The sequence below is a fragment of the Mytilus californianus genome, unplaced genomic scaffold, assembly GCF_021869535.1.
Source record: "Mytilus californianus isolate M0D057914Y unplaced genomic scaffold, xbMytCali1.0.p SCAF_4, whole genome shotgun sequence".
NCBI classification, from domain to species: Eukaryota; Metazoa; Mollusca; class Bivalvia; order Mytilida; family Mytilidae; genus Mytilus; species Mytilus californianus.
The window spans coordinates 89,767,217-89,997,640 of NW_026262690.1; the positions used below are offsets into that span (position 1 = coordinate 89,767,217).

General features: G+C 32.7%; 4 protein-coding genes, 1 long non-coding RNA gene and 1 pseudogene across 12 annotated transcripts; 2 read left to right on the plus strand and 4 right to left on the minus strand.

The window, feature by feature from the left end:
- Window positions 1–27,518: 27,518 nt before the first annotated feature.
- Window positions 27,519–33,956, minus strand: LOC127737135 (prisilkin-39-like). The gene is made up of 6 exons (XM_052247668.1): window positions 33,908–33,956; window positions 30,256–30,546; window positions 29,818–30,171; window positions 29,470–29,610; window positions 28,666–29,403; window positions 27,519–27,599 (listed from the first exon to the last, which is right to left on the minus strand). Exons 1-5 carry the CDS (start codon window positions 33,954–33,956, stop codon window positions 28,727–28,729), a joined length of 1,512 nt encoding a protein of 503 aa, XP_052103628.1. The 3' UTR covers window positions 27,519–27,599; window positions 28,666–28,726.
- A 9,662-nt stretch (window positions 33,957–43,618) lies between these two features.
- On the minus strand, window positions 43,619–65,359 carry LOC127737136 (uncharacterized). Its single transcript, XM_052247669.1, has 3 exons — window positions 65,323–65,359; window positions 47,601–49,244; window positions 43,619–43,697 (listed from the first exon to the last, which is right to left on the minus strand). The coding sequence occupies exons 1-2, from the start codon at window positions 65,357–65,359 to the stop codon at window positions 47,608–47,610; spliced, it is 1,674 nt and encodes a 557-aa protein (XP_052103629.1). The 3' UTR covers window positions 43,619–43,697; window positions 47,601–47,607.
- LOC127698793 (fibroin heavy chain-like) lies at window positions 61,489–169,573 on the minus strand. Of its 5 annotated transcripts, XM_052202464.1 has the most exons (7): window positions 169,521–169,573; window positions 166,873–167,205; window positions 166,015–166,191; window positions 165,661–165,837; window positions 128,392–128,571; window positions 125,966–128,256; window positions 123,893–123,972 (listed from the first exon to the last, which is right to left on the minus strand). In XM_052202464.1, exons 1-6 carry the CDS (start codon window positions 169,567–169,569, stop codon window positions 126,005–126,007), a joined length of 3,168 nt encoding a protein of 1,055 aa, XP_052058424.1. In that variant the 5' UTR covers window positions 169,570–169,573; the 3' UTR covers window positions 123,893–123,972; window positions 125,966–126,004. The 5 variants fall into 5 exon arrangements, with proteins under 5 accessions (XP_052058423.1, XP_052058424.1, XP_052058425.1 ...); XM_052202463.1 differs by lacking the exon at window positions 123,893–123,972 and adding an exon at window positions 61,489–61,510 and having other exon boundaries at window positions 165,661–166,191; XM_052202465.1 differs by lacking the exon at window positions 165,661–165,837.
- Window positions 68,742–93,522, minus strand: LOC127737137 (uncharacterized; annotated as a pseudogene).
- Window positions 169,574–184,655: 15,082 nt separating the features above from the next.
- On the plus strand, window positions 184,656–186,822 carry LOC127698833 (uncharacterized). Its single transcript, XR_007980961.1, has 2 exons — window positions 184,656–185,201; window positions 186,788–186,822. It is a non-coding gene; the product is annotated as an uncharacterized LOC127698833 (long non-coding RNA).
- Window positions 186,823–210,040: 23,218 nt separating this feature from the next.
- On the plus strand, window positions 210,041–224,111 carry LOC127698794 (fibroin heavy chain-like). Of its 4 annotated transcripts, XM_052202469.1 has the most exons (6): window positions 210,041–210,107; window positions 217,798–218,976; window positions 221,303–221,458; window positions 221,534–222,331; window positions 222,407–222,439; window positions 224,006–224,111. In XM_052202469.1, exons 1-6 carry the CDS (start codon window positions 210,059–210,061, stop codon window positions 224,011–224,013), a joined length of 2,223 nt encoding a protein of 740 aa, XP_052058429.1. In that variant the 5' UTR covers window positions 210,041–210,058; the 3' UTR covers window positions 224,014–224,111. The 4 variants fall into 4 exon arrangements, with proteins under 4 accessions (XP_052058429.1, XP_052058428.1, XP_052058430.1 ...); XM_052202468.1 differs by having other exon boundaries at window positions 221,534–222,439; XM_052202470.1 differs by having other exon boundaries at window positions 221,777–222,439.
- Window positions 224,112–230,424: the final 6,313 nt, after the last annotated feature.

Below are 230,424 nucleotides of genomic sequence, written 5' to 3' on the forward strand. Positions count from 1 at the left end.
AATTATTTTAGTATGTTTTTTTCTATATGAACTGGATTTAGAATAAAGCAGCGTAATCAATTGAAGAAAATGTTTGAAATTGATATTCACCGCGCTAAACGTGTGCAACCAGAAGAAAAGGTTAACAATTGATATTCGCCGCGCTAAATGTCACGTGCTTTTAAATTGTGTAATCATGGTAATAAAAACTAGAAAGTAACTCACTCGAGCGCTGATCTGAAGGACACATTAAATAGATACAGCCGAGTCATTCTTTCTGTTTTTCTTAATTTGAGTTTAAATGTACCAGTATGTAAAATATTATTGGATTCAAACAACCTATCGTTAGCGTTCATCAAAGACCAATCCATTGATAAATTGTTTACACCAAGTCTGTAGATTCCACCTATAATATTTGTAAAACTGGGACGATGCAAAAAAGGTTATTTCAATAAAAAAATTAACTAGATTATCTAAGCACGAAATAATTATTCTTGTTAATTTTGGAACCTATTTTTTCAAAGAGGTGATCTGCATTTTGAAAATTGAAGCGCAACTGTGAAAGAGCTGGAGGAGTTTTCCCCTATAGACCAGTACAGAATCTTTCGACTTATCACCAGACATTTAGTTGCAAGTATTAACGCAAAGGATGCCATTGGTGGAACAAGAAGGGGGTGGGGTTGGGGTGGGGTGTACACCCTATCCTAAAACCACCACTGACAGCTCATCCGTTCCGAGTTTTTAAGTTTACCCCTGACTTTGAATCGTGTTGTTGTCTTTATTTGTCTGCGTACTGTTTTGTGTGTTGTTCGTCTTTTTTGACATGGTGTTTCATGATTTTCTTCGACTGATGGTTTTTGATTTCCCCCTTTGTATCTTTTCCTTTTTTATTGGTTCTTTAATATAAAAGCTATTAAACATAGACCAAATAATTTGAGCTAATTACAAGCGTAATTTCAGGCCAGAACGAAATTCAAATAGGATGCTATTAATTGCCCCTTTCGAATAATATTTTACTGAAAAGAGGAGGTATGCAAAATATAGCCATTATATGGCTCCTGAAAATTAAAAAAGTATTCAATTAATTCTTTCAAAAGTAGGTGAATGTTATTGAAAAATGAAAATTAATGATATAGTCGGGTCACTCAAATGATGTTACATTGAAAACAGAAATAGAACATATTTGAACTTTCATGGCCATTATACACATAGTTTTTGGCAAAATTAAATATGTGCATTTTTGAATAAGACATCTTATTTTGGCGGTTTTTGATATTTTCCCTCAAATGCAAGAGGTTTGGAACCTCAAGTATAATAAAAAAAAAATAGATATTCATTTTTATATCTTGCAGACATTGCACAAAGTCATGTTTTCTCATGCTGTTTATGACGTCGTTACACTAAATCTATTGGATGTGTACTAATTGATATCTTTGTCAGGAAAACATGATTTTTATTGGGTGTTGTAATCGACTCTCAACTAGCTTTCATGAATCTGTAAGCGAGACGATTTTAATTTTGAAATTATAAATTTTCTCCACCTTAGCAGCAATATACCAACTTCACCTGCATATGGGATATAAATTTCCCAACTCATTCGGTATTCAAGAGCTTGCAGCTGCTACTCAGACTTTATAAAACGTCACCAGTGACTGAGCAGAAAGTTGATGAGCCAAGGTTATGTCAAAGAACGTCTCGTACTGTTTCTAAAAAAGTTCATTGGAAATATTAAGACCTTGTTGATAAATATTTCATATCAACTTCACAAATAATACATGATGGTCTTGAAGTATAGATTCTAGGTACTGACGTTGTTTACCATCTTAATTACATGTTAAAGTTCCCCTTTTTGTCCTTGTATAGTTTTAACCTTTATTATACTGTTTATCCATTTTTGATTATATACTTATGACGTGGATCGGTACTTATACATCCCGCCATTGTGCTATGGTCAATTTTGAGATCTTGTCTTTCATTTTGTGTTTCTTTGTTGAAACAGTTATTTGTTTTTATAGTGATTAAGATTATATTACAACGCTGACTGCTGTACCCCAATTTTTGACGTTTTTACCTATTATGTCTGTTTGTTTTGCTCACACATTGTTGTCAATATAATGGAATTCTATACGACTTTCATACAAGTGAGAGGTTTAGCTAGCTATAAAACCAGGTTTAATCCACCATTTTCTACATAAGGGAATGCATGTACCAAGTCAGGAATATGACAGTTGTTTTCCATTCGTTAAATGTGTTTGAGCTTTTGATTTTTCCATTTTATAAAGGACTTTCCGTTTTGAATTTCTCTTGGAATTCGGTATTTTTGTTATTTTACTTTTGTCAGTAACTGCGAGTACTCTTAAATCGGTATTTTGTATTTAGTCTTTCTGTAAGTTGTTTTTTGTGCTTTGTGTCGATCTGATGAGTTAAGTTATTTTCAACTAATTTTTACAGTTTGTTCTTATGTGGTATTGTTACACCACTATCCCAGGTTTTGGTAGGGTTGACCTCGTTAACTCACCACATTTTGCATGTGTCTGTCCCAAGTCAGGAGTCTGTAAATCAGGGTTATTTTTGGTTGCTGTCTGTTATATTTGTTCTTCGTTTATTGTTTTGTACATGAATTAGGCCGTTTGTTTTCCGTTTTGAATTGTTATATATTTTGTCATGCCGGTACCTTTTTTTTAGCTTACTATACGGAAGTGAATTTCAGTGTCAAAAGTCAATTTTAAGAGTTTAATTAAAATACATACATTTTGATTGCTTTTAAAAATATTTTTTGGATTTGGAAAAAAATATAGAGCGCATGCATAAATAACATACGGTTGCCTATAATTGTTTACATCCACTCCATTTTGGTGGATAGTTGTCTCATTGGCAAACATACCACATCTTCTTATTTTTATATAGATAATTTACCACAGTACCAAAATAACAACATCTTGTTTTGTGGCGTCTTTACTCTTATAAAATATATAACCCGAAACTAATGTAAAAGTTTGCATGTCCGCAAATCAATTCATACCAAAGTGCGTAATCACAGAAATATGCTTTGATTCTATATATGTCACTGTTAACAGAAAAATATATAAATATATAAACAGAATTAAATAAATAAAACAAAATGAAAATAGAATAAACTTAAATTAAATCGGTTCACCTATCGATTTATTTGGATTAAAAAGTAGACGGAATTACTACATGTACTGGTATTGCATAAATTCGTGTATTTAACACAAATTTGATGACGTTGCTGTTTAAAATCTATTTTAAAGAACACCAATCGATATTTTAGCTTTTGTATAATTTTGTGTAAAATGTAGAAATGATATATCTATAATAAAATCCAAGGCATCTTCTAAACCAGGTTCTATCATTTTTATAGATGCGCTAAGCCTTAAACTTGCTTGACATTTATTTAAGTCATTGTTATAGATGTTGTGTCGCTGGGTATCCGCACAGCCAACGACCCTAGCTAAGCATATATACATGCGGTACACCAAAACGGACGTGGCTGTGTATTTATACATCCGACATCCGACACAGCGAAATGAGGGTCCCTCGGCAAGATAGGTTACAAAGACCATGTGCATCGTTAGAGCCTAGAGCATTCTCCAACACAATCAGTTGGGAAGTAAATTGGTATTTTACTTCCCGCAAATGAAAACGGTCTCAATTGGAAAAGGTATTTGTTTAAGTCCACTATATCATAAAGAATGCAAACTAGTACTACACTGAAATCTTCGCAAAACATTTGTCTAACTAATAATGTAAAGTTTTCAATTTAGGAAAAACTTGATCATTCAGTTTATTTACATGTTTGTGTGTGTACAAGTAAATTTTCTTCTAATATTTCACTTTTTAACAATTCAATGTCCCTATGGTTTAAAAATTCATTACTTATCGAGTAATACTGTAAATAATTATACCATGATTTCTCTACACGACTGTTTGGAAAACATCCCCAGGCAAATATACGTTTCCCCTGTTATTGTATAAAATGTTTACGTATTTATCTAAACATACAAAGTATGCTGTTTGGAAAAATTGTACACAGCAAATGTAAATATTGGAAAGGATTTTGTTTATTTTGTTCAAGTTTTGGACATTTACTTCCGGTCAAACTAAATTTGACGCTAATTGATCAAATTACGAAGAAATTAAACTTTGAAATATCTCGTTTAATTCAATTGTGTCTTGAAAAATCCATGTTTTACATTTTTTACCTTTTAAAAAAGAAATTCAAATGGATTGCGTGTGCTGGTTATTTATACGTACCACCATGTCAAATGCATTTGTCAAATGATCAATGAATAATGAACCTTATAATTAAACTGATCAAACTTTTGTTAAAAGATTAAGACGTGACCTCAGCAGATAGCGGCTACGGATTATACATCTGTAACGATTTATTTCGTTTCGCAAGTACTTCTGTATTTTATATTTCCTTATCATATCTTCTTTGAATCTGTCTCGTTTGTATATCTTCTATTGATACGATATGTCTAGGGCTTATGTTCCCTATAATTGAAAATTGATGCGCATAAGGAAGCTATTGAAGCAATAGTTCCTTACTGTGAAGTTGAAGACATATCCTTGAAAGTATTTGACGACATCCTGAATGACCGTTATGGAAAATATGTGTCACAGATGACCACGGATATGGTTCTCTTATTGCTGTTATAATTTTCCGTTGTCCTTGTTCAGGATTTCACCGATTGTCATTTATGTCGGTTTATCTTGCATTGATTATCTACGATATGTGCCCCTGATGAACTTTGAACCCTTCTGAACCACCTGATTTCTTCCCGTCAGTTTTTTGTTTAATCTGTTACCCAACTCTATTGTTTTGTGTTTTGTGTTTTGTGGCACGTTTTTTTTTAAACGGTAACCAACTGTAGCACCCTGTAGAAGCAGGCACATTTTGATTCTGGTAACCGAATTGTGTGTCGTTATTTCCTTGTTTAAGATAGCGGCAATCATGTTGGTACCTGCATTGTGCAGGTTAGCTCTACGACATATGGTTCAACAGGTTAGCTCTACGACATATTGTTCAACCAAACACAAAATGTTTAGCCTGTACCAAATTTTTTGTGTTGTTCGTTGTTGTTTGTATGTCTGGCTTTTTATTCTGAAAAGTCGCATATTGGTGGTTAACATGGTAGGTTGTGCTGTGCAGTATATTTGCCGATTCCTGTTAACCCGTATTATGTATGCTTTATTGACTTGCGCAGAGCTTTTGATTCTGTGTGGCACAAAGCTTTATATTTTAAGATTTTATCTTCAGGAGTCGGCAATAAGATGATTAATATGATTATATAAAATTGAGAATGGAAATGGGGAATATGTCAAAAAGACAACAACCCGACCAAAGAGCAGACAACAGCCGAAGGCCACCAATGGGTCTTCAATGCAGCGAGAAATGTATGTATTCCAAGACAATGTCAGCACTGAAAATTCACAACTGTTTTACTGACTACTTTGATATAAACAGAGGAGTTAGACAGAGGATTCTTTAAGTCTTACCCTTTTTAAGAAAGTTCTGTTATTGGAAGTTTAATGTTTGCCGATGATTTATTAATAATGTCAGAATCAAGGTCTCCAGGAAAGCTTAGATAAATTTTCTTCTTACCGCGATTAATGGCAACTCACTGTTAATTGTAAAAAGACTAAGACTTTAGTTCTTGGTCATCGTAATGAATAGACACAAAATTCAATATTTAATCACAAGCACACTGATTTAGAGTTCTTGGGCAACTTGCTCACGCAAAATGAAAACTTATTGTCATCTGCTGAAGCACTTTCAAAAAAAGCTCTTAAGAGTATGTACTCTATCAAAAGCTATACTAGTAGTCTGAACCTATTGCCAGCAAATTTATCTATTCATTTATTTGATTCTTTGGTTTGCCCCATTCTTACATAATAATTGCGAAATTTGGTATATGGATGTGTACAGATAATACTATATTGCAATTACTAGAGCCTGAAAAAAAAATCTCCTTTGGATAAACTCAATTTTATAGATAAGAGTTCCACTGAAAAAATTCACAATACGTTTTGTAAATTTACACTCGGGGTAAAGAAATGTGCCAGTAACATTGACTCTAGATCTGAATTAGGAAGATCCTCTCTTTATTGTTTTATTGCCAAACAGTCACTTTTGTATGAAGACCGACTTTTGAGTGAAAACTCATCTGATTTACTTAAAGAGTGTTATTCTCTTTCAAAGTCACTTCATGATCAAGGTATATACTCATGGTACTCATATGTAAATCATATTAGGTCTGACAATATAATTAACAAACCAAACATAACTATAAAAACATATACAGAGCCTGTAAGAATCTATAGTAAAAAATACTACAAAAATAAACTTGATCAAAATAGTAAAACTCCTTTTTGAATATAAACAAGAAGTTTATTCGACATACCATAATCTTAATACAAGAAAACTTGTATGCAAATTTAGAATTAGTGATCATTCTTTTGCTATTGAAACTGGTAGATATGAAACATATTCAATTCACTCAAAGACTTTTATAATAATTGCAAAGTTCTAGATGATGAATTCCATTTCTTTTTATTATGTAAAATACGTAGTGATTTAAGACATTTTTTTAACGATTTAAAAACCCAATACAAAGATTTTTCTGATAATAAAATGAAATATACTAGTATTCTAAATCCAACTACTAACCAGCAAGTAATCTCTTTATGTTCCTTTATTAAGCAGTCTACACTTACAAACTCAATCCAAATTATTTTTGCCAAGAATTCCGCTCAAGCCGGTGCTAGCGGCCGTCTTAAACTTGCACTGAGGTTAAAGTTTTTTTGCTCCGTGTTGAATGCTTTACTATGACTTTAAGATGAAGAACAACAATAAAAGCGCTGTTCCTTTGACTTTTTGTGTTTTTTGTTGTTCATGTACTGATTTTGTGTCATGGATGAATACCTCATATCCTTTGTTTTTCTATCAACTGAGGATAGGGGCACTTGAGGTCATTTGTTGTATTGTGTGTTCAATGTTATATTTTATTTTATTTTCATGTAAATGTTATGATTGTATTGTTGTTACATGTAATTGTAATTGTTATTATGCCTTTAACACTCTTATGGGTGTAATTTGTGCAAAATAAAGAATTATTCTCTCTTTGCTTATTGCAACATGTTTATGAAAATATTTAAACAGTTTTGATTATTGTCCGACTATTTTTGTGTATTTCATTACATGGGATTAACATACAACCCGTACATCACACAATCCACGCCTGTATTGTTAGTTATAGGTACAAAGTGCACGCACAATGACAACCACGTTTACTGCTTAGTAACCAAAGGTTAGTGAACCGATTATGTCATTTCACTGTACACAATGGTAAAGGTAAAGGTGACCTTTGGTTAATTTGGCTTTTCTTTTCAGGTCACCTGGCTTTTAAGTTTTTAGGTTTGAGCGTCCTGACGAAGGTAAATCCAGAAAAGCGTTTCGGACGCACGAAATTTATAAAAGTTTTATTTTCATACACTGGACTAAAAAATGATACAATAAAAAACCGTTATTGGGGAATACAATGTTGACCAAAACATATTTTGTATGAAGCGGAGAAGCGCTTCTTTCTAAATATGTGTGCACGATCAACGCTTTAACACCCTTATAAAATCATAAAAAGAAGCATTCAATTCTTATAATTACATTTTCATGCCAAAATTTTTGTTTTTGTTTTTCTATGTATTGTTTTAACATTGTCACGGATAGCACGTGCAGTTATAACTGTTGTATTTATCAGCGATTTTTTCAGCTTATTTTGACAAAATTGAGCCATACTGACATACTTAATGGTTTTTTTTAATATTTCGCTTTATTTACGTTTGAAATATAAAAATCATAGTTTTGTTTTTGTCGCAATCAACTGCTCCTTTATGGATATTTGAGAGAAATTTCCAAGAAGAAGTTGAAATCTGGTAAAAGGTAGATAACTCCTGTTTCATTTTATTACTGTCAGTGCAATTTGTGTTAGCAAAATGTGCCATCCAAAACAAAAAATATCTAGGATATGGCAGTTAGTTATGATGCCTGACGATTCACGATAGCGTTTCATTGTAACTTTCTGCTTAAAATAAAGGTAATTTTTGAACTCCAGCCTAAATCAGTATACATAACATATTGACACAAAATCCCTAACGGCTACAGGCACTTCAAAAAACCAAAACGAGAGGAGCATTTTTTTTTAGCTAAATGCTTAGTCGATCACGATTCCTATGTTTATAGAAGTAAAACACTTTAGAACGTGCAAAGAATCTTACAAACTCAGCCTCTTCTTGACCTGAAGCTGACCTGCACGCCAAGATATCTAGATATACAATCCTTGTTGGACTACCTGAATCTAAGGTGATATCGTCATATATTTACACCTGTATGTAATATAATCCTTGGGGTATACGTAGAACCCAGCTAAACAGGCCGAGTAACACTTTACTGGTAGTGCGGGTGGTTTAAATTTTGGTTCTGCAGGGGTTTGTACGCCATCTTGGAATTTCCAAAATTTTGAGTACAGACAGTCAATCTTGAGAATTGTAGTTTTTATCTGAGGTGGTAATATCAGGTCCCGTGTTTTACTTTCTGGGTGAAAGTTAGTTGAAATACATCGTATCTGAGAACTTTTTGGGCAGGGAAAAACTTTTTAAAAGTTTGCTTAATTTATAGCAAGGTCACGCGAGGTTTTTGCCGCGAGATTTGGACGCCATCTTGTATTTTGGAATAAGGATGTAAACAAACGGATGTAAACAAATACAAGAGCGGCTACTTTTATATTGTTCCGTTGTATATTTTATTATTGACTTGACTTTTTATTGAATAAAAAATTATTGTTGATTAGTATATATATTTTGCTTCGTAAATTATATTGAAACAAAGTCAAATAAATTTAATAACTTAGTAAAAAGTACAAAGTCACAATGCAGAGTGATCAGGGGTATATGATCAACATTAACACCTGTCCTAAGGTCATACTTACCTGCATACCTGGCATAGGGGATGCAATAGCAGCAAGGATCATGGATATGAGGGAAAAAGGTATCCACATTGATCGAGATGTTTTATTCCAAATTCCACACCTGAGAGTGACAGAGGGTACCCTAGGTATAATTGATTTTTCACCGAGACTACAAGCTGAGGTCAGTGAAGCCAGCTGTGACAGAGGAAGTTCTTTGAGTATGTCGACTCCCAAACCTGATCCTGTAATATTGATATGGACCCAAAGGAGTGTCTTAGTGCGAATTTGAAGGATACAGATATTTCATTCATCCTAGAGTATGAGTCACCACCTTATCACCCTGCCCCAAGAGATAGACGGACAGAAGATCAGAAACAGATTGCGTATCTGCAAGAATTCAACTCTAACATACTAGTAAGACACTGGTTATAAGAATGCGATACACAAGATGAGGTAGCATCATCTTGCTCAGAAGAAGGAGCCTGTTCCAGTCTTGAGCCACGTCGTCTGGAACAACCATCAAGGCTTTCTGCACATTCCACTATGTTAGAGCAGTCACTTTGTGAACCACCACAGGAGAGACTCTCTACAGAAAGGTTGAACTCAGAGCTTGAGAATCTGAGTGTTTGTGAAAACAGTGAGTATCTTACTCCATCACCAAGGACCAAAATGGTTTTTCGCCGTCAACCAGACAGTCAACAGGACCGTGATATCCAAAAACAACCAAATGACAGAATGTTTTCACCACTTAGCCAGAACTGGCATATTCCACACCCTGAAGTTGATCAACAGGAGGATTGCAACCGTCAACAAGAGTTGCAACAGGATCCAACCCTGCACCAACTAATTATTTTAACCAACAACCAAGGTTCTTACATACACCGACATCTGACCATGTCCACTTTTCATCAAGTGTACAACATGAGCACCTCCGTCAACAGTCCTCTTCACCAGTCATTTAGTGTTTAGGGTCAACCAACAACACCGTAAAATTTTGCCTACCTTCAACAACCAATTTTTCAATACAGTCATCAGGATGTCAACCAATATCAACATGGCTACAACAGTCCACACCGACTGGAAGTCAACAAGAGTCAACAACCAACTGTACAAAATCAGACTAATGTACTGAGTCATCATCAGTTATCATATTTTCAACAGCATCAAAGCAGCCCCACCAACCAACAACCAGGTGTCAACAAGGTTCAACAACCTTTTGTTGCCAGCTCAACAAAGTGTGCAAATGTAACAACATCTACAAGGCCTACAACAAAGGCTAGACCAGCTTCAACTAGGGATCAATAACTATGCACAACCTGTGCGACAACATCATCAAGCTGCAGCGCCGGTTTCTTTACCTCAACAGCAGCTACATCAACAACAGGTTAGTGCGGTTGTTCATCAACAACCAACTTATCAAGAACCCAGTTCTGTACCAAGGACCCAACTACCCGAGATGATTGGTCACCCAACATCAATGTTCAAGCCTACTAGAGGTGGACCACCAACACAGGCACCAACAAATTTACCGCCTTACAACCAACAATACATATCTGGTTTAATGTACCCAAGCTTGGGTCAGCCTAACTTCTCAGGCTATCAGCTAAAGCCACAGTTACAACCATTACACGTTATCTATGTCTGGCACACAGCAGCAACCTCCACCATCAGGAGCACCTCAGTCACATTATAACCAACCTTCAGCAAGATCGAAGGAATATACCTATAATAGTGATTACTATGGGAGACAACGAAGAAGTGATCCTGGTCATAAATATACAGGTGACTCTGACACGTCAGATGTTTCAGCATACCGCCACACCAGAAATAAGCGAAGGTCAGAACCTGAGTACAAAAGACCTCGTGAGGATCAACAGCATGATTTCTCACCTATAAGGAGTTTAAGGAGTTCTCCGTTACACCGTAGTCGTTATAGTCCTAGAAGATCCAGAGGGTCTAATGACTCCCAATCAGAATCAGACACAGATGGCGACGTTCTAAAAGCAGTCGGGGAAGTAGAAAAAAGAAAGAGAAAATAGAGAAAAGGAAATTTCTGTCCTCAATCCAAAAAACCCTCCGCTATAGTGGGAAAGGTAACTGGAAAACATTTATACTAAATTTTCTGGTTATGCTAAAATTGCCGAGTGGACAGATGAACAAAAAAGGGAACAGCTCTGCTGGTGTTAAGATGATGCAGCCAGTGAGTACTTCACCTTACTCCTAGAAAATAATAAAACAGCAAGTTTTACTGATATTATATCCAATATGAACAAAAGATTTGGTTTTCAAGAACTGCCAGAAACCTCACAGGTTCAGTTCCAGACTAGTGCCCAAGGCGAAAAAGAGACCTTGGAGGAGTGGTCAGAAAGAGTGGTGTTGCTCCCCACTAGAGCCTATAGCAGATGTGAACAACTAATGACTGAACAGGCAATCATGAGATTTAGTCAGGATTTTAATGATACAGTTGCAGGGACAGAAGCTTGTATATCTAAACCCAAGACCATGGATGCAGCCTTGGATATGATAAGATGGTGTCAGCACACTAGGAAGGCAGTCAGTGCTATTCAAAAACATGAGTCTCTTTCAGAAAAACCAGCTTACTCACCAGTTGTTCATGGTGTAGAAAGTTCCAAATCCAATGTGGATACTCGCCTGTGGAGGAGTATATGGAGAAAATGATGTCAACAGTCACCAGTTTGGTACAGGAGAAATCAGCCAAACAAGAAACCAGTTCTAGGTCACCAAACCAAGACAACAGGTCTTCAAATTATTCACCTAGACGTAACTACAATGGCCGATGACGTGGGCGGAGGAATAATTCAACTGATAGGAGACAAAACCAAAGGGGTTATAATAAAAATGAATGCTATTATTGCCACAAGCAAGTTCATTACAAACGAAACTGTCCAGATCTACGACAGAATAACTACCGTCAACAACCAAAACAATTGACACCAAAAAATAATACTCAAGATGAAAGGAGGGTAGAGTTTGAGGGAGACAACTTTGTGCAGCATGAATTAGATGAGACCTCCACTAAAGGTGCATCAGTAGGTACCGTAGGATCTGCACACTTGTCTCGATGTGTAGTTAACATTCAGAATAAGGAAGTTAATGCCCTGATTGACACTGGGTCGGAAGTAACTATTTTAAAGGACAGAACTTTTGATGCATTAACTCAGAAACTTTACATTATTAGGGAGACTACCATGCATGGTGCAGGCAGAGGCATTCGTATGACATGTAGAATAACTAACCCTACTGAATTTTCCATTCAACCCCTCACATTCAAAGAAACACTACACGTAGCACCTATTTATTGTGATATGCTAATAGGGACAGATTTCTTGATTAAACATGGAGCTCTTCTGGATGTACCTGCCAAAAAGATGAATTTATGGAATACTCAAGTACATTTGAAACTTGGAGGAGAAACTTCTCCAACAAATGTTCCACTGGTAAACAGGGTTACAGTACGACAAACTGTCATAGTACCACCAAATTCAGCTCTCCGTATTGATCTGGAATCAGCAGACATGGCCTCGGATTACCTCATTGAACCTAAAGGCAACACAACTCTACTGGTCCCTAGAACAGTATGTGCAAAATGTCAAAAACCAACCCTATGTTTTCTAAACATAGCAGATAATCCTGTCAGGATATACACAAGAGGTCAGGGTCATATAACCAATGGACGACAAACCTCTGCCAAGCGTTGGTACTTGTACTACCCCTAGTACATCGAAAAAAGGTAGTCCCAAGTCTGGGATACCAAGTCATTTAAAAGACCTATACCAAGATTCATCGTTCACAAGGAGCACAACTAAAACGGTTGCTCATTAATTACAGCGACGTTTTCGCCAAAGAAAATTTCGACCTAGGCAGCTTCAGCGCTATAGAATATACCATTGACACAGGGAAAGCAAAGCATATTCAACACCGAATAAGGAGAACCCCTGCATGCTTCATTAACGAAGACGAAGCACATTTACAAAAAAATGTTAGATGCTGGAGTAATACAACCTTCTTCCATGTCTGAAATGGCCTCTGCGCCAGTGTTAGTTAGAAAGAAGGACGAGGGAGTGCGCTGATGCATTGACTATTGTAAGTTAAACTCAGTGACGTCACGAGATTTATTTCCTTTGCCTCTCATTGACGAGTGCCTGGACACCTTGGCCGGAAACGTCTGGTATTCCAAACTGGACACAAATAGTGCGTATTGGCAGAATAACATCAAGCCGGAAGACAGGAAGAAAACAGCCTTTGTGACCAAGTATGGTTTATTTGAATGCGTTAAAATGGCGTTTGGACTATGTAATGCAGCAGGGACCTATGCCCGAGTGATGAACCTTGTGCTTAGGGGACTGACTTGGAAAACTGTTCTAGCTTTTCTAGATGACATATTAGTTTTATATCTTTTGAGGAACATATCAACAATCTAGAAGATGTATTCAAAAGGTTCAGAGAGTACGGCTTGAAGCTTAAACCAAGAAAATGTTCTTTATGCAAAACCTCCGTTGAATTTTTTTTTTTTTTGGGGGGAATGTGAGTAACAAGGGACTTAAAATTGGACAGCAACATTTACAACCAGTTAGTGGTTGAGCCGTACCAGGCCGTCTCCACGCAAACGCAGATGCCTTGTCTCGACCATCAGACACATTGAAAGAGTGTTTACACTACAAGCCGAACGTAAGCCTAAAACAATTACCTTGTGGAGGGTGTGAATATTGCCAACGTGCCTATAGAAATTGGGCCAGATTCCTTACAGAAATAGACGAAGTTATACCATTGTCAAAAACAAGAAATAGACAGAAACAGTTCAAAATTGTGTCTACATGTTACATTTGTACTCAAAAACAAATGAGACCTTGGCTCCACCCCACGCTCTAGATACAACTAAATTTCAGATTGTCCCTGATTTACCTTATGTGGACTGCAACCTGAACCTAACAGTCTCAGCACCTACTCATGATCAGCAGAAAGAAGGTAACACATAGTTCTCGTCGCATATTGATTTGATATGTCTACCAACAACAGCTCAAATCATCATCAATGATGATAATTCTTGTCATGTAGCAGCTATAACACAATCTGAGGGTATAATTTTCAAAGGTTTTTCAACTGAGGAAATCAAGACTAAACAGTCAGAAGACCCTGATCTGCTATTGTTACTAAATTGGTTAAAAGACAAAGTAGAGCCAACTCAGAACACCTTGTTTTCAGCTTCACCAGCAGTCAAGAGCTATTGGATAAACAAGATAGGAGATACATCAGATTTAAATAATAATTCTAATCAGACTGGAACGCTGCAGCCCGGATTGGGTGGAGGTCTCACAATGGAAGACATAGGTGGAACCTATGAGTTCTTGTCTGGAATAGGCTTCGTGCTAGTGGAGGAGGCAACCACTTCCTGCACACCCCAGGTACAGGGAATAGAGGCAACCTTGCCTTAGTTTGAAGAAGCCCTGTCGGAGGAGGGAAGTGATGAAGCAGTGGCCTTAGGGCAAGAGGTATGTACGCCAGACAGTGCAAAACTAGAGGCACCTGTACCCGTAGAAGATCCTGAGTTTTATGAGTGCCCCAGGAGTGGTCGGAAAGAGCGCACATAGATCGTGGATGTATGGTTGTGACACGAAGTGTGAAGAAACATGTTCTAAGTGAACATTTATCTTTTGTGTTCGCTCCTATACCTCATTCAACCTCATTCAATGAGAGACCCGGGGTTCCACAGGTACCGAGGCCACATGGTTATGGTACTGGCACAGTGGCTTACTGGTCAGACAGCAGCCACCTATGATGATCTTGTGCAGTTCTTGAGGAGGCACGCCAGAGTGTCAGCCGTTTACCCCCAGGCTGGGGAGGAGATGCCCGTCTTTAGGTCCGTATGTAGGGAGATGGGGTGGCCTACACAGGCATGGTTTAAAATACAGCCTGTGTCAGAGATAACCAGCCCTGTCTGCATATTGCACTGGAGGGTGGTGGCTAGCATCCTCCATTTCCTGACGCCATCAAGACAAGATCTGATGTTTAAAGAGAGGTACAACCAAAGGGAGGACAATCTAAGCCCTGATGTATTAGAGAGAATGAACAAATTGGTCCTCGCTAAAGAGGAGGCAGGCTTAGTTGAAGAGGAAGAACCTGAGGAGAGATGTATTGTTTTCTTACAACACCGGGACGTCCGCCGCATGGTCCAGTGTACTCCTTGAGGAATCTAAGGGCATTGGCAGAGGATAGGTTTCCAATCAACGGTAGTGCCACTCTCTTCTTCCAGGGTACCCTACTAGACCCCTTGATTACTTTGAGGGACATTGTAGAAGAGGATCCGCCTAGACCTACAAAAGAGGTCCGTTTTTTGGATTCTACAAACCTGTAAATCTATAATACTAAACGGCTGGCCCTTGATGGGCGTTACTGTGTAAAACAGCTCTGGGATGTGATGCAGAGATATACCATCTATTAATGAATTATGTGATTTATTCATAAATGAGGAATATTTATGTGTAGTCAATATCGAACATTTATTTGTGGAATTATGATTATATATATATATACATGAACAGTGATGGATAAATATATATGGACTTACAACTATTTGTGGAATTATGATAATATACATATGAACAATATGTTTGTGGAATAATAACAATCTCATAAACATGTTTAACCCCGCCGCATTTTTGCGCCTGTCCCAAGTCAGGAGCCTCTAGCCTTTGTTAGTCTTGTATTATTTTTAATTTTAGTTTCTTGTGTACAATTTGGAGTTTAGTATGGCGTTCATTATCACTGAACTAGTATATATATTTGTTTAGGGGCCAGCTGAAGGACGCCTCCGGGTGCGGGAATTTCTCGCTGCATTGAAGACCTGTTGGTGGCCTTCTGCTGTTGCCTGTTCTGTGGTAGGGTTGTTGTCTCTTTGACACATTCCCCATTTCCATTCTCAATTTTAACTTTACTTTAAAATTTTATATATGGATATTTATTTAATGAAAATATTCCGTCGCATGGTAAACTGTTGGAAGGACTTATATATATAGTATTCTGGAAATTTTAAATGTTTGGATCGTTCGCCTCACATCCCATGTACAGTGTACAATTCGTTTGAAGTAGATCAACCGACAAGACTTGGTGGCACTATTATGACCAATGTAAGCAGTAGTGTTTAAGTTGTTTAGTAGTTAATTCGGTGATGGTGGGATTTGGACCAGAGGTCAATTTTATATGGTCATCAGCTGATATCCCAATTTTGGGAGTGAATGCCTTCTTTTTTGTATTTTTTCTTTTTTTTTGTCGGGTTGATATGTTTATAAGGGAAATATTTTACGTAGTAGTTAGTCAAAATTAGAAATTCAGGGCGGTAGTAATGAATTTGTCTTCAGGACAGTATTTAATTGAGAAGTTTTAGTTTTTTTAAGTTTTTTTTTAATTTTCGTATAAAGTTGCCTAAGATTATAATCTCATTTTGGCTAAGTAGTCAACTGTTGGTTTCCTTGAAAGGAATTTGTCATTTCAATCTCTCAAGAAATGAGAGGCTGCCATAGGAAACCTTGACCTACATTTCCAAGTTATGGCCCAAGGATCTTAAATCAAAGAACCTTAGGTCTTTATGGCTTATGGTTCATGAGATACCTCAGCATACCACTAAGTAAAATATTCAAGGGGAGAGAACTCCTATAAGAAGTCAATGGATCGTTTCGGTTTCAATCATTTAAAGTTGCGACATGTGGCAAGTAACATTTAAAAAAAATATCATTTGTCGCTTACTGTTATAGTTTATGAAGAGTAGCAATAAAAATGTTTTTGTGAATGGGGAGATAACTCTTATAAGGTGAATAGTACGCTTTGATGCCCCTACCACAAGAAAGGTTTCATTAACACTATACTTGGTACCAAAGATCATTTCAAAATGTCACGTACTTTTTTTGACTTTTGACTTTGAAATTTAGCGGAGGAAAAAGAATAATAATAATCAAAGAACAATTGAAGGTCTTTCCACATCAATTTTCTAAATAATTGATAAGAAGCTACATCTGGTTTACTCAAAGCTACTATTGGCGTCAAATCATAAGTTTCTTCATACTGATTCAATAAATATATGATAATGGTTTTTATAGACTTTTGCCTGAAATAAGGGAGATAATTGACAACTTTCGGTTTAGAAAATGTCACTTCCGGTTTCATATGATAACTTTATTTACACTGATTCAAAAAATATAGGGGTTATATATACTTTTGGCTGTAAAAAGGGAGATAATTGGCTACCTCCAGTTTAGAAAATGTATTTTCTGGTCTCATATGATAGCTTTATTCACACTGATTCCAAAAATATATAGTTTGTATATACTTATGCCTGTAATAAAGAAATAATTTGCTACTTCCGGTTTATAGAATGTCACTTCTGTCTCAAATGATAGGTTTATGTATGCCTATTTAAAAAAATATATGGTTTTTGAGTACATTTCCTTAAAATAAGTGCAAAAAATACTACTTCCGGTTCATTCAAGGTCCCTTCTGGTTAACTTTTTTCAAGGTCATATGTCATCTAATATTTTGTCAAAGACCTTTTGGCTTTATTGTGTACCAATCTGAAGTAATAATCAATTTATCTTAAAATAAAACATTTCAGGGACAATAACTCCTATAAGATGTCATTGGATTGTTTCAGATCAAATGTATCATATCTTCATCACAATAAAACAAACATTTTGCACTAGTTCTTTTATATATAAATTTAAAAGTATCAGAGAAAATGCAAAAACAAACAAATGACAAAATTCAGAACATGACCTTGACCTTTGACCTTGACCTCATTTTTTAAGTTAGGATCCAAGGACCTCAAATAGAAAGACTCTAGGTTTATACGGCTTACGGTTTATGAGTTACAAAAACATAACGACAAATTTATTTGATAAAGGTAGATAACTCCTATAAAATTTCACCTGATCGCTTCGATCCAAATCAGCCAAAAATTTCTGAATATGTAACGAACAAATATGAAAAAGAATTTTGTTGTTATCTGTGTTTGGGGAGATAACTCTTACAATAAATGAGTCTTTGGCTTCACAAGATGAGTTTAAAAAGTGCTGTTCGATATAGTGTCCTAAATATCTAAGCGACATCTTGCGAAACAATTTTATACCACAAGAAAAGGGTTTCGGCGGAAGAAGAAAAAAAAAATAATAATCAGAACAAATACAATAGGTCTTTCCACAGTAAAGTGGAGACACCTAATAATTAAAAACCAATTGTTCAGAGAACAATTGTAGGTCTTTCAAGATCAATTTTCTAAATTATTGATGAGAAGCTATTTCCGGATTACTCAAAGTTACTATTGGCGTCCAAGCATAGGTTTCTTCATACTGATTCAATAAATAATTTTTTCTATTTATTCCTGCCTGAAATAAGGGAGATAATTGTCAACTTCTGGATTAAAAAATGTCGCTTCCAGTCTCACATGATAGCTTTATTCACACTGATTTCAAAAACATATGGTTTCTATATACTTTTGCCTGTAATAAGGGAGATATTAGGTACTTCCGGTTTATTGAAGGTCACTTTCGATCTCAAATGATAGGTTTACGTATGCGTATTTAAAAAATATATAGTTTCTAGGTACTTTTTCATGAAATAAGTGCAAAAATGGCAATTTCCGGTTTACTCAAGGTCACTTCCGGTTGATATTTTTCAAGGTCATATGTCAACCAACAGTTTGCAAAAGACTCTATGGCTTTATCATGTACCAAGTTGGAGTAACAATTGATTAACCTTAAATAAAGGCAACAGTAGTATACCGCTGTTCGAAATTCATAAATCGATTGAGAAAAAAACAAATCCGGGTTACAAACTAAAACTGAGGGAAACACATCAAATATAAGAGGAGAACTACGACACAACAGAAACACAACATTAAAATGTAACACACACATAAACGAACTATAATATAACAATAGCCATTTTCCTAAATTGGTACAGGACATTTGAAGAAAAAAATGGGAAAACATATAGAACAGAGAAACATACGAATAATAGCTAACAAAAGGTACCAGGTTTAAAATTTAATACGCAAGACGCGCGTTTCGTCCACACAAACCAGTGACGCTCAGATCAAAACAGGTCGAAAGCCAAAACAAGTACAAAGTTGAAGAGCACTGATGACCAAAAGTTCAAAAAAGTTGTGCCAAATACGGCTAAGGTTATATGTCTGGGATAAGAAAATCCTTAGTATTTAGAATAATTTATATATTAGCAAACAGAAAATTTATAAAAAAGACTATACAATAGATATACATGATAACACCGATGTGGTGACTAACTACAGAACAAAAACGGATACATAAAACAACATAAACCAGCACATAAAAATTCACATCCGAGTTAAATTAGATCATTTCAGGGACAATAACTCCTATAAGATGTCATTGGATTGTTTCAGACCAAACGTATCATATCTTCATCACAATGAGGCAAACATTTTGCACTAGTACTTTCATATATATCTTAAAAAGTGACAGAGGAGATCATAAAACAAGGAAAAGTCCAAATTTAGAATATGACCTTGACCTCAATTTCATTTTAGTGAACCAAAGACCCCAAATCAGTACACCTTAGGTCTCTATCACTTACCATTCATGCTATACATTAATGAATCATTTATGTCAAATACAGAAGGGGAAACAAATCTCATATGGAGTCTTCGTATCGCTGCCGTCAAAATTGGACAAAAAATTCTGAGGATATAGCGAGCAATTTGTTACAATAAATGTTTCGCTTTCTTTTACAGTTACAGAGGAGATGCAATAACAAGGAAAACAGTGTTCGGGGAGATAACTCCTACTGAGAAAAGTATTCGGTTAAGCAGGGTCAATTTCAAAGGCGCATTAACTGTGCGATATCATATACCAAACATCAAAGCCACATCTTTCTAAACAAAATTTACACACAAGAAATAAAAGTGGCGGAAGAAAAAAAAAAAGAAAAAATAATAATAATCAGAACAAAACCAATAGGTCTTTCCACAGAAAAGTGGAAAGACCTAATAAACAGACGAAATTCAGTTAGGTCTTTCCATTAAGAAAGGAAAGACCTTAATAAAACCATTATTCCTGTAAACTACGAAAACAATACAAACATTTAGATAAAAGATATTGTAATGTTCTTTCGACTCTTAAAAAAGAGAGATAACAAAGGGACTTCGAAAATAAACTGACAACACCATGGCTAGCCTAAAAAAGAAAAAAGACAAACAGACAAACAGACAAACACCAATACTCAAAACATAACACAGAAAACTAAAGACTGAACGACGAAAGACATTTTACACATATAAAGAGCTTTCATTATTGTCAAACAATTCGGATTAACTCTTTCAATATTTGAATAAGATTGTCAAAATTGTTTGTGTTTTTTCAATTATAAAAAAAAAAGTCATTGTGATAATTTACTTTGCTAGCTCATCATGAGCATTTTTAATGGAATAAAAATGTCCTTATCTTTAATAAACATTTCTACTTTTATTCAAGATTTTTAACTGTCACAATCGCATTTACACAGACAGAACGGACCAATTTTCCCTATATCAATTCATATTTAGTTCAAACTTTTCAATAAGACACTCAATTTGTACCAATACATAGTTACGCATCTTCATTTGTGAACTTGAATAACTAAACATATACGACCAAATTGAATTTGTTTTAAGATAGCTGAAAACTGCATTTTTCATAGATTTTTGCAATTTTTGAGTGTTTATCTAAGAAATGTGAAAGAAGAACTTTCTCTAAATGATGATATACTGATTTGTAGCGTGGACCACAAGTCCCAGTTTACAGATACAAATCAATTCATTTTGAATAAAGATGTCCTCTGATGCCAATATTATATTATAAATATGTGGCACTAAATAGTATTTTAATTTTATGGAGATATGTAAAAAAAAAATGTTGTTAAAAGGTTTTAAAAAAAGCCTTATGAGCGAAACTTATACAAGAGAAACGGCTCTACCTTTTTTTTTTATATCTATAATGACCAGGAAAAAAATGTTAATAATAAATTTCTGCCGACACGCGTGTGTTAAAAATGTTCCATTAAATGACTATAATATCTCTCTTTTCAAAGTGTTAAATAATTGTTTTCTTGATTAGTTATAGAAACATCTGAATATAATGATGATGGAGTATTGTCCACACCATAAAATGCCATAGTTTGATATTTAACATTCTGCATTAATATGGTTGCAGTTCAATTAATTATAATGACCACATCTGATGTTTTATGTTTTCTTTACGGAAGCGTGATCACCAATGCCGAAGTGTTGATGCATGTGCATTAGATTATTTTAATTATAACATTTTATCGGAGTTAATCATAACTCACTAAAGGGACTGGCTATTTATGAGGGTAGGAATGCTCTTTACCGTCAGGCGTCAAACGGTTATTTTCAGCTATCGTTAGCATCAAATTGGTTAAAATTTTATCGTGATTCGTCAACTCAAATAATTATCCGTAACCGTTATTTTTGGAAATTAAATTAACGTGATTCGTCAAAATCAGTCAATTTTTTTTATCGTCATAAAGAAAATGTACAATTTATCGTCATGCACCAAAATTTACCGTTAACGTTATTTGACAAGATTTTTACCGTTATTCGTCATGAAGCTACCCCCATTACGACCCTCATTTATAACTGTCTTTTTATCAAGTAAATTTCCATATAAACCAACCTTTTTATGGTGACGAATGAAAAGCTTTCACGGGAAATTGATTTTGTATATTAATTTTGTGTAGAAAAGTATAATTTAATGTTAAAAATAATAAATATTATAAAAATAACACCAATAATTGGAGGATACCTCGAGAAAACATTGTCAACCGAGGCAAAGCCAAGGTTGACAATGTTTTTTTTCTTTCGAGATGTAATAATCTGCTCTAGTGCAATATTTAATCATTTTCAAATTCAAGGGGCCCGAAAAGTGGCCTTATAATAACTTCCCCTTTGTAAATGGAATAAATGCTAACAACACAATAGCTTCGGTTGATTACAAACTGTATGTCTTAGTGTTAATACATTTACCAAACTGCTATGGTATGAGACTGCTAATAATTTACCCAATTCTAACACAAAAAACAACACGACAGAAGTCAATAGTGGAGCAGGAAAGGCTGACACTTCTGGAGAACTCTAGTTTGTTAAATTGTGTTGCTTTATGTTTTGGTTTTCAATGTAGTGTTTTGTGAATTGTTTGTCTTTTTCTTTGGATCATGGTCCTGTGTATCTTTCTCACAAATTCAATATACATCAAACTAAAATGTTTTGTGTCCGAATAACACTGAAATAGCTGATCAAATGATATTGTAATAATGATCTGCACCCAAGTTTATCAAGACAAGCGCAATGTAAAGTCACGTTTTCAATCGAGGTTACTGTTATATCTCTTTACGATGTATCGTTCCTTTACAATGGTACTTTTGCCAATAGTGACCCGTCTGCCTGTTCGAGGGAATAAATACACATCTGCACCAATTCGGTTGAGCGAATATACAACTAACTCCTTTCGGAAACTAGAAATAATTGTCATAGAAGTAAGAGTTTCTGTGCAGTTAAGCCTGCTGCAACAGATTCATTCATCGATTTATCAAGTCAAGACAATGAAGGTAAATCACGATTTGTTACCATAGGGATCGTTTGCAGAAATGTCCACCTGAAATAGTCAATATATGAGGAGTTGTACAGGGATGAATGAACCTGGGAATGTTTAATTTGGGACCAGGTATATCCCATGTCCACCTCCTAAAACGGTGGTATGTTTTTGAATGGTATGAGACTGACTATATTTTACCGAATTTTAAAATGAGCAACACGACTGATGTCACTTGTGAAGCAAGAACTACTGACCTTTCTGGAGAGCTCGAGTTTGTGAAATTGTGTTGCTAAATATTTGGTTTACAAAGTAGTGTTTTGTAAATTATTGTTTGTCTGTTTGTCTTTTTCTTTGGATCATGGTCCTGTGTATCTTTCTCACAATATACATCAAACTCGAAAGTTTTGTGTCACAATAACGCTGAACTAGCTGATCAAATGATATTGTAATAATGATCTGAACCCAAGTTTATCAAGACAAACGCAATGTAAAGTAACGTTTTCAATCGATGTTACTGCTATCTCCCTTTATGATGTATTGTTCCTTTACAATAGTACTAAAATGTTTCCGTACTCCTAACAACAAAATTATTATATTTAAATTTACCTGTGTACGTTACTTTATCTAACACTATTTTGTCCCAGGTTAAAGTTGTCTTTTTGACATTGTTCTACATCTTTTTTCTTTATTAATATTTTATTTATGTTTTGTCATAAATCAAACTTATTCGTTTAGTGTATGTAAATGTTTTTGTTTATATGTCTTTTTGCTCTAGTTAAGCCATTTCAATTGATATTTTATAGTGTGTCTTTTGATGCTGTGATGTTACACTACTCTTTCAGGTTAGGGTGAAGGTTGGCACCTGTTGAAACGTTTAAACCCGTTGCATTTGTATGCACCTGTCTTAAGTCAGGAGCCTGTTATTCAGTGGTTGTTGTTTGTTGGTGTGGTTCATAAATGTTTCTCGTGTCTGGTTTTTTATACAGATTAGACCGTTGGTTTTCCTGTTTCAACTGTTTTACACTATTCATTTTGGGGCCCTTTATAGCTTGCTGTTAGGTGTGAGCCAAGGCTCCGTGTTGAAGGCCGTACTTTGACCTATAATTGTTTACTTTTTACACAATATGACTTTATGGAGAGTTGTCTTATTAGCACTCATACCACATCTTCTTATTTATATTTTGCCAATAGTGGCACATCTGCCTGTTTGGCGGAATAAATACACATTTACACCAATTCGGTTGTGCTAACATACAGCCAACTCCTTTCGGAACATTCTCACAGGAAATTGGAAATGATTGTCATACAAGTGAAAGAAAAGATACCAAAGGGACATTCAAACTTATACGTCGAAAATGAATTGACAGCGCCATGACAAAAAAAGAAAAGATAACAAGACAACCAACATTTTACAAAACACAATATAGACAACTAAAGAATGAGCAACATGTACCCCGCTAAAAAACCGGGAGTGATCTCAAGTGCTTTGGAAGGGTAAGCAGATCTTGCTCCACATGTGGTACTCGTCGTGTTGTTCATGTAAGTACAAACTCGGTGATAAGTCTAATTCGGTAAGTCACATTCGGGGAATAGAGGACGAGATTGTGGTTACGACAATTGTAACATATCCGTCGTCATCTGCAAGCGCTGCTGGAATGTTGCTACTTAGAAATAGAAACTTCACAATTGAGAGGTTCTTTGCTGTTAAACCTGCTGGAACAAATTTATTCATCGATTTTAAACAAGGACGATAAAAGTAAATCACGATTTGTTAACATGGGGATCGATTGCAGAGATATCCGCCAAAATAGTCAATATATGAGGAGTTGCACAGGGATATGTGAATCTGTGAATAAGGGTTGGAAGTGGTAGTAATTAGGAGGGAAGTGTTAGTTGGGGGAGTGAATTGTGAATCAAGGACCCCCTGTCCACCCTTCATATATGTATAGAAATTCATTTATAAGAATACATTAAACTTTAAATCCTTTAAGTTGAAGTAGTGGGGAGGGAATTTGAAGTTTTTTCGGGGGGAGGGGGGAGGGGGGGGGGGGCGTGTTGAAGATGTCTTCGATGCCAATATTATATAATAAATATGTGGCACTAAATAGTATTTTAATTTTATGGAGATATGTAAACAAAAATGTTGTTAAAAGGTTTAAAAAAAGCCTTATGAGCGAAACTTATACAAGAGAAACGGCTCTACCTATTTTTTTTATATCTATAATGACCAGGAAAAAAATGTTAATAATAAATTTCTGCCGACACGCGTGTGTTAAAAAGTCCATTAAATGACTATAATATCTCTCTTTTCAAAGTGTTAAATATTGTTTTCTTAATTAGTTATAGAAACATCTGAATATAATGATGATGGAGTATTGTCCACACCATAAAATGCCATAGTTTGATATTTAATTCATTTATAAGAATACATTAAACTTTAATATCGTTTTCACCTGAAATTATATTATATATTATTTGCAATAATTTTGAATTAATCAAAAAAGCCCCGATCGTATTATCCGAAAAATGGTTCGAAAACAAACAAGTTGTTCATTGAGTTCCGTTCTCAAAATGAATTTTAAACATTATAGATTATTTCAAATTTCTGATTAAGCTACAGTATTTTGCTCTTTCTGAATATAATTTCCATTATGGATAATATTTCAATTAAGGAACGAACTCTGGGGGGAGTGGGGTTGTGGGTGGTGATATGATTTCTTTTTCATCCTGATTTTTTTTTGTACCACGTAAGTATAACATTAACGTAATATACCAATTTGTTTTTAAGAACTTTTGAATTTATTAGCAAATGCCCTCAATCAAAGTTTTTGTATTTCTTCCTGATCAAAATATGTTTTCCTTAAAATTTGAAATTAGAATACTTTTTTGAAGAAAAATAATAACACTCTCAGAGTTAAATGGTCGTTCTCTACGCGTACACCAACAACATTGTGATTTGCAAACAACACCCATAACAATTTACGTGACGTTTTTTTTCATTTTTTAAATTACCCCTTAATCCTTCATAAGGAGGAAACATTATTACTTTCTAGAGTATGCTGATTTCCCTGTTTCTTTTTCTGTTCGTTCGTTCGTTCGTTCTTTTTGTTTTGTTTGTTTAAAAAAGCAGATGTAGGTGACCATTTTGTGCTAGTGTTTTTGAGCAAAGTAAACCTGATTAACAATTGCTGTTTTGGCACTTTCTGGTATTGATGTTTTGGACTGCTTAATGTATTTTGGTTCCATAACTTTTTACCTCAAGTGACCTGATACTGGTTATTCCGGAAACACGTGTCATGCACTCTGATGTGATTTTTCATAATTATTTATAAAAACCGATTATTGGAATTGGAAAAGTGATACTGTAAGAAATCAGTGACGAGTGACAATAGGAAGTTTTTGTCAAGTGAGCACAGCGAACGTGCTAAAAAGGGCTTAATAATGTGTCTAGCAGCTTATATTTTGCAATATAGATATTACGAAAATCAGATAATCAATTTGTCAGATTGTATATGTGTCTTTTTCATAATAGAAAAAAAAAATCATTTGTTTTACCAGCAAACGGGATGATTACAATTTACTTGAGATGTTAGGGTCAAACTCAAAAACGTTGGTTCAAAAATAATACCGTCTTTGATAAAATAAGTTATCAAGATTGGGTCGTGTGTATTTGACGATACAAAGATCCGACATTTGTAGATTATTACATGGCATTTTTCATGTCAGATCCTATTTCGGCCCATGGTCATGATATCAGCCCAAGAGCCGAAAGTCTCGAGGGATTATATCATGAACAAGGGCCGATGAAGGGTATGACATGTAATGATCTTTTTTATCATAATTAATGTATAATTATTTGGTTTTTCATAATATATTTTCCTGTTTCCTAATATTTGTTTTGTATCCTCTTTGTTAAGCTTTTTCACTGAAAACGTAACATGCTGTCTATCATTTGTTGTTTAGTTTTATATGTATTGTCTATCATTTGTTGTTTAGTTTTATATGTATTGTCTATCATTTGTTGTTTAGTTTTATATGTATTGTCTATCATTTGTTGTTTCGAAGTTATTGGTCTTTTGTTGGGCAATGTATGACAAATATATGTTGAAAAACCTCGCCCGTAATTATAAATTATGTAATTCAGTGACCGCTCCCGACATGTATAACTTCAAGACATATTTTAGCGGCGATCGTTGTCTTTCAAAATTACTGCACTTTTCTTGTATCCCTGGTGCTTTCGACTGGAGAACCGTCGTACACAAGCATCGCACAAGTTGGCACTCCGAGGCGGGTGGGGAGCAAGAAGGTGAACTGTGGTTTATTTTTATCAATAGTACCGCCTAAGTCGACACTAGGGACCGTCTTGACCTTGTTGTAGGGTATAAATGATTCGTTCATTGCTGAAGACCCTACATCAACTGTCAAGATAAAGAACAGGAATAAAAGCCCTGATCATTGATAATTTTCTATGTTTTCAATGTATTGTGTGCGATTTTGTCCCATGTACATTAACTCCATATCCTTTCATTATCCATTGATGTGTATTTTCCGGAATTTTGACAAGTGACGTCAAAATGCCATGCGATAACGTTACTGGAAGGCATACGATAATAACCGGAAGCAGTTAATAAATTTTTCATATCAGCCCGCTAAGCACCATTACGGAAAATATGGAATTCACGTAAATTTAATGCTATTATCATACTGTAAAAATTATAAGTTATTGACTATAAGTATATGATAGTCAATTATATGGAGAGCTGATGTGAGTGATACAGCCACAGGAATTAGGATAATAAGTACTAATTTTCTAAATCGATAGGACGTAGTAAAAGGTTTTCAACTTTTCTTATCTAAAGAAAAAACAACAGCTCCATTTTCACACTGAATATATACACTTCAATCCATTAACAATATCTGTTTGCAAGATGCTTTGAAGAAAATTTTTATTAGAAGCAGCAACAAAAAGGTCTTTATAGCCAGTATATTCTAGTTCCACCTGAAAAAGAAAGTTCAACAATCTGAACATCTATTTTTCTTTTATACTCCTCGTATGAATGTTAATTAGATATAAATAAAACCTAAGTTATTTAATTTTGTTCATGCATTACATTTGTTTATATTGTTTGTTTGTACTATCATGCCTCATATAAGGTCTATAGTGAAATAAAAAATTTCAAGTTTCCTAGGAAAGAATATTTTGGGATTAGCTAAATCGCATTTTCAAGCAACACATTATTTATAAACATGAAGGAGGGGGAACAATCGACGATCGCTTAAGAAAACATTAGCATCTTCGTTACAAGCCATGCCGCTTGTTAAGTATAAATACTACTATGTTGCTTGGATCAGGAAACGTGAATTTTAGAGCATTGGTATCGATATGATTTTTAACATATTTTTCTAAAAGTCTACGTTAATATATGAAAAATTATCAAACAAATGAGGTTCCAACTAGCTCAGACAAAATTTACCTAAGCTGAATTTTGCGGTACTTTGTTATATAACTCCCAACTTTTCTACACATTTATGCATCACTGGCTTTCAAATGTTTAGGATTGAACGTTCTTGATGACAGTTAATCCAGAAAAAACACTTCAGACCCACGAAATTTCTATGGCGTATTTTTCATATAATCATTTCTTATATATTGATAAGATACAACGGAACCGTAAGTTTTGTCATACCAGCATGATTGCCGTCAACATTTCGTAATGGTTTCTTCTTGCTTGATTTTCAACATTTCTTTACATAATTTTCAAAATCACTTTGAGAGTCTGCATGACCATACATTAACCTTTCTGATGCATGTCGGGTGTGATAAGTGAAACAGAAGATGATTATTCTTCCAGAGGACCTGAGTTCTCTCCTGGTTTTAGGTGGGGTTTGGTTTGCTCAATCTTTTATTTTTTATAACAAACTGCGACTACATTCGATTTCACTCTATCTACCGTATATCTTTTTTATAAGAAGAGAACAATACTTAATAATAAGAAAATTTGTCTCGTGTTTCATTGCGATTACGTTTTCTGGTATTATAATTTTATCCATTTCTAGTGACTTACTTCGTAAAGTGGCAAGTCTAACTCCTCATTAAAATTTATAAAATAGTTTGTATTTGCCAATTCAATAACCGTCGTAACCGTAACCATATCCATGTCCTTTATTTACTACGATTTTTGTTTTGCCATTTCCATAACCGCCGTAATCGTAACCATATCCATTTCCATAACCGTCGTAACCGTAACCATATCCATTTCCTTTATTTACTATGATTTTTGTTTTACCATTTCCATAACTATCGTAACCGTAACCATATCCATTTCCATAACCGTAACCATATCTATTTCCATAACCGAAACCATATCCATGACCTTTATTTACTATAATATTTGTTGTTTTACCATTTCCATAACCGTCGTAACCGTAACCATATCCATGTCCTCTATTTCCATAACCGCCGTAACCGTAACCATATCCATGTCCTTTATTTACTATGATTCTTGTTTTACCATTTCCATAACCACCGTAACCGTAACCATATCCACGACCTTTATTTACTATGATTCTTGTTTTACCATTTCCATAACCGCCGTAACCGTAACCATATCCATGTCCTCTATTACCATAACCACCGTATCCGTAACCATATCCATTTCCATAACCGCCGTAACCGTAACCATATCCATGACCTTTATTTATTATAATATTTGTTGTTTTACCATTTCCATAACCGTCGTAACCGTAACCATATCCATGTCCTCTATTTCCATAACCGCCGTAACCGTAACCATATCCATGTCCTTTATTTACTATGATTTTTGTTTTACCATTTCCATAACCACCGTAACCGTAACCATATCCACGACCTTTATTTACTATGATTCTTGTTTTACCATTTCCATAACCGCCGTAACCGTAACCATATCCATGTCCTCTATTACCATAACCGCCGTATCCGTAACCATATCCATTTCCATAACCGCCGTAACCGTAACCATATCCATGTCCTTTATTTACTATGATTCTTGTTTTACCATTTCCATAACCGCCGTAACCGTAACCATATCCATGTCCTCTATTACCATAACCGCCGTATCCGTAACCATATCCATTTCCATAACCGCCGTAACCGTTACCATATCCATGTCCTTTATTTACTATGATTCTTGTTTTACCATTTCCATAACCACCGTAACCGTAACCATATCCACGACCTTTATTTACTATGATTTTTGTTTTACCATTTCCATAACCGTCGTAGCCGTAACCATATCCATTTCCATAACCGTCGTAACCATTTCCATAACCGTCGTAACCGTAACCATATCCATGTCCTTTATTTATAATAATTTTTGTTTTACCATTTCCATAACCGTCGTAGCCGTAACCATATCCATGTCCTCTATTTCCATAACGGCCGTAACCGTAACCATATCCATGACCTTTATTTACTATAATATTTGTTGTTTTACCATCTCCATAACCGTCGTAACCGTAACCATATCCATTTCCATAACCGTAACCATATCTATTTCCATAACCGAAACCATATCCATTTCCTTTATTTACTATAATTTTTGTTTTACCATTTCCATAACCGCCGTAACCGAAACCATATCCATTTCCTTTATTTACTATAATTTTTGTTTTACCATTTCCATAACCGCCGTATCCGTAACCATATCCATTTCCATAACCGCCGTAACCGTTACCATATCCATGACCTTTATTTACTATGATATCTGTTGTTTTACCATTTCCATAACCGTCATAACCGTAACCATATCCATGTCCTCTATTACCATAACCGCCGTATCCGTAACCATATCCATTTCCATAACCGCCGTAACCGTAACCATATCCATGCCCCTTATTTACTATAATATTTGTTGTTTTACCATTTCCATAACCGTCGTAACCGTAACCATATCCATGTCCTTTTGCTAAATGAAAGGTATATATTTCTTATTCTTATTTTCAATTATCGACCTTTACAATTGGAATCAGTTTTGTTTGACTTATGTTAAAATATCTGTCTTATTCACAGGATGGCAATGATTGATAGGCGTGTGTGTTAGTTTTTGGGTGTATAACGCCACTTTCATCGACCTTGGCTTTATGTTGGTCAGTTGATATTGGTGTAGAAAGCTGGAATGAGTGCAGACACCGACCTTCAACAAGAAAACTGGTAAACGCCATGTTTTAAGACATGCGTCGGCCACTGATATCTTTATGTTTAAATGGAAGTAAAGTGTCGTTTTCCCTCTATTTGTCGTTTTACCTTTAATGTTATTCCTCCATTGATATTGTCATGTTTATTAGGTAACATCGAAAGTCTCATCAGTGATGCCCGATGCAAAAATATTTGAAAGTCCAAAATATGATACAACATTAAAGAAGTGATAAACCGAAAGGACTGGAAGTATAACCGAACTCCTACAAGGAATAGGAAATATTTATTCCTTAATTAAAAAAGTATTTCTAATTTTTTTTAACGATAAATTTCAATAAAACAATATCCGTATTGTCATGCCAGTTTTCACGTATGTCTATTATGGTGAGTAGGTTTCCACGCATGAAGTTTCAGATGCAGGACAACATTTTTCATCCTAGCCCCTCTTCCTCCATTCATATGGTAGCTCCCTTAGACCATACGATCACCAAAGCCTTGTTTAAAGTATGCGGCAACCACTTATATTCCTATGTTTAAATGGAGGTTTAAGTGTCTTTTTAACTCTATTGGTCGCATGTCTACTGTAAACTATCGTTGGTGTAAAGATACGTTTTATCTTTAATATTATAACTCAATTGGTTTCACCTTGTTTATTAGGTAACACTGAAAATCTCTTCAGTGATCCCCGAGGCCAAAATATGATACAACATTGATTGGTTGATTGGTGTTTAACGCCACTTTCAACACTATTGTGCTATTTCGTGGCGGTCAATTTTTATTGGTGGAGGAAGCCGGAGTGCCCGGAGAGAACAACCGACCTTCGGTAGGAAAACTGACAATCCTAGTCAATTAAGATTGGAGTCGAGTGCACCTGCCTCGTACGGGATCCGAACTCACAACCTCAGTGTTGACAGGCTATTGATACAGTTGTTCGACTACTTAGACCACTAGGCCACCGAGGCCCCCCGATACAACATTAAAGACGTGATAACAACGAAAGGACTTGAAGTATAACCAAACTCGTACAAGGATTAAGAAATATACATTCTTTAATAAAAAAAGTATTTCTTTAATTTTTAACGGTAAATTTCAATTGAACAATATCCGTATTGTCATACCAGTCCCGAAGTAAATTACGGGATTTGAAACATGTGATGGGTTTCGTCTTTTAACAAGCCTTATATGTGAACCAGAAAAGGTAAACATTTAAAGGCAACAAGATAGTTCATTTAGCTATATTCATATAATAATAAAACCTTGATAGAAAATTGGGTTAATACTACGTTTGGCGTTGCTTTTTTTAAGCTTAGCGTATAGCTATTATGGTATATGTATATATTAAACCATCAATGTCTTTGCTGATGGAATGTCATTCTCTAAGGAAACCGATCACCAAAAAGACATTTTGAGAATGACCACTATGTTAGATTAGTTCGGGGAGAGTAAGACATACTTTTTTCAGCTTATGAGTATGTTTTTTATTACCTTAAACAAATTAATAAATCCTCTTTAGGCTCATTTGAAATTCTAGTTTGTGAAGTGAAAAAGTAAGATTTTACTAGTCAAATCTAAACACAGCACTGTATGTCTATTCGTATAATAAAAAAAACTAGGGAAAAAGGATTATACACATAACATTCCTATACTCTAACCCATCCTCCCCAAAATGTATCTGAAATGCTTCAAAAGGTGTTTTATTGTTTATTTATTATAAAAGGAAATCATTGTTTATTTATTACGATATTAAATCATTGTTTATTTATTATGATAGTAAATAAAACCTATCATGAATACCTCCTAAGATGTTCTGATTTATTGCATCATTTTTCTCATTTTCCTAAAGAGGACTTGACGATAGTTAAAAAAAAACAAAATCTAATAATGGTATGTAACTATATTTTCTCTACCAATAAAGAGAACTGCATTGACATTATATATTGTATAAAAGAATCGATAATCCGAAACGAATGATCTGTCATCCAAAACTAAAAACAAAACATTGAAGACTGCTATAACCAAAAAGGACTAAAAGTTTAGCACAATTGCAATTCGCTTTATCACACAATCATGGATGCTTTAAATTTTAATCAATATTATGTCCTATTTCCGAATATCTTGTCAATTCTAATAGCGTTTGGCTGGGTCAAAACTGCAATTTGATATAATTTTTGGAAATAAAAAAAATTTATAAAGAGAATGGGAAGGACATTCCAAACATAAAATTTATCTAAAGTATACCAACGTACTTCCTGTCAAATACAAATTATTTCATATCCTTATATTTGATATCACACAAACCAAGTGTAGTTAACAATATTCTTTCCAAATTGTAATCAACAGCAAGGTATATATTTGAACAAAATTTCTAGCATGTTAATATTTGTTATAGATTTGCATTCCATAATAATGACGTATGATATCGATATCCGCGCACGCACGTGTTTCAGAAATAACAGAAATACGCTCTACACAAAAGATATGGAAGACAAATATATTAATACCATAGCAAAAAAACAAAAATATCCAAACAAACAAACAAGATTCCGTAAGACACTACATATAAAACATCTGAGGAAGCAACACCACCCCATCAATAACTGCTATGAAAACAAGTGCTCAAGAATACTAAGCGATTCATGACATCCACCGTGTTAAAATAAATCTTTGTTTTCAAAATTCATTACAAAAGTAGTAATGTAAAGTAATGGACAGTTAAGGAATTGTTGCATTATAAGGACGTTCTAATAGACCAATAACATATTTACATAGACACGTAGTCTGTTCTGCCTTATTCATGAGTATGGGAGCAATTTGTCTAAAATGGCGCATTGTTTATTTTTTTTAAAGGTAATTTTGATAGAGCTAATTGATGACAGTATAAATGGCATCTATCAATCAACTTTATGACGTAAGCTCTGTCAGTTTTGTAACTATACCCTTTTGGTTTATGTCTCCATAACGTTTTTTTGTTTCCTTCCTTTTGTATCGAGCGTATCGTTAAATACTGTTGAGCAAAACAAAAATAGTATATATTTTTTTCAATAACAAGAAAACATTCCCGTCCTCTTTGATAATGTCCTGAAAAAAAAATTCCTGATTTTATTTAAGTAACGAACAAGAAAAGAACTTACCCAATGCAATAAGAAGTGAGATTAAACAATGATGTTTCAACCGAAACATTGTTGAATGATAGTGAAGACAGAAATATGGAAATCTACTTATATAGTTTGATAGGCTCATTAGAAGAATCGGAAAATTAAGCAATGCTCTCACCTTATTTAATAAACACAGAAGGAAACATGTTTTACGTAGTATAAAATATACGAATGGAATGTATTATGTAATCAACTTCGGTTAAACAGATTTGAAAAATTGAAAATGAGTAACGTTAATATGTTGTATAACTTTCAGGAATTCAAATTAAAGGCCCACGTAAAATGTGAACAAAGAAGAGAAAACAAAAAAAAAAGAAATAAGGGCTATGTTCAAAGTATGTTTCATTTTTATATTATTCTGGTGAGATTAAAATATATATATTAAATGATTTATGATGTTTACGTAAATTGATGACATGACTAATCTACAGTTTGTTATTTTCAGTGGCATCTTGCATAGGTGGTAATGAGAAAACATTTATGAAAAATACTGGGACGTTATTGTCTTATTATTCTTAGCTGCCAAAAATCAAAGAAAACATTAGTAAAGCTTAAAGAGTGACAAGATGGATATTGTCTTAAAATATATTTTGTTTGATAACTGCCAACAATACAAGACCAAACAAAACACTAGTAAAACTTAAAGAGTGACGAGATGGACGTTTGACCATCGTTGAAAACAGTAAGAAGACCCGACGAAAGCTACTGAGTTTACTGGTGTTGTTGGTTTTCATTTACCTGTAATCAGCAATTATTCACACAGAAATTTTTAAATGAAAAATTATATGAAGCTTATCAGCTTACCCCTCTCTCCCCAATAACCCAAAGAAAAAGACCAGCATTTATTGATAAAAAAACCTATACTGTAGCATAATTTGAATACTTATGTTCTTATGGCTCAATGGGTTGGAGACAAAACCCACAGCTGAACACATCAAAAGCAACGGACGACCATTTTGCATATCAAATAGATACTTATAGATTATCGATGGTTTTTAAAACGAGAGGATGTTTCTCAGCTACGATCTCATCGAAGGGCTGTCGCCCTGAGATGATATGTGGCCGAGAAGCATCCTCGAGTTTGAAAGACTATTGATTATCTGTTTATCGCTATTTTGCCTAATACGTAGTTAATTTTTACATTGACAACAGCACGTGCGCTCTTAGTTTCTGACGATAATGTTTTAGTTCAAGCGAGTAGCATGATATGAAAAAATTATCACAAAATAAGATCAAAGGAAAAATACACAAAATAGCGATAAACACAGTTATTGTTGATACTAGCATATGAAAACTATATAAGGTTACATTTTTCGGGGCAACTCAACGGCAAATATTGTAATTTTATTTATGTCGGGATTCACACTTTACTCTAGGCAAATCTTCCGTTTTTGTGGTTACAGCAAAGGCAAATTTATAAAATGCATCGTTCGGAATCAAAGTTTATAACCAAACACAGTAAAGATCCGTCTTAATTGGTCAATTCAACAACAATTACCGTTAGAATTTTCTATATATACTGCCTATATTTATTAAAATGAAACTTACTTTAAAAATTCAAATATGAACAGCAACAACTATCCTTTCCCAGATCTAGAAATTTCAAATTCAAACGGGAAACTCTGTACAAACAGTTTGACAAAAGGAATGATGTTTGATTTCCTATGGTTAATTTCCCTCTTTCGGACGGTGATGTTCTTTTGACCCAATCTTACTGTGTTTGCTATTCCCGTGTTTGTAGTAACTTTATATCTATTTAGCATTCATACAAAGATACACAGATTTGGTTTGCAAGTTTGGCTATACCTGTAAAAAACTTATTTCAGACGGAATATCACATCTTTAATTTTTCGGTGATGTTGTTTACCGAGTCCGGAAATACGATCCGGGTAAACTTATCAATCCTTTAAATAAACTTATTCTAAAAGGTTTCCAATTCAACACTATAATTAGATCTCTGAATATTGTTTTTATTGGTTTAAATATTAATTTTGTTATCAGTAAATTAAAATCAAACTTATAGTTTTGTTATATACATATGCACTTTAACGGTACTACAATCTGTCGATTCTTTATTTTGGCATTGCACAAGGTCATGTTTTGCTCTGACTGTTTATGACGTCTTTACACTAAATCCATTGGATGTTGGATGTGAACTGATTGATATTTTAGTCTTAGATACATGATTTTTTTTTATTAGTTGCTAATGGCATTGAACTAGCTGTCAGTAACTGCGAGTACTCTCAGATCTGTACCTAATGTCCTTTTTGTTGTTAGGGATGAGTTATGGATAAATACCCTGCCACGTTCGGTCTGTGTTTATGTTTGATGTTTTTCTACTTTTTATCGATCTAATGAGTTAAGTCTTTTTCAACTGATTTTTATAGTTTATTCTTATGTGGTGCTGTTACACCATTGTCCCAGATTAGGGGGAGGATTGAACGCTCAAAAACATGTTTAACCCCGCCACATTCTTTATGTGCCTGTAGTTCAGTGGTTGTCGTTGGTCCTTGTCTGTAATATTTGTTTTTCGTTAATTATTTTGTTGTAAATTGGGCCGTTGTTTTTCTCAATTGAATTGCTTCATATTTTTCATGTCGGGGCCTTTTATTACCGACTATACGGTATGGGGTATTCTCATTGTTGAAGGCCGTACGGTTGCCTATAATTGCTTACATCCAACCTTTTTGAATTTTGGTGGATAGTTGTCTCATAGGCAATCATACCTTGTCTCCTTATTTCTATATACAACACTGCTACTGAGTTGTTTGAGGTATACGACCCCTACAAAACATTCATACAGCACTGTTACTGAGCTGTCGGAGATAAATGACCCCTAAAAATGTTCATATACTACTGTTACTGCGATGCTTGAGTTGCATGACTCCCACACAATGTTTATATAACATTGGTACTGATTAACGGGGTATATAACCCCTAGATACCATTCATGCTACATTGTTAATGAGCCAATCGAGGTGTTTAAACACTAAATAATATTCGAACAACACTGGTACTTTCCATGGAAAACCAAGACGCTTAACTAGGGCATATTACTATTTCAAAACGTTCATACAGTTTTTGTACTGAATTGTCTGAAGTGTATTTCCACTATCAAACGTTCTCATAGCACTGCTAATGGTTGATCGAGGTTTTTGACCTCTTGATAGTGTTCATGTAACACTCGTTCTGAGTGGTTCGATTTGTTTGACCCTTAGATAACGTTCATACCATACTGGTATTAAGTTGTTCGAGGTGTATGACCACCAGAAAACGCTCTTATAGTACTTTAATTGAGTTGCTCATGGAATATGACCCCTAAATAAGATTTATAGAATATACTGGTACTGAGTTGTTAGAAGAATAGGATCATTAGAAAATGTTCATATAGCACTGTTACTGAGCTGTTTAAGGTATATGAACCCTATGTAACATTCGTACAACACTGGTAATGGGATGTTCGAGGCGTTTGATAACGTTCCCTAAAAACTGGTTCTGAGTTGTTCGTGGTAAATGACCCCTAAATAATGTGTATGCAACACTAGTTTATTCAGTGATTCGAGGTATATGACTACTAGATTAAGTGTATACAACACATGTACTGAGTTGTTAGCGGTATATCACCCCTAAAAACACCGGTACTGAATTGGGCGAGGTAAATGAACCCTAGATATCGTGCATACAACACTGGTACTGAGTTGTTAGAGTGTCTGACCAATTGAAAACGCTCCTACTGATTATTCGTGGTAAATGACCAAAAGATTACGTTCATATAACACTGGTACTGAGTGGTTTGAGGTGTATGACCACTATAAAACGTTCTTGTAGCATTGCTACTGAGCTATTTGAGGTGTATGACCCCTAAATTATATTCATTCACTACTGATTCTTAATTGTTCAAGATGAAGGGCACTGGAAAACAAAGGCTTTAAAAACACATAAATTGAGTTGTTCGATGTATAAAATTCATACATCACTGGTACTGGGTTGTTAGAGGTGTATGACCTTTAGATAACTTTAAAACATCACTGGCATAGCGTTTTCGAGGTGTATGATCATTATAAAATGTTCTTATTGCACTGCTTCTGAGTTATTCAAGGTGTATGAACCCTGGATAACATTCACAAAACACTAGTACTGAGTGTTCAATGTGTATAGTCACTAGATAACCTCCATTCAACATTGTAACTAAGATGTTCGAGATAAATGACCCCTGTAAAATGTTCATATAGCAGTGGTACTGAATTATTCTAGATTTTTGACCCGTAGATAACATCCTTGAAACACTGCAATGTCATATTTTTTTTTAGGTGTATGACCACTAGATAATGTTTATACAACACCGGTGCTCAGTTGTTTGAGGTATTGCGAAAGTACTTTTATTTGTGGGTATAAATTTTCGTGGTTTGGACAAAAAATACATGTTCGTGGGTTTTAGTTTTCTGCCAAAAGAATCTAGTGAAGAATTTGAAGCCATCAGAAATGAGGATACCTGAAAAAAAATCATATGTTGTTTTATGATGATTTTTGGGATATTGCAAAATAAGGTGCTTATTAGGTCTTTCCACTTTTCTGTGGAAAGACCTATTGTATTTGTTCGAATTATTATTATTAGGTCTTTCCACTTTTCTGTGGAAAGACCTATTGGTTTTCTTCTGATTATTAGGTCTTTCCACTTTTCTGTGGAAAGACCTTTTGGTTTTCTTCTGATTATTAGGTCTTTCCACTTTTCTGTGGAAAGACCTATTGGTTTTCTTCTGATTATTATTTTTTTCTTCTTCCTTCACTTTTTTCTGACGGTGCTTTTTTGTTTCGCAAGATGTCGCTTAGATTTTTTGTGTATGATATCGAACAGTTATTGCGATTTTGAAACTGACCCTGTTTAGCCGAATACTTTTTATTGTAAGAGTTATCTCCCCAAACACTGTTTTTCTTGTGTACACATCTCCTTCGCAACCGTAAAGGATTATGATAAATTTATGTCTCCAATTTGTTCGTTATATCCTCAGGATCTTAAGAATAATTTTGACCGAAGCGGTACAGAAACTCCATATGAGAGTTATTTCCCCTTCTGTATTTAAAATAAGTAAAATGTAATTGTAATTGATAAACCATAAGTGATTGGGACCTAGGGTCTTTTGATTTGAGGTTTTTGGTCCAAAAAAAAAAGAAAATAGGGTCAAGGTCATTTTAAAATTTGGATTTTGGCTTATTTTCACCCCTTTTCAAACACGATATAAGATATCGACAACATATTTTTACTTAATTGTTAGTTGCGACATGTCGTAACACATACATATCGGTATAAAGGGTACGCTTACATCAAATTAGAGTTTTCTCCCCTCTTTTATTTAGAAATATGCATATGGTGATATAACTCATGAACCAAATATAATTAAGTCCTAGGGTCTTTTGATTTGAGGTCCTTGGTTGGTGACCTTGAAATTGAGCTCAAGGTCATAGGTTAAATTGACGTTGTAGATTTTGACCTTTGCTTTTACCTCATATGTATACATGATAAAGCCATTGGCATTTTTGCATTAGGTTTCAAGCCATTTAACCTTAGAAAAGCCAACCAAAAGTGACCTTGTGTAAACCGGAAGTAGATTTTTTTTGTACTTAATTAATATAAAAGTTTATAGAACCAGATATTTTTGGTATCAGTGTCAATTAAACGTTTGAATAACATTTTTCAAACCGGAAGTAACAAATTATCTCCCTTATTTAAAAAATATTGTATAGAAACCATATATTTTGGGAATCAGCGTACAATAAGCTATCATTTGACGCTGGAAATGACATTTTAAACCGAATTTTTCATATTAAAATACATGTTTTTTTTGTGGAAAGACCTTCAATTGTTCTTTGAACAATTGGTTTTTAATTTTTACTTAATTGTTCGTCATTCACTACTGATAACTTTCATCAAATTTCCATAAAATAATTGTTTTCGGAAATTATCTGATTCATCCATGCTTACAAATGGTCTCGATTGAAGGGAATTGCAAAGTAAACCTTTAAAATGTTTCCAGAAGTGATGACACTAAGTAACCTGAGACCGAATGATCAAACAGATTCACCATCATCAAAGGTGTTAATTAGGCCATAAACATGTAACTTAAAGAAATCAGTTACATACAAAAATGCTACAAATGTAGTTTGAATTGTAGAATTATTTTCTGTCTGATGGTCTATATATAGTTCATAGTGCGTTTTCTGATGTATTCTCTAGATTATATGCCTGTATCCATGTAGTCAAACCTACATGGGGATCTTTCCATGTCTTGATTTGGGCAACAGTTGTTATATTTCGTTGGACACTTAAATACGCGGATAAAACCATCCACGAAAACCACGAAAATTGGTAACCCATTTATAAAAGTACTTTTACAGAATATGACCCATAGAAATCGACCATACACCACTGGTACTGAGTTCTGCGAGGTGTAGGACCATATATAAATTTCCTTTTACACTGGTATCAAGTTGTGTAGGTGTATGATCCCTAGATAATATTCATACAACACTGATACAAAACTACAAAACTTTCATATAGCACCAAGGCAGAGTTGTCAAGGTGTAAAACCCCTATATAACGTTCAAACAACTCTGTAAATTATTAGTGCGAGTTAAACCCATAGATAACATTCATACAACACCGGAAATAGTTTGTGCGAGGTGTAAAACCCATAAATAACGTTCATACAACACCGGAAATGATTTGTGCGAAGTATATGACCCTAGAAAACGTTTAAACAACTTTGGTACTGATTTGTGCGGTCTCCTAGAAAACGTTCATAAAGCATTGGTACTGAATTATTCGAGGTGTATGATCCCTAAATAACTTTTATACAATACTGGTACTGATTATTACAGTTGAATGACCTCTAGGAAACGTTCTTAAAGCACCAAGGCAGAGTTGATCCACTTGATATGGTTAATACAACTGTCAGATAGTAAATTTTTATGAAGTTTTTTGCAATACGGGGGTATTAGGAGTAGATTTGAATAAACACAGCATGTTACATGTATGTAGCTGTCGCTAAAATGATTTAGAAGGTCAAATTCAGCTAAATTGACATTTTTCGATTAGAATAATATAATTTCTTTAAGAAGATATGTGATTCAAACACCTGATGCAAGTTTAAGTATAAAGTTGTTATCAAATAGTCCGTTTCTATGTATGTTGGCGTTTGTTTTTGTAGCAGTTCAGTGTTTATGTTGTTCCGTTATTTTCCTTTTATATAGTTGATGTGTTCCCTCGGTTTTGGTTTGTGACCCGTAAATGTTTCAGTTAAATCGAAGTTTGACTATTGAACTGCGGTATACTACTGTTGCCTTATTAATACCAAAAATGACATTAAAATATACAAAATGTTCAAATATGAATGTTGTCTAAATTCACAATACGACAACTGTTGCAGTCATAATCATCATTGAGATGGGTGCAAATCTCAAGACCATTGAAGACCTGTTGGTGGCCTTCTGCTGTTGTCTGTTCTGTGGTCGGGTTGTTGTCTCTTTGACACATTCCCCATTTCCATTCTCAATTTTATTTCATCCCTTAGATCGTTGTAAGACAACAGAATGAAGAACGAGCGACATGATCTTCCCGTGAAAATGGTATAAAAAGTTTCGAACGATTTTCCACGCATAATGAAAATAGTAAAGGTTTCAAAAGGTCCTCTGTGAAGTACAAGTTGGAGGTAAAGCTAGCTATGAAACCAGGTTTATTCCATCATTTTCTTTGGGAAATGCTTGTACCAAGTCTGGAATATAGCGCAAGGTTGGCTAAGAAAAGAGGTTCTTTGTGTACTATTCACATTTATCTATTTGCGCTCAAATGGGTCATCAATTCAATTTCAGCTCAAATGGGTAAAAAATCTCTCGTTCAAATTTCCACTTTTTTCTCGCTTAGACGTCCTTCTTATTTCGCTCAAATACATACATAGATTTGGCTTGAACACTTGATCCTAACCCGGTGAGATATTATAAACCTAGGTCGAAGGCCTCGATCAATACATATTTTCTTCTATCTTTTTCTCTTGTCTGTTTGTCCGATACATCGATTATCAGTGATAGTTAAGTGACTTAAGTAAATATATATATATTGTGCGAAGTATTTCATGGCATTTTCTGTCGTTGTATTGGATCTATATTTGAGTAATAAACGTCATTGTTACTATAATATCAGTGGTCGTTCAAGTCATTTTGTCAAATTCACTCGGCAAAGTATGTGTCAGATGTCCTCAGTTTGAAAAATGGCCCCATTTTATCGTGTGTGTCAGATGTCCTCAGTGTGATAAATGTCCCCATTTGACCGTGTGTGTCAAATGTCCTCAGTGTAAAAAATGTCCCGATTCGATCGTGTGTGTCAAATGTCCCCATTAAGCCGTGTGTGTCAGATTGTCCTTAGTGTGAAAAAAATCCCCATTTGACCGTGTCTGTCAGATGTCCTCAGTGTGAAAAATGACCCACTCTCATATTGTTTATCAGGTCGATATAAGCATAGATATGTCGATTCCAACATGATAATCATGTGTGTATCCATTTGCATACCAAAACCAGGTGTACCAATTTTAACTCATTGCACACATGTGTGTGTGTGAGGGAGTTTTTTCCGTCTAGAATTTTGGTTTCGCAATTATCCATACTCCTTCATAAGGAGGAAATATAGCTTCTTTCCAGAGCATTCTGATCTCACTATTTTTTTTTCTACTCGTTCGTTTTGTTATGTTTGTTTCCAAATGTTCATTTATTTGATCAATCTGTGCTAATCTTTTCGAGCAAAGAAAACCAGATTAATAATTGCCATGTTGGCATTTTATGGTTTTGATGTGTTGGATTGCTTGATAGGCTTTTTTTTTTACCCAAAGTGACCTGATATAGCTTACTCCGGAAACACGGTTCGTGCGATCTGATTTACGTGTAAAACGTATATATCGATGTGAATTTTCATGAATATTTGCAAGAACCGATTATTAAGGTTGTTATTCTATACTCTAAGAGATCAGCTACGACTAACAATATGAAGTTTTTTGTCGAGTAAGCACAGCGAAAGAGGTTAACAAAGTTTTTATAAATGTGTTGAGCAGCTGATAATTTTCAATATGAATACAAAGAAATGAGGGCAACAGTAGTATACCACTGTTCAATAGTCATAAATCTATTAAGCGAAAACAAATCCGGGTCACAAACCAAAACCGAGGGAAACACATCAACTATAAGAGGAAAACAACGGAACAACAGAAACACTGAACTTCAACAAAAACAGGCGCCAACATACATAGAAACGGTCAATCAGATAATCGATTTATCCGACTGTTTTTGTGTCTTTTTCATGATAAGAAGTAATGATTTTATTTGTTTTACCAGCAAACTGGATGATAAGTTCGGGTAAAACTTAAAAACGTCGGTTCAAAAACTGCACCGTCGTTGATTAGTCTGGTTATTAAGATCGAGTCATGCATGATTGACGTTACAAAGACTTGATATTCGAATTTATGGAGAGCTGATGTGAGTGATACAGCCACAGAAAATTATATAATAAGTACCAATTTTATAAATCAAACGGAAGTTGTAAAAGGTTTTTATCTTTTCTTTTTTAAAGCACACAGCTGTGAATTTTTTAACATCCCCATATTTACACTCAATATATGTATATTTCAAGTAAAGAACAATATCTGCTTGCAAGATGCTTTAAAGAAAAAATTTATTGGAAGCAGCAACAAAAAAGGTCTTTATAGCCAGTAGATTCTAGTTCAACCTGAAAAAAGAAAGTTAAGAAATCTTTACATATATTTATCTTTAATTAGATATAAATAAAACGTATGTATTCGTGAGTGCAGGTCCTGCCCTTTTAAAGTAAAAATCGTAGAGTTTAAAAAAGAACAACATGAATATGATATTGTAATGATTCAATACTTTCAACTGGTAATCTTTTTTTCAAATTCACCGTTGATATATAAAGAAATTATTGAAAAAAATCTGAGGTTCCAACGGCCTCAATAAAATTTACCTGGTCCCTTTTAATCATATAGTTTAACTTTATATTCCGCTATATAGATGATGTTCTCTCACTAAATAACTCAAAATTTGTGACATTTAAGTCTGCCTCATATCTTGACTTACATCTAGAAATTCACAATGAGGTTCGGTTGAAAACAAAACTTTACAACAAAAGGAAAGATTTCAGCTTCCCAATTATGAATTTTTCATATCTATGTAACAAAATCCCAAGCAGCGCCTGTATACGGAGTATTTATCTCCCAGGGCTTTTATTTCATATCATAATTTCATTGATAGAGGGTTGCTGCTCACAAGGAAGCTTTTAAGCCAAGAGTTCCAAGTGGTGAAGTTGAAGTCACTCCGTCGTAAATTTTACGGACGCCATCATGAGTTGATTGACCGTTATGGAATATCCGTTTCACCGATGATAGTGGATATGTTCCAATTGTCGTAACTTCAATCTCGTCCCCTTTCCCCGAATGTGACCTACCGAATTAAAATTATTACCTTATTACCGTTTTTGTACTAACATGAGCAACACGACGGTTGCCACATGCGGCGCACCTGAGTTCAACCCCAAGTTTTTCTTTAGTTTTTAATGTTGTGTTTTGTGTACTGTTGTTTGTCTGTTTGTCTGTTGGTCTTTTTCTTTTTTAGCCATGGCGATGTCAGTTTATTTTTGACTTATGAGTTTTAATGTCCCTTTGGTATCTTTTGCCTCTCTTTTATAGCTCCAAACCTTACTACACATTTGAACATCACTGGCTTTTAAATGTTTGGGGTTGAATGTTCCTGATGAAAATAAACACAGAATAGCACTCAGGACCTGCGAGATTTTTATAGTGAATTTTTCATGTAATCACTTCTTATTTATTAATAAGGTTCAAGGGCACCGTAGGTTTTGTAATACCGTAGCATGACTACCGTCAATATTTCGTAATGAATTTTTCTTGCTTGATCTTCATTTCTTTACATAATCTTCAAAATCACATTGAGGGTCTACATAACCATAAATTAATCTTTCGAATGCATAACGGATGCGGTTAGTGAAGCAGCAGCTGTTTATTCTTCCGGTGGACCTGAGTTCAGTTCTTGCTTTAGATGGGGATTGATTTGCTCAATCTTTTGATTTCTATAAAGTGTTTTGTGGACGGTTGTTTGTCTTTTTGTTGTTTTACTTTTTTTATCATTTTGTTGCCAGTTTAACTTCGACTGGTGGTTTTCGATTGGTCTTTTCGTATCTTCTCTCTCTTTTTATGAAGCTTATATTTTAATTGTTTTCCCTATTTGATAATATGACTTCTTATCCAGTTAAATGCATCTATCGTTAGAAAATGCTTTTGTTTGATTTATTTTTCCCTTTTTGGTATTTTTCTTTTGTTTCTTTTTTTGCTTTTGTAATCAATTTATTTGGGATAAGCAGGGAATTGACTCACCTCATGGATTATCACGAAGGAAGAACATGCTCTCATTAACTTAAATAGTTAAACATGTTTTATTACAAGAGAGGCGAAAGATACCAGAGGGACATTCAAACTCATAAGTCGAAAATAAACTGACAACGCCATGGCTAAAAAAGAAAAAGACAAACAGACAAACAACAGAACACAAAACACAACATAGAAAACTAAAGACTGAGAACCCCACCAAATACTAAAGGTGATCTCATGTGATCCGGAAGGGTAAGCTGATCCTGCTCCACATGTGGCACCCGTGTGTTTCTCAAGCTAGTACAAATCCGTTTATAAGTCTTATTCGGTAGGTCACATTCGGGAAAAGGGGGACGGGATTGTGGTAACGACATTAGGAACATATCCGCTATCATCTGTGAATCGGATATTCAATATCGGTCAACCAACTCGTGATGGTGTCCTTAAAACTTACGAAGGGATGATTTCAGCTTCACAAGTTGGAACTCATGGTTTAAAAGCTTTCTTGTGAGCAGCAGCCCTCTATCAAGGAAATCATGATAGGAAATACAAGCCCTGGAATATCGTATCAACTGGAAGATATATACTCCGTATACAGGCGCTGCTCGGATGTTGTTACATAAATATGGAAAGTTCACAATTGGGAAGCTGAAATCATTCCTTTTGTCGTAAAGTTTTGTTTTCAACCGAACCTCATTGTTAATTTCTAGATGTAAGTCAAGGTATGAGGCAGACTTTACTGTATTTGTTGTATCCTTTATCTTAATTTAGATTGGATAGATGCGTTCAACATAGTCACCAAATTTTGAAATATTCATTTTTACAAACTGCAACAACGTTCAACACTCTACCGTATACGATCTATTTTTATAGGAAGACAACACTCATTGATAATAAGAGACTTTGTCTTGTGTTTGATTTATTAGTGTCTCGGTGGCCGAGTGGTCTAAGTAGTCGAACTATCTATAAAAGAAGAAATTTGTATTGTTCCCTGTATTGGACCCTCAAGCTCAACTCAATGTAGTAGACTATTTAAAGACATTGTTAGAAAAATACATCTCTCACTTTTTTTATCTTTTAAATCAGAGAAAAGAACATTTACTATTAGAAAAATATTTTATATCAGACAACCCTGGTATTAAAGTAACAGATGGCCATACAGAAATAATGTATTAATTCTAAAGTATATTAGTTGATATGTAATAGAATTAACATTAAACTTGTGTTGAAATGTTTTTGATTATGTTTTGATTAATTACATGTAACTGTTTGTTTGCAACACCAGGTACTGTCTGGTGAATTTTTCTTTGACATATCTGAAAACAATTGTATCAAGAGCAGAGTGGTCGAACTGCGGTTTCACTAGCCTGTCAACACAGGAAGTGAGTTCGAATCCCGCACGTTAGATGTTGGCTTGACTTCAATCTTAATTAAGTAGGATTGCCAGTTTTCCAACGATGGTCGGTCGTTCTCTCAAGACACTCTTGCTTCCTCCACTAACAAAAAACTGACAGCCACGAAATAGCACAATAGTGCTGAAAGTAGCGTTAAACACCAATCAATCAAATCAAATCGTGTTTCATTCCGTTAACGTTTTATGATATTATCTTTTTATCCATTTTGAAAGATTTACTTGATTATTTGCAAGTCGTACTTCTCATTGTAATGTATAAACTAATCCGTCTTTGCCTTTTATCTTAAGAGATGTTTTTGCCAGGAAACAAAATGTAAATATGAGTGCTTTTGTTTGTGCAACATTGACAAAAAATAATAATAAACACATGCAACAAGACAATATTAAAATATGTTGATCCATTTGAGTGTAAAAAATGGTACAATTAAAAAGTATAAGTACAGACAACGTCTGAGTCAAAATACAAAAGGGGCGCACCCACCCTTCCCCACAACCCAAAAAATAAAGTCAAAACAAAACTAGATATTAAGCATCAGTATGCCCATCTAAAACTTTGAGCTTCGCTGATCTATGTAATACGAAAACGGGAAATTTCTACTTTTAACTAAAAATTAGGAATCTGGAAAATTATATTGGGATACCTTATTACGCAAGAAAGATGTGTATTTCAGAAGAGAACATACTTAAAATGATTCGATATAAATTTCAGTGTGCATGAAAGTTTTTAAAAATCTGTTATACTCCAGATGTTCCCACTGAACCGTCCAAATCCCTTTTACATCAACTTTACCCAATGAATCGTAACCTTTCTTCTTACCTTGGTCTTACACATTGGCGCCATATCCTTTATTTTTATTTTTTATGATTTTCTTTTTACTATTACCATAACTGTCACGGCTGTAACCATATCCATTTCCTTTATTTGCTACAATTTTTGTTTTACCATTACCATAACTGTCTTGATCGTAACAATATGCAGTTCCTTTATTTACTATGAATTTCGTTTTACCATTACCATAACCGTCGTTGTTGTAACCATATCCTTTTCCTTTTTTTACTATGATTTTTGTTTTACCATTTCCATAACCGCCGTGATTGTAACCATATCCTTTTCCTTTATTTACTATGATTTTTGTTTTACCATTTCCATAACCGGCGTGATTGTAACCATATCCTTTTCCTTTGTTTACTAAAATTTTCGTTTTACCTATTCCATTACTGTCGTGTTTGTAACCATATCCTTTTCCTTTATTTACTATAATTTTCGTTTTACCATTTCTATAACCGTCGTGATTGTAACCATATCCCTTTCCTTTGTTTACTATAATTTTCGTTTTACCATTTCCATAACCGTCGTGATTGTAACCATATCCTTTTCCTTTATTTACTATAATGTTCGTTTTGCCTTTTCCATATTCGCCGTGACTGTAACCATATCCTTTTCCTATGATGTTTGTAATACCATTTCCATAACCGTTGTGATTGTTACCATTTCCTTTATTTACTATGATTTTCGTATTACCATTTCCATAACCGTCGTGATCGTAACCATATTCATGTCCTTTATTTACTATAATTTTCGTTTTACCATTCCCATAGCCGTCATGATTGTAATCATAGCCATTTCCTTTATTTATTATGATTTTCGTTTTACCATGTCCATACCCGTCGTGGTCGTAACCATATCCTTTTCCTTTATTTACTATTATTTTAGTTTTACTATTTCCATAGCTCTCGTGATCGTAACCATATCCTTTTCCTTTATCTATTATGATATTTATTTTACCATTTCCATATCCATTTTCTTTATTAACTATAATTTTCGTTCTATCATTTCTGTTACCGTCGTGATCGTAACCATATCCATTACCTTTATTTACTATGATTTTTGTTTTACTGTTTCCATAACTGTCGTGATCGTAACCATATCCATATCTTTTATTTACTATGATTTGTGGTATACCATTTCCATTACCACCGTAATCGTAACCATATCTATATCCTTTATTACCTATGATTTTTGGTCTACCATTTACATAACCGCCGTAACCGTTTCCATATCCATGTCCTTTATTTACTATGATATTTGTTTTACCATTTCCATAACCGTTGTGATCGTAACCATAACCACGTATTTTATTTATTATGATGTTTGTTTTACCATTTCCATAACCGTCATAATTGTAACCAAATCCATTTCCTTTATTTACTATAATTTTCGTTGTTTTACCATTTCCATAACCGTCGTTATTGTAACCATATCCATGTCCTTTATTCACTATGATGTTTGTTTTACCATTTCCAGAACCGTCGTAATCGTACCCATATTCATGTCCTTTATTCACTATGATTTTTGTTTTACCATGACCATAACTGTCGTGATCGTAAGCATATCCGTAGTCGTCATGGTCTGTTACTTTTTGATGACTCCATATTCCAGGGTTATAACCACTTCCATTTGCTAAAAGAAAGGTATATATTCATTAATTTTATTTCTAATTATTGGCTTTTACAATTGGAATATGTTTTGTTTGACTTTAGTTGCAATATCTGTCTTAATCAGAGGATAGCAATGATTGATATGTGTGTTTGTTAGTGTTTTGGTGTTGAACGCCACTTTCAGCGACCTTTGCTTTATCATGATTGTCAGTTGATATTGTGTCGTTCTCCCTCTATTTTTCGCATGTCTACCGTTATCTATCGTTGGTGTAAAGGCATATTTTATGGTTAGTGTTATTCCTCCATTGATTCCAACTTATTGTTTAGGCAACATTGAAAGTACCTACAGTGATGCGCGAGGTCAAAATATTTGAAAGTAAAAAAAATGACATTACATTTAAGATAAAACCGAAAGGGCTGGAAGTATGACCAAACTCGTACAAGGAATAAGACATATACATTCCTTGATTAAAAAAGTATTTCTTAAATTTTTTAACGCTAAATTCAATAAAACAATATTTGTATAGTCATACCAGTCCAGAAGTAAATTACGGGATTCGAAACATGTGATGGTTTTTGTCTTCTGACAAGCCTTGCATGTAATCCAGTAAAAGTTTATATTCAAAGGTAACAAGATAGTTCATTTAGTTATATTCGTAGAATAATGACAATTTCATAGAAATTTGGGTTAATACTACGTTCGGCGTTACCTGTTTTTTTTGTTAGCTATGCGTAAAGCTGCTATGGTGATTCGGTTTCCACGCATAAAGTTTCAGATGTATATCACATAACGTACGAAATCGGTATCATATGTATGTATTATATCATCAATGTCTTCGCTGATAGACTCATATTCCCAAAGGAAACCAGTCAACAAGAAGACATTGCATTTCAAAACGAGTTAAAAAGTCCTCTTTATGCTCATTCAAAACTACTCTAATTTGTGACGTGATAAATTCAACTTTTACTAGTCAAATCTCAATACAAACACAACACTGTTTTTCTATTCGTATTATTAGATAACTAGGGTGAAAGGATTATAAACATAAACTTCCCGTACCCTCACCACCATCCCCCCATCAAAAATGTATCTACAACGCTTCAAAAGGTGTTTCATTGTTTATTTATTATGATAGTGAATCATTGTTATTTTCTTTTTGGCCTTATAGCTCTTCGATTGTTTCGGTTCTTATTCATCCTTGGCTTTCAAATATTCGACTTTGGGCATTCCTAATTAAGGTAAATCTAGATAGGCACTTCGGAAGCATGCAACTTATAACGTGTTGTTTTCAATTATTACAGCACTAGGTCGATACTTTTGCTGGTGGACTGTTTGACCCCGAGGATATCATCAGTTCAGTTTAGTCAGTAAAAAGAATCCTTTTTAAAATTTATAAGTTTTGAAGTTATAAAAAAACTAAGGTTGCAATTCCGTCAGGTAACGTTGATTTGGCTATTATGTTTCTGTTCTCTTTGGTCAAATAGCTCTTTAACTGTTTCGGATATAACCATCCTTGGCTTTGAAATATTTGGCTTTGAGCGTTCCTGATGAAAGCAATGCAGAAAAGCGCTTGTTGTTTTCATTTTTGTTTTATCTATTGTGATAGTAAAAACACACTATCATGCATACCTCCTAAAAAGAAATATTCTGACGTTTTGCATCTTTTTACTCATTTACCAAAAGAGCACTTGACGATAGCTTCAAAAAATCCCGTTCATTTGCAATCCACTGATGACATGTCACTTTGTATTTTTCCACCAATAAAGCGAACTGCATTGGAACATAATATTGTATAAAAGAATCGATAACCCTAAACGAATATTTTAAATGCAAAGTGTAAAATGAACATTGGAGACTGATATAACCGAAAATGACTAAATAATAGTTTAGCAAAACTGGAATTCACACAATCATGTATGCTTTAAATTTTAATTGATATTACGTCCTTTTCTGAATATTTTGTCAAATCTAATAATAATAATGGCACGGTCAAAACTGCAATTTGATATATATCTTGGAAATTCTTGGATTTTTTTTATAAACTGAATGGGAAGGACATTCCAAACTTAGATTTTATCTAATGTATATGAACGTACTCTTACAAATACAATTTTTTTTATATTTCGATATCACACAAAACACATGCGTAGGAACTGTTTTGTTTTTAAATATGTACTACTTTCCAGTATGTTCTTTTTTGACGGGGCCCAATTTGTTGGTGATGCATATTACAGAGTCTACCCGAATCAAATGCCGCTCAATTGCAGTTAAGTAAGAGTTTTTTCCTCTGTGTTGAAGGCCTCACTGCGACTTTGGGATGAAGAACAGCAAGAAAAGCGCTGTTTCTTTGCTTTTGTTGTGTTTTTTGCTGTGCATGTACTGATTTTATGTCAAAGATGGATACCACGTATCTTATATGTATGCTCTTCTGTATTATTAAAGTTATGGTGTATTTATTCTTGAAATAACTCTCAATTTTGTGTCAGTTTGTGTACTAACATTTTAATAAGACACACACCACCTATTCGTGGTCCTCATTCCTGTCCACGTTAAAATTTTCACTTCCAAACATTTCATTTGGCGCGAAACAGGCAATATATGCCCTCAATTTTAGAATTTATTCATTCATTTTTGTATTATTCAAAGTTATCAGTCAATATGTGTTCTACAAGGATCATCAGTCCTTCACCTTTCATTTGATACATTAATCACTAAAGTATATTCTACATAGTTTTATATTTACACCATCAGAACTGTTTTAAATATGTAGTACTGTCCAGTATGTTCTTTTTTGACCGGGCCCTATTTAGTGGTGATACAAAGTCCATCAGAATCATTTTGAAAAGAATTCCACTCAAACCGGTGCTAGGGGCCGTCATAAACTTGCAGTGAGGTGAGAGTTTTCTTGGTCCGTGTTGAAGGTCTCACTGTAACTTTGAGATAAAGAACAACAATAAAACGCTGTTCCTTTTTGTGAGTTTTTTTGCTGTGCATGTACTGATTTTGTGTCATGAATGGATACCCCACATCCTTTGTTTTTTTTTTCTACAGTTAACAATAATCTTTCCAAATTGTTTTCAAAAGCATGGTATACATTTAGACAACATTACTAGCATTTTGATATTTGTTATAGATTTACGTTACATGATAATAACGAATCATATCCATATCAATATCCGTGCATGCACGTGTTTCAGGAATAACTGATATACGCATTACACAAAAGATTTATTACAATAGAAAAAAAAACCGCAACTGTCCAAAAAACACTACATAGAAAATCTATGATGGAGAACACCATCCCCACCAATAACTGCTGTGAAAACAAGTGCTCAAGAATATTAAGCGATTCCTGACATCCACCGTGTTAAAAAAGAATCTTTGTTATCAAAATTCATTACGAAAGTAATGTAAAGTTAAGGAATGGTTGCATTATCATGACGTTCTAATTGACCAAGACGAAATGGAAACGTATATAAAAATAAGTGAATGTGGTATGATACCAATGAGACAACTATTCATTAAACTTCAAATTAAGTGGTTGTAAGCAATTATAGGCAACCGTACGGCCTTCAACAATGAGAAAAACCCATACCGAATAATCGGCTATAAAAGGCCCTGACATGAAAATATGAAACAATTCAATTGAGAAAACTAACGATCTAATTTATAACAAAACAATTTACGAAAATCAAAAATGACAGACATGAACCAACGCCAAACACTGAACTACAGGATCCTGATTTTGGACAGGCAGATAAAGAATGTGGCGGGGTTAAACATGTTTATGAACGCTCAACCTTTTAACCTGGGACAATGGTGCTACCGCACAAATCAGAACTATAAAAATCAGTTGAAAGGTTTTAACTCATCAGATCGATACAAGGCAGAAAAACATCTAACACCATCAGAGACCTGCATGGCAGGGTATTTATAAATCCCTAATAACAAAAAAGACACAAAAAACAGATATGAGTGTACTCGCAGTTACTGACAGCTAGTGCAAAGCCAAAAACAACTAATAAAAAAAATCAATATCAATCAGTACACATCCAACATCTAATGGATTTAGTGTAAAGACGTCATTAAAAGTCAATAATATTAACTATGGTTTTAATTTACTAATTACAAAATCAATATTTATACCAATAAAAAAGTTTTCAAAGATCTAATTACAGTGTTGAAATAGTAACCTTTTAGAATATGTTTTTAAAAGGTTTGATAAGTTTATCCAGATCGTGTCTGAATTGTCGGGCTCGGTAAACAACATCAACGTAAAATTGAGTATGTGGTATTCCGTTTGACATAAGTTTTCTACACGTACAGTCAAGCTTGTAAACAAAATCTGTGTATCTATGGAAGAATTTAGTAAAGGTTATAAGTAATTGTGGTAAAAAATTCCCTTACCTAATAATTTACCAGTAATACATAGATTCCTTTCATTGAAATCCTAAACGTCACTACAGACACGGGTATAACGAAGGAACTGGGATATACAAACAACGTTAGACGGTGCCAAAGGAACATCACCGTCCTAAAAAGGGAAATTAACAATAGGGAAAGAAAAATCATCCCCTTTGTCGTAAATTTTCGTGAAGAGTCTCTGGTGTATAACTGAAATACCTAAATCTAGAAAAGGACCGTTAATGCTGTTTACATTTTTTTGTTTCCTTCCTTTGATCTTGAGCGTACCGTATAAGGCTGTTGAACAAAAAAAAATCATCGGAATATTAGATTTTTTCAATAATAAGAAAACAGTCTATTAAAGAAATTCCGGACCTCCTTGATAACCACATAGAATAAAAATTTCCTGATGTTATTTAAGTAATGAAGAAGAGAAGAACTTACCCAATGCAATAAGAAGTGAGATTAAACAATGGTTGTTCAACCGAAGCATTGTTGAATAACAGGAAAAGAAATAAATATGAAAATTTACTTATATAGTATGAGAGGCTCATTAGAAGAATCGGAAAATTAAACAATTCTTACACCTCATTTAATAAACACAGAAAGAAACATGTTTTGCGTAGTACAAAATTTACGAATGCAATGTATTATGTAATCAACTTCGGTTAAACAGATTAGAAAAATAGAAAATGAGTAACGTTAATAATTTGCATTACTTCCTGTTGCAATGTGCATTCAAATTGAATGCCCACTTTGAATTTTTACAAGAAAAGAAAACAAAAAAGAAATAAGGGCTATGACTAAAGTATGTTTTCCTTTTTGTACTATTAAAAAGTTAAACATATATAGATTAAATGATTTATGATGTAATTTTCAGTGGCATCTTGCATAGGTGGACATGAGAAAACATTTATGAATTACTGAGACATAATTGCCTTAAAATTTTATTTTGTTTGATAGTTACCAAAAATACAAGATCAAACAAAACATTAGTTAAACTTAAGGAATGACGAAATTTCGATTTTATCGTACGGTATGGACGATTGCCAATCGTTTGAAACTGTAAAAAGACCTGATGAAGGCTATTTTGTTTACAGGTATTGTTTGTTTTCGTAGAACTGTAATCAGCTATGATTCATACTGAAATTTTGAAATAAAAAGAACTATGAAGCTAAGAACCTTACCCTTCTCCCCATAAAAACACCCGAAAAACCAAACATGTATTGATAAAAAATCCTCTTTTACCCTAGCACAATTTGAATAGTTATGTTAAAATAGCTGTACGAATTTAAAACAAAATCTACAACTGAACACTTCAAAGGCAGCAGATCACAATGTTGTATATTAAATGAATACATACAATTATTGTTGATATATGAAAACTACCTGAGGTTACATTTTGCGATGCATATATTGTAATTTTATTAATGTCGGGATGCACACTTTACTCTGGGCTAATCTTCCATTTTAAAGGTGACAGCGGAAGCTAAGTTGAAAATAACAAACGATTTAAAGTAAATTGAATCGTTAGGAGTAACAGTTTATAGCCAAAAAAAAAACCTGAAAATATCCGTCATCATTCCATTTCATTTGTAATTTTGACATCATTATCGTGTGCGTAAAATAATGAAGAACTCTCTATGTATACTGCCTACATTTATATAAAGGAACTAACTTGAATCAAATTAGATATGAACAGCAATGACTGTCCTTTCTTAATTCTAGAAATTCAGTTTCAGGCGGGAAACTCTGTACGAATAGTTACGACAAAAGGAATGAAGTTTTGGTTCCTCTGTTGGACAGTGATGTTATTTTCACCAAATCAAACTGTATTCGCTATGCCCGTATCTATGATTACGGTATATTTATTTAACATTCATACAACAATGCTACTGAGTTGTTTGAGGTATACGACCCTAGATAACATTCATACAACACTGTTACTCATTTGTTGGAGATAAATGACCCTTAAAACGTTCATATAATACTAGTACTCAATTGCTTGAGTTGAATGACCCTTAGATAATGTTTATATAACATTGGTACTTATTATTGGAGGTATATAACCCCTAGATAACATTCAAACAATATTGTTACTGAGTTGATCAAGGAGTTTAACCACTAAATAACATTCATACAACACTAGTACTACGCCTGGGAAACCAAAACCCTTAACCATGGCGTATGACTATTAAACAACTTTTATGTAGCACTGGTACTGAATTGTACGAGTTGTGTTTCCTCTATGACACGTTCTCATAGCACTGCTACTGGTAGTTCGAGGTTTTTGACACATAGATAACGTTCATGTAACACTGGTGATACGTTGTTCGATATGTTTGATCACTAGATAACGTTCATACAACGCCGGTACTAAGTTGTGATAAGAATATGATCCTTAGAAAATATAGCACTGTAACTTAGTTGTTCGAGGTATATGGCCCCAAGATAACATACATACAACACTATGTTGTGATAGGAATATGATCCTTAGAAAATATTCATATATCACTGTTACTGAGTTCTTCGAGGTATATGAACTAGGGTTGTCAAATTGAACATTTTTATGTAACCGGTTACTCGGATACTAAAAGAAAGTTAACGTTTAAAGGAAATATACCCTAAGGGTGGCTGAGTAAAGAAATATGGTCACTTTTCGTCTTCTTTCGACCATCAGTGAAACACTTCCAAAAATGGGGCGTTCACTTGTCTGTGTGGGATGCATGAATTTGCAGCCAGGTCTTGTCATAATGGGGACATTAGATCCGATGCCTCTTGTATACTATAAAGAAAGTGTCGCGCTCATCGATCGTTAATAACCATTGTAGCATCTCTTTGAGGGTCAGTAGGTGGGCTATTGCAAGTCTTCATTTCTGTCAAACATAACCTCATTTTATTATATAGCATTTCAAATGTCCTACCGTCCTTGTCGGTTGACCCTTACTGCACGACCTGCCAATTGAATTAATTGTTAATCCGTTCTCAAACTGAATATGCATGAATTATTATTCACTGAACATTATGCAAAAATAATCAATCAATCAACCAAAAAAAAAAAGAAATGTATGCTGCACTTTATCACGATGTATTAAATGATGTATTAAAGTTTTTCGTCACAATTTTTCCTAAATTTTAGGTATAGTTTTATGGCTGCAAGTACTGGAACGACCAGTACCCAGTAAGTTTGCATTTTTTTTAATCAACATTTCGTTTGAAATAACGCATTTTTACGTTTAGGTTCAATAGATATTAAGTTAACAAATAACGAAATGAACAACTAAATCGTAAAATTTGATCAGCTTACAATTGTTCAATGTATGTTTTTACACACCTTTATGAATCATGTTTACTTAAGATTTTGTCCAAAGCTGATACTAGACAAAGTGTCTTCCTGCTAATTAATAATGAAAAATTGAAATATATGCATTCTTAATTAAGTCCCAAATGTACTTGATAATTTATCTCAGTAAGTATCACGATGATCATACTAAAATATTTGTACTATTTTATGATTTCAATTTACATTTATATCAAAACAATTAAAATTGAAAACGGTCCAATTAACCGGTTAATGAATATGGTATTCGATAATCGGTCCTGGTGACAGTTAACCAGTTAACCGATTAATCGTTGACAACACTTATATATGACCACTAGATTATGTTTATACAACCTTGGTACTGAGTTGTTAGCGGTATGTGATCCCTAGGAAAAGTTCTTTCAACACCGGCACTGAGATATTCGAGGTGTATCACCCAAACTAACGTTCATATAACACTGTTACTTAGATGTTTGAGGTGAATGACCTCTTGATAACGTTCATATAACACTGGTACTGAGATATTGGAGGTGTATGACCTCTTTATCTTACCTTCTATACATATTTAGGAATATCATTGGTTAAAAGCGATCACGTGGAAACCCTGTATATTTAATTTTGGGTTAGTGTTTGAATACACGGTTAGTAGCAGTGTTACGTTCCTTTATTAAAACAATATGACGTTGAAGAAAAATCTGAAACGTTTCGCCGCAACAACAGAGGAACAAAATTGATGATAGTTAGTACATACAATTTTTCAGTTTTAGTTTTAGATATCCATTGTATTTTTCCCATTCGAAAAGCGATACGTTTTACACGTCCATCTGTCTTAGCGCATGCCCTATCTCCTTTTTACACTTGTACCGAATTGTTTGATGTGTATGACCCATAGATAACATTCATACAACAATAATATTGAGTTCCTATGCGTTTTTTATCCAAAGATGACTGGTACAGAGTTGTGCGAGGTAAATATGTATATGACGCATAGATAATGTTATACACCACTGGTACTGAGTTTATTGAGGTGTATGACCCATATATAACGTCCATACAGCACTAGTACTGATTATTCGAGGGGAATGATTACTACCAAACTTTCATATTGCACCAGGGCAGAGTCGGGCGACGTTTTTGGCCATTTTACAATGTTCACTGGAAATAATTTTTGCGAGGTGTAATACCCCTAGATAACGTTCATACATCACTGGAAATGATTTGTTCGTGTGTAAAACCCATAGATAACGTTCATACAACACTGAAAATGATTTGGACGAGGTGTAAAACCCATTGAAAACGGCCATACATCATTGGTATTGATTTGTTCGAGGGGTAGGTCTCCTACAAAACGTTCATACAGCATGAATACTAAGTTGTTCGAGGTGTATGACCCTATATAACATTAATACTTGTACTGATTATTAGAGATGACTGACATCTTAAAAAACGTTCATATATCACCAAGGCATAGTTGGTCCACTTTACAAGGTTCATACGACTGTCATATAGTAAAATAATATGAATTAATGTATTGCAGCTTTTCCAACAAGGAGGCATTAGTAGTAGATTCTAATAAACACAGTTTCAATGTTAATAGATATAAGAAGATGTGATATGAATGCTAATGAGACAACCCTCCATCCCAGTAACAATTTGTAAAAGTAAACCATCATAGGTCAAAGTACGGCCTTCAACACTGAGCCATGGCTCACACCGAACAGCAAGCTATAAAGGGCCCCCAAAATGACTAGTGTAAAACTATTCAAACAGGAAAACCGACGGTCTAATCTATATAAAAAACAAGAAACACTTACGAACCACACCAACAAACGACAACCACTGAACATCAGGTTCCTGATCTATCAAAATAATAAGCAATCCAACAACACACTAAGTTACAAAATATACAAATGGATGCCTATACATACACACGGTAATTGTCATCTTATTCTCTAATCATACGGAGTCCGTACATTTACACTTGGGTTTCCCAACTGACGTTTCAAAGTAAATTGGTAATATATAATTACATTTTTAACCATGAAATAAGTAATTTTACAAACACTCAAACAGGCGAAAAGTTTCCAAAATGAATTGTTATTGAAGCTAATTGACCATCTTTTAAAAGATCTAGAATTTAGTCTTCAATATGATAATGTATTTTTGTCCAATGTTTTCTCAAAAATTAATATTAATTCTTCATCCCCACAGCAAACATTTTCATGTATGTAGCTGCCGTTAAAACAATATTCTAAATAGAAAGTCATATTCAGCTAAAATTGACATTTTTCGATTAGAATAACATAATTTCTTTAAGAAGATATGTGATTTGAAAACCTGATAACATCAAAATAAAAAAAAATGTTCAAATATGAATGTTGTCTAATTTTACAATACGACGTTACTGTTGAAGTCAGAAGAGTTATCATTGAGATGTGCTTCAAAGGCGTGCAAATCTCAAGACCATGATTTCATCTTTAAGATCGCTGTAAGAATAAACAACCATCGACATGATCTTCACGTGATGATGAAATAAAAGGCTTCGGATGATTTTGCATTATGAAAATAGTAAAGGTGTCAAAAGTTCCTCAACAGGCGCAAATTTGGATAAGAAAAGAGATTCTTTATGTACTATTCACATTCATCTATTTACTTTCAAATGGGTTTAACCATTTTTGGCTCAAAACACTACATCAATTTAAAATTTCGCTCAAATGCGTAAAAAATTTCTAGCTCAAATTTCATCTTTTTGTTCGCTCAATACATCCTTTTTATTTCTCTCAAATGTCCTTCATAGATTATAAACCTAGGTCGAAGGTTTCGATTGATTCTTATTTTTTTTTCTATTTTTTTTTCTCTTGTCTCTTTTTCGGAGACATTGACTAACGGAGATAGTCAAGTGACTGTAGTAAATACAGTATAGTATATTGTTTTATGGAATATTCTATCATTGTATTGGACCTCTATTTGAGCAATAAATGTCATTGCTTTTATAATATCAGTGGTCATTCAAGTCATTTTGTCAAATTTGGAAAATTCCTCCATTTGAGCGTATGTGAAAGATGTCCTCAGTGTGAAAAATATCCCATTGACTGTGTGTGTCAGATGTCCTCAGTAAGATAGATGTCCCCATTTGACTATGTGTGTCAGATGTCTTCAGTGGGAAAATGTCCCCATTTGATCATGTGTGTCAGATGTTCTCAGTGTGAAAATGTCCCCATATGATCATGTGAGTCAGGTGTCCTCAGTAAGAAAAATGTCCCTATTTGACTCAGATGTCCTTAGTGTGACAAATGTCCCCATTTGACCGTGTGTCAGAAGTCTTCACTAAGCAAAATGTCCCCATTTGACCGTGTGTATTAGATGTCCGCAGTGTGACAAATATCCCCATTTGGCCGTGTGTATCATTTCACTGTGAAAAATGTCAACATTTAACCATGTGTGTCAAATGTCCTTAGTGTGAAAAATATCCCAATATGATATTGATTAGCATGTCAAAACACGAATAGATATCTCGATTTTAACATGACAATCCTGTGTGTACCGTGTTGCATACCCAAATTAAGTGTACCACTTTCATATCATTGCAAGTATGTGCGTGTGTGAGGGAGTTTATTTTCCAGAATTTTGCTTTCGTTATTACCCATAGTCCTTAAAAAATAGAAAATATAGCTACTTTTCAAGGTATACTGATCTCCCCACCTTTTTCTGATCGTCCTTTTTATTATTTTATTTGCAAATGCTCATTTATGTGATAATTTTTGTGTTAGTCTTTTCGAGCAAAGAAAACCTGATTAATAATTGCCGTGTTGGCACTTTATGGTCTTGATGTATTAGATTGCTTGATGGACTTGTGTTCCTAAAATTTCTACTTCAAGTGATCAAGTTAATTCCGAAAACACGGGTCATTCAATCAGAATTCGGTATAAAACGTATATATTGATGATAAGAACCGATTATTAAGGTTGTAATTCGGATACTGTAAGAGATCAGCTACGAGTAACACTATGAAGTTTGTTGTCGAGTGTGCACAGCGAACGAGCTTAATAAAGCTTCATATAAATGTCTTAAGCAGCTGATATTTTTCAAAATAAATATGACGAAAATCAGATAATCCATTTATCAATTTAGATTGTATATTTGTCTTTTTCATGATAGAAGTAATGATTTTATTTGTTTTAACAGCAAACTGGATGATAACTTGATAAGTTCGGTTCAAACTTAAAAACGTCGGTTCAAAAATATAGCCGCTGTTAATAACTCAGGTTATTTAGATCGGGTCATTCATGTTTGACGTTACAAAGATGTGATATTCATTTTCATGGAGGGCTGATTTGAGTGATACAGCCACACGAATTTTACTAATTTTATAAATCAATAGGTAGTTGTAAAAGGTTTTTATTGTTTTCTTATATAAAGAAAACAGCTGTAAATGTTCTAACATCTCCATTTTTACACCTAATATATATATGTTTCAAGTAAAGAACAATATCTGTTTGTAAGATGCTTTGAAGAAGCAGCAATAAAAAAAGTCTTTAAAGCCAGTACATTCTAGTTCAACCTGAAAAGAAAAAGTTCAGAAAGTTTTACATACGTTTTTCTTTTATATTCGTTGTATGAAAATTAATTAGATATGAATACATTATATGTATTCGTGGGTGCAGGTCATGTCATATCCTCCCCTTTTTAAATCGTATAGTTTCAAAAATAACTAGATCAATATGATATTGTAATGATTTAATATTTTCAACAACTAAGATCAATTTCACAGTCAATGGCAAGTAAAAAATAACCAACAGCGATAATTGAACGTTGGTCATGGCAAAGAGAATTATGGGATTAATAATGCAACTTTGATAAAACTTCTCGGGAGAGTATTTACACTAATTTGCATTTTCAAGAAACAAATTGTTCATAAACATGAAAGAAAGGGGACAATTAAAGAACGATAAAGAACACATTTACATCTGTGTTAAAAGCCATGAAGTGTGTTTAGTATAAATATGTTACATGGATCAGGGAACGAATTTCAGAGCTTCGGTATCGATATGATTTTTGGCTTCTTTTTTTTTCTAAAATTCGCCGTTGATATCTTAAAAAAATTGTTTGTCTTTACGATGTTTTTCTTTTTTCCCATGGTGTTGACAGTTTTACTTCGATTGATGGTTTTCCATTGCTCTCTTCGTATCTCCTCTCTCTTTTTAAGAAGCTTATGAAAGACGAATCCGTCACCTTTACTTGTATCTATTATCAAGCGTGGGAAATTCTTTCGTTTTATTTATTTTTCTCTTTTGGTGTTTTTTTTGTTTGTTTCTATATTTTCTTTTGTAATTAATCTATTTGGGTTAATCAGTGAATTGACTCAACTCATGGAGTATCACGAATGAAAAAATGCTCTCATTCACTTAAATAGTTAAACATGTTTTAAAAAAAACCGCAACAATGTTCAATTTCACTATATATATCGTATACGATCTATTTTTACTACTACTACTACTACTACTACTATTTATAGGAAAATAACATTTATTAATAATAAGAGACCATGTCTCGTGCTTCATTTATAAGGGCTTCGGTGGCCGAATGGTCTTAGAAGTTGACTGTCTTTAGTGATTTTTATTCTACATATTAGAATAAAATTTTATCAAAAGAAAGTTGTCGGACTACGGTTTCACTAGCCTGTCAACACTGGGGTTGTGAGTTCGAAACCCGTACATGGCAGGTACGCTCGACTCCAACCTTAATTGACTAGGATTATCAGTTTTCCAAACGAAGGTCAGTGGTTTTCTCCGGGCAGTCCGGCTTCTTCTATCAATAAAAACTGACTGCCACGAAATAGCACAGTAGTGCTTAGAGTGGCTTTAAACACCAATCAATCATATCAAATCGTGCTTCCTTCCGTTTACGTTTTCTGGTATTATAATTTAATACATTTCGAAAGATTTTCTTCAGAAATTTGCAAGTTTTACTCCTCATCATAGTTGATGAAATAGCTTGTCTTTACTTTTGATCTTACGAGTTGTCAATGCTAGGAAACAATATGTAAGTACGAGTGCTTGTGTCTGTGCGATATTGACAGACATATGTGTGAAAACAAAATAGATGAAACTGCGAGAACCATAAATCAACTTTCTCATAAACTATGGGATACAGATGTAGACAGTTATCATAAAATCAAAATGGAGGTATGAAATTTGATAAAAAAACAGCATAGGGGAGTATGACAACAGAAAAAAGCCAAAGATGAAAAAGATAAGAGAAAATTAACTCTTCAACTGTAATTGTAACACAGATATGAACAAACATAATTTCCAGAAATTGTCAGATGACAGTGGATCAATCAGTGATGATAATCTTATCAGAATGAAGATTAGACGAAATGGAAATTGTTTCTACAGATGAGTGATTCTTTTTTTTTTATGGAATTGGAAACCACCATAATAAAATAAAACAAAAAACAGTCAAGTATTTGAAAGAACATAAAGATACATTTTTACCTTTTATAGATGAAAACTTTGGTTCATAGGCAACAGAAGCTGAAATAACTGCAGTAAGTGAAATGTATAACTTTACAAATTTTAAAAACTAGAATATATGGAGAAACTGCATGGACCAAATATTCTCCAATGAATAGTACAAACAATAATGAAAGATGAATAGCCATTGAACATTTACAAAATCCTTTTAATTTAGTAAGATTTAAGCAGAAAAAATGTATATGTGAGCAGATTCCTCTTACAACAAACAACATTCAAGAACAAGAGAACACAATTAAGAACAGAGAAGTACAAAATGATTATATAGATTGGGTTGATCAATCTGACCAAAAAACAACTATTATTAAAGACAAAATCTCCATTAATCATCAACCTGAGAAGGACAAAAGAAGTACACAAGAAAAGGGAGTCACAAATACAATTTGCCCAGTCATTAACTGTAAGTAGAAATCTAAATACAGAACACATGTCACTGTTATCAAAAGGCTTATCTTTCATTCATGCTCAGAAGAAAGTAAACATTGGGAAAAGTTTAGCAGATTTGACAGAATGGGAAAGAAGAATGAGACCAAAAGAATACTTAACAACAACAATGATATTAAAGAGAAATCAGAATGTAGTACAAAACGTCGAAAAAATTAAGAATTTATACCAAAGTCAGGAAAGAACATCTGGTTAGATACTTACATAGAAGTAGTAAAGGGAGATGTCGTGAATGGTCTCAAAAAACGAAAGTTAAGAAAGCAGAAAATGCTCTAAAGGATATCTTAAAAGATGATAATATAGTTATACATGTTATACGGCCTGCAGAGAAAGGATCAGGAATAGTAGTTATTGACAAAGAAGAATATTTTAAGAATTTAAGGATTTGTAATAACATAAGCAACACGACGGATGCCACATGTGGAGCAGGATCTGCTTACCCTTCCGGATCACCTGAGATCACCCCCAGTTTTTGGTGGGGTTCGTATTGCTTAGTCTTTGGTTTTCTATGTTGTGTCATCTGTACTCTTATTTGTCTGTTTGTCTTTTTATTTTTGGCCATGGCGTTGTCAGTTTGTTTTCGATCTATGAGTTTGACTGTCCCTCTGGTATCTTTTGTCCCTCTTTTAAGAAACTAGAAGAAGAATTAACAAACAATGATACTTATTCTGAGACGGAAAAAAACAAAACACATGAAATTACGAAAAAGGTAAAATCGTTAGTAAATAGATGAACAAAGAAGGATCCATTTCTGGTGAAATGAAAACTTATTTAGTACCAAAATATCCACATCCAGCAAAATTCAAAGGCAATCCAAAAATCCACAAACAGAACAAACCGTACAGAACAATCGTAAATGGGATAGGTACTGCCACTTAAAGAATTGCAGAAATAGCAGATAAGGTTAAACAGCCAAAACCAAAAAGCAGCATATTGTTTTGTTTGATGTAGTAAAATTATACCCGTCTATCCCAAGAGAAGAAGGTCTGCAAAATAAAGAAATTCCAAACAAGGATATCCTAGAAATGATAAAATTAGTAGTTTTAGAAGGAAATAACTTCAAATTGATGGACAGAGATTTTTGCAAAAATAAAGGTGTTGCTATAGGATCAAAACTAGGGAAAAAATTTGCTTGTACTTATATGCGACAATGGGACAAAGAGCTGGAGAAATTCAAAGACAAACCATTATTTTACAAGCGGTTCATTGATGATGGTTTTGGAATTTGGACGCATGGGGAAGAAAAACTCAAAGAATTTATGGATTTTGCAAACTCTATTAAAACCAAAATTAAAGTTGAACTGAGATATCACAGCAGTCATATTGAATTCTTAGACATACTTGTTAGAATTAAAAATGGCAGAATAACAACAGATCTTTACACCAAACCTACTGACAAACATATCTATGTCAACAGCAAATCTTGTCATCCAAAAAGTGTAAAAAAGGCAATTCCGTATGGTTTAGTATAACGATTGAGGAGAATTTGCGAAAGTGAAGAAGACTACCAAAGACGCAGATAAGAACTTGAATTACAACTGCGAAAAAGAGGCTACAATGGAAAATTTATTGAAAACCAACTAAAAAGAGCAGACAACCTAAATAGAAAAGAAGTGTTACAAAAAAAACCAAAAATCAAAAATACAACAGAACGTGTACCTCTTGTGATTACCTTTACTGACCTACTACTAGATATACATGACATTGTGAAAAAAAGAATCAATATTTGACATAACTGTAACTTTATGAAAGAAATATTTCCAGAGCCACTGCTTGTAGCTTACCGAAGAGATAGGAACTTGGCAGACATAAAAGTACATGGGAAGTTAAATAAAATCACTAAAAAAAATGATTAGCAACAGCAACACCAAAACATGTAAAGAAGAACGTGAAGTGTGCAATATTGAAAGAAATGAAGAAAAAATTGTACTTAAAGGTAAGACAATCACTTTCAAAGACAACATTTACAGATGTAAACGTGTAAACAAAGAATCAAAGAACACCTAGCAGATATTAGACATAACAGGGAAAAAGCTGTAGCTGAACACTTTAACCAGAAAGACCATGTTAAAGAGGACATGACAGTTCAAGTTATTCAACAAATTTACGAAAAATTTGCGAATTATAGAAGATATATTGAAGCACAGTGGATGCAAAAACTAAAAACAATTAGGCCATTTGGGGTCAACATTAAAAAAGAATGACTTTAATTCAACTAATTTCATATACTTTGACTTTCATTCATAAAAAGATACTATGACGTCATGTTATTGTGACGTCAAATTATTGTGACGTCATAACATTACCAAGGAACTAATCTAAAACATCTTAATGATTGTGAAAGCAAATTGTCTACCATGTAGTTAAGTAGGATAATAAAGAAACTGAAGAAGGTCAGTGGCCGAAACGTCTGACAAAATGGTTTATTTACTACAATAATATAATATGTGTTCCCTATTGGAATTTTGAAACAAGGAGAAACATATATGATAATCACAAGGAACAATATCATATTGATATATTTTGATCCTTTTGAGTATATAAAATCCAAATAAGACGATGCTCCAAATGGACTATAAAAAATACAAGTAGGAGTACAGACAATGTCTTGGTCAAAATACAAAAGGCGACCCCTCCTCCCCCCCCCCCCCCACAAAAGTAACTCAGAGAAAATTTATATTTATATGATATTAAGCATCAGTATGCCCATCTAAAACTTGGAGCTTCGCTAATCTATTTAAGAGCATATCCAACAGTTAAAGGGGAGGTAATAACAAACGTAAACGTCGTCTATTGTTTCCCGTAATTTAACGTTGTTTCAACGACGTCATAACGGAATCACCATTTAAATTGCTTTGGCCGTCGGGAAAGGGTGGTTTCTTTCCTCAAAGGAAAGGGCACGGCGGGAATAGGCCAAAAAACTAATGGAGAATGTTAACAGAAATAGAACTCTAATCTTAAAAGTTAGTAAGAACATCGCTGATAAACCTGTTATTCAGATAGACCAAGAGGACAAAGATATTACATGGAAAGATGGTCGGCGCTTAGTTGAACTTTCTTTACTGGCCGAAGCTTTAAAAGCATGTGTTGGTTGTGACTCATACTTGCTATTGCACAATACAATGAACGAACAAAGATTTTGGATTTGCTAGTATTTTGAACATTCGTTGTGAACAATGTGGATATTTGAATTCAATACCAACCAGCAAAAGACATTTTACAGGACAACGAGGACCTGGCGCATTTGACATAAATACCAAAATGGCACTAGGTATGATAATACAAATATCACATCTTTAAATTATTTTAGCGTAATCCCATATTTATTCATTACTTAATATTTACATCCTTCGCATCATAAAAGAACTGCAGTCATCTCGATCATTATAGACCATACTCACTTACGTTTCCGTTTTATTAAAATTATCTTCAATACAGTATAGAACAACGAGAACAAATGCGTAATGATTTATTATTGCAATGTTTACATTAGAATGCAACACAAATTGCAATTAATTCTTTACCAAACTTTTCCGAGATTTTTTTCAATCAGGATAGAAAACTCACAGTTTGGTTTTACTTGAGAAAGATAAAAAATTTTGGGTTTCTTGAGAAAGATAAAATACGGCGTAAACTAACATTTATAATGCATCTAGCATCTAGCTTTGCGTTGAAGTGCTAATATACAGTAGCTCTTTGAATGAATACGACCTTTTACTGATATACAAAGTAATACAAAAGATGACACCGTAATAAAAAAAATTTGAAATCGGAAAACATTGTCATATATACACTGACATAAGTGGGAAATATCTGACATAGAAGTTTGCACTTTAACCAAGCCGGTACAAAGCGAACCCATCCTTCTTCCGACGATTTTGGTGTTTACTTATGTATGAGGAAACCAATATAATTTAACAAAAAATATCTTGTAGTAACTGTTCATTATCCGTACATTACCAATAGTGAGTTCGAGTTTAAGTTTTACAGATATTGGAATTGAAAAAAAATTATATAAATTATTAATGTAATTTTTTTATTGTAGGAATGACCCATTGTGGTTCAGGACATCGACAACTCAATAAGTTGTTTGCAACAATTGGAGTTCCGGGTATTTCTGCTAATGCCCTCAAGACACAAGAGAGTGAAGTGAATAAACCCCTTGTAGATACAGCGAAAAAATCTTGCCTTGAAGCCATTGAAGAGGAGACTGCTTTAATGCTGTAAGTTGGGAACAACATTGTGTTGTATATATGATCCATATTTGTAATTGTTAAAGAAATGGTACTACTACATCAAGGTCAAGTTCAGGTCAAAGTTTCTGGTAGACAGCACAAGTCAGCATACGGTACAGTTTTGACACGAAATAACTGCCACTTTATTTGAACTTAAGACAAAGTAGCCATTTATGCTTGAAATTGCAGAATTTAACATAGAAAGCAATGGGCTATGAATTAGTGGTTTTATACCTGAAGAACGAAATATCTTAAAGGGAAAAAATTCTCACCGTCAGAAATAAACAGTTGGATATACCCTTAATGCAGAAATGGGAAATTTCTACTTTTAAAGAAAAAATTGGAATCTAGAAAATTTTATTGGAATATCTTACTACGTAAGAAAGATGTCTATATCAGAAGGAAATTTACTGAAAATGATTCTAATGTATTTGAAAAAATACATTATTAGAAGCATTGAAGAAAAAAAGTCCCAACAGAACCGTCCAAATCCTGTTTACGTTAACTTTACCTGAGAAGTCGTAACCTTTGTTCTTACCTTAATTTTATAAAGTGTCGCCGTATCTTTTATTTTTATTTAACTGCCGTAATCGTAACCATATCCATGTCCCTTATTTACTGTGATTTTTGTTTTACCAGTTCCATGACCGCCGTAATCGTTACCACATCCATGTCCTTTATTTACTATGATTTTTGTTTTACCATTTTCATTACCGCCGTAACCGTTACCATATTCTTGTCCTTTATTTACTATTATTTTTGTTTTACCATTTCCATAACCGTCGTGATTGTAACCATATCCATGTCCTTTATTTACTATAGTTTTTGTTGTTTTACCATTTCCATAACCTTCATAATCGTTACCATATCCGTGTCCTTTATGTTTTATGATTTTTGTTTTACCATTTCCATAACCGTCGTAACCGTGGCCATGTCCATGTCCTTTATTTACTATAATTTGCGTTCTTTTACCATTTCCGTAACCGCTATAATCGTAACCATATCCATGTCCTTTATTTACTATAATTTTCGTTGTTTAATCGTTTCCATAACCGTAATAATTGTAACCATATCCATGTCCTTTATTTCCATAATCGTCGTAACCGTTACCATATCCATTTCCCTTCTTTACTATGAATTTTGTTTTATCATTTCCATAGCCATCGTAATTGTTACCATATCCATGTCCTCTATTTCCATAACCGCCGTAACCGTAACCATATCCATGTCCTCTATTTCCATAACCACCGTAACCGTAACCATATCCATGTCCTCTATTTCCATAACCACCGTAATCGTAACCATATCCATGTCCTTTATTTACTATGATTTTTGTTTTACCATTTCTATAACCGTCGTAACTGTAACCATATCCATGTCCTTTATTTACTATGATTTTTGTTTTACCATTTCCATAACCGCCGTAACCGTAACCATATCCATGTCCTTTATTTACTATAATTTTTGTTTTACCATTTCCATAACCGCCGTAACCGTAACCATATCCATGTCCTTTATTTACTATAATTTTTGTTTTACCATTTCCATAACCATCGTAACCGTAACCATATCCATGTCCTTTATTTCCATAACCGTCGTAACCGTAACCATATCCATGTCCCTTATTTACTATGATTTTTATTTTACCATCTCCATAACCGTCGTAACCGTTACCATATCCATGTCCCTTATTTACTATGATTTTTGTTTTACGATTTCCATAACCGTCGTAACCGCGACCATATCCATGTCCCTTCTTTACTATAATTTGCGTTCTTTTACCATTTCCGTAACCGCCATAATCGTAACCATATCCATGTCCTCTATTTAGTATCATTTGCGTTATTTTACCTTTTCCATAACCATTGTAATTGTTACCATATCCATGTCCTTTATTTACTATGATTTTTATTTTACCATTTCCATAACCGCCGTAATCGTCACCATATCTATGTCCTTTACTTACTATTATTTTTGTTTTACCATTTCCAGAATCTCCGTAATCGTAACCATATCCATGCCTTTTATTTACTATGATTTTTGTTTTACCATTTCCATAACCGCCGTCATCGTAAGCATATCTATGTCCTTTATTTACTATGATTTTTGTGTTACCATTTCCATAACCGCCGTAATTGTACCCGTATCCATGTCCTTTGTTTACTATGATTTTTTATTTACCATTTCCATAACTGCCGTAATCGTAATTATATCCATGTCCTTTATTTAAGAAAATTTCGTTGTTTTACCATTTCCGTAACCGTCGTAACCGTTACCATATCCATGTCCTTTATTCACTATGATTTTTGTTTTACGATTTTCATGACCACCGTTATCGTAACCATATCCATGTCCTTTATTTACTATGCATTTTGTTTTACCAGTACCATAACCCCCGTTATCGTAACCATATCCATGTCTCTTATTTACTTTGATTTGTGTTTTACCATTTCCATTACCGTCATAATTGTTTTCATATCCATGTCGTTTATTTACCAATATATATTTTTTACCATTTCTATAACCGTCATAATCGTAACCATATCCATGTTTTTTATTTACTATAATTTTTGTTGTTTTACCATTTCCATAACCGCCGTAATTGTTATCATATCCATGTCCTTTATTTACTATGATTTTTGTTTTACCATTTCCATAACGGCCGTTATCGTAACCGTATCCATGTCCTTGATTTACTATGATTTTTGTTTTACCATTTCCGTAACTGCCATGATCGTAACCGTCGTGATCGTCACTATATCCATGTCCTTTATTTACTATAATATTTGTTTTACAATTTCTATAACCGTCGTTATCGTAACCATATCCATGTCCTTTATTTACTATAATATTCGTTGCTTTACCATTTCCATAACCGCCGTAATTGTTATCATATACATGTCCTTTATTTACTATGATTTTTGTTTTACCATTTCCATAACGGCCGTTATCGTAAACGTATCCATGTCCATTATTTACTATGATTTTTGTTTTACCATTTCCGTAACCGCCATGATCGTAACCATCGTGATCGTCACCATATCCATGTCCTTTATTTACTATAATATTTGTTTTACCATTTCTATAACCGTCCTTATCGTAACCATATCCATGTCCTTTATTTACTATAATATTCGTTGCTTTACCATTTCCATAACCGCCGTAATTGTTATCATATCCATGTCCTTTATTTACTATGATTTTTGTTTTACCATTTCCGTAACCGCCATGATCGTAACCGTCGTTATCGTCATCATATCGCTGTCCTTTTGCTAAAGAAAGGTATATATTCCTTATTCTTATTTTCAATTATCGACCTTTACAATTGGAATCAGTTTTGTTTGACTTATGTTAAAATATCTGTCTTTCTTACAGGATGGCAATGATTGATAGGCGTGTGTGTTTGTTTTTGGGTGTATAACGCCACTTTCATCATGATGGTCAGTTGATATTGGTGTAAAAAGCTGGAATGAGTGCTGAGAGACACCGACCTTCTGCAAGAAAACTGGTAAACGATGTGTTTTAAGACATGCGTCGGCCACTTATATTTTTATGTTTAAATGAAGATAAAGTGTCTTTTCCCCTCATTTTATAAAAAGAAGATGTGATATGATTGCCAATGAGACAACTTTCCACAATAGACAAAATGACACAGAAATTAACAACTATAGGTCACCGCACGGCCTTCAACAATGAGCAAAGCCCATACCACATAGTCAGCTAAAAAAGCCCCGAAATGACAAATGTAAAACAATTGAAACGAGAAAACTAACGGCCTAATTTATGTACAAAATAATGAACAAAAAAACAAATATGTAACACAGCAACAAACGACAACCAATTAATTACAGGTTCCTGACTTGGTACAGGCACATACAGAATGTGGCGGGGTTAAACTAGTTTGAAGGTGCCATCCCCCCCTAACCTGGGACATGGGTGTAACAGCACAACATAAGGACAATCTATAAAAATCAGTTGAAAAAGTCTTAACTCATCAGATAGATACAAATAGAAATACATCTAACAAAAACACAAAGTGGACGTGGACGGGTACTTGTACATCCCAACAACAAAAAGACACTTAGGACAGGTCTGAGAGTACTCGCAGTTACTGACAGATAATTCAAAGCCAATAACAACTAATACAAAAAATCATGCATTTAAGACTAAATTATCAATTAGTACACATCCAACATCCAATGGATTTAGTGCAAAGACGTCATAAACAGTCAGAGAAAAACATGACATTGTGCAATGCCAAGATACAGGTATCGACAGAGTGTAGAGCCATGAATGTGCATATGTATATAACAATAATATTTAGTTTGATTTTAATTTAATGATAACAAAATCAATATTAGCACCAATAAAACAATATTCAAAGATCTAATTACAGTGTTGAATTGGTAACCTTTTCTAAAAGTTTATTTAAAGGATCGTTAAGTTAACTCGGATCGTTTCTAAATTTCCGAGCTTGGAAAACAACATCTCCGTAAAAATGAGGATGTGCTATCCCGTTTGAAATAAGTTTTCTACAGGTACAACCAAACTTCAAATCCAAATCTTTATATCTATGGAAGAATTTAGTAAAGGTTTTAAGTAATTTGTGGTAACGAAACCCCTGACTTAATAATTTACCATTAATACATAGATTAGGTTCATTAAAATTAAAAACGTCACAACAGACACGGGCATAGCGAACGAGTTGTGATATATAAACACCGTAAGATGATGCCAAAGGAACATCACCATCCATAAAAGGAAAATTAACAAAAGGGATCGACAAATCGTCCCTTTTGTCATAAATTTTAGTGTAGAGTTTCCCGTGTAAGACTGAAATATCTAAATCTAGGAAAGGACAGTTGATACCGTTTATATTTGATTTATTTTAAGCAAGTTCCTTTGGGTAAATTTCGGCAGTATATTAAGAAAATTCTTGATTATTTATCGAAAAAATATTATCAAGATAACGGTAAGTGTTGTGAATTTATCAATTAAATGCAATTTAGACGGGTCTTTACTGAGTTTGGTCATAAACTGTGATTCATAACAATGTCCGTATAGTGTGAAGATGCACGGGCCTAACGTATCAACTGACGATGGGACAGTGGGTATGTTACTGCTGAGAAATGAGAAATTGATAATTGGGAAGTTGAAATCGTCCCTTTTGTCATAATTTTAGTGTAAAGTCGTCCATCTGTGTCAATGTTGAGGAAAAGATCAAGGTATGAAGCAGTCAGTCTAGTATAAGTTGTATCCTTAATTTCAAGTTGAGTGGGATATATGATATATAAGTACTGACTGAAATATGAGTTATTCAGTGATAGGACATTATCAATATATCTGAAAGTAAAATTAAGAATTTCGCAAGGTGCTTTTTCTTTTTGTCTTTTAGAAGATTTCGAATAAGTTCTGCTTCATACGAGTACAAAAACAAATCGGCCAGTAGGGGTGCACAATTAGTACCCATTGGAATAGGGACTGTCTTTTGAAATATCAATCATCCAAACTCAACAAATATATTGTCAATCAAAAAGTCCAGCATTTTGATAATATCATCTTCAGTGTATTTTCTGATAAAATCAGTGTGGTTCTTCACAAAATAAGAATTATTATAACCCAAAACAAGAAATTTATAACTACGATTCCCATTTTTATAGAAAAAGTTCTGTTTGATGAGATGGTGAAGTCGATCTTTCAATTGAGCACGGGGAATAGTAGTGTAAAACGTAGAAAAATCAAAAATCTTAATGTTGCTGCAAAATTGCGGAGATTGTGATCTAAGATTTAGCAGTAGATCTTTTGAATGTTTAAGAATCCACATATGATTGACACCGCTGATTGAATATATCTCATCACAATATTTTTGAAGGCCATCTTTTACTGTAGAAAGAATAGTAATCAGCACTTTAGAAAGATGTTTAGTCGAACATCTTGATGATCCAGCTATGTATCGTTCTTTATACGGAGTTTTGTGAAGTTTTGGTATCCAGTATAAAGACGGTAGATTTTCTTCGGTTTCTTTGAAGTTAATACCAAAAGAAAGAAGAACAGATTTATATTAGTATTTATTCCTTAATCAAAAAAGTATTTTTAAATTTTGTTAACGATCAATTCCAATAAAGCAATATCCGTATTGTCATGCCAGTCTTTGCGTATAGCTATTATGGTGATTATGTTTCCACGCATGAAGTTTCAGATTTATATCATATAACGCAACAAAATCAGTATCATATGTATATATTATATCATCAATGTCTTTGCTGATGGAATGTCATTACCGAAAAACCCAGTCACCAAGAAAACTATCCTCCCACCAAAAATGTATCTAAAATGCTTCAAAAGGTGTTTCATTGTTTATTTATTATAATAGTTAATCATTGTTTATTTATTACGATAGTAAATCATTGTTTATTTATTATGATTGTATAAAAAACTATCATGAACACCTCCTGAAATGTTCTGATTTAAAGTATTTTTTCACTCATTTACCTAAAGAGGACTTGACGATAGTTGAAAAAAAAACCCAATAATTTACAATCCACTAATGACATGTAAGTATGTTTTCTCTACCAATAAAGCGATCTGCATTGGAATTAGATATTGTGTAAAAGAATTGATAACCAGAAACGAATAATTTAAAATCGAAAACTTAAAACAAACATTAGAGACTGATATAAAAATAAAAAGGACTAAAAATTATCACATAATTAAGTATGCTTTAAATATTTATCAATGTCATGTCCTATTTCTGAATGTCAATTCTAATAATGTTTAGCTTGGTCAAAAATGCAATTTGATATATATTTTGGCTATTTTTTGAAATGTTTATATAAACTGAAAATGAAGGACATTCCAAACCTAAACTTTATCTAAAGTATACCAACGTACTTTCTCACAAGTAAAAATTATTTCATATCCGGATATTGGATATTACACAAAACAAGTATACATGTACTTAACAGTATTCTTTCCAAATTGTAAGGGACCTCGGTGGATGAGTGGTCTAAGTAGTCGAACTACTGTACCACTAGCCAGTCAACACTGAGGTTGTGAGTTCGAATCACGCACGGGGCAGGTTCACTCGACTTTAATATTAATTAACTAGGATTGTCAATTTTCCTACCGAAGGTCGGTGGTTCTCTCCGGCTTCCTCCACCTATAAAAACTGACAGCCACGAAATAGCACAATAGTTTTGTAAGTTGCGTTAAACAACAATTAATCAATCAATCAATCAATCAATCTATCCAAATTGTATTCAACAATCAACCAATCAATCAATCAATCAATCAATCAATCCATCCAAATTGTATTCAACATCAAGGTATACATTTAGGCAACATTACTTGCGTGTTAATATTAGTTGTAGATTTGCATTTCATAATAATAACGTATGATATCGATAGTAATGCACGCAGGTGTTTCAGGAATAACAGAAATACGCTCTACACAAAAGATTTGGAAGAAATTCATATTAATACCATAGGAGAGAAAAAAATAAAACAAAAAAAATCCAAACAAACAACAGTCCATAAAACACTACATAGAAAACCTATCATGGAGCAACACCATCCAACTAATTTCTTATGTGAAAAAAGTGCTCAAAAATAATTGTAATCAACAAGAGAAGAACTTACCCAATGCAATAAGAAGTAATATTAAACAATGATGTTTCAACCAAAACATTGTTGAAAATCAGTAAATAAAGAAATATTAAAATTTACTTATATAGTATAAGGCTCATTAGAAGAATCGGAAAAATAAGCAATGCTCACACTTCAATTAATAAACACAGAAGGAAACCTGTTTTGCGGACTATAAAATACATGAATGAAATGTACTATGTAAACAACTTCGATCAAACAGATTTGAAAAAATGAAAATGAGTAACGTTAATAGGTTGTATAACAAATTAAAGGCCCACGTTAAATGTGTACAAAGAAAGAAAACAAAAGAGAACAATGGGCTATTTCTAAAGCATGTTTTCCTTTTTGTATCAGTTTGGTGAGTTAAACATGTATAGATTAAATGATTTATGAAGTTTACATAAATTGTTGACATGACTAATCAGCAGCTTGTTATTTTCGGCGACATCTTGGATAGGTGGATAAGAGAAGACATTAATGAAAAATAGTGGGACATTAATGTCTTAAATTATATTTTGTTTAATACCTGCCAACAATACAAGATCAATCGCACCATTAGTAAGAGTTAAGGAGTGACGAGATGGACGTTTGCCCATCGTTGAAAAAAATAACAAGACTCGACGAATGGTACTTAGTTTACTTGTGTTGTTTGTTTTCATTTAGATGTAATCATCAATCATTTACATTGAAAAATTAATTGAAACGTGATATGAAGCTAATCACCTTATCCCTCTCCCCCCAAAAAACCCACAGAAATTTATAAGCCCAACATTTATTGATAAAAAATCCTCCTATGCCGCAACACAACTTGAATAGTTATGTTCTTATGGCGCAATGGATTGAAGACAAAGTCCACAGCTTAACACTTCAATAGCAACAAACGACCATTTTGCATATTAAAAGAATACACACAACTATGGATGATATATAAACAACACAAGGTTATATTTTTCGGTGCAACTCAACAACAAATATTGTTATCATAGTTATGTCGGGATACAAACTTTATCAAGGGTCAATTTTTTGGTTTTTATAGTGACAGCAGTAACAAATTTAAAAATAAACAAACGATTTAAAACAAACTGTATCGTTGAAAATCACAGTTTATGGCCAAATTCCGTAAAGATTCGTCTTCATTCCATTTGATTGATAAATTCACCAGCACTTACCGTTACCTAGCTGATTCTTTTGCGTAAAATAATCAAGATTTTTTTTTATATACTTCCTAAATTTATACAAAAGAACTTACTCTTATCAACTTGAATATGAACAGCATTATCTGTCCTTTCCAAGATTTTGACATTTTAATGTCAAAAGGGAAACTTTGTACAAAAAGTTACGTCAAAGGAATGACTTTTGGTCCCCTATGGTTAATTTTCCTACATTGGTGGATGATGTTCTTTTGGCCTAAACTTAAGGTGTTCGCTTTGCCTGTATCTGTAGTAACGATATATCAATCTATGAATGTAATAAGATTTCTGAATATTATTTTCATCGATACATATATTGTGGCAAGGCATATAAAGTCATATTTTTCTCAGACTGGTTATGAAGTGTTTACATTTAATCTATTAGATGTGTTTTGATTGATTTTAGTCTGAGATATTTTAAACGTTGTAATCTACGTTGAACTTTTGTTGTGTTGTTTCACCACTGTCTCCGGTTAGATGGAAGTTTGAGCGCTTGTTTACAAGATTAACTCCGACACATTCTATATGTGTCTGTCCGAAATCAGAAACCTGTAATTAAAGGGTTGTCGCTTGGCCGATGACATCAAATGTGTTTTTCGTTTATTGATTTGTACATTATTTAGTCCTTTTATTTTTTCGTTTGAATTGTTTTACATTTTTCGTTTTATAGCTGTTTTCACGGTATGGATTTTGCCCATTTCCAAAGGCCGTACGGTGACATATAGTTGCTCACATCAGCTTCGTTTGATATCTTGTTGATAAGTGCTTCATTACTATCCAACCACATCTGATTTTATGTAGACAGAGAAACACGCAGGAACAAGGCTACAAAATACACGAAATAATAGTTACAAAAGATAACTTAACAGAGCATAATTGTAAATGTCTTGAAATTATTTCGTTTGGAAAAAGGAAAATGGTTTGATTGTTGAAAAAAGGGAAAGTCTGTGATTTGATAATTGTATTGAGTTTACTTATGTTGTTTTTTTTATATTACTTTAAAATGATATTTGTTTATGCTTGTCGTGTTTAAGCACGCGAGTTTTATTATGAGAAAAGAATAACAGAGATCAACAGGAATCTGTTCAAACAAATCAAAAGTGTGTTATCATCATTGAAGAATGGTGTTTGTATCATAGAGATAAATGAAAACCAATGACTGCATGTTACTATTGAGTACGTGCTATACATGACAGTCTTTATAGAGGTTTACTATTGACTACGTGCTATACATGACAGTCTTTATAGATGTTTATTATTTATTGAGTACGTGCTATACATGACAGTCTTTATAGAGGTTTATTATTGAGTACGTGCTATACATGACAGTCTTCATAAACTAAAAGAACTAGCCAAGGAATTTGTTTTTGTCCCGGCTGATAAAGCTGCTAATAATATCATTATAGTTTGACGTAAATTTTACATTGAGGTTCTGCAAAAGGAAATCACGAATTCACCAACATTCCAGCTGACTTCATTTTCAAAAAACGATATCTGTTACAAACATAAACTATTAGCTACTTCTTTACAAGCAGAACCAAATACAATGAGAGTCCCAACTATGTACTGGCTTCCGAAGCTACACAAATCACCTAACAAATATAGATTTATTTCGTCTTCAAGTCATTGTTCCACTACTAAATTGTCTATTCTACTTACTAGTACACTTGGTACAATCAAAAACCTGATAATAAATTGTTCAAATAAGGCCTTTGAAAATAGTGGAATTAATTACTTTTGGAGTGTCCAAAACTCGTTGGAAGTACTTGATAAATTGCATGCATATATTGATGATTTTTAATCTGTTCAAAGTTTTGATTTTTTTACCCTATATACCACTTTGCCTCATATTCTTATTAAGAAAAAAATTCACACACCTAATTTAATGGGCATTTAAAAAGTCGGAATGCGAATACATATGTTCAAACTCTATTAGGTCATTTTTTAGTAGCAACAAACAAAAGAACTATGTCAATTGGACATGCTTTGATACTATATCTGCACTTGAATTTTTACTTGATAACATTTTTGTTCGCTTTGGAGATTCCGTATATCGTCAAGTTATCGGAATTCCAATGGGGACTAACTGTGCACCACTTATTGCGGACCTGTTTTTGTATTGTTATGAGTTACAATTTATTACTAAAATCAGCAAGGACCCATCGAAACAACATCTGATACAAAAATTTGACAATACTTTTAGATATTTGGATGATATATTGGCTCTCAATAATGACGACTTCAGTATGTATACTAAAGAAACTTATCTTGTTGAACTTACTTTAAATAAAGCTAATACTAACAATGACCACTGTCCTTTCCTCGATCTTGATATCTATATCATTAACGGGAAGCTTAATACAAAAATTTATGATAAAAGAGATGATTTTTCATTTCCTATCGTTAATTATCCATTTTTAGATGGTGACGTTCCCTTGTCACCATCTTATGGTGTTTATATATCTCAACTTGTACGATTCGCTCGTGTATGTAACAACGTTTTAGATTTTAGCGAGAGAAATTTATGTATTACTGAAAAATTATTACACCAGGGTTTTCGATATCATAAACTAGTCAAAACATTTACTAAATTTTAGCATCGGTATAAGGACATCATTCGTGAATATAACTCTAACTCAACATGCAAACATCTTATACGTTCGGGTATTTCACATCCAATCTTTTATGGTAATATTCTTTACAAAGCACAAAAATGTCAGTATTCACCTCAAAAGCTAACATAACCTTTAAACAGACTTATTCAGAAGGGATATAGTTACGATACTGTTGTCAGGTCATTAAAGATTGCATATTTTGGCTTTAATATTGATTCACTTATAGGGTCTTTGCATCGGAATTAAATACATTTATTCTAAAACCAGTTGTTGGCATGACACGGGTTATGTTCTTCTCATATATTTTATGACGGTATAATACTAAACCACTAACAGGAGGGATTGTGCCTGATATTCATATGATGAAGACATAATCTTTCGATCAGTTTGATTGAGGTCTGGAGCTGGCATGTCAGTAACTGCTAGTAGTTTGTTGTTATATATGTATTATTGTCATTTTGTTTATTTTACTTTTGTTTCCTATTCTGACATTGGACTCGGACTTCTCTTATACTGAGTTTTACTGTGCGTACTGTTGTGCGTTTGTTTTTCTATATTGGCTAGAGGTATAGGGGGCGGGTTGAGATCTCAAAAAACATGTTTAACTCCGCCGCATTTTTGCGCCTGTCCCAAGTCAGGTGCCTCTGGCCTTTGTTAGTCTTGTATCATTTTTAATTTTAGTTTCCTGTGTATAATTTGGAGTTTAGTATGACGTCTATTATCACTGAACTAGTATACATATTTGTTTAGGGGCCAGCTGAAGGACGCCTCCGGGTGTGGGAGTTTCTCGCTGCATTGAAGACCCATTGGTGGCCCTCGGCTGTTGTCTGCCCTATGGTCGGGTTGTTATCTCTTTGACACATTCCCCATTTCCATTCTCAATTTTATTTATAGAGGTTTATTATTGAGAACGTGCTATACATGACAGTCTTTATAGAGGTTTACTATTGAGTACGTGCTATACATGACAGTCTTTATAGAGATTTATTATTTATTGAGTACGTTCTATACATGACTGTCTTTATAGAGGTTTATTATTTATTGAGTACGTGCTATACATGACAGTCTTTATAGAGGTTTACTATTGAGTACGTGCTATACATGACAGTATTTATAGAGATTTATATTTTATGGCAGATCTTCTGTAGTTTTTTTTAAAGTTACTCAGAACCCAAGAGGTATCATACGTTTATTCACTAGACTCGGGCCTATTTATTTGGACTTTAATGGTATACACTAATCTATAGCAGAAGACAATTTATTTTGAGCCTTCGATTGTCTCATTGGTTTTTTTGTGTTTCGGGGTGCACTTTCATAGATTTATGGCTGGCTAACATGAAAGTCAAGGATTTTTCCAAACATTTACTTAACAGTATTAGAATTAATTGAAACTCAAAGAGTTTTTTCATACCTCTAGGCATAGATGTCTTGTTGCATTGTTTTTTAGATTTCTTTTCAGTACTCAACAATATAAGCATGCAATTTATCAAGTATTTCCCACGAATTTGTGACACTCCAACACGTTTAGATATTTTATAACTTTTTTTTAATTGACATCAGTTTACCATCTTTACATAAAATACGGAACAAATAGATGATAGACAAGGGAAATTCAATCGCGTTTACTTTGTAAATGTATCTGTTGAAAAAAATTACGACAAAATATACAAAGTGATTACTAATATAGATATTAATGACTATAAATTGATTTTATGTTTGTTATTTGAGTAAATCATTAAAAAATTTGGCGAACTCGTATTCGGTCACGTAAATCATTTTTGTTTTTAATTTTGAATTTTTTTAGCATTAACAAGGAGCGTTGTGTAACGCTATAAAGCAACTGTTAAAATATTTTTGTCATGACCGCTTTTGTTTATTTGAATTTGTCAATACTGTGGGATATCCAGTGAACGAAAACAAAAGAAAAATCACTTTGTGAATATATGTCCAACGTGTTATGTGTTGTTTACACCTCTTATCAATTGGGCGATACAAATTATCTATACCCATAGGACCTTCTGATTTTACTTATTTTAAACATGCAGATCTGTTTGACGGCGACTAATTACCCGGGAATAATAAAATTCTTGATTTTTACACGAAACTTACTAGGAACACATTGTTAAATTTTCCGTTACTTCTAATGAGTTTTAAACTAAAAATTCTTAAACTTCAAATCAAACAATGGTTTTATCTCAATCCCACTGTTTGGTCATACTGTTTATTGCCTAAGTTATTGTTTTATACATATTCATGTATGATAATTATAATAATCACTATAAATCAATTTAAGAACAATGTACAATTTAGTGCCGGTGTATATATAAATTTATCCTAATGATATTTTAGAAAAAGTTTGCTGCATTTTCCTTAAATAATAAAACATACGATAGAAATAAAACCACTTATTCATAGCCACATTGTTTTCTATGTTAAATTCTGCTTTTTCAATCATTGATAGATATTTTGTCTTAACTTCAAATAAAGTGACAGTCATTTCATGTCAAAACCATACCTTATCCTGACTTATTTTGAAAAAATCAACATACTTTTAATTTCAAATTATAGCACACTGGTTCGTGGCAGTTTGGTAGTACTATAACATGTATCTCTGATCAGAGCAACAGGACAATTATGCCCTTCTTTTATACTTTCATATATATTTTTATTATTCAAAAGAAACTTTCAACATGGATTAAACAGTGATCCCATGTCATTACGCTTTCATTCGATGCCAAAATTACCCAAACATTTTGTTTATTGACAATCTTACAGATATGTGTAGGAATTATTTTGTTTGAAAGATGTTCTACTTTCAGGGCCCGTATTGGTGGTTTTCTACCTTTAACAGAACCAAACTTACTATATTGACTTCTGCTTTACGTTATTTCATTCTATGATCGATTTCTAGAAAAGAAAACACATAAAGCTTTTGTCCAGAATTCAAGCTGAAATTGAACTGGTAGTAACATATGCGCTATAAAAAGATAACTGCATATTGATAACAATAGTGACCATTATGAGATTCCTTCCATTATAACCAATTCTAATTGGTTAAAAAAATCTTTTAAATCAAAAAGGTATCAAAATGTTGGCCACTGGGCAGATAGTAACACTTCATCCTGTGATCGTGTACCAGCAACTGAACTTACCCAGAGAAAGTTTTAAAAATGTATGATACCGATGTCCTTACGCACGATACATGTTCCTTTAATAACATTAATTGAAGTTTACTTGGTATTTTTTTAATTCAAGGGCAAAAAAGTAGTGTATATTATACATTTTTACCAATCTGCCTTTTAATCAAACGCGCTATCCGAAGACCTCAATCATTGTGAAATTTCAGACTTAAAGCAATAAGATTTAAAATGCTGTATGAAAGAATGTGGGGTATACGTAAGTAGTTTCCAATGAATATGTGACAGAGATATTTTATTTGTTTACAGTCAGTTTAAAACGGTTTAAAAAGTTTCAATCATGACATTTTATTAAACTGATTTAAACTATTATAATTAAATAATTGTTATAACTCATTAGATATTATGATTCAAATCTTTAAAGCATCATTTGTTTTGAGCGTTCCTGGTGGATGTGAATCTAGAAAAGCACCCCAGACGCACCGTATTTATCAAGTGTTATTCTTATGTTCTAGCACAGGGTCGATAAAGACTGGTAAGTAGCATCAGTGTAGTAGTCATAGCTTCTTCATGGGTGTAATTTGTAACACACATTTTCCGTTGATAAATGTTTAAAAAACATTAAAACACTAAGGTTCATATCTCAGGAAAAATTGACGCTAGATGGTTTTTGCTGTTCTCTTCAGATCCATTTTTATCATAAACTCATATTACTGACATATACTATTCAGGATTTTTTTAATTCACTTAAATAAAACTAAGCTCAAAAGTGTTGGCAAAAGTGTAGTTCTGCAATTTCCCTCTATAGGAAATGAGCGATTGCCTCATTAACCGGTTCTCCCTGTTATGCTAACTATTTAAAGATGAACAACTTTTAAAGAAAATGAAAACATTGTGAACTGTACATTTTTAGGACAAATTATTTTAAGTACGTTTCAATTAAAGTAATTTTCTATTGGCTATATCAGAAGTAATCTATTAATGTCGCGAACATGCATACAGCATGAGAATAATAATGAAATACGTGTCGGCATCGATGCATCGTTAAAATTCAATAAAAATATTGAATTAAATCCATTTTATTGAAAATTCACAATTGTGAATATAATCAAAAGAAAGCATGTGACGTAGCGAATTTATATGAAGGAAGCCCCTCATTGCAAATTGTAATATGTCATATGAGTTTAAATCGCTAAAAACTTACAAGACTTACATTTAAGGCAGTACACTTAGACTTAGGGACATTTAAGGTAGTACACTTAGAGTTAGGAACAATGAAGGTAGTACACTTAGAGTTAGGAACAATGAAGGTGTCATATTTCTGACTTGGTACAGGCATTTTCTTATGTAGAAAATGGTAGATTAAAACTGGTTTTATAGATGGCTAAAGTTCTCAATTATATGGCAGTCGCATACAATTCCATTATTTTGACAACAATCTGTAAAGAAAACAAACAGGCATAATAGGTAGAAATGTCAAAAATATGGGTACAGTAGTCAACATTGTTTTATAATCTTAATCACTATAAAAGCAAACACATATGTCAACAACGAAAAACAATAGCATATAGACAAAGCACATAAGCAAAAATGAAAGACAAGAATACAAAAAGTGACCATAGCACAATAACACGATGGCGGGATGTATAGGTACCGATCCACGCCAAAAGGATATTACCAAAAATGGACTAAACAGTAAAGGTTAATAATTTACGAAGACAAATAATAGAACACTATCACACGTTATTAAGAAAAAAACAACGTCAGAACCTAGAATCTATACTTCAAGACCATTGTAGTTGATACGGAATATCTATCAACAAGGTCTTGGTATCTCCCCGTGAACTTTTTTTAGAAAAAGGACGAGACGGTCTTTGACACAACCCTGGTTCACCAACTTTCTGCTCAGACACGGGTGACTTTTTATAAATTCTAAGAAGAAGCTGCAAGCTCTTGAATTCCGAATGAGTCGGGAAATTTATACACCATATGCAGGGGAATTTGGTGTATTGCTACTACGGTGGTTGAAATTGATTATTTCAAAATTAAAATCGTCTCGTTTGTCATAGATTCTGGTACTGAGATGGCCGTTAATGTTTAATTCAGGGTATAAATCTAAAAATGAGACGGAGGAAACCGTGTCTGTTGTTTCTTTAATTTCTAGTTCTGAAAGATATATCAATGGAACCCAATCAGAAAGTTTGGATTGTTAATGGTAAGAACATCATCAATATATCTGACTATAACATTGAATGATCTGGCTTCTTTGATCTTCTTGTTTTTGACAAGTGTCTGAAGGAACTACGACTCATATGAAAATAAGACGAGATCAGCAAGGAGAGGCACACATTTCGTTCCCATAGGAATGCTGACAACTTGTTGAAAAAGTCTTCCTCAAAATTCAACAAATATGTTTTCAATAAGACACACCAACATACTGATCACTTGTTCCTCTGTGTAGCATGTTTTACCTTTTTGTTCACTATTAACAAAATATGCCGTATGGTATCCCAAAGTAATCAATTTATAGCGTATGCTACCATTTTTATATAGAAAAGCATTGTGGATTATTTCTTTGAGATGATTTCATATTTTATATGGGGAATGGTGGTATACAGGGTTGAAAAATCAAAAGTTTTGCTAGAATTAATTTGAGAGAAAGATCGAGAATTAAAAATAACCACAAGTTCTGCTGAATTTTTAAGAATCCACATATGGCTAATACCACTACGCGAATAAACAGTTTCACAGTATTACTGAAGACCCTCTTTCACTGCGGACAGAATTTTTGTTGACAAGGGACAATTCCTTTGTAGAACATGCAGATGAGCCGGTAATGTACCGTTGTTTGTACGGAATTTTGTGAAGCTTAGGTATCCAATACAAACAAGGTAAGTCCTCAGATTTGCTGTTCAATGTAATGTTCATTGAAGCCATGAAGGACTTATGATTCGCCAAAATCTCATCCTTGTCAAATGAGATGTTTTTTAGTTGAATTACCTGAGTGCTAATTTATTCCTAATTCTTTTACAAGATACTCGTAGTAGTACGACTTACATACAAAGACAAGATTATTTGAAGCTTTGTCCACAGGAGCAACATCATATTTATCGTGAATAGATAATAGACATTTCACAGCTTCTTTGTCTCTGAAAACGGACGTTGGTCGATCATTCACACAGTTTTTCGACTTATGAATTCGACGTTTTATCAGAGACCTGATTATTTTGACCCATTCTGACAAAGTGTCCAGTTCAACTTCTTATCGTTTAGATCATCTCTGGCGTATTCATCAATAGAATCCATAATTATTTTGTAACCCTAGCGGATGATGAAGATATGAAAGAAGGTCATCAAAGCTCCCAGAGGACGATCAAGATTTGGAAGACATTTTACATTGGGCCGATGGTAAAGTTTGTGCCCATGACTACGCTGGTTTCTTAAAATAGTATTAAATAAGCTCATTACATTTACACCACTGCAGGCTTGACTTGACAAATGTCCTACTCCTTTGATGTTATCATTGCAACCATATGGCATTGCAGTACTTAGTTCACTTATTCAGAGATTTTCTCTATCTTTTCAGAAAGGAGTTCTTTAGTGCTATTAGTGTGGTGATAAATTTTCTCGATGATGCGTACTTTCATAGATAAAGAAGGATCATGATCCGGTTGATTAAAATGGTTCATTTTTTTCATGTTTGCCTTCTTTCTTGAAAACAATAATAGATAGAGAGAAACTTTAAGTTGCAAAAATGAACAGTAAGACAAGAAATGTTGACCCTTCCGAAGCACCTGGGTTTGCCTGTACTTTTGTTTTATAAAGGGTTTATCTAACTATGACATGTTTGTTTTGCGTTGTACGTATTTAATTTTTAATTTTTACCAATCATGCTCTTAACAAGCTTTTGTTCACTAGTGTTTCTTTTAAAACGTTCACATTTGGTCAAGAGTAAGGGTTGGGGAATTTACATTTAAAATTGAGAATTGAAATGGGGAATATGTCAAAGAGACAACAACCCGACCAAAGAGCAGTGAACAGCAGAAGGCCACCAATGGGTCTTCGAAAAAATCCCACACCCGGAGGCGGGCTTCAGCTGGCCCCTAAATAAAAATGTGTACTAGTTCAGTGAAAATGGACGTCATACTAAACTTCAAAACATATAAATGAACTAAAATTAAAAAAAAAAACATACAAGACTAACAAAGGCCAGAGGCTCCTGGCTTGGGACAGGCGCAAAAAAAGCGGCGGGGTTAAACATGTTTTGTGAGATCTCAATGATATGTACATGGATTTGGTGATGTTTGATGGATTGAAAAGAGAACGTAACCTTAAACTTAAAGAAAGGCTTAAGGTTACCGATAGTTGTTAAGTTCTATGTAATTTGTTCTCTATTGGAGAGTTGTCTCATGGGTAATCATACCATTATTATTTTTCTTTTATTATCAACGCATTTGACAGAGGTGATACGGTGGATGTCATCAGTGGAGCAGGAACCGCGGATCTGTCCGGAGCATTTTTTGCTATTTGTATTTTTGTCATACATGTGGTTAAATCCAATAGAAAAAAAAAAAAAAAAAACGCCTCGCACGCATGTAATTCATTACGTGTTGTTTTCATTTTTACAGAGATGGATCGATGCCTCTGCTGATGGACTATCAGTTAGCTCAGTAGTCAGTACTTCGGTACTGTCATGATTTTTAACAAACTTTTCCAAAATTGTCCGTTAATAAAATTAAACATTATAATAATCTAAAGTTTCAAGTCCCTCGGGCAAAGTTGACCTTAGATGGATTTGGCTATTTTTTGAAAACCTTTTTTTTTGTCATTAAGCTCTTCAACTGTTTCGGTTCTTATACATTCATGGCTTTCAAATATTCGGCTTTGAGCTTTCCGGGTGAAGGTAAAGCCAGAAAAGCGCTTCGGACGCATGAAATTTATAACGTGTTTTCATTTTTTAACGGAAAGGGATCTGAACGATTTATAAAATATATAACAATTTCTTATATGATGGAGCTTACTAGAGATTTAAGACAAAAACAGAATATATGATTTGAAGGTACACTAATATTTCGTACAAAAATCAATGAATGACTTTAGGGTCAAAGGACAGAGGTTTTATTCAATGGTACACGACACATCGTTTTATGGTAATTCTCCTGCATACCAAATATAGTTTACGAAGTCAAAAGCTTTTGGCACCTTTGGAGAACCAGAAGAACCGGGAGGAGAAGAAAAGTTACTACTAAACATAATGTCTATCCGTTTCGAAAATGAGAACATAATGATTTGATAAAACAAGAATTTATACAATATTTATTTATTTATAATACATTCAAGTTTCTTCACTATCTTTGGGTATAACTGGTGGTTTCCACTACAAAGATTATGCTTTCCTAATGAGTATTCTGCTGTATTTGTTAAATACTTCTGTGTTTTTCAGTGCGCTTATGAATGTCCTTCATCATCAGCATATAATGGCCTCTTTTTGCCTTTTTGCTGCGACATTTTGCCATCAAAATGCTATGATTCCAATTTTAATTCTCCTTTTTGAGGTGGTTCTTTCGTAACAACTACATCACAAAGATTACAACTAGTAGATATTTCCGTTGTTTCCTCTGTTAGTTCTTGATGAGTTTACTGTAAAACAATTAATCATCAATCATCTTGATTTTAGTATAATGTTAATAATGGCTCATGATTAGAAATGTTCCTTTGAAAACTGTTTTACTTTAAAATATCACCTTGTTGGTCGTGTTGTATGCAGCAATTAAACACAAAATATGTTACATGAAAACAAATTTGTTTTGAAAAGGACCAATGTTTCGTTAGTATGCATATAAGAATACCGATGAAAATTATTTTGTCTTTACATAATTTTGTTTAATTATTAAACACCTAAAAGTACAGCTACAAGAACTTATGGCTAAGATTTTCCAGAATACAAATTGTGAAACCATAGTCGAAAGTGTGTTGACTCAAAAACTGAAGCTTTCTGAATCCATGCATAAGAAAAAAGTCTTAAAATCATCAAAAATAAAATCAAAGTCTTAGAAGCATTAGCTGAGATGCAATCTGTATGGATTTGTAGTAAAAAAAAGGCAGATTTTTGTATCGTTGACTATTTTGTTTTTAATTTTGATGACGAAGATTGATTTTTGTATCGGGGACTAATTTGATTTTAGTTTTAGTGGTGAAAACTGTAAAATCTGCTGAAAATTAATGTCAAGTGATGTAAAACCAAAAAATTGCCCACATTTAATTGACTTGAGCTTTTTCAACGTGACCACTAGAAAGGGATATTTTTCTCGCTAGGCACATTATCCACCAATGATTTAAAGAAAGGCTCAACAAATATTGTCAAGAATAATATTTTTATTTCAACAAAAAACAATATAAATATTAATACCGAAAAAAAACAATGTTCAAAGATACTACGATGCCAAAACAACATCCTTTAAGAATAAGTTTATTCAAATGACCGATAAGACAACTACACCATTTAAGTCCATATCTGGGGCTTATCTCCCGAGAAAACTGTAAGTATATAATTTTGTTTTTTTAAATCTTGTACTGCTGATCATTTATAGTTTCTGTCTATTATAACAGCTTTAAAAATAATAAGAAAACTTGCTTAGAATTGGTGCAAATCGCGATTTAGGTGCAATAACTTCTATTATGGGTTATTTAATGAATTAAATCATATTGACCTGTGTGTAGATCTTGTTTTGCTGATCAGTTTTCCTGCATGTAGCTCTTTTTGAAGTTTTCAAGATAATTCGCAAAAATACTTCAAATGTGAAAATCATCATTTATGATAAACATTCGTTTGACAACGGTTGGTTGGCAGATCTCAACATTCTCTCAGAACTTCTTTTTTGAGTAAGGCAACAGTGGTTTACCGAGGTACAAATCGTGTAAATCGATTTAAAAGAGACATATTAGGGTAACAAAAAAAAAAAGGGAATCACATAAACTCCAAAAGGAGTGATACCGTTTTACAGATAACAATCGATTATTTCCATTTTACTCCTGTTTTCGTTTTCAACCATGGAGGACATGTTCGTTGGCGGACGGGATTTTCGGACATATTTTAGTGTAAACAATATTTTATTTAGAACCAGATAAATAAATACGTACATCAATACAATGCATGGATTGGAAAACAAGTGACAGGTCACTTATACAAATTCCTCTCCTTTGTTTATATTTTATTACGGACATATTTTATTAAACTAAATACCCTAGGGTTGATGCATGGTAGCCATGTTTGGTTTCAATTGACCAAGAAGTTTCAGAGGAAAAAAAAAAATTTTTCATTCTTTTCAGGTCCTTTTATTCATATAGTTCCTGAAGTATTTCAGTATGATACATTCTTGGCTTTCGTTTCCTGTTTGTGGTTGAGCGTTCATGATGACGTGAAATCCAGAAAATATTGGTAACCTTAAAAAACATAGATTATTGGTTTTTGTTAACAATTAGAAAACAATTTTAATTTCAATTATAATTCAACATTTTTGATTAACGCTTGGAAATATACAGCAACATGTGGTATTCGCTAAATTACTAGGTGGTGGCAGTTGGGGAGGTTAGATGTCGATTCATGATTTCTTTTCTGTTTAATTTCTGTTTTAAAATTTCGGGAATTGCTAAATCCATTTCCTTAACGAAAAAAGCCACAATATGTTTTTGTTTTTGTGACTTCTATATAATGAAGGACATTTGTAGATTTTCTTTCTGATAAATCCCTTATGCAAAATAAGCTTATTTTCTCAAAGATTTGAAACTGTTACTCTATATGGTAATGAATCCACAATCCAACTTATTTGAACATTTTCCACCATTCCACAACAAACAAATTTCATCGAAAATGAGTAGAAAACTTCAAATAAGAATAAATTTCTGTTGACAACCATTTCCAAAAAAATGGGTTATTAAATGTGTATGAAATATTATTTTAAAAGTGTTAAATATTGTTTTTTCCTTTAATCTAATAATAATAATGTCGCATCTATTCTATTAAATCCGATAATAAGATAATAAGCATTCTGAATTGATAAGATTGCAATTTGAAGATAGTAATTGAAAGTGATCAAAGCTTAAAGTCTTATGAAACTTTAAATGAAAAAAAATGAATATGTTTTAAATACTTGAATGGCTAAGTTTTAATATAAAACAAGTGAACGTGAACTTGTTTGTAAAAGAAAATCCTTTATATTGTCAAAATCTTCATATCTGTACTGCTATTGAATTATTGTCTTCCCGTACTCTAGTTTGCCGATATTTTCCGTATGCAGTGACTTTCATAACTAGAGCCCTCGTTTGAACTTCAGTCATCGCAAAGAGCAAGCGCGAGGTAAAAACCGTGATGAAAGAATGTAAAAAAACGTGCACTGGAAGGTAAATAGTAATAAGTGATTCTTAAACAACAAATAAAATACGTTAAATCACGACAACTGTTAAGGAAAAAGTTCAACTAACAGATATATAGGAATGCATGAAAAATATATTAAACAAAATTATCATTGCTCTATCAATTCACCATTTTTCATGTGCTTCACGTGCTATGTTGTGATTATTTATCAATGTCACGATCCGGTAAAAACTCAGCAACAAACTCGGAAGTTAATAAGCTTACGATCAACAATCACTGAATGAAAATATCATTTGTGGATAGTACGTTATAGATTCGTAATAAATGTTAAAAAAAACGTGCATGCAGGACTTAGTTAAATATATATGCATGAGTAAGTTCAATAATGTCGATATCATTATAATTACAAGAAACTCGTTTCATAATTATAGCATAAGGGAGTTTGACTGGTTCACAATATAAGGACTGAGCTATAATTTTAATCTTCCTCTGTAACTTCGATAAATGACTTTTCTTAGTAAGTTTTGATAATCAACCTGTTTATGATAAAATATATAAAGCTGTTTTAATGGGAAAATGGTCTTTGTATATCAATTTTCAGTAGATGAATTTGTTCTTACTTATTGATATTTTAGACTGATAAAACATGGTCTATGTTTAGTTGAAATTTGGTCAAAGCAAATCTACGAGTACTATGTTTACCAACACAAACAAACAAATGGAACAAATGGTAATATAACAATATCTTTGTTACGGAACATTTATGCACAAAATTTTGTGCGAGTCTTTTTGGGTAAAATTGACCTGATTAGTATTGGCTGATGATGTTCGTTCTAGTTTTTGATCTTAGAAACGATTTGAATATTTTGTTTTCTGAACTTTTTACTTCAAGCTTACTTGAGGTTATTCGAGCAATACGTATCGTGTGCTCTGTTTTCGGTATAACACGTTTATATAGAAAGAAATTTTGTTCACAATTATTGATGTAAAGTAGTAAATTATTTTCAGCTGTTTCGAGTTCATGAATACAGCTACATATTTTCTCTAAATTATTTCATAGTAATCAATATATTGGTATAAATGATTCTTTGAAGAAAAAAATAATTGGAGCAGCAAACAAAAAATGTCTTTCTGGCCAATATATTCTAGTGCCTAATAAAAAATAAAATCCTAAAAATCTTGCACATATTTTTCTCTCATATTTTGTTAAATTTATGTTAATAATTTACCATCTATTTTAAACATATAGACTTGTTCATTCCGGTCGTTTCATGTCCTTTCCTTTTTTAAATAAACAGAACGAAAGTTTTGAAAAAAAATAATTCACTGACATGATGATGATACTAATAAAGTTTTGAAAGTTAATATTAGAAAAATGACTAGTGATCAAAGATATTTTATCCACCTATTTATTTGTTTATTAACAAAATTACTTGCCTTTGTAATATACTGCAGAAGTAAATGTTTGATGGGGAGTCCTTTCACCTAATAAATGTATTAAATAATGATGTTAATTACTTAATGTTTTTTTTTTATTATCAAATATGCTTTTAACGTAGACCTTTGTGATCTTTGTTTTGTTACACAGTTAGTAGTAAATATATTTTGAACTATTTACAAACAGGCATATCAAAATATCAAGAGACAATTCCTACAGAACCATCGAACACTGAACAGTCTCACAATATTCGCTATTAGTCTCCTCTCTTGTAATCGATCTGTTGATTCCTCACTGAGTTAACCTTTATCTGATAAGCTCGAGAACAAATTTTGAAAACACAAATTAAATGATAAGTAAAATGTTTGGGAGCGTTTAACGCAAAGTATATGTAATTGGGCTGTATTTAAGGTAAACAAAATAGCATTAAGAACTAGAGCATGTTGAAATGTTTCTGGGCGATGTATGTAGCGTTTTTACTTTCAGAGATACAATCAACAAAAATTGTTGAATTCATGCAAATAATTATTCCACTGTATGAAAATATAACAATTCATTGGGTGAGACTACTTCACTTGAAATCGAAAAAAAACATCATACCCCCATCTAATTATCGGTGCATGGGGGGTTACCCCTACAGTTTTCATATCATTAAAACGAAAATATTCACAGTTATAAAAGATCTTTTTTAAACAAACTTGTGTAGTCAAAATTTTGACAAATCCCAATTCAAAGTGAAAACAAATTTTATAGCACATTTACTTGCATTAAATTCATTCATAGCACAATGGCATGATGATTTACTTGATTTTCACCTTAAAAAATATAACTGCTACATATTTTATTTTAATTGAATTGTTTTATATGATCTTTTCTGCTAAGATAGTGGTCATATTATTTACCTATTGGATTGAACTTTTATAACAACTTTCTTCTTACTATGGTTGTAATAGCCATAATTACGACTAAAACTATAAAAATAAGAAGATGTGGTATGACTGCCAATGAGACAACTGTCCACCACAGACCAAATGACATAGTGACTAATGGTCACCATAGGGTCCTCAACAATGAACAAAACCCTTACCGTATAGTCAGCTATGAAAGGCTCCGAAATGACAAATTTAAAATGACTCAAACAAGAAAACTAACGGCCTGATTTATATACAAAATAATGAACGAAAAACAAATATGATATACAGCAACAAACGACAACCACTGAATAACAGGCTCCTGACTTGGGACAGGAACATACAGAATGTTGAGGGGTTAAACAAGTTTGTTGGCTCCAAAACCCTCCCCCTAACCTGATGGATAGTTTTGATAGCAATTCTCGGTTCCTCATGGTCGTATTCGTATTCGTGATGATTAATATATCCATTTAAATAACCTGTTGCTGATGGATAATTCAATATTTCAGGGTAAAATCCAACTCTCTTTGCTAAAAGAGAAAGTATATTTTAGTATATGTTTTCTTTTTTCTCAATATTCATTTTTTGGTATTTACTATCGGAAGACTTTTAAAACTGTTTGTTGCAATATTCGTGAAATCAAGAGGTTGATAATAATAAAATGTCAACCGCTTATATCATGTTTGAATTGAGGTTGAACAATTCTATGTAGTGTATCTTTATGTTTAACTATTGTTTTGGGTTTAAAGGCGAGTTTGATCTTTAACGTTTCAATTCCCTAAATCAAACATGAGTAAGCTACTGAGGAAAACTTGATGATCCATGGAGCCTGTATGACTCGTCTGGCATTTTTGCATAAATCTGATTCAACGCATTTGTGATGAATGGAAACTGTGTGCCAAAATCTGATAATTTTTGTCAGACAAGGTTTCTGTCTATCCATTATATTTTTGAAGATAATATGCAAAAACGAAAAATATGGGAACAAATTTAGGGGTAACAGCTACTGTATAATTCGATTGTAGATTGAAGCACTTGGCTTTTTTGTAGATTTTATGTTGCTGATAATTTTTCTGTTGATAGATAACCAAAAACAAAAAAGTTGGTAAACAAAAGTCATTGAAGGACAATAACCCCTATAAGGAGTTGACAGATAGTTTTGGTCATTATCGAAGAAAAATATTCACTATTTTCCTCTTTTTGTTTTGAATCTTGTTATTTTTTCAAGTTCTATTATTTATAGTGTAAATATTTGGATGTGATAAAAAATAGCGTGGAGTCTTTTTTGAAACAATCATTCTCTGTAAATAGTTCTCATAACGAGTAAATATGAGTAAAATAAAGATAACAAGACAGTTCTTTTTGTTATGTTCATGACAAGAATAAAAACTCCAAGAAAATGTGATGATATATATATACTACTTACGGTTGTTGAAATCTACTGGTATTTGAATACGTCAGAGAGTTAATAATATACACTTTTGATGAGTTAATACTTTTTCAAAATTTCAATAATTTTGCGTATTACAAAACAATAAAAATGTTTTTTTAAAGTGAAACGTTGCTGTTGAAGACTTTTTGGTTATCTGTTATCAAATTGCACTTTTTATGCCAGTTTCCTTAATTTTGTATTCACGAACATCCGTAAACAGACTGAAAAAAGAGAGTCGAAAGATCCCAAAGGGACATTCAAACGAATTAAGTCGAAAATAAACTGACAACGCCATGGCCAAAAGAAGAACAGGACCAAAAGACAAACAACTGTACACAAAACACAACATAGGAAACTAAAGACAGATCAACACAACCCCGCCAAAAACCGGGGATGATCTCAGGTGCACCGGATAGGTAAGGTGATCCTTCTCCACATGTTGCACGCGTCGTGTTAATCAATGTAGGAAAACCCGCTGATAAGGCCGATTCGGTAGGCCACATTCGGGGAAAAGAGTACGGAATTGTGGTTACGACAATTGGAACATTATCCGTGAAACAGATATTCCATAACGGTCAACCAACTCGTGATAAAATGATAAACACATTGGAGACAACTCATAGTATGTCTTCCGATAGAATTTTTGTTACGAGTTATTATAGACATATTTTTTTTTAAAGATTTTCAAAAGTATAAATATTTCATTCTTGTGCCATCTTTGTAGAATATGTTTATATGCTGGTAGAACCTCAAAATACTACACAAATAAGTGTCAGAATTACGTTTTGGGTTATAATGTTTGATGACATCTACTGTTTGTGATTGGCTTACCATCATCACACCTTGCGGACAAAGGGGGATGATGAAGGACCTAAAATTACTATGAGGAAAAACAGCAATTAGTTTAATTTTCAAAAGAAGAAGTTCAAAAGTCAGAATAAAATCAATGAAATAATAACCAACAATATTGATATAATATGAACTGAAAATGATAAAAGAATATGATTCGTGTAAAGATGAAACATGTTCAAGCATGGTACTTAATATAATCAACTATGAACATCATTTTCATCATTTGATTTGTTTTTATCTCTATCGATTTATGAGTTTCGAACAGCGTTATACTACTGTTGCCTTTATTTAAATATATGAACAGAATGTAAGTATATTAGCACAATGCGATACCTTATATTTTAAAATTATATAAAGTTCAAATGATAGTATATGTTATATTTGCTGAACTGTTTACACAAGTGTGCTGCTTATAGTTTGAAAGTACAACGAACTGAAGTGTTTGATACGAAACATTGTAGAGCTAAATTTTGCGCTTGACAAATACTTTGTTTTAACTGTCTACCCTAAATCTTTTTCTTCTGACAGTGCGCACGGTTGATAATATATTTTTCTACATTAACTTTGATAAGCTAAATAACTCGAGTACATACAGTTTCAATACGATGAGATGACTTTTTTAAATAACATATTTACATAGCTAGATACACATATGAAAAAACCTTTTACCCAATTCATCAAAATGATGCAGGTGTGTGCAAAATTAACATTTATGGAAAATGAATCTTAAACCCGAATCTTCAGAATGATTTGCGATGTATTGGCAAATATACATGTAAGAATAACGATTCACTTAAAGATAAAAAAAAAAAAAAAAAAAATAGCAACTCTAAACATTGATTATGAACTGTATGTATGGAACGCCACAGCTGTCTTATGTGGAACTCTGATATTACTTTATGTTGTTTTATTATTACTTGATGATATTTTGTCTTTACTTAATATGGTTTTGACATTACGTAATGATGTTTTGATATAACTCAATATGGAATAGTCATTACTTAATGATATTTCGATATTACACGATATGGTTTCGTATTGACTTGATATAGTTTTGTCATTACTCAATATGGTTTTGTCATTACTCGATGTGGTTTCACCATTATTTAATGTGGTTGTGTCATTAGTCAATGTGGTTTTAACATTACTTGATATGAATGTGACTTAACGTTATGTAGTTGTTTCATTACATGATGTGGTTTTGTTATTTCGTAATGATGATTTGCCTTTTCTTTATATGGTTTTAACATTACGTAATGATGTTTCAAAATTTGACGATTTTACACTACATGATGTTTTTGTTTCATTATTTGATGTGGTCCTGTCATTCTTTGATGTGGTAATTCCATTACTTGATGAGGTAAAATCACGTGACCAATTCGGAAAAACCTGTTCTACTTTTAGATAGATTTCCATGTTGTATGTGCCTTGGATGAGTGTGGCCATCCATCGAATTAGAGTTCAAATTAAAGTTCGGGTTACTGTTTGAGTTAAACTTTGAGTTAGTCTTCGATTTCGAATTCAAGTCATTATTAGAGTTAAAGTTTTAGTTAGCATTGAGTTTCGAGTTGGACTTCGAGTTTGAGTCACATTTAACTGAGGTAGAGTTCTAGTTACAACATTAAATTTGAGTCACTTTTTAGGGTAGAGTTTGAGTAAGATTCGAATTTAAGTCTCATTTAGATTAATTAAGATTTTGAGTTTAAATTCGAGCTATCTTATATGAGTTCGTAATTAAATTTTCTATCGCGGAACAAGGGCTTTTACTCGGGCTTCCGAAAAGAGGGCTCCGGGGTATGCGTACAAAGATAAACAATATTACAGTATACAAAACGCAACATAGAAGTTGAAATAAAGTTAGATGTGGTGTGATTGACAATGAGACAACTATCCATCAGAGTTTAAATGCAGTGGATGTAAGAAATCATATATAGGCAACCGTACAGCCTTCAACACACCGTATAGTCAGCTACAAAAGGCCACCATGCAACATGTGAAAAAATTCAAACGAAAAAAAACAAACGGTCTTATTTATCAATAAACAATCTACAAAAAAAAAATGACACACATTTATACAACGACAACAATTGAACTTCATGCTCCTGACTTGGGGCAGGTACATAAAGAAAGTGCACGTGGCGGAGTTTAACATGTATGTGAGCGCTAAATCCTAACCTTACATCGGACTGTTACAGTTGTGTAACAGCACAACACGAGAAAAAATGTAAACTAGACAAAGTGATGCCCCCGCACTCAACTCATTTAACCGCTTATACCCCCAAAAATGACCAAGTTCAATTATCTCCCAAAAGAGCAAAAGATAATAAAAATAAAAACCCTGACCACATGCACACCTTCAATATATGTACAAACATACAGTAAAGAGAAAACTTCCTAGGATTCAAACTGTAGGAGGAGTTATGCGGAATAACTATATACCCATAATTGGACGGACAGAGACGGACGGACGGACGGACGAACAGGGGTAAAACAATATGCCCCCCCCCCCCCAACTTTCAGTTGCGGTGGCATACGAAACAGTTTAATTTGGATGTTTCAATAGATCGGTATGACTGGGTAATACAAATCCATCGGGGTGATCTCGGATGCTCCATAAAGGCACCCGTCGTGTTATTCGAGAAAGTACAAACCCAGTGATTTGGTTTTATTTGGTAGTTTACATTCAAGGAAAAGATGACGGTTTTATGGTTACGACCACTGGAACATGTCCGTCGTCACATATGAAACAGATATTCCAAAAAGTTTATTTTTCAATTAGTGCGAGGTAAATCAGGGAATTCAATTGATTATAAATAAAAGATTGATATTCGTATCAGTTCAAATGATCATTTACGCTAAAATAAATCGGAGAATTCTTATTTTATAGTATTGATGCTTTGTCGCTTAGTCCTAGCCCCCTCCCCCGTTTCCCTGTAACTTTAGTGTGAGTTGATTTGAAGTGTTTCATTTGTTAACAATAAAGTTCAAGTCTTTTGATTTGTGTCGAACCTGCGACATCAATGTAGCGGCAGTGAGACACAACAAACCTATATTTCATCATCGATAGTGGCGTCGGCGTCTCCATCTCCATTTTATTATTTTCTATTGAGTTTAACCTTTCATTATACATGTTACTAAACATGTATGCCATGTATATTACTTTTAGAATATCATACTGGATTTGTTTACCTCGACTATTGTATCTGTATTTATATTGTATGTTTCTCTGTAAACTTGTATTTAGTTTTTAGAGAATAAAGTATCTATCTATCTACAGTCCGTGCAACGTAAAAGTTAACAATACGAACGATGCCCGATTCATGTACGGACGATGCCCGAACGATGTACGTACGCTTCCCGAACGATGTACGTACGCTTCCCGAACGGTGTACGAATGCAAACGAAACGCTGACCGAACGTTGTACGGACGCTGAACGAATGATGTACGAACGAAACCATATACCATAAACCATACCATAAACGATAACATAAGCGCCCTTTTATCGTACATCGTATGGTTTTGCGTACATCGTTTCATTACGCGTATACCGTATCGTTTAGCGTATTAGCGTACATCGTTTCGTTTAGCGTATATCGTATCGTTTAGCGTACATCGTTTCTTGGCGTGCATAGTTTCGTTTAGCGTATATGTTTTTTTTTAAATATAAAACATGAATGGTGTTCTGTTATATCTTTTTATATAGGTGATAATAGGCGTAAAATTTAGATTGGATGCATGTTTCAGTTTTTAATTAATAATTTAATAAATTATAATTTGATCTGACTCGATGTTGATCCAAAATTATTTACATAAAAAGTTTGAAAAATAAACACTGAAATAAATTTAAACAAATTAAAAGATACGATTATGAATTTAGTTAGATGTAGAAATGCGTACTTGGTGAATGAGCGAGTAAACTGCAGTCTGCAGGGTATTCAGTCAACAATTTTTGAAAATAGTCTAAGGTATTAACATTTTTTTTTACCTAAATGAACAATCGATTTAAGATGGAATTCGGAATTAATCTAATGTTCTTACAAAAGTATATTCGGGGTCTTAAGGTTGACCTTTTGTCCAAAAGGTTTGTTAAATATTTTTATGTATTCTCTTTTATCGCATGTATTTTAAAATCGACTGAATAGCAGTTGTATCCATATATCGTAATTAAACCATTTTTTTAGATTATAGATTTTTTTTATTCATCTATCAAATCAGTCGAAAAAAAACAAATATTCGAGTAATTTCAAATAAAAACAATCATTCGTTATGTGCCTCATCAACCCTAAACATAAATCCCTACCAATGTACATACGATTGTGTATTATTTTAACTATAAATGCACTTGACTTTAAACTATCATCAACAATTGTCCGGCAAAAAAACTAGACCCTCTATTCTTTAATTTTTTTATACCATTTTCCTCTGTTCTTTATTTTTCCCGTTATAGTCTATTCTAATTTTATATTTTTTTTCTTTTTTTTCCTGTATCTATACCTCCTTTATTCGGAGCAACCCCACCCTAGATACACATATGATACACACGGTCTATAGGTCATCGCTTGTGCCGTGATACACATGTTTGCATAACAAAGGATGTCCTTTTTCATATTTATAACATTTAAAATGTCCTCCTAATAATACATATAATAGTTGCCACTGGACATTAAACAGCTAACTCTAAATTCATCCGTCATATTCTTAGTTTTGTTATAATGTGTAAATCACACAACATGATGAACAAATAATTATTGCAGATTTTCACTGCCGAAATAATGGGAAATAGTTGTAAACAAAACCACTCAATCACATCCCTACGCCACAAAGTCTAGCCTTATCACATGTAAATTATTTTCATAAATCTATTTCAAAATAATTTTAAACAATTTCAAATCAAACGGTTATTTTTCTTTTTTGCCAAAAAAAAAACCCAACACCAAACAGTTATTTTCATTTCTTATTTTGAACAGATCGATTGTTTCAATGGTCGGTGCCTGACAGCATCTATAAAATTTATCACCATGTTTGCCAATAAGAAAGCTACATAGAACAGGAAAACAACAATGTCTTAGAAATACTTCCACGTCCTATTTTCCAATTTCTGTTGTAATGTGGTTTAATGCAAAAAAGGTAACTCCTGAATACTGATTTGTACCCATCAAGCATTTGGGGTTAATAACAAATCTATGGTAGTCTCTTTTTCTTTACTCGCAAAGTATTCGACTAAATCATGTTTTATTTATGAAAATTGCTCATTGTTGACGAATGTTAAATATTGATCCCTAGATTTTCAATTGTTTACTGGTTAGGTTACTGTCTGATCTCGCAAACCTGACATTTTATGGTCATTATTTGTTGCATCCAATTGCACCAATTTATTAAAAAGATATTAACGCGACACCGTACGAGAGTCGTTACTTTACATAAACTACTAGTATTTTTTTTTCTATAACGAAATACGAAACCACTTCTCGCAATTCGCTTTGGGGTAATTGTGCTTCTCTTTTGACAAAAAATCTAAATTTCATAAATTGTTGTTGAGATTGTTTCATAAAATATCTATTGAACATTTTTACTGATATTGAACTGAAATATTTTACGTTTTTATTTACCGTTATAAATTTGATAACCATTTCAATGCAAAATATATGTGAACAGAACTTTTATATTATTTTTTAAAGTCGTTGTTTATTTCTCGATTTGAGGAGAATTCGTTTGAACTTTACCTTGCAGCAATTTATCCTCAGGCGTACACAGGTGTGAATTCAAGCGTACACAGGTGTGTATGTTGTCAATTTGAATGGATTAACAGAAAGAGTATAGCGTGTTTAATACACCAAGATAAAATATCCGATGACAATAGAGAAACAATAATTAAATTGTTTAAATTAATTGAAAATAAACATTCAATCTTTGTCAATTCCGGAATTGTATACAATATTACAGTGGAACAATTTTCGATTACGTTCTATGCAATTTGCATAAAATTAAAATATGAAGTTAAAAGAATAGTACTTTTAATCTTAAAAATTAAATGTTTCATTTCCCAATTAATAATAATTGCACATCTGTTTAATTTACTTTACCGGAATTCTTTAACTTGTATTTAAATCTGGCGATGTTAAAATGCTAACAATCGTAAAACAATCTTTATTTTTAAGTTTTAATTGAAAAAAAAATAATACAACAGTACAACATGCGTGATTTTTTAAATTTTCTTTTTAACATTTCATTCTTTCATAATCAAATTAATCTGCCAATCACTTAAACGAATTATTTGTAAAAAATATCGTTTATTTCATTAATGGATATACATACATTATAAATCTAAGCTAATACATTATTTTGCTTGAGGATTTTTTTTTAACAAGTTTTTTTTATATTCTATGATAATTTTGTGCAATGCTGAACAGGATAGCCGTCATTAATCCAAATTAGTTATACAGTAGTTGTAATAAAAGGCATATCTTAGTAATGTATAACTGATATTGACGATTTTAGAACAGTTCGTCCCAACCTCGTTGTTCTTGAAACAATCTTTACTAGTAGACTTGTAAGTTTCCTGACGTATTAGCGCCATTGAGGATGAGCGCCAAAGGTTCTTTCTAACAGACAAAGCAGACTAGTAGCGTTTCGTTAGTTTGTTTTTGGGGCAGTAGAGCCCAACCACTGGTACAGATAAACAGAATCACCATACAAGCTTATGTTGTCAACACTATCAGAAAAGGGTTCCCATCATCGGATGGGGTATATGAAGGCCAAGAATGTACAAGTGACATGCCTGACTCTGAACAGCTAGTAAACCGACTTAACAATGATCTATAGACATCGACCGCTTGTTCTTGATATTTGAAACTGCATGCATATATATACGTTTATGAGAGTGATTATTTATCTTGTGTCTGACGAAAACTAAATGCCTGCATGGTTATATCTTGCCATTTCGTAATGGTTTGATGGGTGTTCACTCAAAATCGTAATTCAAAAATTGTGTTTGTGAGATGTAGATTCTCTTTAATAACGAATTTCGTCTATATATTTTCACAAGTGTATACCACGGAGAAGCTCTAAAGGTATATTACTCCCATTTTGTTTGGGTGTGAACCATCGATGTTTACAGCAATATTTAATGAATAAGATGATGATGGTAGAGAGAAATATGAGTGTCATGTGGCAAATATTACATGAATGTCGGATCATGAGTTATCTATCTGTATGAAAAGATTTCTAATAAAACCATACTGAGTAGGAATTTTTACATGCTATACTCGAGTCGTACTAGTATTACAGGCTTCTCATGTCGTTTGAATCAGACTGACACATCTTTTACTTTAAGATGTATGAAAGGTTCTATATATATATATTAAATGTAACAATAATCAAACGCCTACAGGCAATAACTTAACGGGTATGAAGTTCTTATACAGATTTATTCTTATTTACATAATCATTAACAAACTAAATAAATTGAACATAGAAACACAGTGACACTACGATATAACGAATGGGATACTTATTTATTTTTAACCATGCTATACATCAAGTTATCGCACGTGAATACCAATTTGGAACACGATGTGTGATTTTGTATAACTAAAAATGTCAAACGAGCAGTAAATTTGTCTAGCAAACATTTTTTTTACTATGCCTCTCTTTATCTCTTTTCCTTTACAATTACCATTACTGTTTTCGTCGATAATTCTCTATATAGTATATTGTTCTCTATTCGGTTATCTTTTTTCACGATGCCACTCTATCTCCGCTCCTTTACAATGGCTATTTCCACTGTCGTTCTAATCCTTATAAAGATAGGGACATTGGACATAGAAGGAGCTCTCTTATCTTCAATAAATAAATATTGAAACTGACTATAAGTGTGCATTACTTTACATCTGCATGTTTGCCATTCGTCAAAAGCTTGTATTTGCGTGAAGAATTTTTTTTTTAAAAGAAGGGTCCAGAATCATGACAAAACAGTATCTATTTCACAAAAAATAAGGTCATGTTTATAAAATTTTAAAACTTATTATCAGCAAAAATAGTGGATAATATTATTATCAGAACATCATTCATTTACAGGTGGAACTTTATAATTTCAAACACGCACAAGATAAACAACGTCGAACACAAATATATGTGGTTCAATAAATGTTACCTGTGCACGCCGGGTACCTCAATACAGAAGCCATGCATGAACAGGTGTATTATATAATTGTGTAATACGAATTTTTAGTCGACAGGATGTCACTGGAGTACACAAGGACGTGTATCTAATATAGTATACATCCTTGGGATAACTAACTGAATGTGTCGATCTGACACGACATCTATCAATAATTCTGACATACCTATTATCAATTCGGGAGGAAGCCAAAATATATATATATATATATATATATATATATATATATATATATATATATATATATATATATATATATTATATATATATATACAGCACAAACAACAATTTCCAAAAGTAACAAAACGCATTTGACTAACAGGTCGAACAACTGATGTTCTTAAACCCTGCTGACTGCCATTGGCGATTGCCAAATAAATTGATCACCAGATCTAACGAAATGGATCTTAATATTAATTTAATACCAAACAGAAAACAATGAACTTGTGGAAAAGATGGTATACCACAAACATGAGGTGCAAAAATTTGTACACCATATCCGGATTTCGACAATTAATGTCTCTTCAGTGATGTTAGGGATCGAAACGGTATTTGGAAGGCCATATAATTTACCCGAATTTAGGATAGACTAAATGTCACAAATTTTTGCACTTCATATTTGTGGTATACCATCTTTTCCACAAGTTCATTGTACAGTGCTGTATTTAGACCCCTCTATCAAGAAATTTGTTTTACATGCACACGTATAAAATTTGCGGTTTTTATCCAACGCAATCATATGTTTGAACGTTGTTTTCAATTTAGACTTTTATATATTTTTTCGTTTGGGCTTGTATTATATTTTCCTTCGGGTTTATATGATCCGTTCATCCTATTTCGACTCTTTAAAATTCAAGAGTCTATCCTAAATTCGGGTAAATTATATGGCCTTCCAAATACTGTTTCGATCCCTAACATCACTGAAGAGACATTAATTGTCGAAATCCGGATATGGTGTACAAATTTTTCACCTCATGTTTGTGGTATACCATCTTTTCCACAAGTTCATTGTTTTCTGTTTGGTATTAAATTAATATTAAGATCCATTTCGTTAGATCTGGTGATCAATTTATTTGGCAATCGCCAATGGCAGTCAGCAGGGTTTAAGAACATCAGTTGTTCGACCTGTTAGTCAAATGCGTTTTGTTAAAATAGACTTTTTCACTTTTTTTGGTCTTTTGGAAATTGTTGTTTGTGCTGTATTTAGACCCCTCTATCAAGAAATTTGTTTTACATGCTCACGTATAAAAATTGCGGTTTTTATCCAACGCAATCATATGTTTGAACGTTGTTTTCAATTTAGACTTTTATATATATATATATATATAATAAGATAACGTAAATAAAATTTAAAAAGAAAAAAACAACTATACATTTGTTACCAAACATACCAGATAGGGTCACACATTTAACTGTAAAGTGTCTTTATAAGTAACTGTTCCGAATTGATCCCGTATCAATTTGATAAAGTTAAAAGATTAGTTAAAAAACACTTTTAATAAAAAATTGAGATGTCCAATTTTTCGATGTTTACATTTCTATAACCTGGGAATATTATACTATATCAACATATTTTGTCTTAGCTAAAACCTCTTCCTAACATTGCTCCTTGTCAATAGTCGTTAAATATCATAATTAAACAAATGTTATTTATCGTATAACTTTATTAATTTGAAAAATTATCTTGTCTAAATACGGAACTATTCTTTATATAAATCAATGCACTTTATATAAAAGAGGCATACTAAAGAATATTTTGTAAATCAGTGATTGTTACAAGAATACTGCATTTTTCTTTCTTATAATTGAAACTTTTCTTCCTCATCAAATCTATTTTTTTTAATCAACGAGATCTTATCATATAAGGATTTGATAACTATTATGATAGCTATCAGAACTGATAGGTTATTTTGTTATTAAAAAAGTATAATTACCACCAAATCTCCCTCGAAACAAGATTTTTCAAAATGGTCTTCATACATCAACTTGTGCTTGCTATAGATGCAACTATTTGCTGTTAGTTTAAGGTTGTACAAACATGTCTGATACAATTCTTTCTTTTTTTTTGTGAGTTTGGGAAAACTATTTAGACTTTTGTCATAACCTTGTCGGACAGAACAGCCGTACGCTAGACAAGACATTTTCACACTGAAAGATCGTCTACGGTAATCCCCGATTGATGATGGGAGTTTTTAACGCACGGTCAATAAATCCCTGATTCATTTTGGTCTTTGAGGTTTTTTAGATATCACGTGACTTTTTAGATCGAACATGCCGACAAGATGGCGATATGTCGAGAACTGATAGTGAATTTCAAAAATCGATTTTGATCTCTTTTCATAGAGAATAAAAGTTTTTTTATTTATGAACATGTGGTTTTTTATACTTAAAGAACAAAATATCAATTTTTCATTTTTTCGCGGAGTTTCCCTTGAAGAGTTGGGAAGGAGGAATTCCGAGTCAGTTTAATTGAATGTTCTAAATCTTTGTGTATTTCTGATATATGATTGTACAGACTCAAAAATGTCTTTGTTTTGCTGAAATGAAAGGTCACCGTTACCAGCCAATAGAAGCAAAATGGATATAGTAGATCTTTTCTAATTTTGAAAACAATATTTCTCTAGCTTCGTTGATAAAAGGGCACTTAAAAAATAATGAATACTACCCTCAACAGGGTGACCACAGCTGGCGGCCATGCGGGATTGGGTTTAATATTAATAAGGTTTAAATCTGCATTTGAAGAACTGCACCATATTTCTCAACTGTATATCAATGATATTAAGATTTCTATCACCACAACTAAACTAGGAAGTGCGTACTGTAAATAAATTATTATACTCAGTTTACTATTGTTTACAACAATTTATCACATATAATAGCACGTTAACAATTAGGCCCAAGGACACATTTATTTCGTAGTGCATTTCTTTTAGACAACAATTTCAAATTAAAAAAATTGCACCTGCTCTATTTCAAAAAGATTTTTACAGTGAAGTGTACTACAATTGGGACAAATAATATAAAAATTATAGAAACTTCTACCCGCTCTAACTCAAAATATTGACAATTCTGTGATAAGGGGGTCTAAAATTCAGTTTGACAGCTTCAGACGTACAAATTTACTATTGTTTACCTTTTTTAACTGGACCAAATCACTCCTTAACATAAAGATTCAGCACCCAAATTGTTTTAACATGTAATTTCATCCCCCTTCTTATTATTTCATGCATTAAATTTCAAGAAATAAATTGGGAAAGTATATTAAAAAAAACATGCAAGTTAAGCGCTGTTCACACTAGGAATTATATTCGTAGGATGACGGTGTTTGACAGTCTGATGGAGACAGCATCAAGGATTTAATAAGGCAAAGCTTTTGTTGTACTCAATCTTACTTAAAGTTTTCTTTATTATATTTAATAGATATATATATCCGAGATACGATAATGTAGTTTTCTTTTTTATATCAAACCTGATCATCTATGATATATATATGGAAGTTTTTAACAACCTTGACTGGCTATACAGCCCTCGCACGGTCGGTCATCTATGATGGGATATTATTCCACTTTTTATACATATTGATAGTTTAATCAATATCTGATTGGTTGAGACTATCCCACGTGTCATTGAACAAATCTTCATATTCCATTCTGAGGATCATATTCCCCTCTGAAATGTCGGGATTACATCGTGTGACGTTACGCGCGGTTAATGTACATAACGTTTTGAACTTCTTATTCTTCTTAAAATAGCGATAGCAATAATCATTATCATGTTCAAATTTATTTCAGACGATAAAACAAAAAGACTTATAATTAAATTTTGATCGGTACAGTTTATCAATGGGTATGCCGTGTTTAGTTTAGCTTATAAAAACAAGCGGATAAGAAAACAAAATGTATGCAAAATAATATTTAATGTATTGATAGTAAAAAAACCATAGGCAGTGGAATAAAACATTCATTTCCCTTTGCTTCGGGAGATATGAAGATTTGCTCACCCTCGAAAAATCATATTTCCCTCGGGCAGAGCCCTCGTGAAATATGAATATTCTTGGGTGAACAAATCTTCATATTTCCCTCAGACACGGGAAATAAATGTATAATGTCTAATGAGAGAATTTAACCAGGGACTGAATAACGTAGAAATGACAAATTAAAGGTCACTGTACGGCCTTCAACAATGAGCAAAATCAATACAGCATAGTAAGATATTAAAGACTCCGAAATGACAAATGTAAAATACACTCAACACTGTTCAAACATCACCGCACGTCAAACTTTGAACAACAGAAAAACTTGATTTGACATTGGTGACAATTTGTCACGCCCTCATGAATTGGCGTACGTCCTATCAAATACCTTCAAAAAGCTTCCATTGAAATTATTTTACACACAAGTAACTATTTTCCTAATAAAAAAAACAAAATGTATTTTGCGTTAAATGTGCAATGAAGCCACGGATTCGTAATCTTCAAAAATAGTTCAGTAACGGTTGATAAAATGTGGAATGTCTGAATAGAAATATAACAATAATGTCCAGTGCTCGTTTACAAAACGGACTCTATTTGGATATTTAAAGATACTATAAGTACTTGTTTTCTGTGTAAAGAATTTTAGAGGTCAATACGACTTTTCATCAGTTGGATTTTCAATTTTAATAAAAAATGAGTTGGGTTTTCTTCTTTTCTTTAAATTTATATCATGATTCTTTGATATTTCCCATTATCTTCTGAATATTTTTTAAGATGAATAATATAAAATTTGTATACCAAACATTTCTAATTTTACTCTGCGTTTATAAATAGCAAAGTACAACATCTTATAAACGATAAACATTGATAGAAGTAAATGAGCCACTCTTTCTCATGTTGAGATGGAACATGTTCGTTATTTGATTTAATGAGTTTAACAATCGAAACCCCTGAAATATCGTCTCATGACAAGCACGAAAAATGGCGAAACTGAACTTCCAACAGCGGGCGATGATTTTTAATTCTAAAATATTCTTCCAATGGATTTTTTAAATGCAATGTAGAACTTATCAATTAAGACATTTCTTATCCCTAATGTCTCATTTTAAAAGATTTGATGTACATGTTGATTGGAAAAGTACGAATATTTTTATTGGTTTTTAATACAATATCATCTTCTGACCAGGAAAGAAATTACTAACCAACATCTGTGTTTTAAATAAATATGTACAAATAAATGTTTAGTGCCAAGAATATTAGTATCGATGTATGGGATATGTCTTCATAACAAAATTCTCACATTATCATTTTTGTGATTTTTTCCTTCAAAACTGTCTTTTTTGTGACTATATTCAACAACAAACTTTTTTTTTCAAACAAGACTTTTTTTATAAACTAATTGTCGTATTTTCTTTTCACTCCTATTTTCAAAGGAAACCAATAATTTGTTTAAAAAAAAACTGTCTCCCCTCTTTCCACAAAAATAGAATTTGGTTGTCATTGTTTCTAATTAAAACGCAATTGCATTTTATAGAAGATAATCGTGAACTTATACATTTATCTATTAGTTCCAGCATACAGTAATATGACTGTATATTTTTCCTGTTTCAATTACAATGTACGTATATGTATGAGATTAGGAAAAGGTTATCATTTTATTTCTTGTGAATGGGGTCAGAGACATATAATATATGTCTCTGATGGGGTTTAAAGAACAGAGAATCATGGGACCAATAGATATAAATAAATATAGATAACAGAATAAAGAGGTGATTGTTTGTTGCTTAACGTCCAGTGGCAAATATTACATGCATGCTTAGGACAATTATTATACAGATTAATTGGCAGAAGAATAAAGAAAACAGTGAAATGGTAAAAAAATAAAAGATATAGAACTATAGAAACGATGGTCAGACTCCCCCCCCCCCTTTGCTTGCACAATTTAAAACGTTTTCTATATGTGTATAGAATTTACCATTGGAATCAAAAGTTATCCCTAAGTGTTTATGACAGGAGACAATTCTACTACTTGATTTTGAAGTTCTATTTTAATATCATCTGGGGAAGAATTACAGGAGAATAGCATAGTAATTGTCTTGTTAGGATTGAAATCAATAAGCCAATCTTTAGACCATGCTGACATTTGTTCTAAATCGCTAGTAAAGACATCCTCTATTGTGTAAGGACTATAATACTTAAATTAGAAAGGGATGTTTCATCAGCACACAATCGAGTTAGACTTATCAAATTACCAGCTATCTCATATACATAAATAAGGAATAGTAGGGAACCTAATACAGAGCCTTGTGGAACTCCTGCATTAGTATTCTAAAAAGGCGAATATGAACTTGAAACAAAAACGCTTTCTTGTAAATTTGAAATATAACTAATTAAGTGATTAAATACATTTTAAATACAATTTTTTCAAATACTTTTCCCACTGTTGATAATAATGAGATTGGTCTATAATTTGAAATCAGTGATTTGAAGCACAAATAAATTTACATACATTGTCAGATCAAAATATCTTAAAAACCCCAGTCCAGAGATACCGTATATATTCGACTGAATATACCAAATCGATAATTTTACCTTCGTACTTGTTACGTAATAAGATCTGTGTCCAGGTAAAAAGAACAAGCAGGTGGTATATATTCTTAAGTGTTTATCACCTTCCATTATACATCTGACGATGACATTTAGCTTTAGGGCCATTTTGTTTTCGCAACGAAAAACAAAAAATTTAAAATTTTATATAGATAACATTCTGTTGAAAAATCATTTTAAATGTAAACTGATAAGCATAACGTCCTCGCAATTTCTTGTTCAGATCCAGGGACACAGATGTCAGAATGAATAAGAAAACACTAAATTCTTAAATAATATATTGTAAAATGGACAGCAAGCACATTTTGATAGACTAGCGTACTAATAGATTTTCTTGTGTATTTTCTATGTTCTGGAAACTTCAACATTCCATCAAAAATACTTAAATTAAAGTCTTAAGTTTTATAAATTAAAAGTTTTTTTTTTAAATATTATTTGCAAGGCTGCATGAACATTGCACCTATCGTTTTCGTATATTTCTTTTCCGCCATGCATAAGTTTAATGTTTACTGTGACTTCTATAATGCTTAAAAAATGATGCAATTATATTATCAATCTAAAAATATTAATCGTGAACAACAACAAAAATAAATTATACATTAAATGACTGAAGCAATTTAAAATTCATATTTTCAAAATTCAATGCATGATTTAAACAGCTTAAAAGTGTTTCATTTATTTTATCTTTGTGCGTATACGAAAAATTGTTAGCAAGTTAAACTTCAATGTACATGACTTACGAGTATTAGATTTCTTGTGAAATTGATCGATGAGCGGCTTTTTTACAAATACCGAAAAAAAAGAATACGGCGTAAACGTCAATTAATGGACAAGCAACCCAACGAGAAAAAAAAAATTTAAGAGGCATCTATAACTAGTTTTGAGTTGGAGAAATCATTCAATGCCATATGATTCTATATAGGTTTCTGCGTTTTTCGATTTACGAATAAGTCAATTAGAAAAAAAAAAGTAATTGAAGCCAAAAAAGAAGACAAAAAAGATACTTGAAATAAAGTAATAACATAAGTTTACAAATACGTACCTAGGTGTATTTAATAAAGCAACATTTGAACTTATTATAGAAAAAGGAGTAATTAAATGGAAACATAATGCGCGCTGTTAAATCATACTTTGCAAGGCTGTTTACAGATGACTCGTGAACAATCATTTTGAATGGTGAATAAGATCACATACATGCATTAAGCACTCAGAAACTAGCCCGAAAATAGGTAGGAGGAGGGAATCCAGTTATTAATCAAATACCAAAACGGTGTGCAGAAATACCGCAAAGGACTTCTTAGTGTACTAAGTCCAACGTGTTTGCACTAAGGACACTAAAACGATGTTTTAAGGCCACAAAGAACATGGATAAAAGAAGATATGAGTATATAACTCATAAATATAAAGTTTGGTGTGAATAGATTTTATTATTTTGAAATTAAATGACTTTGTAATCAGCGCGTGCCACTGGTACAAATCCAAATACATTTAGATATAAAACGTGTATCTCATATAAAGCCTCATTTATAGAACATTATATATAATTTATTGTTTCAAGGAAATATTTGGTGGAGGAGAGAGAGAGAAAGAAAGAGACTTATTTCGCGGTATTTCAAATTGGTCTCATGTTATTCATGTCAAAATGTGATGTAAGGAAATGTTTCCACTTCGTTTTATATAGCAGGGTATTTTATAATGATATTAGTTGCATATTTTTTTCTATCGGTAAGAAATGGTTTACAGTTCGAAATCTACGTTAAGTTATAGTACATTTAAAGTAAGTTTATTGCATTGCTAAACGTTTCTCAATCAAGATAAAACGTTTACAACCAATACTATTTTTACGACTAAATATGTTTTATGTAAATAAATAGTTCACGTTTCAATTCACTAAGGGTATTGTTTAGGTTAGTTTTTTTTAACATTTTATAAGATCGAATTTGAAATGATTCAAAATTACAAAAAGACATCAAGAACTACGCAATTAGTATGAATAAATAAGATAACTTATTTGCTTTAATTAACAAGTGAAATGTTTCCAATCCAATCTTTCCAATCTAATATAGTCCAAAGGGTGACAAAAGGATATAAATATGGTCACTAAAGATTTTCTTACGGCTGGCAGTAAAAAAAAACTTGCCAAAGTGGGGGCATCCGTTTGGTTGTTTGGGATATACAAGTACGCAACCAACTTTCAATCAATCCAAACTAATAATTGTTTTTTTTTATCCCGCATCTTTTTACATTAATTTATTTTAACGCAAAATAATAATTGAAATAACTTTCTGAAATTAAAGCCTAACATATATCAGACGCTTAACAAAACGATATACCATACGATAGATGAAACGCTTAACGATATCATATACCATACGATAAACGAAACGCTAAACGCTAAACCATACCATGTACCATACGACAAATAAAACGCTTAACGATACCATGAACCATACGATACACAAAACCCTAAACGATGACATTTACCATACGATGAACGAACGATGAACGAACGCTGACCGAACGTTGTACGGACGCTATACGAATGATGTACGAACGATGACCGAACTCTATACGAACGATTCCCGAACGCTGTACGTACGATTCCCGAATGAAAAAAGTGTTAACTTTTACGTTACAGGGACTGTATCTATCTATCTATAGAGCGTTATGTTTCTAGTTTTTTATCATTTTCATTTCGGGACCTTTTATAGCTTACTATAGGGTATGGGTTTTGCTCATTGTTGAAAACCATACAGTTTTATTTTAGTTAAATAAAACCGAATTAAACTGTTTTGACATGATAAATTTGTAAACCTCCATGAAGTGTTTTAAAACTTGTATAGGAGTTTTTTTGTTTTTTTTTTTACCGATAAATGTATAGATAAATGTACAGCCGATCAACATGACGGTTTTACACTTACAGCAGCAATATCAGGCGAGACACAGGGTTCCGTGGAATATTTTACAAATTTATTACAAAAATACTGCTTCCGTTTGAGAACTTAGGATAAAAACAACAGGACCAAGTGGTTTGGGGATATCCCAATTATGTCCGAAATACTGTAAACTTTTTAATATTTTTTTCTTATTATTGTCTGCCGTTCCACTTTTTCATACCAAATAACTCTGAACAACCACTCGAACTTTAATTAACTTTAACTCAATGGATAGCGATACCCATCCAAAGCACATTAAACAAACGATATATTGAAATCTGTTTAAAAATAGAACATATTTTTTTCCGAATTGGTCACGTGGTTTTACCTCATCAAGGAATGGGATAACCACATCAAAGAATGACAGGACCACATCAAATAATGAAACAAACACATCACGTAGTGTAAAATCGTCAAATTTTGAAACATCATTGCGTAATGTTAAAACCATATAAAGAATAGGCAAATCATCATTACGAAATAACAAAACCACATCATGTAATGAAACAACTACATAACGTTAAGTCACATTCACATCATTCACATCAAGAAATGTTAAAACCACATTGACTAATGACACAACCACATAAAATAATGGTGAAACCACATCGAGTAATGACAAAACCATATTGAGTAATGACAAAACTATATCAAGTCAATACGAAACCATATCGTGTAATATCGAAATATCATTAAGTAATGACTATTCCATATTGAGTTATATCAAAACATCATTACGTAATGTCAAAACCATATTAAGTAAAGACAAAATATCATCAAGTAATAATAAACAACATAAAGTAATATCAGAGTTCCACATAAGACAGCTGTGGCGTTCCATATGTATGACCCACCCGAAACAGTTATGATTAAAACCAGCAATTAGTTTCACGGTCATTTCTTAATTAAATAGTGACACTTTTGAAATAGAAATAAATCTCTATTATTCTGAGGGACTGCTTCAGGTATAATCAATCAAATGTGTTACTTAATCAAGAAATTAATTGCCCTCACAATTTGGGATGTAAGAAGCATTTGAAATGTATGCTTAATACAATAAAGAAGTGTTAACTGACCAAGTAATCGCAACGTATTTTTAATTATTATATTAACTTAATTAGAATTACATTTGCTATTGTGTCAGCTGACTTGGGAGTTAAAATCTGTCAACATTTTGACAATACAAGATTTGTTCGTTACGTAAAAAGTAAAATAACAAAAACACAGAACTCCAAGGTTCCCAAATCTTCTCTCAAAAACATCAAATATATTAATAGATGAAATATTTTACAACAAGAAAATTGGAAGTGACAAATTCCAAGATCATACTTTCAAAAACAAATTCTTAAAACTAATTTATCTATTAATATTTCATATATTTCCTTCGAAATATTTGAAATGATATAAAAACTAGCATTCTGTTGATCTTTTTGGTAAATAAACATTTTCATATAAGTCTAAACTGAACATAAAATCAAAATTATAACACAAGGATGAGGTGATTCTATCTGTAGATTAGAAGTCATTTTGAATATGACCACTATGTCAAAAATATTTAAGGAGAATTCGCCATACCGTTTTCACAGATTAGCACAAAATTATATCGAATATGAAAATAAGGATATGTAGTATAAATACTAATGAGACAACGATCCACTAGGGACCAATTGACGAGGATGTAAACAACTACATGTCACCGGACGGCCTTCAACAATGAGCGAAACCTATATCATAAAGTAACCTGCATGAAATAATTCAAAATAGAAAATCAACAGCCTGATTAATAGTATATCACGTCCCTGTCTTTAATATACTAATACAAATTATCTGTAAGATTAAATATCATTATTTTCATGGATATTGGTTAAGTGTTTGGGATATATATAGTATAATAAAATTTCATTAGGTTTCCCTAACTTTTGTAATAGTGAGTGAAACAGAGGAGGTGCTTGTATCGCTTAAATTATTTCGTATTCCGGAACTCCCCATCAAAATACTTCAATTTGTTGAACTCTAAAGTTACTAAAAACGGTAATAATATATATGTTAAACTTTTAGGAAAATGCACAGAATTTCTGTTCATAAAATTAAGCTCTACTATTGGAATATTTAGTTTTCAATGTTCTGTGTGTACGTTATTAATTTGGTCTTCTTATTTTTTTGAATATATCAATCCCCGAGAGAGGTCGTTGTTTTGTGTCGGTCAAGTATCAATGTGGTGTGGACATGTTAGGTTATTTCATTTTCATAAAATGTTATACTCATTCAAAACACTAGGGTTTTTCAATACCAAGACAAAGATTGCTTCCTCCAAAATGCTCTTTATACCTTTACTAGTTAATAAACGGTGCATGTGTATATTTGTTTAGAGATAAGTGCGTGTGTTAAAGTTTCAGAATTGTCAGAATGTTGACTTCCAATTCAGGGCACTTTAATATGATAAAAAAAAAGACATACACAAATTAATGTGATAATCATAATTATGCTAGCATATGAAGGCGTCAAATTTAAAGATGGTACTTATTCAAGATATAAACAACACCAACATTTTTAAAACCCGGGGTAAGCCAGCGTTTAAGAGTGACAAGCATTTCTTTCTTGACTTGTGGCATCAGCTGTTATGTTAGTATTTAGCATGTGTATTGAAAAATCATAGCGAATGTACTGATTGTAACTAAGGAAAAGTTAAGAAGTGGTTGCATTATGAGGACTATGAGGATACTCTAGTTGACTCATACTATTTACAAGAACACCGATTTTGTTCAGTGTGACATACGAGGATAGAAGCATATCTTTTCTAAAAGACCAAATTTATATAAAGGCATTTACTTTAATCAAATTAGATATGAACAGCAATGACAGTCCTTTCTTAATTCTATAAATTCAGTCTCAAAAGAAAAAATCTGTACAAACAGTTACTACAAAAAGGATGGTTTGGTTCCTCTTTTGGACTGTGATGGTCTCTTGGCCAAATCAAACTGTTTTCGCTATTCCCGTATCTATAGTAACATTATATTTATTTAACACTCATACAACAATGCTACTGAGTTGTTTGAGGTATATGACCCCTAGTCAACATTAATACAACACTGTTACTGAATTGTTGGAGATAAATGACCCTTAAAAATGTTCATATAATAAAGGGTACTCAATTGCTTTAGTTGTATGACCCTTATATAATGTTTATATAACATTGGTACTTATAATTGGAGGTATGTAACCGCTAGATAACATTCAACCAACCTTGTTACTTAGTTCATCGAGGAGTTTGACCACTAAATAACATTGATACAACGCTGGTACTACGCCTGGAAAACCAAGACGCTTAACAAGGGAGTATTTCTTTTAAACAACGTTTATGTAGCACTGGTTATGAAATGATCGAGGTGTATTTCCACTATAATACGTTTTCATAGCACTGCTACTGGGTTGTTCGAGGTTTTTGACACATATATAACGTTCATGTAACACTGGTGATCCGTTGTTCGATGTGTTTGATCCCTAGATAACGTTCATACAACACCGGTACAAAGTTGTGATAGGAATATGATCCTTAGAAAATTTTCATATAGCACTGTAACTGAGTTGTTCGAGGTATATGACCCTAGATAACATACATACAACACTAGTTCTAAGTTGTGATAGGAAAATGATCCTTAGAAAATGTTCATATAGCACTGTAACTGATTTCTTCGAGGTATATGAACTAGTGTTGTCAAGTTGAACATTTTTACGTAACCGGTTACACGGATAATCTTTCGACCAATAAACTAGTTACCCGGTTAAAAGAAAAAAGTAAAATCACAAAAATACCGAACTCCGAGGAAAATTCAAAACGGAAAGTCCCTAATCCAATGGCAAAATCAAAAGCTCAAACACATCAAACGAATGGATAACAACTGTCATATATTCCTGACTTGGTACAGGCATTTTCTAATGTAGAAAATGGTGGATTACACCTGGTTTCATTGCTAGTTAAAGTTAATGTATACAGAAAATGTACCATAAGGATGACTGAGTAAAGAAATATGGTAAAACACTTCCATAAATTGGGTGTTCTCTTGTCTGTGTGGAATGTATGAACTTTGCAGCCAGGTCTGGTCATAGTGGGGACATTAAATCCGATGCCTCTTGTATACTATTAAGAAAGTGTCGCGCTCTTTGCTCGTTAATAACAGTTGTAGCACCTCTCTAGGGTCAGTAGGTGGGCTGTTTCAAGTCTTAATTTCTGTCAAATATAACCTTATTTTATAATATAGCATTCCAAATGTCCTACCGTCCATACCGGTAGACCCTTACTACACGACCTGCAAATTGAATTAATTGTTAATGTGTTCTCATCATGAATATGCATGAAATATTTTTCACTAAACGTTACGCAAAAATAATCATTCAATTAACAAACAGCAAAAACAAAGAAATGTGTGCAGTATCACGGTGTATGGTTATATAAAATGATGTATTAAAGTTTTACGTCACACCTTTTCCTAAAACATAAGTTATAGTTCATGGCTAATAAATCTCGCATTTTAAAACATTCTCAAAAAATCGCAATAATAAGTGAACGCAATAATTTCTGAATTTACAGTATTGATCTTAACGTTTAGGTTTACTCAATATTATGTTAAAATGAAAAGCACAACTAAATCGTAAAATTTGATCAGATTACAATTGTTCGATATATGTTTTACACACCTTTACAAATCATAGATATAAGAAGATGTGGTATGAGTGCCAATGAAACTTTCCATCTTAGTCACAATTTGTAAAAGTAAACCATTATAGGTCAAAGTACAGCCTTCAACACGGAGCTTTGGCTCACACCGAACAGAAAGCTATAAAGGGCCCCTAAATTACTAGTTTAAAACATTTAAACAGGAAAACCGATGGTCTAATCTATATAAAAAACGAGAAACACTTATGAACCACATAAACAAACGACAACCACTGAACATCAGGTTCCTGACATAGGGAAGGTGCATGTTTACTTAAGGTTTAGTCTAAAGCTGATACTAGACAAAGTGTCTTCGTGCTAATTAATTAGGTAAAATTGAAATGTGTGCATTGTTAATTAAGTCCCAAATGAACTTGATATTGATCTCGTTAAGTACCACGATGATCATTTCAAAATATTATTATTTTTTTTATGATTTCAATATACATTTATATCAAAGCTATTAAAAAATGAAAACGGTCCGATTCATCGGTTAATGATTTAAGTTTTTGATAATCGGTCCTTCCGACAGTTACCCAGATAACCAGTTAATCGTTGACAACACTTATATATTACCACTAGATTATGTTTATACAACAATGGTACTGAGTTATTAGCGGTATATCATCCATAGAAATCGTTCCTTCAACACTGGTACTGAGATAATCGAGGTGTTTCACCCGAACCAACGTACATTTAACACTGGTACTGAGATGTCCGATGTGTTTAACCCCTAGATAACATTCAATAACACTGGTACTGAGATGTTGGAGGTTTATGATCTCTTTATCCTACCTCCTATACATATATAGGAATATCATTGGTTTAAAGCGATCATGTAGAGACCCTGTTTATTTAATATTGGGTTAGTATTTTAATACACGGTTAGTACCAGTGCTACGTTCCTTTATAACAACAATATGACGTTGAAGAAAAATCTAAAACGTTTTGCCTATTAATAGGTATCAAAGGTGTGGCTTATAATTGGATACGCCAGACGCGTGTTTCGTCTACATATGACTCATCAGTGACGCTCAAATCAAAATAAACAGAAAGCCAAACAAGTATAAAGTTGAAGAGCATTGAAGACCAAAATTCCAAAAAATTGTGCCAAATACGGCTAAGGTAATCTATGCTTGGGATAGAAAATCCTTAGTATTTCGAAAAATTCATACTTTTGCAAACACTTAATTTATAAAAATGACCACATAATTGATATTCATGTTAACACCGAAGTGCTGACTACTGGGCTGGTGATACCCTCGGGGACGAAACGTCCACCAGCAGTGGCATCGACCCAGTGGTGTAAATAGTTATCAAAAATACCAGGCTTATAATTTGATACGATGACGCGCGTTTCGTCAGAAGATTAAAGGCTAACATTTTGTTATTGTTGGTATTTGTTTTTATATAGACCAATGAAAGTAGGTTCTTTATATTGAAAACTTGATCATTTTAATAGGCCACTAGTCGGTATTCCACATATCAAGATAGTCGGTAAGATGAATTCCTGACAGAGTGTGCTAATGACCCGAAACGATATATACGGGGTCAATAATTATCGTATTAAGTCACTAGCACACTGTATAACTAATAATATAACGTTCATTTATCATATATTTAGTACTGAATACAGAAATTTTGTATATTTAATAAAGGTTCTTTTCTCCAGTCTGTATCATCTACCCTGTATCGCATATCCCGAATCGCATACCCCGTACTGCACCCCTCTCGGAACATCTCGAGACAGTTTTCTGAACTCCTCAGTTGTTATCCGCTTGAGATTTCAGAAGATGACAAGGAAGGACATGTTAACCCTCTTGCTACCGGAGGGACACACGTGTTCATATATTTAATTTATGCAAGCACTTGTTCATTACCGCATCTCTTTTAAATAAAACACCAAAGAATAAAGTAAAATCTTTTTCTTCAATAGGTCTCCAATGTAACGTCATCAAGGCGTGACGTCATATATCGAATGACGTCAAAGTTGGACATATGACGTACAGTTGTGGTATTTCCTGGCATGATATGAATGTACATGTAACCACATTTAATAAGCGACAACAAGAGGTTTAAATTGCAGTCCGAAAACAGTGGAAATGGGAGAAAAACAGAATTTACTTCAGCCATGCCTGAAATTTGTTCATATCGAACATCGTTTTTCTGAATGTGTTTGTAAAATTTAAAACAAAGAACAAAGACTGGTCATCTCAGAGTGAGGAAAATGAGGTTCCCCTTTCATTTCCTCTGTCCGCGGACTACGGCATAACATTGACGAATTCTAGACACTTTGGTACTGAGACAAATAGGCGCCAGGACAATTCGGCATCCGTGAAAACATTTCGGTACTCAAGAAAGACAGTTCGGTATCAAGACGAATCACCACCTAGACAATCGGTGCCTCATAAAGCTACCCATTTTTATATTCTACTGTTGAGCTTTCAGACCTTATTATTTACAACTAATTGTGTGGCCACAATGATCTGATACTGGTGTAGGGTTTCTTAGAACTAAATACATGTTTTCGATTTGGCAATTTTATGTATTTTTTGGGGTCAGTCAAACCAAATGATTCATAACATGAAATAATTTAGGGGACAATCATTTAATTCTTAGGGAAGGACTAGCAAATTCGATATTGTCAGAATGCTGATTTCCAACTTGAAGGCGACCACATTACTTATTTTCACTTACTAAGTAGACCAGGGCCAGAATATTTTTCTGCTTGTCCAAAAAGTGAAACAAAATATAATTTAATATTTTGATCGAGACCTCAATTTAGAAAAATAAAGTCCTCTGTTTGAATATATGATAAAGTGATTAATACATGGCAAAATCCGTATTGCATGATGTATCAACTCGACCAATATCAGTTCTTGGGCCTTCGTCCCTCTGGCTGATATTCGTTACTCGGGCTGGTACAACATGTGATACGGATTTTACTGTATATATATTATTCTCTATATAATACTGGTACTGAAATGTTCGAGGTGTATTGCCCCTAGATAAAGTTCATATAACACTGGTACAGAGTTGTGTAAGGTGTTTGACCCCTAGAATACGTCCATTAACTGAGTTGTTGGAGATAAATGACTGTAAACAATGTTTATTCAACACTAGTCTGAGTTGTACAAGGTATATGACCACTTTAAAATATTTATACAGCCCTAGGACTGATTTGTTATTTGTGTGTGACCCCAATAAAAGGGTGTTGTAGAACTGTTACTGATTTATTTGGTGTATGACCCGTGGATAAAATTTATACACCACTGGTACTGAGTTTTGCCCTATTTATGACCCTACATAAAGTTCCCTTTTCTAATTGTACCGAATTGTTTGCGGTGTATGACCCCTAAATGTCATTCATACACCAATGATACTGAGTTCTTATGAGTTTTTTTACCCAAAGATAACTGATACACAGTTGTGCATGGTAAATATGTATATGACTCATAAATAATGTTATACACCACTGGTACTGAGTTTATCGAGGTGTATGACCATTATATGACGTTCATACAGTACTAATACTAATTATTCGAGGGGAATGACCACTAAAAAACTTTCATGTTACACCAGGGCAGAGTAGGTCGAGGTTCATGGCTACTTGATAATGTTCATACAACGCCCGAAATGATTTGAGTGAGGTGCAAAAACCCTAGATAACGTTCATACAACACTAGAAATAATTTGTGCGAGGTGTTAATCCCCTAGATAACGTTTATACAACACTGGAAATGATTTGTGCGAGTTGAAAAACCCTTAAATAACATCCATACAACACTGGAAATAATTTGTGCGAGGTGTAAAACCCCTAGAAAACGTTCATACAACTGTCATATAGTAATTTTTTATGAATTAACGTATTGCAGCTTTTGCAACATGGAGAGATTAGTAGTAGATTTTAATAAACTACTCAAATGATAACCAATCCAAAAACACAATAAGTTACAACATATACAAATGAATGTTTATACACACAAACGGTAATTGTCATCTTATTCTTTAATTATACGAGTCCTTTCATTTTCAAACGGGTTTTCCAATTGAAGTTTCAAAGTAAATCGGTAATATATAATAACATATTTCACCAATCAAATAAGCAAACACTTTAACAGGTGAAAAGTCTCCGAAGTAAATTATTATAGGAGCTAATTGATAATCTTTAAAAAAAATCTACCGCTAAACTAATATCTTAAATAGAAAGTCATATTCAGCTAAGATTTACATTTTTCAGTTTAAATAATATAAAGTCTTTAAGAAGATATGTGATTTGAACATCTGATGCAAGAATTTTGATACCAAAATATCATCAAAATGAAGAAATTGTTCAAATATGAATTTTACAATACGACGTTACTGTTAAAGTCAGAAGAATTACCCTTGAGATGTCCTTCAAAGTGATGCAAATTTGAAGACCATGATTCCATCTTTAAGATCGTTGTAAGAATAAACAACGATTGACATGATCTTCGCGTGAAGATGAAATAAAAGGTTTTGGACGATTTTGGATGCATAATGAAAATAGTAAAGGTTTCAAAAGGTCCTCAACAGACGCAAGTTTGGATATAAAAAGAATTTTTTTTGTATACTATTCACAATCATCTATCTACGCTCAAATGGTTTAAAACATCTTTCGCTCATAAAGGCACATCAATTTAAAATTTCACTCAAATGGTGAAAAAGTCTAGCTGAAATTTACACTTTTTTGTTTGCTCAGACATCCTTTTTATTTCGCTCAAATGTCAAATGTTCATTGATTATGAAATTGTCAGTTGCTGTTTTGATTACATGTGATGTTTTAAAAATTTGGCTCGAACACTCGATCCTGACCTGATGTAATATTATAATCTTATGTCGAAGGTCTCGATCGATTCATATTTTTTTCTATTCTTTTTTCCTCTGGTTTCTTTTTCCTAGACATCGATTTACGGAGATTGTAAAGTGACTTTAGTAAATAACAACAGCCCAACAATGTTACATCTGTAAATTTGCGGAATATATATATGTATATTTTGCGTAGTATTTTATGGAATATTCTGTCAGTGATTGGACTGATATGCGATTTTAATTCGATTTAAAACGTATATATCGAAGTGAATTCTCATGAATATTTATAAGAACCTATTATTAGGGTTATAATTCAGCTACGAGTAACACTATGAAGTTTTTGTCGAGTGAGCACAGCAAACGAGCTTAATAAAGCTTTATATAATGGTCTTGAGCAGCTGATATTTTTTCAATATAAATATGACGAAAACCTAGAGAATTCATTTATACGATTGTATATTTGTTTTGTTCATGATAGAAGTAATGATTTTATTTGTTTTAATAGCAAACTGGATGATAACTTGATAAGTTCGAGTCAAACTTAAAAAGTCGGTTTAAAAAAAAATGCCGTCGTTAATAAGTCAGATTATGAAGATTGAGTAATTCATGTTTGACGTTACAAAGACGTGATATTCAAATGTATGGAGAGCTGATGTGAGTGATACAGCCCCATGAATTAAGACAATAAGTACTAATTTTAAAAATCAATAGGAAGTTGTAAAAGTTTTTTTTATTTTTTCTCATTTAAAGAAAACAGCTGTGAATTTTCTAACAAAGATATAAGAAGATGTCGTATGAGTGCCAATGAGACAACTCTCCAATTTGTAAAAGTAAACATCTCCATTTTCACACTTAATATACATATGTTTCAAGTAAAGAACAATATCTGTTTGTAAGATGCTTTGAAGAAATTTTTTATTAGAAGCAGCAATAAAAAAGGTCTTTATAGCCAGTACATTCTAGTTCAACCTGAAAAAGAAAGTTCAGAAATCTTTACATATATTCCTCTTTTATATTCGTTGTATGAATGTTAATTAGATATAAAACATATGTGCAGGTCATGTCCTCTCCTACCCTTTTAGAGTAAAAATCATAGAGTTTCAAATATAACAAGATCAATATGCTATTGTAATGATTTAATACTTTCAATAACTAAGATCAATTTCACATTTAATGGCAAGTAACAAATAACCAACAGCGACAATTGAACATTGATCATGGCAAAGAGAATTTTGGGATTAATAATGCACATTTAATAAACCTTTTCGATAGAGCATTCACTCTAACTTGCACTTTGAAGCAACAAATTATTCATAAACATGAAAGAAAGGGTAGAATCGACGAACGATAAAGAAAACATTTACATTTGAGTTAAAAGCCATGAAGTTTGTTTAGTATAAAAATGTTACATCGATCAGGAAACGAATTTCAGAGCTTCGGTATCGATATGATATTTAGTTTGATGATGATTGATGGTTTTCCATTGCTCTATTCTTATCATCTTTCTCATTTTATGAAGCTTATGAAAAAATTAGAATAACAAAAATACCGAACTCTAAAGGAAATTCAAAACGGAAAGACGAATCCATGACCTATACTTTAACTTATCCCCCATTTTGATAATATGACTTCTTATCCAGTTAGATGTATCTTTCATCAAACGTGGGAAATGCTTTTGTTTGATTTATTTTTCCCATTTGGTGTTTTTTCTTTTGTTTCTATTTTTGCTTTTGTAATTAATTCATTTGTGATAAACAGGGAAATGACTCACCTCATGGAGTATCACAAATGACGAAAATGCTCTCGTTTTCTTAAATAGTAAATATGTTTTATAACAAACTGTGACGATGTTCGATTTTACTTTATTTACTGTATACGATCTATCTTTATAGGAAATAAGATTCATTGATGATAAGTGACCTTGTCTCGTTTTTCATTCATCAGGGGGGGGGGGGGGGGCATCAGTGGCCGAGTGGTCTAAGAAGTTGACTGTCTGGTGAATTTTTATTGTACATATTTGAATATAATTTTATTTTATCAAGAGAAAAGTAGTCGAACTACGGTTTCATTAGCCTGTCAACACTGGGGGTTGTGAGTTCGAATCCCGCACGTGGCAGGTGCGCTCGACTCCAATCTTATTTGACTAGGATTTCAGTTTTCCAAACGAAGGTCAGTAGTTTTCTCCGGGCACTTCAGCTTCTTCCACCAATAAAATCTGACTGCTACGAAATAGCACAATAGTGCTTAAAGTGGCGTTAAACATAAATCAATCATATCAAATCGTGTTACCTTCCGTTTACGTTTTCTACTTTTATCATTTAATACTTTTCGAGACATTTTCTTCATAAATTTGCAAGTTTTACTCCTCAACATAATTTATGAAATAGTTTGTCTTTGCCTTTTATCTTAAGAGCTGTCTATGCCAGGAAACAAATTGCAAATACGAGTGCTTGTGTTTGTGCGATATTGACAGAAAAATATTTGATAATCACAAGGAACAATATAATATTAATATATTTTGATCCATTTGAGCATATAAAATCCAAAAAAAGACGATGCTCCAAAGGGGTTATAGAAATACTAGTAAGAGTACAGACAATGTCTTGGTCAAAATACATAAGGCGACCCCTCCTCCCTTCTACTCTTAAAAAATGCACAAAAGTTACTCAGAGAAAAAAAAATATTGAGCATCAGTATGCCCATCTAAAACTTGGAGCTTCGCTTATCTGTTCAATGCGGAAATGGGAAATTTCTACTTTTAACGAAAAAATCGAGGAAATCTGGAAAATTTTATTTGAATACCTTATTAGGTAAGAAAGATGTCTATGAAAATTTACGTAAAATGATTCTGATATACTTGAAAAAAATGGTAAAAAGCATTGAAGACAATAAAGTCCCAACAGAACCGTCCAAATCCTGTTTACGTGAACCTTACCTGAGGAGTTGTAACCTTTGTTCTTACCTAAGTCTTATGCATTGTCGCTGTATCTTTTATCTTTATTTAACCGCTGTAATCGTAACCATATCCATGTCCTTTGTTTACTATAATTTTTGTTTTACCATTTCCATTACCGCCGTAAGCGTAACCATATCCATGCCCTTTATTTACTATAATTTTTGTTTTACCATTTCCATAACCGTCGTAGCCGTAACCATATCCATGCCCTTTATTTACTATAATTTTTGTTTTACCATTTCCATAACCGTCGTAACCGTAACCATATTCATGACCTTTATTTACTATAATATCTGTGGTTTTACCATTTCCATAACCGTCATAACCGTAACCATATCCATGTCCTCTATTTCCATAACCGCCGTAACCGTAACCATATCCATGCCCTTTGTTTACTATAATATTCGTTGCTTTACCATTTCCATAACCGTCGTAACCGTAACCATATCCATGTCCTTTATTTACTATGATTTTTGTTTTACCACTTCCATAACCGTCGTAACCGTTACCATATCCATGCCCTTTATTTACTATAATTTTTGTTTTACCATTTCCATAACCACCGTAACCGTAACCATATCCATGTCCTTTATTTACTATAATTTTTGTTTTACCACTGCCATAACCGTCGTAACTGTAACCATATCCATGTCCCTTATTTACTATAATTTTTGTTTTACCATTTCCATAACCATCGTAACCGTAACCATATCCATGACCTTTATTTACTATAATATTCGTTGTTTTACCATTTCCATAACCGTCGTAACCGTAACCATATCCATGTCCTTTATTAACTATAATTTTTGTTTTACCATTTCCATAACCGTCATAACCGTAACCATATCCATGTCCTCTATTTCCATTACCGCCGTAACCGTAACCATATCCATGCCCTTTGTTTACTATAATATTCGTTGCTTTACCATTTCCATAACCGTCGTAACCGTAACCATATCCATGTCCTTTATTTACTATAATATGTGTTGTTTTACCATTTCCATAACCGTCGTAACCGTAACCATATCCATGTCCTTTATTTACTATGATTTTTGTTTTACCACTTCCATAACCGTCGTTACCGTAACCATATCCATGTCCTTTATTTACTATAATTTTTGTTTTACCATTTCCATAACCGCCGTAACCGTAACCATATCCATGTCCTTTATTTACTATAATATCTGTTGTTTTACCACTTCCATAACCGTCGTAACCGTAACCATATCCATGCCCTTTATTTACTATAATTTTTGTTTTACCATTTCCATAACCGCCGTAACCGTAACCATATCCATGTCCTTTATTTACTATAATTTTTGTTTTACCACTGCCATAACCGTCGTAACCGTAACCATATCCATGTCCTTTATTTACTATAATTTTTGTTTTACCATTTCCATAACCGCCGTAACCGTAACCATATCCATGTCCTTTATTTACTATAATTTTTGTTTTACCATTTCCATAACCGCCGTAACCGTTACCATATCCATGTCCTTTATTTACTATAATTTTTGTTTTACCATTTCCATAACCGCCGTAACCGTAACCATATCCATGTCCTTTATTTACTATAATTTTTGTTTTACCATTTCCAGAACCGTCGTAACCGTAACCATATCCATGACCTTTATTTACTATAATATCTGTTGTTTTACCATTTCCATAACCGTCATAACCGTAGCCATATCCATGTCCTTTATTTACTATAATTTTTGTTTTACCATTTCCATAACCGCCGTAACCGTAACCATATCCATGTCCTTTATTTACTATAATTTTTGTTTTACCATTTCTATAACCGCCGTGACCGTTACCATATCCATGTCCTTTATTTACTATAATTTTTGTTTTACCATTTCCATAACCGCCGTAACCGTAACCATATCCATGTCCTTTATTTACTATAATTTTTGTTTTACCATTTCCAGAACCGTCGTAACCGTAACCATATCCATGACCTTTATTTACTATAATATCTGTTGTTTTACCATTTCCATAACCGTCATAACCGTAGCCATATCCATGTCCTTTATTTACTATAATTTTTGTTTTACCATTTCCATAACCGCCGTAACCGTAACCATATCCATGTCCTTTATTTACTATAATTTTTGTTTTACCATTTCTATAACCGCCGTAACCGTTACCATATCCATGTCCTTTATTTACTATAATTTTTGTTTTACCATTTCCATAACCGCCGTAACCGTAACCATCTCCATGTCCTTTATTTACTATAATTTTTGTTTTACCATTTCCAGAACCGTCGTAACCGTAACCATATCCATGACCTTTATTTACTATAATATCTGTTGTTTTACCATTTTCATAACCGTCATAACCGTAACCATATCCATGTCCTTTATTTACTATAATTTTTGTTTTACCATTTCCATAACCGTCGTAACCGTAACCATATCCATGACCTTTATTTACTATAATATCTGTTGTTTTACCATTTCCATAACCGTCATAACCGTAACCATATCCATGTCCTCTATTTCCATAACCGCCGTAACCGTTACCATATTCATGCCCTTTGTTTACTATAATATTCGTTGCTTTACCATTTCCATAACCGCCGTAGTCGTAACCATATCCATGACCTTTATTTACTATGATATCTGTTGTTTTACCATTTCCATAACCGTCGTAACCGTAGCCATATCCATGTCCTTTATTTACTATAATTTTTGTTTTACCATTTCCATAACAGTCATAACCATAACCATATCCATGTCCTCTATTTCCATACCCGCCGTAACCGTAACCATATCCATGACCTTTATTTACTATAATATCCGTTGTTTTACCATATCCATAACCGTCGTAACCGTAATCATATCCATGTCCTTTTGCTAAATGAAAGGTATATGTTCCTTATTCTTATTTTTAATTATTGACCTTTACAATTGGTATCAGTTTTGTTTGACTTATGTTAAAATATCAGTCTTATTCACAGGATTGCAATGATTGCTATGCATGTGTGTTAGTTTTTGGGTGTATAACGCCACTTTCATCAACATTGGCTTTATGATTGTCAGTTGATATTGGTGTAGAAAGCTGGAATAAGTGCAGAGAGACACCGACCTTCAACAAGAAAACTGGTAAACGCCATTTTTTAAGAGATGCGTCGGTCTCTGATATCTTTATGTTAAAATGCAGGTAAAGTGTCTTTTCCCCTCCATTTGTCGTTTTACCTTTAATGTTATTCCTCTATTGATATTGTCTTATTTATTAGGTAACATTGAAAGTTTCATCAGTAATGGCCGATGCAAAAATATTTGAAGGTCCAAAATATGATACAACATTAAAAAAGTGATAAACCGAAAGGACTGGAAGTATAACCGAACTCGTACAAGGAATAGGAAATATTTATTCCTTAATTAAAAAAGTATTTTTAATTTTTTTTAACGATAAATTTCAATAAAACAATATCCGTATTGGCATGCCAGTTTTCGCGTATATCTATTATGGTGAGAAGGTTTCCACGCATGAAGTTACGTATGTATATCACATAACGCATCGAAATCGGTTTCATATGTATATATTATAGCATCATTGTCTTTGCTGATGGAATATTATTCCCGAATAAAACCAGTCACCAAGAAGACATTTTGAGAATGACTACTATGGTAGATTAAATCAGGAAGAAAGGGCATCCTTTTTGTCAGCTTATGAGTATGTTTTTTTTTATTACCTTAAGCGAGTTAAGAAGTCTTCTTTAGAAACTCTAATTTGTGAAGTGATAATTCAGCTTTTACTAGTCATATCGCAACAGAACACTATTTCTATTCGTATAATTAGATAACTAGGGAGAAAGGATTACAAGCATAAGATTGCCATTCACCACCATCCTCCCACCAAAAATGTATCTTAAATGCTTCAAAAGGTGTTTCATTGTTTATTTATTATAAAAGTTAATCATTGTTTATTTATTACGATAGTAAATCATTGTTTGTTTATTAAGATTGTAAAAAAGAACCTATCATGGCAACCTCCTAAAATGTTCTGATTTAAAGTATCTTTTCACGCATTTACCTACAGAGGACTTGACGATAGTTGAAAAAAACAATCCACTATTGACATGTAACTATGTTTTCTCTACCAATAAAGTGATCTGCATTGAAATTAGATATTGTATAAAGGAATCGATAACTCAAAACGAATTACGTAAAATCCAAAATTTAAAACAAACATTAGAGACTGATATAAACAAAAAGGACTAAAAGTGAATTAAAACTGAAATTCTCTTTATCACATAATCAAGTATGCTTTAAATATGTATCAATATCATGTCCTGTTTTTGAATATCTTGTCAATTCTAATAACGTTTTACCTGGTCAAAACTGCAATTTGATATATATTTTGGCAATTCTTTGAAATGTTTTTATAAATTGAATAGAAAGGACATTCCAAACCTAAAATTTATACAAACGTACTTTAATTTTTTACAACTACAAATAATTTAATATCTGTATATTCGATATTACACCAAACAAGTATACATTCCATTCTCAATTTTATGTAGTTAACAACATTCTTTCCAAATTGTATTCAACATCAAGGTTTACATTTTGTAAACATTACTAGCATGTTAGTATTAGTTATAGATTTGCTTTCCATAATAATAACGTATAATATCGGTATTCGTGCACGCACGTGTTTAGGGAATAACAGAAATACGCTCTACACAAAAGATTTGGAAGAAAACATATTGATACCATAGCAAAATAAACCCACAAAAAACCAAACAAACAACAGTCCATAAAACACTACATAGAAAACTTATTATGGAGCAACACTACCCCACCAATATCTGCTGTGAAAAAAGTGTTCAAGAATATTAAGCAATTCCTGACATACACTGTGCTAAAATTATCGTTGTTTTAAAAATTCTTTACGAAAGTAGGGATGTAAACTGATGGAAAGTTATAGAATGGTTGTATTATAAGGACGCTCTAGTTGACCAATACATTATTTACAACAACACGTAGTCTGTTCTGCCTTATCTGCGGATGGGAGCAACTTGTCTAAAATGGCGGACTGTTCATTTTTTTTTATTGGTAATTTTGGTGCAGCTAATGGACGATTGTAAAAAATGGCATCTATTAATCAACTATATGACGTAATCTTTGTCAGTTTTTTTACTATACCCTTTTGGTATATTTGCTCCAAAAAACTTTTATTTTTGTTTCCTTTCTTTGGTTTCGAGCGTATCTCATAAGGCTGTTGAACAAAAGTATCATATAGATTTTTTCAATAATTAGAAAACAGTTAAACAAAGAAATACCTGACCTCCTTGATAAAGTCCTGGAATAAAATTACCTGATGTTATTTAAGTAATGAACATGAGAAGAACTTACCCAATGCAATAAGAAGTAAAAGTAAACAATGGTGTTTCAACCGAAGCATTGTTGAATAACAGTAAAGAAAGAAATATGATGATTTACTTATATAGTTTGAGAGGCTCATTAGAAGAATCGGAAAAATAAGCAATTCTCACACTTTTATCAATAAACACATAAGGAAACATGTTTTGTGTAGTATAAAATATACGAATGTAATGTATTATGTAATCAACTTCGATCAAACAGATTTGGAAAATTTTAAAATAGGTAACTTTAATAGGTTGCATAAGATCCTGGAATTCAAATGGATAGCCCACGCTAAATGTTTACAAAGAAAACAAAAGAGAAAAAAGTGTTATTTCTAAAGCATGTTTTCCTTTTTGTATCAGTCTGGTGTGTTAAACATATATAGATTAAATGATTTATGATGTTTACATAAATTGCTGACATGACTAATCTGCAGCTTGTTATTTTCAGCGACATCTTGGATAGGTGGACTTGAGAAGACATTTATGAAAAATACTGGGACATTATTGTCTTAAAATACATTTTGTTTGATAGCTGCCAACAATACAACATCCAACAAAACATCAGTAAAACTTAAACAGTGACGAGATGGACGTTTGCCCATCGTTAAAATCAATAACAAGACCCGACGAAGGCGAATTTGTTTATTGGTGTTTTTGGTTTTTATTTACCTGTATGGCCAAACTCAGTAAAGATTCATCTAAATTCCATATCAATACTAAAATTTTAGCTATTAATAAATTAGAAGATAGATAGATATGTTTTCCTTTAAAGATATGAACACTGACGGTTTTACATCCTGTCGATACTTATATTGTGGCAAGGCATAAAGCCATATTTTTCTCACTATCGTTTGAAGTATTTACACTAAATCCATTGGATGTGTACTGATTGATTTAAGTCTAAGATGTATGATATTTTAATCATTTAATGGGCGTTGAACTAGCTTTTAGTTACTGGGGAGCTCTTTGATAGCAATCTCGAGTCTTTACTCTTTTTGGTAGTTGTTTTTTTATCCTTTATGCCGATACCAGGAATCAAACTCCGACACATTCTATATGTGCCTGTCCGAAGTCAGGAACCTGTAATTAAAGGGTTATCGCTTGGTCGTTGTCTATCATATTTGTTTTTCGTTTTTCGTTTATTGTTTTGTACATTATTCAGTCCTTTGATTTTTTTCGTTTGAATTGTTTTACATTTTGTCGTTGTTTTTACGGTAAGATTTTGCTCATTTCTAAAGGCCGTACGGAGACATATAGTTCTTTACATCTACTTCATTTGCTCTTTTGTGGATAGGTGTTTTATTGTCCATCAAATCACATCTTATTTTATGTTGACAGAGAAACACGCAGGAACAAGGCTATAAAATAAATAGTTACAATAGATAACTAATTATAATCATGACAACATAATAGCAAGTGTTAAATTATTTCGTAGTCTTTATAGATGTTTACTATTTATTGAGTACGTGCTATACACGACAGTCTTTATAGAGGCTTACTATTGAGAACGTGCTATATATGACAGTCTTTATAGAGGTTTATTATTTATGGCAGATCTTCAGTAGTTTATTTTAAAGTTACTCATAACCCAAGAGGTATCATACGTTTATTCACTAGACTCGGGCCTATTCAGTTGGACATAAATGGTATACGCTAATCTATAGCAGAAGACAATTTATTCTGAGCCTACGATTGTCTCAATAGTTTTATTGTGTTTTGGGGTGCACTTTCATAGATTTATGGCTGGTGGACATGAAAGTCAAGGATTTTTCAAACATTTACTTAACAGTATTAGAATTAATTTAGACTCAAAGAGTATTTTTCATACCTCTAGGCATAGATGTCTTGATGCATCGTTTTTTGAATTGCTTTTCAGCGCTCAACATTTGAGCATGCAATTTGTCAAGTACTTCCAACGAATTTGTAACACTCCAACACGTTTAACCCCGCCGCATTTTTGCATCTGTCCCAAGTCAGGAACCCCTGGCCTTTCTCTTTTTTTGTGTGTTTTTATTTTTGGTTCATTTATATGTTTCGGAGTATACTTTGGCTTTCATTTCCACTGAACTAGTATGCATAATTGTATAGGGGCTAGCCGAAGCACGCCTCCGGATGCGGGATTTTCTCTCTGCGTTAAAGACCCATTGGTGGCCTTGGGCTGTTTTTGCTCTTTGATCGGTTTGTTGTCTCTGTGACACATTCCCCGTTTCCATTCTCAATTTTAACTTTGTTTTTTTTACCTTCCAACTGATTTGAGTCGTATACACAGAAATCAATTCCATACATTTGAATATGATACAAGCTCAATTACAACTATAAATGTAGTTAAATTAAATCGATTCCAGTCATTCTTTCTGTTTAATATATGGAATTCTGAGATATTTGTCGTAGCTCCCGTCCTAGTTTATGACATCACAGAATGCGACTCATCACCGGGGTTTTGCTTTTAACCAAACTCTGAAACAGCGGTGAAGTTCCTTTGCTACACTATTACTATAAAGTTAAAGTCAACGTAGCGTAGCAAGGAGGATGTTACCACTGTTTCGGAGTTTGGCTTTCAACAACTCGATAGAACCGGAACGGCTTTTCCAACAAAGCATCAAAGTTCAGCCTCCGATTTATTTTTTTTTACAGTTGTCTGCTTTTTTCTTTTGTCATTCTATTGAATGTCGAAATAAAAAATAACACTTTTTGAGTTTGATGTTTTTTTAAAAAAAATTTTAATTTACATTCATCAGCAACGCTCAAAGCAGAGGATATATAAATACTTGAACACGTGAAAAACTATATGTCCTCAAGGAACCTATCTTTACCTATCTTTACTTGAGGGAGTTACAATCTTAGTTTCTTAATAATTTGACTTATGATGTTTTATTGTCATTTTCGTATCTTATAACTTTTTTTAACTGACATCAGTTTACCATCTTTACATAAAGTACGGAACAAATAGATGATAGACAAGGGAATTTTAATCGTGTTTACTTTGTAAAAGTATCTGTTGAAAAAATAACGACAAAATATACTTCGGCCAAAGTGATTACTGATATAGATATTAATGATTTTAAATAGAATATATATTTGTTATTTGAGTAAATCATTAAAAAATTTGACGAAACTCGTTTTCGGTCATGTAAATCATTTTTGTTTTTAACTTTTTGTGCACTAACAAGGAGCGCTGTGTAACCCTAAAAAGCAACTGTCAAAATATTTTTGTCATGACCGCTTTTGTTTGTTTGAATTTGTCAATACAGTGGGATATATAGTGAACGAAAACAAAAGAAAATCCATTCATCTTATTATGGAGTCGAGAAAGCCAATAATAAAACAATGCCGGTGACGATACTGATCAAAAGTTATTTCCAAATAATAATTGTTTGTTCTAAATAAATTAATTGTCAAACTGTGTTATTAGAATAAAACATGCAAATACACGATGTTTAATGTTCAGTATTTATCGAGATAATTGCATTACAAGCTTGTTCAACTGAGATTTAAAAACTACAAATCTTTGCTACATATTAATAACAAAAAATTGGAAAAAATCATGAACATGCAAAATCTAAAGATCTTTCGAGTCACCAATTTTCGGAGTGTTCCAAAAAGTCCTTAGCATGTTACAAGTTCCCAAAGTAAATTTATTTTTTCACACCAAAGTTATCGAGCACACCGGTTTGATCTTGTTACATGTACATTCAGTAGAGAAATATTGTCTTTTTGTGAATATAAAGATTCAAAAGTCTGTGTGTGCAGGTTAAGAAATTATAGATATATATTTTTATAAAGTAGATATCTTTCTACTCTTTTTATACAATTTTAAGAAAAGGTCGTCTCGATTTTTGTACATGTATTTGCGGTCTTCTCGATCTATTCAAATTCAATTTTTACATCGAGATAAGGTCCGTTTGAATTTGCTAAGTAACTAAATTTCAAAAGTGCCAATCTTTGCTGCATATCAATCGATTCCTTTGGGATTTTTTTTCCTGACTTTCTCTGATCTAGCTGTATATATATATTGATAATTAGCATGTTCCAGAAAGGTATACAGCCAGTAGAAAAAAAATGAAGTCGGTACTCCAGGAATTTATTTGCATAGCAACATTTTAAATCAATTTTACATCAAGCTTCTACAGCCTGCTGTACTCGTCGTTTGCTACTTAAGAAGGGAAATGATAAAATTGAAAGGAAGTTTTGTTTTTATTTCAACTTATTTAAATTTTTACTTTTTACCAGAACGTTTTCTCATGAATCCATAATTGATAACGTCCAAGCTAAAATGAGACAAACATTGAGAAGATCTAGTTTTCAATATTTACAGGGGAGGTAATATTTTGTCACTAGATTTCCCACTGAATATATATCCAACATGTTATGTGTTGTTTACGTCTCTTATGAATCAGGCGATACAAATTATCAATATCCATAGAACCTTCTCTGATTTTACTTATTTCATTCATGCAGATCTGTTTGACTGCGACTAATTACCTGGGAACAATTGAATCCTTGAAATTGATTATTACACGAAACTTACTAGAAACACGTTTTTCTATGTGTTCTTTAAATAAGGTGTAAGCAATATTAAATTTTCCGTTGCATCTAATGAGTTTTAAACTAAAGATTCTTAAACTTCAAATCAAACAATGGTTTAATCTCAATCCCACTGTTTGGTCATACTGTTTATGGCATTCGATAAGTTATTGTTTTATATATATTTTTGACAGCCAAGGTTCCTCAAGATGATGTTCAACGGAGGCCGAGCTAAGTTTGCTGTTAATATAAAACTCAAGTTGAGCAAAATGTCATTTATTCAAAATTGATCATTAATTGAGAATGATATATTAACAATATCAATTGTAGCAATTAAATGACAATGCCATTAAAAAAGCAAAGGTGGGGTTTAGAAAATGCCCCAACCAGTATATCATACATTACAGTAACAAATAGTAAAATACTACTACAAATACAATAAAAATAATCTTGTGAAGCATCACACATCCAGTATCTCAAGATGATAAAATAATAACAGTAAAAAATAATGATTAAAACTGTAATTAAAATTGGGTGAAAGATCCAAGTTCATGCAATCATCTGATCTTAATTGTCCCTCCCAATAACTGGCTAATCCACTTCCTTATTTGACCATAGCATACATTGGCCTCACTCGGGAGAGGTTTCTACACTCATGGTGTACAATACTGTCCTAGACCCCAGATGACTAATCCCCAGATAAAATTACTACACAGTAGTTATAACTTAATCCTCAATGATTATCAGAACTTGCAGACAAAAATATTTTTATTTCCAATACATTTATTCATGTATGATAATTATAATAATAACTATAAATCAATTCAAGAACAATGTACAATTTAGTGCCGGTGTAGGTATAAATTTATATTCCTATATGGAGTTATTTTTTTCAGAACGATAGGTCATTCTTTCGAAGAATCAACCCGGACGATACCAAGTTTCAATGAAATATGCTTCAAGGCATAAAATAATGAACTGTGTAAGGTCATTATTTTCCTTGATAAAAATGCAAACTATAATTGACTTAAACATTTGATTCGTTTGATAAATTGTTGTTGCCAATTGTGGAATTTATTTTTTAATGTTCCATCTTTGATAAGTTTAAGGTAGAAACAATCCTTTTTTCCGTATAATAGACTGTTTAACCCCGCCGCATGTTTGCGCCTGTCCCAAGTCAGGAGCCTCTGGCCTTTGCTAGTCTTGTATTTTTTTTTCATTTTAGTTCATTTATTTGTTTTGGAGTTTAGTATGATGTCCATTTTCCCTGAACTAGTACACATTTTTATTTAGGGGCCATCTGAAGCCCGCCTCCGGGTGCAGGATTTCTTGCTGGGTTGAAGACCAATTGGTGGCCTTCGGCTGTTTTCTGCTCTTTGGTTAGGTTGTTGTCTCTTTGACATATTCCCCATTTCCATTCTCAATTTTATGAAATACAAAGTATTGTTACTGACGCGCATTTTAACTTTCGAAACAAATAATGTGAGGTTTGTTAATTTATCGCTACACGCTACAATAAAGGGACATTATCATATATGCGAGATGAATTTAAATATGCAAAACTTTTCATAACATTTTAAAACAAGCCAGATTTAACACATTCATGTATAGAATTTTGAAAATCTTATTGAATCACACTTTGACCTATATAACGGATATTCGTTTTCGTTTTACAGGTTCATGTACATGTATCACGATTTCGTGCTCTCTTCGTGTCAGTTCTTAACTTTTTACATCTATGTATACCTCTTATTCTAATAATTGATCAACTGATCAAATATCCTTATATTGTATAGAACAAACGCCACGTACCTCACAATGGGGTCAGGGGAATAGAATAAAATCCTGATTCTCTGTTTGAAAAAATTGTATTGCCATTCAAAAGAAAATTATTCTGAATAGTTCAAACGTTAAAAATTGTGGAAAAAATAACCTGCTTTTCCGCGATAAAATGTCATTACAAATAGAAAAAAACCACCATAGCATCCCCTTTCATAAACTAAGTTGGTACAATAAATTACTTACAAAGTGACATGTATTTTTCATACACCGTTATCGAGTGGTAACATTTCATTTGTGTCTTGCTTCATGCAGTTACAGTAATACTTTTGTTGTGGCTGGATAATGATTTCTAAAGTTTATTTCAATATAAATAAGTGAGTTTTATTTCACATTATAAATGAGCCGTAGGGTGTATTAAAACCTGAACGCTCCAGAAAAGAATATCCCACTTTAGTTTGGTGGGTAAAATAGGATGCAAATTCTGCAAATCTTTGCAAAAAATGTTTTTTTGACGGTTTATAAGTCAGATAATGCTCTTTTTAAGGTTTTTCTTGTCGTAGAACACACCTCGGGGTGTCAGGATTGTCCAAAGAAAGACCTCCTTACGGTCGGTCTTTCATTTGATCAATCCTAACACCCCTCGGTGTGTTCTGCGACAAGAAAAACCTTAAAATATACATTATCTATAACTAATCCTGATGATATTTTAGAAAAAGTTTGCTACATTTTCCTTAAATAATAAAATATACGATAGAAATAAAACCATTAATTCATAGCCACATTGCTTACTATGTTAAATTCTGCTATTTCAAGCATTTATAGATATTTTGTCTTAGCTTCATATAGAGTGACAGTCATTTCATGTCAAAACCATACCCTTTCCTGACTTGTTCTGAAAAAATCAGCATACTTTTAATTTAATATAAGAGCACACTGGTTCATGGTAGTCTGGTAGTACAATAACATGTACCTCTTATCAGAGAAACATGACAATTATGCCCTTCTATTATACTTTCATTTATATCTTTATTATTCAGAAGAAACCTTCAACATGGTTTAATCAGTTATCCCATGCCATTACGCTTTAATTCGATAAATTATTAGTGCAGTTCATACGGAATATCTTTCAACAAGGTCTTGGTATCTCCCCGTGATTTTTGAGAAAAAGGAAGAAACGGTCTTTGACACAACCCTGGTTGATCAACCTTCTGCTGTTGAATTCCGAATGAGTTGGGAAATTTATATTCCATATTCAGGGGAATTTGGTATATTGCTACTACAGTGGTTGAAATTAAAATCGTCTCGTTTGTCATAGAATCTGGTACTGAGATGGCCGTTAATGTTAAATTCCAGGTATAACTCTAAAAATGAGACGGAGGAAGCCGTGTCTGTTGTTTCTTTAATGGCTAGTTCTGAAAGATATATTAATGGAACCCAATCAGAAAAGTTTGGATTGTTAATGGTAAGAACATCATCAATATATCTTAATGTAAAAATTGAATGATCTGGCTTCTTTGATCTTCTTGTTTATGACAAGTGTCTGAAGGGACTACGACTCATATGAAAATAAGACGAGGTCGGCAAGGAGAGGTGCACATTTCGTTCCCATAGGAATAAAATTGAGAATGGAAATGGGGAATGTGTCGAAGAGACAACAACCCGACCACAGAGCAGACAACATCCGAAGGCCACCAATGGGTCTTCAATGCAGCGAGAAACTCCCGCATAAAATGCCGACAATTTATTGAAAAAGTCTACCTCCAAATTCAACAAATATGTTTCCAATAAGACACGCCAACATACTGATCACTTGTTCCTCTGTGTAGCATGTTTTATCTTAATTTTTGTTCACTATTAACAAAATATGCCCTATGGTATCCCAAAGTAATCAATTTATAGCATATGCTACCATTTTTATATAGAAAAGCATTGTGGATAATTTCTTTTAGATGATTTTTTAATTTCATATGGGGAATGGTGGTATACAGCGTTGAAAAATCAAAAGTTTTGATAGAGTTAATTTCAAAGAAAGATCGAGAATTAAGAATAACCACAAGTTCTTTTGAGTTTTTTAGAATCCACATATGGCCAATACCACTACGCGAGTAAACAGTTTCACAGTATTTCTAAAGACCCTCTTTCACTGCGGACAGAATTTTTGTGGACAATGGACAATTCCTTTGTAGAACATGCAGATGAGCCGGTAATGTACCGTTGTTTGTACGGAATGTTGTGAAGCTTAGGTATCCAATACAAACAAGGTAAGTCCTCAGATTTGCTGTTCAATGTAATGTTCATTGAAGCCACGAAGGACTTATGATTCGCCAGAATCTCATCCTTGTCAAATGATATGTTTTTTTATGTTGAATTACCTGAGTGCTCATTTATTCCTAATTCTTTTACAAGACACTCGTAGTAGTACGATTTACATACAAAGACAAGATTATTTGAAGCTTTGTCCGCAGGAGCAACAACATATTTATCGTGAATAGATGATAGACATTTCACAGCTTCTTTGTCTCTGAAAACGGACGTTGGTCGATCATTCACATAGTTTTTTGACTTATGAATTCGACGTTTTATCAGAGACCTGATTGTTTTGACCCATTCTGACAAAGTGTCCAGTTCAACTTCTTTTCGTTTATCCCATCTCTGGCGTAGTCATCAATGGAATCCATAATTATTTTGAAGTCATGGTTCCAATTGATGTGACGGGGTTCTCTGAACTTAGGACCATGCGATATCACCTTTCGGAGATGTTTATGTTGAATTATGTTAATCCCCAGTGATGGCCATGGCCAAAGGGGCTGTAAGTATTAGCAGAGTGGAAACAGTGACATGTCAGAGGGTTTTTTTTTTAGGTATTCTATTAAATTAAGGTCCTGCAATTTTGCCCATAGTTAAATACTTTAGGTACAATGGTTTTGATGTAACTGTAGGATGCAATAGTAACATACTGATTTTGAAAATAAAGTGGAATTTTATATTTTACCTCTTTGTGATGAAGAACGTTGCTGATGTTGATTGAATCAATTCCTTTATTAGAAAACTAAACTAGAAGAAATTTCCTCTTTTCATCATATAAAGGTTCCGATCTTAGTGGTTTAAAAAGTCGGAAAAGAGCTACAATTATACTGACCAGTCTGTATATTAGAGAAAATGTATTTATGCATCCCTTGTCAAGTGCATAATCTCTCAGACATTTTAGAAAATTAAAAGGCAGTGAAAAAAGAATAGTTCTAATGGAATGGAACCCTAGCGGATGATGAAGATGTGAAAGAAGGTCACCAAAGCTCCCAGAGGACGATCAAGATTTGGAAGACATTTTACATTGGGCCGATGGTAAAGTTTTTGCCCATGACTACGCTGGTGTCTTAAAATAGTTTTTTAATAAGCTCATTACATTTACACCACTGCAATCTTGACTTTACAAATTTCCTACTCCTTTGATGTTATCATTGCAACCATATGGCATTGCACTACTTAGTTCCCTTATCCAGAAGTTTTCTCTATCTTTTTGGAAAGGAGTACTCAGTATAGTGCTATTAGTGTGATGATGCGTACTTTCATAGATAAAGAAGGATCATGGTCCGGTTGTTAAAATGTTTCATTTTTTTCATGTTTGCCTTTTATCTTGAAAACAATAATAGATAGAGAGAAACTTTAAGTTGCAAAAATGATCAGCAAGACAAGATCTACGAATAAGTATGCATTCTCGAAATCATGATACGACTCGTAAATGATGTCAAGTATGGTACTGGTTAGATATAACATTACAGCTTTGCATACGGAGTATTTACCTTTTAGTTTTTACCATTTCCAGAACTTGTCATGCCTACTATCCTGTCCTCCCGTCCTGCGAGCATTACGAAGGACAGAACTAATAAAACGGAAAATGTTGACCCTTCCGAAACACCTGGGTTTGCCTCTACTTTTGTTTTATAAAGTGTTTATATAACTATGACATGGTTTTTATTTTTTTGCGTTGTACGTATTTTATTTTTAATTGTTGTTATGTTTTACCAATTATGCTCTAAACAAGCTTTTGATCACGCGTGTTTCTTTTAAAACGTTCACATTAGGTCAAGAGTAAGGGGAATATACATGTAAAATTGAGAACGGAAATGGGGAATATGTCAAAGAGACAACAACCCGACCAAAGAGCAGAAAACAGCCGAAGGCCACCAATGGGTCTTCGAACACAGCGAGAAAATCCCACACCCGGAGGCGGGCTTCAGCTGGCCCCTCAATAAAAAGGTGTACTAATTCAGTGAAAAAGGACGTCATTCTAAAATTCAAAACATATAAATGAACTAAAATTTAAAAAAAACATACAAGCGCAAAAATGCGGCGGGGTTAAACATGTTTTGTGAGATCTCAATGATGTACATGAATTTGGTGATGTTTGACGGATTGAAAAGAGAACGTAACCTTAAACCTTAAGAAAGACTTAAGGTTACCCATAGTTGTTAAGTTCTATGTAATTTGTTCTCTATTGGAGAGTTGTCTCATGGGTAATCATCATATTATTATTTATTTTCTTTTATTATCAACGCATTTGACAGAGGTGATACGGCGGATTTCATCAGTGGAGCAGGAACCGCGGATCTGTCCGAAGCAATTGAGTCAATCCCCGGTTTTTTGGAGGCGTTCATATTGCTCAATCGGTAGTTTTCTGTATAACATTTTTTTGCTATTTGTATTTTTGTCATACATGTGGGTAAATCCAAAAAAAAACAAAAAAACGCCTCGCACGCATGTAATCTATAACGTTGTTTTCATTTTTCGATGCCTCTGCTGGTGGAAATGTCATTAAGCTCTTCAACTGTTTCGGTTCTTACACATTCATGGCTTTCAAATATTTGGCTTTGAGCTTTACGGGTGAAGGTAAAGCCAGAAAAACGCTTTAGACGCATGAAATTTACAACGTGTTTTCATTTTTTTAACGGGAAGGGATTTGAACGATTTATAAAATATATAAGAATTTCTTATATGATGGGGCTTACTAGCGATTTAAGACAAAAACAGAATATATGGTTTGAAGGTAGACACTAATATATCCTACAAAAAATAATGAATGACTTAGGTGTCAAAGGTCAGAGGTTTTATTCAGTGGTACACGACACATCGTTTTATGGTAATTCTCCTTCATACCAAATATAGTTTACGAAAGTAAAAGCTTTTGGCACTTTTTGGAGAACCAGAAGAGCCAGGAGGAGAAGAAAAATTACTACTTAACATAATGTCTATCCGTTTCAAAAATGAGAACATTATCACAGATTTGATACGACAAGAATTTATACAATATTTATTTATTTTTCAATAATACATTCAAGTTTCTTCACTTTCTTTAGGTATAACTAGTGGTTTCCACTACAAATATTATCCTTTCCTAATGAGTATTCTGTTGTATTTGTTAAAAACTTCTGTATTTTTCAGTGCGCTTATGAATGTCCTTCATCATCAGCATAAAATGGCCTCTTTTTGCCTATTTGCTGCGACATTTTGCCATCAAATTCCTATGATTCCAAATTTAATTTTCCCTTTTGCGGTGGTTTTTTTGTAACAACTACATCACATGGAAAGATTACAACTGGTAGATAATTCCGTTGTTTCCTTTGTTCAACATAACGAAGCTTTAACACATCAGTTAGTTCTTGATGAGTTTACTGTAAAACAATTAATCATCAATCATCTTGATTTTAGTATAATGTAAATAATGGCTCATGATTAGAAATGTTCCTTTGAAAACAGTTTTACTTTAAAATATCACCTTGTTGGTCGTGTTGTAGCAATTAAAAACAAAATATGTTACCTGAAAACAAATTTGTTTTGAAAAGGACCAATGTTTCTTTAGTATGCAGATATGAGTACCGATGAAAATTATTGTGTCTTTACATATCTTTTTTAATTATAAAACACTTAAAAGTAAAGCTACACGCACTTATGGCTAAGATTTTCCAGAATAAAAATTGTGAAACCATAGTCGAAAGTGTGTTGACTCAAAAACAGAAGCTTTCTGGATCCATGCACTAGAAAAAAAGTCTTTAAATCTTCAAAATAGAATCAAAGTCTTAAAAGCATTAGCTGAGATGCAATTTGTATGGATTTGTAGAAAAAAAGGATGGTTTTTGTATAGGGGACTATTTTGTTTTTAGTTTTGGTGACGAAGATTGATTTTTGTATCGGGGACTAATTAGTTTTTAGTTTTAGTGGTGAAAATTGTAAAGTCTGCTGAAAATTAATGTCAAGGGATGAAAAACCAAAACAATTGCCCATATCTAATTGACTTGAACTTTTTCAACGTGACCACTAGAAAGGGATATTTTTCTCGCTAGGCACATCATCCACCAATGATTTAAAGAAAGGCTCAACAATTATTGTCTAGAGTAATATTTTTATTTCAAGAAAAAACAATATAAATATTAAAGCCGATAAAAAACAATGTTCAAAATTAATACGATGCCAAAACGACATCCTTTAAGAATAAGTTTATTCGAAGGACCAAGAAGACAACCACACCTTTCAGTCGATATCTGGGCCTCATCTCCAAAGAAAACTGTAATTGTATAATTTTGTTTCTTATATCTTGTACTGCTGATCGTTTACAGTTTCTGTTTAATATTACAGATTTAAAAATGATAAGAAAACTTGCAGATTTACGTGCAATAACTTCTATTATGGGTTAATTAATGAATTAAATCATATTGACTTGTGTGTAGATCTTGTTTTGTTGATCAGTTTTCCTGCATGCAGCAATTGTCCTTTTGTAGATTTCAAGATAATTGGCAAACATACTTCAAATGTAAAAATCATAATTTATGATAAAGATTCGTTTGACAACGGTTGGTTGGCAGATCTCAACATTCTCTCAGAACTTCTTTTTCTAGTAAGGCAACAGTGGTTTACCGATGTACAAATCGTGTAAATCGATTAAGAAGAGGCATATTAAGGTAACAAACAAAATAGTAGGTATCACATGAACTCCAAAAGGAGTGATACCGTTTTACAGATACCAATCGATTATTTCCATTTTACTCCTGTTTTCGTTTTCAGCTATGGAGGACATGTTCGTTGGCGGACGGGATCTTCGGACATATTTTAATAAACTAAATACCCTAGGGTTGATGCATGGTAGCCATGTTTGGTTTCAATTGACCAAGAAGTTTCAGGGGAAAAGAATTTTTAAAAATATTTTCCATTCTTTTCAGGTCCTTTTATTCATATAGTTCCTGAAGTATTTCAGTATGATAAATTCTTGGTTTTCGTTTCGTTTGTGATTGAGAGTTCATGATGACGTGAAATCCAGAAAATATTGGTAACCTTTAAAATCATCGATTATTGGTTTTGTTAACAGTTAGAAAACAATTTCAATTTCAATTATAATTTAACATTTTTGATTAACGCTTGGAAATATACAGCAAAATGTGGTATTCGCTAAATTACTAGGTGGTGGCAGTTGGGGAGGTTAGATGTCGATTCATGATTTCTTTTCTGTCTTATATCTGTTTCAAAATTTCGGGAATTGCTGAATCCATTTCCTAAACGAAAAAAGCCACAATATGTTTTTTGTTCTTGTGACTTTTATTAGCTTATTTTCTCAAAGATTTGAAACTGTTACGCTATATGGTAAAGAATCTACAATCCAACTTATTTGAACATTCTTCACCATTCCACAACAAACAAATTTCATCGAAAATGAGTCTAGAAATCTTCAATCAAGAGTAAAGTTCTGTTGACGATCATTTTAAAAAAATGTGTCATTAAATGTGTATGAAATATTATTTCAAATGTGTTAAATATTGTTTTTTTCCTTTAATCTAATAATAATAATATCGCATCCACTCTATTAAATCCGATAATTAGATAATAAGCATTCTGAATTGATACGATTGCAATTTGATGATATTAATTGAAAGTGATCAAAGCTTACAGTCATATGAAACTTTAAATGAAAAAAAAAATGAATATGTTTTAAATACTTGAATGGCTAAGTTTTAATATAAAACAAGTGAACATGAACTTGTTTGTAAAAGAAAATCCTTCATATTGTCAAAATTTCATATCTGTACTGCTATTGAATTATTGTCTTCCCGTACTCTAATTTGCCCATATTTTTCCGTATGCAGTGACCTTAATAACTAGAGCCCTCGTTTGAAATTCGGTCACCGCAGAGCGCAAGCGCGAGGTGAAAACCGTGATGAAAGAATTTAAACAAACGTGCACTGGAAGGTAAATATTAATAATTGATTCTTAAACAACAAATAAAATACGCTAAATCATTAGACAACTGTTAAGGAAAAGGTTCAACTAACAGATATACAGGAACGCATGAAAAATATAAACAAATTTATCATTGGTCTATCAGTTCACTTATTTTTCACGTGCTTCACGTGCTATGATGTGATTATTTATCAATGTCACGATCTGGTAAAAACTCAGCAACAAACTCAGAAGTTAATTAGCTTTCGATCAACAATCACTGAATGAAAATATCATTTGTGGATAGTATTTTATAGATTCGTAATAAATGTTAAAAAAACGTGCATGCAGGACTTAGTGTAGTATAAATGCTTGTATTAGTTCAATAATTTCGATAACATTATAATTACAAGAAACTCGTTTCATAATTATAGCATTAGTGAGTTTGACTGGTTCACATTATAAGGCCTGAGCTATAATTTTAATCTTCCTCTGTTACTTCGATAAATGACTTTTCTTAGTAAGTTTCGATAACCAACCTGTTTATGATCAAACATATAATGCTGTTTTCATGGAAAAATGGTCTTTGTATATCAATTTGCAGTAGATGAATTTGTTTTTACTTATTGATATTTTAGACTGATAAAATATGGCCTATGTTTAGTTGAAATTTGGGTATAGCAAATCTACGAGTACTATGTTTACCAGCACAAACAAACAAATGGAACAAATGGTAATATAACAATATCTTTGTTATGGAATATTTATGCAAACAATTGTGTGCGAGTCTTTTTGTATAAAATTGACCTGATTAGTATTGGCTGATGATGTCCGTTCTGGTTTTTGATCTTAGAAACGATTTGAATATTTTGTTTCCTGAACTTTTTACTTCAAGCTTACTTGATAGAGGTCATTCGAGCAACAAGTATCGTGTGTTTTGATTTCGGTATAACACGTATATATAGAAAGAAGAAATTTTGTTCGAAATTATTGATGTAAAGTAGTAAATTATTTTCAGCTGTTTCGAGTTCATGAATACAGCTACATATTTTCTCTAAATTATTTCATAATAATCAATATATTGGTATAAATGACTCTTTGAAGAAAACAAAAATATTTGGAGCAGCAAACAAAAAATGTCTTTCTGGCCAGTATATTCTAGTACCGAATAAAACAGAAAATTTTTGGGAGTGAGCGTTTAACGCAAAGTATATGTTATTGGGCTGTATTTAAGTTAAACAAAATAGAATTAAGAACTAGAGCATGTTGAATTGTTTCTGGGTGATGTATGTAGCGTTTTTACTTTCAGAGATACAATCATGAAAAATTGATGAATTCATGCAAATAATTATTCCACTGTATGAAAATATAACAATTCATTGATTGAGACTACTTCACATGAAATCGAACAAAAACATCAAACTCCCATCTAATTATCGGTGGCGTGGGGGGTTATCCCTACAATTTTCATAGCATTAAAACAAAAATATTCAGTTATAAAAGATCATTTTTAAGCAAACTTCTGTTGTCGAAATTATGACAAATCCCAATTCAAAGTGAAAACAAATTTTATGGCACATTTAATTACATTAAATTCATTCATAGCACAATGGCATGATGATTTACTTGATTTTCACCTCAAAAAGTATAACTGCTACATATTCTATTTAAATTTAATTTTTTGATATGACCGTTTCTGCTAAGATAGTGATCATATTATTTACCTATTGGATTGAACTTTAATAACAACTTGCTTCTTACTATGGTTGTAATAGTCATAATTACGACTATAACTATAAAAAAGAAAGACGTGGTATGACTGCCAATGAGACAACTGTTCACCAGAGACCAAATGACATAGTCAATAACTAATGGTCACCGTAGGGCCCTCAACAATGAGAAAAACCCTTACCGTATAGTCAGCTATGAAAGGCCCCGAAATGACAAATGTAAAATGACCCAAACGAGAAAGCTAACGGCCTGATTTATATACAAAAAATAATGAACGAAAAACAAATATGATATACAGCAACAAACGACAACCACTGAATAACAGGCTCCTGACTTGGGACAGGAACATACAGAATGTGGAGGGGTTAAACTAGTTTGTTGGCTCCAAATCCTCTCCTAACCTGATGGATAGTTTTGATGGCAATTCTCGGTTCCTCATGGTCGTATTCGTATTCGGAATGATTAATATATCCATTTAAATAACCTGTTGCTGCTGGATAATTCGATATTTCAGGGTAAAATCCAACTCCCTTTTCCAAAAGAAAAAGTATATACTAGTATATGTATTCTTTATTCTCAAGATTCATTTTTTGGTATTTACTATCGGAAGACTTTTAAAACTGTTTTTTGCAATATTCGTGAAATCAAGAGGATGATAATAATAAAATGTCAACCGCTTATATCATTAAGATTGAATTGAGGTTAAAAAATTCTATGTAGTGTATCTTTATTTTTTACTATTGTTTGGGTTAAAAGGCAAGTTTGATCTTTAACGTTTCAATTCCCTAAATCAAACCTGAGTAAGCTACTAAGAAAAACTTGATGATCCAAGGAGCCTGTATGACTCGCCTGGCATTTTTGCATAAAACTGATTCAACGCATTTGTGATGAATGAAAACTACGTGAGCCAAAGTCTGATGATTTTTGCTAGACAAGGTTTCTGTCTATCCATTATGTTTTTGAAGATAATATGCAAAAACGAAAAAAATATGGGAACAAATTTAGGGGCAACAGCTGCTGTATAATTCAATGGAAGATTTCAAGCATTTGGCTTTTTTTGTAGATTTTATGTTGCTGATAATTTTTCTGTTGATAGATAACCAAAAACAAAAAAGTTGGTAAACAAAAGTCATTGAAGGACAATAACCCCTATGAGAAGTAGACAGATAGTTTTGGTCATTGTCGAAGAAAAAAGATTCACTAGTTTCCCTCTTTTTGTTTTGAATCTTGTTATTTTTTCAAGTTCTATTATTTATAGTGTAAATATTTGGATGTGATAGAAAATAGCGTCGAGTCTTTTTTACACAATCATTCTCTGTAAATAATTCTCATAACGAGTAAATATGAGTAAAATAAAAATAACAAGACAGTTCGTTTTGTTATATTCATGACAAGAATATGTGATGATACTACTAACGGTTGTTGAAATCTACCGGTATTTGAATACGTCAGAGGGTTAGTAATATACATGTTTGATGAGTTAATACTTAACATATTTCAATAATTTTGCGTATTACAATACAATAAAAATGTTTTTTTTTTAAATTGAAACGTTGCTGTTGAAGACTTTATTGTTATTTGTTATCAAATTGCACTTTATATGACAGTTTCCTTAATTTTGTATTCACGAACATCCGTAAACAGTCTGAAAAAGAGAGTCGAAAGATCCCAAAGGGGCATTCAAACGAATTAAGTCGAAAATAAACTGACAAGGTCATGGCAAAAAAAGAACAGGACCAAAAAGACAAACAACAGTACACAAAACACTACATAGAAAACTAAAGACTGATCAACACAAACCCAACCAAAAAACGGGGGTGATCTCAGGTGCACCGGAAGGGTAAGCTGATCCTTCTCCAAATGTTGCACCCGTCATGTTAATCAATGTAAGTACAAACCCGCTGATTAGTCCGATTCGGTAGGCCACATTCGGGGAAAACAGTACGGAATTGTGGTTACGACAATTGGAACATTATCCGTCGTCATCTGTGAAACAGATATTCCATAACGGTCAACAAACTCGTGATAAAATGATTAACACATTGGAGATAACTCATAGCATTACTTCCGATAGTATTTTTGTTACGAGTTATCATAAACATATTTTTTTAAAGATTTTCAAAAGTATAAGTATTTCATTCTTGTGCCATCTTTGTAACATATGTTTATATGCTGGTAGAACCTCAAAATACTACACAAATAAGTGTCAGAATTACGTTTTGGGCTTTAATGTTTGATGACATGTACTGAATTGTTTGATAACAAACATTGTAGAGCTAAATTTTGCGCTTGACAAATACTTTGTTTCAACTGTCCACCCTAATTCTTTTTCTTCTGACAATGCGCACGGTTGACAAATATATTTTTTTACATTAACTTTGATAAGCTAAATAACTCGAGTACATACAGTTTCAATACGATTAGATGACTTTTCTTTAGATAACATATTTACATAGCTATATACACATATGAAAAAACCTTTTAACCAATTTATTAAAATGATGCAGGTGTGTGGAAAAATAAAATTTATGGAAAATGAATCTTAAACCCAAATCTTCAGAATGATTTGCGATATATTGGCAAATATACATGTAAGAATAAAGATAAAAAAAAACCAACCAAACAAAATAGCAACTCTAAAGATTGATTGTGAACTGTATGACCCACCCAAAACAGTTATGATTAAAACCAGCAATTAGTTTCACGGTCATTTCTTAATTAAATAGTGACACTTTTTAAATAGAAATATATCTCTATTATTCTAAGGGACTGTTTCAGGTATAATCAATCAAATGTGTTACTTAATAAAGAAATTAGTTGCCCTGATATTTTGGGGTGTAATGGACGTAGAAGAAGCATTTGAAATGTATACTAAATACAATAATGAAGTGTTAACTGACCAAGAAATCGCAACGTCATTTTAATTTTAATATTATTAAAATTACATTTGCTATTGTATCAGCTGACTTGGGAATTAAAATCTGTCACATTTTGACAATAAAAAAGATTTGTTCGTAACGTAAAAAGTAAAATAACAAAAATACAGAACTCCAAGGTAAATTCAAAACGAAAAGTCCCTTATCAAATGGCAGAATCAAAAGCTCAAATACATCAAATATATTGATAGATAAAATATTTTACAACAAGGTATAGGGAAGTGACAAATTCCAAGATCATACTTTCAAAAACAAATCCTTAAAACTAATTTATCTATTATTTTTTTATAAATTTCCTTCAGAATATTTGAAATAATATAAAAACTAGCATTCTGTTGTTCTTTTTGATAGATAAACATTTTCACATAAGTCTAAGCTGAACATAAAATCAAAATTATAACACACGGATGATGTGATTCTAACTGTAGATTGAAAGTCATTTTGAATATGACCACTATGTCAAATATATTTAAGGAGAATTCGCCATACCCTTTTCTCAGATAAGCCCAAATTTTATCGAATATGAAAATAAGGAGATGTGGTATTAATACCAATGAGACAACGATCCACTATGGACCAATTGACGAGGATGTTAACGACTACATGTCATTGGACACCCTTCAACGATCAGCAAAACTTATATCATAAATAAAATAATTTTAACAATTATAAATAGAAAAACAAAGTATATCACTTCACTGTCTTTAATATATCAATACAAATTATCTCTTAGATTAAATATCATTTCACTTTCATGGATACAGGTTAAATGTTTGGGGTATATATGGTATAATAAAATTTCACTAGGTTTTCTGATTGTGAGTGAAACAGAAGAGGTGCTTGTATCGCTTAAATTATTTCGTTTTCCGGAACTCCCCATCAAAATACTTCAATTTGTTGAATTCTGAAGTTACTAAAACGGTAATAATATATGTGTTTAACTTTTATTGAAATGCACATTAGATATGACAATAGTGAATGAGTGTAATATGATCTCCATAGAAATTCAGATTTTCAAAATTCAGCCAAAAAATCTCAGAAAGTATTTTTAGATATAATTATCTAATTCATGAACCGTGAATTTGCTAACGCTTTTTTTTATCCAAGTCCACACTTACGTCCTTGCTTCTGTAGAAATAGCGTCCATGTATCAGTCCTTTCTTTATTAAGATAGGAAAACATTTTCAATTTGTCTAAATTCATTAAAATGTTTGCGTTGTACAGTATCAGTTGATTTTAGCGACTTTGATAATCTTTAAATATTAATGGGTTAATAGAATAGATCAAGCAAATAAGAGGTAACACCAGTTTACCGATTCTCAATACTTTTTTAATACATTTTGCATAAACAAACCGAGAAATAGTAACCATAAAGGGAATTTCATCCAATCTAAACAGGGCAAAATATAATAATGGAAACATACAAAATAAAATCCTGAAAAAATTAAACGCCATATAAGTTTTTCTTAGTTTCTAGTGTTAAATAATTAAATAAGAAAGTTCATTCCGTGCACTTCTCACGATAGAGTATCCAATGCCTTTGAAATATCATTTCTTTCAAAATGTATCATTCGATGATTGTCGAGTCAAAATAATTGAAGATGTCCGAACAGAATATAAAATGCCTAGCATTCTGATAGATCTAACCATGACAATTATGAATATCTAAACATTAAGGGAACACATTACTAGATACGACTTTAATATAAAACTTAGTTAGTGAAAGGGCAAATATCATATCATACATGCTTTAGTCCGTACTGAGTGATTACAAAAAGACCATGGCATCACAGAAGCCGAACAATAAGGTGGGTACCATTTATCAATGGAGTGATTGTTCGGAGCAATATATAACATGTGATCTTCATGTCAACTACTTACTTAATCAACACCTTACAGTAATCATTATACTTGACGTTATCTCCCAAGTTGGAGAAATAGCATATGGAGACGTTTGCCTACTTTTTTCTCAAACTGTTCTACAGAACAATATATAGAAAACCATCACTTTGCGTATATGTTTCTTTTGTTTGTTGTAACAAATGTACACATGCGTAAATACAACTAATACACTTAATGTACGAACAAGTTATGACTTATTCTATTATTATATAAAACTTAGTTTTTAATATATTTGGCTGTCCGACCTTTAGTGTTGAGAGAACCCGATGAAAGATAGTCAAGGAACACATGTCACATTATAAAACCGAATTTGGTGTGGTTATACCAATATTGGCATATAGGCTTCTGTTAAACAAATTGGTTCTACCACAAGAAATCCTCAATGTTAGCCCTTTTAAGTCTAGATTATTTTTTTCTCCCTGGTATAGAATATTTTTAATAAATCGTGGAGAAGAAAGTTTTATTCAACCAATCCTTTAAATCGGTCTAAAAAAACTGCATTTTTTGAAATTTGAACAAGTAGAAGTGAGGATTGTTTGGCAATGAGACAGTAGTCCAACGACATAAATAGACAAATCATAAAGTCTTTAACAATTGGCAGGTGTTTATTCAATATGTCAAACTCTAAATCGTCCCTAGTCTAAAAACGTTGTAAATAAATTAAAAATGCATTTCATTCTTTTCTGCCTATTAAGCCTACACCGCCTACACCAATATGTTAATACAAATTATAACATAAAAGATTGAATGTACCTCATAGGTAAATTTTATCAGCGTCTTTAACATGCCCGTATCCGTACAAACATCGTTGTTGTCTAAATGGGTCTTTTATGGACCGGATGTCCTAAAATACTCTATTTGGTATAAGACCTTCAGTAATCAATACTGAAATCAAATATAAGTATATTGCTTAAAAATATATTCCAAAGATATATACTGCCACAACGATATATACGCATTTCGAAAACCTTCAACTTTGTAACGGATTTGATTCGAATGCCACTTATAACTCGTATGTAGACGAAAGGAGGTTAGCAGCCGCCAAATAGTTACAACACCTTGGTTGACATGAAAAATCATTTATGCTGTTATTTTCTGTTAAATTTCTGTTCATAAAATTAAGCACTACTATTGGAATATTTAGTTTTCAATGTTCTTTATGTACGTTATTAATTTGGACTTCTTACTATTTTGAATATATTAATCCCCGAGGGAAATCGTGGGTTTTATCTCCGCTGGGTCAAATCAAAGACTTGAAAAGTGGTATAGCTGCTTCAACGTTAGCGACGAGGCGTTAAGGAGTAAGAGCAAAGAATGGTCAGCTCGAAGTCAGAATTATTCATAAACCTGTCTTTGTAGGGCACATTGTATTCCTGCGGACTGTTACCTTGTAAAATAGAACGCTAAAATTCGATGCAGTGTGTCGATCAAGTATCACTGTGGATCGGACATTTTTGGTTATTTCATTTTCATAAAATGTTACACTCATTCAACAAACTAGGATTTTTCAATGCCTAGGCTAAGATTGCCTAAGCAAAAATGCTTTTTATACCTTTACTAGTTAATGAAAGGTAAATGTGTATATTTGTTTAGAGACAAGTGCGTGTGTTAAAGTTTCAGGATTTATAGAATGTTGACGTCCAATTTAGGGCACTTTAATATGATAAAAAAGACATAAACAGATTAATGTGATAATCTTGATTATGCAAGCATCTAAAGGCGTCGAATATCTTTTTTTCAAATATGGCACTTGTTCAAGATATAAACAACACCAACACTATTAAAATCCGGGGTAAGCAAGCGTTTCAGAATGATAAGTATTTCTTTCTTATGCCAGTTAACCGGTAATCGTTGACAACACTTATATATGACAATTAGATTATGTTTATACAACAATTGTACTGAGTTGTTAGCGGTATATTATCCACAGAAATCGTTCCTTCAACACTGGTACTGAGATATTCGAGGTGTGTTGCCCGAATTGACGTTCATTTAACACAGGTACTAAGATGTTCGAGGTGTTTGATCGCCAGATAACGTTCAATAACACGGATACTGAGATATAGGCGGTGTATAATCTCTTTATCTTACCTCCTATACATATATATATGAATATCATTGGTTAAAAGCGATCACGTGGAGACCCTGTATCTTAAATGTTAGGTTAGTATTTTAATACACGGTTAGTACCAGTGTTACATTCCTTTATTATAACAATATGACGTTGAAGAAAAATCTGAAACGTTCGCCCATTAAAGGCTAACATATTGTTATTGTTGGTATTTGTTTTTATATATGAAAGTAGGTTCTTAATATTGAAGACTTAATCATTTTAATAGGCCACTAGTCGGTATTCCACATGTAAAGATAGTCGATGAGATAAATCTATATATTTGATTTATGCAAGAACTTGTTCATTACCGCATCTCTTTTAAATAAAACACAAAAAAAAAAAGATTAAGATATTTTTCTTCAATAAGTCTCCAATGTAACGTCATCAGGGCGTGACGTCATATATCGAATGACGTCAAAGTTGGACATACGACGTCCAGTTGCTGTATTTCCTGGTGTGATATGAATGTAACCATGTTTAATTAGCGACAAGAAGAGGTTTAATCCGCAGTCCGAAATCAGTGGAAATGGGAGAAAAAACAGAATTATTACAGCCATTCCTGAAATTTGTTGATATCAAACTTCGTTTTTCTGAATGTTTTTGTATAATTTAAAACAAAGAACAAAGACTGGTCATCTCAGAGTGAGGAAAATGGGGTTTCCCTTTCAGTTTCTCTGTCCGCGGACTGCGGCATTACATGGACGAATTCTAGACACTTTGGCACCGAGACAAATCCGCACCAGAACAATTCGGCATTCGTGAAAACATTTCGGTACTCAAGAAAGACAGTTCGGTATCAAGACAAATCACCACCTAGAGAAATCGGCGCCTCATAAAGCTTCTTTTTTATATTCAACTGTTGAGCTTTCCGACCTTATTATTTACAACTAATTGTGTGGCCACAATGGCCTGATACTGGTGTAGGTTTTCTTAGAATTAAAAGCATGTTTTCAATATGGCAATTTTATGTATATTTGTGTATATAAAGCAAATGTTTTGTAATATGAAATCATTTAGGGGACAACCATTTAATTCTTAGGGAGGGGATAGCAAATTTGATATTGCAGAATATTGATTTCCAACTTGAAGGCGACCAGATTAGTTAATTTGACCTACTAAGTAGACCAGGGCCAGAATATTTATTTTCTGCTTGTCCAAAAGTGAAATCTAATCTAATCTAATATTTGGAAGGAGAATTCAATTTAGAAAAATAGAGTCCTGTGTTTAAATATATGATAAAGTGATTAATATATTGCATATATCGCATGCTGTACCACCCTCGACCAATATCAGCCCTCGGGACCCTCTGGCTAATATTGGTTACTCGAGCTGATACAGTATGCGATACGGATTTTACTATATAATAATTATTCTCTATATAATACTGGTACTGAAATCTTCGAGTTGTATTGCCCCTAGATTAAGTTCACTGATACTAAGTAGTTTGAGGTAAATGACCCTTTAAATAATGTTCATATAGCACTTGTACAGGTATAAGGTGTTTGACCCCTAGAATACGTCCATTTACTGAGTTGTTGGAGATGAATGACCAAAAACAATGTTTATGCAACACTAGTCTGAGTTGTTCGAGGTGTATGACCACTATAAGATAATTATACAGCCCTAGGACTGAGTTATTTGATGTGTGTAACTCCTATAAAACGGTCGTATAGAACTGCTACTGATTTATAATTGTGGTGTATGACCCGTAGATAAAATTCATACACCACTGATACTGAGTTTTGCGAGGTGTATGACCTTACATAAAGCTGCTGTTTATACTTGTACCGAGTTGTTTGCGGTGTATGACCCAAAGATAGCATCCATACAACAATGATACTGAGTTCCTATGAGTTTTTTACTCAAAGATAACTGCTACAGAGTTGTGCAAGGTAAATATGTATATGAAGCATAAATAATGTTATACACCACTAGTACTGAGTTTATCGAGGTGTATGACCAATATATGACGTTCATACAGCACTATTACTGATTATTCGAGGGGAATGAGCACTACAAAACTTTAATATAACCCCAGGGCAGAGTCGGTCCAATTTATGGCTACTTGATAATGTTCATACAACACTGGAAATGATTTGTGTGAGGTGCAAAACCCCTAGATAACGTTCATACAACACTGGAAATGATTTTTTTGGGAGTTAAAAAATCCTTAGATAACGTTCATACAACACTGGGAATAATTTGTGCGAGGTATAAAACCTCTCGAAAACATTCATACAACATTGATCCTGAGTTGTTCTAGGTGTATGACCCTAGATAACATTAATACTGGTACTGATTACAGGAGACGAATAACCTCTGGAAAACGGTCATATAGCACCAAAGCAGAATTGATCCACTTGACAAGGTTCATACAACTGTCATATAGTAAATTTTGATGAATTAATAGTAGTAGATTTTAATAAACTGTCTTTTACTGTTGATAATCTTCTTTTTTGGAAAAACTTTGTCCATTTTTCACTTTTGTGTAAATCATTTTCAATTTGTCGCATGAAACTAAATATATCATAATCTTGTGGATTATATGTTGTTACAAACGGGATAATTTTATCTAAATTGTTTGATGATTCTTCGGTTGGTTCAGATCGCCGTGATTCTGTAATGATTGGCCCTTTTATCAGTGCCTTTTGAATCCCGTAATCTATTACTTGTTCCGGATATTGCTGCTTTTTTAAATCTTCCAATCTTTTAATGCGTAATAGTTCTGTACTTGTAATGGTAATTATTCTTGACGCTAGATTAAAAGGTATATTTAATTTTACATTTTTGGATGGTTTGAGTAAAAATTCAAATACATGTGTGTATCGGTGTCTTTAGAGAAGATATCTATGACAATTTCATTGTCTTCCGTTATAAATACTAAAATATCCAAAAAACGGCATTTTGTTGGCATTTCTGTTCATTGTGAAACGAATATGTGGATTTAAAGAATTTAATTCAGAATGAAAATCTGAAACAGATATATCCGAATTCCAAATTATAAAACAATCGTCAAGAAATCGTTTCCAGTTTTGACGTATGTAAATTGCAAATTCATTTCCGTATTTATGGTCCATTTTTTCGTATAATAATTGTTCCAAATATCCAAGTACTAAAGTGGCGTATGAAGGCGCCATTTTAGTACCCATAGCTGTTCCTTTTTTCTGATGATAGTATGTGCCGTCAAAGTTAAAAATATTTCTTTCCAATATAAGTTTCAAAGATGCAAGAATAAATTCTTTTGTTAATCTGTTTTCAATGACGTTTTCCGTATTTTCTAACCAATATTTTACGGCTGTAATTCTCAAGTCATGTGGGATATTTGTATAAAGACTGACCATATCAAAAGTAATGAGTTCTGAATAAGGATTTACAGTTGTTGGTAGATGATTTAAAAATTCCAAATCGTCTCGTATAAAACTTGGAACTTCACGACATAAAGGTTTAATCACAATGTCTATAAAATGGCTTAAATTCTGTGTGACGCTGTTGGGTCCGCCCACAATAGGTCGAAATTTTAAATCATTTGATCTTAAAAGTTCGATGTATTCACTGTTCTGTTCTGATACCGCATTTGAAATTTCCTCACTTTTGTGAGTTTTAGGTAAACCATAGAAATAACTTTCTGATAATTTAGAGTTTGAAATGTAATCCATCTCTTCTTTATATAATTCAGTCTTATGTTTATCTAGTAATTTTTTAATCATTGTACTTGTTTGTTTGTCCATTTTTTTATCTGTCACCTCATAAAAAATTTCATCTTGTAACATATTTAAAATTTTATCTCGGTAATATTCACGGTCCATGATTACAACAGCATTACCTTTATCCGCTTCTTTAATTATTATTGATTTATCTGATTTTAAATTTTGCAAAGCTGTTTTCTCCTCATGGGTTTAATTGTCCTTGACATTTTTATTGCTTTGAAGTGAATTCGTTTTTAATGTTTTAATTGTTTCTTCTAAATCTTTATCTTTTGTGGGTTTAGGAATCCAGTCTGATATATTTCTTACTAGTGGTTTATTTTCTTCTTCTTCGTTTTATTCATTATCCTCACAAAAAATATAATGTATCCTCAATCTTCTGCCAAATTCATCAATGTCAGCTCCCAAGTTGTGTTTTATCCTCATTTGGAGTTGGTGTAAATTTTAATACTCTTTTTAAAAGATTTATTTCCCTTAATTGTAATTTATTATGCGACAAGTTTATAATTCTAGGTGATGAATTGAAACCGTTATTATCTTGTATTAATTTTCTCATATATATATATATATATATACAAGTCTAAATTGAAAACAACGTTCAAACCTATGATTGCGTTGGATAAAAACCGCAATTTTTATACGTGTGCATGCAAAACAAATTTCTTGTTCGGGGTGTCTAAATACAGCACAAACAACATTTTCCAAAAGACCAACAAAATGAAAAAGTAAATTTTAACAACTAATTTTGACTAACAGGTCGAACAACAAATGTTCTTTAACCCTGAAGACTGCCATTGGCGATTGCCAAATAAACGGATCATCGATGTAATAAATGGATCTTAATTATAAATTTAATACTAAACAGAAAACAATTAACTTGCGGAAAGATGATGATATAATGCAAACAAAAGGTGCAAAGGTTTTTGTACACCATATCCGGATTTCGACAATTAATGTCTCTTCAGTGATGTTAGGAATCGAAACGGTATTTGGAAAGCCATACAATTTACCTCAATTTAGGATAGACTCTTGAATTTTGAGGAGTCAAAATAGGATATATGTATATTGTGCGTAGTATTTTATGGAATATTCTGTCATTGTATTGGACTTATATTTGAGCCATAAATGAAAATGCTTTTATGATATCAGTGGTCATTCAAGTCATTTTATCAAATTTGTCAAATTTCTTCATTTTCCGTATGTGTAAGATGTCCTCAGTGTGAAAAAGGTCCCCATTTAACCGTGCGTGTCAGATGTCTTCAGTAAGAAAAATGTCCCCATTTGACCGTGTAAGATGTCCTCAGTAAGAAAAATGTCCCTATTTAACTGTGTGTCTTTTATGTCTTTCGTGTGTAAATGTCCCCATTTGACCGTGTGAGTAAGAAGTCTTCAGTAAGAAAAATGTCCCCATTATTCCCGAAACACGGGCCGTGCGATCTTAATTCGATATAAAACGTATATACCAAAGTGAATTCTCATGAATATTTATAAGAACCGATTATTAGGGTTATAATTCTGATACTGTAAGAGATCAGCTCCGAGTAACAATATGAAGTTTTTTGTCGAGTGAGCACAGCAAACGAGCTTGATAAAGCTTTATATAATGGTGTTGAGCAGCTGATATTTTTCAATATAAATATGACGAAGACTCAGATATTCGACTTATACGATTGTATATTTGTCTTGTTCATGATAAAAGTTATAATTTGATTTGTTTTTTAATAGCAAACTAGATGATAACTTAATAAATTCAAGTCAAATTTAAAAAGTCGGTTAAAAATGCCGTTTTTAATAAATCAGGTTATGAAGATCCAGTCATTCATGCATGTTTGACGTTACAAAGACGTGATATTCAAATTTATGGAGAGCTGATGTGAGTGATACAGTCCCATGCATTTAGACAATAGTACTAATTTTATAGATCAATAGGACGTTGTAAAAGTTTTTAATTTGTTCTTATTTAAAGAAAACAGCTGTGAATTTTCTAACAAAGATATAAAAAGATCTGGTATGAGTGCCAATGAGACAACGCTCCAATTTGTAAAAGTAAATATCTTCATTTTACACTTAATATATATATGTTTCAAGTAAAGAACAATGTCTGTTTGTAAGATGCTTTGAAGAAAATTTTTATTAGAAGTAGCAATGAAAAAGGTCTTTATAGCCAGTACATTCTAGTTCAACCTGAAAAAGAAAGTTAAGAAATCTTTACATATATTCCACTTTTTTATTCGTTGTATGAATGTTAATTAGATATAAAAAAAACAGATGTGCAGGTCATGTCCTCTCCTTCCCTTTTAGAGTAAATATCATAGCGTTTCAAAAATAACCAGATCAATATGGTATTGTAATGATTTAATACTTTCAACAACTAAGATCAATTTCACATTTAATGGCAAGTAAAAAATAGCCAACAGCGATAGTTGAATATTGATCATGGCAAAGGGAATTATGTGATTAATAATGCACCTTTGATAAACCTTCTCGGGAAAGTATTCACTCTAACTTGCATTTTCAAGCAACAAATTATTCATAAACACGAAAGAAAGAGTAGAATCGACGGACGATCAAGAAAACATTGACATCTGAGTTAAAAGCCATGAAGTTTGTTAAGTATAAAAATGTTACATCGATCAGGAAACGAATTTCAGAGCTTATGTATCGATATGATATTTAGCTTGATGATGATTTAGAGTTTGAAATGTAATCCATCTCTTCTTTATATAATTCAGTCTTATGTTTATCTAGTATATTTTTAATCATTGTACTTGTTTGTTTGTCCATTTTTTTATCTGTCACCTCATAAAACATTTCATCTTGTAACATATTTAAAATTTTATCTCGGTAATATTCACGGTCCATGATTACAACAGCATTACCTTTATCCGCTTCTTTAATTATTATTGATTTATCTGATTTTAAATTTTGCAAAGCTGTTTTCTCCTCGTGGGTTTAATTGTCCTTGACATTTTTATTGCTTTGAAGTGAATTCGTTTTTAATGTTTTAATTGTTTCTTCTAAATCTTTATCTTTTGTGGGTTTAGGAATCCAGTCTGATATATTTCTTACTAGTGGTTTATTTTCTTCTTCTTCGTTTTATTCATTATCCTCACAAATAATATAATGTATCCTCAATCTTCTGCCAAATTCATCAATGTCAGCTCCCAAGTTGTGTTTTATCCTCATTTGGAGTTGGTGTAAATTTTAATACTCTTTTTAAAAGATTTATTTCCCTTAATTGTAATTTATTATGCGACAAGTTTATAATTCTAGGTGATGAATTGAAACCGTTATTATCTTGTATTAATTTTCTTATATATATATATATATATATATATATATACAAGTCTAAATTGAAAACAACGTTCAAACCTATGATTGCGTTGGATAAAAACCGCAATTTTTATACGTGTGCATGCAAAACAAATTTCTTGTTCGGGGTGTCTAAATACAGCACAAACAACATTTTCCAAAAGACCAACAAAATGAAAAAGTAAATTTTAACAACTAATTTTGACTAACAGGTCGAACAACAAATGTTCTTTAACCCTGAAGACTGCCATTGGCGATTGCCAAATAAACGGATCATCGATGTAATAAATGGATCTTAAATATAAATTTAATACTAAACAGAAAACAATTAACTTGCGGAAAGATGATGATATAATGCAAACAAAAGGTGCAAAGGTTTTTGTACACCATATCCGGATTTCGACAATTAATGTCTCTTCAGTGATGTTAGGAATCGAAACGGTATTTGGAAAGCCATACAATTTACCTCAATTTAGGATAGACTCTTGAATTTTGAGGAGTCAAAATAGGATATATGTATATTGTGCGTAGTATCTTATGGAATATTCTGTCATTGTATTGGACTTATATTTGAGCCATAAATGAAAATGCTTTTATGATATCAGTGGTCATTCAAGTCATTTTATCAAATTTGTCAAATTTCTTCATTTTCCGTATGTGTAAGATGTCCTCAGTGTGAAAAAGGTCCCCATTTAACCGTGCGTGTCAGATGTCTTCAGTAAGAAAAATGTCCCCATTTGACCGTGTAAGATGTCCTCAGTAAGAAAAATGTCCCTATTTAACTGTGTGTCTTTTATGTCTTTCGTGTGTAAATGTCCCCATTTGACCGTGTGAGTAAGAAGTCTTCAGTAAGAAAAATGTCCCCATTATTCCCGAAACACGGGCCGTGCGATCTTAATTCGATATAAAACGTATATACCGAAGTGAATTCTCATGAATATTTATAAGAACCGATTATTAGGGTTATAATTCTGATACTGTAAGAGATCAGCTCCGAGTAACAATATGAAGTTTTTTGTCGAGTGAGCACAGCAAACGAGCTTGATAAAGCTTTATATAATGGTGTTGAGCAGCTGATATTTTTCAATATAAATATGACGAAGACTCAGATAATCGACTTATAAATACGATTGTATATTTGTCATGTTCATGATAAAAGTAATAATTTGATTTGTTTTTTAATAGCAAACTAGATGATAACTTAATAAATTCGAGTCAAATTTAAAAAGTCGGTTAAAAATGCCGTTTTTAATAAATCAGGTTATGAAGATCCAGTCATTCATGCATGTTTGACGTTACAAAGACGTGATATTCAAATTTATGGAGAGCTGATGTGAGTGATACAGTCCCATGCATTTAGACAATAGTACTAATTTTATAGATCAATAGGACGTTGTAAAAGTTTTTAATTTGTTCTTATTTAAAGAAAACAGCTGTGAATTTTCTAACAAAGATATAAAAAGATCTGGTATGAGTGCCAATGAGACAACGCTCCAATTTGTAAAAGTAAATATCTTCATTTTACACTTAATATATATATTTCTACATTATTGTGTTTCATCATAACGACCCTGCATACCCGAGGTATCCACTTCAGGGACTCTAACTCACTACAGACTCACCAGGCGTTGGTTCACTTTCGTTTGTAATTGTTTAATATATATATGTTTCAAGTAAAGAACAATATCTGTTTGTAAGATGCTTTGAAGAAAATTTTTATTAGAAGTAGCAATGAAAAAGGTCTTTATAGCCAGTACATTCTAGTTCAACCTGAAAAAGAAAGTTAAGAAATCTTTACATATATTCCTCTTTTTTATTCGTTGTATGAATGTTAATTAGATATAAAAAAAAAAACAGATGTGCAGGTCATGTCCTCTTCTTCCCTTTTAGAGTAAATATCATAGCGTTTCAAAAATAACCAGATCAATATGGTATTGTAATGATTTAATACTTTCAACAACTAAGATCAATTTCACATTTAATGGCAAGTAAAAAATAGCCAACAGCGATAGTTGAATATTGATCATGGCAAAGGGAATTATGTGATTAATAATGCACCTTTGATAAACCTTCTCGGGAAAGTATTCACTCTAACTTGCATTTTCAAGCAACAAATTATTCATAAACACGAAAGAAAGAGTAGAATCGACGAACGATCAAGAAAACATTGACATCTGAGTTAAAAGCCATGAAGTTTGTTAAGTATAAAAATGTTACATCGATCAGGAAACGAATTTAAGAGCTTCGGTATCGATATGATATTTAGCTTGATGATGATTGATGGTTTTCCATTGCTCTATTCTTATCAACATTCTCATTTTATGAAGCTTGCGAAAAAAATAGAATAACAAAAATACCGAACTCTAAGGGAAATTCAAAACGGAAAGACGAATCCGTGACCTATACTTTAACTTATTCCCCATTTTGATGATATGACTTCTTATCCAGTTAGATGTATCATTCATCAAACGTGGGAAATGCTTTTGTTTGATATATTTTTCCCATTTGGTGTTTTTTCTTTTGTTTCTATTTTTGCTTTTGTAATTATTTTATTTGTGATAAACAGGGAATTGACTCACCTCATGGAGTATCACAAATGACGAAAATGCTCTTATTTTCTTAAATAGTAAATATGTTTTATAACAAACTGTGACAATTTTCGATTTCACTTTATCTACTGTATACAATCTATGTTTATAGGAAATGAAATTCATTGATAATAAGTGACCTTGTCTCTTTTTCATTCATTAGGGGGCATCGGTGGCAGAGTGGTCTAAGAAGTTGACTGTCTGGTGAATTTTTATTGTTCATATTTGAATATAATTTTATTTTATCAAGAGAAAAGTAGTCGAACTACGGTTTCAGTAGCCTGTCAACACTGGGGTTGTGAGTTCGAATCCCGCACGTGGCAGGTGCGCTCGACTCCAATCTTATTTGACTAGGATTGTCAGTTTTCCAAACGAAGTTCAGTAGTTTAGCCCGGGCACCGGCTTCTTCTACCAATAAAATCTGACCGCTACGAAATAGCACAATAGTGCTTAAAGTGGCGTTAAACACCAATTAATCATATCAAATCGTGTTTCCTTCCGTTTACGTTTTCTGCTTTTATCATTTAATACTTTTCGAGAGATTTTCTTCATAAATTTGCAGGTTTTACTCCTCAACATAATTTATGAAATAGTTTGTCATTGCCTTCTATCTTAAAAGCTGTCTATGCCAGGAAATAAATTGCAAATACGAGCGCTTGTGTTTGTGCGATATTGACAGAAAAATATTTGATAATCACAAGGAACAATATAATTTAATATATTTTGATCCATTTTAGTATATAAAATCTAAAATAAGACGATGCTCCAAAGGGGGTATAAAAATACAAGTAAGAGTACAGACAATGTCTTGATCAAAATACAAAAGGCGACCCCTCCTCCCTTCTACTCTAAAAAAAAAATGCACAAAAGTTACTCAGAGAAAAAAATATTGAGCATCAGTATGCCCATCTAAAACTTGGAGCTTCGCTAATCTGTTTAATGCGGAAATGGGAAATTTCTACTTTTAACGAAAAAACCGAAATCTGGAAAATTTTATTTGAATATCTTATTACGTAAGAAAGATGTCTATGCATATTTACTTAAAATGAATCTGATATACTTGACAAAAATGGTAAGAAGCATTGAAGACAAAAACGTCCCAACAGAACCGTTCAAATCCTATTTACGTTAACCTTACCTGAGGAGTTGTATCTTTTGTTCTTACCTTAATTTTATGCATTGTCGCTGTATCTTTTATCTTTATTTAACCGCTGTAATCGTAACCATATCCATGTCCTTTATTTACTATAATTTTTGTTTTACCATTTCCATAACCGTCATAACCGTAACCATATCCATGTCCTCTATTTCCATAACCGCCGTAACCGTAACCATATCCATGTCCTTTATTTACTATGATTTTTGTTTTACCATTTCCATAACCGCCGTAACCGTAACCATATCCATGTCCTTTATTTACTATAATATTTGTTGTTTTACCATTTCCATAACCGTCGTAACCGTAACCATATCCATGTCCTCTATTGCCATAACCGCCGTAACCGTAACCATATCCATGACCTTTATTTACTATAATATCTGTTGTTTTACCATTTCCATAACCGTCGTAACCGTAACCATATCCATGTCCTTTATTTACTATGATTTTTGTTTTACCATTTCCATAACCGTCATAACCGTAACCATATCCATGTCCTCTATTTCCATAACCGCCGTAACCGTAACCATATCCATGTCCTTTATTTACTATGATTTTTGTTTTACCATTTCCATAACCGCCGTAACCGTAACCATATCCATGTCCTTTATTTACTATAATATTTGTTGTTTTACCATTTCCATAACCGTCGTAACCGTAACCATATCCATGTCCTCTATTGCCATAACCGCCGTAACCGTAACCATATCCATGACCTTTATTTACTATAATATCTGTTGTTTTACCATTTCCATAACCGTCGTAACCGTAACCATATCCATGTCCTTTATTTACTATGATTTTTGTTTTACCATTTCCATAACCGTCATAACCGTAACCATATCCATGTCCTCTATTTCCATAACCGCCGTAACCGTAACCATATCCATGACCTTTATTTACTATGATATCAGTTGTTTTACCATTTCCATAACCATCGTAACCATAACCATATCCATGTCCTCTATTTCCGTAACCGCCGTAACCGTAACCATATCCATGACCTTTATTTACTATAATATCTGTTGTTTTACCATATCCATAACCGTCGTAACCGTTACCATATCCATGTCCTTTATTTACTATAATTTTTGTTTTACCATTTCCATAACCGTCATAACCGTAACCATATCCATGTCCTCTATTTCCATAACCGCCGTAACCGTAACCATATCCATGTCCTTTATTTACTATAATATTTGTTTTACCATTTCCATAACCGTCGTAACCATAACCATATCCATGTCTTCTATTTCCATAACCGCCGTAACCGTAACCATAACCATGACCTTTATTTACTATAATATCTGTTGTTTTACCATTTCCATAACCGTCATAACCGTAACCATATCCATGTCCTCTATTTCCATAACCGCCGTAACCGTAACCATGTCCATGTCCTTTATTTACTATAATTTTTGTTTTACCACTTCCATAACCGTCGTAACCGTAACCATATCCATGTCCTTTATTTACTATAATTTTTGTTTTACCATTTCCATAACCGTCGTAACCATAACCATATCCATGTCTTCTATTTCCGTAACCGCCGTAACCGTAACCATATCCGTGACCTTTATTTACTATAATATCTGTTGTTTTACCATTTCCATAACCGCCGTAACCGTAACCATATCCATGTCCTTTATTTACTATAATTTTGGTTTTACCATTTCCATAACCGTCATAACCGTAACCATATCCATGTCCTCTATTTCCATAACCGCCGTAACCGTAACCATATCCATGTCCTTTATTTACTATAATTTTTGTTGTTTTACCATTTCCATAACCGCCGTTATCGTAACCGTATCCATGTCCTTTATTTACTATGATTTTTGTTTTACCATTTCCGTAACCGCCATGATCGTAACCGTCGTTATCGTCATCATATCGCTGTCCTTTTGCTAAAGAAAGGTATATATTCCTTATTCTTATTTTCAATTATCGAACTTTACAATTGGAATCAGTTTTCTTTGACTTATGTTAAAATATCACAGGATGGCAATGATTGATAGGCGTGTGTGTTAGTTTTTGGGTGTATAACGCCACTTTCATCAACATTGGCTTTATGATTGTCAGTTGATATTGGTGTAGAAAGCTGGAATAAGTGCAGAGAGACACCGACCTTCAACAAGAAAACTGGTAAACGCCATGTTTTAAGACATGCGTCGGCCACTGATATCTTTATGTTAAAATGGAAAATAAAGTGTCTATTCCCCGCTATTTGTCGTTTTACCTTTAATGTTATTCCTCCATTGATATTGTCTTATTTATTAGGTAACATTGAAAGTCTCATCAGTGATGCCCGATGCAAAAAAAATATTGAAAGTCCAAAAAATGATACAACATTAAAGTAGTGATAAACCGAAAGGACTGGAAGTATAACCGAACTCGTACAAGGAATAGGAAATATTTATTCCTTAATTAAAGTATTTTTAATTTTTTTTTTAACGATAAATTTCAATAAAACAATATCCGTATTGTCATGCCAGTTTTCGCGTATATCTATTATGGTGAGTAGGTTTCCACGTATGAAGTTTCAGATGTATATCATATAACGCATCGAAATCGGTATCATATGTTTATATTTTAGGATCTTAACCATTGTCTTTGCTGATGGAATGATATTCCCGAATAAAACTAGTCACCAAGAAGACATTTTGAGAATGACTACTATCTTAGACTAAATCAGGGAGAAAAGGCATCCTTTTTGTCAGATTAAGAGTTAGGTTTTTTTTTTATTACCTTAAACGAGTCAAGAAGTTCTCTTACAAATTTTAATTTGTGAAGTGATAATTCAGCTTTTTCTACTCAAATCTCAACACAACACTGTATTTCTATTCGTATAATTATATAACTAGGGAGAAAGTATTACAAACATAACATTGCCATTGTATTTGGCAAAACTTTTAGGAATTTTGGTCCTCAATGCTCTTCACCTTCGTACTTTATTTGGCCTTTAATTTTTTGGGATTCGAGCGTCACTGATGAGTCTTTTGTAGACGAAACGCGCGTCTGGCGTAAATATAAAATTTAATCCTGGTATCTATGATGAGTTTATTCATCACCATCCTCCCACCAAAAATGTATATAAAATGCTTCAAAAGGTGTTTCATTTTTTATTTCTTATAAAAGTTAATCATTGTTTATTTATAACGATAGTAAATTATTGTTTATTTATTATGATTGTAAAAAAAATACAATCATGGCAACCTCCGAAAATGTTCTGATTTGAAGTATCTTTTCACTCGTTTACCTAAAGAGGACTTGACGATAGTTGAAAAAACAACAATTTGCAATCCACTAATGACACGTAACTATCTTTTCTCTACTTTTTTACAACTTCACATTATTTGATATGCGTATATTCGATATTACAACATTCCATTTTCAATTTTATGTAGTTAACAACATTCTTTCCGAATTGTATTCAACATCAAGGTATACATTTAGTCAACATTACTAGCATGTAAATATAGTTATAGATTTGCTTTCCATAATAATAACGTATAATATCGATATTCGTGCACGCACGTGTTTCAGGAATAACAAAAATACGCTCTACACAAAAAATTTGGAAGAACACATATTAATACCATAGCAAAATAAACCCACAAAAAAACCAAACAACAGTCCATAAAACACTACATAGAAAACCTATTATAGAGCAACACTACCCAACCAATATCTGCTGTGAAAAAAAGTGCTCAAGAAAATTAAGCAATTTCTGACATCCACTGTGCTAAAATAATCTTTGTTTTCAAAATTCATCACGAAAGTAGGGATGTAAACTATGGAAAGTTCAGAAATGGTTGCATTATAAGGACGTTCTAGTTGACCAATACAATATTCATAATAATACATAGTCTGTTCTGTCTTATCTATGCGGATGGAAGCAACTTGTCTAAAACGGCTCATTGTTCATTTTCATGCAGCTAATGGACGATAGTAAAAAATTTCAATCTATTAATCAACTATATGACGTAATCTTTGTCAGTTTTGTTACTATACCCTTTTGGCTTATTTGCTTCAAAAAACTTTTAGTTTTGTTTCCTTCCTTTGGTCTCGAGCGTTTATTATAAGACTGTTGAACAAAAGTATCATATAGATTTTTTCAATAATAAGAAAACAGTTAAACAGAGATACCTGACCTACTAGATAAAGTCCTGGAATACAATTACCTGATGTTATTTAAGTAATGAACAAGAGAAGAACTTACCCAATGCAATAAGAAGTAATAGTAAACAATGGTGTTTCAACCGAAGCATTGTTGAATAACAGTAAAGAAAGAAATATGATGATTTACTTATATAGTTTGAGAGGCTCATTAGAAGAATCGGAAAAATAAGCAATTCTCACACTTTTATTAATAAACACAGAAGGAAACATGTTTTGTGTAGTATAAAATATACGAATGTAATGTGCTATGTAATCAACTTCGATCAAACAGATTTGAAAAATAAAAAATGAGTAACGTTAATAGGTAGCATAAGATCCCGGAATTCAAACGAATAGCCCACGCTAAATGTTAACAAAGAAAACAAAAGAGAAAAAAGTGCTATTTCTAAAGCATGTTTTCCTTTTTGTATCAGTCTGGTGTGTTTAACATATATAGATTAAATGATTTATGATGTTTACATAAATTGCTGACATGACTAATCTGCAGCTTGTTATTTTCAGCGACATCTTGGGTAGGTGGACTTGAGAAGACATTAATGAAAAATACTGGGACATTATTGTCTTAAAATACATTTTGTTTGATAGCTGCCAACAATACAACATCCAACACAGCATAAGTAGAACTTAAGGACTGACGAGATGGACGTTTGCCCATCGTTGAAAACAATAACAAGACCTGACGAAGGCTACTTAGTTTATTGGTGTTTTTGGTTTTTATTCACCAATATGTCCAAACTCAGTAAAGATTCATCTTTATTCCATTTCATTGATGAATTCTCCAGCACTTACCGTTACCTAGCTGATACTTTTGCGTAAAATAATAACAGCATTATCTGTCCTTTCCAAGATTTTAGCATTTCAGTTTCAAAAGGGAAACTCTGTACAAAAAGTTACGCCAAAGGAATTACTTTTGGTTCCCATTAACTAATTTTCCTACATTGGAGGGTGATGTTCTTTTGACCCAATCTTAAGATATTCCCCTGCCTGTATCTTTTGTAACGATATATTAAAAATGTAAAAAGATCTCTGAATATTGTTTTCATCGGTACTAAAATTGTTTTAGTTATTAATTAGCAATCTCGAGTCTTTACTCTTTTTGTTAGTCTTTTTTTTTTGTCCTTTATGCCGATATCATGAACCAAACTTTTTAACCTGATTTTGATAGTTTTTTTCATGTTGTGTTGTTTCACCACTGTCTTCGGTTAGGTTGAGGTTTGAGTGCTATTTTACATGATTGATCCCGACACAGTCTATATGTGCCTGTCCGAAGTCAGGAACCTGTAATAAAGGGGTTATCGCTTGGTTAATTTTTATCATATTTGTTTTTCGTTTTTCGTTTATTGTTTTGTACATTATTCAGTCCTTTGATCTTTTTCGTTTGAATTATTTTACATTTTGTCGTTTTAAAGCTGTTTTTACGGTATGGTTTTGCTCATTTCTAAAGGCCGTACGTAGACATATAGTTCCTTACATCTACTTTATTTGCTCTTTTGTGGATAGGTGTTTTATTATCCATCAAATCACATCTTATTTTATGTAGACAGAGAAACACGCAGGAACAAGGCTATAAAATAAATAGTAACAATAGATGACTTAACTAATTATAATCATGACAACATAATAGCAAATGTCTGGAAATTATTTTGTATGAAAAAAAGAAAAAGGTGTGATTGTTGAAAAAATAGGAAAGTCTGTAATAAACAAATTGATTTCATAATTGTATTCTGTTTACCTTATTGTTATGTTTTTTTTATATTTCCCTAAAATGATATTCCTTTACGCGTGTCGAGTTTAAGCACGCAAGCTTCATTATGAGAAAAAGAAGAACAAAGAGATTAATAGGAATATATTCAAACAAATTAAAAGTGTGTTATCATCATTAAAGAAAGGTGTTTGTATCATAGAGATGAATGAAAACTAATGACAACATGTTATATTGAGAACGTGCTATACATGACAGTCTTTATAGAGGTTTATTATTCAGTACGTGCTATAGATGACAGTCTTTATAGAGGTTTATTATTGAGTACGTGCCATACATGACAGTCTTTATAGAGATTTATTATTGAGTGCGTGCTATAGATGACAGTCTTTATAGAGGTTCATTATTGAGTACGTGCTATACATGACAGTCTTTATAGAGGTTTATTATTGAGTACGTGCTTTACATGACAGTCTATATAGAGATTTATTATTGAGTACGTGCTATAGATGAAGTCTTTATAGAGGTTTATTATTGAGTACGTGCTATACAAGACAGTCTTTATAGAGGTTTACTATTGAGTACGTGCTATACACGGCAGTCTTTATAGAGGTTTATCATTATGGCAGATCTTCAGTAGTTTATTTTAAAGTTACTCAGAACCCAATCGGTATTATACGTTTATTCACTAGACTCGGGCCTATTTAGTTGGACATTAATGGTATACGCTCATCTATAGAAGAAGACATTTTTTGTTAGCCTACGATTGTGTCATTGGTTTTATTGTGTTTTGGGGATGCATTTTCATAGCTTCATGGCTGGCGGAAATGAAAGGTCAAGGATTTTCCAAACATTTATTAAAAAGTATTAAAATAAATTGAGACTCAGAGAATTTTTTTTACACCTAGATAGATGTCTTGATACATTGTTTTTTTTAAATTTCTTTTCAGTGCTCAACAATATGAGCATGCAATTTATCAAGTAATTCCAACGAATTTGTGACACTCCAGCAATTTAAGATATTTGATTGATATATTTGCCTAAAATAATGACGACTTCAGGGAATTTTTGTTGATTTTCATATGATGAAGACATAATCTTTCAATAAGTTTAATTTAAATCTCGAGTTGCAATGTCATGCTAGTAGTTATTTGTTAATTTGTGTTGATCACTGTAGTTTTGCTTAGTTTCTTCTGTTACCCATTCTAACATCGGATTCGGACTTCTTTAAAACTGAGTTTTACAGTGCGTATTTCTGTGTGTTTGTTTATTCCACATTGGCTAGAGGTATAGGAGGAGGGTGGAGATCTCACAAAACATGTTTAACCCAGCCGCATTTTTGCGCCTGTCCCAAGTCAGGAACCCCTGGCCTTTGTTATTCTTGTGTGTTTTTTTATTTTTGGTTCATTTACATGTTTCGGAGTTTACTTTGGCTTTCATTTCCACTGAACTAGTATGTTTTATTGTATAGGGGCTAGCCGAAGCACGACTCCGGATGCGGGATTTTCTCTCTGCGTTAAAGACTCATTGGTGGCCTTGGGCTGTTTCTGCTCTTTGATCGGGTTGTTTTTCTTTGACACATTCCCCGCTTCCATTCTAAATTTTAACTTTGTTTTTTTACCTTCCAACTGGTTTGAGTCGGGCTCCATCAGAAATCAATTCCATACAATTGAATATGATACCAGCTTAATTACAACTATATAGGAAGTTAAATTAAATCGATTCCAATCATTCTTTTTGTTTAATATATGGAATTCTGAGATATTTGTCGTAGCACCCGTCCTAGTTTATGACATCACAGAATGCGGCTCGTCACCGTTGTCTAAAACAGCGGTGAAGTTGCTTTGCTACACTATTACTATAAAGTTAAAGTCAACGTAGCGTGGCTAGGAGGACGTTACCACTGTTTCGGAGTTTGGCTTTCAACAACTCGACAGAACCGGAACCAACAAAGCATCTAAGTTCAGCCCCAGATATTTAGGGGTTAGTGTTGTTCAAATCCTTTGTATTTGTTTACAGTTGTCTGCTTTTTCCTTGTCATTCTATTGTTTGCCTTCCTTCGAAATCAAAAATAGCACTTTATGAATTGGATGTTTTATCTTTATTTACATTCATCAGCAACACTCAAAGCAGAGGATATATAAATACTTGAAGTATTGAAGAGCTATATGTGCACAAGGAACCTATCTTTGAATGAGGGAGTTACATCCTAAACAATCTGAATAATTATGACTTATGATGGTTTATTGTCCCTTAAGTATTTTATAACTTTTTTTTACTTGACATCGGTTTACCATCTTTACATAAAATACGGAACAAATAGATGATAGACAGGGGAAATATCAATCGTGTTTACTTTGTAAATGTATCTGTTGAAAAGAATTATCACAAAATATACTTCAGCCAAAGTGATTACTGATATAGATAATATTGACTGTAAATGATTGTATGTTTGTTATTTGAGTAAATCAGTAAATAATTTTGATGAAACTCGTATTCGGTCATGTAAATTAATTTTTTGTTTTAATTTTGAACTATTTGTGCATTAACAAGGAGCGCTGTGTAACGCTGTAAAGCAACTGTTAAATTTATTTGTCATGACCACATTCGTTTGTTTGAAAATATCAATATGCATCCAACCTGTTACTTTTTGTTTACGTCTATTATAGATTAGGCGAAACAAATTATCAATACCCATAGAACCTTATAATTTTACTTATTTACACATGCAGATCTGTTTGACGTCGACTAATTACCTAGGAATAATTGAATCCTTGAAATTGATTATTACACGAAACTTACTAGAATCACGTTTTTCTATGTGTTCTTTAAATAAGGTGTAAGCAATATTACCTTTTCAGTTGCTTCTAATGAGTTTTAATTCTTAAACTTTATTATTTTTTTTTCTTTACAGAAAATCAAACAATGATTTTATGCCAATCCCATTGTTTGGTCATACTGATTATGGCATTCGGTAAGTTGTTATTTTATACATATTCATATATGATAATGATGATAATAAAAATAAATCAATTCAAGAACAATGTACAATTTAGTGCCGGTATATGTATAAATTTAACCTGATGATATTTTAGAAAAGGTTTGCTGCATTTTCCTAAAATAATAAAAAGTAAAATAACAAAAATACCGAACTCCAAGGAAAATAATTCAAAACGGACATTCCCTTATCAAATGGCAAAATTAAAAGCTCAAAGACATCAAACGAATGGAAAACAACTGTCTTATTCCTGACTTGTTACAGGCTTTTCCTATGTAGAAAATAGTGGATTACATGGTATTATAGCTTGCTAAACATCTCACTTTTATGACAATCGTATACATTAACTCCATTATATTGACAACAATGTGTGAACAAAACAAACAGACATAATAGGTGAAATGTCAAAAATAGGGGTACAGCAGTCAACGTTGTGGTATAATCTTAATCACTATAAAAACAAACAAATATGTCAACAAAGAAAAAAAATGGCATATAGATAATGCACATCAGCAAAAATAAAAGACAAGAATACAAAAAATGACGATAGCACAATAACACAATGGCAAGATGTATAAGTACCGAGCCACGCCAAGAGGATATTACCTAAAATTGACTAAACAGTAAAGCAAATAAAGGCAACAAAAGTATACCGCTGTTCAATAGTCATAATTCGATTAAGCATAAACAAATCCGGGTAACAAACTAAAACCGAGGGAAACATACAATAGACATAAAACCACTAATGCATAGCCACATTGTTTTCTAAGTTAAATTCTGCTATTTCAAGCATTCGTAGATATTTTGTCAAATAAAGTGACAGTCATTTCATGTCAAAACTATACCTGTGTCTTTCTATGTTGTGATGTTACACTATTGTTTCAGATAAGAGTGAAGGTTGGTACCTATTTAAACGTTTAACCCCGCTGCATTTGTTTGCACCTGTCCTAAGTCAGGAATCTGATGTTCAGTAGTTGTCGTTTGTTGATGTGGTTCATAAGTGTTTCTCGTTTCTCGTTTTTATATAGATTAGACCGTTGGTTTTTCCGTTTGAATAGCTTGCTGTTTTGTGTGAGCCAAGGCTCCGTGTTTAAGACCGTACTTTGACCTATAATGGTTTACTTTTACAAATTGTGACTTGGATGGAGAGTTGTCTCATTGGCACTAATTCCACATCTTCTTATATCTACTTATCCTGACATGTGCTGAAAAAATCAAACTAGAGCGCACTGGTTCCCGGTTATTGTAGTACAAAAACATGAACATCTTATCTGAGAAACAGGACAATTATGCTCTCCTATCCTAATTTCATATATATATTTTTTTTAATTCAAAATAAACTTTCGATATGGATTGAATAGGGATTCCATGTCCTTAAGCTTTCATTTGATACCAAAATTACCTAAATATTTTACAATTTATAAGTTACAGCTATGTGTAAGAAACATGTTGTTTGAATGATGTACTACTTTCTTGTATGTTCTATCTGACAGGGCCCGAATTGGTGGTTCTCTTCCTATTACAGAACCAAATTTGCTATATTGACTTCTGCTTTACGTTTTTTTTTTCATTCTATGATCTATTTGTAGCAAAAAAAAAACACAGAAAGCTTTTGTCCAAACGCTATTTCATTGAATTCAGGCTCAAATTGAACTCGTAGTAACATATGCGCTACACAAAGAAAACTGCAATTGATAACAGTAGTGACAAACATGAGATTCCGTCAATTATAGCCAGTTCTAATTTGTTTTAAAAAGTCATTTGATTCAAACAGGTATCAAAATGTTGGCCACTGGGCAGATAGTAACACTACGGCATGATCATGCACCAGTAGCTGAGCTAACCCAGAGAAAGTTTTAAAAATGTATAATATTGATGTTCTTACTCACGATAAGTGTTCCTTTGATAACATTTATTGGAGTTTTCGCGGCATTATTAATTTATGGGGCCAAAAAAGTAATGTATATTATACATTTTTACCCATAACAAATTTGCCCTTTATTCAAACTCATTAGATATTATAATTTTAATTTTTTAAGCATCATTTGTTTTGGGCGTTCCTAGTGAACGTGAATCCAGAAAAGAACTTCGGACGCACCGTTTTATCAAGTGTTATTTTCTAGCACAGGGTCGATGGCACTGCTAGGTAGCATCAGTGTAGTAGTCACAGCTTCTTCACTGGTGTCATTTATAACACACATTTTCCGTTGATAAATTTAGAAATTATTAAGATCCACTAAGATCCATCTCTCAGGAAAAATTGACGCAAGTTGGTTTGTGCTGTTCTGTTTTTTTTAATTATAAACCCCATACAACTGACATAATCTGCTCAATGTTTTTTTAATTCACTTAATAAAATTAAGCTGAAAAGTGTTAAGAGGCAAAAACATAGTTCTGAAATTCTTCTGTTTGAGAAATGAATGATTATCTCCTTAGCCAATTGTTCCTGCTGTACGAACTATTTAAAGATAATTGACGAAAATGAAAACAATAAATGAACAAGAAAATCTACGAACAAATTGTTTACAGTACGTTTCATTTAATGATGTTCGCTACTCTGTTTCAAAATAACAAGATTTTTTAAAGACTGTAATAAATTAAAAGTATATGAATTAAGGAACTAGGAAAGCAGAAAAAAATGAAGGGTCCGTGTGCTTGTTTTCAAGATATAAGCCATTGAATATTCGGCGGGAAATAATTCTCTCTAGATTTTTCATACATTTAACATTAGCACTTTTTTATTTCAAAAACTATGAAAAAATAACAAGGATTTTATAAGATTTTCAAATTTGGCTTTTTAAACTATATGTAATAAAAATTTGAAAAGAAAATCAGGGGTAAGCGGGCAAATTTTTTTAATGACACTACATGGATAAAACCAGAGGATTCCAAATATCTGGCAAAAATTCAAAAACAAGAGGAGCTAACATCCTTAAGGTACATTTCTATTTGCTATATTATATGCAACCTTTTGGTATAGCAAACATTCATACAGTATGAGAATAAGTTTGAAGCACGTTCCGCCATTGATGATTTGTTAACATTTGGTAAAATTATTGAATTTAATACATATTAATGATTATTAATCATTGTGAATCTCTTTCAAAGAATATTAAGAAAGCAAGTGACGTGGTTTTTTTTATATGAAGGAAGCCTCCTTCTTGATAAATGTACTATGTCATATGAGTTCATTTTGCTAAAAACTTACAAAATAAGGATTAAAGGTGGTTAACCTAGACTACGGGCATAACTCTTTCAAAAGCTAAAATATTTGTTAACATTTACATAGATATATTCACAGCTTCTAAGAAATACAAATAAAGTTTATCATGTTTCACATAAATGTTGTTTTTACTATGACAAAAGCAGTATTGATTTTAATAGTTATTTCTCTTAGCCCATGTATATCTCTTTAAAGATGTACTTAGGTGAAATTTAAAAAATCTAGAATTTAGAATTGAAACCATCAGTCATAAGAGCATTAGAAATAAGCTGAAATGTCGATAGGTTATGGAGCTCCTTTTCTAAAAAAAAAGGCGGGAAAAGGCTGACTCGGACCTTTACCTTATATTTGCATTGGTATTATTTGGATCTCAAATCGAAAGGAAAGAAATCTAGAATATGCTTAAATTTTTGTAAATAGCTTTTTAAGAGCTATTGAAGTCTTATATGAAAAGAAAATGGGTGTTATGGGGCAAAATATTTTACCTCGTTTCGTAGGAAAAAAAACAAGGAGTCCGAACATCTGACAAAAAATCCTAAACCTCACTTAAGTACATCCTTAACTGTCAATAATAGAACAAAAAATATTCCACTAATTTCATTGAAAGATATCAAAGGATTCGTAATATCAACATTGTCTTGATTCATCTTGATTGTCATTGTCTGCAAAAGTGAAGCATGGTGCTTCAAAGGTATTTCATTTAGTAGAAGTTATCGTGAGAAGCACAAGAAATGAAAGTTCTTGGCTATAAAACTGTGGCCTTTTTCTCAAATTTTTATGATCTTTCACTTACAATCTCAAAATTCTTTGCAGTTCCATATGGCTACTGTCAAAAAATTATTATGTCACAATATCAACATATATGTAGATATATATAAATATCAAAACATATGTAGATATGTATAAACTTGGTCAACTTAAGAATTCTGGATAAAAAAATAAGAAAGGAAAAAAAATAAAAAGTTTATGTAGAATTTCATGAAAATCGGTAAGAAATTAGTTTGTTTGAAGTATTTTTTTAAATATACAAATTTGTATTAAATAAAAGGGAAAGTACTAACAGACACGATTTTTTTTTCATATGCTATATGTGTGTACTTTGTGTAATTCATACAAAACAAGTCCAATTTCTCATTGTCTTACATAACTTAAGAAATATAATCCATAAGAAATTCATTTTAGTCTGAAAAAGAAGACTAGAAGACTTAAAAACACAATAATTAAAATCCGATATAATCTTTGTCAAATATCAAACCTCGAAATCAACTATGCTAAATAGTATCTATTTTCCGACAACTTTCTTGTGTTCTTAATATTGCTTATTTTTTAGCAATAATGAATGCTATAATTTTTGGTGTGATATCGCCGAATGTATGCTTGAAATTTACAAAATATATTAAAATGTTACTTTTTTATTAATGGCGAACTGAACTGTTATGAGTTTATAAGAGACTCTCAAAGATGTTTTGGGACAAGACGGTTTTCAAATAGACTGCATTTTATCATTCAATACGTAATAGTTTAAATATGATAATAAACTGTATTCACTTCAACATGTTATATGCATCAATGCCACTTTAAACTTCTCTTTTTTTTTTGTTAAATGAATTTTGATAACTTCTCAGCCTCTTGCTTTAGAAATACTTAGGTTTTAACTTCCTTAAGTAATATTTCACTAGTCGTTTTTTTTTTGTTTATTGTCTTAGCTGTTAACTTTCTATGTAATTCAAATTTGTCTCTACGTTTTTTTTAATTCACCCTGAACCCAGAACAGTTCTTCAAACGCAAACAAAATTGCGCTATAGTTACAACACCACCTGCATAATCCTTGCAAAAGACAGCGTTAAGAGAGAAAAGTTTAAAATTTACTATATCATTACCACAAATGTGTCTAGGTGACACGTTACTTGCCACATTTTATGTATAGTAATGACTTCTAAAAATGTAAAAAAGTTATTTCCCCTACAGGCAATCATGAGCATTTTACCAAACTAGTATTTTTTCAATATATCGGGATAACTTTCAATCTTCATCAGGATTAATTTCAAATAAGAAGACCTTGTGTAGTAAAAACACATCAAATATACACATTATAATAAACCTAGTAAATATAAAAACTTTTGAACAAGAGCATCAACCTGATTTTATAGCATACATTTGTAAAAGGTGATGTGTTCATCAAACGTCCGTGTAGTCCATATAAGACTCATCAGCTGATCTCAAATTAAAACAGTTGGAAGACCAAAACAAATACGAAGTTAAAGAGCTTTGCATTTTTTTTTATTCAAGGCCATCTTTGGCTTGGTGGAAATATTTGTAATGTTTCAATTTATTCAACATTTGTCCAGAGGAGCAATTCGGACGCATGAAGTTTATATTGTGTTGTTTTCATCTTTTTATCCTTGTATTTATGTTTGTTTAATGTGTACTTTGTCGGAAAAGCGTATTTCATTAGGTTTTACTAAATTGTACTGTCAACTGCAAAAACTTTTTTTGTTGGCGTCTGTGTCAGTTTCATTTGTAGTTGTTTTGTATATCTTATATATATATATACATTATTATAAAATTTTGGCTATTGAATCCCTAATACTGTCACGTTAGCCAATTATGTTTGTTTGGGTTGAAATCATAGTTTCGTTAATATAATGGAACTAAAAAAAAACTGTCATACTAGTGGGAGGTTTAGCATGCTAAAAAAAAACCAGGTTTATGTTCTTCTGAAAATGTCTGGTCGAAGATACGTTGGTTGATTGAATTGCGCGTTTGGTTTTGTCAGGTTTTATGGACTTTTAGGAAAAGTAAATGTACAGAAAATTACCGTATCAATAATATTTTATGTCTTTATAGGCGTGCCGACTACTGGCGACTCCTTCAGGACCTAAACCATCACCATCAGTTGCATATACCCAGTGGTTGTAAACTTTAAAAGGCCCATCAACGACACAAAGTTAATTATCTGGTATGCCGGACGCGCTTTTTCCTCTACATAAGACTCACCGACAAATGATAACAAATGTACAAACAAAAACTATATTCATATATTGGTTACTTCTAAAAGCTATCCTCAAAAAGACTATTGTTATTTTTACATTACATAATATTGTTGATGGAGCTTGAAGTTCTATGAACTTTTTGCATTTGGTGTGTCTGTAAATTGAATTTCGGTTTAACCGTTCAGTAACACACAGTTTTTAATGTTGTTTAAAATATAATATATTTATCAAAACAAAGTTATATCAGTTTCATAAAGAAATATATGAAAAAGTTGAAAGAAAGACTATTAGGAACATACTTGGCTTCGTGAACTATAATTCAAACTTAGTCTTTTATCCTAACAAGCGCTTCATGTTTTGATTAAGTTTTAGATTTTCAAATAGTTTGATCTCGAGCATCACTGAAGACACATTTATTGTGGAAATGCACATCTGGTGCAGTAAAATTGGTAGCTTTGTGTGCATTCAGTTTGTACCATTTCCTGATATTCTGTTTTCTTTGAGAGAGTGCCGGATGTTTACAAGGAAATTATTAAACCAAGTGTGTGTAGTGTAATTTTTAAGTCCTCTCTTCTAAACTTTTCCAGACCACCTGAGAACATCTTCAGTTTTTGTTAGGGTTCGTGTTGCTCAGTTTCCATGTACTGTTTTTTATACTTTTGTTTTACTTATGGTCGTGTTTCGTTTTTTTTCCATGGCGCTGTCAGTTTGTTTTCGACTGAGTTTGAGTGTCCCTTTGGTATCTCTTTTACAGATGTCATCATCATTTGATCGATCGTTATGGAACATTTGTGTCACATTTGATCACAAATATGTACTTCTAGTCATGACCACTATACCGTCCTCCCGAACCGCGAGCAGTAAGATGGGTGTCACTCTAAGGGAACAGAAAATGCTTACTCTTCCGGGGCACATGGGTTTGCCTCTAGTTTTTTTAAAGGCATGTCACTATGACATTGGTTTTTAGACATGTACTTTTGCTATTTAATTGTCAACTTATGTTATTTTTAACCAGTGACAATCTTAACCAAACGTTGTTCTACAAACACGTGTTTTTATTTCAAACTTTCACATTTGGTCATGGTAAATATTTATAACAAATATACCGAAGTCCATAAAAACTGATAAAATCAAGCGCTATCAATTAACTGCTATATTCCTGACCTGGTACAGGTATTTTCCGGAGAAAATGGTGGGTTTAAACTGGTTTAATAGCTAGCTAAACCTCCTACTTGTATGACAGTTGTTTACAGTTCCGTTATATTGACAAAATTGGGTATAAACAACCAAATCAGACATACATGTAATAAGTTAATGTGACAATAATTGGGATCCAGCGGCAAAAACTGTGCAAATATACATCAAAAAAATACAACACAATTGACTGAAAAATTCAAACAAACATAAAAATTAATCTAACAAAGACACAAAAAAATGGAGTAGTAGATAGTTTTTAAACTTATCATAGAGACCAGGAATAACATTTTGAAAGGCCAGACGCGTGTTTCGTGTATAAAAGACTAATCAGTGACGAGAGTTTGACAATGATGTCACAAAAAAAGTTTTTGTCGTTGATAGTACATACCGTATATACTATACACTTTCGCGATAGAGTAAGAATTAAGCATATATATATATATACAAGGGTATACGAAATAGAAACAACACTGTAAAAACTCTTTGTATCCGAATCTCACCTCAGTACCCACCTGCACCAAGAATGTTCAAAGTTTAAAGGTCAAAAACTCGATTGCGGGATGCATAAATACTGAGTCACGACAAAAGTCATACGACCAAGATTGAAGAACTAACATGTACCAAAGGTTTATAAATTTGGTGATGTGTTATGGTTAAACTAGAGAAAATTAACTTAAGCTCTAATAAAAAGGCTCATCACCGGATATTACCTATCAATATATTTGTCAGAAATGACACGGTGGGTGTCACCAGTGGATGATAGTGGATATTCCCGTAGCAACTGAGTTCACCACCAGTTTTCGTTGGGATTCGTATTTTTTATCTGTATTTTATTCACGAGTAGAGATCTTAAAAATTTCTGAGATATATGACAAAAAGTAAAATAACAAAAATACCGGACTCCAAGGAAAATTCAAAACGAAAAGTCCCTTATCAAATGGCAAAATGAAAAGTTCAAACACATCAAACGAATGGAAAACAATTGTCATAGTCCTGACTTGGTACAGGCATTTCCTTATGTAACATATGATGGATTAAACCTTTTTTGATATATGTTGGGGCATGGCAGTATACTAGAGAGTTTTAAAAGAAAAAAATAGAATACTTGGTATGGAGGTAGACACTAACATATCCTACAAAAATCAATAAATACCTTTAGGGTCAAAGATCTGAAGTCATCTGTAAGGGTACGCAGCACTTTGACTTGGGTATATGCACAAATATGCAAAATATCAAAACCCATGTAAAAAGAATAAAAAGTTATTAACCAGACAAGAAACACCTTCATTCCTAAAAGGTAAAAAGCTTTTTTGCACCTTTTTTGGTAGAACCAGACATACCAGGATGAGATGAAAAAATAATACTAAGCATAATGTCTTTTATTTTCGAAAGGCGGGACATTAAAACAGTTACGACAGGAATTTCTTACATATTTATTTACTTTTCAAAAATACATTCAAGTTTCTTCATTTTCTTTGATTATATCTGGTGGTTAAAGTACATATCCTTTCCTAATGAGTCTTCTGTTGCATTTTCAACATACTTATATGTCCTGTAGAAATTTTGTTTTTATGCTCCGTGTTTAAGGCCTCACTGGGACTTTGAGATAAATGACAGCAATAAAAGTATTGAAAAAATTATCCCTGTTGCGGTTTCTCTTTCTTAACAACATCAGACGGAGAGGCTTCAACTGGAAAATAATCCTGTTCTGTTATCAGTTCAGCATCATGAACCTTCAACTTATCAGCTTGTTCTTGATTAAGTTACTGTAAAACAATAAATCATCAATTATATCGATGTAATTTCAATGTTAATTATAGCCCATGATTAGAAATTAATCAATACAAACGGTTTTTCCTTTAAAATACAACTTTATTGGTCGTTGTGTAGCAAATAAAGAATACTAGACTATGTAACAAGGAACAAATTTGTTCTGAAAAGGACCAATGTTCCGTTACTATGCATATATCTGGACCGATAAAAATCATTGTCTACAGATATTATTTTTTAATTGAAGACACATAGAAGTACGGCTACATACACGATTCCCCAAAATGCAAAATTATGATACCATAGTCCAAAGATTCAAAATTTAAGCTTGTTGAATCCATGAAACAGAAAAACTGTTGGTCCATTCGAACGCTATAAATTTTCAAAAATAAATTATCCAAAATTTTAAAAGCATTAGCCGAGTTGCGATCTCTATGGATTTGTAGTAAAAAAAACACTAGATTTTTGTATTAAGAACTATTTTGTTTTTAGTTTTAATGATTAAGAATGTAACGTCTGCTTAAAATTTATGTCAAATGATAGAAATCCAAAAATTTGTTTACATTTAAGTCTATAAATTCACTTGAGATTTTACGACATGACCACTAAAAAGGGGTCCTTTTCTCCCTAGGCACATTATCCGCCAATTATACCATGTATGGCTCAACAAGTATTGTCCAGAATAAGTTTGGATTTTTTGAAAAACAAAATCAACTTTTGTACCGATAAAACAATATTCAAAGAAACTACGACGCTAAAATGACATCCGTTAAGAATAAGCTTATTCAAAGAACCAATATGACAACAACACCATTTTAGTTGAAAGGGACCGTAATTGTATATTGTTGTTTGGTAGATCATTTACAGTTTCTGTTATTACAGCTTTAAAGATAGTAAGCAAAACTGCTTAGGCTGGGTGTAAATCGAGATTTAGGTGTAATAACTCCTATTATAGGGGCATTAATAGTTTTAATCATATTGACTTGAAGTGTGTAGATCTTGAACTGCTGATCAGTTTTGCTGCATGCAGTAATCGTCTTTGTATAGTTTTCAAGATGATTGGCAAAATACTTCAAGTGTAAAAAGTCATTTATGATAATGATTCGTCTAGCAATCTATATCAAAACGTTTGTTCGGCAGATCTCCTCATTCTCTCAGTTTTTTCTGTTTCTAGTAAGACAACAGTAGTTTACTGAGTTTTAAATCGTGTAAATCGATTAGGAAGAGACAAATCAAGGTAACAAACAAACTCATAGGGAATCACATGAACTTCAAAAGGAGTGAGACCGTTTTACAGATGGGTCAATATCCCTAATGGACCTTGAGATGAGGAACACAGATTTATGACTCTCATTAAAAAATTAGTGCGCCATACAATTGTGGAAGCTGTGATTTTAAAAATTGACATAAATGAACTAGGACTGGTGTTTTATAGAGCTGATGTGATGTGAAAAAAAGTATAAAAAAATTAACCTGAACAAATAATTACAAAGGACATATTTTTTAATGATTTTTATGGTCAGAATTTTGTGATTATTTCCTGAGGAGAGTGACATTTTTCACTATCTTTCGGGGTTGGGCACTTGACGTGAAAACGAATCACACTTGCCACCCCGAAAATCGCACCACACATGTGCAAGTGTCTCAGCTTCAAAATGAGCCATCATACATATCCAAGTTTACGATATGGCCTGAGCAACAGAAGAAAACGTTAACATTACCGCTTATGGAGAATCTATTACGCATATTGCCCCAAATTGTGGCCTTGAATTTCAAAGGTGATGGAGTGTTTCATGGCTCAGTGACCACAATTTAGGATGATAGCTGCTGAAATCAAGGTCAGTTACACTCTTTTAGTGCTAATTAATCAAAACAATACAAAATGGCTTCCCAAACTTTTGATTTTTATCAAAAATATACTAATTTTTTGTTGTTAATTATCATTGATGCAGAAAATGGGTCATGTAAAATCTGGACAGGGGCCATTCAGAGGAAAAGAAATTATATTTTAAGGATGCTAAATGTGGCTTATCCAAATGAAAAAAGGACAAAAATGAATGTTGCACGCTTGGCAAAAATGTTACAGTTAAATACAATTGACATTGATAGAAATTTAGATGCCTTGCACCTCTGCCATAATGCCTTGTGTGTTAATACTGACCATATAATTTTTGAGCCTTATGATTTAAATAACCACCGTAAGGTCTGTGTAACTTCACAAAAATGCACCACTCATGAACTGCATGGCACAACATATCCTAACTGCATGTTGCATCTTAAACTGTGGTTTGTTCTATTTTTAATTCTAAAATTTAAGTCTCCGAGGTGACATATTGCACACTTCACTATGCATGAATCATTTACTCAAATACAAGTTTCTTACACTGCTAAAAAAATGAAAATGGGATAAAAGCCCTCCCTCTCACCCTCCAAGACACTGAAACAAACATGCATGTTTATATTACCCTGAGGTAACACATTTTACGGCTTGTTTCACGAGTGTTTTCCTTTTATTGACATAGGAGGGGGAGTAACTCTTGTTGTTTACAAATATATTTTTAACTGTGTCAGGAAATTGGGACATTCAAACCATATGAACCAACTAAAGTAAGCATGCTTTAAAAGAAATCTTCAATATAAAAACCAAACAAATCAAACAAAAACTACAAAATTATAAAATTAGTATATCAAAATTAAAATAAAAAGCTAACAGAACTGAAATAGTTGCAAATGGAAGTAAATATGGACATGATTTTATTTTATTTTATTTCCTTGTATGTTGTATCAATGAATGTGTGCATGATAGGAAAAATAAATTTTTATGCAATACATGTGTGTTAATTTGCATGTATGATGCTGTGTGTGGTATGTTTCAATGTCAATACACTCTGTAAGATGTGTACAACTCTAAATTATGATGTCATAATGCAATGACGTCACAAAAACAATGACGTCACAATGTACTCTTCACCAAAGAAATAACCCATTTTTCCCACTTCAACACACATACAAAAAAAACTCTAAAATTCTTATTCCTTGATGGATTTTGAAAACAAGACTAGTTTTAAAAAGGTCTGTGACTAATCTTTACAGTAATGAACATATATTAGAGATAGTTATTCAATAAAAAAAAATATAATATTAAACAAGACTATCAGGGTGGAAAAATTTCTTAAATCTGATAGTTTTTAGGTGAAAAACACTATATTTACATGATTTATCAACAAAAAATGAGGATTTGTAGAAAGTCTGTAAGGTAGAAGAGGCTTATGAATTGCAGTTATACCAATAAAAGTTAAAACAAATGTTTAAAATGTAAATTTATATCATATGCTTATTGTGTTTTTTTCTTCCTTAAAAAGGATATTGAACAGTTATAAACATTGCTACCTAAAAGTATTAAAATGAGCTTATTTTATTTCAGATATGGCTAAAACTTCACAGAATTGTTCAGAAATGTGTACTAAAGGGATACAAACTGCAATATAAGTGGAATCTGACATTAGCTGATCTAATATGGGTCAATATCCTTAATGGACCTTGAGACTAGGAACACAGATTTATGACTCTCATTAAAAAATTAGTGCGCCATACAATTGTGGAAGCTGTGATTTTAAAAATTGACATAAATGAACTAGGACTGGTGTTTTATAGAGCTGATGTGATGTGAAAAAAAGTATAAAAAAATAAACCTGAACAAATAATTACAAAGGACATATTTTTTAATGATTTTTATGGTCAGAATTTTGTGATTATTTCCTGAGGAGAGTGACATTTTTCACTATCTTTCGGGGTTGGGCACTTGACGGGAAAACGAATCACACTTGCCACCCCGAAAATCGCACCACACATGTGCAAGTGTCTCAGCTTCAAAATGAGCCATCATACATATCCAAGTTTACGATATGGCCTGAGCAACAGAAGAAAACGTTAACATTACCGCTTATGGAGAATCTATTACGCATATTGCCCCAGATACTAATCAATTATTTCAATTTTACCGCAATTTTCGATTTTTAGCCATGGAGAACATGTTTGTTGGCGGACGGGATCTTTAGACATATTATATTAAACAAAATACCATAAGATTGATAGTAGCCATGTGTGGTTCCTACTGACCTAGTTTCAAAGGAGAAGAATATTTTAATATATTTTTCATTCATTTCAGGTCCTTTTATTCATATAATTCCTGAATTATTTCAGTATGATATATCCTTGGCTCTCACTTTGCTTTTGTTTGAGCGTTCATGATGAAGGTAGATATAGAAAAAAAACCTAATATTGGTAACTTTGAAAAAGCATAGATCTTTGTTTTTCTTAACAATTAGGAAACTATTTCATTTCTAATTATAATTGATCATATTGTGTGAACGCCTGAGGGTTCACGCATTATATATTGGTTAATTTTGTAGTCTTTCGGAATACTAGTACCAGAAGTCTCAACTGTCTTTTCGAAATACATCTGTTCTTTTCTATGGCCACCTGCGTAATAGGTATTTAATTGATATAATGAATATTCATTAGCGTTTTCAATGCTATAAAAATAAGTGTTTATCTAGACTGATTAATATCCTACATCAACAGTTAATTAATTACAAATGCATATGTGAAGTTTTCTGAAATACAAGCTGTGTTCGCACTGGAAAAAAAGAGTTTAAGGGATGGATAGGGCATTTTTATAATTTTAAAACTTAGCCATTTTAGCGACATTCAAAAAGAGCGCGCATTCCGTTTAAGCAGCTATCAAAATTCTACGCCCAGGAGAGAGGTGTATAGAAAGAAAGTTGATATTTATAAATAAACTTCTGTAAATTAGAATTACATGTTAGGTGGAATTACTTTTCAATTTCCCTAATGGAGTAATCTTAATCGTTTCAAGAGGAATATATTGGGAAAAAATATTTTTAACCGTCATCAAAAGTAGAAACAAAAAGAGAATAAAGTAACATGAAGGCCGTATGGTTGTCTACAGTTTCAGAAAATAAATCATATTAAAAGTTAAAGTAGTAGGTGCACAACTTCGTGTCCCATCTATAGAAGAATCATTGCAAGTTTCTGGGAATTCCGTCAAATCATTTTCAAGCAGTCGCGGCAATCTGTATTGATAAGCCAAGTTAGAATGTCATTTAACAGAGGCCTAGAGCGTGTTAAGCGAAAAATTGGACGACATGTTATTAGCAACAACAACCAAAAAGATCAAGCTTTCTACAAATTATTTTTCTTGAAATCAATATCCATATTCAACGGACATTCGATTGCAAAAACAGCATTTTTTAATTGCGTACTAGACATGAACTATACTGCATTGGCCCTGTTATTCCTGCTGCCTTCTGTCTATCACACAACCGTATAAAAACCACAAAACAACAACTTCGTTTTATTTTGGCTAATTTACAAAAGGACAAGTTAGAAATGAAAAAGTGAGATTTGTTTGAACAAGTATAAAGTTTGGGTTTCAAACTGTTTCACTCCAAAAGCTTGGTTGTAGTATGTTGCCTGTGGTATAAATAAATTGAGATCAAACATATCTTGAATATTATAGCCAATAACCAAACCATATAAACCAGTTTGGTTGGTTTTCATAAACGGTTTCAGTTCGGGATTATCAAACAAGAATACAGCTTAGAATTTTGAACTATTTCCAAACTGGCTACAAAAACAAATAATCATGATTAATTTCATTTAAATTCTTCACATTTGCATTTCGACTTAAGCCGGAAAACTAACTCTAATTTCAAAAACAGCACCTAAGACATGTCATAATGGAACATCCAGTGGATGACTCCTATCTAGCATGTTGTAATGTTATCTTTCGGAAGAGAGAGGGAACGCAGATAGAGAAATGATTCCTTTAACAAGAATATGTTGCCCCACATTGAAAAGCAGTTACATTAACAATCCATGTCAGTTTCTATATCTTACACGTCAAAAATGAGGTAAAACCATGCATCTTTATTTAACAATTATCTGATCTTTCATTGCAGACATGCATTTAGGTTCACGATTGCATTTATTTTTTTAAAGAAAGCAAGTTGTATGATTATTTTATTAAAATATACAGCAAACTTTGATATCCGGCAAATCTTTAGGCGGTGGCAGTTGATGTTGTTACATGACAATTCTAATATGACGTCCTTATTATGCTTTGTAAACAAAGCCGTGGTCTAATGAGCACAAAATATGTTTGACACATGCGCACAAATTTACTGTTTATATTCTCATTATTTTCATTGTTATTCTAATAAAATATATACATTTTAGCAGCTTACATAAACTTTGATTATATATTGTTTATAAAAAGAACATATATTTACCCTGCTTTTAAACTTATTAAATATGAAAATGCAATGTACAGAATCCATGGGGAGGAAACGAGAACAGCCAAACATTTTTAAGGGTTTTCGTACGCTTCGACCTATAAAATACTGTATTTGTCCTATTAGAATCGAAACAATTCCTTCGTGTAATGCTCTATGCTCATTTTAACATGGGTAGGCATTATATTTGGCATATTTTACATTAGTAGAATATATTTGTAAATTATCGACAAATATAATGCCTACCCATGTTAAAATGAGCATAAAGCATGACATGAAAGAATTATTTCTTAAATCTTTTTTTTTTATTTCACTCCAATATCTGTCTCAAAATAACGGCAATTGCTGAACCCATGTCCTCAATGAAAAAAGCCACAATATTTTTTGGGGTTTTTGTGACTACTAAATGTTGAAGGAAATTTGTATATTTTTCTTCATATAAATCTCTTATGCAAAATCTGCTTCTTTTCGAATAATTTTAAACTGTTACACTACATGATAAAACAATCCCCAATCCAATCTTATTTGAATATTTGCCACCATTCTAACAAATTTCATTTATAATATGATTCCAGCAAACTTCTGTTAATAATAAATTTCTGTTCACAACCATTTGCAAAACATGTGTCAGTATATTATATTATGTGATATATTATTTGAAAAAGTGTTAGATATTTTTTTCTTTAATATAAGGATAATGATATCGTATCCACTCTATTAATCCGATAATTTTATATCAAGCATTTTGCATTTATAAGGTTACAATTGGGGTGTCAACGTTAATTAATTGAAATGACATGAACTGATGGTTTCGGTTTTCTTTACGGGATTGTGGCCACTAGTGTAAAAATTATAACGGGTCATATGTATAAAATTATCATTATTATAACAGGGAGCTTAATTTATTCACATTATTTGGAGTGAGCTATATTTTCAATCTTCCCCTGTAACTTGGATAACTAAATTTAACAAGTAAAATCTTTATAACCACCCTGTTTGTGGTCGTACATATTAAGCTGCTTTCACGGAGAAATGAATTTTTGGTTATTTCCAACAGATAAATAGGATTGTACTAATTGACATTATAGACGGATAAAACATGGTCTATTCTAAATTAAAATTTGGAATTCAACAAGCTTTCACTACTGCGAATATTCTATTTACTAGCATAATCTAGCAAATGGAATAAATGCTAGTATAACAATATCTTCGCTTGGGAATGCTTAAATATAAGACACAATTCATTTATGAATCTGCTATGGTATGAAACCTTACAACTGTATAAAATACCGAAATCTAAGGTGAGCAACATGACAGGTGTTACTATTACAGCATGATCTTCCGGACCACACCAGTTTTTTTGGATCGTGTTGCTCGATCAATCTTTGGTTGTTTGTTAAGATTTGATGGTATGGACTGTTTTTTGTTTGTTTAAGCACGGTACAGTCGGTATTTTGTCGAGATTTTCTCAAAGTATTAACATTTCAACATTGTACATTAAACACACCAAGGAACAAACTGCCAAAAAGGGGACACAAAATATACGCATAATATACGTGTTTCTAGTTGTGACATTCTTACAACATACATCATACTGAAAAGGTTCGTGTCTCTGTAACATTCAGTTAGCTGATAAACTGATGATATAATAATTATCTGAACCGTAGTTTAAAAGACAAGGCCCAAGTTAAACCGATTTCAGTCGTGACTGCTGTAATATGACTGTGCTGGATTTTTATATACGCGTTCCTGTCCGAAATTATTAGAAACAATAGATTAAATACATGTTTGTTAGTATGTCACGATCGATCTTCGGACACACGAAGACCATGCAGTTGCCATTGCTGGATCGCATTGTTTTGCCGGCGTGAATTTAGAGCCTTTCAACATTAAGGACATTGACTCCAAAATAAATTATAAATTGGACTTGAAAAATGACTGTTAAATAATTTTGTGAGTTGTACAACCAATTTTAAGCCTTCACTTTCCTTCTGTAGTACCTTATATATCAAATCAGGACTGTAATAGAAAATAGTTATTTTTTTCAAATGGATTTTATAAACCATAATCAGTTATTTCGAATTTCTTTTTTGTTTTTCTTCTTTCAGAATCTAATGCACTCTTGGTAATATTTTTAAAAGCGTTCATGAAAACATTGTGACTAGCTAACAACGCCATAAACAATGGTCATTCTATAAATGACCAATGACATTGTGTTAGCTTTACGGATCATATTTTCTCTGTAAGCTGCATAATGAACAGGATATGCTTAGCAGAGCATATGATATCACTCTCCCGTTTTGTTATTCTGTTCATTCTTTTAGCCAAACATTCGTTTGACTTGTTGTTTGTTTGTTAACAAATGAATATACGCGTTCCTGTCCGAAATTATTAGAAACAATTGATTAAATACAGTTTTGTTAGTATGTCACGATCGATCTTCAGACAAACGAAGACCCTGCAGTTACCATTGCTGGATCGCATTGTTTTGCCGGCGTGAATTTAGAGCCTTTTAACATTAAGGACATTGACTCCAAAATAAATTATAAATTGGACTTAAAAATGACTGTAAAATAATTTTGTGAGTTGCACAACTAATTTTAAGCCTTCACTTTCCTTCTGTAGTACCTTATATATCAAATCAGGACTGTAATAGAATATAGTTATTTTTTTCAAATGGATTTTATAAATCATTATCAGTTATTTCGAATTTCTTTTTTGTTTTTCTTCTTTCAGAATCTAATGCACTCTTGGTAATATTTTTAAAAGCGTCCATGAAAACATTGTGACTAGCTAACAACGCCCTAAACAATGGTCATTCTATAAATGACCAATGACATTGTGTTAGCTTTACGGATCATATTTTCTCTGTAAGCTGCATAATGAACATGATATGCTTAGCAGAGCAGATGATATCACTCTCCCGTTTTGTTTTTCTGTTCATTCTTTTAGCCAAACATTCGTTTGACTGGTTGTTTGTTTGTTAACAAATGAATATTTATGCGATCATTTTATGATATTCGTGTTTGACCTATTAATCGTGGCTGATGATGCCCGTTCTGGTAGCGGTTATTCGAGAAACAAGTATCTTGCGCTCTGACTTCGGTATAAAACGTTTATAAAGAAATGCATTTGTTCACAAATATGAACAAAATATCAAAGATTTTTTTATTCACCTATTGACAAATTGAGTTGTCATTGAAATATACTTTAAATATTTGATACGGAATACTTTTACCTTATATATAATCATTTATCAATTATCCATTTAATAAATATATCTAACGATAGTGTTAATTGTTTATTTTTATCACATATGCTTTTAACATAATTCTTTGTAGTCTTTGTCTTGTTACACAGCTAGTAATACATATATTTTAGTTGTTCCAATATTACATATAGGCATGTCAAAATATCGTTGGACACTTCCTATGAAACCATCATACAGATTCACAAGATTCACTACTTAACTCTTCTTCTGTCACCGATCTGTTGATTTATCTCTGAGTTAACCCTTTATGATAAGTTTGAGAAAAAACTAAAATGTTTGGGAGCGTCGAAACCCACAAGCATAAATTGACCATTCAACCCTATCTTAAAGGAAATTTAATAGGGCTGTATTTCCGGTAAACAAATTAGCATTAAGAATTGTAGCATGTTGAACTGTATCTGAGTGATGTATGTTATTATTCCACTGTATGAGAATATAACATTTCATTGTCTGAGACTACTTCACTTGACATTAAAAAACAACATCGTACGCACATCTGAATATCGTGGGGTGGCCCTATAATTTGCATAGCATTATAACGAAGATAATCACAATTATAACATATCAGTTGTTTGTCACGCGGGATCATTGCTATATCCTTTACTTTTTTGTTGGATTGTTTTGATGTGAACTATATTCTTACCATTGTCGTGAATGTTAGCATACCTTTTTTCCTTGTTTATGACGAGTTTGTATTATACAATTTTGTTTTAACATGTCCGTTACTGTCATCATAGTTGTATCCATTTCCTTGTTTTGATGAGTTTTTTTAATTTAATTTGTTCTATGGCAAGTATATGTCTGCCACGAGGGTGATCATATTCTCTATCTATGGAATATTTTAAAACAACCTTCTTTTTACCATGGTTGAAGATGCCATAATTACGAAGTTGCCCAATTTTCTAATTTATGGATAGTTTCGATGTCAATTCTCTGATCATATTGGTTGTCATGATTTACATATCCTTTTATATGACCTGTAGCTGCTGAATGACTCGATATTCCAGAGTAAAAACCCACTCCCTTTACCAAAGAAGAAGGTATATACTAGAATATGTATTCCTTATTTTTATTATTCATTATCGGCTATTACCATCGAAAGACTTTTTTTAAACTTTGTGTTGCAATATCCGTGAAATCAGGAGAATTACAATAATTAATATTTATGTCAACCGCTAATTTAATTATGTTCACCTGGAGGTAAAAATACTTTTTTCTATTTAGTGTATTTCCATTTTGATTTTTTGATTTTGGGTTAAAAGATGAGTTCGATCTTTAACGTTTCAATTTTCTAATTCAAACCTAAGTAAGTTGATAAGAAAATCTGAGGATCCAATGGGTCTGTATGACTCATATGGCATTTGAACATACAATGCAACACAACAAATATATTTGTGATGAATGAAAACTGTGAACGCCAAAATCTGATAAATTTTGCTGGACAAAGTTTCTGTCTATCAATTAGATAATATGCAAAAATATATAAAAAAAAAATTGGGTTCAAATTTAGGGCTACAGCTACTGTAAAGAATTGATTGTAGAATTCAATCATTTGACTTATTTGTAGATTTTGTGTTGCTGATAACTTTTCTGCTGATAGATAACCAAAAACGAAAAAAATGGTAAACAAAAGTCATTGAAGGCAATAACCCCTATAAGTAGTTGACAGATAGTTTTGGCCATTCAGTTTATTTGTAGATGTTATGAAATCAAGTCAAATTAATCATGTAACATTCATTAACTGATAATTGTATCTATTCAGCAACATGCACTATGTATAATAACATCATATTCAACTACAGAGAGTTTGGACAAAATTATGTTTGAGTTTATGAATGCGGCGACAGACACAATTATGAATAACTTGCGAAAACAGGTAAAATCAATGTCAATGGCGAAAAAGATCCACTTGATTCCCTCTTTTTGTTTTGAGTCTTGTTATTTTTCTATTTATTTAAGTTCTATTGTTTATAGCGTAAATATTGATACGTGATTGAAAACAGCATCGAATCGAATCATATGATGTTTAACCTTTTTAAGCAATCATTCTCTGTAAAATATTCTCAAAACGAGTAAATCTAATTATAAAAAAGATAACAAGACAGTTCCTTTTTTTGTTATATTCATGACAAGAACAAAAACTCCAAGAAAATGTGATGATATATATTACTAACGGTTGTTGACATCTACTGGTATTTGAATACGTCAGAGGGTTAATAATATACATGTTTGATGAGTTAATACTTAATAAATTTCAGTAATTTTGCGTATTACAATACAATAAAAACAAAATTTAAAAATGATACGTTGCTGATGAAGACTATTTTGTTATAGAATTGCATTTTTTATGCTTGTTTCCTAAGTTTTGTATTTAACTATTTTGTAATAAAACTGCACTCTTTATGTTTGCCTTCTTTCTTTATTATGTATTTACGAACACCCGTAAGCAGACTGAAAAACAGAGTCAAAAGATACCAAGGGTACATTCAAACTCATAAGTCGAAAAAAAAACCTGACAACTCAATGGCAAAAAAGAAGTGGACCAAAAATAACAAACAACAGTACACAAAACACAACATAGAAAAAGCTAAAGAATGATCAACATGAACCCCACCAAAAAACCGAGGGTGATCTCAGGTGCTCCGGAAGGGTAAGCAGATTCTACTCCACATATGACACCCATAGCGTTAATCAATGTGAGTACAAACCCAGTGATTAGTTTTATTTGATAGGACACATTTGGGAAAAAGAGTACGGGATTGTGGTTACAACAATTGGAACATATCGTCATCTATGAAACAGATATTCAACCAACTCGTGATGAAATTATTAACCAATTGGAGACAACTCATAGCCATACTTCTGATATAATTTGTATAATGAGTTATCATAAAAATATTTTTTTTAAATATTTTTCAAAAGTATAAATATTTCATTCTTGAGCCATCGGTGTAAATAAAGGCAACAGTAGTATACCGCTGTTCGAAAGTCATAAATCAATACACATGTTCATAATACGTTTTATTGCTGGTAGAACCTCAAAATACTACATAGATAAGTTTCAGAATTACGTTTAGGTATAATGTTTGATGATTTGTACTGTTTGTGATTGGCTTACCAACATCACATCTTGCAGACAAAGGGGGGTGATCAAAAACCTGAAACAGTTACGAGTGAAACCAGCAATTACTTTTATTCTTCAAAAGAAGAAGTTTAAAAGTCAAAAGAAAATCGAAGAAATGATAACCAACAACATTGATATAATATGAACTGTAAATGATAGAAGAATATAATTCATGTAAATATCAAACATATTTAAGTAAGTTACTAAATATAATCAACTATGAACATCAGGAACATCATTTTCATCATTTAAATATATGAAGAGAATGCGATGCTAACTTAAGTGTATGAGCATATTGCTATACTTTATATTTGAAAATAATATAACGTTCAAATGATTTTATATAATATATCTGCTTAAATGTTTACACAAATGTTATTAATTCAGACAACTTGCATTGGTTGACAAAAATCTTTTTTCTACATTGATTTTGATAAGCTAAATAACTCGAGTACATGCAATTTCGATACGATTAAATGACCCTTTTAAATAACTTATCTATGACATATCTTTTTACACATAATATGCAAAAACCTTTTATCTTGTTTACTAAAATGATGCACGTGTGTGAAAAAATTAATATATATGAGAAAATGAATCTTAAACCGAAATCTTTAGGATGATTTGCGATATATTGGAAAATATACATGTAAGAATACAAATTCACTCAAAGATAATAAAATAGAAACTATAAACTCTAAATATGAATAATGAACTGTATGGCTCATCTGAAACAGTTATGAGTAAAACCAGCAGTTTGTTGCACGGTCATTTTTTTATTTAAAAGCGACACTTTTGAGATAGAAATCTACCTTTATATTTTTAGGTGACTGTTTAAGGTATAATAAATCAAATGTGTTACTTAATCAAGAACTTAGTTGCCCTTATAATTTGGGGAGTAATGAGCGTAGAAGTAGCATTAAAACGTGGGCTAAATACAATAAAGAAATGTTGATTAACCGAGTAATCTCAACAACAACTTAATTCTAATATTGACTTTATCAAAATTACATTTGGTATTATTTCAGCTGACTTAGGAGATAAAACAATCTGTAAAAACTTTGACAATAAAAAATGTTTGTTACGTGATATATTGATAGATAAAATATCTTATAAAGGAAAATGGAAAGTGATAAATTTTAATATGATACCTTCAAAAACAAATTCTCAAAAACTAATTTACTTATGAATATTTATAAATTTCCTTCAAAATGTTTGAAATGATGTAAAAACTAGCATTCTGTTCATCTTTTTGCTACAAAATACATTTTCACATACGTCTAAAATGAACAATTTTTATAAACAAATCACCGATGAATTGTTTTTAAATTGGTTAAATATACAGCAAAAAATTGCCGATTTTTGACTAAAATCTGATAAAAATTAATTATTTCAAAAGAAATATTACACAAACTCAAAGCACAGATATGTAGAGTAGAAAAGATATCGCTGATGATTTTACAACAGTCCGCTTGCGTTTATCTTTTAAAACAAAAAAGTTAGGTATATCTTTCGAAAGGATAGAAATGTCGAAGAAACCGAAAATTCCAGTAAATTTCTAAAATGTTGAGCCCATTTATCTCTAAAAGTAGCACATGAAGGTATATTTGTTATTACATATTTGAATTGCCTAGGTGATAAAAAGCTTGTATGCAAACTTTCGTCAACAATTTTCCGTTGGATCAAAACTTTATCATGTGCCCTTAGTAATAGGCTGTTTTTTCATTGTATATTGTTTATTGCAGGTGATTGAGCTAGAGCTGAAGGACAGTAATCATGGCATTTTCTATCAGGTGTATAACTCGAGACGGAATAGCAATTCTGTTTACGCCCTTCTTATATTTGTGCTCTTTAACGTTTTAATTTTTGACTTCTTTTGTTTTGGCTTTGGACGTACCTGATGAAAGCTATTCCAGGAAAAAGTGTTGTATGTACTGAAATGTTCGTAAACATTGTTCTCATGTTAAAACAAACAGTATAAAGAGGAGTTCTCTGAATTTCTTGACGAGATCAAATAAAAAAAACATTATACGAGTATTGAAAAAATGTAATAACAAAATTGCAAAACTTTAAGGTAAATTTTAAAAAGGAGAAACTCCATAAAAACTAGAAAAAAATCAAAAACGCTCGACCATATGATCTAACGACACGACTGGCATATAACTGTCATATCCTTGATTTTGTACAGGCATTTCTCGAATAAAATGGTGGGTTAAACCTTGTTTTATTGCTAGTTAACCTTTTCTCTGCCAAACAGTTTTTCTGGCCTATTCAAAACCACTACCTTTGAGTGCCACGGCTGAGGCCAAAAGGCCAATGGAATTTTGATGTTACGTAATATTTGTTTTATTATTATTATTTTTACATATAAACTTTATTGCAAAAAGTAAAACCCTGATGGGTTAAAATGCAAACATAACAGACATGTACACAAGAAACAAACAATATATGAAAAAAGTTCGAAACAAGTCAAGTTGATATTAATAATGTATATATAAGTATATATATAATTGACCAATGTGAAACTTATTTTCACCTTAACTCCATGGAATGCTTTATATAGCCCACAACACTAGACAAAATATTTTTTTTAGGATCTAAAAAAGTTTAGAGTTTGAGTCAAGCTGGTTAAAATTAGGATAATGGGTTTTAACTGCATTTATAAGGGGATTTCTAATATTACTGCTGATTTGGCAATGAAGGAAAAAGTGTTCCTCATCACCTAAAGTTTTGCAAACTGTTCACACTCTATGTTCTCTTGGAATTTTCTTATATCGACCTATTTCAATTTCCAAGTTATGGTCACTTATACGGAATTTTGTTGAAAGTTGACGACTATTTAAATTTTTTAGATTGTGCAAGTACTCTCCTAGTTTAATTTCATTTTTTGTTTACTATAAAGGTAAAATTTTGAACTGTTATCTATATCTAAAAGTTTTTCAAGAGTGATTTTATCATACATTTCTTTAACAATATGTTGAATAGTTTTTTTATTAGTTTAAAAAGTTTATCAAAATCAACATATTTTTCTTCACCAATATCAAATTCTTTAAAAAATGTGCTTTGCAAACGTATGCCAAGCATATATTCCATCTTTAGACATAGACTTATTTACTTTGAAAATTTCTTTTACAAGGGTTATTTTCCTGACAGTTAATTCTACAAAAATATAATAAAACTTTGTGTTTTTATGAAGGAGTCAAGTGGAAACCGTCCTACCTCATATTTTGCAGCTATGAACAATACGTCATAATGCTAAAAGCGGGATATGGGTGATCGCCGGCGTCAACTCTATTCCTAATCCATGATTTTGGGTTTTGCTACCAGAAGATGAAGAAGACCCACAATTTAATATTAAGCCCGAGGGGACAAATAAGAATGCTAAAAATAAACTCGTCGCCAATAGTTTATTGTATTTACTCTTCTCTTTAGAGTTGACGAAAGTATTTGTGCGACAAACAAACATGTTGGAAGAGTTTCTCTGTTTTGTTGACTTTTGGCAAACATAAGCACCTGTTAGCTTGGTACATGTATATGAAATTCTTTATGTTCAGATAATAAAAAAAAAGTTGTGTTTATATTTTGTTGAAGAATATTAAAATAAACATTAGTAACTTTAAAAATTTACTATTGAGAAAATGTGTGTTCAGTGACTTAACTTCAATTCGATAAATGTCTTCGGGTTTAGACCGTGTATATTTACGCCAAACAGTTGTCATTTTAAACTGACAAAATAGATTTTGCAAATTGCCCTACAAATTTCAAAGTTAATTGTTTTGAAACATGTAACAAAATTCTTTTGGAGTCACTTTTGAAAAATCATTTTCTTAATGAGTTTTGACATTTATTATATTAATGTGATTACAATTTTTGATTTCACAAGGATATTAAGAAAATATTAATAAGTTTGTGTTCAAAATGATTTACTTTATCAACAGTTTGAATAAATAAAATGATTTGCATTTGCTTGTTTTAGAAAAAAAAATTATTTCAATTTCAGTGTAAAAGCAAATATTGAAATCGCTGACCTTAAGCATTTTTCAATTTGACTTCAAATATTGAAAAATGAAAAATGCTCTAACGTGGAGCATTTTTCATTTTGACTTGAAATTTTGAAGAAAAAAAATGCTCCAATGGGGAGCATATTCAATTTGACTTGAAATATTGAAAATTGAAAAATGCTCCCAATATGGAGCATTTTTCATTTTGACATTATAAATTGAAAAATGAAAAATGCTCTAACGTAGAGCATTTTTCATTTTACTTTGCAATATTAAATTTTGAAAAATGATCCAATCTGCATCATTCTTTTAATTTTTAATGAGTAGAACGAAATGAAATTTGTCTCAATATTTTTGTTTTAATTTTTCAAATTGTCGACACTATTTTTAAATGTTTCATGGTTTCTTCTTTCTTTTTCCTTGTTTAAGCAAGATATCTTGAAGAACTTGTTATTGATGTATACAAGTGCACTGTGTGTGGCGTCAACTAATTCCTAACATGAGTTAGTATACTGAAAAGTACAGTAATGACCACAAAGATGTGAACTTTTATAAATTTGTTTACCCGCAAAACACACACGACTTTATACCTACATGTGTCTGGAACATGCCAAATATCTTTATATATGTATATATGATAACATTGAGAATGGAAATTGGGAACGTGTAACAGAGACAACAACCCGATCAAAGAGCAGAAAAAAGCTCAAGGCCACCAATTGGTCTTCAAAACAGCGAGAAAATCCAGCACCCGAAGACGGGCTTCATAGAGCTGGCCCCTAAAAAATGAAAAATGCTCCATATTGGAGCAATATTTTTCAATTTTCAATATTTCAAGTCCAATTGAAAAATGCTCCAAGTTTCAATATTTGCTTTTTACAATGAAATTGAAATATGTTATTTTTTCTAAAACAAGCAAATGCAAATAGTTTACTTTATTCTAACTGTAAAAATCAAATCATTTTTAACACAAGCTTATTATTATTTTTTTTTCAATTTCCTCGTCAAATCAAAAAATGTTATCTTATGAAAATGATAAATTTCAAATCTCATTAAGGAAATAATTTTTATGAAGTGACTACAAAAGATTTTTGTTACATTTTTCCAACCAATAAACCTTAAAAGTTGCATAGCAATTTGCAAAATCTATTTTCCATTTTAAAATGACAAATGTTTGGCGTAAATGTACACGAACGGGGTTTCTGTTTTCACTGCAACTTGACTGAATGCATATGAAACTTTCATCAGCTAAACAAAGCAAACATACTTACAGACAAAGTAACACAAAGATAAATTGAAGCAAAATCATGGTCCGATAACGTTTACAGTTTTATGCAATTAATATTCGTCACCTACAGTGTTTTGTCATATATTTCCAATTAAACTACGTATTTTCCCAAAAAAATATTGTGAGGTTAATTCTGGCTGGAATTTTATCAACTTAATACCAATAGAAACATAGTTGACATAGGTTTATTTGGTTATATTTTCTATACGAAGCGTCTTCCTCTTCTGATGATACAAACACAAACATTATTTTTGTCAGGAGATTTGCTATATAGTTCAACCAAATTGAAATGTAAAAAAAATATATATATATTCATTCATGATAACATCAAAATAAAACACAAAAAAAAAAAAAAAAAAAAAACAACGTTATGACCACGTACGTAGACACATACACTTCAAACAATTCTTCTTTTTTTCAACTCAGAGTTTGTTAAAATATAAGCATACATAGTACCAGCGTTCAAAATATGTTTTTTAAATATGTTATCATTTTAAAGATTTAGCAAACAATTGCAAATGACGAATGATTATTGCAAAACACTAAAACGTGTGACAACCGTGAGGGCTAAACAAAAATAATGACGACTGTGGCTGCAAAGTATTTCGCTCAAACCTAAAAATATTATCATAACATAGAAGTGGCCAATCAAATTTTAATCTTGATATCCAGCGTTTAAAAATAAACCAAGACTAGATAAAGTGATGCCCCCGCACTCCACTCTGAAGTAACTGTATTATAACAAAGTCAATGTAGGACTTTCTTTGAGATATTATTGTGTCTGGGAAACATACATGATGCCCCCGCAAATGCAAAGTGTTATTTTAGAATACACAAAGTTGAGCATGGGAGCACATAGGTCTAAGGTTCACTGTAGGAGGAGTTATCCGGAAAAGCTATGCACCTCTTATGCACGTATATTCTCCAAAAATGACAAAGTTCAACTATCTCCCAAAAGAGCAAATATTAATAAAAATCAAAACCCTGACCACATGCACACCTTCAATATTAAACAAACAGCCAGCAAAGTGAAAGCTTCCTAGCATTAAAACTGTAGGAGGAGTTATCCGGAAACGCTATGCACCTCTTATGCAAGTAAATAATCCAGAAATGACAAAGGTCAACTATCTCCCAAAAGAGCAAATATCAATAAAAATCAAAACCCTGACCACATGCACACCTTCAATATATGTGCAAACAGCCAGCAAAGTGAAAACTTCCTAGCATTCAAACTGTAGAAGGAGTTATCTGGACTAACTATATACCCATAATGGGACGGACGGACGGAAGGACGGACAGACGGAGGGGACAGACCAAATGACTGACAGACGGACAGACGGACAGGGGTAAAACAATATCCCCCCAACTTTTAGTTGCAGGGGCATAAAAAATCGGACAAAAGATCGGAAAATTAAACATTAAATGAAAGTGATTAAAAGTCTCTACAAAGTACACATGTTTGTGAAATTATGGATTAACTACTTATTATTGGCTACTAAATATTAAGCGGCAAGTATTTTATTCACCAAGATAACATGCTGATTAGATGCACAAGGTCAGAGTCACTAGGCAGACACCAATCAGTATAGAAAATTTCGATATAAGTAGTTGTTTACTTTCCGATATGTTTAAGCAAATAAAATATCCGGAAATATGAGGCATAATAGCTGAACGTTGTTCCGTTAAATTTAACAAACTCAAACAGACATAATTCGTCGTTCCAGAATCTAATGCATTCTGGGTAATATTTTCAAAAGCGTACACCAACACGTTGTTATTGGTTTAAACCGTACTAAACAATGGAAATTTAACTCATGGCGTAAAGTTATTTTCATTTTGGTGTACGAACAATGAGATTACCCATAGTCCTTAAGATTCTAAAGAGGCAAATTGGTTAATGTGACGAAGAAACATGACTGACTCAATGTAATAAACAGTTACATAAAACATTGATATGACAACTAAAGCATTATAATGTAATAGAAAATAAAACGCCTAAACAATTAGTTTTATAGAACAAGAGGCTCATTAGAAAAAACGGAAAATTAAGCAATACTTTCACCTTATTTAATCAAGAAAACATGTTCCTCGTAGTATACAATAAAGGAAATAATCACAGGTAATTTATTTCGGATCAATATATTTGAAAATGTAAATAAGTAACAAGTTTCATTATTTCCACTTGCATTATTAATATACATTATACACATATAGTAACATGTTGTACGTTTTAAGAATGGATCAAAAATAAAAATTGGGATAATGTCTAAAATAATGTTTGCTTTTGCACTTTTGAGTTAAAACTAATTTAATAAAATGTTTTGTGCAATTTACGTTGATAGCTGACTCGGCTAGTAGGCAGCATTTTATTTCAAATCAGGATATGAAATATATATACAGAACACAACATTACTGAAAGTGAAGGAAAATATTAGTAAAACTTAAGGAGTGACGTGATTTAGAACTTTTCGTATGGTGTGAACGTTTGTTCATCGCTTGAAACTATATGGCAACCTGTGGTTTACTATTTAGTAATGTTGTTAGATCTCGACCACCCGTCGTGATCTTGCGTTCATACTGAATTTCCTAAATGAAAAATGCTATGGATATGCTCAACACCCCCAAAAAAAAAACATGAATGAATAAAGGAACCCTCCTATACCGACACATAGCTTTATTTGTAAGGTTTATATTCTTATTTTTAAAGAATGGGATAAAAATCTCAAACATTCAAAAACGCCATACCATTTTGCATTTCCAATAAAAACACACACACAAATTGTTAAAATGAATTTAGGTTTCATTTACAAAGTAAAAAAGCATTAACAGAGAATTTAATATGAACCAGAAAATGATAACGATACTGTAAATGAAAAGTATTTCGGTAATAAAATCTTTTTATAGGTCAATCTACTTTTTTTATTTTAACAACAGTATCAAAATGATAAGGTAACACACGAAATAAAAGAAGCTAACTAGACAGAGAAACACGCAAAGACCACGCTATAGAATATTATTAAAGTGCAATAAACGACTATCAAAACAAGATTACATAATTACAAAGGTCAGAAAATTATTTAAAAAAAATGGTTTGTTGAAAAAAAAATTGAAAGTCCGTCATAAGCAAATCGATTTTGACATTTCACTGAATTCGCGAAACATCAAGGAGTTATAAATCCTTTTTTGAACAAATGAACGAATATTTTACTTGTGAGGCGTGCCAATCATCTCAGATTTAACGATTAAAGTCATACTTGAATAAATAGTTTTAAGGGAAAGGATGAGTACCCTAAGAATTTGATTAAATTGTGTTGTTGGATCTCGTTCACTCAAAATGATTTTTGATTCACACTGCAATTCTTAAATGAACAGAGCTATGGAATTGTTCTTTCCCCTACGTAATTCATCGAAAAGCAAATTGTATTGATAAAAAAACCCGCATATATCGAAATACAGCTTGCAGGTTTATATTCTTCAATGGAATGGATAAAAAAGCTGAAACAGAAAAATACAAGAAACCATTTTGCATTTCAAATAAACAAACAAAATAGTTGTTGATACTGTTAATAGATAGTATGGCTGTATTAAAATCTAACTAGACAAAGAAACACGCATAGATTATAAAACATTAAATGCAATAAACAACTTAACAAAACAACATTACATAATTGAAAAGGTCAGAAAATTATTTAAAAAATGGATTGTTGAAAAAAAGTTGAAAGTCCGTGATAAACAAATCGATTTTGACATTTCACAGAATTCGGGAAATATCAGAGAGTAATTATGAATCCTTTTTTGAATGAATATTTTACTTGTTGGGCGTGCCAATTATATCAGATGTAAGGAATTAAAGTTACACTCGATTAAATGTTTTTTTAAAGGGAAGGATGAATAGCCAAAATTATATTTCGCTGTATAGTACTTATTTCGTATTATGGAATTGAATTCAGGTTTTGCTGGTCTTTGGAGTGTATTTGTGTGTAGGCTAACACTATGTTTACATGATCTTAAACATTTGATCTCAAGCATGTATGATGGAGGTTATTCCCTATACACATGTTTTCTGAAATCGGTATAATACTTTGAAAATTGGATAAACATGAAAATTTTGCTAATCGGTGCCGTAGTTTGTCTTAAAAAGTAGACAAAATGCGTTACAAATATATTTAAGGGAAACCCTGAACTTGAAAAAAAATATTCCTTTTACAAACCTTATTGGAGAAGAAGAAGATAGTATCAAATACCATAGACTAGGTTGTCAATTTAGAATAAAATGTGTTTTTCTTTTCTAATGATATTAGATGTAAAACAACAAAGACATCTACGTTTGGTTATGAATTGACTATTTCTGTTTATCCTATGCTGCCAATACTTTACTTACTGAACATCAGAAGAAACACACCAATTCCATTTCAGTCTATGGAGTCAAATTGCTGTTACACATAACTTAAAAAAGTGATTGAAATGATTCAAAATTTGGACACAATATGTCCGGTGTCATTAACATGATTTTCCTTTTTGACTTCATTTTTAACACTAAAACGAAAATGTTTAAGAAATTTGTTTATTAATATCAAAGTTGCGTGTATCGTTTCACCTCAATACAACGTTAATGACTTTGATGTTCAGTTTTTATTAAAAAACAAATTATTTCTAATGACCAATTTGAAATCGATGAATCTCAAACTTGATTTGTTATCTTTTATGGGTGAAATCCACATTTTTGCTACTTCAACGAAAATGTCCCTGCAAACGTGGAATAATTTTAAGGTTATGCTTAAAACATAGCAAAAACAATGCCAACTCCAATGAATGGAAAGAAGTTGTGTGTTATTTGTATTGCTGAGTATACATTGAATAGTTATTTTTTATATCAGTATTCTCGTTAAAAATGAAAATATCACCTGATAAATTTGATGCGTCCAAAACGCGTTTCTACCTCCATCAGAAACGCTCAAACCACAACAAATATGAATGCAAAAATATCATTAATACTCGAATACTCGAAGAGCAATTCGACCAAAAGGGACATATAAAATAGCCAACTCCAAAAAAAGGTTAACTTTGTCTTTGTCTTTTTTAAAGCCTATTTTGGCGGCATTGTTTCAAAAAAACCTATTTGTGAAAAAAAAAGAAAAACTAGAAAAATTACAGTAATGTATTTGCAGCAAATTAAAAGTGTTGCTAACTTAAAAGCGCTACGGACGCATGAAATGTATGAAGTGTTTATTTTATTTCATAGATGCTGGTTGATATGAAAGATCATTGATTCAGTCATCATATGTTAATTAACCACTGAAGACTTTATATGGGTTATGTATCTTTAACACCTTATTACTATAACTACACATTCTTACATTTGAATGTTTAGTGTGAATGAAAATAACGCTGTATTTATTTTGTGCGTCCAACGCGATTTTACTGATTTTAATTTTTAAATCGGAAACGCTTAAACCGAGATTTAAACATCAGTTAACAACTGTCGCCTTAATTTACCTTCATTGGCATCGCTCAAACCCAAAAATTTAAAAGCAAGGGACGTATAAATACGTATAAAATATACGTCTGGTGTGACTAGAAGGGACATTACAAAAAAGAAAAATTCATATAAGTATAAAAATAAGGAGACGTGGTATGATTGCCAATGAGACAACTATCCACCAAAGTTCAAATAAAGTGGATGTAAGCAATTATAGGCAACCGTACGGCCTTCAACAGTGAGAAAAACCCATACCGCATAGTCGGCTATAAAATGCCCCGACAAGGAAAATATGAAACAATTCAATTGAGAATACCAATGGCCTAACTTATAACAAAACAATTTACGAAAACCAAATATGACAGACGCGAACCAACTTCAACCACTGAACTACAGGCTCCTGACTTGGACAGGCACATTAAGAATGTGGCGGGGTTAAACATAAGGTCAACTTTGCCTGAGGGAGTTTGAACATTATTTTTTAATAATGTATTATTTTATCAACGGGGAATGTTAGAATTATATCTAATTAATCTTGTGAGTACAGAAGCACTGAATACTGAGCTGATGATACCCTCGGGTACAAACAGTTTACCAGGGTGGGTATCGACCGAGTGCTAGGAAATGAAAATGTATTTCGTGCGTCCGCAAAAAATCATATCGTGTATACATAGTAAACCTGTTTGTTGAAAAAGTAGGAAATATACTTTTCCTAACCTGTTACTGATATATATATATATATATATATCAGAGAATTTAATCAGTTTAAAAAGAAGGTTCGATAAGGCTCCAGTATGGCCTCTGTTTCTAGCTAAATTTTCAAATTACGATTTATTGGTGAAAATCACATAGCTAAATTAAGGAGACAGTAGTTTACCGGTGTTCAAATCTCGTAAATCGACGAGGAAGGGACAACTCACGGTAACAAACTTTGGATTGATGTAAAGCAACTGCAAGTCTAGTAATACTAGCATCATAGGATCATTATTTTGTAATATAATTACAATAAAATACTAATAGTATGTATACGGAGACTTCTGAATAAGATATTTTGCTATTGGAATTTAGATTGATGTTGGAATGCGTGGATGTTAGGTGTCACTTTTATACAAAACATGTGTACGGGCGCCTAACCCTCCCAAAGCACAAAAACAAGTAACAAAACATTACAGGCACAAAGTGCAGTTCTGAGAGTACTCCCAGTTACTGAAATCAATTTAAAATCCAATAAAAACTAAACAAAAAATCAAGCTTATAAGACTAAAATGTCAATCAAGATGTAGGCAGCTCTCAAAAGCAAAAAAACGCCATACATTACAGGCATAGGGACACATTCTACTGCAGGTTATTCTTCTTAGAGTAAGTCTCGTGACCTCAGTTCCAATTACTCTTTTATGAAGGAAACGGTTGTTTTAATTTGACTGTTAGCTGTGGGTTAAGTATTGATTCTAGTTGATTTGGTACACCTATATTACTAGTATCAAAATTAAAGAATTACATGTTTAGAATTTCATATCTTTTAAAAAGTTCTCTCGACTGCCTTTATATTCAACGATACATTTTGAATTTAAATTTTAAGTTTATAAAGTAATTGAATTCAGGTGTTGCTGTTCTTTTAAGTCTATTTGTGTGTATGCTTGTTTTTACATGTTCGGGTTCGTAAACTTTTATTCTAAGGCATGTTTGTTGAAGGTTTTTCCAAAACCACGTGTCTTTTACTGAAATCGGTTAAATAATTGGCAAAATTGGATAAACATGAAAGTTTTGCTTACCTATGTCGGGGTTTGTCTTAAAAGTAAATAAGATGCATTAAAATATATTTATTGCAAACCCAGAACTTGGAATAATATATTTCTTTTATGAACCTTATCGGAAGTAGATAAGGAGATATCAAATGCAATAGACTATTTATGTGTATGTTATGCCGCCAATACTTTACTGAAAACAAAGGAAACACACCAGCACCATTTATGTCTGAGTGTGGAGTAAAATTGCTATTACATATAACTTTTTAAAAAGGGATTGAAATGATTCAAACTTTTGACATAATATTTCTGGTGTCATCAACATGATTTTTAATTTTGATATACATATAAAACGTCTCGATATTAGTCAACAATCTTTCTAACGAGGGCGCTGGATCGGTATGGTAAACGATACTGTACACAATAAATAAATTATATATACGCCTAAAAAGTGTACAAAACAAGACTAGTTTTTAAAAAAGGAAACAATAGATATAAGTATCTATAAATATTTCAAATAAAAGATATCTTTCATGCTGATCATGGTGATTTTAAATGAATGATATCAATCTATTCTGATTTAACTAAAGCAATCTTCAACGTTATACAAATTAAAAACCGAACCACGCTTGTATAATTCTAAAATTTCAAAGTAGACGGAACGTATTGACTGAGATATATATGTAAACGATATACGATGGAGCATTAAAAAATGACCAGAATTTAAATAGATATTGTTAACATTTGCGTCTTAGCACTGTGTGTTATAAAACAATACCTATCTGACTTAAATAATTAGTATATTGGACCATGCGTTCAATGTTTCCTAATTGTGGTTGAAATCTAGACGATTATATTTAATTTTCACCCAAATAGGGCGCTCACTGAATTTACTTTAAAATCTAAACATTATGCAAAAATCACTGTCAAGTCGATTCAATATTCGTTGTCTTCTAAACGACCGGCAATTGTTTCTTCAATATACGATTACACCATGGATTTAGATTTTTTTTTAACTATAACTAAATGTTTGACAAAACACGTACTTAGTCATGTAAATTTAAAAAAAAAAGATAATGTTTAAAGGTACTATAAAATACACGATTTGAAGCAACTGTACAATAATTTTGACATATAAACCATTTTGTTTTGTTTGAATGTGTCAATATACAGCCAATATGTTACTTATTATTTACGTCTCCTTTAAATTAGCCATACAAATTATCATTACAAATTGAACCTTTTCATTTTACTTAATTATTCATATGCAGAACTATTTGACCACGACTTATTACCTTGCATTTATTGCAGCCGTGAAATTGTATATTACAAAAAACTTACAAGAAACACGTTTTCTTATGTGTTCATTAAATAAGGTGTAAGCAAGGTTTAATTTTCCGTGGTTTCTAATGAGATTTTTAAAGTATAAAACTCAAGTTGTAACATTCTTACTCTACAGTCAAATCAAAAATGTTTTGGACTATAGTACACTGTTTGGTTATACTGTGTATAGCTTTTGGTAAGTAATTGTTCTACTAATACTACTACTACTACTACTACTACTACTACTACTACTGCTTCTTAAAATGATAATATTCAACCAGTTCAGAAGCAATGTTTAATTCAGATACGTTAGTGTATAAAATTTTTTTTATTAATATTCTAAAATTTGTTTGCTGAATTTTCCTTAAAAATTTTGAATATATCACTTTTAAAATGATATGTCTTCATCAGGTACCGCAACACTTAAAGACCATTATGACCAAAAAGAACAAAAAATTAATAGCCAAATCCATCTAAAATCAGCTTTACCTGAGGGAGTCGGAACGTTAGTTTCTTAAAAACTTCTAAATCTGGTGACAGCCAAACCATTTTTATATCACTGTTACGTCATGAAAATATCAAAATTGATATATTTGTCATACATTGACCATTTTTTGCGATATTAAACATAAGCCCCAGTCATACTCTAACAGGTGTTTTACAAAATAAAGAAATCTGTATAGCAGTTTGTGTTTATGGTTAAGCAGTTGTACACAATTAATGATAAAACATCTTAAAAGAGGCTCAATTGGCCTTTTTGCACCTTTTCCTTAAATACAAGAGGTTTGAAGATATAAAACAAATATGTTAGAAACGTGTCACACGTTGAAATATTTTATAAAAATTCTAGCATGAATTATGCCTTTGTTATATTCTGTCTCATGTTCAAATTTTCTGTCTCTTTTTCAAATCTTCTGCCTCTTTTTCAAATCTTCTGTCTTTTTTTCAAATCTTCTGCCTCTTTTTCAAGTTTTCTGCCTCTTTTTCAAATCTTCTGCCTCTTTTTAAATTTTCCTCTTTTTCAAATCTTCAGTCTCTTTTCAAATCATCTACCTCTTTTTCAAATCTTCTGCCTCTTTTTTAAATTTTCCTCTTTTTCAAATCTTCAGTCTCTTTTCAAATCTTCTACCTCTTTTTCAAATCTTCTGCCTCTTTTTTAAATTTTCCTCTTTTCAACTCTTGAGCCTCTTTTCATGTCTTTTGCTTCTCAATCACGTAGTGCTTCAAAGTTTTTTAACAGTAATTTACTGTCATCTATTATTTATATAATGCGCTATAATAACATTAACCGTACCAATTTTACTGCACTAGGTGAGCATTTCGACAATTAATGTCTCTTCAGTGATGTTCGAGACCAAATATAAAACAAATATGTTAGAAACGTGTCATAAAAAAAAAAAAGTTAGAAGACTTTTTGTAATGTAGTTCTTTATCAAATCTGTACCATCCTAACTTATACATCTTACAGATCTGTTGACATAAAAATCATCCACCCTTGATATGGGGCCAATTTTGATCGTTAGAAACCCTACTCCTTTCATGGAAATGCAGCTTTTATTTAACAGTTCTTTGTGACGTTAACATTAATTAGCTTAGTTTAACTCACCTTTAAAAGTTTTGAATAGTTTCTGATCGACAAACAGTATCGTCACTTGTCATTTTATATTTGAACGGACGATATCGCTATTGGAATGATGTCATCTCTATTGCAATCCTTGATTTTGAAAAAAAAACCTTGACGTTTTCAGACAAAGCAATATCTAAGCTTGCTTTAGATAACACATTTCTTTCAGTTCGGTGTATGTTGCTATTTTCAAGTGGCATCAATTCTCGATCAACCTAGATTTGGAGACCGAATTTACGACAAAATGACGACGAGCTTTGTACTTTTGACGCATCTTCTTCTCGTCGTGTTACTTAAATTTAAATTGTGACATTTCTAAACGCAGAGTTTAACTTCAGATATCAGGTTTCTATTTGCTCTTATTTATGTAGCATGACTTCTACAGTGAACTGTTGCGAGTGAATATCTGGTTTTACATGGTATTTTATTGAGGCACCTAATTCTCACACCATGTGCAGTGGTCGCGATATCGACTGGTCTCACTCACATTTGTCAGTATATACTTGGACTTACAGTATTTTAATTAACAAAAGTATTCGGCCTTTATATCTTCTTAAAATGATTAGGAGCAAAACCTTTAAATACAGATAACATATTGTACTCCTTTCTGCCTTTTAACTCCAAAAATACAGGTGTAAACTTGAAGTATGCGATTTTTATATTGTGCCTGAATATCTTCTCCTGGTATCTTGCTCATATTATGATCGAATATTCAAATAATTGTGCATGTCACCATTTAATTCGGTATCAATTTTGCTGTTCGCGTTCAAGCACTGTCGATTTCGATGCAAAACAAACACAACGACCGGGGATTAAAATAGAATTCATAAGAGTTAACATCAAATTGAAGGATAGAATCAATATATCATAGTAGCTAAAGTTTAAAAACAGTATTTTTATTCGTAGTTGATCTCGACTAGTATCGCATTTCAACTTGATTTTATAACTCTTTCAAAAAGATTTTATATTTTCTGAAAAGAACGAGTGTTGTATGTGTAAACACCATATGCAGTTAGAGATGCTTACCTAAAATAAAAAAAAATTGAAATATAACTAACAAATAATAGATAAATACAGCAATTATCTGCATGTGATCTGATGTATTTCTGTCAAGGTTTGTAATTTTCCAATTATAAACAAATGTAAACGAAACTCGAGTCTGGCGTACCACATTACAAGTCCGTTATCTCTGATAAGATTTTTAACTGTTAAAAATATTCTTCCAATATACTAATGGCCCGATTTTCCTTATTAGTTAAATCCAATTCTATAGAGCTAACCCTAACTTTAAGCAACCTTTTTTATTCTACACGAATATTTTCAAATGGAGATTCTTAATATATAAAAATATAACTCAGTGATGCGTAAGTAAATTTCTTATAACTGGCTGCCGAAGAGCACGTAGACGCAAAACTATTTCAATGGACCCCCCCCCCCCCCCCCCCCCCCAAAAAAAAAAATCTGAACTCGCATATATATATATAAGCAAAAGCAAAAGTATAAAATATCGAACGAACTGCGATAAGTGGGTTGAAAATATGATTACCATTCGACCTGTCGTTTAGGCTTAGAAATAGACAACCCTTTTTCTTGAAATTTCGTCACCATCTTAAAATGCGGTTCATGTTTATTTATCAAACAACCGTACTTTTTGGAACTATTTTTTAAGACTTTGAACACTTGTCATCGATAAACGGTAGGCTCAGAAAAAATAGAACTACTTGTTTATCGATTATATATATTGATATTAATATTATATTAAAACTAAAGGAGGTTAACAAATATGTCATTACTATTAATAAATGGAAAAGATGATATAATCTGGAAGTTTCAGCACATAAATGTCAGTTATATTCAATGAGACGACGTAAAACTGACGAAACAAGCTCCTTTACATATAGTTTATCAACATCAAGTATGAGCCAAGATCTTGCCCAAAAAATGTATTTTACCTACATTAACATCATTGAATTAGTCATCTTGTTTCTAAATTTCTTTTGGGTAAGGTTGTGGGTCATATCTAAAAAGTAATGGAAAGAATTCTAAACGAGGCTATTTTTGGCAGTTTTGCTATTTTTCGTTGAAAAAGGAACTTGGTAGCCTTTAAGCAGAAATTTTAAAAAGACTTTGAAAATATAGACATTGATGTTTTGTGAACTTTTATGTTTGATTTGATAGATTTTTGGTACGTTTAGATTTCAGTATTCCGGACTAAAATAGTGGCATTATTATACCTTCCCCTTTTGTAAAGAAATATTCTCAACACAGAAAGCCCAATAAATACGCCAGCCAAACTGCAATACCTTCAATCTAAACTGTGTCTTAAAGATTTTATAGATGATTGGTCTTAAAATACATATATTAATAATATTAGTTTAGACCTAGATATTGTGAACAGGACATTCATTTTGCATAAACTATTATTTAATTCTTAAATCAATTGCACGCCTAGTTTGTATAATATATGAACGAATTTTGTTCCCTACCGTACGTTGACGGTACGTTTCACCAGACATATTTAGGAGAAACAGAGTATGGTTACAATGATATTAAATATAACAGTAAATGAGACGACTTTGCTGCAGGTAATTTCATCAAAACAACCCATACGATCGATAAACACGGCAGATAATATGATAATGATGACGTAAACGAACATGGCCAGAAAAAAGATGTCATCAAAACAAAACTGAACTTGATCTAATGCATTATGTGCACATTTCCAAAATTTTATTCAAAAATATTATTATTCGCAACATTGGAAATCAAAATGTATCAAGAGAATAAAACGAAAAAAATGCTTCATAAATTTGGTGTGTCCGATCTGAATTTTCCTTCATCAGAAACGCTGAAAATTCCAAAAAAAAAAAAATCCAAGGATGTATAAATATTTGTACACTATAGGAGCTGTAGGACCAAAAGGAACAAAAAAATAGCCAAATCCATCTAATGTCAACTGTGACTATTTTGTTTTTCTTTGTCTAAATAGTTTTTTGTTTTTATAGTGATTAAGATTATAACACAATGTTGTCAGGAATATGACAGTTGTTTTCCGTTTGTTTTGTGTGTTTGAGCTTTTGATTTTGCCATTTTATAAGGGATTTCCGATGATTTGAATTTTCATTGGAGTTTGGTATTTTTGATATTTTACTTTTGATTGCTGTACCCCTATTTTTGACATTTTTACCTATTATGTCTGTTTGTTTTGCTCACACATTGTTGTCAATATAAAAGAATTATATATGACTGCCATACATGTGAGAGGTTTAGCTAGCTATAAAACCAGGTTTAATCCACAATTTTCTACACAAGGAAATGCTTGTACCAAATCAGGAATACGACAGTTGTTTTCGATTCGTTTGATGTGTTTGAGCTTTTGATTTTGCCATTTGAGAAGGGACTTTCCGTTTTGAGTTTTTCTTGGAGTTCGGTATTTTTGTTAATTTACTTTTGACTATAAACCAGTCATGAAAGGAATGACCATAAGAATCATTTTGTACTTAAATGATCTTATTTTGATATCGAAACTTCAGAAACATTTCTGTTGGAAAAAAGATGCAAAATTGATTGAAACACTGATGTAGTTTTTGTTTTCTCTTTTGGTCTAATGTTTAGTTAAGTACTCTTTAAAGATATTAGCGATACGGATTTCTAATCCTTTTCGAACACCGATGCCGAGAAATATATTTTTCAAAATATGCATATATATTATACTTTATACTCGATTGCAATATCACGGCTAAAAAAGAAATTTGATTCGTATCTTTGAGAGGGGATATGAGTCTACATCGCTGTGAACAAAAACGAAAATTCATATGGAAATAAATGTTGAAATCAATTATCTCCAGTATAATATAATTGTTATTCGGGTTTCACAGGGGATATTTGTCTTGTATTTTCTTGTTAGTGCCCTATATCCCTTCGCCTGACGACTCGGGATGTATAACACTGGCAGAGAATATGAGCCTTTATCTTACCTCCTATACATTTCTTGGAATATAATTGGTTAAAAGCAACCGCGTGGATACCGTGTATATTTCATATGGGGTAAGAAGATGTGGTTTATTTCAATACACGGTTAGTAATGGTATTACATCCCTTTGTAAAAACAACACGGCAGTGAAGAAAAATCTGAAAGGTTTCAACAGACGAATAAATTGGTGATTAACGATTGAAGTAAATGCACATTAAAAGCTATCAAGTTGTTATTGTTGACATTTGTTTTTGTATAGACCAATGGAAGTATGTTCTTAATATTGAAGACTTGATCACTTTGATAGACCACTAGTATTAAAATACACCTGTGACGTAAATCTTTTGCTCAAACTTTCTATTATTTTTCAGGAATGGAGAGTTATTTTCTATTGTCCATCTTCATTCATCCGGACGTTTTGCCCTTTGGGTATTTCCATGGGCACTTTCTAAAAAAGTGTTCATCCATGGAAATAGTTCTAAAGGACGTAACGCGATATTGAATGAAGATGAAACTTACTAAAACGGCGGCTGATATTAAATGGAGTTTTTTTTTTTAAATTGGAATGACTTCGTAGTAATACATTGAACACCAAATATCTTGTAATTAATAAACAGGTTTTATTTGCGAGTCGGAATTCCATCGTATAATATATAGTATCGTTTTCACTAAAATTCCACAACATTATCCACAATTTGTTTTCCGATGCAAATCTTGTCACGGATAGTATCCAAGCGGGGGAAAACGAATATTTTCCATTGAGTGCCATTCCTCTTCTGTGCATCTACAAAATATCAAATGTGTCTACTCAGTTGAATTCCTTTGTAATATTGAACACATTAACATTATACAATAAGGAAAACAAGAGAAAAATATATTTCACTCACAAATTTGCTTTTAATTTTACCATTTAAGATATCATTTGCTTGAAATTTAAAGTGTTGTATTTTGATTTTGTACAGCACAAATTGTTTGTTCCATTTTGATATGTACAGTAAAAAAGAAATATTTCTCAGATAGTTTCTGCAATAATATTGTGGTTTAATAGAATAAATAGTTTAAGAAATTGAAATGATCAAAAGGGCATATTTGGTATATTATTTAGTTCTTCGTTGTTATAATTTGAATATGGTACTAATGAATAGAATTTGAGAGGTATGGATAACATTTGAATAAGGCTTGTGTTATCTATTGGGCGGGATTTTTATTCAATTTTCAACAGAAACGCGTAACACAATCGAGTTCCTTCACTGTTCTTATATGTCCAGTGGCAAATATAACAGTTATATCGGCAGTGAAAATGACGGCGTTAATCTTGAAATGTTTAAATGAAATCAAAAAGTAGTTTTCCACTTAAGTTAAAGACATACAAAACGCAATCTAGAAATGTTTTTAATCACGCTGGGTATTTTTCTAAATATTTTTGCCTCCTTTCTGATAATAGGGAAGAATGAAAAAAAATATTTTCAGTTTGCGTGTATAGCTATTCAAGACTCTAAAACATGCATAACATTTTTTTTCGTTGTTATGAGCAAAGGGAGCAAAAAAAATGTTGGGTTATGCATGAAACATGAAACATGAAACACTGTTTTCTTGTTTAATTTTATTTGATCTAATAGAATTTTTTGAAATATAGAATCATATTTTGTTTCAGCTTGACTTCAAATCAAGCACACCCTTATTAGATAAATAACATATACTAGAGTGATACATACCTGGAAATTTATTCTAGTTGTACCATGTCATTTTCTCAGAAGAATCTACATCCAAGAGTTATCAAACGACAAACACACATAATCCTTTAACATATATGCATAAATAGTTTTTAACCACTTAAATACACAAACGAACATCCTTTCAATCCCACCCCAAGAAAGACGTGCGTATCCAATGACTTAAAACATAAATCTGGATGAACTGTATTTAAGATCTTCTTATAGTAATTATTCTACTCATTAAGTGAGTAGATGGTCAGCTTGATCTTAAATTTTGCCTGTGGATTATTGGGTACTCCACGGGGAAAATGAAAAGAAAACCATTACAAAATGAAATAAAATTCTTTAAAATGTTATAATCTAAAGATTCTTTCTTAATATTTAAGGTGTATTTTAAGTTAGCGAAAGTCCAAATAACTGTCCATTCCTGGGAAATAATGGGCGTCGGCCCTACGAGCCTCCGCTCCATTATTTCCCAGGAATGGACAGTTACTTGGACTTTCTCTATAACATAATATCACATGGAAAGATTTAAAATAGCATGTTGAATCACTATCATTTTAATTAATTTCAGGGTTGGGATCTGGACAAGGGTTTGGATTTGGTGGCGGATACGACGGTGGTCATAAGAAAGTTGTCATCAAAACTGTACATGGATCTGGAGGAGGGTCGGGATCTGGAGCAGGGTTTGGATTTGGTGACGGATACGGCCATGGTCATAGGAAAGTTGTCATCAAAACTGTTCATGAATCTACAGGAGCAGGGTTAGGATCTGGAGCAGGGTTTGGATTTGGTGACGGATACGGCCATGGTCATAAGAAAGTTGTCATCCACACTGTCCATGGATCTGGAGCAGGATTGGGATCTGGAGCAGGGTTTGGATTTGGTGACGGTTACGGCAGTGGTCATAAGAAAGTTGTCATCCACACTGTCCATGGATCTGGAGCAGGGTTGGGATCTGGAGCAGGGTTTGGATTTGGTGACGGATACGGCAGTGGTCATAGGAAAGTTGTCATCAAAACTGTCCATAGATCTAGAGGAGCAGGGTTTGGATTTGGTGACGGTTACGGCATTGGTCATAAGAAAGTTGTCATCCACACTGTCCATGGATCTGGAGCAGGGTTGGGATTTGGTGACGGATACGGCAGTAGTCATAAAAAAGTTGTCATCAAAACTGTCCATGGATCTGGAGCAGGGTTGGGATCTGGAGCAGGGTTTGGATTTGGTGACGGAAACGGCAGTGGTCATAAGAAAGTTGTCATCAAAACTGTCCATGGATCTGGAGCAGGGTTGGGATCTGGTGACGGATACGGCAGTGGTCATAAAAAAGTTGTTATCAAAAGTATCCATAGATCTGGAGCAGGGTTTGGATCTGGTGACGGATACGGTAGTGGTCATAAGAAAGTTGTCATCAAAACTACCCATAGATCTGGAGCAGGGTTGGGATCTGGTGACGGATACGGCAGTGGTCATAAGAAAGTTGTCATCAAAACTGTCCATGGATCTGGAGCAGGGTTGGGATCTGGTGACGGATACGGCCATGGTCATAAGAAAGTTGTCATCAAAACTGTTCATCATACCGGAAATAGATATAGATATAGGAAGAGTAGATACGGTTGTGTTCCTTTCAAGCAAAATATTGTCATACATCGAAGACAAAATGGATATGGCGGATATCATGGTAAAAAGAACACAGTTGTACAGATTTTGCCGTTTGGATATAAGGGAAAAGGATATAACACATATAATAATGGTAAGTCTAACCCGAAGAGATAGATAGGGATAAAAAAAAATGGTCTTCAGTTATTCAGAAGCGGTAAAATACATGGCAAGCTATGCATCGCTTCGACAATATATTTTAAGTGAGCATTTTACATTATCATCAAAATTATTCCTGAAAACATTAAACGTTACCAAATTTACTGCAATGATGTGCTTTTCGATAACTTTTGTCTCTTCAGTGGTGTTCAAGTTTGTAATCAAAAATCGTAAACAGACGTTGATGGGCCGATATAACCGAAAAGGACCAAATGTACAGCCAACCACGGACAGAGACCTATACATAAAATAGGAAAAGCATTTTTACTCATTAAGATGAATACGACTGTCATTCGATTAACAAATAATAAAAACTATGAAATTGATATGATAAGATTTTATACGGAGTAGACCTTGCAAAAAGATAGTTGTGGTAAACCCTTTACCCATAAATCAGGTGTATCAATTCAAAATAACATAAAACTGAATTCAGTTTGTCGCATCATATACGCATTTTGGAAAAATATACTGATCATTAAGAGGATCGTACCCAAATAAAAGAATCCATAAGTATAAAAAGTTGTAGAACAACAATCCAATAATAGTTGAAAACGGCGTCGAAATCCGCTTAAGAACACTTTGCATTGGTCGATAACAAATGAATTTTTAAAAAGCCACATGTTTAGTAAAAAAGATGAAATGAGATATGGAAGCGCTTTTATGGATTTACCTTCACCCGGAAAAACAGAAATTTTAAAACCAAGCTGACAATTTTTTCAGAATCAATTTCAAAATAACATATAAATGTACGGCATTGGCTGCCGGGCTAGTGATCACCTCAGCAATGTATAGTTCATCAGAAATGGCACCGACCCCGTTGTAGAAAGACAAAATTTTATCATACCAAACTTGATCTGATGCATTATATGTACATTTCGAAAATTGCATTCTCAATATTATTACTCTAAACAAAGCATGAACATCAAAAAGAATCAAAAGATTAAAATGAAATTAAACTTTATAAATTTGGTGCGTCTGAAGCGCTTTTCTAGATTTACCTTCATCTTGAATGCTGAAACTTCTTAAAAAGGAATGCCAAGGATGTGTGCATACTTTTGAAAATACTGAAGAGCTATATGAACAAAAATAACCTAAAAGAATAGCCAAATCCATCGGAGGTCAACTTTTCTATATACTTGTAATGAAAGAAATGACAATAAGAGGAATATATGTTTCTAAATACATTTTGTTCTTGAATAATCTTACTTCCATATTTAAACTTTAAAAACATTTTTGTTGAAAAAAGGACGTACATTTTATAGAAAAATAAGATCCTCCTCCGGATGTATCAAAGTTGTTCCTGATGTAGTTTGTGTGTCCTCCTTTGGTTCCATGTTTGATTCAATACTCTTTAAAATTAAGCGATTGGGATGTCTTATCTTTCTTTTCGAACACCAATAATGAGAAATATAGTTTTTAAAATACGAATATATATCATATCGAATTGCTATATCCCGACTTATGATGGAATTTGAATGGTAGCCTTTCAGTAATTAGACTTATCAGTGTTTGTATCTACATGAGCATCATGACGGATGCCTTATGTAGAGCAGGATGTGCTTACCCTCCTAGAGCCTCCGAAATCATCCCCGGTTTTTGGTGGGGTTCTTGTTCCTCAGTCTTTAGTTTTCTATGTATTGTTTTGTAAACTATTGTTGGTCTTTTGGTCGTTTTTAGCTTTTTGCCATGGCATTGTCAGTTTGTTTTGGACTAATCAGTTTGAATATCATGTTGGTATCTTTCGCCTCTCCTTTGCTTATGTATTCTGTATAATATATTGTTTTTCGGGCTTCACAGTAGCCATGAGCTCATTTACCCTTGAAATTACCCTATATTCCTTCGTCTCACAGCTCAAAATATATAAAACATTAAAAACAAAAATAGCATGTATCAGTTTCATTAAACTCTTTCAATTTTCTAACATTACGTGAACACTTAGCTCAAAGAATTATGTCATTTCGTGGAAAAGGATCTACTTTTTGAAACCGGAAAAATCAATCAGAACTGAAATAGTTCCTTGTATGAATAATAGATGTTGATAAACAGCAACCTAACAATATAAACGGACCTTAATCTAGGGTTCATATTACAACTCTCAGTGACACACAAGTGTCAATGCTACATGACATGCTGTCAATCAACTCCAAATAAACTTATCATAGATACCATGAAATTGATTTTAGAACGTATGTGGGTTTTTTCTTTTACTAAAGAGCACCCCATATTCCATATAATATGTGATTTCATGTACTTTATTTAAGGATATGGTTCTGGTGACGATTACAGTCATGGCAGTGGCCATAAGACAGTTGTAATTAAAACTGCCCATCAAACTGGATCGGGATATGGATCTGGTGGCGTATTCGGCAGTGGAAATAAGAAAGTTGTCGTCAAAACTGTCCATGGATCTGGAACAGGTTATGGATCTGGTGACGGATACGGCAGTGGTCATCAGAAAGTTGTCATCAAAAGTATCCATGGATCTGGAGCAGGGTTGGGATCTGGTGACGGATACGGCAGTGGTCATAAGAAAGTTGTCATCAAAACTGTCCATGGATCTGGAGCAGGGTTTGGATCTGGAGCAGGGTATGGATCTGGTGGCGTATACGGCCATGGTAATAAGAAAGTTGTGATCAAAACTGTCCATGGATCTGGAACAGGTTTTGGATCTGGTGACGGATACGGCAGTGGTCATAAGACAGTTGTCACGAAAAGTATCCATGGATCTGGAACAGGGTTGGGATCTGGTTACGGATACGGTAGTGGTCATAAGAAAGTTGTCATCAATACTGTCCATGGATCTGGAGCAGGGTTTGGATCTGGAGCAGGGTATGGATCTGGAGCAGGGTATGGATCTGGTGGCGTATACGGCCATGGTAATAATAAAGTTGTGATCAAAACTGTTCATGGATCTGGTGACGGATACGGCAGTGGTCATAAGACAGTTGTCACGAAAAGTATCCATGGATCTGGAACAGGGTTGGGATCTGGTGGCGGATACGGTAGTGGTCATAAGAAAGTTGTTATCAAAACTGTCCATGGATCTAGAGCCGGGTTGGGATCTGGAACAGGGTATGGATCTGGAGCAGGGTATGGATCTGGTGACGGATACGGTAGTGTTCATAAGAAAGTTGTCATCAATACTGTCCATGGATCTGGAACAGGGTATGGATCTGGAACAGGGTTGGGATTTGGTAGCGGATACGGTAGTGGTCATAAGAAAGTTGTGATCAAAACTGTCCATGGATCTGGAGCAGGGTTAGGATCTGGAACAGGGTATGGATCTGGAGCAGGGTATGGATCTGGTGACGGATACGGCAGTGGTCATAAGAAAGTTGTCATTCAAACTGTCCATGGAACTGGAACAGGTTATGGATCTAATGACGGATATCTCCATGGTAATAAGAAAATTATATTGCTTCGTTAAAAAATTTGTAGTTGACTGAAATCGTGTTTTAAGGGAAAGTCCATCGATACTAAGATAGCTACTATTGTTAATAAAAAAAAGATGTTGGGTAAACGCCTAAGAAACAAAAACCACAACAAATAAAAGAACCGAAATCTTGAGTTCATATCACGACCCTCAATTAAATACTCGTGACAATGCAACACGACAAACAGGAAATCAACTACAAAATGAATTTTATAAATCCTTCGGTTTTGGTGGGGTTCGTGTTGTTCATAAGAATTCTATGTGCTTTATGGACTTTTGCCAGTTGCGTTGTCAGTTTTTCTTCGACTTTTAAGTTTTGAATGTCTCTGTGGTATCTTCCAGCTATTTTTGTAAGTGTACGTGTAATTTTTAGAAAACGTGAATGTTTACTGCAGGTCTACATTGTTGATAATATGCGTTTCTATTGGCTAAAACATATATTACTAGGCGGTGTCATATTTGTTCATAAAGTATGAAACCCATTTTAAACAAGAGTCGACACTGATCCATATTAAAATCAATATTTTTTTTTAATTCATCATTAGGAATTTAATTGCATATGTTGTACTAATTATATTTACTGTAAAAGAGAAGCGAAAGATACCAAAGGGACATTCAAACTCATAAGTCTAAAATAAACTGACAAAACAACAGCACACAAAACACAACATGGAATACTAAAGACTGAGCAACACGAACCCCACAAAAAACCGGGGTTGATCTAAAGTGATTGGAAGGGTAAGCAGATTCTGCTCCACATGTGGCACCCGTCGTGTTAATAAAACCATTAAATGTAGATTTCGTAAATGTCGATCGACACGAAAACACGCAAGGGAGCTGAGTTCTACCCCGGGGGTGCTCTTATGTCAAATTTCATATGTCACTTGAATAGGAAAAAAAGAAAAAATCCTGCAGCAATGTCATTTTAAGACATTTTGCAATGAACATTTTCACATTTGACTTCATTATCATTATCTACATCCTGCAATGATCATTGTCACAATTGACTTCATTGTCATTATCTACATCCTGTAATGAACATTGTCACAATTGACTTCATTGTCATTATCTACATCCTGCAATGAACATTGTCACAATTGACTTCATTGTCATTATCAACATCCTGCAATGTGCGTTGTCATAATTGACTTCATTGTCATTATCTACATCCTGCAATGAACATTGTCACAATTGACTTTATTGTCATTATCTACATCCTGCAATGAACGCTGTCATAATTGACTTCACTGTCATTATCAACATCCTGCAATCAAATTGTCACAGTTGACTTTATGTCATTAAATACATCCTGTAATGAGCACTGTCACAATTGACTCGTTGTCATTATCTTCAAAGTTTTAGCTTCACTACAAACTAATAAAAAAAGTTAGTAAAAGCTATCATGAGCAGCTTACGGTATGGGTTTTTTTCCCCTTTATAATGATTATTGCTACATTTTCCTATGTGCATCTTATTTAGCCTCATGAAAGTTTTTTTTTTTAGAATATTCAAATGTTGATTTTTTTTCCAGGTGGATAATAATTGCACAGAGAATAAAGACAATATTTTAATCAGCTGTTTCTAATTATCCGTTAAAATGATAATTGGTATATTATAATAAACTGCATCAATATCGATATGTTCCATGTATCTTTGACATTTAAAAATGCCATTTTCTATCAACTTGTCAGCTGCTTTAGAATAACAAGGGTTCCGACTCCTGTCGGTAAGCAGACACTGGACATTTTTTACTTGCCTTTTACTTATCTAGATATCTGTGCATTTTCAAAACTTGTCTGAGAATGGTAGTTTTGATAAATCGTTACGATTCTCAACATATATCTTACTAACTTATCTTTGTAACATACTTTTCAACGTTGCAACTTAGTCCCTGTTTAAAGTGACCATCAGGGAAATCACAATTTTTCTACTTGAAGCAAGAGAAAATTAATTTCCTAGTTGGTTCTTTCTTCATTGTTTCTGACAAAATTGGGTACAGGATTTCCTTAATTCGAATGTGCTCCAACGCGCTCGACTCCAATCTTAATTGACTAGGATTGTTAGTTATTCTACTGAAAGTTAGTTGTTCTCGCTGTGCACTCCGACTTCATCCACTAATAAAAACTGGCCTCCACGAAATAGCACTTTAGTGCTGAAAGTGGCGTTAAACGCAAATCAATCCTTCATCGAAGACATCATTGTGTAATAGTTGCAACACAACCTATTTTATCCTTGCAACATTATAATTAGTGAAAGGTCAAATAGTTCCCATCCTGGGACAAACATTTTTGAATTGATCTGCAGAAGTTGTCAGGTTCCTCAATGAATACTACCTAATCACCACCTAAGAAAAAAGTCACACAATTAATCACAATTGAAACCTTTTAAAGATTACCTGTTAGTTATTTCCCTTGCATGCAAGTTAACTGGTTTTTCGATGCACAATAACGATGAGAAATAGACCAAATGTGTCAATTAAATTTGGTTAGAAGTAAGAAATTGTGAAGAATGAAGTCTTTTTTCTACCAAGGATTACATGAAAATCATGAGGAAATATCAAGCTTTTGATTAATCATGCTGATGGGAAAATCTCTCTAAAAAAAGCTCCTGATTAAATTTTTAAAAAGTTCTCATTAAATGATCTCTTGTTTTTGGTAAAATTGTTTCAAATATGATACATATTACCCAAAACTAAATTAGAACAAAATGAAAAAATGTGGATAGTGTCCACATGTGGACACAGATGATGCCCCCGCTTGCATATCATATAGTTATAAAGGGACATAACTGAAGAACGGTAAAAGTGACGCTACCCAAATTTGAACTTGATCTGAGTTTTGTGGTAATAAGCATTTTGTGTAAGTCTCATAACATTTGGTTGAGGCTAACTTAAGTAGAGAACAGAAACTAAAAATTCAGCAATTTTTCTATTTGTAAACACGCATAACTCTAGAACGGTTGTGTATAAGTTTTACAACATTTGATTGAGACAAACTAAAAAATTCAGCAATTTTTATGTTTATAAAGGGACATAACTCTAGAATGGTAAAAGTGTTGCCACCTAATTTCGTACTTAATCTGTATTATGTAGTAATAAGCATTGTGTATAAGTTTCATAACATTTGGTTGAGGCAAACTCAAGTTAGAGAACTGAAACAAAAAAAATGTACTTGATCCTTACTGAGTTTTGTGGTAATGAATATTGTGTATAGGTTTCATAATGTTTGGCTGGGGAAAACTTCAGTTACAGAATGGAAACTAAAAAAATTTGCAATCTTTCTATTTATAAAGGGGCATAACTCAATAATGGTTAAAGTGACACTACCCAAATTCAACTTGATCTGTGTTTTATCAGTGGAAGTCAAAATTAAACATTGCATTGTATAAAGCATTGATTGTAGTTGATTCAACTATAATCATGGTCAAAGGAAGATAACTCCAATTTTAAAAATATATTATATAAACTTGATATTTAGAAGAAAATAAAAATTTTGCAATTTTTCCTTTTATAAAGGGGCATAACTCTAGATCGGTTAAAGTGACACCACCAAAATTCAAACTTGATCTGTGTTTTGTGGTAATAAGCATTGTGTATAAGTTTCATAACATTTGGTTGAGGCAAACTTAAGTTAGAGAACGGAAACTAAAAATTTTGCAATATTTCCTTTTATAAAGGGGCATAACTCTAGATCGGTTAAAGTGACGCCACCAAAATTCAAACTTGATCTGTGTTTTGTGGTAATAAGCATTGTGTATAAGTTTCATAACATTTGGTTGAGGCAAACTCAAGTTAGAGAACGGAAACCAATTTCGGGACGTACGTACGTACAGACGGACAAGGGTAAAACTTAATGCCCCCTCCGCTACGGCGGGGGCATAAAAATGAAATGTCTCGCCTGCTTTACTGACCATTGATTTTATATTGAAAGTCTTAAAATGAAGGCTTAACTAATAGCATTACAGAAACTTAATATTTTTAAAGATCTATGACAATGAGGTCAAGGTCAGATAAATCGTGTCAGACAGACATATATAGTTGACCTATTGCGTATGCCAATTGAAAAACAGACCAAAACAAAAACTTAACATTGACCAATGAACCATGAAAATGAGGTTAAGGTCAGCTTATACCTGCCAGACAGACATGTGCACATTACAAATATTCCATCCACCAAATATAGCTGACCTATTGCTATAAGTATTTGAAAAACAGACCAAAACACAAAACTTAACATTGACCAATGAACCATCAAAATGAGGTTAAGGTCAGATGAAACCTGCCAGACTGACATGTACCCATTACAATTCCATACACCAAATATAGTTGTCCTATTGCTTATAGTATTTGAGAAATTAACCTAAATAAGGTTGATGTAAACTTCGTAACATAAGGTATCTGCATACAAGATATGAAGCATCCAGGTCTTCTACCTTCTAAAATATAAAGCTTTATACAAATAGTTTACGCCGCAGCCGCCGCTGCCGGATAGTAATTCCTATGTCTTGCATACTGCTACTTTCGTCGCAGGAGAGACAAAAACTGAGTAGAGCTGGCAAATTCATATCCTACACCCTTATTTTTTATAGATATGGCAAAATCCATGTTATGTTGGGTACACCAAAAATATTTAGATGAAAAAAATATAATAGATGATTAATGGCAGTATCTAAAAGATTCTATGACAGTTTCAGTTAAATAAAGTCACTTAGTTAGAATAAGTTATGAATTCTAGACAGAGGGGAACCCTGAAAAAACATTTGGATAAAAAACCAAGACCGGAAGTGCTCCATGTCATTTGATACATAATTTTTTTTCTTTTTTGAAATCTAGTTTCTGATTGTGCATAGATACATAAAGAAATTAATAAATAAAATGCTCCGCTGGGCGCAGCTTGATACGACCGCAGAGGTCGAACCATGAACAGTTGGGGCAAGTATGGACACAACATTCAAGCTTGATACAGCACTGAATTTGGATTGTGATTAAATATTTGACACAGCATAGGTTTCTGACACACAATAAATGTGGTCTAAGAACTTAAAATATCTTCAATTTACCTATTCAAAGCATATCATTATTATTTGCTTTTATATATAAATCAGAAATAACCAATTTAAAATGGAAAATTTAAAGAAAAAAAAATCCCTCCCCCAAATTTTTTAAACCCCCTTATGATTCATCACCCCCAAACTAAATCCCAGCCTTCTCTTTGTGGTATGGTACCTTGCAGTACAATTTCAGAGAGATCCATACACTTGAACACAAGTTATTGTCTGGAAACTAGAAAAATGCTTGTTTTAGGCCCCTTTTTGGCCCCTAATTCCTAAACGTTTAGGGCAATTACCCCCAAACTCAAACTCAGCTTTCCCTTTGTGATATGGAACCTTGTAGTACAATTTCATAAAGATCCATACACTTACACACAAGTTATTATCATGAAACTAGAAAAATGCTTGTTTTTTTCCCCTTTTTGGCCCCTAATTCCTAACATTTTGAGGCAATTACCCCCAAACTCAATCCCATCCTTCCCTTTGTGGTATGGTACCTTGCAGTACAATTTCTGACAGATCCATACACTTGAACACAAGTTATTGTCTGGAAACTAGAAAAATGATTATTTTTGGCCCCTTATTCCTAAACGTTTTGGGCAATTACCCCCAAACTCAATTCCAGCTTACCATTTGTGATATGGAACCTTGCAGTACAATTTCAGAAAGATCCATAAACTTACACACAAGTTATTAATATGAAACTAGAAAAATGCTTGTTTTTTGCCCCTTTTTTGGCCCCTTATTCCTAAAATTTTGAGGCAATTACCCCAAATTCAATCCCAGCATTCCCTTTGTGATATGGAACCTTGTGGTACAATGTCAGAGAGATCCATAGACTAACACACAAGTTATGTCTGGAAGTTACAAAAATGCTTATTTTTGGCCCCTAATTCCTTAACTGTTGGTACCGTAACCCCCAAAATCAATCCCAACCTTCCTTTTGTGGTATTTAACCTTATGGTAAAATTTCATAGAGATCCATTCACTTAAACTAAAGTTAGAGTGCGAAAACCAATGTGTCTTCGGACGACGACGACGCCAACGTCATACCAATATACGACCGCAAAATTGTTTTGCGGTCGTATAAAAACTAAGTTTCCAACTCCTTCAGGCAAAGTTGACCTTAGATGAATTAAGCTATACCTTTTTATTTCCTTTCGGACATATTTTTTCTCACAATTTAACACATTTATACATCCCTGGATTTCAAATGTTTTCCTTTGATCTCGCCTGGTGAAGGCAAATCCAGAAAAGCGCTTAAGATGTACAAAATTTATATAGTGTTATCTACTTTCGGTTAGGTGTTGCAGATACAAAATTCATACAACCAATTCACAGTGACCTTATTTGACTTGAAATAGTAACTGATATATCTATTGGTACATGACCTTAATCACGGTGTATCATCGTATGTGTAAATAATCTAATCTTTAGATAGATGCTAAAATTAAAATCATTTTTCTTAATAAGAAGAAAAAAGTGCAACTAAAGCACGCCTGAATGTAAAAAGGTGTACCCGACTTATTATTTCACGAAAAGAATTTACCGATTTCGGTATTTTAACAAAACTGTTTACGAGGGCAAATAAATATAAGAACGCTATCAAATCAACATTTAAATTTTCGTGGATTTTTCCAAAAGAATTTATGAGTATGCATCTCCAGGAATTAAAAAATATTTCAACCTGTCCTTATTAGATGCTATTTGATGATATTTCTTTAACTTACAAGTCAAAGATGCTAGCTTTTGTGTATTGTATTTATAAGTATATAGCGTTAAAATGACAACAACAAAAAACTTCATACAAGGTCATCTTTATTCTCAAGTAGAAAGTTTATATAAATAGTTTATGCCGCAGCCACAGCAAGATTTGTATCCCTTGTATCGGATTCTTCTTTCATTCTTTCCAAAAATGATTAATAATGTTAATATTTTTAAAAATTCAAACAGTGTTAGCCACCGAGCTTGTTCATTTCTAGAAAATTAATGTTCTTTATTCTAATATATTGGCTGTATCTGCCTTTTACAAATAAGACAATAACATAAATTGAATAAGGAGATGTGGAATGATTTTCAATGAGAGGACTATCCAACAAAGTCCAAATGAAATGGATTTGACCAGGAACATATAAATTAGATATACTGTTCCCAGATTTGACCAACTATTGGTCATTATACACTTCACAATGAACAAAACCCATATACCGTATCAAAATTGCCTGATTTATGACAAAATCATGAACAAATGTCAGACAGCAACCTACGACAGTCGCTAGATTACATGTTCCTGACCAGTGACAGACACATATAACATCAGGGACATAAAAACAGGTCAGTGAAACAGTGACATGCCTTTCAGAAAGTTGAAACATTTGCCAGCTTTTGTATATGCCGTATTCATATTGTATACATCGGGTATGTAAAAGATGTAATAGGACTGTGTTCAAGCCTTATATTGTGTATACATCTTAAATGCTGTCAAGCGAATTGTATTTTTATCAAATGCATAATTAGATATTTGAACTTAATACATTGTACTTTATTTTCTTTAAAAGGACGGCAAATAAATATTTTAAAATGAGCAAGTTGCCATACAGTTGAAAACAAGTTGCCATACAGTAAATTTGTCAACACGAACAAGTTGCTGTACCCTAGACTTTATTTTTTATGGTCTATATTCTTTAAAAAACATCTTTTTGACAACAAATTTCAGTAAATATGATGCCACACTATAATAATCTAAAAGTGTGCAGGCGCGTACCTACGTTTACGTCAAAACGCCCGGGCGTACACTTGAAATTTGGTAAAAAAAATATTTGAATATCAATAATTTAAAAAGATCTAGTTTAAAGCACATCAGTCTTGTACTTCTTTCTTCAATAGCTTGTAATTGCGAAT

Bases quoted from the DNA above. Each gene is read 5' to 3' on its own strand.
- LOC127698794 (XM_052202468.1), top strand. From the start codon at position 210,059: ATGTTTTGGACTATAGTACACTGTTTGGTTATACTGTGTATAGCTTTT. The intron at 218,977-221,302 runs GTAAGTCTAACC...ACTTTATTTAAG, and splicing joins ATATAACACATATAATAATG to GATATGGTTCTGGTGACGAT. The intron at 221,459-221,533 runs GTTATGGATCTG...GATCTGGAGCAG, and splicing joins TGTCCATGGATCTGGAACAG to GGTTGGGATCTGGTGACGGA.
- LOC127737136 (XM_052247669.1), bottom strand. From the start codon at position 65,359: ATGACAAGATTTGCTGTTGACATAGATATGTTTGTCA. The intron at 49,245-65,322 runs GTAGGTTTGGTG...CCTTTCTTTTAG, and splicing joins TGACATAGATATGTTTGTCA to CAAATGGAAGTGGTTATAAC.
- LOC127737135 (XM_052247668.1), bottom strand. From the start codon at position 33,956: ATGTTTCGGTTGAAACATCATTGTTTAATCTCACTTCTTATTGCATTG. The intron at 29,611-29,817 runs GTCGTGGATATG...TAGTAAATAAAG, and splicing joins AAAAATCATAGTAAATAAAG to GACATGGATATGGTTACGGT. The intron at 29,404-29,469 runs GTCGTGGATATG...TAGTAAATAAAG, and splicing joins AAGAATCATAGTAAATAAAG to GACATGGATATGGTTACGGT.
- LOC127698793 (XM_052202463.1), bottom strand. From the start codon at position 169,569: ATGCTTCGGTTGAAACACCATTGTTTACTATTACTTCTTATTGCATTG. The intron at 167,206-169,520 runs GTAAGTTCTTCT...ACCTTTCTTTAG, and splicing joins ATTACTTCTTATTGCATTGG to CAAAAGGACAGCGATATGAT. The intron at 128,257-128,391 runs GTCATGGATATG...TAGTAAATAAAG, and splicing joins AGATATTATAGTAAATAAAG to GTCATGGATATGGTTACGGT.